The sequence below is a fragment of the Pinus tabuliformis genome, chromosome 4_1 (genome assembly GCF_031772625.1).
Source record: "Pinus tabuliformis cultivar Carrire ecotype Pingquan chromosome 4_1, CPIR1, whole genome shotgun sequence".
NCBI classification, from domain to species: domain Eukaryota; kingdom Viridiplantae; phylum Streptophyta; class Pinopsida; order Pinales; family Pinaceae; genus Pinus; species Pinus tabuliformis.
The window spans coordinates 247,326,747-247,615,104 of record NC_142303.1 but is presented as its reverse complement, the minus strand read 5'-3'; the positions used below and the strand labels follow the sequence as shown (position 1 = coordinate 247,615,104).

Sequence of the window (288,358 nt, the reverse complement as noted above, 5' to 3'; positions counted from 1 at the left end):
TGCATAATGGAAATGAAATAAACTACTTAGCAGAAGATTGTAGTGGAAAATAGAAGAAAAGCGGCAATCACCAATACTCTGACGCTTCCCCGGCAATGGCGCCAAAAAGATGGTGGGCTCCAGTATTGTAGCAATAATGCTACAACTCCTGGAACTCCCTTCTTTAATTTTATCAACCCGGTAGTTCGTAACAAACTTGGAAGCGACGGTGTTGTATGCACAAGTACTAGCTCTTGCCGCAGCTGTCACTTGGTCAGCTGGCACAAGTCTGCCAGGAGCTTAAGCCAACTTCTATGAGCTCTTAGAAGAAGCTTTTTAATTGATGGATGAAAGCTAACTCGAAGGAAGTTAATCTAATTGCAAAAAGAAACTGAGAGCCAAAAAGAAACGCAAACCCTAGCAAACCCTAATTCTACCAGCTAGTCCTACTGATGCAAAGGAGAGAATGCAAACTACGAAAAGAGATGCCATTACTTCTAGGAAGGTAAAATGCATGTGTCTAAGTTATCACTATCTAAAGAAAACATATTTTTGTATTTTTGATTAAGTTATTAGAATTATCATGCATGTGCTTTTAACTGGCTTTTCACTGTGCAGGGATGGATCAAGGAGGAGGAATGCTTGGAAAAGGTTGGGAAGACTCGGAGAGGGTCTAAGGGATCCCTATCATCCTTTCATAGAGTTTCACAAAGTCAGGATGCCATGCAACCGTGTTTATGAACTTCTACAGGAAGTGTGCAGGGGTTTCTACAGGAAGTTCTGTAATTCTTCTACAGGATGTTTCGTGATTGGGTTTTTGACTGATAGGTGAGTGGGAGAGAATGCATGAATGGGTAGGGAGGTAGGGTAGGGGCCTGGAATGACCCAATGACTGAGGGATGAGGTGATGAGAGGGTGTGGAAGTCTAGCTTGCATCAAAGAAGGTTTAGGCAATGGAAAGGCAAGAAGGTAGGGTTACGTGGCAAAAGAGCAGATGGGAGATGAGGAAACAGACTTGGTGATGGAGGAGCTGATCTGGACGAGGCTCAGATGAACGAGGAGGTGATGAAGGTGCCCTGCATAGTGTTTACCTGATCAAACCAACTACGTCTTGCATACAATCAAAATATTAGATGATCTATCTAACAGTTTAATGAGATCAGTGAACAACAACCTTATTCATGACAAGAATCACGTACAGCATGTGAACAAAACATTATCAAAGAGATATAAACGCATGACTAACTCCTACCAATCCATCCTAAACATAAAAAGCTACTTCAACCATCAAAAGCAACCTAAGTAACAAAGCATGAATTAAATCTAAAGAGAAGACTTTATTTTAAGAATGCAGCGAACACACATAAAGATAAACAAGGGAGGTACTGGGCGCTTGAGATGGGCCCAACCCCAAGAGCTACAGCCTCCCAAGAGAGATTTAGAGCTGGTGCAAAGCTGGATTCATCTTTATTAATCAAGAATGAAGAGTTACATCAAAACTATCCACAAGGAGAGCTTGAGAATGAGCTGAAAGCAAAGCTAATCTATTGCCTACAAATCGAATTACAAAATGACTACAACAAGGCTATGAAATGACTAACTACTAGCTACTATCTACTGGCTAACTAGCTAACATCCACTGGCTAACCAAAATGAGGCCCTAAGCCTTCTTATTTATACAATTTGAGGACCCAACAGTCCTCCTAAAATTTAGGGACTCGGCTGCCCAAGACTTGTAGTTAACAGCAGTCCTACTTGACTTGCTTGGCTGCCCTTGTGTTGATTGATTCGGTGGCCCTTGAACTCCGAGCTGATGGTGGAGAATTCGAGGTAAGGGCCCATAAATGAAGGGGACACCTTCCTACAAATCCTCTCCCTTTTTCTCCCACGAATTTGGCTGCCAAGTGCTCATTAAGACCTTCAATTTTGTCTCCAAATTGACCAAAAAGGCTACACAAAGCACCCATTAGACTTGTTGGCATAATGACTAACCAAATTCACTCTATTAACATAAATATAATCAAAAACATGCAATAAAATAATGAGAATGGTGGATTAAGTCAAATTAGGAGGTTGAATGAGCCCAAATAATTATCCATTTTTGAGGCTCATCACTTATGCAAAAATTAAAAAAAAAAACTACACACCGTTTTTTTACTTTGTAGAAGCCTGATATTGAATCTGATGTATCTCTGTAATTTCGAATCATCCAGTTCTGGGATTGTGATCTGTAGTAGCCTTCTATGTCCTCTTTCCAATGCCACTAGTCTGATCCAAATTGGATTCTCCAAGAAAGCGTTATGCACAATCTCCCGCAGTGACCGGATTATAGACTAGTTCAGTAGAGCGAACTTGTATGAAGTGCCACGTGTCACTGTTTCAACCTTTGACTCTAAAAAATATATAAAAGAAAACTAAAGTCTATCCTCTTTTTGTACCTTCTTACGAAATTTCAATCCGATGCTCAGAAAGAAGGTTATGACGATTTTCCCCAGGTCACCTGTTTTGAGTGTAATTCAGGAGTCTGCAAAAAGACCAACTTCCTCAGATCATATCTCTGAAACTATCGTGCAAAAAGCTCTGAAATTTGGACCCAAGGTTCAGCGCGATTATTTCTCAAATGGGTTTTTTTTGCGACTTCTGAAACGTCACAGAAACAAAGTTATAGCGAAAATTCCACGATGACCTGTTTGGAGCAGCGAAACCCTAGAATCCAAAGCTCCAATACCAAATGTTATGAAACCAGCTCAAGAAAAGATAGAAAAGAGAGATCAACGCCTTAGAATTCAGCCTCTTTGAGGGGGCAACCTCCTTTACATTACATAAATGAACAATTCTTGGATGATACAAATTAAAAGACCTCCTTTCTATATATAGGGGTCTAAGGAGTCACAATATAACCTAGCCGACCTAACAATAATAATACAAAGCCACAATAATAACAATAGAGGGATTCTATGGGGCACAGAAATAACAATATGGGGGTAATAGGGGCACAACAATATAAATAAGGGGTATAACTACAATAGTAATGGGGTAATTACTAGTATTATAGGGACCCAACAAATCATATGTTCAAGGACTTGAATGAGTGAAATCGCTCTGCGGGAAACCTAGCGCGCGCAGCTTGCCGCCTTCGGCCTTCTGGTCTGCGCTCCCCCCCTGATGGCTTCTCCGGAGACTCCGCCGGAGGAGTCCGCCCAGCAACAGGCCTTCTCGGCTCTTGTCAGCTCTCTGCCGCCTCAGCGAGATCGCCCATCACTCTCCAAATTTGTTAAAAAATTAGAAGGTCTTAAGGAGGTTTCCCTTCCTCCTTCTGTGCCTAGACTGGCTGCTATAGCTCTGGCCGAGAAAGGTTTGATCGGACAATTCACTGGTCTTTGGCCCTCACCTAAAACTATTCAGAGGTGGGTGGAAAGAAACTGGTTGGACAAAACTCAAGGAAAAATTGCCATTAGATTCTGTGGGAAAGGCTATTTTACCTTTCACTTCGAGACAAAGAAAGACAAGGATCTGATATTTCGCAACGGACCATATTTTATGGACTCCAGAGGTCTGTACCTAAACAAGTGGACACCAGACTTCGACCCAGAGCTTGACATTCCTAATGCAGTTCCTGTTTGGGTTCGTCTCCCACATCTCCCATTACACTGCTGGGGAGATGACTCCGTAAGAGACATTGGAAACGTTGTCGGCAAATATATTGACAGAAGCGAACCAAGAGACAACATGCAAGCCTGCACTCGTATCTGCGTCGAGGTCGATCTGGGCAAAGGACTTCCAGAAGCTATCAAGATCAAAGTCGATGAATGGTCACACATACAACAGCTCGACTATGAACAGATCCCCTTCAAATGTAAGGTATGTCATGAGTATGGTTATTTTGCCAATCGCTGCACTAAGATTATTAATGTGGATAATAATACTCAAGATCAGCAATGGGAAGTGGTAAAAAAAAAAAAATCTGCCCCTAGCCCCTCTTTACCCAATGAACCTGGTCCCTCATCTCTTAAAACCTCTGCCCATATCCAGTCGCCTCCGCCTCCCCCTCCTCATCTATCTCACTCCCCCGTTCTTGAAAATCCCCTTCACTCTCCTCCATCCACCAACCCTTTCCATATTCTTTCCCTCCCTGAAGATGACCCTTCCCCCTCGATCCCTTTCCCCTCGATCCCCTCTGCCCAACCCTCCTCCCCTCCTGAACAGTCCTCCTCCCCTCATATGAGTGCCCTCCTCCCTCTCTTAACTGAACCTCTCCCTCCTAGAATTACCCGTAGCAACTCTAAGGATCAGGGTTCCTCCTTTGATGGACAAAAGAAGCCGGGAAGAAAGACTACAAAGCAGCACAACGCAAAAAGACATAGCACTTGGCCTGCAGCATCCAATAGAATCCTACATTCAGGCCACAAAAGATCAAGAAGTAGCCAGCAAAGACAAGGGAGGCAGAGCACCTTCTACACATTGGTTTGAAATGATCAAAATACTCTCATGGAACAGCAGGGGACTTGGGCACCCCGCTAAAATCAATGCTCTAACAGACCTTATAGTGCAGGAGAAACCATCCATCATTTTACTTCAGGAAACGAAACAAAGAGAAATAGAAATCAGCAAAATTATTGGAAAGTATAAAAATTACAGAGGAAGCATATGCGAAGCGCGAGGAGCTTCGGGAGGAATTACTACAATATGGAATCAGAATGACTGGCAATGTGAATCTGAGATAGTCGATCAGCATTGGATAAAATCAGTCTTGAGAAACAATAACAACCATCAGCAGATTGTCATCTTCAACGTATATGTCCCCAATCACTACAGGGATAAAGGAAATTGCTGGGAAACTCTTAGCAATCACATTCTGGAAGGAGACAGCAACAATACCATCGTAGGCGGTGACTTCAACTTAATCCTCCATGCAAATGAAAAGCGAGGGGGGAATTTTTTGCCAGACCCATTCAGGAACCAAATGGAAAATGTAATGCACATTGGTGACCTGATAGACATAACTCCAAAAAATCGCAAGTTCACATGGAACAATCGAAGACTGGGCAGTCACAATATCATGGAGAGATTGGATAGATTCTTGGTGAACATTTCTCTTTTGTCAACCTTTTCATCTGTCAATTCTGCCATTTTGCCTTTCGCTGCCTCAGACCACTATCCAATTACCCTCGATTTGATCACTCACTGCGCCCTTGGTCCGCTGCCTTTTAAATTTAATCAGATTTGGAGCGATCAACAAGCTGCCCGAAATATCATTCAGCTCACCTGGAGGCAGCATATTGAAGGATCCCCAGGCTACATATGGGAGAGCAAACTGAAGAACGTGCAAAGAGCGCTTAGACAATGGGCCAAATCGTATTACAAGGAGCCAAAACAGGAAAAGCATGAGCTAAAGTTACAAATCGCTGAACTCCAGAGCACAATTGAGCAAAATGATTACTGCCACAGTAAAAAACTTCAAGAAGAAGAGTTGTACAATAAACTGAGCAAAATTAAAAGGCAGGAGGAGGAAAAATGGCGCACCAAATCAAGACAAGTATGGTTGGAAAGCGGGGATAAGAACACTTCATTCTTCCATAAGCAAGCCACCGCTAGACAAGTCAGAAATACCATCACTGCTATCTCGGACAGCGTAGGGACACACCATGTGGAACAAGTAGATATTAAAGAAGCAGCTACAGAGAACTTCAAGGACCTGTTAACTGAGGTGCCAGAGGAAGAAACTTATGAAGACTTACGACAGCATTTGCATCCTAAAGTCACAGATGATCTAAACAAAAAGTTGACAGCTGAAATAAAAGAGGAAGAAATCGTTGAAGCAATCTGGACCCTTCATCCCAACAAGGCTCCTGGTCCAGATGGGTTCCCTATTAGCTTTTATAGGGATTACTGGGAGCTGATAAATAAAGACCTCATAAAATACATCAAGTGGATTAAAAAAAAAGGTAAAATAGGTGGATACACAAATGCTACCCATTTGGCCCTTATTCCGAAGGAGAACCGGCCATCCAATTTTTCTTGCTTCAGGCCCATATCCTTATGCAACTCATCATATAAAATCTTCACTAAAATCATAGCTCTCGGCTTAAACCTCTTCTACCGATGCTGATCTCAGACAACCAAGGAGGCTTTATAGCAAACAGACAAATTTTAGATTCTATTCTTTTAGTTCAAGAGGCCATACATTCAAGTCATGCAAGGAATGAGAAAGGCTTCATTCTAACACTAGACCTAGCCAATGCCTTTGACAGGGTAAGGCATTCTTTTTTATTTGCAGTACTCCAAAGGATGGGTTTCTCATCTCTCCTTATTAATGTCATCAGATGCTGTATCTCTGGGCCTTGGATCGCCCCCCTCATTAACGGAAGACGTGGTCCTTCCTTCCAATCCTCAAGAGGATTAAGGCAAGGTTGCCCCTTATCCCCTTATCTCTTCATCCTTATGGCAGAATCATTTAGCAGTGCCCTTGATCAAAAGAGGCAGTCAGGCCTCATCACGGGCATCAAGTTTGAAGATGGCATCAAAAATATAAATCATTCTCAATTTGCAGATGATACCCTATTGCTAGGGGGGGCGACCACCATCATTGCAAGAAGATTTAAGTCCCTGCTTGACAAGTTCATGAGATACTCAGGAGGTAAAATAAATTACCTTAAGAGCTGCATTTATGGTTGGAATGTCTCAGCCCAAATGATACATAATATCGCTAACACTTTTGGTGTCCCCTGCAAGTTAGATTGGGACAGCTTCAGTTATTTGGGAATGCCGGTAACCATAGGGAAAGCAAAGACTGGAGTCTGGGATTTAATGCTGGATAAAATGAAAAGGAAACTTCAGAGATGGGGAACTCAGTGGCTCAATCCAGCTGGGCGACAGGTTCTCCTAAAATCAGGGCTCTCTTCCCTCCCCTTATACCAGTTCTCTCTTGCCCATGCTCCAGCTTCATTCCATCGAAAAATGGATAGCATTCTCAGATTCTTTCTCTGGCAAGGAGGCAAGAATGAAAAGAAAAAGTTCAACTTAGTAAACTGGAAACAGGTTATACAAAGTCCTGAGAATGGAGGTCTGGGCATCAGGTCCCCATCTCTTATGAATTTAGCATTCGGTGGGAAGTTGATCTGGAGACTTATGGACAATCAACCAGCATGGTGGAAAAATGTCCTAGAATCAAAATATCTCAGCCAGCCAAGATCGCAAATCCTCAATGCTGAAATCCCTAATAGACACTGTACAAAGATATGGAAATTCTGCAAAAAAGCCATAGTCTTCATGGCGCAAAATGTCTCTAAAGTGCCAAAAGGAGGTGAAACGGTGAATATAGGTTCGGACAAAATCATGGGGAATCCTCCCATAAACAACCTCCCAGATACCGATCCTATTCTTCGTTATCTTCATAGCAAAGGCATATCCAAACTGAGTCAAATCTCCCAATGGGATGATTCAACTAATGCCTGGGTTCAATGGGAATTCCCACCCATACCCCATCATCTCAAAGACAGTTTTGGCTCTCTCTGTAGCAGCTTACACAGTATAGCTCCCACCATCAAAGGCGCAAAGGACGAGTTTCGCTGGGATCCTTCAGGAACAAATTACTCCATCAAAGCAGGTTACAGCTACCTGAGCAGCAAGGAATTTCCCACCGCAGTCTGGGCTCAGAGGAAGATTCTAAAAAGAGCTGAAGCAATTCCAAAGATCAAATTCTTTATGTGGACTCTTCTCCATGGAAAAATCTTAACTGCTGAGAACCTCAGGAAGAGAGGCATCTTCGGTCCCTCCAGGTGCCCCAACTGTCAATCGGCGGAGGAATCCCTACAGCATTTGTTTATATCCTGTCCCTTTGCTGCCTATTGCTGGAACAATATCGCTCCTCCCGCCCCCTCCATTTGGAACCCCCATCACTCTATTGTTGACATCTTAAACAACTGGAGAAGAAGCTATCCCTGGCACACAGCGAACCAAAACCCAGCTAGAAGAGTGTGGAACGCCATCCCATTTGCTCTTCTGTGGCGCATCTGGATCGCCCGGAACAGCTTGATCTTCCGAGACAAAGCCACCACAACTAGACACGTAATTCTTAAAGCCACCAGTCTAGCATCAGAAACAATCGCAGTCAAGCTAACACAGAGAATCGATCCCAACAGTTTATGGACAGAGGAGAGGAACTTTATTTCGAATTTGATAGACAGGTCCAGCATCATACCAGCAACAAAGATGCGTAAAACCATTGGCAAATCTGACAATCTAGAATGGAAAATCCGCCTTACAAAAAATGAGTTCGGTAAATGGCTTCATTCAAAGAATACTCATTCATTATGTTTTGACGGAGCTTCCAAATCAAATCCGGGAGCCGCGGGCGCAGGGGGCATCATTCTGGATCCTTCAGGTGTAATGGTGTCCTCTTTTGAATGGGGTCTGGGAAGATTGAGTAACAATCGAGCTGAAGCTCTGGGACTGTTTCAAGGCCTCTTGCAGCTTCAGAACCAAGGGATCAATAAAGCCCTTGTCTTCGGCGACTCGGCTATAATAGTCAGTTTAATGAACAGCAACAGACAAGCATCCAATCTCTTCCTCCATCAAATCATAAGCCGCTGTAAAAATATGTTGTCTCAGAATCTGAAGTGCCAATTTTTTCATGTCCTCCGATCCAGCAACCAGGAAGCAGACAAGAGAGCTAGCCATGCCTGTTCATGGGAAAAAGGAAGCCTCTTATGCAATCAAGCGAGCCTGATTCAATTCATCCCTTGATCCACATGACAGCGCCAAAAGCCAAGGAGTCTTCTATCCATATGACTGTGATTCTAATATCAAGGAGTTTGACCAAACTTCTTTCTTGCAGCAATTCCTATCTAAATGTACTTTTCAGTAGAACTTGTGATTCTTACATCCAACCAGAGGCCTCAGCTGACTGACTAATCAGATCTAACATTATTGTCTAAATGTACAGCAAAACCAGTCTTCTATTGTCCCAATTTATAAGAATCTATACTTGCTCTAGGACCTTACAAGCAAGCAACAAAGGTACTCATGTGTACTGCCACAATGAAATCCAGAAACAAGTTACTTCTGTAACTCCATCTATTGTAAAATCGGAGCTTAGACTCCTTCATCTTTTTTGAATATAATAAGCATCCGATTTTGTAAAATAAAAAAAAACAAATCATATGTTCAAGGAACTGGAAATGTACCTCTGAATTATCAACCCTACCCTCAACCCAGTTATGGTCCTCAATATTTTCAACCTTTAATGGGTCCGTACCCCGGAATGAACTTATTGTGGGATCCATCTCAAACTCAACAGGTCTTGCAACTGAATGTACATTTGTCATCTCAAACTGGACAACCCTTGGTTTCTGGTTCACCCCAGCAACCTGTCCAGTCTGCTATTCAAACATCTGCACCTTCTGTAGTTTCTCAGCTTGGGGCTAGTATGCCTCGTACTCTGCCTCAAACGGTTGTTGCAACTACTGCAACATCTGTTCAATCTACCCCACCTACTTCTGGAGTATCGACAGCTCTGATTTCTACTATTCCTGTATCAACTCCTCAGACATCTTTACCTCAGTCTGGATCGACAATTCAAACTTTGATTCAAATGCCTGTAGGACAACCTAGTTCAAGTACGGTTGTCACAAGTAAACCTCAATTTACTTATCAACCGTACCAGGGACAATACCAATTCGGTCCAGCTGTGCAGCAGCCAGTCTATCAGTATCAACCGTACCCTAGGTATATATATCAACAACCTCAACAACCCCAGTACGGTTCGGTTAATCCTGGTTTTCCAAGAGGATATAATATCCCAAATGCAATTCCAATTCCTAGTTATTCGGGATATCCTCCTCCTGGGGCTGGTCTCATGACCCAGAGTTTTAGGGACCCTAATCGTCAGTTACCATTTATCGCAACTTTGGACTTGCCTGACTTGTCGCACCTTACGAACGATCCCATTAACTATCTGCCGTTTTGGCTGCCAATGCCGAATAAGTTGCCTAGTGATATTCCTAAGTTTGAAGGCAAATCAGGAGAGGACCCGTCGAACCATGTGATGACTTATCACCTCTGGTGTGCGTCTAATTCCATTTCAGATGATTCAATCTGTTTAAGGCTTTTCCAGCACACTCTAATTGGTCTTGCGGCCAAGTGGTACATTGAGTTACCACGAGCCACATTTTATAATTTTAGTCAGTTAGCTACTTCATTTTTAACTCATTTTCAGTTGCCAGTCAAATATGACAATGGCACGGAATTATTAACTTCGTTAAAGTAGTCAACGTCCACTTACATTTTAGATCACATTCATGAATGGAGACGTCGACGGCGTTTAGTGAAGGTTTTTATTCCGGATCAGATCTTAGCTAAATGGTTTGTAAAATCTTTATTGCCAAAGATCACTGAGGATGTAGCTAAGGCCGGAGTCGTTACTGAGGAGAAAGTAATTGCTCAAGCACAGTACCTTGACTTAGTTTATACGCAGTCAGGTACGTTACACGAGAAAATTCCCGATCTTCCTAAGCAAAATCAAATCACTGCAGCTCCTTCAGGGTCTCATGCCGTTGATGGTATGATTGGTACGGTTAACACTAAAAGTAAGAAGAAGTCTTCCAAGAACTCTTCTCCTATCATAACCTTGCCAGATTCCCCAACAAGAGATTCTTCCGCGGAAATTTCTGCCGATATTCATGTTGTAGAGTCATCTACAGCCAAATCAAAATCCGGTGGTAAGAAGAAAGGGAAGAAGAAAAATAAAACAGATAAAAATTCGAAAGAGAAACCAAAAAAAGCGGAATCAAATGATGAGAAATGCAAACCTCGCTATCCTTGTCTCATCTGTGACGAAGAGCATTTTACAAGAGACTGTCCTCATCGTGCAGAGGTTGCGAAAATTGTCAAAGGTTCCCAAACGCCTGCTGTTTTGAAGGATCCTTTTCCAAGTCAAGACAGTAAGATGATAGGTTCTTCCTCAAATGCTAATGAAGAACCCATATTGATGATGTCCCATGTTAGGATTGCGACTCAATCGCATGATTATGGTAGTAAAAGTCATATTGATGGTAAAGAAGCAGAATCTTCTCATTCTAACCCATCAACCTCAGCTCCCGGTTCCGATATGCTACTGATCGAGAAACCTAATCCAAACTTAGTAATCAAACCACCCACCAAGGGTATACTTCGAAAGTCAGCTTTCAATCCACATGCGAGAGCGGCTCAGAACTATAACATTGTTGAAGATTTGGCTGTTTCACCTTTAGCAATGTCGGCTTTGGAAGTTCGCAATCATGTCCAGCACAACGTAAATTACTATTGTCGGCTATAGGAGCTGTTGACGTTCAGGACTCGAACCTTATAATTTTCGATCTAGAAAATAGTACACTGCACTTACCTCATCAAATGGCTTTCCAGATCCCAGTGTTAGTAAAAAACAGACCTATTTATAGGACTGTGATTGATGAGGAAGCCTCAACGTGTATTATGTCGATACAGTGTTGGAGATCGCTTGGTTCTCCTTCGCTAAATCAATCCCCGACAATTCTAAAGGCCTTTGATGGCTGTGGATTTCATCCTTTTGGCATTCTACAGGATTTATCTATAGGGGTAGAAGGTAAAACTGTTAATCTAGATGTGGAGGTGGTTGATGCCCCTCTAGATTACAACCTTCTCTTGGGTCGTAGTTGGTCTTACGCTATGACAGCTGTTGTTTCATCGGTCTTCCGGCTTATAAAATTCCCTCATAATGGAAAGATCGTAACTATAGACCAACTGACTTACTTTTCATCCGACCCAGCCTCTTCTGAAAGTATTCAGCATGTCGGCAAAACGACTATCCCATATAAGGATGTTGGAGTAGGACTAGTTAAAGATGCTGGTTTACTGGGAACTTTTCCTTTTCCTCCTATCAACGCGTCGTCTTCTACTGCAGCCATTCATATGATTTCGTCAGCCACAATTGTTTATGATGATCCTTGGATCGTACCTTCCGAATCTGAGATAGACTCATTTAGTGATGTTATGCCTTTGAGTCCATATGAAATTGCGTATCAGGCTGTGCAGTCGTTTTCTGACCCATCGTCAACCAAAATTGACTTAATGAATGTGGTCCATGAGGAATCACTTTTCACTTCAAACTCGGATTCAACAACGTTTTCCGAACTTGTTCACACTGATGAGAAAATTCGTGAAATCCTATGTGTTGATGATTTACCATGGGAAGATCTTCATCATAGATCTTCGTTTTTACCCGAGAGTGATTGTTTTGAAAATGATTTTTCATCAATTTTTACGACTGAATATGTCAAGGAACCTCAGAATCCAATGAAAAACCCTGATTCAGAGTTAAATTTGGGAAACATTTCTCGAACTATTCCTATTGATATTTTGGTTAAGCCTGGAATTTTTGAAAACATTCATATAGGTGCCTCATGTACGGAAGATGAAATTCAAATATATAAGGCCCTATTTCAAGAATTCCGCAACGTGTTTGCCTGGTCATATGAGGAAATTCCAGGAATTGACCCAGCAATTGTTGTTCATGAAATCAAAACTTATCCGGACGCTAAACCCGTCCGGCAACGTTTGCATTAGATCCACCTGAGAAAAGCTACTGCTATTAAAGCAGAAGTTGAAAAATTACCCAAAGCAGGTTTCATTTATTCGATTCCATTAATGGATTGGGTATCAAATATTGTTCCAGTTAACAAAAAGCAAGGGACAATAAGAATATGTATCAATTATAGGGATATTAATCGAGCCTATCCAAAAGAGAATTACCCAACTCCCTATATTGATCAAAACATTGACGATTGTACAGTAGAAAAATATTTTCCTTCATGGATGGTTTTTTTGGATACAATCAAATCAATATTCTACCTGCCGATCAACCAAAAACGGCTTTCATTTGTCCATGGGGGACATTTGCTTATTGAAAATTACCTTTTGGGCTCAAGAACGCCGGGCCAACTTTTCAAACGGCCATGTCTTATCTGTTTCATGACATCAAGCACATTGTGCAACCCTATCTCGATGATTTGCCTGCTCATTCATTACATCGAGCTGATCATCTCATCCATTTATGAGCAATCTTTATGAGGTGTAGGCATTATCGGATTAGGTTGAATCCACACAAGTGTGTTTTCTGTATAGAAATGGGTCAGTTACTGGGGTTTGTTGCTTTGAAAGCTGGCATTCGCGTCGATTCCTCGAAGGTTGAAGCTATTGTCAAATTACCTCCTCCTTCAAGTCTTCGCCAACTCCAAAGTTTGCAAGGGAAAGCAAACTTTTTACGTCGATTCATTCCTAACTACGCCGAGATTACAAATGGTTTTACCTGGTTGTTGAAACAGAATACTCCATTCTTTTGGGATGAGATAGCTGAGAAATCTTTTGATGCACTAAAACACACGTTGACCCATGCACCGTTATTGCATCCTCCCAACTACAACCAGGACTACTTCTTGTATCTCGCCGCCTCGCATTCCACCATTGGAATGGTGTTAGTTCAGGAAGATGAATTCGGTACTGAACATGTGATATATTACCTTAGTCTAACTTTAAATCCAACTGAGCTAAAATACTCACATGTGGATAAATTGGCATTGGCAGCTGTTCAAGCTGTCCAACTTTTTTGTCATTACATTATACTACATAAAACTACAGTAATTTCTGATTGCAACCCTATGATCTATATTTTGACCAAGCAATTTCTAGGGGGCAAGTACTCCAAATGGATTGTGATCCTACAGGAGTTCGACTTGGAATTTGAAAAGTCTAAGTCGAAGAAATCTTTAGTTTTTGTGGAGTTAATGTGTGACTTCCCGCGTGCTGACACGGAAACTGTGGTAGAGGAGCCCATTGTGGACAAATCCTTGTTTCTAATCAGCACTTTAGATCCATGGTGTTACACTAAAAAATGTCACCTTGACTACTTACAGTTAGTATGGCTCAAATCAACAAGTCATGCTACCCTCTTAGGCAAGTCTCATGCCTCTGTTATCCATCTCAAACTCAAAGAAGAGAGAAAGTCTTGTAAAAATCATGTTTATCTCTGGGGTCGCAGGTTCTCTCTAGCCTTACCTGCGGGGACGCTGACCATGTTCACAAAATCTGCGTCCATAGACGCTCTGTATGTTAAGGGAAAGGTGCGTCCCTCTGTAAAAGGCAAAATGCGCGAGTTTTATCTTGAAAAAGTTACTTGTGGTTACTTCTAGAACATTCTAGAGGTCGGTTTGATGAAATGGATGCGCCTCCAGTTGGTTCATGTATCTCTATTAAGGGGGAACTTATCCCATCAATAAGGGAGCTATCCCACCCATAGAGGGGGATGATCCCATTGATAGTGGACCTGAATAACCTCTTTACAGCACTATAAATGAAGGCATTGAGCCAGAAGGAGAGGAGGTTGGAGCTATACATTTTCTTTGGGTAAATGCTGCAGGATTTAGGTCTTCCATTAGAGCCTTTGTGAGGAGAGATTGTCTTCACTTGATTCTACTTGGGAGAGGGTGAGCTTTGTCAAAGTAGAGGAAAACCCTTGATGGACCCTGGGAGGAACTTGCACAACACCAAGGCCAGGTTGTAAGAGTTTCTTTGTTTCGTTATTAATACAAACTGGTTTATTTTTCTCAATAGCTTGTGTTAATGAGTTATTTCATGTGTTCCTTGGTCTGCATGTTGAATATATGTTTTATTATATGAAATGCAAGTGCTTGGTAATTGTTTGATTGTTTGTGGTTGCAGGAATTGACTTGAAGGAGGAGCTCATCCGGATCGTCAAGAACGGACTTCAACAACAGCGTTTTGGAATAAGGTAAGCCTAAACACTTGTAGTTTTCATGTTGTAAAAGGTGTATTTAGAGAAAGATCACTCCATTTTGTCTTGTTTGTCATTAGAATGTCTTAGACTTCTAGGAAGGTCAGTCGTGTCCGCACCCTTGACAGATTCCGTGTGACAAATTGGCGACTCCACTGGGGAATCCATTAATGAGAGAGTCTTTTCCTTTATATGAACTTTGCTTTGAGAAAATCATTTTTATTTTCTGGTTTTTGACTGTGAGAATTAGTATTTGGGTGGCTTAGCTGTAGCTTTAGTTGGCTTTAGTTTTTCTTCCTTTTTCCAGAAAGACGCAGTCTCTGTGTGCTGCACAGTGCGTCCTTGGACGCGCTGTTGTCGACTGCACAGTGCGGGGCCGCACCTGTGACAACGGCTGGCCTGCGTCTTCCTGTAAAAGTTAAGAAAATTCCATTTTTGCCTTAAATTACTTTTAGATTTTGTTTTTTCTTAGTGTTTTCTGCCCAGATCCTTTAGTACCCTGTCAAGAATTCTCACCTGAACTCGTTTTGTGAGCTTTGAGTGTTTTAGTGGTTTTCAACGAAGTTTAGACCTAGGGTTTGATTTTTGGAAAGGCTTTGTAGTGACTTTGAGCTTAGAAAGTTGTCCAGCCTTAGATATCTCTGGTTAGTCAACCTTCTTAGAAGTTGAGCCTGCCGTAAAGTCTCCTTGTTTGAGCAACTTGTCATTTGAGTTGTTTTGGGTCAAATTTCGAATTGCTTGTTTTTAAAGTATTGATTTCCATTTTCAAAAAGGACAAAAAGATTAGAATTTTGTTTTGACTAGTTTTTGGTTCTGCAATAAGCTAGTCCTTGATTTGATTGTGATCAAGTAAAACACCTTAGAAATAATCATTGTTAGTTTTGGCCTCGTTAAGATTGCTTAGAGTAAATTTGCCTTTAGTTTGCTTATGAGTGCATTTTCATAGATTTTAAGAGTTTTTAAGATTTTTTTTTTGGTTATATTAGATTTATTTGCTTTATTAAAAGAAAAATACAAAAACATCTTCTTAAAAAGTCTTGTTTCAAGTAGCTTTTTGTTTTCAAAAGAAGAAAAGAGTTTTTTTCGTGCATGTAAAGAGAAGTTATGTTTTTATGCTTGGAAAAGAAAAACGAATTGTTTCTTTGATTGTCTTCAATTAAGAAGTTGCTTTTATAAGGATTGCATTCTCTCAACTTTTTAGTTAAGCAATTCATCGAAAAAGTAAAGTAGTGGATAAATCATTTTAGGTGCATTTTGTAGTGGTTTCGAGTCGAGTCAACATACCACTAGTTTCACTTCCATCACCTTTTGACTTAAGAAACAACCTTAAAAGTAACGCTTAAATTAAAATCAATCTAGTAATCTTTATTTTTCTAGGGCTCTGAAGCACCAACATAGCTTAGGCTAGGGTCTTGGAGTAGGTGAGTACTTAACTCTCCAAGACTACAAAACCAAACAGATAGTCTATCTTGAGTAGAACAAATCCAATTGTTTCAGTTACATTCTGGGAAAGCTCCTCTTAAAGGAGAAACACGAGCTCGTGTCCGAACCAGTGAGGGGATCATTCCTCCCTCGTTGGGAACGACGCCAGGCAGTACGTATTACAAACGGTAAACCTCGGATTAACCATTGTCGAGGAGCCAGGGGTCACTTATCGGTAAACCTTGGATTGTTGTCAAGGAGCCGGTAAGGGGATTGGAGCTTGCTACTCTGCCCTTGCGTGCTGTCGGAGTTTAGACTGTTCCCCCAGGTGTAATTGTTGTGATTGGTAACCTTAGTGGCCATAATATCTAGGATTCTACCCAAGGTGACGGTGGAGGGAAGGTCCCACTGTACCTGGAGCAGACGTCGGTTATACTCACTTGGATTTTCTGGGGGGTTCGCTTCACTTCGAGACGGTTAAAGTGGAGGAACTTGGTCCAGTCTATTCATTAAGCAGGTTGCCGGGGTAACTGTTCCACCCACTATTTCTGTACTGAATCCTGCGAGGTTGGGCCTAATCACCAACTAGCGCTTTTGGTCCGGAAGACTACTGTTTGTGTGTGGTTTGACGCTCTAGATTATTTAGGCGTGTGCTTCAAATTTGATTGGTTCTTTAGAAGACTTTAGGTGGTTTGATTTGAAATTTTTTACTTTGATTTCGTGTGTTGTAGTTAAAATCTTTAATTGTGGCGGAATTACCGAGAAGGTCCCGTCGCATTGCGGGCCAGTCTCCTGAAGTTGTTTCTGTGGCCGAATTGTTGAGAAGATCCCGTGAACTTAGGGGTTCACCTCCTCGAGACGACCCCAGTTATTTAGAGGGTTTAAAGGTCCTTGTAACTCCTCCTAGTGGCAGTAGAGTAGGTTCACCTGAAGAAGGAGAATCTTCTTTGGTAGTCCATCCAGATTACCAAAGATTAGAAACAGGTTACAATCCCGAAGCTGTTACAGTTTCCGAGCTTGCTGGTAGTTTTTCATCTGCCAGTGAAACAGGCGAAGAACCTGAAATTTCAGAACCTGTTACTCCAACTCCTAGTGTTCCTGATTCACCAAGAATAGAAAGAATTATCACCGAAAATCTTCCTGTTGGATTAATTGCTATAGAAGAACTTGTTCCAGAGGAAGAAATAGGCGTTTCTGATTCTGAAGATCTAATTACCCTTGATCTAAGGGAGCGTGAATCCATCTTTTACAGTCCTCCTAGAAGTGAGTCTTGGTACCTTGCATTAACCAATTTTTTAGACAACTCAGTAGGTTTTTCTACACCTCGTACTCCGGTTCCACCTAGAGGAATTCATTCTCCTGTAAATATGTCTGGTCAGTCGTCTGTGTTTTCACAAAGTCCTGAATCATTTTTACATGGCGGTCCTTCTGTTCCTACTGGGTATCAGTCACTTTCTGGTACCTTTGCGGGAGCATCTCCTCAACCTGTTGATCATGGGTTATTAGTTGGAAACAGTGGTAATGTACCATTGAGTATAGGTGAAGTTTATATGATGTCAGGTTCAACTCCCATTAACCAACCTCAAGGTGGCCAATTACCGCCTGGGGGGCAACCTTCGTTAATGCCTGGGGGGCAACCTCAAGGTACTTCATTTGTGACTGGGGGGCAACCTCAAGGGTATCAACCCCAAGGGTATCAACCCCAGCCTCAATACGTACCCCAAAGTCAACCTCAGTATCAGTATCAACCTCAAGGATGGCAACCTCAAGGATGGCAACCTCAAGGATGGCAACCCCAAGGGTATCAACCCCAAGGGTATCAACCTCAAGGATACCAACCTCAAGGTCAAGGTCAACCCCAGTATTCGTATTTACCTCAAGGTTATCAACCTACGGGTCAATACCCTGGTCAAGGTTATCAACCACCTCAAGGGCAATCATATGGGACTACACCTTACAGTTATCAACCCTATCCTCAATACGGCTATGGATCTCAGTATCCTCAACCTGTTACGAGTCAATACCCTGGAATGTTAACATGGGATCCGTCACAGGGTCAACAGATGTCGCAACCAAGTATACAGTCGGTACCTCAAGCAGGACAACCTGCAGTTCCTGGTCCACCCCAGCAACCGCAACCTGTCCAGTCAAGTGTTCAGACCCCTGTAACTTCTGTAGTTACTCAGCCGCCAATTGCACCGAGTACTCCACCTCACACGGCTGCAGCACTACCGCTTCATCTACCATGCTTACATCTGGAGTATCGGCAGCTCCGGTTTCTACTGTCCCTGTAACCGCTCCTCAGACATCTGTACCGTTGTCTGGACCCACGGTTCAAACCACAGTCCAGATGCCTGCAGGTCAACCTGGTACAAGTACGGTTGTTACTACTCAACCTCAATTTGTTCAACCTCCGTACCAGGGACAGTATCAACCTGGGCAAGCTGCCCAACAACCGGTTTACCAGTATCAACCGTATCCTGGGTACAATTATCAACCACCTCAACAACCCCAGTACGGTCCGGTTAATCCTGGTTTTCCAGGAGGATATAATATCCCCAATGCGAATCCTGTTCCTAGTTATCCTGGATATCCTCCTCCTGGGGCTGGTATTGTGACTCAGAGTTTCAGAGATCCTAACCGGCAGTTACCATTTATTGCGACTTTAGATTTACCCGACTTGACGCGCCTAACGAACGATCCAATTCAATATCTTCCGTTCTGGCCGCCAATGCCAAATAAGTTGCCCAGCGATATACCCAAGTTCGAAGGTAAGTCTGGAGAGGATCCGTCTAATCACGTGATGACTTACCACCTCTGGTGTGCATCAAATTCCATCTCAGATGATTCTATCCGCTTACGTCTTTTCCAGCGTACACTCATTGGTCTCGCAGCCAAGTGGTACATTGAGTTGCCACGGGCTTCTTTTTACAACTTTAGCCAGTTAGCTACTTCATTCTTAACTCATTTTCAGTTACCAGTCAGATACGATAATGGTACGGAATTATTAACTTCGCTAAAACAATCGACATCCACGTACATTTCTGATCACATCCATGAGTGGAGACGTCGAAGGAGATTAGTGAAAGTTTTTATCCCGGACCAAATTTTAGCTGAATGGTTTGTAAAATCATTATTACCAAGAATTACTGAAGATGTAGCTAAGGCCGGCGTAGTTACTGAGGAGCAAGTCATTGCTCAGGCACAATACCTTGACTTAGTTTACACTCAGTCGGGTACGTTACACGAGAAAATTCCGGATCTTCCAAAGTCAAACCAAATCGCTGCTGCTCCTTCGGGATCTCATGCCGCTGATGGTATGATCGGTATCGTGACTACGAAGAGTAAGAAGAAGTCTTCCAAGACCTCCAATACTCCAATTATCACTTTGCCTGATTCTCCGACAGGAGAGTCTTCTCCTCCTGAACTTACCGCCGACATTCACGCTGTAGAGTCATCTACGGCCAAATCCAAAAACGGTGGAAAGAAGAAAGGAAAGAAGAAGGCTAAAGCAGACAAGGCTCCAAAGGAGAAAACGGAAAAGTCGGAAACTAATGACGAAAAGCGCAAACCTCGTTATCCTTGTCTCATTTGTGAAGAAGATCATTTTACGAGAGACTGCCCTCATCGGGCCGAGGTAGTGAAAATAGTTAAAGGTTCTCCGACTCCTGCTGTGTTAAAGAATCCATTCCCCGAGCAGGAAAATAAGATGATAGGTTCTTCTTCGAATGCCAGTGAAGAACCCATTTTGATGATGTCTCATGTCAGGATTGCGACTCGATCGCAAGATTATGGTAGTAAGGCTCCTGTTGATGGTAAAGAAGCAGAATCTTCTCACTCTAACCCATCAACCTCAGCTCCTGGTTCCGATCCACTACAGATCGAAAAACCTAACCCAGACTTAGTGATTAAGCCGCCCGCCAAGGGTGTACTTCGAAGGTCTGCTTTCAATCCACATGCGAGAGCAGCCCAGAATTACAACATTGTTGAAGACTTAGCTGTTTCACCTTCAGCAATGTCGGCACTCGAAGTGCTGCAATCATGTCCAGCGCAACGAAAATTGCTTTTGTCGGCTATTGGAGCTGTCGATGTTCAGGACCCGAACCTAATGATCTTTGATCTAGAAAGTAGTACACCGCGTCTCCCCCATCAAATGGCTTTCCAAATTCCAGTGATAGTCAAAAACAGGCCTATTCATCGGACTGTGATTGATGAGGGAGCTTCTACGTGTATTATGTCGATTCAATGTTGGAGATCGCTTGGTTCTCCTTCGTTGAACCAATCCCCCACCATCCTTAAGGCCTTTGATGGCCGTGGGTTCCGTCCGTTTGGTATTCTACAAGAATTGCCTATAGGGGTCGAAGGTAAAACCGTTAGTCTGGATGTGGAAGTGGTTGATGCCCCTCTAGACTACAACCTTCTTTTGGGTCGAAGTTGGTCATATGCTATGACAGCGGTCGTTTCATCGGTCTTCAGAGTCATTAAGTTTCCACATAACGGTAAGATCGTGACTATTGATCAGCTGACATACTTTTCATCCGACCCAACCTCTTTAGAAACTATCCAGCATGTTGGTAAAACGACAATCCCTTATAGGGACATTGGTGTAGGTTTAGTTAAGGATTCCGGTTTACTGGGAACTTTTCCTCTCCCTCCACTCAATGCAGACCCTTCGTTCGCAACAATTCATATGATCACGTCAGAAAACATTATTTATGATGATCCTTGGTATGTTCCCTCTGACTCTGAGCTAGACTCACTCGGTGATGTTATGCCGTTGAGTCCGTATGAGATTGCTTATGAAGCTCTTATGTCTTTTACCGACTTTCATTCAACCGACCAAATGAATGTGGTCAGTGAAGAGTCACTTTTCACCTCACCCTTAGAACGGATAACGTTTCCCGAAGAAGTGTCATCTGACGAACAACTTCGCGAAATCCTAAGTGTAGATGATCTACCATGGGACGATCTCCATCACAGATCTTCGTTTTTACCTAAGGATGATGCCTTTGAAAATGATTTTTCATCTATCTTTACCGCTGAATATGTCAAAGACGCTCAGGATCCAACGAAACATTCTGATTCAGAGCTGAATTTAGGGAATATTTCTCGTACTATTCCCATTGATATTTCAGTGAAGCCCGGAATCAAGGAGAACATTCATATAGGTGCCGCATGTACTGACGAAGAAATTGAAACTTACAAGGCCCTATTCCAAGAATTCCGCGACGTGTTTGCCTGGTCCTACGAAGAAATGCCAGGAATCGATCCTGCCATTGTTGTTCATGAAATCAAAACCTACCCGGATGCTAAACCCATTCGGCAACGGTTGCGTCAGATTCACCCTCGAAAAGCAGCTGCAATCAAAGCCGAAGTCGAAAAGCTGTTGAAAGCAGGTTTCATTTATCCGATCCCGTTAACGGATTGGGTATCGAATATTGTTCCCGTCAATAAAAAACAAGGAACAATAAGAATCTGTATCGATTATAGGGATATCAATCGAGCTTGTCCAAAAGACAACTATCCTACGCCTTATATCGATCAAATTATTGATGATTGTGCCGGAAGTGAGATGTTTTCCTTCATGGATGGTTTCTCGGGTATAATCAAATCAATATTCTACCTGCCGATCAACCAAAAACGGCATTCATTTGTCCATGGGGGACATTTGCTTATTGCAAATTACCTTTTGGCCTTAAGAATGCCGGTGCTACTTTTCAACGGGCCATGTCTTATGCATTTCATGACATCAAGCACATTGTGCAACCCTATCTCGATGATTTGCCTGCTCATTCTTTACACCGAGCTGATCACCTTGTCCATTTACGAGCAATCTTTATGAGGTGTAGGCATTATCGAATTCGGTTGAATCCCCACAAGTGTGTTTTCTGTATAGAAACAGGTCGATTGCTGGGATTTGTTGTTTCCAAAACCGGCATTCGCGTCGATCCCTCGAAAGTCGAGGCTATCATCCAATTGCCTCCTCCTTCGAGTTTGCGCCAACTCCAAAGTTTGCAAGGGAAAGCAAACTTTTTACGCCGATTCATCCCTAACTACGCCGAGGTCACTAAAGGTTTTACACGGTTGTTGAAACAGAACGTACAATTCTTTTGGGACGAGATTGCTCAACAATCTTTTGATGCACTGAAACACGCGTTGACCCATGCACCGTTATTGCATCCTCCCAACTACAACCAGGACTACTTCTTATACCTCGCAGCTTCGCATTCCACCATTGGAATGGTGTTAGTTCAAGAAGATGAATTCAAGGCAGAGCATGTGATATATTACCTTAGCAGAACCTTAAATCCAACTGAGTTAAAATATTCGCATGTGGAGAAATTGGCCCTGGCAGCCGTTCAAGCTGTCCAGCGTTTTCGTCACTACATTCTTCTCCGCAAAACTACTGTTATTTCGGATTGCAACCCTATGATTTATATCTTGACAAAACAACTGCTAGGGGGCAAGTACTCTAAATGGATCGTCATCCTGCAAGAGTTCGACTTGGAGTTTGAGAAGTCCAAGTCTAAGAAATCTTTAGTCTTTGCGGAATTGATGTGTGATTTCCCGAGTGCTGACACAGAGACTGTGGCAGAGGAGTCCATTGCGGACGAATCTTTGTTTCTTATTAGCACTGTAGATCCGTGGTATGGGGATATAATCATCTATCTCCAAACCCAAACCTTTCGGCCTGAAGCTTCCAAGGAAAACCGTCGAAAAATTCGGTTTCAATCCCAGCAATACAGAATTATTGGAGATACACTTTATCGCCTGGGGGCAGACTTAGTTTTTCGACGTTGTTTAACTCACGATGAGGCTGAGAGAGTTTTGAATGATTGTCACTCTGGAGCATGTGGCGGTCATATGTCTGGGTATGCCACAGCTCAGAAGGTGTTGCGCGCTGGCTATTTCTGGCCGTCTATGTTTAAAGATTGTATCCTTGCCGTCAGAAAATGCCACAACTGTCAAGTGTTTGATCGCAAGATGCGCGCTCCACCTGCTCCTCTCCACCCTATAATTGCCGCTGGTCCATTCGCCAAATGGGGCATTGACTTTATTACTTGTAACCCTCACTCGGCCGGGGGGCATGCGTATATCATCCTTGCGGTTGATTATTTTACTAAGTGGGCCGAGGCGATGCCTACATTCGACGCAAGCGGCAAGACAGCTGCACTTTTCGTATTCAATCATATCATAACTAGGTTTGGTGTCCCACAAGCAATCATTACGGACCATGGAAGCCATTTTCGAAATGTCATGATGACTGAACTTACAAGCCAGCTTGGTTTGCGCCACGATAGCTCTACACCTTATTATCCGCAAGCCAACGGTTTGGTTGAGTCAATCAACAAAGTTCTAGTCGTCATGATTCGACGGATCATTGGTATCCATCGAACGAATTGGCATAACATGTTATTTTCGGCACTATGGGCATATCGAACTTCAGTGAAAAATTCAACAGGTTTCACCCCTTTTCAGCTAGTTTATGGCTTAGAAGCTGTGTTACCTATTGAGTGCGAAATCCCATCACTTCAAATGGCTGTCGAATTACTTCCAGCTACTTCCGAAGAGGAGAAACGGTTGTTATACTTAGCTAAATTAGATGAGACTCGACGTGACGCTACTTTAGCTATCGAGACTCACGCGAAACGAATGAAAGCTCAGTACGATAAAAATGTAACCCCTCGAAGTTTTTCGGAAGGAGACCTAGTACTATTATATGATCAAGCTAACGATAAGCTAGGTGCTGGAAAATTCGTTCCCATGTGGCATGGGCCCTACATTGTAAAGCGAAAGCTAGCAAAAGGGGCTTATGAGTTAGTTGATTTTGATGGGGACTCTTTGGGCAAACCCAGAAATGGACTTTACCTAAAGAGGTATTATGCTTAAAATGATGGATGGAGAAATTTTTAGATAGGTTAGATTTCCTTTCTAGCTAGCAAGTGTGTTAGTTTAGTCAGTGTGCTTAGCTTAGCAAGTGTGGTTTTTCGTCATTATTTTGGCTCATCTTGGTTTTACTCTTGATATTGTAGATGTCGACGCCTCTCCAAACATACATTGGATTTGCTGATGGTGCTTGTCGTAGTACACGGAATATCTCTTCCGCAGCTTGGGTTATCTATTCGCCCTCTGACGAGTTAGTTTCTATGCATGGGGTAAGCCTCGGTCAAACAACGAATAACATTGCAGAATACAGTGCAGTGGTTGAATTATTATCCGAATCTATTTCATTTGGAATTCGACGTTTGATAGTGAGGTTAGATTCTGAACTTGTTGTATTACAGCTTAATAGAGTTTATGCCATTAGAAATCCTGTGTTATTAAGGTTGTTTTTGAGAGTGCGTCTCTTGGAACGTGAATTTGATTACATTGAATATCAACATATTCCAAGGTCTTTGAATACATTAGCAGATGCAATTGCTTCTCAAGTGTTGGACAGACATTTATAATAATCATGCAAGTAAATTTAAAGACATTTCATCATACATGTTAAACAAGATAAGCCGATAATAGTGATATATAGATATAGATAGAAGTGTGTCCAAAAATATATACATCGTCTTCGATCATAGGTTTAACACACCTTATGATCGGCAAAATGATAGTGCAAAAAGTCAAAAATGTCACATGTGACTACAAAAGTGACTAGTCAATCACTGGTGGTGCTCTCTGTACGACACCACTGCGCGGGCTATCTTGCGCAAAATCTCCTAAACGGTCCAGGGACTGCGACCACGAAGCGCTGAAGCCTCATTGGAATATCATCCATAGTAGTCTCAGGTATATCTGCCGTGAGACGCTCTAGATCATGCTCCAAATCGGCTAGTACTTCTGCTGTCGCATCCTGTAAGGCCGGTGCCGGTGCAGCTGGATGTCGTCTGTCGTAAGGCCGGAGATTGGCTGGACGCTGTGGTCCAACATCTGCATTTTTAAAATTTTACTGTTACTTTGAGACGATATATATGAAAAATAAAAAAATACATAATTAGAAAACTTGTGAAAATGAAAGTACCTCTGTCATCCCATTGTTCTCCCTGTGGAAGAACCATGTCCGGATCACCTCTGAAATCCATTCCGGCATATGGAAAGTCTTGTATCACAAAAAGCTGGCCCTCTAGCCAGTCGAAGTAACTGTCTGAGAATCGAACCACTGCAGCACCCTCGTCAGGATGCCGGGCCATCACCGCAACCCATCGAACAAGCTTTGGCTCCCGAGGACCCAAGTCATCAACAGTGAGTTGCTGAGGGATCAGCATAGGAACTCTCTCCAAGGCAAAGCTCACGACTAGAGGCCCATATCCAAAAGTCTTTAGTCGTCCGTTCTTTGCCTTGGTTAGTTGGCTCTTCATATGAGCCGACACAGCTTCGCACCAGTTGAAGATGGTGCCTTGGTAACAGTCAACTGCCATCCGCATTTGGGATCCGGAGCAATGTGCAAGGCGGCCGCGCCACAAATCCTAGTGACCGTAAATGCAATAACTCTAAGTTCCGCCAGAGCGATGTGCTTTATCTCCACGCCTTTTTTATGGCGAGTCCCTGGTCTGCACCACTCCTCGCGGAGATCATCAAGGGATTGGCCACCCGGCCTGGTCCCCGCAAGGTTGAGTTGCTCACCTCTGTTTGGCAAGCCAGTGAGAAAGTATACATCCGAGGGCTCTATCTCGAGCTGGTGCCCTCCAATGTAAAAGCATTGATCTTGAACGTTCCATCGCTCAACTAGCCATTCCAAAAATCTTACCTGGCCCCTCATGCCCGGTATGGTCCAATATTTGTACAATCCACATGTTCTTAAGGCATCCAGAGAGGGTTGGTGGTTAATCGCAGCTTCATCGTCTTCTACGTGCTCTCTCTCTCTCCAGTCTAACATGTTTTGGGCCCTGCACATCAAAAGAGTCAATTAGAAATTAATTTGAGAAAATTTGGTGGTTTTTTGAGAGAGTTAGGGTTTTGAAATGCGCCCTTTGCGGAAGACGCACCCCGGCTTTTTAGCACAGGGCGTCCGGACGCAGCTCGCCTGAAGGCGGACTGCGTCCCAGACCTTTTTCCCGTGTGAGAAAAAGTCGGGGGACGCGGTCACCCGAAGGGCACCTGCGTCCGCCGAGGGGCGCATTTTGAACCCAAAACCCCCCCAAAAAATGAAACAGAGACCAAAAACAAAAAACTAAACGGATAAAAATGAAGAGTGGGATGTGTAAAATACCTCGGTGAAGCGGCGTTCGATTCCGACGGTCAGATTTTCCGCAGCAACCACGGGAAGTTTCTTGTCAAAAGCTCCTTTTTCAACCTCAACAGTGAAACGGTAAAAATGACATGGTAAAAGGTCTTTTTATAGGTTTTTTGGATGAATTAGTTCATTTTTTACCATGAAAAGATGTTTTCAAATGTATTTTTGCCTATTTTAAACAGGTATGAGTAATGTGTCGCTTTTGTGCAGGACGAAGGGATTTCAAGGGAAATTGTAATTTTTCACAAACAAAATTTCAGAGTCATCTTTTAAGCCCTTTTCTGACTCCTAAAACATGAAAAGATCGCCGAGTGTTTCTTTTTCACTCGTTAAAACGGAATTAAAAGACGGTCCCCTTTTAGCTCTTTTCTGACCGCAAAATCAGGAAAAGATTGCCGGGTTTTTGTCGTTTCAAACTCGATAAGGAAATAAAACGACGTGTCTTTGATCGCTTTTTACTTTTCAGGTCAACGATACTATTATGAAAGTACTCCTTGGTCGCAAGATCAAGCGGTTCCCCCAGGTATTATTTTATACTTTTTCGGGCTTGAGGGACACAAATATACGAAAAAGTTCAACGTGGAGTTTCCTTAAGTTTTTCAGACTCTCTAAAATTGAAAAACGCCGAGTTTCTCCTATACTGGGCTCGTTAAACTTTTACAGTAAAGGACCTGTTCAATTACAAACAGGAACGAACCACTCCTTCCTAGGGTTCGCATTTAAACTAGGTTGGACTCGTCCGAAGGATGAGCTTATAATCAAGCATATGTTATCCTCCTCAAGCTTGTTAAAAATAAAGAGGTACTTGCCAGAAATGGTGGGGGAAAAAAGAGAAGAATGAACCTATTTGTCACCTTTTGCCTCAGAAGAAACTTTATTACCGCTCTTGAACACGACACTTTTCATTCACCTGGGTTGGGAAATCTTTTACCTCACAGTTGACTAAATCACTTTGAAAATCTTTAACCGGGTTCAGGGATCAACTTTGAGTTATTCGTCACCAAACCATCTGTTGTGTCGTTATGTGTTCAAGAGGTCTGCAAGCAAAACTTTCATCTGCAAAATACTTGTCATCCATTGACCATCCCTGAGTCAGTCCTTACAGCAACATTTCTTCAACTTGAACAATGATTTCGTGTTGCGGGCTTGCCTGCAACGGGTCGCTTTCTATCGACATCGACACATTATCTAGAAAGATGACTTAGGAATCGACAGTACCTTGAAGTCTGCATGCATCAATGGCAGGTTTCTCGCCTTTGACGTCAGTTTACATCATTGACTTTCGATCAGAGGATTCCGTGAAGTGTTCGACATCAAAACATCTATTCACATTTCACGGGTTGTGCTTGGTACTTTGAGAACCATTGACATTACTGGTGGTTTCTCTCACGCTTGTTAACAGTTTACATCATTGACTGGTAATCAAGTGGTTTCTACCATGTTCGACATCGAATCATTTAATCACATGGCTAGAATCGTACCAATTCGGGAAGTAGAAGTGAAGACCCTGGATCTAGTTTCTACCATCCAGGCTGCGAGGAGTTTTGTATTCATTGTCTATGTAGACTAATCATAAACAGATGGCTGCGTCCATACTGTGTCTACAAAAGTCTATAAAAATGATGTACTGCAAGATCATTCCTGTATCAGAATAGTTAGTCCATTAGTTAAAGTTTTGAATCTGAGTATGGGAATGCCTACCTCAGTGATGATATAATCTTATCCATGTATTTTGTGTTGAAAATTGCAGGTTCCAACCAGGCCATCCACAAGGCAATCCTTGAAATGATAAAGCGCTTCACCCTTCCTAGAATTACAAAACCCTATTCTATTCCAGGCTTCGCACTTTAGGGGGCAATCTGTTACACTAAAAAATGTCACCTTGACTACTTACAGTTAGTATGGCTCAAATCAACAAGTCATGCTACCCTCTTAGGCAAGTCTCATGCCTCTGTTATCCATCTCAAACTCAAAGAAGAGAGAAAGTCTTGTAAAAATCATGTTTATCTCTGGGGTCGCAGGTTCTCTCTAGCCTTACCTGCGGGGACGCTGACCATGTTCACAAAATCTGCGTCCATGGACGCTCTGTATGTTAAGGGACAGGTGCGTCCCTCTGTAAAAGGCAAAATGCGCGAGTTTTATCTTGAAAAAGTTACTTGTGGTTACTTCTAGAACATTCTAGAGGTCGGTTTGATGAAATGGATGCGCCTCCAGTTGGTTCATGTATCTCTATTAAGGGGGAACTTATCCCATCAATAAGGGAGCTATCCCACCCATAGAGGGGGATGATCCCATTGATAGTGGACCTGAATAACCTCTTTACAGCACTATAAATGAAGGCATTGAGCCAGAAGGAGAGGAGGTTGGAGCTATACATTTTCTTTGGGTAAATGCTGCAGGATTTAGGTCTTCCATTAGAGCCTTTGTGAGGAGAGATTGTCTTCACTTGATTCTACTTGGGAGAGGGTGAGCTTTGTCAAAGTAGAGGAAAACCCTTGATGGACCCTGGGAGGAACTTGCACAACACCAAGGCCAGGTTGTAAGAGTTTCTTTGTTTCGTTATTAATACAAACTGGTTTATTTTTCTCAATAGCTTGTGTTAATGAGTTATTTCATGTGTTCCTTGGTCTGCATGTTGAATATATGTTTTATTATATGAAATGCAAGTGCTTGGTAATTGTTTGATTGTTTGTGGTTGCAGGAATTGACTTGAAGGAGGAGCTCATCCGGATCGTCAAGAACGGACTTCAACAACAGCGTTTTGGAATAAGGTAAGCCTAAACACTTGTAGTTTTCATGTTGTAAAAGGTGTATTTAGAGAAAGATCACTCCATTTTGTCTTGTTTGTCATTAGAATGTCTTAGACTTCTAGGAAGGTCAGTCGTGTCCGCACCCTTGACAGATTCCGTGTGACACATGGTATGGGGATATCATCGTTTATCTCCAGACCCAATCCTTTCGGCCAGAAATATCAAGGTCAGAACGTCGAAAAATACGATTCCAGTCCCAACAATTCAAAATTATTGGAGATACTCTTTATCGTCGTGGGGCGGAATTTGTTTTTCGACATTGTTTAACTCATGAGGAAGCTGAAAGGGTTCTAAATGACTGTCACTCTAGAGCATGTGGCGGTCATATGTCTGGGTATGCCACAACCCAAAAGATATTGCGCGCTGGCTACTTCTGGCCGTCTTTATTTAAAGATTGTATTAACGCGGTCCGAAAATGCCACAACTGCCAAATTTTTGATCAAAAGATGAACACTCCACCTGCTCCTCTCCACCCTATAATTGTCGTCGGTCTGTTTGCAAAATGGGGTATCGATTTTATTACATGTAACCCTCACTTGGCCGGGGGGCATGCATATATCATCCTTGCGGTAGATTATTTTACCAAGTGGGCCGAGGCGATGCCTACATTTGAGGCAGATGGCAAAACAGCTGCAATTTTCATGTTCAATCATATAATTGCTAGGTTTGGTGTTCCACAAGCGATTATCACTGATTATGACTGAACTTACAGGCCAGCTTGGCTTGTGTCACGATAGTTCAACTCCTTATTATCCACAAGCTAATGGTCTGGTTGAAGCCGTCAACAAAGTTCTAGTCATCATGATCCGACGAATCATTGGGATTCACAGGTCGAATTGGCATAACATGCTATTTTTAGCGCTTTGAGCGTATCGAACCTCAATAAAAATGTCAACAGGGTTCACTCCTTTCCAACTAGTTTATGGTCTGGAAGCTGTGTTACCCATTGAATGCGAAATCCCGTCATTGCAAATGGCCATCGAGTTACTTCCAGCCACTTCCGAAGAGAAAAAACATTTTTTATACTTGGCTCAGCTAGATGAGAATCGACGTGATGCTGCATTGGCGATCGAAACTCATGCAAAACGTATTAAAGCTCAGTATGATTGAAATGTGACCCCTCGAAATTTTTTGGAAGGAGACCTAGTCTTATTATACAATCAAGCAAATGATAAATTAGGCGCTGGAAATTTTTTTCCTATGTGGCATGGTCCCTATGTTGTCAAGAGAAAGCTAGAAAAAGGGGCCTATGAATTGGTAGACTTTGACGGGGTCTCTTTAGGTAAACCTAGAAATGGTCTTTAGCTGAAGAGGTATTATCTTAAAAATGGGTGTGGAGATTTTTAGTTAGGTTAGTTTTCTTTCTAGCTGGTGTGTTTTAGTTTACAAAGTGTGCTTAGCTTAGAGAGTGTTTTTCATCATTATTCCTGCTTATCTTGGTTTTACTATTGATATTGCAGATGTCGATGCCTCTCCAAACATACATTGGTTTTGCTGATGGTGCTTGTCGTAATACACGGAACATTTCTTCCGCAGCTTGGGTTATCTATTCGCCCTCTGACGAGTTGGTATCTATGCATGGGGTAAGCCTCGGTCAAACAATGATCAACATTGCAGAGTATAGTGCAGTGATTGAGTTATTATCTGAATCTATTTCATTTGGGATTCGGAGTTTGATAGTGAGGTTAGATTCTGAACTCGTTGTATTACAGTTTAATAGAGTATATGCCAATAGAAATCCAGTGTTATTGAGATTATTTTTGAGAGTGCATCTCTTGGAATGTGAATTTGATTATATTGAATATCAGCATATTCCAAGATCTTTAAATACATTAGCAGATGCAATTGCTTCTCAAATTTTAAGTACACATTTGCAATAATCATACATGTAATAATTTAAAAACATTCCACAATATGTTTTACAAGATAAGCCGATAATAGTGATATAGTATAATATAGGAGTGTGTCAAAATATACATCGTCCTCGATCATAGGTTGAAAAACACCTTATGATCGGCAAAAATGATAAGTACAAAAAGCAAAAATATCATATGTGTCTACAATAGGCGATCATCCTATCACTAGTGATGATCTCGATAAGAAACCACTGTATGGGTCACCTTACAAAGGAACCTCCTAAAAGGTCTTGGGACCCCAATCACATAGCGTTGTAGTTGAAGAGAAATATCATCTATGCCGGTCTCTGGAATGTCTCCTGTCAAATGCTCTAGATGGCTCTCCAATTCGCCCAAGGTCTCTGCTGATTCGTCCTGTGGGGTTGGTGCCACTGCAGCTGGTTGTTTCCTCTCGTAAGGCTGGAGAGCGGTTGGTCGCTGTGGACCCACATCTACATTTGAAACTTTTTACTACCAGTTTTGGGATGAGATAAAAAAAAAAAATTAGGAAAATGTTGAAAATGATTTTACCTGAGTCATCCCATTGCTCTCCTGGTGGAAGGGCCATGTCTGGGTCACCACGAAAATCTACCCCAGCATAAGGAAAGCCCTGAATAGCAAAAACCTGGTTTTCCAACCAATGGAAATACTCAGGTTTGAATCGAACAACCTCTGTCCCCTCATCAGGATGACGGGCCATAACTGCAACCCATCACATCAGTTTGGGCTCTCGAGGAAGTCCAGCTCCAACAGTAAGGTGTTGTGGGACCAACATTGGGACCCTCTCTAGACCAAAGCTCACAACTAAAGCCCCATATCCAAAGGTCTTTAGTTGTCCATTCTTGGCTCTAGTCAGTTGGCCTTTTACATTAGCCAACACAGCATCGCATCAGTTGAAGATGGTGCCTCGAAAGTAGTCAACTGCCATCCGCATCTGGGATCCAGTGGCTATATGTAGTGCGGCGCTCCCACAGAGCCTGGTAACAGTAAACGCGATCACCATGAGTTCAGGACGGGATATGGTTTTGATGTCTATCCCTTTGTCTCTAGTCTGGTTGTTATAGAACTCTAGCCGGAGGCTATCGACAAACTGGCCACCTGGCCTAGTCCTGAATAGAGTCAAGTCTTCACCTCTCTTAGGCAAACCAGTCAAAAAGTATATGTCTTCCAGCTCCATTTCGAGCTGGTGACCACCAATGAAGAAGCACTGGTCCTGTATGCTCCACTTGTCTACCAGCCACTGCAAGAAGTCCACCTGGGCCCTCATGCCAGGTATGGCCCAGAATTTGTACAAGCCACATGCCTTCAATGCATCAATCAATGGTTGGTGATTTATCGCGGCAAGATCTACGTCCTCATGCTCCCATTCTCGCCAATCAAGTATGATGTATACTCTACATCCAACAAAAAGGCGAATTAGAATCCAAAAAATTGAAATTTTTGGGTGAATTTTGAGAAATTTAGGGTTAAAAACCCTTGCTGCGGGGACCGCACTAGCTCTATTAGAGATAGTGTGTGGGTCCGCACCTTGCCTTCATAGCAAGTGCAGACCCCTGACTTTTTCCCCATTGAGAAAAAGTCGGGGTCTGCAGGTTACCTATGTTGTGCCTGCGGGCCCCATGCGCGGGTATCTAGCCTAAAAATCCTTTAAAAAATGAAATTAAAACCTAAAAAAAAAATTGAAACGGATAAAATTGAAGAGTATGATGATGTAGATTACCTGGAGGAGACGGCGCTCGATTCCAACGGACGGATTTTCCGCAATCTTCACGGGAAGTTTCTGACCAAAAGCTCTATTTTCTCACCCAAATCTCAAACGGTAAAAATGAATTGACGAAAGCCCTTTTTATAAGTTTTTTGAATAAATGAATTGTTAATTTGTTTATGTTTCACTTTAGAAAGGTAACTTTTGCAGCATTTTTATCCATTTTAAACAGGTATGAGTAATGTTTGAGTTTTTGTTCAGGATAACGGATTTTTCAGGCGAAATCGGTCATTTTCGACGAAAAAATATTTAGAGTCACCTTTAAGCTCTTTTCTGACTCCTAAAACATGAAAAGATCGCCAAGTTTTTCTTTTTAAACTCGTTAAAACGGAACTAAAAAGAAGGTCCACTTATAGCTCTTTTCCTGACGGTAAAAACTTGAAAAGTTTGCTGGATTTTTGTCATTTCAAATTCTTTATTAGTTATAAAACGACGTGTCATTGATCGCTTTTTTACTTTTTCGGATCAGAGGCACTAATTACAAAAAGTACTCCTTGGTTGTAATGATCAAGCGGTTCTCTCAGGTATTATTTTATACTTTTTCGGGCTTGGGAGACACAAATTTACGAAAAAGGTCAACCATGGAGTCTTCTTAAGTTTTTTCAGACTCTCTAAAATTGAAAAACGCCGATTTTCTCCTATACTGGACTCGTTAAAATTTAACAGTAAAGGACCTGTTCAATTACAAACAGGAACGGACCACTCCTTCTTAGGGTTCGAATTTAAACTAAGTTGGACTCATCCGAAGGATGAGCTTATAATCAAGCAAATGTTATCCTCCTCAAGCTTGTCAAAAATAAAGAGGTACTTGCCAGAAATGGTGGGGGAAAAGAGAGAAAAATTAGCTTGTTTGTCATACTTTGTAACCACTCTTGAACACGACACTTTTATTCACCTAGGTTGGGAAATCCTTTGCCTAACAGTTGATCAAACCACATTGAAAGTCTTCAGCCGGTTTCTTGGTATTAAATTTGGGTCAATTGTCACCAAATCATTTGCCGTGTCGTTATGTGTTCAAGAGGTCAATGCAAATAAGCCATTCATCTGCAAAATATTTGTCATCCACCTTGACCATCCCTGAGTCAATCCTTGCAACTAAATTTCTTCAAACTTGATCTATGATTTTGTGTTGTGGGCTTGCCTACGACGGATCGCTTTCTATCCTTCAGCTCATTATCTAGAAAGATGATCTAGAAATTGTCAGTACCTTGGGATCTACATGCCTCAATGGAAAGTTTCTCGCCTTCGACGATAGGTTGCATCATTGACCTTCGATCAAAGGATTCCGTGACATGTTCGACATCAACACATCTATTCACATTTCATGGATTGTACTGGGTACTTTGAGAGCCATTGACATTACTGGTGGTTTCTCTCACACTTGTTAACAATTTACATCATTGACTGGTAATCAAGTGGTTTCTACCATGTTCGACTTCAACACATTCATTCTCATGGATAGAATCGTACTGTTTCGGGAAGTAGAAATGAAGACCCTGGATCTAGTTTCCGCCATCCAGGCTGCGAGGAATTTTGTATTCATTATATTGTGGACTATTCATAAACAGATGGCTACGTCCATACTGTGTCTACATGTGTCTATACTTGTGATGTATTACAAGATCATTCCTATATCAGAGCATTAGTTAGTTTTCTAGTCAGTTTTGATTTGAGTATGGGAATGCCTACCTCAGCGATGATATGATCTCATATATATATTTTGCATTGAATGTTTTTACAGGTTCCAACCGGGCTCTCCACAAGATGATCCTCGAAATGATAAAGTACTTCACTCTTCCTAAATGATAAATGAAATCCTCATCTACTACAGACTTCGCACTTTAGCGGTCAATTTGTTACACAAAAATATCGTCACCATGACTATTTGCAGTCAGTATGGGTCTATCATCACTTATACTGTCCTCCTAAGCAAGTCTCAGACCTCAGCTCTTCATGTCAAGCTTTGAAAATGAGAGAAAGACATTAAAAATCAACAAAGCTCTGGTTCCGCACTTTCTCTCACTATTGCCTGCGGTCCCGCACCCCCTGTTCACATTACTTGCGGACCTGCCCGCTCTGTCCCTAAAGGAGTGGGTGCGGACCCCTATGAAAGTCAAAAAGGCGCAATTTTATTCTAAAAAACTCACTTTGGGTTAATTCTAGATGATTCTAGAAGGAATTTTGACGTGGATTGTTCGCTCTTAGGTGGTTCATGCATCCCAAAAGAGAAGGAGCTAATCCCTTGATGAGAGGAGCTATCCCTTTGAAGGAGGGCTTTATCCCTTTGAAGGAGGACCTAGTAACTTCCCTCCATTGCACTATAAATTAAGGCATTGGGTTGGTTTCTAGGGAGGTTAGAAGCTAAACGTTTTTGAGGGTAAATGCTGGTGGAATTGAGACTTCCTAGTTAAGCTTGAGAGGAGAGATCACATACATTTTTGGCTTCATTGGGAAGAGAGTGAAACTTGTCAAAGTAGAGGAGACTTCTTGTTGGACCCTGGGAGGAGCTTGTACAGCATCAAGGCACAGGTTGTAAAGTTCTTCTTTGATTTGAATTAATACAATCAGATTCATTTTTCTCAACAAATTTGTCTTATGTCATTTGTATGTCATTTGTTTCATGAATTCCTTGATCATCATGATAAGTATGCTTTATGATATTGGCTTTTCAGGTGCTATTTAATTTGTTTGCTTGTTTGTGTTTGCAGATTCGCTACAAGGGAGCTCATTTGGATCAAAGGAGCGAGGCTTCCACAAACTTGCATTGGACCCAAGGTAGGCCTAAAACACTTGTTTGCCTTTGTCTATATATTGCATATTTAGAGAAAGTTTTTTATTGGCTTTCTTGTCACTAGATATCATTAGATACTAGGGAGGTCTATCTTGTCCGCAAGATTGACTCATTCCGTGTGACATGATCTATCCATTCACTCACTTTAAAGCATCAAGACGATTGCCTTCCTTGCCCCAATTAGAACTCTACAGAAACTGTGCCTCATCCCCGAGCCCAATTTGCCTTTCCCTGTTTCCAGCACAAAACCCCCAAAAAACTTAAATCAAACCCTTTTACTTCATACCTAGCCTAAAATTAGCTTTTATTTCAGTCATCTCGAGCCCCATCGCTTGTCTTTTGCCGAGATTGACCCGGAGAGAGCCCGCTCTTGTCCTCGTAGGGCTAGCTACGAGGCTGAGCATGGTTTGATGTGGACCTAGACTCTTGCCTTTCCAGCCTGCGGCAAATCTAGGCTCTAACAGAAGCTAGGTCCCGATGTAGACGATATAGTCGGATCAATCGATAACAGTATGGCTAACCTATTAAGTCAATTACAGTAGTTGTCTTACAATATGCTTCTTCAATTCAGGCATCGTCGTCAATGCCTATTCCTTCTCAACCTATAACTATTAACGTTTTCTAAACTTCTAACCCCAAAGGAAATCAGCAATCCAATGGGAATAAAAAGGGGTGTGGTAAGAAGAAATATAAGGATGGGAAGGGTAATGCGAACAAAATCAGTGATAATAATGGGGAGGGTAAAAAGGAGTCCGAAAAGAAAGTTAAGTTTCCTTGAAAATTGTGCAATGGAAACCATTTAACTCATCTTTGCGCTAAGATTCAGGATGCTCAGTGCTTTTTAGTGCAACAGGGTTCTTCTAGATCTCAAGATGTTCTAACTAACCCTTTTCCCCAAGGGCAACAAATGTTTGTTGGACAAATCCTAATACTAGAACCCCACAGGAAGCAACTAGGAAAGGGAAAACCCATCAAATGTATACATGATGATTTCTTATGTTGATGTTGCTACAAGATCACATGATTATGGTGAACCAAAATCATCTAAGGCTAAGGCCGCCCCTGATGTTCTAAAGCTTCTCCATACTGATAGGCCCACTGTTGAGCCTATACCTTGGATGTCGAAAGGCTCTACAAAACGTTCAATGATTAACCCTAATTCCAGGGCTACCCAAAACTACTCCTTTGTTGAAGATATGCCTCAAAGTCTTTGTGTGATGTTTGCGTTAGAGGTACTCCAGTCATGTCCACCATAAAGGAGTGACCACAAAGGAGTGTGATGCTTATTTCTATCGGGGCAATAGATCAGAAAAACCCTCCTATTGTTACATTTGACATGTCAAATATTAAGAAGAGACTACCTCATCACATGGCTTTCCAAATTAAATCTACATATCTAAAGACCAATATCTTTTGAACTGTAGTTAATGAGGGAGCTTCCACATGTGTCATGTTGATTACATCTTGGAAAGCTATCGGGACTCCTCAAGTTTTCCCTTCACCTACTCTCTTGATTTCATTTGATGGTCATTCTCATAGGCTGCATGGAATTATTCCAGCCTTTCCCATCTATGTTGGGGGCAAGTTGGACAATATTGAGGTAGAAATAGTCGATGTGAATTTGGATTATAATCTTCTATTGGGACAAAATTGGATTTATGAAATGTATGCCATTGTATCATCATTATTTCGCATCCTATGCTTTCCCCATGAAGGGAGAATTGTTACTGTTGATCAGATGGAATATTCTCTAAAAGAATCTAATGCATCCTCTGATTCTTCCATTCCGTTGTTGAAGAATGCCAAGAATCATGTTGAGAATTTAGGAGTCAGAATGTATTCCTTGTTGATGGGTACTTTTGATCTCCCTTCTCCTATTGCTCGAATAAATTCCATTTCATCATCTAAGGCCCCTTCTCGAAGAGAGTTCTTCAGAACTCATTATTTTTCGGATCCTTCGCCCTTACCCTCTTCTACAACCACATTATAAGAAGGAAAAGTGGGTTGAATGGCATATCCCTTTCCTGCAACTGAAATTGCTTATCAATTTATAGTTAACACTGTAGATTCTGATGCTACTCCTCTTTCACCGGAGGATTTGGATGGAGATGTGGCTCCATCTTGGACTCTTGGCTCTACTTCTTCTATGATCTACCTTGATATTGTTCTACCATCTGAGGAATCAATCTTAGAAGCAATGACGGGTATAGAAAGACCGTGGGATGATTTGCATCATCAGTCATATTTTCTCCCAGACTTTCATGAAGTAGAATCAAGTTTGTCTAGCCCTTTGTCAACTGGTGATCTTCACACAATTTTAAACCCTTTGGCCCCATAACAGATTTTTTCCAAAGGTAACATGTCTATCATTTCGGAAATAGTTCCGATGAACATCTCCAGGAATCCCAATATAATTGAGAATGTTTTCATCGGAGCCAAATTCTCCCCTGAAGAAATTCAAATTTATATCGATATTTTTAAATATTCAATGATTTGTTTGATTGGGCTTATAAGGAAATGCCTGGAATTGATGCTGGTAAACCATACGAAAGTGGTAGCTATCAAAGTCGAGGTTGAGAATCTGCTTAAGGAAAGTTTCATATACCCCGTTCCATTGACTGAGTGGGTTTCAAATCCAGTCCGAGTTGATAAAATATAAGGAACGATCTATGTATGCATAGAATTTAGGGATCTAAATAAGGCTTGTCCAAACGATAATTTCCCCACACCTTTTATTGATCAGATTATCGATGAATGTGCAGTAAATGAGATTTTCTCCTTCATGGACAGTTTCTTGGGTTATAATAAAATTACTATCCATCCTGAATATCAGCATAAGACAACTTTTATCTGCCCCCGGGGTACGTTTTCATATGAAAAGATGCCTTTTGGCCTTAAAAATACTGGAGCGACTTTTCAGCAGGCCATGTCCTACACTTTCCATGATATAAAACATAGCATCAAAGATTTTTTGGATGACCTAGCTACTCATTCTCGAAAGAGAATTGATCATCCTCATCATCTTTGATTAATTTTTGAGTGATGTCATCATTATAAAATCTTGTTGAATCCGAATAAATGTGTTTTCACGGTCACGTTTGGTTAGCTATTGGGATTCATAGTGTATAATGAAGGGATTCGCATAGATCCTTTCAAGGTTGAGGCAATAATTCAATTGCCTCCCTCATCTACCATCCGTCAACTTCAAAGTCTCTAAGGAAAATCCAATTTCTTGAGGAGATTTATCATCAATTACACTGAGATCACAAAGGGATTTATGAGATTGTTGAAAAAAGGAGTTCCATTTTTGTGGGATGATTTCGCTCAGCGCTCATTCGATGCTTTGAGAAAAGCATTGACCTCTACTCCTTTACTAAGTCCACCCAATTATAGCAGGCATTTCCTCTTATATCTCCTTGCGGCTAAATAAACTATCAGTATGGTTCTAGTTTAGGAAGATGATGCTATCCATGAACAAGTGATTTATTATCTGAGCCAAGGCTTGGTAGGTCCTAAAATATGATACTCTCATGTAGAGAAATTAGCTTTGGCAGCTACTCATTCTTTCCAATGACTTCGACACTATATTCTTCTTAGAAAAACTTTTGTCTTAGCAGTTGTCAAGCCATTTTAGTTTGTTCTTAGTAGGCTAGTTAATGGGGGAAAATATAACAGATGGATTTTTATTTTACAGGAATTCGATCTTGAGTTCTTGTCAGCCAAATCTAAGAAATATTTAGTATTTGTGGAATTAATCTCAAAGTTGCTTTGTGAAGAAGAAATGGTTTATGAGGAATCATTCCTTGATGAACATATTTTCCTTATTTCTTCACAAGATATCTCCATACTTTGAAGCTTCCCCTCACGTTTTCAATACTTAGATGCTACTTAACCTTAGAAGAAGCTGAGTCAGTGCTAAATGATTGCCACAGTGCAGCTTGTGGTGGTCATCTATTTGGGCTTCATACAACCCAAAAAATATTGTTTGCAGGTTATTTTTGGCCTTCGACTTTCAAAGATTGTGTTGAAGCGGCCAAAAAATGCCATCCTTGTCAGGTTTATACTCGTAAAATGCACTCTCATCCAGCTCCACTCTTTCTTTTTATTACCATCAATCCATTCACAAAGTGGGGCATTGATTCTACAACTTGTATCCCACCTTCGGCAAAGGGTCATAAGTATATTATTGTAGTAGTGGACTACTTTACTAGGTGGGCCGAAGCTATGCCCACTATTGTGAATGGTGGTGAAACAACAACCTTGTTTCTATTCAACCAAGTCATTTCTTATTTCGGTATTCCAAAGGAGATTGTCATTGACCCTGGAAGTCATTTCCAAAACAAGATGATGGTTGTATTACCTCTCAAGTTGGGTTTTTAGCAGGAGCATTCATCTCCTTACTATCCTCAGGCCAATGGTTAGGTGGAAGCCATGAATAGATCCCTGAAAGTTATCTTGCAAACGACAATTAATAAAGCTCGATCCAATTGGAATACCATGCTATATCTTGCACTTTGGTCATATCGGATGTTGGTTAAGACCGCTACGGGTTTCACTCCTTTTCAACTAGTTTACTGTTTGGAATTGATCTTCCCTGTGGAATGTGAAATTCCTTCTCTTAATTTAGTTGTAGAAATTCTTCTAGGCACTTCGAGTCTTGAAGGATGCCTTGTTTATTTGGAACGTCTTGACGAGCAGCTTCGACATGCAACCACAATTAACGAAGCTCATAAAAAAAGAGTGAAGGTCCATATGATAAGGTTGTGCATCCTAGGGTTTTCTCTGAAGGTGATCTTGTCCTGCTCTATGACCAAGACAAAGATGCCTTGGGGGAAGGTAAGTTCAAACCCATGTGGTATGGTCCTTTTATTGTTCAAACCCAAACACTTACGGATTGGTTGATTTTGATGGAAACGATCTCGTAGAGCCCAGAAATGGGATCTATCTTAAGAAGTATTATGCCCAAGCTTCTGCCTAGCATTTCCTTGGTTGTAGATATTGTATATATTTGTGCATATCTATCTATAGGCTTCATAGTGATATCGATATTTTTGATATGCTTTGGTAAGTATCGATGGATGATCTGGTATATCTAGGGTTCGTCGATGGTGCTAGTAGACATACTCGGAATTTGGCTTCTACAGCTTGGGTGATCTACTATCCATCCGGTCAGTTGTTGGTTTCAAGAGGCATATGTATCGGCTCTGCTTCACACAATGTTGCTGAATATACTATTGTTGTTAATTTATTATATGAAGAAATATCTCTTAGTATTGATTCATTAGTTGTATACTTGGATTCACAACTGGTGGTGTCTCTGTTACACAGTAATTTGTCACCATTGGTCATCGTCCCTATTACCCCTGTTTCCGTACTTTGGAGGACTCATTCCGGGACCTGTGAGCAGTGACATAACCTGAAAACACTTGCATTATGTTCCCCTGAGTATGTACTTCATGTTCCCTGAAGACACCTCCTGCAAAATATCCCTGAAAAGTGCCCTTTTTCCATTAGCACGGGTCCACAATGTACTACCCGCGCCAATCAATGAGATCCTCAAAAGAGGGTGCGACCATTGGCGCTCTGTCTTAGAACAACACCTGCGCCAACCAAGTTTGGTAAAGATTTTTGACAAACACGCACCTAGATGTTTTTTCCCTTCAAGTCATGAAGTCTTTTGAGGATAAAGCTCATCTTCTAGATGTCGAGAGTCATCATCTATCCTTGACATCTATCCATAGCGGCTTTTTGGAGATAATGCCAATCCACAATGGGTGTCCTGATGCATTGTATCTTCCTCCCTTCTCCATCTATAAAAGTCTGTCCTCATGCATTAGACAAGCTAGTTTTTGGAGTAATGCTAGTTGTGATTATGCTTGTCTTGAATGATAGTGAGAGTCTTGAAGCATAGGGAGGTTATGCTGCCAGAAGTCTGAGAGAGAGAAGGTCTATTGCAAGACATATATAGCTGCTCGCCCAGCCAGAGGAGAGGTTCAACGTCAGAACCTTGGTTGTATCTTTCTCTGTTGATTATTCATTAATAAACGACTACTGTTATGGTTCCAATATCATTGTTCATCATGATAATGTTTGATTTATTTCCTTTCTGACTAAAATATAGTTGTATTTTAGTGGATTTTATGCTTGTATTCGCTTTGTTCTTTGCATGTGCAGGTATCCATACGCGGGGATCGCAAGGATTGTGACCTGCCGGAGCAAGGGAACAGGAGTATCAACTCTTCTTCGACAGTAGCGTTGGACTCCAGGTTGGTTCTCGTAATCCACTTTTAGTATGCAACTAGGAACTTGCATAGTAGCGTGATTTGATTGTTTCTAGACCCATTTTGGGCTAGTGGGATCGCCTCTGTCCGCAGAGGGGATTTACCTCTCCAACAATTTTGCGACTCCACTGGGGAGGAGCTATTTGTTGTTGTTTGATCCATAAACCTTGGACGGAGTCTGAAGCATGGCCAGGCAGCCTTTGAAACGCTATTGCTTTGCATTAGCGGAGTAGATCAACACCACTTCAGTCGATCTCCGGTTTGGTTTATGAACCGAACGGCTTGGAGTTTGTCTTGCATGTTAGTTTTCTCTTGCTTGCTTGCATAAATGAGCTTTCTGGGTCAGCTTTAAAGTTGTTTCTTGCTGTTAGATCTGTCTGAGTACTGTTGACCAGACCCTGGGTTGTTTTATTTATTTTTTGGGCCAGCAAACTGTGTTGGCGCGTTTTTTTTCCTTGACAGTCGCGCCAGTTGGCGCAAGTTGCACAGCAGCAACTCGTGCCAATTCCTTAATAGCGCAAGTTTCAGGCTGACAGTCGCGCCAGTCCTGTGAATTTTGCCAGTTTGTTTGTTGGAAGCTCTTTAAACTCAGATTTTTGTCTTTTTATATCCTTTTTAGCCTCTGGAAGTGTGTTGGACCTCTGTTTGACTGGGTTTTGCCTTTATCCTTCAGTTGTGTGCTTATTTCTATCGATTTTGTATCTTAGCCCTAGAGTACCTAGTGGCTTTGCATGTTGAGCCTTCTGTGGGAATTTTTGGTTATTTGATTGTCCAGTCGACTCTGTGGTTGTTTTCGCACCTGTCTAGTGGCTGTTAAAGCTTGTTATTCTGTGCTTCGAGCAATTCACCTCTAGCTTGTTTGGATTTTGCTTGACTTCATTTGAACTTCGATCACATGGTTCATTGAAAGTCTTTGCGCTTTTCCTTGTTTTGACAGTTCATCTTGGTGTTTCAGAGTTGGTTCTATTTGCATTGAGTGAATTTTCTTTGTTCATGCTTGTTAATATCTCTTGAGATTTGTTTAAATGCATTATGCCATTTTAAAAGAAGAAAAAACAAAAGATCTTTTTGCATTATATTAGTTAGCATTTATTGTTATTTGTTGCTTTTAAAAAGAAAAGAAAAGAAAAAGTTTCATTTCTTGTTATTAGCTGCATTAGGATCTTTGTTGCTTGTTTATTGTTCATTTTGTTTGTTGGAAAATTTCAACTCTCCTGTAGTTAGAATTCATTGAACGAAATGATATAATTTTGGCATATAGTTTGCATTTAGGAAGTTTTGAGAGATCACATACGGTAGGACCAAAAAACTGAAACTTAATTGAAGATCAACTGTAAAATAAACCGAATGAATCTAACAATGCATTGGAACCTAACACACATATTCTAGAGGTCTAGGCTAGAGACGTGTTCCGGCGTCGTAAAACCTGGTAACTATTGCCTCACTGATGGTTGGGTGATTCCTCCTGAGAGACAATAAGTACCGGTACGGACTGAGCTCCCACGTACCGTCGCGTATATACGGGAGACCCCACTAGGTTATCATCCTTTATCCACAGGAAGCCGAGTCTGCCGCCTTACAAGTCGTAATGCACTGAACACAGCATTCGGGAAGATTGACTGCAGTACGGGAAGTCCTTGGTTTTCATCTGATTTCCAAGGTGTATAAGCAGTTTTACGGATTGTTTGGTAAACCCTTTACCTAGAGTCTCCAGAGTAGTCACTTTTGATACTTTTCGGACTCCTTAAAAGAAAAGGTGCCAGTGAGCGTCTTGTCACTTTGTGCTCATTAAATATTCGAAGGAGACTAGAGTCACCTTCTTGTCCTTTTCTCGACTCTTAAAACATGAAAAGGTCAAGTTAAGTCCGTGTGTCTTAAAATTTATTCGGCCACGATTCACATTTACCCAGTTAGATCTTGTTTGCATTAGCTTGAGTAAGGTTCTTTCTCATTTTCAATGGCAACTTTCCCCGAGTCTACCGGCCAAGGTGTTCCCCCAGATGGAAACCCTAGTCCATTTCCTTCTTTTGGAAATGTCGGTGCTCCGTATATGGCAACTTTGTCTTTGCCTGGGTTAACCATCAGTTTGCCCGTATGGTTGTTTTCAACCTCGGTGGTCCCGAGTGTGATGACTCCTGTTCCACCGTCTCCTCCACCCGAACAACATCATGTTGATTCCAAGGTGGACCTCTCCCCTTCTTCGCCTATTTCTGCGTCCTCATCTTCTACTTCGCCTGGCGAAAGTCTCGATTCAAGTAACCAGGTGGCTAAGAAGAAGAAGAAGAAGACAAAGAAGAAGAAGACTCCTAAGCGAGAGGTTAAAAGTACAACTCAAGTCGACCCACCTTCTGCTCTTCCGCGGAAGGTCAAATTTCCTTGTAGGTTGTGCAAGGAGGACCATTTTCTTCGCGATTGTCCTGGCATTCCCAAGGTCTTAGAAGTATGGTCTCGCAATCCGGCCCGCCCCTCATCATCCTCTGAATCTCACGGTGATGCTACACTATCAGCTGGAAATGTTAAGGGAAAAGGGAAGATTCGAATCCCCTGTAGAATTTGTGAAGGCAATCATCCCCTTCACCTTTGTCCGCTCATGGATAAAGCCTCTGTTGTCTTGGAAAGTCTCACAAATCCTTCACCCCAACTACCCGTTGGCTATCAACATATCTCTGCAACTGCAGATTGTCCCCCTGCTGACCAAGATTCCTCTCTTGTCCAGCCTCCTCTTCCTGAACCTGGCTCTGCCAAGCCTGTTCCAGACCAACCATTGATCGGAAAGAGAGTCGACTCGAGTTCACCACCCGTCGACCACTCTGTTTCGGAAGAGCATCATTCCCATGTTCTTCTCGTCTCCTCAGATTCTCCTGAGTACGGAAATGACTCTCCTATCCCAGCTGCTCCCGAGAGTCCTGCTTCGGTCCCTTTAGAGCAGGGGGGCAATCATACGATTCCCCCACCAAGTAGTTCAGTCGTTTCCTTCGACTGGAGCCGTTTGACTACCTATCGCCTCCCATCCCATGTGCCTTTCTAGGTCACGGTACATGCCTATAATAAAGCGATACCTGGCACTGTTTTGGATGAGGGTGCATCTGTCAGTCTTATGACTGCTACTACTTGGCAAGCTTTGGGTTCCCCACAGCTTGTGCCAGTCGCACCGAATCTAACGGCTTTTGACGGAGGAATTAGTCAACCATTAGGGATCCTTCCAAAGTTCCCTATTACTTTGGGAGGCAAAACCATCTATATAGACGTATCGGTTACCCAAGGTGCTTTAGATTTCAATCTTCTCCTTGGTCGTGACTATGTATATGCCATGGGGGCCCTTGTCTCTTCACTTTTCCGTGTGGTTTGCTTTCCACACGATGGAAGAATTGTGACTATCGATCAATTATCGTTCGTTCGTCCACGGGTCCCTCCTACGTAGTCGTCATCCCCTCCTGGTTTTCATCCACCAGTTGCATCTGCCCCACCACAGATCAACTACGTGGCCACCTATCTTGTGCCTGTATCCAGCCATGCCGCCGTCGTGCACAGTGTCCTGGGGGCATTGGGTCCTGACTTCCAAGATGTTGTCCTTCCACCAGGAGTGGCACTCTTGGAAGCCTCGACTTCCTATTCATTATGATGAAGTTCGGTTGGAGCATAGTTCCTTTCCTGTGTCAAGCTCCTTAAAAAATGAGACTAGGTTTGGTCGGAGCATAGTTCATTGTCCTATGTCAAGCTCCTTAAAAAATGAAACAACTCCCTTTCCAAATCGAGTCTTTTGATTAAGATCTCGTAAAATACAAGTCGAGTCTTTCACAGATCTCGAGAGTGAACCTTCATTCCATCCACCTCGTTGAATGCAATGAAACCTGGGGGACATGTACCTCGATTTGCGTTATCATGTTGGGGGCACGCGAACTTATAACAAGCATAGTTTTTCGTTTCAAGCTTGTGTAAAAATGAAACCGAATCCAAGCAGAGTTCTCCATGGTTCAAGCTTGTGTAAAAATGAACCCATACCCATTGCCGTTTATCCGCTAAGTTCTTCTAGATGAGCCTTGGTTGTTTCATTCCATCGCCACCATCTCTTTGGCCGATCATATGCTCTCACTTGGTTATTTATCTTTTCCTGAGGAGCCGCAGCGATGAGTGGTTTTATTAGCCAGCCTCTCGACCATCATATGTTTTGAGCAGTTCCGCCATTACCGGAACCAGTTGCTACCCGTTATACCACTCGTTCCTCTAGGATGAGTCTCCTTTAAGCTCTTTTCTCACTCGTAAAATATGAAAAGATTGCCGAGTATTTTTTCCCTTTTGACTAGTTAAAAAGAATAAAATGGAGGTCTACTTTCAGCTCTTTTCCGACCGTTTAAAGACGAAAATATTGCCGAGTTATCCCTCTTGACTCGTTAAACGTAAATAAGAGGCGGTCGTCTTTAAACTCTTTTTCGACTGTGTAAAAACGAAAATATCGTCGGACCCTTGTCGTTTCAGGTTCGTTAACGGTTACGAAACGACGTGGTTTTGATCGCTTTTTTACTTTTTCAGGTCGAAATCACTATTTATGAAAAGCACTCCTCGATCGTAATGGTCGGGCAGTTCCTTCGAGCATTGTTTTATACTTTTTCGTGCTCGAGAGACACAACTTTACAAAAAAGGAAACCCCTAGAGTTTCCTTTTCTCTTGTCTTTTCAAACTCTCTAAACAGGAAAAGACGCTGAGTTCTTCCTTTGTCAGACTCGTTAAAACCTGATGACATCGGATTTTGTCAAGATGACGCACCACAAGCATATGCTATCCCCATCAAGCTTGTTAAAAATAATTGGGGTACTCGCCAGAAATGGCGGGGGAAAAAAGGAACCATAATTACCGTCATGTCGGCAGTATGTCGCTCTTGAACATGGCACTTGTCTACTTTCATGTCTGGGTGGGGATATCTCATCTCATTTTTCACTTGCCTCCGTGGATTTGGGTAATCCTGTTTGACCTCTCATCTGCTCATTGCCTCATCACCATGACCTCTGATACATTGATGTCAAATACTGCCAATTCCACTGTCGTGCCGCCGATATGTTCAAGAGAAGTTGACCTCTGCAAAGGAACAACCTCCCTCTGATAGCTCGCACAATCTTGATTCACAACATTATCTCTCTGTCTCATGTCGATGATGTGGGAGACATTATGGCCCACCTTCGATCAAGGTCACTTCCTGTCGACTTCAGCTCATTATCCAGGAAGTTGATCTAGAGACTCCCTTCCGGTGCCTTGGAGCCTGCATGCCTCAATGGCAGGTTCTTCGTGTTCGACGTGAGGTTTTCATCATTGGCCTCCGATCGAATGATTCTACGCGTGTTCGACGTCAAATCACTAATTCGCATGCCGTAGATTGTACCTATAGTACCTTGAGGGCCATTGTCATTATTGGTGGTACCTCTCGCGTCTGTTAACAGTTTTCAATATTGACTGGTAATCAGACGATGTTCATGCATGTTCGACTTCAGCTCATATATTTGCATGCTTGAACTTGTACTTTTGTTCGGGTCGAGATGGAGCACAAGACCCTGGATTGTGTCTGTTGTAATCCAGGCGTGATTCTTGATACATGACTCATTCACTGGATGGCTGCGACCATCCCTGAGTCAATTCATTGATCCTAACTAGATGGCTGCGTCCATACTATGGATCTAGATTATGATGTACTCTCTTATGGATGGCTGCGACCATACCACATACATCATGTACTTGAGCTATCAGTTGTATCTCTCAATGCAGATTCTCGGCGGCAGCTACATGTGTTCTTGTAAAGCATTTCACCCCTCTCTCTCTCTCGGGCCTCATGCTTTAGGGGGCATCTGTTACATAGTAATTTGTCACCATTGGTCATCGTCCCTATTACCCCTGTTTCCGTACTTTGGAGGGCTCATTCCGGGACCTGTGAGTAGTGACATAACCTGAAAACACTTGCATTATGTTCCCCTGAGTATGTACTTCATGTTCCCTGAAGACACCTCCTGCAAAATATCCTTGAAAAGTGCCCTTTTTCCATTAGCACGGGTCCACAATGTACTACCCGCGCCAATCAATGAGATCCTCAAAAGAGGGTGCGACCATTGGCGTTCTATCTTAGAACAACACCCGCGCCAACCAAGTTTGGTAAATATTTTTGACAAACGCGCGCCTAGATGTTTTTTCCCTTCAAGTCATGAATTCTTTTGAGGATAAAGCTCATCTTCTAGATGTCGAGAGTCATCATCTATCCTTGACATCTATCCATAGCGGCTTTTTGGAGATAATGCCAATCCACAATGGATGTCCTGATGCATTGTATCTTCCTCCCTTCTCCATCTATAAAAGTCTGTCCTCATGCATTAGACAAGCTAGTTTTTGGAGTAATGCTAGTTTTGATTATGCTTGTCTTGAATGATAGTGAGAGTCTTGAAGCATAGGGAGGTTATGCTGCCGGAAGTCTGAGAGAGAGAAGGTCTATTGCAAGACATATATAGCTGCTCGCCCAGCCAGAGGAGAGGTTCAACGTTAGAACCTTGGTTGTATCTTTCTCTGTTGATTATTCATTAATAAACGACTACTGTTATGGTTCCAATCTCATTGTTCATCATGATAATGTTTGATTTATTTCCTTTCCGACTGAAATATAGCTGTATTTTAGTGGATTTTATGCTTGTATTCACTTCATTCTTTGCATGTGCAGGTATCCATACGCGGGGATCGCAAGGATTGTGACCTGCCAGAGCAAGGGAACAGGAGTATCAACTCTTCTTCGATAGTAGCGTTGGACTCCAGGTTGGTTCTCGTAATCCACTTTCAGTATGCAACTAGGAACTTGCATAGTAGCGTGATTTGATTGTTGTTAGACCCATTTTGGGCTAGTGGGATCGCCTCTGTCTGCAGAGGGGATTTACCTCTCCAACAATTTGGCGACTCCACTGGGGAGGTAAATCCCCTCTACGGACAGAGGCGATCCCACTAGCCCAAAATGGGTCTAGCAACAATCAAATCACGCTACTATGCAAGTTCCTAGTTGCATACTAAAAGTGGATTACGAGAACCAACCTGGAGTCCAACGCTACTGTCGAAGAAGAGTTAATACTCCCGTTCCCTTGCTCTGGTAGGTCACAATCCTTGCGATCCCCACGTATGGATACCTGCACATGCAAAGAACGAAGCGAATACAAGCATAAAATCCACTAAAATACAGCTATATTTCAGTCAGAAAGGAAATAAATCAAACCTTATCATGATGAACAATGAGATTGGAACCATAACAGTAGTCATTTATTAATTAATAATCAACAGAGAAAGATACAACCAAGGTTCTGACGTTGAACCTCTCCTCTGGCTGGGCAAGCAGCTATATATGTCTTGCAATAGACCTTCTCTCTCTCAGACTTCCGGCAGCATAACCTCCCTATGCTTCAAGACTCTCACTATCATTCAAGACAAGCATAATCACAACTAGCATTACTCCAAAAACTAGCTTGTCTAATGCATGAGGACAGACTTTTATAGATGGAGAAGGGAGGAAGATACAATGCATCAGGACACCCATTGTGGATTGGCATTATCTCCAAAAAGCCGCTATGGATAGATGTCAAGGATAGATGATGACTCTCGACATCTAGAAGATGAGCTTTATCCTCAAAAGACTTCATGACTTGAAGGGAAAAAACATCTAGGCGCGCGTTTGTCAAAAATCTTTACCAAACTTGGTTGGCGCGGGTGTTGTTCTAAGACAGAGCGCCAATAGTCGCACCCTCTTGTTGTGGGGAAAAATGCCTATGCAGGACGATCCTATCCACCTAAGGTGTGACAGTGCCTTAGCAACAAACAGAGACATCTATTCTAGTATTCTTCCTTTATGAATTAAGAATGAAGAGAGATAGATGGACTAACCGGTGCCTTCCGTTTGTCCCTCAATCCGGTCTCTCTTCTCTTTGAGGGTCCCCAGCTACTTGCCTTCTCGCTCGCCCAGCTTCAAGAGGTTTTTGCAAGATCACAAGAAGAGAACACTACACAAGACATGGATTCATATTCATAACTAGTTCAGGATTAGAAATAAACTAAACATACTAATGCAATCATACATCAAAGATACATCAGTATATAGGAGAAACCAAGATAGCTTTATTGATGAATAACAAGGTTCAGGAAGAGATACAACCCAGAGGGCTCCAATCCAGCATCTCCTTCCCAGCAAATGGAATTCCTATCTTCACCCCCTTCAAAGCATTAAGCACCCAATGATTACAATCTCAAACCAACAACAATTCTTTGCAATAACAAAATTCCAGCCTTCAGATCTCATGGAGGAGAGATCCATATATAGATGTTTGGAGAGAGGATGAGTCAGCTTGAGATCTGACTAGTGTCCTCTCCCTCTATCAGTTCTTGATTCCACTTGGAGGTTCTTGCTTCCACTTGGAGATTTGGAACCTGTTACTCATCACCAGTCGAATTCACTGAGGCAAGTGTCATTGAGGAAGATTCTGGAAGCTTCCTGGGTCTTGACACCTCTTGGAATGAACTTGCCATTTGGCAATTCTTGCTCAACGTAGGTAGCCAGTGTTGGCTTTGACATTCAACGCAGACAGCTAGTGGAGCCACTGAATTGATCCTGAATTGACTTGTTTTTGAGCAGTTTCTGGTGGAGAACTTCTGTGAATTGTTGTGGTTTGTTAGCCTTGTTCCTCTAGGGGTAGGAACAACATGTTTAGGGACTTTGGATCCCTTAGATTATGGACATTTCATGCTCAATGCTGTAAGGCACAAAAATGTCTATAACAGTTGCCCCCTAAAGTATGAGGCCGTTTATCGGGTGAAATGCTTTATCAGGGGGATCCGAAGTTCATCCAATGCTGGGAGGAGACCTGTAATAAGATACAATACAATACATTATTTTTCATACTACTTTCATGATCTAGCTGAGGCAGGCATTCCCATGCTCAGCTTTATAAATTCATTTTTCTGTACATAGAACAGACAATCGTCTGATGGTAGACTGATAATTTTGATGAAATTATCATCCTTTGAGTAGGATGATTATCTGCTACAATGATGTACATGTCAATGTCTTTATCTTTCCTGAATATATATCGCAGCCCGGATGGATGAAACTAGATCCGGGGTCTTCAAACTCATTCGATCTTCACTCTAAGTACAAGTCGATCCATGTGAGAAATGTTCTGAAGTCGAACATGGAAAGACATCGCTTGATTACCGGTCAATGATGTAAACCGTTAACAAGCGCAAGAGGAATCACCGATAATGATAATGACCCTCAAGGTACTGCAGTACAATTCACGTGGTGTGAATAGAGGACTTGGCGTCGAACACCACGCAAAATCTTTTGGTCGAAGGTCATTGATGTATACCTGTCGCCGGAAGTGAGAAACTTGCCATTGAGGCATGTAAGCTTCAAAGTACTGAAGGGGGTGTTCCTAGATCAACTTATTGGATAATGAGCTGATGTCGACAAGAAGCGATCCGTCAAAGGAGGGCCTTAATGAATCCCACATCAATGACACGGAACGGAGCTAATGATTTTGATGGAGGTGAAAATGATCTGTGACATATGATTCAGGGTGGCGGTCATGAAAGGATGAAGGATAATGTACGGCAGTGGATGGGACACGGTTGACTTTTCTGAACGACTTCTCTTGAACATATGGCGACACTGATGTGATGGATTGGTAGCATTACCCCAAATATGGATGGTATGGCGAGACCATGGTGATGTGACCGGTGAATGAAACAACCCAACCCGATTGTGGTACGGAGGAAAAGTGTCATGTTCAAGAGCGACTTGCTACCATCAAAGTTTTCTTGAGTTTCTCCCAATTTTTCCCCAGTCATTGCTGACCAGTACCTCTTTATTTTTGTCAAGCTTGAGGAGGATAACATATTCTTGTTCTATAACCTGCCCTTCGGGCAAGCCCATCGCTATGTTTTAACGAGCCTAGCGATAGTGAAACTCGTTCTCGTCTAAAGACAAGTTTGTCGCTATTTAATGATTTTAACGAGTCTAACGACAAGGATAACTCGGTCCTTTTCATTTTTAGAGAGTCTGAAAAGGTACATAAAGTTAACTCCAAAAGTCCTTTTTCGTCATCTAATCCCTTAGGTCCGAAAAAGTATAAAACAATACAGAAGGGATGAGTTTTCGATAGTTTTAACGAGCCGAATAAAACAAGGGCTCGATCTTTTTGTGCAATAATCCCTCAGGTCCAAAAAGATTAAAATCTAGAGGAGGGATAGCACTTCTTGTCCCTTTAACGAGCTGGAAGGCCAAGGACTCGGCAATCTTTTCATATTTTACGAGTCAGTTGAAAAGAGCTTAAAGAATACTCGTCTTTTGAGGAACGAGTGATAAACAGGGTTAGCAGCTGATTCTAGGTACAGGTTGGAATTTTCCAATCACGACAGTGTCACGAGGATGGCTAGGTGAAATCACTCTTCGCAGCTGTTCCTCAAAATGGGTAAACAATCATATGGAGGTGAATGATCGGCCAAATGAAAAGTGGAGGTGACGGTGCAAACACGACCAAGGCTTTAATGGCTGATAATGTTACATTCACAGTGGTTATTTACCGGGAATTTGGTTCATTTTTTATTTTAAAATGAGCTTAAACGCTGGTGGAAACACTTGCTCATTGCTTATGTTTATTTTTTAACGAGCATGAAGTCCGCGTTAAAACTGCTCGGATCTTGCGTTTATTTTTTAACGAGCATGAACTGTGTGCTAAAACTGCTCGATTAACCCAGTCATATGATAAGAGTGTCTCATTGAGATTCTATTTTTTATGGAGCTTCATCTCACAAAGCTTTGCCCCGAATCCTTTCGTTATGTAAGTTCGGAAACGACTAATCCTACGAGTTTAAAGGGTTAGACCTACAGGTTTAAAGGGAGGACCTAAAAATTTAAAAAACAAATAGCCGCCCCTTGCTTGCACTCCAAAAGGTTTGCATGCCCCCAGGCATAAAGTACGATTTCAAGGTTACCTCTACTTCATTTCCGTCAAAACATTTGTTTCACCGAGAGAGGCCTACCTCTTTCAAGTTACCCAAAGATTGTCTCGTTAATCTTTCAAACAAAACACTTCCTCGGCAATGTCTACTGAAATAGACAAAGGTGAGCGACGTAGCCCGCCAACTCACATAACTTTGACAAAAGAATCTTATTCTAGAATAACCCCTCTTCCTAGACGGACGGGGTACAGACTAGTCATATTCTCCCGCAGAAACCTACTCTATACCCAAAGTTTCCCTGCCGAAGCAGACCAGGACGCATGCCCCCTGGGTTCCAGTCATATCCTCCCGGATTACTCGCACTCATCAGGAGGACGGACCGTGGGTTGAGACACTTCTTGCGTGAAGAGACCATTTAGGGATGGTACATGACTATTTGCGATGCGTGATCCGGGAAATGAAAGTTGGTCCACGAGCTTGACCACTCTTCCTTCATGCGGAAAACACATTACTCTAAAGAGTGAGGAGACGATGGCTCCCATGCAATATATATAGTCTCGTCCAAGGAGTAGGTTATAATCCAAGGGTCCTTGAATGACCATCACATTCATTTGAACGGTCTTCCCTTTCAATGTGATGGGCACATTGGGGAGGATCCCTAAAGGTCGACTGGTTCCTTTATCAAAGCCTGATAGATTTCTCATTTCAGGCAAAAGCGCTGGCGAACCAAGCGCTTTCCAAGCAATAGAGGAAAGGATACTCATCGATGCCTCCTCATCAATGATAGTGCCAGCCATTACCATTCTGTATATTTGAACGATAATTCTGAATGGTATGCTTGCTGGCAACCGGGGTCTGCCTAGTTGGTTCCAGTCGAACGAGACAACTAGGTTGCTTGGTGGTGGGACCGAATAGATGGCCGGGTACGACTCTGACGAAGTTCCTTCCTGCGATAAAGGAATGGGCAAATTGCCCCCTTGTTCGTCGGAGTCTGTGTTGATGAAGAGAATTTGGACGGTGTCGTCTTTACTCTCCTCTGTGATGGTATCATTCGAAGATAGAGCCTCTGAAGGCAAAACCGGGTCAACTGCCGTCTCAACCTTTAGACTTTCGTCAGGTATGGATTCAGATGGTTCATCTTCAATGATAGGTGCTTCGGCTGACCACCTGGGCGGGCCAACCGGGTTCTCAACTAGTGAAGGACTTGGAAGGAGTTTTTGATATCCAGGAGGAAGTTGCGCTCGTAAGATCGGGCGATCTTCCAAAACTCTTTTAGCCTCGTCTAAGAAGGGACAACGGTGGATGGCATGGTCGCCTTCACACAGTTTTCAGGGAAATCTAGCTTTCCCTCTCTGTCCTGGGACTTCACTTTCACTAGTTGACGGTGAGCTGTCAACATGGCTATCAGAGGTTAACGTCACCGAATTGTGCAGACGGGGAGACCAGTCCCTTAGTATCCGAGGGATGCAGGGACAATCTCTGTGGAAGTGGTCTCCCTTGCATATGACACATGGAGATTTAGGCCTAGTCATTGCTGTGTGTGGATTTTTGTCAGACGACCCTTGTTTGCCCCCAGTCGCTTTTGGCTCCTTCTTCTTCTTCTCTTTCTTCTTCTTTTCCTTCTTCTCCTTAGGAACCTGGTTTTTTGTTTTACCAACTCCGTCAAGCGAAGAGGAAGGAGGAGAGGAAGAATTAGATGAAGTAGAAGGCTGGTGGGCAACTCTGGCCTGGTCTAACTGTTGATTCGACTGTTCAGGAATAGTGGTGTTCTGAACGACATTGGTTGAAAAGAGCCAGACCGGCAAGCCAATTGTCAGTCCTGGAAGCGACAATGTGGCCATATGGGGTGCACCAACATCTCCCCAAGAGGAGAAGGGACTAGGATGTCCACCAAGGGGAATTCCTTGGTTGGTGTGCTCCATTTTTTAACCTAAAGATCAACGCAGGAATAAAGGGTGATTGTTCCGTTTAAAATAAATTTTAATGACGCTTTAGACACAACTTGCTTTTTCACTTTTAAAGAGTCGAGAAAAAGCTAAAGATGACTCTAGTCTCCTTCGATGTTTTAACGAGCCCGAAGTGACAAATGCTCAGATGGACTTTTTCCGTTATAGAGTCTGAAAAAGGCCAAAAGGAACTGCTCTGGATTTCTAGGCAGAGGGTGTGCCAAACTTTTCGCAAAACCGCAGAATACTTTTTAGGGTACGGGCAGTCGATCTTCCTGAATGCTGTGTTCAGTGCATTGTGATCAGTAAGGCGGCCGACACGGCTTCCTAAGGATAAAGGTTTTATGCCTATAGGGGTCTCCCAATATATACGCGACGGTACGTGGGAGCACAATCCGTACTGGCGCTATCGTCCCTCAGGAGGAATCATCCACCATCCACGAGATCGACAGTCACCAAGCTTTACGACGCCGGAACATGTCTCTATCCTAGACCTCTATGTTGTGCGTTATGTTGCAAAGCGTTGTTAAGTTCATTTAATTTATTTTAGGTTGATCTTTTTAGAAGTTTGCCTTTTGAGGTTCACCACGAGATGTATGATACAATTCCTAAATGCAGTCTAAAGATGACAAGCAAGCTTTATATGGTTTCAACTTTCAAAATCCTAGCTACTAAGGGAAAAGAAAGACACCATCTTTTCTCAAAGAGCAATCAGCACACTCTAATGCACTTTTCCTAAATCAATCATGCAAACTATCAAGATGCAAATGCACAATGCAGGTGTTTGTTTTCCGCTTTCTTAGTATTGAGGCCTACACAGAAAGCTTTTTGTACAACTTTGAATTTGCTTTTAAATGACAAATACAAACAAGTTTACTTTTTCGAAATCAGAGAGGGTAGAAGAGATTACAACACTTAACGATTTTCGAAATGAATACTTGTTTCGACACTTAAAAGAGACAAACTCAAACCAATAAGCCAGAGTAAATGTATAATCAAATGCAAACAGCCAATGAACTCTCTTCTAAGATCACAATCAACAGATCTGAATCAAGGGCTACAAGATGACTATTTCACTCATGTAAAGGAAAACTGTAAATGACGCCACAAACACATAAAAACACTCACAGTCTTTTTGTACAAAAGGAGGCGGAATTTAAGCAGAGAAAAGGAGTTATCAGACTGGTACCTATGCTGGTTACAGGCTGCAAAAATCAGAGATCAAAACAAGGCAAAACAGAGCAGAGAACCCCAGCTGCACAAGGGCTAACTGGATCAGTGCAACCTCAACACAGGGGTTTTGACATTCAGCGCAGGTAGCCTTCACGGGACCTTCGTTGAAATGCAGAACCTCTTCACAGGGTCTGCGCTGAAGGAGAAACTCTCGTTTCTCACTGGGTTCTGGGTCACAGATTGCTATTTAATCTACTGTTTTAGGCCAAATAAAAGCAACAAGCAAGGTGCAATCAAAGGGATGCTTTGAGGGAGTACTAAGATCTATCACAAAGGATCATCAAATCATTTGTGAGTCCATTGTTCAAATCATAGACAAGTCCAGTGATTGGATCAAAGCAGCAACTGTCTACTTTGCATCTGGGAATAGCAGATGCAGTTCGATTGTTGTTGTCGAGTCTATGAAACAAACAATGATAGAAACACAAATAAAATGACTAAACAGATCTCCCCAGCGGAGTCGCCAATTTTTTGTGGGGAAAAATGCCTATGCAGGACGATCCTATCCACCTAAGGTGTGACAGTGCCTTAGCAACAAACAGAGACAGCTATTCTAGTATTCTTCCTTTATGAATTAAGAATGAAGAGAGATAGATGGACTAACCGGTGTCTTCCGTTTGTCCCTCGATCCGGTCTCTCTTCTCTTTGAGGGTCCCCAGCTACTTGCCTTCTCGCTCGCCCAGCTTCAAGAGGTTTCTGCAAGATCACAAGAAGAGAACACTACACAAGACATGGATTCATATTCATAACTAGTTCAGGATTAGAAATAAACTAAACATACTAATGCAATCATACATCAAAGATACATCAGTATATAGGAGAAACCAAGATAGCTTTATTGATGAATAACAAGGTTCAGGAAGAGATACAACCCAGAGGGCTCCAATCCAGCATCTCCTTCCCAGCAAATGGAATTCATATCTTCACCCCCTTCAAAGCATTAAGCACCCAATGATTACAATCTCAAACCAACAGCAATTCTTTGCAATAACAAAATTCCAACCTTCAGATCTCATGGAGGAGAGATCCATATATAGATGTTTGGAGAGAGGATGAGTCAGCTTGAGATCTGACTAGTGTCCTCTCCCTCTGTCAGTTCTTGATTCCACTTGGAGGTTCTTGCTTCCACTTGGAGATTTGGAACCTCTTACTCATCACCAGTCGAATTCACTGAGGCAAGTATCATTGAGGAAGATTCTGGAAGCTTCCTGGGTCTTGACACCTCTTGGAATGAACTTGCCATTTGGCAATTCTCGCTCAACGCAGGTAGCCAGTGTTGGCTTTGACATTCAGCGCAGGTAGCCAGTGTTGGCTTTGACATTCAGCGCAGGTAGCCAGTGTTGGCTTTGACATTCAGCACAGACAGCTAGTGGAGCCACTGAATTGATCCTGAATTGACTTGTTTTTTAGCAGTTTCTGGTGGAGAACTTCTGTGAATTGTTGTGGTTTGTTAGCCTTGTTCCTATAGGGGTAGGAACAACATTTTTAGGGACTTTGGATCCCTTAGATTATGGACATTTCATGCTCAATGCTGTAAGGCACAAAAATGTCTATAACACCTCTTTTGAGGATCTCATTGATTGGCACGGGTAGTACATTGTGGACCCGTGCTAATGGAAAAAGGGCACTTTTCAGGGATATTTTGCAAGAGGTGTCTTCAGGGAACATGAAGTACATACTCAGGGGAACATAATGCAAGTGTTTTCAGGTTATGTCAGTGCTCACAGGTCCCGGAATGAGTCCTCTAAAGTACGGAAACAGGGGTAATAGGGACGATGACCAATGGTGACAAATTACTGTGTAACAGTCTCAGTTAAACAACATTTATCGTGTGAGAGATCCTTATTTATATCACCAATTTCTGAGAGTGCATTTATAATTACAAAGATCATTTAATTTTATCACATTTATTCATATTACATGATCAAAAAAATCATTTTCCGATTCCATAGCTAATTAAGCATTAGATTGGAATATTAATCATTCATAGCATTAAAATAAAAAAATAATAAAAAATAATCTGTATATATGGTCATCACATCATGAAACTGTCTGTATATAGATAGAAGTTATATATTCAAATATTATACAAAATTAGGGTTTAAGCCCAATCATGTCTATCAAAAACATCATGACATATCTAATCTATATTTTTTGGCCCTACTTTGGATGTGCATATCAGAAGAAGATGATGGCAGTAGCCACTCGTCGGAAAAGCCGCAACCAATCTCATGGTACTCCTACCATGCATCTTTACATTGCCTTTAGTAGATCCTCTATCACTGCCATACGTACCTGGTGAGTCAATCTCTCCAAGTTTCTTTGTACTACATGGAGAACTCTCTTAGTCTCAACTGCGACACCCTCTACATCTTTTCCATGACACCTATGCCCGGGTAGAACCTCAAGTCTTACCGGTCCTACATCTGTATCATGATCAACTAATTTTGTAATAATTTTTGTCTCATAAAAAAGAATTTCAATTCATAATTTTGAAATCCAAAAAAATAAAATAACATTCAAAACAAAAAACAATTTTACCAATGGAAGCCCATGCAGCGCCGAGTGGAAGCACTAGATCTAGATCCACTTTGAAATCTATGCTTACATAGGGGTAGTCCTCAATGGAAATGACTTGTTGTTCCCACCAAAGGAAAAATTCATCATCAAATGTCATTCTAGGGACCTCACCATCCCCTAGTATCTTCATTAAGCCATCCCATCTATCTATCTATGGATCTCTTGGGCTGTTGATGATGGAAATCACTTTGGGTCGAAGTCCTAGTAATCTCTCAAAGAAGAAAGTACAAAGAATAGTACCATACCCAAAATGTTTGGTATTACTCTTCTTGATGGAAGTAAGTTGTTTTTTCATATTGGTCAGAAGGGTTGTGCACCAATCAAAAAATGTGGTGAGGCAATCTACTGCTAAGCTCATTGTAACACGTGAAGATTGGTGTAGTGAGGATAATCCTGCTACCCTCACAATGGTAAAAAGAAGAATCCTTGGGGGCATATTCTCCACATTCTTGACTGGGATCTGTGTCCCTACCTTCTCATTGTTTATGGGGAAGTAAATGCAAATGTAATCATCCACACTAAATCTTCCTCAGGCCTTCCCTTGAAAATTGACTTTCTCTCCTCTCCGAGAAATTCTAGTAATGAAGTAGATGTCTTCTACTTCAATACACAGGGGCATCTGATCAATCATGAATGCATCTTCTTCTAGATCCTAGTAGTTGACAAGCATTTCCAGCAACCTTGTGTTGGTTTTCATATTTGGCATTTTGAAAAACTTTAACAATCCACATCTTCTGAGTGCATTCCTTTACATGGGATTCCTAGTTAGATCCTCACTAGCATATGTTTCCCATGCTACAAAGATTGAGTAGGCTCGGGAGTCCTATTTAGCCCCACCTTGAATTTTGCGATGAAGCTTCATTCTCTTTCTTCTTCGATATCTTTCTATCTTTATACCCTAGAGGTTCCCACGTGTTGATTTGTACTATTACATTGCATGTTGACTATTTTTACCATTTGGCCTTAAACCGACTTCGCTTGGACTTGTGTATAAGCCACTTTTTGACCATGTATTTCTAAAAAATCAACCTTGCAATCACGTAGCCTCTACAACTTTACACCTTATTCCCCTGGAAAGAACATTCCTTTGAGTGTCATTGACCAGTTTCATGACCTTGCATTAAGCATACAAATGTTCCCCTCCCAAGAACTAGCACATCTTTATTTCGACACTCATTCTTTCCACTGTACCATAGGCATTCTTTTATTTTTTTCAGGCTTTTCAAATATGAAAAAGAAAAAAAAATTATATATTCCAAAACGAGAGGGAACGAGACTTTACTTCCATAATTGATGGAAGCAAGAGTAAGTTGTGTTTCCCTTGAAAAAAGCACTCAAAACAAGTCTTTCCTCCATTGAGATGGGCTTTAGTTTGACTTAGGAGATCCATGACCTTGTCATTGAGTTAGTACTCCTCCGGTTGGTTATCTCTTCCAATCATATGGAGGGTTTGTTTATGCCTCCTGCATGAAAAACTTACACAAAGTTATGTTCACCTTTCTGTAGTGTCTCTTGACTCATTTTTAGTCGGCCATACCCGATTTGTTAGAGTTATGTTCAGTATGACATCAGCTATTTGGTCCTTTGCTCATGCTAGTTAAGAAGGTCTCCATTGATTTCTTGCTAGCAGGTTTGCTCTTATCAACTTCGGCAAATTGCTCTGAAAGTAGGCATAGAGCTGCACCTTGGCCCTATTTCCATCATTGATAGGTGACCTTGTGCTCAACATCGATAAATATCATGGGTCTTTGACTGAGTGGTTTCCCTTATGTTCGACGTCAACTTATATTATCACAAATTGGGATTCGTGCAGTACCTTGGTTTCCATTTGACCCTATTAGTGGATTCCTTGCCTCTATGTCATCTTTCATTATTGGTTGGTTCAGAGGGTTTCTTTCGTGCACTAGCCACATCTTGTGTACGCCAGAAATGTGCTTTGGAATGGTTACTTCATCTTTCTTCATCTGATTCCTTCCAAATTATTGGCCTGCATGTTACAGTTGCATTGGATTGATGTGGGATGCCTTAATGCATTCATTCTAGCAGATCTTTTCCCATCAACTCCAACTCATTGATTTGGGAATAAGGTCTAGAGTCTTTTTTCAGTACCTTAGGGTTTGTAGTCATCAATGGCAGACTCCTTCGCTATCGACAGTGAGAATACATCAATGCATCCTGATTGATAGATTCTCTCAAGTGTTCAACTTTAAATCATTTATTCACACTTGTTAGATTGTACTGGGGTACCTTGAATCTCATCATTATTATCAGTGTGTTGTCTCGCGTTTGTTAACAATATACATCAATGAACGACAATCAAATGATTTCTCACATGGTCTAATTCAGCTCATTTATTACCATAGTGTAGAAATGTACCATGGCGGTTGGTGAAGACCTCAAGTTGCATCAACATTTTTTGGTTCACTTGTCAATTCCTCCAGTTTGTTTCTAATGACACCATCCACCTTATATGTTGCAGTTCATCACAACAACATTTTATATGTTGGCACCTGAGTTGCATGCAGTACCATTATTCCACTTTTTGACTTGGTACTTTGAGGATCAGTTATGTGACATCAGTGATCATATATCTCCTTCAACATCATTGATCAATTCTTTTATATGTGATATTGTGACATGGCCTTGATATGTACTTTTGCGGCTATGATCAGATGATCCACTATGTATTTCTCAGTTTCCTTTGTACTTGTATACATATTGGATCCGCTCTACACTTGATATGCAAACATGCTTTACTATCTCTGAGCATGGGTATGCCCGCCTCAGACATGAGCTTTCTTTCTGATCTCTTCCACTGGTTTGGCAGGCTGGAATCTGGTGATCTCCTCCCAAGTCCTCACATGATTCTTTCTATACACTTAATACATTTCAACCATCATGTACCCCTTCTGACCTCATATATTAGGGGGCATCTGTTATAGCATCATTTATCACCCTTATATACTTGATGCTCTGAGTCATGGCCTTGGGCATCCCTTTCCCTTCAGACTTGGTCCATTTACTTAAAAAACATTATTTTAAATTCCATACACGACTCTTCCCTTCAAAAAGCATGTACACATGTAGGTCCAACTATACCCAACCCACATATATAATTTAAAATATTAAAAAAATACAAAATCCCTATTTTATGGGTGGGGTTTACAGGTTATACGGAAGCCCACCTATAGGAGCCCATGGCCTAACTGTATCCCAACTAAAAAAACTATTTTGGGGTGATATAAATACACCTCATGGGAAGGCCTAAAGAGAGGAGAAAGATAGGATATTGATATTATATCCAATTAGTCCTTGATCAAGTCTGATTTATCCCTGTGCCTCCTGCACTCCTAATTATAGGAAACCCTTGTTTCCTCATAGAGATGTCTATCTCCTTTACATGGCATCTATGTTTATGCATTTGAAAGAGGATTGTTGAGGCTTGGGTTGGATGGATCCGGCAGAAGGTTTCTCTTGGCATCGTGGTCGAATCAGGTTGTATTCTTCCACATTCTTTGCAGCCATCAATAAAGAAGATCTATCTTGTTCCTAATGTTATGATCTTTATGCTTTAACTCATGTTATGATCTGATTATGTATGATCTCATGTTTTATATCTATATGCTTATGTGATCTAACATTTACAGAACATACTTTGAACTATTGCTAGTATATATGCTTTTCTGGAATGAGTTATATGTTTTGAAGCATTGGAGGAAGCAAAGGGTTTGGACCTTACGGGAACATACTCAAATGTAGGACCTACGAGTACTATCTCTTCATCCCACTTTAGTAGTTTAAGCATTAGGAATGCTTGTTTGCTTGCTTCTTTTTGGTGTATGCCCTTCAATCTATTGGGTTCTCAACTAAGACCCTAGGGTGTGATATTCCCGTAACAGTGCATAAGAGTTCTTAAAGCTATAATCACATATGTGGGTGGCCTTGAAAGCATGTCTACCAACTTATTACCATTTCCCTTCATGTAGTAGATAACTATATTAAATTTCTACAAAAATCCCACCCGCTTGTAATCTCTAGTTTGTTGAAGGTTACTCAAAGCTTAGTAATATTGTAATGACTAGTTATCTATGTGGATAATGGTCTCCTTGCCCATTAGGTAGTCATTCCACTTCTTGACATCTTACACTAGGGAATAAAGTTCCTTATCATAGGTAGGGTAGTTTAAGGCTCCTCAATGAAACACTCTCGAATGATAGTATACTAACTTACATACTTGCATCAAGACTACTCCCACAACATACCCACTTGCACTTTTCCACACTTTGTAAGGCCCCTGTAAGTTTGACAATTTGAAAACTAGGGTTTGACTAACATTTTGTTTCAACTAGTCTAAAGTTTTTTGTTGGTTTTTTACACACTAGAAACTCTTATTGCTTGCTATTATGGTGTGAGTGGTGTAGCTATACTTGAAAATGATGTTATGAAATTATATAGGCATTTGGTTTCCCCAAAAAATATCAAAGTTTACTGACATGGGTAAGAACTAGCAATTTCATGTTGGCATCCATCTTTGCAAGATCTATCTTGAGTGCCCCTCCACCAATAACATACCATAAATACACCATTGAATAATAAGAAAACTCACATTTTCTAAGGTTAGACAAAATTTGATAAATTTTTAGAGTCTCTAATACCTACACAAGATATGATATGCACTCCTTATAAGTAGAGTTATAAACCAATATATCATCCAAATATACTGTAACAAATCAATCTAAATATGGGCATGACACATCATTCATTAGTCTCATAAATGTAGTTGGTGAATTACATAAACCAAATGACATGACCAAACATTTATACAAACATTTCCTTGTCTTGAAGGCAATCTTCCAACTTGGTGAAGTACTTGTCATGTTGTAATTGGTGTAACAAATCATCAATCCTGGGTAGAGGGTATCGATTCTTGAGTGTAATCTTCTCCAAAGCTCTACAGTCAATATATATTTGTCAAGTCCCATCCTTCTTGTTGATGATGATGATAAGTGTCCCACAAGGTAAGGTTCTTATATGAATCACTCCTTACTGCAATAGCTACAAAAATGTTTTCTTCACTTTATCTACTTCCAAGAAAATACTATCTATAGAACTCAATATTTGGTAACATGGAATCAGGAAATTATATCTCATGTTTTACATTCCTCTTAGGATATCCTTTTAGGATCCTATAACACTCTTCTATATTCCTATAAAAACTCCTCTAATTGTGTTTTTTTTCTTTTTAATACATCCACGCAAGGATGCCTTTTCCTTTACTTAATCATCACCTAGTTTATTCTATCTTAAGAAAAGCAACAATTCTTTTCATTGGAACTAATCATATTTTTGTCTCAGTTGGCATGTGCTAGTGAGATATTTGATTTAAATTTATGTGCATTGATGATGTAGAACTTCCCTTCTTTGATGATGAAATACTGGTTTTCTATTTACATGAAGGTTGCATCCCTCATATACATGTAGGGGCCTCCAAACACTACACCATAGATGTCAAGAGGTATTATGTATAATTTTTTTCATTAATAAACTCTACACTTCCAAAACATTTGATCTTACACTATTATGTGGCCTTGAATTTATATCATTGTTCACACACCCCAATGGGTATGGGCTTGGATGATCATGAACTTCCAACCCAAGATTTATAACTAGATCCAATGCTATGAGATTGGTGTATAAATGATAATGAAATAAAGCATCTACCTTGGTCTACATGTCTTGAATCTTAATATGTAAGAGTTTTTTTCATCTTTTTTATTTCCTTGTGTTGAGGCTATACAAATTCACCTTATTTTTTAGTAAATTATAGATAATGTTATCATCCACATATGATATACTCTCTAATTGGTTGCTTGAATCTATGGTCAAAAGTTTCTTCTTCTTGGCATCCTTCCTATAGTTTGTATGGCTTAACTTTATATGTAGTCTCCAAAACTTTTCTTGAGTGCAACCATCAATATTGCAATGGATATAATGGTTAGTTGGATCTTTTCACTAATGTGCAATGGCTATTATCTTCTTTCCTTTCCCTTTTCACTTCTTCATTTCCTCCTTGGAAGCGTCTTGGTGCTCTTTCCATTTGGAATCACTTGGTTGTCCTTTTTGTGTCGTATATTATCTAAATATTGTTCTTTTACATAGGCCTCATCAACTATCATTGCTTGAATAGTATCACTTTCTTTCAAAAATGGTTGTATATATCCCCTAAGTACTTAAGGAGTACATCTAGGTTCTTGGGAGAGATACCCAATATGATAGCCATCTTCTTAAAATCACTAGTGTATCCTTGCATGATTGGCCCTTGTCTTTTCCTATAGTAATTCCAATGGATCCATTGGTCCTATACATACCCAATAAGATAAAGTTGTGACTTAATAAGGATTTTAATTTACTCCCACTTATTTATTGGAAAATCACCCTCTAGCCTAAGTCTCCATAAAACTTTGCCACTAGGTCAATGCATGGCACCTTAATTTTAGTTTGGAAGATGAAATATTCCACTTCTCTTTTATATCATGGACCTTAGAAAAACCTATAGTTATTGAAACCAAAGATTCAATTTCATTGCATTGATCTCACCTTGGTATGGCTTCATATGCACTTTTACTTCTATTTTAAATATGGTTCGTGAAGGGGTAATGGAACTCAAACTTATATACTCTTTTGGGCTAATTCCTTGACTCCTTTTTTTGGTTTTCCATTAGGGAAATTTTGAGGTCTAAAATGGACCTCCTAAGGAAAATAATAAAATAATAGTAAAATAAGAGTTATGATTTATTAAAAGAAAACAAATAAAACTACCTTTTCTTAATGTTTGGTTTATATATATATATATATATATATATATATATATATATATATATATAGATATATATATATATATATATTTAACTCATATGTTTACTCAAATTTCAAATATGTACACTCATACGAAGAGAAATTAGATTCCACATCTAATGATACTCACTCTGCATACTTTTGAGTAGAACAACATCGATAAAAAATCAAAATACATAAAAGAAGGTTTTGAAAACACATTTTTTCATGTATTTTGAATTTTTCTCGGTGTGGGTCTACTCAAAAGTATACAGAGTGGGTACTTGATCGATGTGAAATCTAATTTCGCTTTCAATGAGTGTAGACACTTGAAATTTGAGTAAACCTATAAGGAGATAAGTAAAAACATATGATGGAAAAAAGTAGTTTTCTTCTTTTCCCTCCAAAAGAATTTACCCCTAAGGATGACATCATCATCTTGCCTCCTACTAGTTCTTTTAAAGTTGTTTTTGTTAGTACATTTTTCATTTTGAGGCCCATTTTTTACCTCAAAATCCCCCTAATGATTATCTCCTAGTTTTCCCTCTAATATGATCTTTAAGTTAGAGTCTCCAACCATCTTGAATGGTCTGAGGTTACTTACAAGAGTTTCTAAGAGGAGGGCCATATTCTGAGAGTATTAATGAATTTCACTTCCAAAATTGAAAATATTGCTTCTATTGAATCTCAAGGGTTGTTGAAAATAGACCCATCCCCCATGACTAGGGCCCTCTAACTTTTTTCTAAAATGAGTTCCTAGATCTTACAACTTCCCACAGCCCTCTAACTTTTTTCTAAAATGAGTTCCTAGATCTTACAACTTCCCACACATACTCCAATGGAAGCCTACTATAATACATGTTGAAATTGTAGCAAGAAAAGGCTTCATTTGACTTGTGCCTTAGTAAAATGGAGAAATTTTATTTTCCACCTCAACAGGATGACTTGGATTACAGTTAGTTGGAGTGACATGACCTTGTATCCTAGTTAAGTTAGTATAGTTAAGTCCGTAAATTCGAGTTATAGGCTATAAGTAGAGTTGTGCATGAATTAATTGCTAGATTTTGCAATCTATTGGATTTATTGTTAGTTAAACTCAGTTATCTAAGATTCATTCATTAGTAGAGTCAATAGGAGTTTAGTTAAGTAGTCATAACACTTCTTAACTCACTGGTCTCTAAGTTAATTGATCAATTTACTAAAAAATAATCCTAGTCATGCATGGAATTCGAATTGCCTAGTTTGAGTGGAGGAAAAGGCATCATTTTAATTATAAATTATATATTAGTTGAATGTACAGTAATTGTATGGATTAGGTGATCAATTACTTTAGGATTTGCGTAAGGAAATAGGGAATTCTCCTATTTTTAGGAGCTAATTTCCTCAAGGATTACACAAGGAAAGAGGTGGAAGGATGAGGCTTGAATTTCCTAAGTGTTGGTCAAAGCAGGAGATTATAATTGTAGTGAGGGGTGTGCTTCAAGATTATTCTCATCTAAATTAATGCAAACTAACGAAGGGGTTTTTCCTAGTTGGGTTCCCCTATAAATAATTTGTTTCCTATGTTTTAATGGTTGCATGTTATTGCATGTGTTTCTATCATGTGTTTTCCTTTCCATAGAATAGTAGAAGAAATTTGTGTCTCTTGATTTTAGTTTGATTTAATTGGTAGTAGCAATTTTCTTGCAATTTTTACATGGTATTAGAGCTATGGAAAAATACATAGGAACCTTGTTCCAGATATTCTCTCAAATAAATTTTGATTTGCATATTTTTTGGTGCAAATATTATTTAGTGCAGGAAACAATGTCTTTCAATGGATTGAGGCTTAAGTATACATTGGAGGGCACCTAAAATTTTTGTTCTTGGAAAGACAAGATGGAAGTTGTCTTGGATGAAAATGGAGTATGGGAATATACACAAACTAATATTCCAAAATCAACAACATTAGATGCACAAGCACTTGCTCAGTGGAAGAAAGACACAACAAAATCTAGGAGGATTATTCTATATGGTTTCAAAGATCATTTGGTTTTGAACATGCATGGAAAGGAGAATCCTTTTGCAATGTGAAAACATCTCACAAATCTATTTCAGAGAAGCAATGAAGCCAAGAAATCGGCATTGAGAGATAAGCTCAAGAACATTCGCATGTAGAAAAAATGAAATCATTCCTTAATACCTATCCAGATTCACTCAGGTTTGAGATGAACTTGGAGGAGTAGGAGAAAATGTGGCCTATCTGAGCTTGTGAGCTTAGCACTCCTTGGCCTTCTGAAGTCCTAGCACAACTATCAAGATTGATTTAATGGAAGAGAAAAGCTACCAGATTGGGAGAGACTTTGATCTGATTTGGTGTAGGGGGATATTAGAAGAAACACTAGAGATGGTGTTACATCTAGATCTAATGAGGAAGAAGGCCATGCTCTAGTTGGCAAAGGAAATAATGTCAAAGGAAATAAGGCCCAAGGTGAGGCATAATCCAACCAAAACCATGGCAAGAAGAAAGACCATAATAAAATTAAATGCTTTCACTACCATGAGTATGGACACTATGCAACCAAGTGTCCACAGAAGAAATCCAGTAAGGAGATTGCAGCAAGAGCAGGAAGAAATTCTCTCACATCACAATTTGAGTTGTATTTCACCCTCATCGCTTGCATGGAAAGCACAATAAGAGGGAGTGAGTGGTACCTAGACTATGGTGCCTCATATCATATGATAGGAAAGAGTTCTACAAAATCCTAGAGGAGAAGGACTTACAATTACACATAGAGCTTGGAGATGATGGAAGGTATAGTACCTGTTAGTGTCTGTCAGTCCTACTAGTCACCAGTGATCAAATGTGCTCTTTCAAAGTTTTTGTTAGGGTCATAGGTCAAGTTTTTTATGGTTTCAGTAGGTCTTCAAATAAAAAACTTTGACCATTGGTTGGTTTGTCTAGGTTAGTGATACTCCCTTCAGCATTCATGGTTATCATTATTCATGATGGTCATGTCATTTTTCAAGTGTTACAGGTCATGGATCAGTCAAATAATCATATAGGTCTTGGTCTAGGTCATCACTTGTAATTGTCATCATTATGTCAGTTTTAAGCTAAAAAAACCATGTTTATGGTCTTGAGTCCACACATAAGGGAGTTAGCATCTTAGGAGGCATATGTAATAAAGTTAAAGGTACTACTTCAGTTCATAAAGGTATTATTGCAAAACACCTCACTTTTGGTTTCAAAATTAAGGATGATGTCATGTCATGACATATGCAAAAAAAGTGAATTTAACTCTTATAAGAGACCATACAAGCATTTCTTTCACTCATTCCATTGGCATTGAACACCAATTCACTAGAAAAGGCCATATTAGTACAACAAGCATTGAAGGACACTCTCAAAAGGTGAGTGGCATCCCTCCAAAGCTCCACGCTACATTTTCAGCCAACCACGCTGCGTTTTTGACCCTTCGCTATGCTTTCAAGTATAGAGGAAAATAATACATCTCTAGAGGTTTTCTGTGGCCAATGAAGGTTCCATCAACCTATTGACAAGTAATTTAAAGCTCTTGCCACCTCCTATCAACATTTATTTCATCTTTTCAGTGGAGAAACCCTCCCACAGTCCCCACGCTACGTTTTTGGTGGGTGAGCTCCATAGTTTGAATTGCAAACAATTACTTAGTTAAACACCCATTCTACCCTTCTCCACACCCAAATACACTTTCCACAACCTTTCTTACATTTCCTCCCTCATTTCCCTAACCCATAAACCTAAGCCTAGCTTCTACGCTACATTTTTAGCAGTTTTAGGGTTAGGACCGTGTTTAAATTCCATACAACAATCCCTTCACTATTTTCATCATTTTTCACCTCCCTAAACTTCCTAAAACATCTCCCTACCTCCCAAATTTTTCTTACCCACATATATCTTCCCTAACCCCTTCATTCCCTCACCCAAATATACTAATCCCAATACCCTGCTCCCTCTAGAAAACTTTGTTTTCCCATCTCTATGGTTCGTTTTTTTGCTTTGTAATTGGGAACAATGGAGGGAGGAAAGAAGCCATACAACAAAGGAGGTCAGGTGTCAAGGTTTGAGCCACTTGAACCAAATAATTGAGGTCTTGAACATTTGCAAGACAATGTTTCCAAAAGGTGGGTTGTTTAGGGTTTTGTGAGAAAATTCAACAAGTAGGATATTATGCCAAGTTAACTAGTATTTTAGCCACAAACCTTGGGAGTGATAAGGTAAAAATTGCATGGTTCAACTTCATTATTTCAACTGAGAGCATAGCTACAGCTATAGGGATACCAAATAGTGGAGAAAAATGGTTCAAACACTCAGATTTGGAAATTCTAACCTACAAAGGTTTAACAAAAGTTAGTTGCCACTTGAAGAAGCTCCTTAAAAGGGCCAACATGGCCACCAACTTGTAAAGGAAGATGGCTAGACATTATTAGACCAGAAACAGGGTTTCCCAAATCATAATTCAAAACTTGAAGAGAACACTAAGGGAAACCCTAATTCAGCGAAACAAGGGAGGAAAGCTTGAGTTGTTCGCTGAGGCTTCACTCATAGCTTGAAGAATCATTACCTAGCTCCAAGGAACAAATTTCAAACACTTTGAACAAATTTTGGATTTTTTTGATGATTTTCAGCATTTTGGAAATTTTACATAGTTTTTGGGCAGAAAAGGTAGCGTGTCCCAAGCTATGTTTTTTGCTGCAGGCCTCCAAATCATGAAATTTTTGCATTTTTGGATTCCTTATGACTTGCACATTAAATTTATGTAACCAGAGATCCATGTCAGCAACTTTTTCTAGGTCAAAAAGTAAAAAAGGTACCAAAAAAACACCTTTCTGCCATGTTTTTCAGAGGCACACTACGTTTTTGGAGTAGCTGTGGGATTAGTTTTTGGAGGTCTAGAAGTAGTCTTTTTCAGTGCTTGAAGATTCTATGGTGTATTAGACAGGCAGAGATTTCTCCAACATTTTTCAGATCTTGATTTGGAGCTCGAGAACCCCTCCAAAAGTCACTTACAAGAAACACACTACATTTTCTCCAGGCACGCTACATTTTCAGGCAATTCGCTACGTTTTTGCCTGGAACTCATTTTTCTCAGTTTTCTCAGTCCAGTTCGACTTTTGCTGATGTAATTTTTCATTTTAGGGGTTGTGATGATGCATTGAGGTGTAATTATGTTTTTCAAAGTAAAAATTAAGTAGATTCATGCTTGTATAGGTTCTTATGGTCAAATGAATCAGTTTTGCACCAAATTGGGAGTTGGTTTCTAACCTCCCTAGTCTTAGGTATGGTTGGAGATATTCTTGTAAGCAGTTCCTTGAATGTTGGATTCGACCCCTGAGAGGGGGAAACTGATATTTTGATCTATATGTAACCCAATCTAAGTTAGAGAAAGGGTTGGATGCTTGAGAGTCTTTTGGAGCCTTTGTACTTGATCACTTTACAATAATACAAGCCAGTTGCAGCTATTATTCAGGAATTCATGTGGTATGATCTTGTGGCAGTGTTTTTCTTCTATGATTCACGTTTATGAATGTTTAGTGTATCTTATTTCCATGTCTATGCTTTCAATGATTATCCTATGAGTTTGATGAACATAATTCTTAAAGTTTAAGCTTTGTTTTTATAGGAATTTCATCTTTATGTTATCTATCTTATGATGAATGAACTCATGCTTTCCATGCTCATTTTGAACCTATGTTTTTCAACCTTACACTACAACTACAAAGCCTTGAAGTGCCATTGAGACATACCTACCTTGCTCCTTTTTATTTCTGCAACTGAGTTTTTCCTAAAACCCTAGCCCCTTGACTCATGCTTCATCCATAAAAACCCTAAATTTCAAAACCTTACATGAGCTGAAATATCTAGCTTAATATATTTTTCCCAATCTAGTCACATTTCATTGTGAGCTTTATAGAGAGAGTCCTCTCTGGTTTAACAAGGCTAGTTGCTGAACCCTAAGTGGTCTAAGATTACCTCCATCGATCTCCTTTCTTAGCCTTGGGATATTGTGGAGAATAACAATACCAAAGGGATTGACACTATCACCTTTAAGAGGGAGTCAGGCTCCCATCTTCACCTAAAGGATGTAATGTATGTGCTTGGTCTGAAGAAAAATCTAGTTTCTGTAGGTGTACTTGAAGACCATGGATATGTTGTGTTGTTCAGTAAGGGGAAAGCTTTTTTGAAGTATGTTGCTACTATACAAGTAAAATAAATTGGTGTTTGAGTTAAAAATCTCTACAAGATAGAGATAGACATCATCATGCATGCAACCATACTTCCAGGAGTGAGGTGGGACGATGTAGAGCCTTAGTCCCATAGTTGCAAGGATTTGGATAGGGTCCATAAGAGAGAAATAACAACTGCAATCTCTTCTCATGGGTCATTACCCTTGCAATAGGGGCCCACATTATTCAGTAGCACAAGGATCACTGGCAGTTGTTGTAGTCAGATCTTGACTGATAGTAGTAGCAAAAGACTTAGGAGATAGTTGTAGCACAAAGACACAACTAATTTATTATTTTTATGCTTCTTAATTACAATTGTTTCAGTAGAAACAATAACAGTGAGAGAAAGTGTTAGTTGTGTTACAATACATTCCACTGGAGCAAGGTTGGGATTGTGCAGAATCCTTTTCTTACTAAGAGGGAGTGTTGAAATTGTAGCAAGAAAATGCTTCATTTGACTTGTGCTTTAGTCAAATGGAGAAATTCGATTTTCCACATCAACGGGATGACTTGGATTGCAGTTAGCTAGAGTGACATGGCCTTGTCTCCTAATTAAGTCAGTAAATTTGAGTTATAGGCTAGAAGTCGAGTTGTGCATGAGTTGATTGCTAAAATTTAGCAATCTAGTGGAGTTATTGTTAGTTAAACTCATTTTTATCTGAGCTTTAGTTGTTAGTAGATTTAGTAGGAGTTCAATTGAGTAGTTATACCAATTGTTAACTCATTGACCTCTCAATTAACTAGTCAATTTACTAAAAATAACCATAGCCATGCATGGAATTCAAATTGTCTATGAGTGGAGGAAAAGGCATCATTGTAATTATAAATTGTATACTAGTTGAGTGTACAATCATTGTATGGATCAAGTGATCAATTCCTTTAGGATTTGTGCAAGGAAATAGACAAATTTCCTATTTTTTAGGAGGTAATTTCCTCAAGGATTGCATAAGAAAATAAGAGGAAGGCTAAGGCTTGAATTGGCTAAGTGTTGGTTAGAGCAGTTTAGTGAGTAGGAGATCATAATTGCAGTGCATGGTGTGCTTAAGGATTGAAGCAAGGAATTACAATTGATCCATATTCTCATTTGAATTAATGCAAAGTAGTGGAGGGGTTTTTCCCAGTTGGGTTCCCGTGTAAAATCATTGTGTTCCTTGTGTTTTAGTGGTTGCGTGTTATTGCATGTGTTTCTATCGTGTGTTTTCCTTTTCTTAAATAGTAGAAGAAATTGTTGTCTCTTGATTTCAGTTCGATTTTATTAGCAATAGCAAATTTCTTGCAAATTCTACAATACACATATAAACTGCATGGATATTCCATTGGAACAATTCATAACAATAATTTTTTTGTTATTCTAAAATCTTAGACTATGTAATTTTCTTTATATCCTAAATTAATTATTTACTAAATTTACTTGAATTTATGAAATAAATGAAATACAAAAATGAAAGAATGGGCATATGTTCACAACATCCACAAAATGAACACAAGATTTAGATTGTGAAACCTAATATAGAAGAAAACCCGACTAGAAGGTGAGGCCTATGTTATTCTCTCTTTGCTTCGGTTATAAAAATGTACGTACAAAGGAACATGAACCTACAATTGAGTTATTGTTTGACATTTTAGCCTAAATGACTACTATAGAATTATCCTCCTCCATTATGCTCTCAAAATATCAGTCCTAGATGTTATCCTCACATATGGAACAAGTACATTGCTAAAGAATGGAATCCCTTTTCCACCTAACACCCATGTATATATAATATAACATAGCTTCATATCCAACTAGGGTTAGGGTTTTGACGTCCCCAACTCTCAATAATGAGTGATAAGGTTTTGGACCACCTAGAATCTTCTTGAAAGTCCACAAGTGGCTAGCCGAACACGTTTGAGTAATAGGGATTTGATCTGGCATCCACTTTTACCATGATGTTAACAAGGTAGGTAAACTTGTGGAAGGCATAACTTTCATATATGAATTCCAATTGAGGTGATTTTTGCACCGTTAAAAAAGTCTCGATGTTTGAATGTGAAAGGTGTTGACACAATTTTCAAATGTGACAAGCCCAAAAAAATGTCATTTAATGCTCAAAATAGCTCTAAAAAAATTAAACTCAAATTTTCTAAAATAAAATTTGCCATTAAAATAAACCCTACATACCAATTCCTCTAATTTTCTACCCATAAAAAAACCAAAATAAATAACAAATCATATGATAATCGAATACCAACCAAAATAACTAACAAATCATTTAATAATCGAATACCAACCACATATCAACAAAAATATCTAATATATTAATTTATATCTAACTAAATTATAATCTTAAAATATAACATTATGAATAATAACCAATAAATAACTGCGATTTTTTATTTATTAAAAAACCAATAGACACGAACAAAGTGGATATGCTTTTCCTTCTTAAAAATTCCCAATTAATATTTGAAGTAAACTTCAACTTAACTTCTTTATGTAATTTTGATTTACTACGAGAAAGGCACTCGTGCTAATATGTTATTATATTTAGGATATAGATATAGTCAATTAACCATGTCTTTACCAAAATATTTTGAAGGAACTAGAAAAAAATAGTGCTATTTATATTTCTACTTATTATTTCTACAATGATTACATATAAATGCTTAGTTATCAAACTTCAACAATAAGAGAGAATTTAGAGTTTTCTTTAAAGTTAGTAAGGGTTTTAAGATTTAAAAAGAAATTAATATCAATTTTTTGGGGTGTATTTTTCTTTTATATAAGGGATTATTAACAAAATTGTAAAGATCCTAAAGAAGCATAAGGTTTTCCCAATATTTAGGCTCTTTAACACTATTCAAAGTTCTCTGAGATCTGTAAAAGACCTGGTGGACCCTAAGAATATGGAAGGTGTTTATGTAATCCCTTGTTCATGTAGGGCACCCTATGTTGGTGAAACTAGCCATTCGATAAATCAGAGGATTCAGGAACATGCGACAGACATCAAACATGGGAGGACCCGCTCCTCAACATTAGCAGAACATGCAGAAAAGACAAAACACCACATCTGTGTTGAAGACGTCCAAATAATTACTAAGATAGATCATATCCATCACTTTAAGTTTAGGGAAGCTATAGAGATTGAAAAGAGGTCAAGCAATTATTATCGGGAAATCTAGTGTCCACTCGGAGCTGCTAGTCCCACTAAGACTGGTAGCTATCTTAGAAACAAACAAACTAAAAATACTTTCGCTTTCCTTTACGAGAAGTAGATAAGAGGGGAACAAAGGACACCAACCTCAGTCTTGCGCTTGGTTCCTTGCTTGGTTCCTCTCCCTTCTGACAAATCCTTGTCGCTTTGCCTTCGTCTACCCAGCTTCAAAGAGCACCTGTGGAATCAAAGTAGCGTAATACTATCGAAGAACAGAGATCTACAATCATAAACAATATAGGACCAGATATATATTGACCACACAAATGCATATATCATCAAACATACAAGAATGTGGAGGAAAACTTGAATAGCTTTATTAATATCAAGAATAGCAAAGAGGATTACAACCAATTGTTCTGACCCAGCATCATCCTCCCAGCATGAAAACCCTTCTTCACCTCATGAAAAGCTTAGATCACCTAACACTATGATATTCCACCAAGAAACCAACAACACTTCCTTACAAAATAGAAAATTCCAGTCTCTAGATCTCTGGGATGAGGGATCCATATATAGATGATTGTAGGGGGGTGAGTCAGCTTCTGGGATTTTGATTAGTGTCCTCTCTCTGATAGTTCTTGATTCCACTTGGAGATTGATGATCTCTTACTCATCCCTGGGCGAATTCAGAGAGGCAAGTGTCATAGGAGAAGTTTCTGGAAGATTCCATGATGATCCACCTTGCAAACTATCTCTGCCATTTGTCTACTCTCGCCCATTGCACCCTACAGAAGGGCTTTCCAATATGCATCGCACCCTTTGCACTAGGCAGGTGAGATGCATCACACCCTCTGCATTGGGCAGCCTGTATGGTCTAGTTTTGACCAGTTCTGAGCAGTTTTCTGTGGAGAACTTATGGGAGATGATGTAATTGTTAGGACTCTGGACACCACATATCTCCACAATGGTATGATATTGTCGACTTTGGGCCTAAGCCCTCATGGATTTGTTTTTGGGCTTTACCCCAAAAGGCCTCATACCAATGGAGATATTTGTCCATCCTTATATACCCATGATCCTCCCCACTTCTAGTCAATGTGGGACTTTGGTCGTATACCATCAATCCTCCCCTCGAACAAAGGACCATCGAGCCTCCCCTCAAATGATTATCCATCCGTCCACTCTCTACCAACCAGGATTCTCTGCTCCAATGCATTGGAAGCACACGCCTTACATGGAAGCACCACCTGCCTCGAGAGCTTGCTCTATCGCCTTACATGGAAGCACCCCCTGCCTCGAGAGCTTGCTCTATCCCAGGTCAACTCCTCTTCACCGTGTTGGGACCAGGACACGTCCATGAAGAATCCGGAGCACACCACCTGTCTAACCAAGCACCGGGGCCCACCACCTTCGTTCGGCATTCCGAGGATTCATCCACTTGGCTAACTTCGGGGCATGGCTCCGATACCACTTGTTAGGACTCTGGACACCACATATCTCCACAATGATATGATATTGTCCACTTTGGGCCTAAGCCCTCATGGATTTGTTTTTGGGCTTTACCCCAAAAGGCCTCATACCATTGGAGATATTTGTCCATACTTATATACCCATGATCCTCCCCACTTCTAGTCAATGTGGGACTTTGGTCGTATACCAACAGTAATCAGCTGACCTTGTTCTTTTAGGGTGTGAAGCAACACTTTTAGGGACTTAGGATCCCTTGGTTTATGGACATGTTTGATTGGGGTTTTAGTGCCCAAAAATGTCTATAACAGTTGCCCCCTAAAGCATGAGGTCGTTAATCTTTTGATGTCGGGTGAAATGCTTTATCATGAGGATCCAAAGTTTTTTTTCGAGCTGGAAGGCGACTTGTAATAAGATACAATACAACACATTATCTTCATAATATTTTTCATGATCTAGCTGAGGCGGGCATTCCCATGCTCCGCTTTATAAATTCATTTTCATGTACATAAGACTGACAACCGTCTACGTGGCACACTGATGATTTTGATAGAGTCATCATCCTTTGGTTCAGATGATCATCTGTGTAGCAACAATGTACATTTGATGTTTTTATTTTCCTGAATATATCACAGCCCGGATGGATGAAACTAGATCCGGGGTCTTCAAACTCGTTCAATCTTCACTCAGAGTACAAGTCGATCCATGTGAAAGATGTTCTGGAGTCGAACATGGAAAGACATCGCCTGATTACCAGCCAATGATGTAAGTTGTTAACAGGCACGAGAGGAATCACCGATAATGATGATGACCCTCAAGGTACTACAATACAATATGCATGGTGTGAAAAGGGACTTAGCGTCGAACACCATGCAAAATCTTTCGGTCGAAAGCCATTGATGTAAACCTATCACCGGAAGTGAGAAACTTGCCATTGAGGCATGCAAGCTTCAAAGTACTAAAAGGGTTGTTCCTAAGTCGACTTCTTGGATAATGAGCTGATGTCGACAAGAAGCGACCCGTCGTAGGAGGGCCTTAATGAATCCCACATCTACGACACGAAACAAAGTAAATGATTTTGGAGATGAAAACGATCTAATGATACAGGGTTCAGGGTGGCGGTCATGAAAGAATGGAGCGTGAATGTATTGCAGCAGATGAGACATAGGTGAATTCTCTAAGTGACTTCTCTTGAACATACTGGCGACACTGACATGGATTGGTAGTGTTAACCCCAAATATGGATGGTGCAATGGACCAATGGTGATATGACTGGTGAACGAAATAACCCAACCCGACTCGGACGTGGAGTGAAACTGTCATGTTCAAGAGTGACTTGCTACCAATAAAGTTTCTTCAAGTTTTCTACCCAATTTTTCCCCAGTCATTGCTAACCAGTACCTCTTTATTTTTATCAAGCTTGAGGAGGATAACATATGCTTGTTCTATAATTTGCCCTTCGAGCAAACCCTTCGCTATGTTTTAATGAGCCTAGTGACAGTGAAACTCGTTCTTGTCTGTATGGACAAGTTTGTCGCTATTCGGTTTTAACGAGTTTAACGATAAAGATAACTCAGTCATTTTCAATTTTAGAGAGTCTGAAAGGGACGTAAAGGAAACTCCAATAATCCTTTTTCTTCATATAATCCCTTAAGTCCGAAAAAGTATAAAATAATACGAAAGGGATGAATTTTCAGTAATTTTAACGAGCCAAACAAAACAAGCACTCGATCTTTTTGTGTAATAATACCTCAGGTCCAAAAAGATTAAAATCTAGAGGAGGGATAGCACTTCTAGTCGCTTTAGCGAGCTGGAGAGGCCAATTTCTTAGCAATCTTTTCATATTTTACGAGTCAGGTGAAAAGAGCTTAAAGGAGACTCATCTTTTGAGGAACGAGTGATAATTTTAGGTAGCAGCTAATTCCAGGTAAGGTTTGGAATTTTCCAATCATGGCAGTGTCACAAGGATGGCTAACAGGATCACTCTTCACAGCTGTTCCTCAAAAGGGGTAAACAATCAAATGGAGGTGAATGATCGGCTAAAACAGAGTGGAGGTGATGGTAAGAACATGACCAGGGCTCAAAAAGTTGATGATAATGCATTCACAATGGTTATTTACCGGGGATTGGTTCATTTTTTAATGAGCTTAAACTTTGGGGGAACGTTTGCTCATTGCTAAGGTTTAATTTTTAACGAGCTTGAACTTCGCATAAAAACTGCTCGTGCCAGTCGTATAATAAGGATGTCTCATCGATAGGTTCAATTTTTAGGGAGCTTGCACCATTTGAAACTTTGCTCCGGATCCTTTCATTATGCAAGCTAGGAATGACCAATCCTACGAGTTTAAAGGGTTGAGAAACTACAAACTAAGAAAATAAATGGTCGCTCTTTACTTTCAAACAAAAAGGTTTGCATGCCCCCAGGCATAGCAAAGTAGAGTTTCTAGGTTACCATAAGATTGCTCCATCCACGTTGCAGACAAAACACTTCCTTGGCGATGTCTACCGAAATAGTCAAAGGTGAGTGGAACGGTTGCCTCCACTCACATAACTTTGACGAAGGAATCTTATTCCAGTCTAATTCCATTTTCCTAAACAGACGGGTGTGTCAAACTAGTCATATATCCTTCGCGGAAACCTACCCTATACCCAAGGTTTTCCTGTCGAAACAGACCAGGGTGCATGCCCCCTAGGTTTCAGTCATGTCCCCCTGAATCACTCGCGCTCTTCAGGTGGACGGACTGGAGATTGATGAGACATTCCTTGCGTGAAAATACCATTTAAGGATGGCATTTGACTATTAGCTATGTGTGAGCCGGGAACGAAAGCTGGTCTACGAGCTTGACCACTCGGCCTTCATGTGAAAAACACATTACTCTAAAGAGTGAGGAGACAATGGCTCCCATGTTGTAAATATAGTTGCGCCCAAGGAGTAGATTATAATCTAGAGGTCCTTGGACTACCATTACGTTCATGTAAATGATTTTCCTTCTCAACGTTATGGGCACATTGGGAAGGATCCCTAACGGTCGATTGGTTCCTTTGTCGAAGCCTGTCAGATTTCTCATCTTAGGCAGAAGCGATGGTGAACCAAGCGCTTCCCAAGCAGTTGAGGAAAGGATACTCACAGAAGCCCCTTCATCTATGATGGTACCGACCATGATCATTTTGTAAGCTTGTACAATGATTCAGAATGGTACATTAGCTGGTACACTGGGTCTACCTAGTAGATTCCAATCGAAGGAAACGACTAGGTTGCTTGGAGGTGGGACCGAATAGACGGCTGGATATGACTCTAACAAACTTCCTTCCTGCGGTAAAGGAATGGGTATATTGCCCCCATGTTCATCGGAGTCTGTGTTTACGAAAAGAATTTGAACGGTGTCATTTTCATTCTCTTCGGTGATTATATCAACTGAAGATGGACCTTCCGAAGACAAGACCGGGTTGACTGTTGCCTCAACCTTTTGACTTTTATCTGGTATGGATTCAGCGGGTTTATCTTCAATGATAGATGCTTCAACTAACCACAATGGCGTGTTAGTCGGATTTTCAACTAGCGATGGACTCGGCAAGAGTTTCTTGTATCCAGGAGGAAGCCGTAGCAGTGAAGCAGGACGGTCATCCAAAACTCTTTTAGCTTCGTCTAGGAAGGGACAACGGTGGACGACGTGATCGCCTTCACACAGTTTACAAGGAAATTTACATTTCCTTTTCTGTCCAAATGCTTCGCTTTCACTAGTTGATGGTGTACTTTCAACATGATCTTCAGAGGTTGATGACACCGGATTGTGCAAACGAGGAGACCAGTCCCTTAAGATCCGAGGGATGCAAGGAAAATCTCGATGATAGTGGTCTCCTTTGCAAATGACACATGGAGATTTAGGCTTAGACGGTGCAGTGTGTGGATTTTCACTAGACGATGCCCGATTACCCCTTTTTGCCTTTGGCTCCTTCTTCTTATTCTCTTTCTTCTCCTTCCCCTTCTTCTCCTTCTTAGTTACTTGATTTTTGGCTTTACTAGCTTTATCAAGCGGAGAGGAAGAAGGAGAGGGAGAATCAGATGAAGTAGAAGGTTGGGGGGTAACTTTAGTATCATCCAGTTGCTGACTCGATTGTTCAGGAATCATGGTGTTCTGAATGACGGAGGTCGAGAAGAGCCATATTGGCAAGCCAATCGTCAATCCTGGAAGTGACAATGTGGCCATATGAGGTGCACCAACATCTCCCCAAGAGGAGAAAGGACTAGGATTTCCTCCAAGGGGAAATCCTTGGTTGGTGGACTCCATTTTTCTCAACCTAAGACCAACACCGGAATGGTGATAATATTCCGATTAAAATAAATTTTAGACGCTTTGACACAACTTGTTTTTTCCAATTTTTAAGAGTCGAGAAAAAACAAAAGATGACTCTAGTTGCCTTCGATTTTTAATGAGCCTGAAGTGACAAGTGCTCAGATGGACCTTTTGTTTTAAGGAGTCTGAAAAGGAATGAAAGAGACTACTTTGGAAATCTAGACAGAGGGATTACCAAACCAATCACAAAACTGCAAAATACTTTTTACGCTATGGCATTCAATCTTCCCGAATGTTGTGTTCAGTGCATTGCGATCGATAGGGTGGCAGACACAGCTTCCTATGGATAAAGGATATAGCCTATTGTGGTCTCCCAATATATACTCGACGGTACATGGGAGCATAAGTCCATACTGGCACTTGTTGTCTCAAAGAGGAGGAATCACCCAACCAACAATGAAAGCGACAGTTACCAGGCTTTACGACGCCGGAATACGTCTCTAGCCTAGACTTCTAAATGTTGTGCGTTAGGTTCCAAAGCGTTTTTATGTTCATTAAATTTATTTTACAGTTGATCTTTCTTAATAAATTTGCCTTTCAGGTTCACCGCGTGATGTAGATGTACAATTCCTAAAATTCAATCTAAGATGATAAACAATCGTTTAATCTTCTTTTTGCAATGAAAATCCTAGCTACTAAAGAAAGAGAGATGACATTCTTTCAACATAGAGCAGAGAGCACACACTAGATGCACTGTCCTAAATCAAACCAACAAGTAGTCTAAATGCAAATGCACATGCATGTATTTGTTTTCAGCTTTCTTAATGTGTGAATGACAACAAGAATGCTAAGTACAAATCTGAATTATCTTTTCAAAGCGACAGTACTAACAAATTTCTCTTCAAAAACGAAAGGAAGATAATGACGACACTTTGCTATTTTGAATCGAAAACTGCTTTCGACACTTGAAAAACTATTAATTGAAATCAAATACAAGAGAAAATGTATAATCGACCATCAAGAACAATAGAATTCTTTTCTTTGACTAAAAACGACACTTGTGACACTTTCAAATCAAAAGACGACAGTTTGATTATGCTACTTTTTAGTAAAAGAGAACTGTAAATGCCGCACAATACATAAAAACATTTACAGTTCATTGTATTATGGAGGTGGAATCATGCAGAAGAAGGGAGTTTCTAGAGTGGTATACTGATCACAGACAACAAAACTCCTAAATAAAGCTGAAGAGAGTGAACACAGAAACCAAAAATATGAGAGTAGAAGAGGTCTTGTCTGATCAGCACACCTGCAACACAGGGAAAGTGCAATGCAGTGCACCTACTGCACATGGGAGGTGCGATGCATCCAGATTCCCAAGAGGAGAAAGAGCGATGGTCCAGGGACGAGACTTCAACTTGGTTCCGGGTCACAGTTTATAGCTTAGTTCAGGGATTTAGGCCGAGCTAATGATAGTCAGTAAATAGAAATCACAGGGGCTGATCTAATGAGGTTACTAGAGCCACCACTAGGGAAATTAGAAGGTTTGCAAATCGATTGTTCAATTTATAAACAAAACCCGAAGATAGACTGAAGCAACAGTGATCTACTTTGCACTTGCATAGCAAATGCAGTTCGAAGGCTAGCTAGCTTGACTTCAGGCTCCGTCTATAAGTTTATAAAACAAACAAATATAGACAAGAAAACAATCTATTCGCTCTCCAGTGGAGTCGCCATTTTGTTATCGGGAAATCTAGTGTCCACTCGGAGCTGCTAGTCCCACTAAGACTGCTAGCTATCTTAGAAACAAACAACCTAAAACTACTTTTGCTTTCCTTTATGAGAAGTAGATAAGAGGGGAACAAAGGACACCAAACTCATTCTTGCACTTGGTTCCTTGCTTGGTTCCTCTCCCTTCTGACAGATCCTTGCCGCTTTGCCTTCGTATACTCAGCTTCAAAGAGCACCTGTGGAATCAAAGCAGCATAATACTATCGAAGAACAAAGATCTACAGTCATAAACAATATAGGACCAGATATATATTGACCACACAAATGCATATATCATCAAACATACAAGAATGTGGAGGAAAACTTGAATAACTTTATTAATATCAAGAATAGTAAAGAGGATTACAACCAATTGTTCTGACCCAGTGTCATCCTCCCAGCATGAAAGCCCTTCTTCACCTCATGAAAAGCTTAGATCACCCAAGACTATGATATTCCACGAAGAAACCAACAACACTTCCTTACAAGATACAAAATTCCAGCCTCTGGATCTCTAGGATGAGGGATCCATATATAGATGATTACAGGGGGGTGAGTGAGCTTCTGGGATTTTTATTAGTGTCCTCTCTCTGATAGTTCTTGATTCCACTTGGAGATTGATGATCTCTTACTCATCCCTAGGCGAATTCAGAGAAGCAAGTGTCACAGGAGAAGTTTTTGGAAGATTCCATGACGATCCACCTTGCAAACTATCTCTGCCATTTATCTACTCTCACCCATCACACCCTACAGAAGGGCTTTCCAATATGCATCACACCCTTTGCACTGGGCAGGTGAGATGCATTGCACCCTCTGCACTGGGCAGCCTGTATGGTCCAGTTTTGACCAGTTTTGAGCAATTTTTTGTGGAGAACTTTTGGGAGATGATGTAATCAGCTGACCTTGTTCTTTTAGGGTGTGAAGCAACACTTTTAGGGACTTAGGAGCCCTTGGTTTATGGACATGTTTGATTGGGGTTGCATTGCCCAAAAATGTCTATAACAGCAATGCCATTTCTTCTTAAGTTTATATATATATATATATATATATATATATATATATATATATAATATATATATATATATATATATATAATTTCTTAATTTTTATTATTTATCTATATTTTTATCTTGAATACTAATAAACTCTTAATTATTTTTTCATTAATGATGTATTTATTTATTTATTTAATTATCATTATTATTCTATTTTTTAAAAGTTTGACCATTCATTATTTTTATTTATTTTTAAGTTTCTAAAATTAATTGTTTCCATTATTTAAGTTTGATCTAAATATTATTTTTATTTTAGTGTTTTGATTATTTAGTTTTGACCCAAATATTATTTTTATTTTATTATTATGATGATGATGATGATGGTTAATGTCCACTGAGACCAAACTTTGGTCTATCAGACCTTAAGAAACGAATTATTTAGTTTGATTTAAGAGTTTACTCCTATGCTTAAAAAGCTTGGAGAGAAGCCTTATGAGCTCACTATAATTTTGACATCGTAAAAGGCTAGGAAGGTCAGTATTGCAACAGAGATTTTGAAACTAAGATCTAATGTGGTTGTACGCTGGGCACTCTAAGAGGAAGTAATTTTCATCCTCGATGTTCGTATTCTCACAGAAATGGCAGAACCTTTCCATCCATGGTGTTTTAGGTACTGCCCAACGACTCGTTTCACTATGGAGCTCATGAAAGTTCGTTCTAATCTTGGCTATATTAATTTTCTTCTTTGAGCTAGTTAAAATAGAGAGATACTTTTGATCTTCTAGGGTGGGGTTGATGACCTCCTTATAATATCTTAATTTTCTTTTAGCTTCTAAATCTTTCTCACACCACATTTTTTCTTTGAAATTAGAAGTAACAATATTTTTAATGTTATTAATGTTTTGCAATGAGACATTCTCGTCGATCTCCCAATGGTTTAACCAGGCCCTGGTGTCTTTATACCAGCCTTGCTTGAGCCTTAGGTGGTTTTGGCTGGAATTTAAAGCTAGTTTAGGAAATCTATGGTCTCTTATGTTATTGAGTTTGTGCTTGTACAACAGAAAACTAGTCATAGCTAGGCTCTCGATGGGGGAAAGACCCACTTCTATAAGGACAATAGGATAGGGTGTCTTGCTTTTAATTTTGAGGTTATATATCATAAAATGCTTCTGGATTTGCTCAATCTTTCTCCAGGATTCTCTAGAGATGCTACAACCCCAAACCTCACATCCATATAAGATAACCAGAGTGACTAAATTTTCAAAGAGGAATTTCTGTCTATCCCACATTACGAGGTTTGCCATTTTACAATTATTTTCAAGACCAAAATAAGCTTTCCACCCCCCATTAATCATTTTCTCAATGCTATAGTTCCAGTTGAGCTTGTGATGAATAACAATTCCTAGGTACTTGTAGGAAGACACTTCCTCCAAGTTACTATTGTCATACATAAAATTAGCGTAAGTGTCCTTCTTGGATTTTGATAATCATAACTTTTGTTTTGTCAGTATTAACAATCATACCCATGGAGTCCGCAAGGGGTAGCTCAAGTGGCAATGGCCGTGGAAATGAAGTCTCACCGAACCAGAGATCTTGGGTTCGATTCTTGTGCTACCCTCCCTGGAAATGGGGTGAATAACGGACATGTAAAAACTCGAAAATGAGAAAGTCCTATCTAAGCTTACAAAAAAAAAACAATCATACCTATGGTAGAGCAGAAATTCTTAAGAAGTCTAAGTTGTTTATGAAGATCAGATGGGCACCTTGCAAGAAGAACGATATCGTCAGCATAGAGAAGAAGGATGATGACTATCCCAGCTAAGATCGTGCCAACACATCCTGCTTCCTCTAAACAACCTTCTAGCTTGTCGATGTAAATGCCAAATAGGGTAGGGGAGAGGGGGCAACCTTGTTTAACTATGATATTACACTTAATATCTTTCGACCACCCCTCATTGCTCTTTAACTTGGCAATTACATTCTCGTATAACCTTATAATGGTAGCTCTCAACTCAAAAGGACCCTTTAGCTCTTCTAATCTATTCCATAGGTTGTTTCTAGGAACCGTATCGAAAGCCTTTTTAAAGTCCACAAAGCAACATAAGAGATTGGATTTATCATTGCGGCATTCCTCCACAATGATTTAAGCGTAACGAGGTGGTCCGTTGTTGAGTGTTGCCTTCTAAAACCCGCTTGGCCTTTAGCCCGCTTACCTTCACTTTCAAGCCATATGCTCAACTTCTTTTCCAAAATAATACCATATAACTTAGCTAGGAGAGGGCTTATCATAATTGTCCGATAATTAGAGGGGTTATTTGTATCCCCACTTTTAAAAATAGGGATAATGAGACTTTGAGTCTAAGGTTTAGGGAACTCTTGCTTGACCGCTTGATTGAAAAGCTTGTGGATGTGGGGGATGAGGATAGGACCTCCAATTTTGAGGATTTCCACATGGTAACCTTCAATGTCCTTAGCTTTTCCATTAGCCAAACGATTAATCCCAAAATCAATGTCTTCTAATGAGAAAATTTCTTTTGTAGTGAGGAGGGTTTCAAAGTTATCCATAACATTTGGAGATTCATAAAGCTTTTTAAGATAGCAATTCCAGTCGTGTAAAGCAATTTTATTATTATCTTTAGTTTTCCTAATTAGAATCTACCACCAGAATTTCTTAGGAGCTACCTTAGAGAGGTGTAAGATAGTCTCTTGTCTTTTACGAATATATTGATTTTATTAAATATTATTTTTAGGTATTCATTTCATTAAAAATTTCTTTCTGATTAATTATTTTCCTTAATTCAATATTAATAATTATATTTCAACCATTATTTTTTATATTAAAATATTATTTATTAATAATATTATTTGTTTAATCAAATCTAACCATTATATTATAAAGATTGAATTTCTTTCTCTTCATCTATTTAGCTTGATGCCAAGATCTTGTTCTTCATATTATTCTAAAAACATTCACAAAACAATAATAATATAGATTTTACTAATTTTTATTTTTATTTTTCCTAATATAAATAACAAACCCTAAATTCAATTAAAAAACACTTATCACAATCTTATTAAAAAATAATTAATATATCCAACATGAGAGGACATTCAGATCAGATCTCGACCAGGGTGTCCACTTATTACCCACCAATAACGTTTCAGGAAATGAAACCCTAAAAGCGGTTATGACATTTCAGTACTCGAAACCCTAAAAATGGTTATGGGGACGACGACCAATGTGCTGAAAGTGAATGTAATTGGTCCTTTTCTGGGTACCAGCGAATTCAAACACACAGTCTGCCACTGAGCGACCATAACACTTGTCACTGTATTTAAGAGTCCCCAACACCCAACACGCCGAATCAACTGCTGGAATATTGGCATCGCTGCAAATGGTGCCCATTTTGGGGCAGAGGTATTCCTGAAACACGAAGATGATCATCCCTCACATGTCAAGAACATGCGAATCGGATCGAATGAACACCGAATCTACTCTTTTCATGTGCGCTTTGCAGTGCAATCAACTGCTTTTGATGGATTTTCACGACCCTACATGCACCATCCTGCCCGTTCGTTCATGTGGAAAAAAAACTTTTGCCATTGGTAACTGGGCAAGAATTTTAACTAGAATTTCAATGTTACTATAATTAGAAATATTATTAGAAAGAAATTATAATACAATATGAGTATTGGATTGTTCAGAATTAAGTGTGCATTAGATTTTTGGAATATTTTAGAATTTGATTGATAGTAGCTATTAGAAAATTTGTAATCAATATGAATTTAGTATAAGCAAAGCTGTATTTAATAAACCATGGTTATCAATAAATCTACAAATTTTAGAATTTGATTGATAGTAGCTATTAGAAAATTTGTAATCAATATGAATTTAGTATAAGCAAAGCTGTATTTAATAAACAATGGTTATCAATAAATCTACAATCCCTATAAGTTCAGCACAAACAAACCAGTGTAAATGTGGATATGTAATCTAAATCACTTTGAATCTTAAAATTAGATTAACCAGAACCAAACAAGTATTTTTAATCCAATTGTAAATTTTAGAAATATCCTAAAATCTGGTAGACAGCCAGATAAGTTCAACAAGAACAGATTTTAGAAATATCCTAGAATCTGATGAATAACTGAATAACTAGCTAAGTTCAACAGACCAGTATAAAAGTCCATATATAACCTCTATTATCATTTCACAAAATTCTTTTTGTCATGCAACTTGTCTAAATTTTGAATAAAAAATCCAAACCATTTTAAATTTTTACACCTTTTATTTTGTCACTAGAAACCTTTTTCCTGCTGATTTAACACTGGTTATCAATATAACCTGTTGGTGCTTAAATATACCCTTCCATTTGAAACTCAAATCTTTTAATACGTAACACTTTATTATCAAAACACTGGCTCATTAAGCTGCCCTACCCAGCTGAATTTTTTCACTTCGCCCATTCTTAACCATTTTGACTTACAGAATCCAACCTCTCCACCACAATGCATGGCTACACGCTTTTCCTTGAAAAGCCCCTTACACGGCTCGTGTTAATTAATGCGCATGGTTTGTTGAAACAGATGGCGTGCTAAGTGCAGTCTTCGTCTCTTTAATTCATCTCGTGATATGTAAAAGCATATTAAGAATGCGCGTGGTATCCATGCTCTCACCTTCTCCCGCCAATGAATTCATATATAAATGAACGGGTAAGGGAGCTGAGAAGCAAATACTGCTATCAGTTTCCAGAGCTTTTAGCCTGAGAATATAATATAATTGGTGATCGATTTTGGGTCAACCCTGCCGCAATGAGGGGATTCTGCAAGGCTTGCTTCATGTTTCTGTTAATTTTGGTTTGGGTAGTGTATGGGAATGCAAATTATACTACAGAGAGATATCAGCATTCTAGATACCCCAAGCCCAAGTTCAGGGGAGCTTTCCATAACTATAGGGATGCTCTTGCCAAATCCATATTGTTCTATGAAGGCCAACGTTCAGGCAAGCTCCCTGCCAATCAACGTATGAGCTGGAGAAGAGACTCGGCTCTGTTAGATGGATTTTCTCAGCATGTATACAGCCATACCCTTCATGTTATGTCACAGTACTGTCTTCATTTTTCTCGTTGTTGTAGTATTGCATGCAGGCATTCTGTATAGATGCATTTTTAACCTATTCTTAGTTTATTGGATATATCTCATTGAAAAGAATAGAGAAAATCTTAATGTGTCATTGAGTTGTGTCATCATTTTTCACATTGAAATTGTTAGTATCAAGAGAACTGGTGGTGTTTACACACCATTGCTGGATCTTATAGAATCTTTCCACTTTGGCCTTTAAACAAGTTATATTAGAGATGATAACTTTACCTAGTATTTTAGTTTGCCTGACCTACCTAACAAAAAAATGCTATGGATTTTGGAATTTTTTTTAGATGATTTAATAAGACTTGCATTTTTATTTTGCAGGTGGATTTGGTTGGAGGATACTACGACGCAGGAGACAACGTTAAATTTGGATTTCCAATGGCATTTACAACAACAATGCTGTCATGGAGTGTTTTGGAATTTGGTGCATTCATGGGCACTGAGATAGACAACGCTAAAACTGCCATACGCTGGTCTACTGATTACCAGCTAAAAGCTACTGCACATCCTGGCACCATATATGTCCAAGTAAACACAATATATTATCATTTAAATATTTGTAAATTGTATAGGTAGATTAGTTGGTCTGACTGGGGTTTAGTTATGGTTAATCTCGCCAACTTTATGGAAGGGACTGAAGATAAAACTTATTTAGTTAGTTTGAGTGGGTTTGGTTATGGTCAATCTGGCCAACCTTATGGAAAGGACTGAAGTACTGAAAATAAAAGTCATTTTGGAGAATTAAACTATTCTAGAGTAAGTTTAAACTTGATAGAACCTAACACAATTTTGGTAATAGCATTCCAAGGTACTGAAAATAAAAATCAGAATTAAATCATTCTAGAGTAAGTTTAAACTCGATAGAACCTAACACAATTTTGGTAATAGCATTCCACTGTTTTATAGCATTCCACTGTTTAGGCTCAACATAATCCCACAAAAAAATACAAACTTTACTGACAAGATAGCTTCTGCTGGCACAATTTGTCTGACAATTCTACATCTTATGGCTAAATTCTATTGTTCATGCGAAAATTTATTGCAGGTAGGAGATCCTAAGACCGATCATGAATGCTGGGAGAGGCCAGAGGACATGGACACTGCCAGGACCGTGTATAAAATTGACAGCCAACATCCTGGATCAGAGGTTGCTGCTGAAATGGCGGCAGCACTTGCAGCAGCATCCCTTGTGTTTCGTAAATCGGATCCTTCATATTCAAAACAACTTATTGTTAGAGCCATAAGGGTAAATACTAAAATGCTTATTCTTTGTTTGAAAACAACTTATTCAGGCTTAAACTCTAGGTATTCTATGTAATTCTTCATACCCAACTTTGGTAAATCGGATCCTTCATAATTCAAAACAACTTATTCTTAGAGCCATAAGGGTAAATACTAAAATGCTTATTCTTTGTTCGAAAGCAACTTATTCAGGCTTAAACTCCAGGTATTATGTGTAATTCTTCATGCCCAACCTCTTACCTTGGATTTTCAGGTATTCGATTTCGCCAATAATCACAGAGGAACTTATGCTGAAGTGTGTCCCTTCTATTGCTCATACTCGGGATATCAGGCATGCTCAAATAAGTTCAATTCCAAGCTTCTTATCCTGCGGTTCAGATTGAAAAATTTACAACTAACTTGCTTGTGGGATCATTACAGGATGAACTACTTTGGGGAGCAGCTTGGCTGTATAAAGCAACACGCAATCCAACTTATCTCAACTACATTCAAGTAAATGGAGCATCCTTAGGAGCTGGTCAATCGGATAATGTATTTGGGTGGGACAACAAGCATGCAGGAGCTCGAGTACTTTTATCAAAGGTATATATAGTTTGAGTGAGTGTAATAGTCCGCAGTAGTAGTGCTTCTCTAACATTTAGTAGCAGCAGGGCTTGTCTAACATTTAGTATAGGATATTTTTATGTTGATTGTAGATTTGGGAATATTTTGGAATATAATGATTACAAGAGGGGTCAATTGTCTGACCTCTCCAGTGACAGTCAGATTCCCAGATATTCCTGGAAGGCAAGTGCTAACGAGCCTGTCATTGGGCATTAAATGCCCGGCTATATGCGCCCTCGATAGCTGCTTAACACACGCGTGCGGTGACTAGATAAATAAAAAATAATGGCGTGTAATGCCCAATGACAGGCTCCTTAGCTCTTGCCTTCCTGGAATCTGCAATCCTCATAAATTTAGCGGTCAGTACAGTAACATGTGTTTACTATTAAGAGGTAACATGTTCAAATCCAGAAGTTTTGAATATGCCTTCTTAAATTCACATATAGATGCTTTAGTAGATTTTAATATTCAAATAACTCTTTATTATTGTAATCAACTACAGGCAGACATTTTTGGGCAGTTTGATTGTCTACTGTGTGTTCTATGTAAATGACTGATTGTATTCATGTTGTTTTCTGTGCAGGAATTCTTGATACGAAATGTGCACTCTCTTCAGGAATATAAAGGGCATGCCGACAATTATATATGCTATCTTCTGCCTGGAACACCCTCTTCACATGCTAAATATACTCCAGGTGATCTCTTAGATTTTACTGGCATTGAAATATAGTACAAATGCTCTCACTTTTTCTGAATTTAACACTATATGTTGTTGGGTAAGCAGGAGGGCTTCTTTACACACTGCAAGATACTAATTTGCAATACGTTACATCATCTTCCTTCTTGCTCTTGACATATGCAAAATACTTGAGCTCCTCCAAGCAAGTAGTATCTTGTGGTGGAACAATGACAGTCACTCCTCACAGACTAAGAACACTTGCAAAACGCCAGGTATAGATTCATAATAGCCCAATGGTTAATTTTCCTATTATTCAAAAGAGTTACTAATGTATGCAGGATCTAAATCAATTTTGTGTTGATGAAGGTTGATTACATACTGGGAGATAATCCTTTGAGGATGTCATACATGGTTGGATATGGTTCCCTCTATCCAAAACATATTCATCACAGAGCCTCTTCTCTGCCCTCCAAGGCCAACCATCCTCAACCCATTCCCTGCAAAGCAGGCTTCCAATCTCTGTACAGCAGTGCACCCAATCCCAACATCTTGGTGGGAGCTGTGGTGGGAGGTCCAGACAACATGGATAGGTTTACTGATGTGAGAACCAATTATGATCAATCCGAACCTTCCACATACATTAATGCACCCTTAGTGGGCTCCCTTGCTTATTTGGCACATTTTACTAACTCTTAAATATCCTATCTTCTTCTTCTAAACAAGAGAAGGAATTAATAATGCTGGGAGAGAAGGGTTATAAGCAGCCCAGTATCCCTTGCTATTGTGCACATGGTTTCTGCAGGATCTCCAAAATAAATTCAATGCAATGGAATTAAATTTGTATCCCTTGCTATTGTTCACATGATTTCTGCAGGATCTCCAAAATAAATTCAATGGAATGGAATTAAAGCTTTTGGTTTCTGCAGGATCTCCTAAATGACATCAATGGAATGGAGTTAAATTTGTATCCCTTGCTATTGTTCACATGATTTCTGCAGGATCTCCAAAATAAATTCAATGGAATGGAATTAAATTTGTATCCCTTCATGCTATTGTTCACATGATTTCTGCAGGATCTCCAAAATAAATTCACTGGAATGGAATTAAATCTTTTCAATCAAGACTTTTGGTCGTTGGTAATTTTTGCAAGTTCATTATAATGTAGATTGCGACATAATCGTGAGTAACGTGATATTGCACGAACAGTGCATTAAGTAGTTGAAGCAGATTTGGACATATTCATGAGTAATACGTGACATTGCACTAACAATTAATTAAACGGTTGAAAGAAAAAGATGTCTGGAGGGTGTGACATCTTTCTCATATGGTGAAACATGTGACTGAGTTTTAGTGGAATAATTATTATTTTCCTTCAAATCTAATGTTAAAATTTTGAAAATGGTAATTTATCTTTTAACATAGTAGTAGGTACAAAACCAATTTCTTTTTCCACTTTGCTCATAAATTATGCACATTAATATACCATCTGTTATCACAATCATGCCAATAATAGGTAAATCTACCTTAACTTTGCCGCAGATAATCATACTCTACTTTTACTAATAAAATACTACTTTACTCATAAAATACTATTATGTATAATTGTTCATTTTCAAATACTGTAATGAGTGAAACACATAATTAAGAGCCTTATTCACTTTGATTTATTTATTTGCGAGCACTTTTCTCTTCTCATAATGGAGACTCATCATCAAATGGCGTTGTTACAGTGTAACTCAATTAAGAGTGTAAGTAACTATATAACCATGTAATCACATTTTACATTTTAATAATTGTTTTATTTAATGATTATATTTATATTTTAACAGATAATTTATTTAGCTTAATTTTGTGGGTGTAATGTTTTTAAAATATAGGTTAGTTATTGATTATCTATTTGTAAAAGTGATTTTGTTCCAAGATATAAATATAAATGAAAATATAGGGAGACAAGTTGTAAAGACACCCATAATAGAGTGGAATTCAAATTATATTTAATAAATGAAATGGAAAAAGATTATAAAATACAAAGCAGTATCAATTAGCTAGAACGGTATCAGTTTATTTATGAAGAGTGATGTGTTCACTATACTCATTCACAAGAAGATATTACAAGATGTCAAAAGTTCCCTTTAACATAAAATATGATGTTCTAAGATGTAAAAATCATTAAAATGCAAAACTTTAGCCCTAGAAAATGATGTGGCAAAAGGAATGTTCTCACAAAAACTAGCCATAGGGGATTCACTCAATGAACCTCCATGTTCGTGGCATACTAAACAATACCCTACAGATTGTAAAATACCTTTAAAAATCACATTATTTGACCTCCTACTAATACAAACCCAATACACCTTCCATTTAAAAAACCCCTACTTTCAATAGATATTGTACGTATCCATTTTTTCATTAACAATTTTTATACTCCTTAATATTTTTTCATGAACTTTGAGCTCCACTTTTTATACTTGCCAATATAAAACCCTTTACCCCCTATTATATGTTCATTATATTATGTCATTTTTTCTTCAATATATATCCCTCAATATGAAAGCACATGGTATGATATTTCTCCTCGAGTGGAGCCTCCGTGAGGCTAGCTAATGTGTCAAATTTTCAAACTCCATTAGGAGTGTTGTTTTAACCATTACAAATTTTAATCCACTATGTGTGTTTGGTAAGCCACATAATCCAATTTTGTTCATTGTGGCCTTTGCTAATAACAAAACAAAAAGGGAAATGCCCAAAAAATGTGTCATATATTCCATACCTAAAAAATTGTAGTAAAATGTCTAAGATGTGGAATCGATATGAGTCCATGGATTAGGGTGGTGGACATCAATATCCTAATTGGATTAGTAGCCCCCCTCCACTCCCCCCAATGGAGCAAATGTCTCCATTGCTTCAAGTTTCTTTATTAGATGGGGAAACTTCTACTAAATGTAACTCATGGTGAGTGACTTTCCCTAATGAAGGACCTACCTTACTTTGATAACCTGCTAAAGTTGGATCTTTTGCTAGCAGGTTCCCTTCATCTTGATGTCCATGATTCAATCAATCATCATCTTCCCAATGGAACTGGGATTGAGTTATGTACGGTTATATCTAAGAGACATGGAGAATTAGCCAAAGAATCTCCACATTAAATTTAAGAATCAAACCAAGGAAAGGGGGAATATTTAATTCAAAGTCACTATCATATGTATCCTTGGTTATTGTGTGTGGTTTGTGTATAAAGCTTCCACTAGATTTTTGAGAGGCAAACCATACCCTATTTCTCACTTGAAACATGTGTGAAAATTAACATTGATCATGTTGCTTCTTGTACTTCATATTTTCTTCTGCAATATATCATGAACTTATTGTTGGATGTGTTGGATCCATTCAACAAATATGATTACTCTATTAGCCTTGTTCTAAGCATGGTAAGATTCTTTGTATGTAGATGTAATGTGAAACAATATATTAAGCAGGGCCAATTGTTAGAACTCCAAGCAAACCTGAGAAGGGTTGCAGAAAATAAGTTATGAAGGGCTCTAATGTAGCTATGTTGAACATAAGGAAGACTCTCATCCCATGTCCATAGATGTTTGGAGTAGTACATTTTTAAGATTTGCACAATCATCATGTTGACTACCTCTATTTATTTATTGGTTTAGTTGTGGAAAATAGTCGATTTGATCAACTGTGTATCCATTATTGACCACAAGATGGAACAAAATATACTTAAGAACTTATTAAGCCCTCACCAATCCCAAAGTTTTAGACAAAACTTGGGGCCCACCTTTTTTACGCTAGTTAGGATATGCTTATTTTTTGGGGGTTACACATTGATCTTGGTTCTTTATTGCTCTTATACATTGATTGTTTCTTTTATCAAGTCAAAATATATTGGTTTTCATGTTTCACATGTTTGATTTTGATTTAGTCATTTTCTTGAATTAATTCCTTAGACAAATTTGGTTTCGTTCCTTCTTGGTTTACACTATTTTAGTTTTCGATATCCAAATTTGGCTCAATCTAATGATTGGGCCTCTTTTTAACTTATTCCACATGATCAAACCTTAAATTTAGGAATCAACCAATATCCAAATCAAACCTTCATTTCACCAACTTTGGTGGGATATGTCTCGATTTTAGAATTGATCCCAATCTTCTAATTGGTTCCTCCCTACTCTTTACACTTTTATCCTTTGGAAACCAACTCAATTTATTTTCATGCATGATTTCTCAATTAGCCACAATGTCAAAATTGAGCATTCTTTTCGTTTATTTTCCTCAATTTTCCCCAATTTGGAAATTGCTTTCACCATGAAAATTGGACTCTCTTGTCATTGTTTATACCATAAGGATTTTCAAATTTTTTAAATGTGTTTTCTCATTGATTCTACTTTTAAACATGTTTAATGATTGGGCCAAAAATCCAAAATCGATCCCTTTAATCACTAAGTTGGTGTGGACCGATTTTAATTCAATTATTAGTCCTGACATCCAAATCGAGACTTCACTTTACAAATGCAGTTTCATTAGGTCTTGATTTCTCAATCAGCCCCGATTTTTCAATCAACTTTCTCTCATGTAACCCTAGGTTCACACGTATGAGACATTTATGTACTTTTGGCATGCTTGAAGTCATTTTTAAAGATTAATTGTGACAAGGTATTTCCTTTACAAATATTGATGATATGGGATATTGATTTCTTAATAGGATCCAATGGCTAAGTTGAGACTCTTTCACACAAACTTGTTTCCCAATTTCTTTATTGCTTTTATACATTGATTCTTTCTTTTATCAAGTCAAAATAGATTGGTTTTCATGTTTCACAAGTTTGATTTTGATTTAGTCATTTTCTTGAATTAATTCCTTAGACAAATTTGGTTTCGTTCCTTCTTGGTTTACACTATTTTAGTTTTTGATATCCAAATTTGGCTCAATTTAATGATTGGGCCTCTTTTTAACTTATTCCACATGATCAAACCTTAAATTTAGGAATCAACCAATATCCAAATCAGACCTTCCTTTCACCAACTTTGGTGGGATATCTCTCGATTTTAGAATTGATCCCAATCTTCTAATTGGTTCCTCCCTACTCTTTACACTTTTATCCTTTGGAAACCAACTCAAGTTATTTTCATGCATGATTTCTCAATTAGCCACATTGTCAAAATTGAGCATTCTTTTCATTTATTTTCCTCACTTTTCCCCAATTTGGAAATTGCTTTCACCATGAAAATTGGACTCTCTTGTCGTTGTTTATACCATAAGGACTTTCAAATTTGTTAAATGTGTTTTCTCATTGATTCTATTTTCAAACATGTTTAATGATTGGGCCAAAAATCCAAAATCAAACCCTTTAATCACTAATTTGGTGTGGATTGATTTTAATTTAATGATTAGTCTTGACATCCAAATTGAGACTTCACTTTACAAATGCAATTTCATTAGGTCTTGATTTCTCAATCAGCCCTGATTTTTTAGTCAACTTGCTCTCATGTAACCCTATGTTCACACGTGTGAGACATTTATGTACTTTTGGCATGCTTGAAGTCATTTTTAAAGTTTAATTGTAATAAGGTATTTCTTTTACAAATATTGGTGAAATGGGATATTGATTTCTTAATAGGATCCAATGGCTGAGTTGAGACTCTTTCACACAAACTTGTTTCCCAATTTCAAAATCAAGCTTTCTCACACCTACAATACTAGAGAGGGTCCCCTTTTTCAAATAGGCTTCAATTCATAAAGCACTCTTCCAAATTTTTTCTTTTACAAGTGTGGCCTCATTTTCAAAATTTGAATTAAATATTAATGTGTACAATTTGTTATGCATTAACATGTCTTTAATACATTTCCTATCTCAACATGATTCAATGGTGTTACAACTTGAATGATCACAATTTCAAACTAATGAATAAATTCTCTTGCACTTGGTCCTTTTGATTAAAAGGTTTGAAATTATATAAAAGTTCATTTGTTCAAATGATCAATACATTGAAAGGTTGATTGGACTTCTTTAATAATGCTTGAGCAAACCTAACCGAATTCAAATGCATTGCAACTAAATAAAGGTTACTTGTTTATTGACTTCAATAATCAAGTATTTAATTTCAAAATGCTTTGTTTGATTAGGAACTTCTTGAAATATATGGCTATTTCATTATTTTAGCCAATAGTGACATATATGCATATTCAAACTTTATCTATTTCGAATTTTGTTATCTTTATGTGATCACATAATCTATGTTCTTTTTACTCACACATTAATTATTAAGAAATACAACTTCAAATTATCTACAAATTAAAATATCCTTTATGATGACATGCACCTTAGGGATCAAATTTACTATCCTCAGAGCTAACCTTCCAAATATGAAATAATTTATTTGTCCATTTTAATGCATTTTTTAAGCTAGATTCTACGAGCCCTATTTTTGTGTTGCACTAACTTGCAAGGATTTCCATAAGGATATTAAAGGGTATGATGGGAAAAGGGAAGGTAAAAGGAAAGATAGATCATAAGCTAAGCAAAGATTTAGATGGAGTTTCTAAGGGAAACAACACTAGCAAGCAAACATGCCCTTACCATTGTAGATTTAGTACATAAAGGAAATAATCTTGTGAGAGGTAAGCATCTAGTCATTAATGTTTAGGCTATTAGTGATACTAAAATGCCCATTTATGTAGTTGTCTCATATATTACTTTGTTTGATGGGGGCCACGAATATAATGAATTGCTTTGACTAATCAATAATAGCAAAGGGCACAGGATGAAGAAAACTTGGATGAAAGGGAAGAAGAAGCCTATCTATAGTATAAAATTTAAAACAATCCTTCATACACCATAGAGTAGTGAGATCTCTAATGTTGCCTGTGACAAAAATATTTAGGTACCTAATTTAGTATATATAATTTAGAACAAGGAATTTGTTTTAATGATTGGGGAAGGTGAAATAGATCTTTCATGTCCATGTATTTTGAAACTTATTATAAATTATCAAAGGATTAAATCCATTTCATCAATGACAAGCCAACAATTTTTATGTGCAAACGTAACTGCTATGATAGTCTAGTTGAGTGATATGAGGAAGGGATAACTTTCAAGGCCTTAAGTAGAAAACCCTTCCAATTATGCATGAAATCATTGAAGGATGTAGAATTTTGAACCATGTTCTTTCTTTTCCAATTCACTTGCAAAAGTCATTGGGAAAGCACAACTATGAGCTTCCTTAGGAACCACATAATTCTATATGTCCCCCAACTTGATACATGTTATGCTTCTAATGCATTCAAGGGGTTAGGTTGGTCTTGGTACTTGATCAACCTCTTGTTCATTTTTATTGCATATATTATGGAATAATAGTTACTAATTTCACTATGCACTTGTTCGTAATTATTTCTTAGAACCATTATAACGATGTTGAAGAACATTTGAAATTGATACTTAGAAGAACACTCGACATGTATCACAATTTATGGTGCCACACAAGCACTTCACACACGTCTATCCTATGTGCCAGATAGGTTGGTTACTTAGGATATGGGTATTAAATAATGTTTCATGGATTTCATGTTTACCTAATTAAACACCAAAAAAAGTTGTCCCTAGCCTATCCACTATATGTAGTCATGTATGTGATGATGTGTTCTACTTGGGCCAGGATGAAAGGAGAAAACATTAAGGGATACCATTTTAATGTCAAAAGAGTGAAAATGCATGATACCCTAGGGATTATTACAAAACATAGATCAAAGATGAGGTTCTCTTTACCTTACTAGTACTAAGAGAATCAGGTTGAGAAAACTCGAAAGATTACATTGGGTTATTAAGGAGAGTGGCAGGTGCCTAAATTGGCATATTTAAACACCCATCTAATACCTTTTAATCCACCATTTTCCCACTTTCCACCCTTTGTTATTACCTTTTCCATCCATACTAATACATTTTTGGTCAAGGTATGAATATATTTCTATGTTCCTTTCTAATGCTTATTCTTATGCATCTTTTGGGAATTGTTTCCTTTCTATACTAGCAGTGGCATACATGATAGAAAGACTGCACAAGTACTACTCGACACAGGTGTTTCAATAGTGGATGCAACTCCTTGTAGGTGTTGCAACTTCTGGTAGTTGCTTCAATTCCCTGCAAGTGCTACAACTTTCTCTGCTCGAGCAAAGTTTAGTTGTTGCAACTCTTCATTATGCTACAACTCTTCATTATTTTTGCAACTCTTCATTGCTATTGCAACCTCAAAGAGCTACAACTCCAGCTCAATGCTAGCATTGTTGTGATTCTAGATGTTGTGAATCATGTTGACCCTGATATAACTCTTGCAACTTGTGTTGCCCCTGCTAGTGTTGCCTTGTTGTAACTCCATGTTTTTCCCATTGCTACTTAACTCTCCGGTTGTTATGCTAGTGCGATGGTCACCATCCAATTGTCATTTTTGGACTAGTCAATCAATTAACAATGGTTTCTCACATAGAAAAAAATAAGAGAAAGTGCATGACCAAGAAAAGAAGATGACTCAGACACCTGTCACACAATTAAACCGAGTCAATTGATACCTATTATTTTACCATTTTTTGAAGAAATCGATGTAACAAGATAAACAAACTAATTCTCATGGATTTCCATCCACCTATTTGATTCATTTAGATATAACACTTCTTCTATAAAAATCATTTACTTTCCTTAAGTTGGGTGGTGGGCTCCAGTATTGCAGCAATAATGCTGCAACTCCTGGAACTCCCTTCTTTAATTTTATCAACCCGGTAGTTCGTAACAAACTTGGAAGCGACGGTGCTGTATGCACAAGTACTAGCTCTTGCCGCAGCTGTCACTTGGTCAGCTGGCACAAGTCCACTAGGGGCTTAAGCCAACTTCTATGAGCTCTTAGAAGAAGCTTTTTAACTGATGGATGAAAGCTAACTCAAAGGAAGCTAATCTACTTGCGGAAAGAAACTGAAAGACAAAAAGGAACGCAAACCCTAGCAAACCCTAATTCTACCAGCTAGTCCTACTGATGCAAAGATGAGAATGCAAACTACTGAAAGAGATGCCATTACTTCTATGAAGGTAAGATACATGTGCCTAGACTACCTCTACCTGAAGAAAGCATCTTTTTGTATTTTTGAATAAGTTATTAGAATTATCATGCATGTGCTTTTAACTGGATTTTTACTATGCAGAGGTGGATCAAGGAGGAGAAATGCTTGGAAGAGGCCGGGAAGGTTTAGAGAGGGTCTAAGGAGTCCCTAACACCCTTCCAGAGAGTTTCACAAAGTTTGGCTGCCAAGAAACCGCGTTTATGAGCTTCTACAGGAAGTCTGCAGGGGTTCTACAGGATGTTCTAGGATTTCTACAGGATGTTCTGTAATTTTTCTACAGGATGTTCAGAAATGGGGTTTTGAAGCATGGATGGAGGGAAAAAGGTGGAGGAATGAGTATGGAGGTGAAATAGGGGTGTAGGAGAGTTCAAGACTTGGAGGATGGAGTTAAGGAGTGGTGTAGATGGTGAGATTTTTTCAAGGAGGGATGACACGATGTTGCACAAGAAGATGAGAATCATGGCAAAGTAAGCGAATGAGGCAAATGTAAGTTAAGGGTTCTGAGTGAAGGGTGAAGCAGGTAGGGTGGATGGAGTATGGGTAGGTAAGGAAGGATAACAGGTACTCTGCAAGCAGTTTTTCAAACTGAACAAATAAACACTTATAAAACCTATGACCTAGTTACTTCACTCTAATCTGACCTAACAACAAAAGGAAATGAACAGAAGTTTATTCAAAATGAAATACGTGAAATAACTGTGCAACTAAGCAATCATAAACTGAAGCATGCAATCAAAACTGATATCAAGTTCGACAACTAAAAATCCAACACTACTAATTGCATGGTGAAGCAAAAAATGTGTTTTTGTGGGCAGCAAGGTTACATTGGTCCCAGCTCATGATTCCACTGAAGGGGAAGTGAGATCCAAAGTACTTGGTAGCCTTTTTCTGAATATGTTCCATGTGATTAACCTATCAAGTAAATCTGAACATGAAGAACCTTTTTAATCATCGAAAGCAACCTAAATAACAACACAATATTTAAATCTAAATAGCAGATTTTATTCTAAGAATGCAGCAAAAACACATAAATATAAACAAAGGAGGTACTGGGAACTTGAGATGGGCCCAACCCCAAGAGCTATAGCCTCCTAAGAGAGATTTAGAGCTGGTGCAAAGCTGGATTCATCTTTATTGAGCAAGAAAAGAAGAGTTACATCAAAACTGTCCACAAGGAGAACTTGAAAATGAGCTGAAAGCAAAGCTAATCTATTGCCTAAAAATCCAAATACAAACTAGCTAACTTCCGCCTACAAAATGACTAACCATTGGCCAACTACTAGCTAACCCAAATGAGTCCCTAAGCCTTCTTATTTATACAAATTGAGGACCCCAACAGTCCTCCTAAACTTTAGGGGCTCGGTTGCCCAAAACTTGTAGTTAACAACAGTCCTACTTGACTTGCTTGGCTGCCCTTGTGCTAATTGATTTGGTGGCCCTTGAAATCCGAGTTGATGGTGGAGAATTCGAGGTAAGGGCCCATAAATGAAGTGGACACCTTCCTACAAATACTCTCCCTTGTTCTCCCACGAATTTGGCTGCCAAGTGCTCATTAAAACCTTCAATTTTGACTCCAAATTGACCAAAAAGGCTACACAAAGCACCCATTAGACTTGTTGGCATAATGACTAACCCAATTCACTCTATTAGCATAAATATAATTAAAAACATGCAATAAACTAATGAGAATGGTGGATTAAGTCGAATTAGGAGGTTGAATGAGCCCAAATAATCATATATTTTTGGGGCTCATCATCACCCCCCTACTGAAAGTGTTGCTCATCCTCTGAGCAACCAATTTATCTCCTCATATTTGATGGCCCTGGTGGCCTCCTTTTCATGCCAAGATTCTAAAGTGATGTCCTCTTCTCTGTCATGAAACCATGCTTTTCTCTTTGCTTCTTCCCACTGCCTGTGCTTCTTTTCCTAGAGAATTCTCAACTTTGGTATGATTGTGCAAGTATATTCAATATGATGGTGGCAATGGTGGTGAAAGGAGATGAAACCAGTGGAGGATGGAAGAAAAAAGTGGTTGCATGCCTCCTCAACAGACTTCAAGCTTCAAATCCCTCTCCATAATTGATTCTGGCCTGCCCAAAGGCTTCTACAGGATGTTTCTGGTAAAAATATAGAACTTCCTGTAGAAAGTCCTGTAGCTTCCTATAGAAGGTTGAACCATGACTAAATGGTGCTCGAACCCTGAAAAAAATGACTGTTCATGGAGGGGATGGATGTGAGGATGCCTGGGAACTTGGTAGGGACCCTTTTGCTTGTGCTGGGAGGCCGTTTTCTAGCTTCTTGTAGAAGCAGTCAGTTGGCTTCCTGTAGAAACATTTTTCCTTGATTTGGCTTGCTTAGCTGGGGGTGCCTTCTCTTTGACTTGTGTTTTGGTTGCCTTGGGTGTGCCCTTATTTGTTTGGACATTCTCAGTCCTCCCTGCCCATGTTTGCAATCGTTTCTCCCTTGGTGTTTGTGCCTTCATTTCACCTGCAGCTTTGGTCTCAACAGAGTGTCCTTTTTCTTGCTTTTTCTGTGGCTTCTCCTGTGATTTTTCCTGTGATGGTCTGCCTTGGGTTTTCTTACCCTTAGCTTTCTTCCCCTCTGTTTTCCTCTCTGCCTTGATGTGCTCCTTGTCCTCGCTGCTGGATGAGGTGAATTCTTTGGCCAGAGACTGGATGTCATCACCCTTGGACATATTGTGGAAAACCTCCCAAGAAATAGGGGCAGTATAAGTATGGAGGGAATCTTCTACAAGGATCTTGATAAGCCCATGATGGGCCAGCTAGTCTAGTGTTCCCTCCTTCAATTTCGTGCTACACTCAACCAATGACTATAGGAGGAAGTATGGAATGCTCAATTTTTTGTTTTGAGGGCAAATACATTGTGTGCCTGAGCTCTGTTAACAAACGGTAGTGATAACCACACACAATGCTAAATCGCCCATCACAGGTAATATACTTCATAATTTGAAGGCTGACTTCACACCAAAATGGTTGTAGGCTAGCTCTCCGGACCCCATTTTTATCCTCTGAATACTGCCCTTCTGGTAGGAAGAATTCCTTTTTGGCTTTTTGGCCCAACTTCCTTTCCTCCTTATCCCAGGGCATCCCCAATGGCAATCTAGTGACCCGACTAATGAGTTCACAGGTAAATAGGCCTACCACCTCAGGGGTTTCTCTCAACTTCTTGGAGTCCGAGGGTTCCTTTCTGATAAACCCTCCAGGCATAGTGAAAATACCCTATTTCTGGCTTGATCTCTGGTTAAGGTGGAAATTCGGATGTGGTTTTTCTCCTTGGTTCTTAGGACAGGGTTCCATCACTGTGTGTACCTCTCCTCTCACCAATTCTCGGGTTATAATACTGTTGTTGCCCCAAAACTTGATTGATCAACAAGAATTAAGCTCTCACAGACAGAGTACAGAGCTAATTTTTACACCAACCATGTAACAGTCGCAAAACAGAGATTGGATATGTGCACAGGTGAGCGTTACAGTGGTTTGTCATTTAAATGGGGAGAGTTTTCTGGCAGGAACCATGGAGGTGAATACAACACAACATCATTCAAAATAAATTCTGTTTATTATATCAGCAAACCACCGTTCTTGACCCACAGGCAGACTGGTTCCAATTTTCCCCACTTCAAACAAGCTAATTCACCACCTTTTAAAATTTCATGCATGGGAATGGTATTTTCGAGCCTACCTTTCTTCAAGCTTCAAGCTGGATGAAGAAAAACTTGGGCTTCTCTGCTCTGGAAGACTCTGCTGTACTTTCCTACAAAATGTCTTCCTGTAGAATGCTGGCCGGATTCTGTAGGATGTCTCTGCGCCTCTGCACGATCTTGGTATGCGGGAGAATTTTGAACAGGCCAAAAAAATCAACGGAGGATGATAGGTTAACCGATTGTGGGAGCAGAGAATGCATCCTTCAGCTAAGAATGTTGCAAGTGCAAATTAATCAGCGGGTGGTGAGAGTCAGCCGAGCATTTTTAATTATGGCGTGATTTGTGGTGAGGTGGCAGAGACGTGCGTTGGCCCATGCAAACTGTTGGTCCCCTGCAGTGCTTAACTATTTGTTCTCTACCTGTAATCTCGTCCATCAATCACGCTGAAGTTTAACTATCCATCACTACCTGTTTTCTGATTCCCTCCTGAGATAGCTGAGCGCACGTGTCTCATTCACCCACCGAGCGCTATTGAACTGGATGACGGTGGTTAGTTAGCTGGCCACCGATTTTTTTAATCCCGACCATCTCATTGCTCATGCAGTTTCTAAATTACATTCATGCAATTAGAGGAATGAGTTTCAGTCACGTACCTGGAAGTCAAATGGTTGCTGTGAGGTGCTATGGCCTGTCATTGCTGCATGCACTGGTTTCTGTGGTTGCATGAGGGATTGGCTGATGATTTTTGGTTTTTTTTCCTTGTGCAGGTGTCCTCTGACCAGATCTAAGCTACAGGCATTTGTTTCCACGTTCAAATCTGCACCTTCAAGCTGCTGTTGATGAATTTTCACCGGACCAGAACTTGTTTTCGCCATTGCTCCCAAACGGTAAACCGGATCGATCTGAAACTTGTTGAGCATGTTCCTATCATCATGATGCACCTCCCATAGCAAAATCGTGATCAATGGATGCACAAATTTCGAGAAAAATGGAAAATGGCTGAAGATTTCAGAGATCAATTTCTCGGAAACCGTGCATCGGAATTGGCTGAAACTGCTTGGGTAGGTTACTATCACCCATATGCATCTCCCCATGAAATAGGTTTTGAAATGGATGCACGGATATGGAGAAAATGTAAAAATGGCTGATGGTGATGGAGGCTGATTTCTTGGAAACCGTGCACCAGAATTGGCTGAAAATGCTCAGGCATGTTGCCATCACCCCGGTACAATTCCCTGTAAAATGGTTTTTCAAATGGATGCATGGTTTTCAAGCTATAGAAGAAACAAATTCTGTTCTAGGTATTTTTGCTTCAAGGCATTTTGCAGTTTTGTTGCATGGTATGAAAAATTGAGCCTGGGTTGTGATGCAGGCATGGAGATGATGGAGGAGGAGGTTGAAAAGTGCAGGAGGACTTCTAAACCCTTGAGGAAGCTACCATGTTTGCCAAACCACCTTTTTGAAATCCATTTCTAGCTTCCTACAATTTCTACAGGAACTTCCTGTAGAAGCACAATGAGGTGGAAAAGATGATGGAAAAGGGTGAGGAATGGGAACATGGATGCTTGCAGGCATAACCAATGGATTCCAAGCTTTAGATCCCCTTCCAAAATCGAATCTGGCTCGCTTGAAGGTTCTACAGGATGTTTCCTGTAGAAATATAGAACTTCCTGTAGAAGGCACAAAAAATCCTTTGTCTTTGTTTTGAGTGATCCTCCTGACCTGCAATGTCATTGCTGCAACATGAAATTATTCAATGGAAATTAGCTTTATTTTTCTTTTCTTTTTTTCTCTTTTTTTTTTTTTTTTTGAAAAACAACTAGGGCGCCTCATGGAGGTTTTCACCCTAATTGCCTGCCCTGGGCACCTCCAAGGGAGGTTTTCACCCAGAGATCTTATTCTCTTTTCTCTTTTTTCCCAACCCATTGACCACCTCATGGAGGTTTTCAATCAATGAGCCAATCTAAGGCGCCTCCGAGGAGGTTTTCACCTTAGATTTTATTTTTTTTCTTCTTATTTTCATTTTTTCTTTTTTCTTTTTTTTCCTACCCTACCCTACTTTAAAAAAAAAATTCCTTTCAAGTATAAGAATACTTCCAATGAAGCCATGTGCACATCGAGATTAAAGATAAAATGATGTGGTGGCTTGAAATGCATGCTTTGACAGCTATCCAGATCTCAGAGACCAAATGATTTGACTTTGAAGGGATCAAACATAGCTGATGAAGAGAGTACTGCTGCAACTTAGTGACTGTCTGGAACCATGTCTCAATATAGCTTTGATATCCTTGGTCCTTTTGCTGATCTGGATCATTCTCCATATCTTCTTCTATCATGACCTTCACATCTTCCTCTTTTTGCTGATCTTTCTCTTGAGTACATGGAGGATTTGATGGTAACCATGAGGGATCTTTCTTTATCTCTGCTTCTGATGTCTTCTCTTCATCAAGTAAAGCCCAGGGTTCTTTGATCTCTTCTTTTGAATCTTCTTTTGCTAGATGTGATCCTTCAATGCTTTCAAGATGATCTCTTTTTTGCAATGCTCTTCCTGAGCTATGGTGAAGATCATTGAGCTCAAGAGGAGTTGTTTGGACATGTTGTGCCTCAGCTTTGCAATTGTGTTGAGCTGCTCCAATGGGCAGGTTTGGGAATGGTGGTACGGGTAGCTGAGTGGGGGCGTAGATTTGAGATGGATGTGGACGGGGTTGTGGTTGGGTAGGCATTTGGGGTTGCCTTGGTGGAGCAGGAGGCGATGGTTGTGGATGAGCAGGTGGTGGAGGAAAATAAGCGGAAGGAGAATTGTACTGGGGCCTCCACTCCTGATGAGGTGTATTCCACTGAGGTTGTGGCTGAGCATAAGAGTGAAATGAATGAGCAACTGGTTGGGCATAATATGGATTTGTGAAGGAACAAGGAAGAGGTGTGAACTAGGAAGGATGAGCAGGGGGACCCCAAGAAGGCATGAAAGTGGCTTGATAAGGGTCATAATAGGTCTCGGATGTCCCTTGCAGTTCCTGCTGGTAAGATCTAGGTCCATGTGGCCTCCTTTGGTTCATATAATAGAGTGATTCAGTGGCTCCTTTGGCTCTCTGATATGCAGCTTTAATTCCAGGCAAGGAAGGGCACTGATCTGTAGGATGGTATTCTTCACAGACAAAACACACTTCTATAGAGTACAATGGACATTCGTTCCTAGGATGCTTTCTAGTGCACCTGGGACAAAAGATGACCAAAGCCCTCTTGGCTTCCTCTTGCTTCTTTTGGATCCACAGGGTATCCAATTGCCTGGCAAGAAACTGCCTCATATCACTCTTGAAATCTTCTATCTGATCTTCAAATTCGTCTTTGGACAAGGGACTGCTCCCAACATTTCTGCTTGTAGCCATTTGCTCCAGAGGAATGGTTTCTTCTTCTTCTCCCCTAGAGGTTCTTTAAATATGTCTTGTTGGCCACTTAGGGGTTCTTCTCTCACAGCCATCGAAGAAGAGAGAAGGTTGGCTGTGTGAAGCAGTGGGGGTGTTGTGCAATCATTTTTTTGAACTATCTCTACTCCTACAAGGCATGAAAAGAAATATTTTTGGTTGATTTTTGTATTTTTCTTCTTGCACCTGCAAAACTAAAATAGATTGAACTGCAACTAACTATCTTGTTGAAATGAAAATGCGGAATTGAAATGAAAGCAGGAAAGGACTAATCTATTTTGCTCAAATGAAATTACAAGAATGAAATGCTAATCTACACTTGCAGAAATGAAATTACGGAATTGAAATGCTAATCTATGAAAGCGGGAAATGCTAACCTACGTTTGCATAAATGAAATTGCATAATGGAAATGAAATAAACTACTTAGCAGAAGATTGTAGTGGAAAATAGAAGAAAAGCGGCAATCACCAATACTCTGACGCTTCCCCGGAAATGGCACCAAAAAGATCGTGGGCTCCAGTATTGCAGCAATAATACTGCAACTCCTGGAACTCCCTTCTTCAATTTTATCAACCCGGTAGTTCGTAACAAACTTGGAAGTGACGGTGCTATATGCACAAGTACTAGCTCTTGTCGCAGCTGTCACTTGGTCAGTTGGCACAAGTCCACTAGGGGCTTAAGCCAACTTCTATGAGCTCTTAGAAGAAGCTTTTTAACTGATGGATGAAAGCTAACTCAAAGGAAGCTAATCTACTTGCGGAAAGAAACTGAAAGCCAAAAAGGAACTCAAACCCTAGCAAACCCTAATTCTACCAGCAAGTCCTACTAATGAAAAGATGAGAATGCAAACTACTGAAAGAGATGCCATTACTTCTATGAAGGTAAGATACATGTGCCTAGACTACCTCTACCTGAAGAAAGCATCTTTTTGTATTTTTGAATAAGTTATTAGAATTATCATGCATGTGCTTTTAACTGGCTTTTTACTATGCAGAGGTGGATCAAGGAGGAGAAATGCTTGGAAGAGGTCGGGAAGGTTCAGAGAGGGTCTAAGGAGTCCCTAACACCCTTCCAGAGAGTTTCACAAAGTTTGGCTGCCAAGAAACCGCGTTTATGAGCTTCTACAGGAAGTCTGCAGGGGTTCTACAGGATGTTCTAGGATTTCTACAGGATGTTCTGTAATTTCTCTACAGGATGTTCTGTAATTTTTCTACAGGATGTTCAGAAATGGGGTTTTGAAGCATGGATGGAGGGAAAAAGGTGGATGAATGAGTATGGAGGTGAAATAGGGGTGTAGGGGAGTTCAAGACTTGGAGGATGGAGTTAAGGAGTGGTGTAGATGGTGAGATTCGTTCAAGGAGGGATGACACGATGTTGCACAAGAAGATGAGAATCATGGAAAAGTAAGCGAATGAGGCAAATGTAAGGTAAGGGTTCTGATTGAAGGGTGAAGCAGGTAGGTTGGATGGAGTATGGGCAAGTAAGGAAGGATAACAGGTACTCTGCAAGCGGTTTTTCAAACTGAGCAAACAAACACTTATAAAACCTATGACCTAGTTACTTCACTCTAATCTGACCTAACAACAAAAGGAAATGAACAGAAGTTTATTCAAAATGAAATACGTGAAATAACTATGCAACTAAGCAATCATAAACTGAAGCATGCAATCAAAACTGATATCAAGTTCGACAACTAAAAATCTAACACTACTAATTGCATGGTGAAGCAAAAAATGTGTTTTTGTGGGCAGCAAGGTTACATTGGTCCCAGCTCATGATTCCACTGAAGGGGAGGTGAGATCCAAAGTACTTGGTAGCCTTTTTCTGAATATGTTCCATGTGATTAACCTATCAAGTAAATCTGAACATGAAGAACCTTTTTAATCATCGAAAGCAACCTAAATAACAACACAATATTTAAATCTAAATAGCAGATTTTATTCTAAGAATGCAGCAAAAACACATAAATATAAACAAAGGAGGTACTGGGCACTTGAGATGGGCCCAACCCCAAGAGCTATAGCCTCCTAAGAGAGATTTAGAGCTGGTGCAAAGCTGGATTCATATTTATTGAGCAAGAAAAGAAGAGTTACATCAAAACTGTCCATAAGGAGAACTTGAAAATGAGTTGAAAGCAAAGCTAATCTATTGCCTAAAAATCCAAATACAAACTAGCTAACTTCTTCCTACAAAATGACTAACCATTGGCCAACTACTAGCTAACCCAAATGAGGCCCTAAGCCTTCTTATTTATACAAATTGAGGACCCCAACAGTCCTCCTAAACTTTAGGGGCTCGGCTGCCCAAAACTTGTAGTTAACAACAGTCCTACTTGACTTGCTTGGCTGCCCTTGTGCTAATTGATTTGGTGGCCCTTGAACTCCAAGCTGATGGTGGAGAATTCGAGGTAAGGGCCCATAAATGAAGTGGACACCTTCCTACAAATCCTCTCCCTTGTTCTCCCACGAATTTGGCTGCCAAGTGCTCATTAAAACCTTCAATTTTGACTCCAAATTGACCAAAAAGGCTACACAAAGCACCCATTAAACTTGTTGGCATAATGACTAACCCAATTCACTCTATTAGCATAAATATAATTAAAAACATGCAATAAAATAATGAGAATGGTGGATTAAGTCGAATTAGGAGGTTGAATGAGCCCAAATAATCATCTATTTTTGGGGCTCATCATTGGGTAACTCTGAACTAGTAACCAAAAACTAAGAATTCTATTATACTTTCTAGATTTTTGCAATTTAATTTCCTTTCCACTCCAGTTTGAGTAATGGTGTGCTGAGCATTCACATTCGATTTTTTTTGTAACCAATGCCTCGTATAAGGAGGTAAGTTCCCCTCCTTAGATAGTTACTATCTGTATCCATATAATAGATGTAGTTGTAAATTTTGTTTTTGTCTATTTATACATTTATTTTGCTTTTCATATTGTTGTAACTCTGAATTACTAATTGTTGGAACTATGATAAACTACATTGTTGCAACTTTGAATTGTAGGTGTATTGTTGTAACTCAAGTGTTAATGTTATCTTAATTTTCTCACTAATTGATTTTATGAAGAATTTACAACATTTCTCAAGTTAGGGTTATCATTATAACTCTCATTGTTGCACTCTAAGCAGTAGTGTTAAATTGCCCCATTTCCAAAATCATAATAACCATATTTTCCTGAGTTTGGATTTCCTTTTTAATCAAGCATTAGGTTTATGGTTACATTTTATTTTAAAAAAAGGTGTGAATTAATGGTTTGTGATTGAATGCATTCATTAAATGTGAAACTGCATATTAATTATAGCCACCAAGATCATTTTAATACTTGAGCAAGTCACATTTAGATGTTGGTGTGCTTTACTTTCTTGTAACATATATTAGATAGTTTGCCTTTACATTCTTGCAAGTGTGGTGTGATTTAGATTAATTGGTGACTTTCAAAAGAGTACTTATATTTTGAGCTATGACAGCCATTTAGTCACTACAACATCAGACACATATGTGATTGTACTCACATAAATAGTGCATGAAAATTCACAATTTCCCCTACAAAGCCCAAGTTGGAAATTAAATGCATAGTCTTTTGGTTGTCTTTGTGAGAAAGTAGGAAGGTAATTAAAACACTTATCACTTTTGGCACCATTGTTGGGTTATTTTCAATAATACAATCTCTATTGTGTTGCTTGGTTTCTTTAGTTATTGTGTGAATTTTCTTGTTCTTATCTAACCGCTTTGCATATTCATTTCTCTCAAGATAGGTTTGATTCATTAATCTTCTAATTTTTCCTTTTTAGTAGTTTTTTTTTACAAAATGACTTGTTAGATGCCTAGGGGTAGAGATCAAATTAGTAGATTTGTCAAAACCCTTAAACTAACATTACAGATCATAATGAAAATGGCACAACCAACTACATTATTTGACTCCTACAAAAATTTCACTAGCTAAGCAGAAATATGAATCCTTTCAAGTAGAAGTTGAATTCGTGTAGCCTTCATCTTCTGCCCCTACATAAGCTTTGTTCCTAGAATATTTTCTTGAAAAATAAATCTACATAGAGCTAGTTTTTCCTAAATCTACCAAAGCACCCTTGGAGGAGGAATACATGTCTTCAAAAGAAATGGCCCATGAAGTCAAGGAGGAAAAATCCTCTTCCTTTAGATTCCCCATTAGAGAATTGGAGGAGAAAACCAAGATGAAAAACATTCCACATTTATCCTTTCCAATTTTTTATGGTCTCTCAAAAGAACACCTTGACACCTTACTCTTTGAGTTAGATTTTCTTTGCAAACATTGTGACTGTGCTTCTGATACACAAAAGTTGAAAATATTTCCTACTACCCTTAAAGGTGTTGCACTACATATTTTTACGGGCTTAGAGAAATATAGCATTAGGACATGGATGAAATGAAAATTTCTTAGAAAAATATCAATACTACTACAAGGACAAGCAATGAAGAGAAGAAGTATTCTGAATCATCTAATGCAAAGACAAAATTATTTAAGACTAAATTGAGAGATTATGTTACAATTTTCAAAGAGAAATGTAAGGAGACTTGGTTCGAGAGACACTTCATGTATTAAAATTATGAGGGATTAGGGATGAATATATAGAAATCATCAACCTAATAAGCAGAGGAGATATCTTGCAGAAAAATTAGGATGACATTGTGGAACTTTTTCATTGATATTCATGAGGAAATTCTAAGACTAGTCGAGGACCCAAAGATATGCTGGCTAGGATTGATAGGACTACTAGTGAAGGAGTCACTAGAGAAGAAATTGGAAAAATGTTGAAGAAATTCAAAACTAATATAATAAGCACACTAAACTCTCCCAAATAGATACCTTGTAGGAAAAGGTGGAGGAGGAGGTAGAATTAGCATTAGCATTATTTTGCCCCAAATGTAGAAGAAAGCATCCACTTAAGGCATTCCCATTGGATCATATCAAAATTTGTGCCATATGTAGCAAAGACCATCTAATGAGTAAGTTCTTTTCTCTACCTAGACTAAAACCTATCTATCAAGAAGTGGAAGAGCTTAAATAAAAAAAATTATTCCACAAAATTGATTGTGGCCACAAAAGCCAAAAGTTATGATCCAAGATCCATCTCAAAGTTTTTATTCTTATTGGAATAAAACTTCCATGCAATACTGTTCTCAACAGTGATGCTTACCTTATCAACCATGCATGGATTCTCCTCCTCCCCCTTAGCAATTTTTATATCATGGGTGGAGAAATCCTATGTATGGCATCCCTCAACAAGCCTCTATGTAGCCACCTATGTAACTCCTTCCATCTCCTCAAACGCAAGCATCCATATCCACCCCTCTATGACTACAATTACCAACACAACCCATAGCTAACCCCAATAATGGTAGGTTGGATCAATCAACACAAGTTATTGGACTTGCAACTTTCCAAACTTACTTTATATCTTCCCCTAATTGCCATGACATCCATCTTACATCTAGGAATACACTGAATAAGAAGCGTCCACCTATGCATATTGAAGATATTAATGGAGAATATTTAAATGAAGAACCTCAACAAGAGTCATATCCTGAACCTTTAAGAACCAAGCACGTAAGCCATCAATTTCAAGAATGACCTTACCTTGAAAGTCTAAAACAAGAAGAATTGTAACCCAACCAAAATTTGATTTTTTGTGCGAGCTCAAGAATGTGTATCTAAATATCCTACTTTTCCAAGCTATTTATTATGTGCCAATTTACTCAAAAGTAGAGAAATAACTCTATTTGAGGAGGCCTGACTGAAGAAAGAAAGATCCCCAAAGAATCCATGTTATGGGAAAATGATTAGATCTTATGTAGGGGGGACTCCTTGTGGCAAAATATTTTGATCCTGTTAGCCCAATTGTTAGCACGTAGATAATACTATTAGTCCAAACACAACCATTGAATTTGGTGTCACCATTAATGTTATGATGTGAGAAACTGCGGAGGACTTATGACTTTCTAGCTTTAGAAAAGCCTCCAATGCACTTCAGTTGGCTAATAGGTCAAAAATTAGCCCAAATGGAATTTTGGAGGACATAGTGATATCTATAGATTCATGGGAGTGTCCTGTTATGGTTCTCCAACCTAAATCCTATCTAAGGGGATACCCTCTAATCCTTGGGATACCATGGCTAACCAATCCAGATGCATATATTAGTTTTATATCTAGGAGTATGACAATAACCCATGGCACCTCCATTAAATAGTTGACCTTATATTCTCCAAAAAAACCTAGTACCGATCTTGAAAGACATTTATAGGAAAATGGGGAAGATAGTAACCAGGAAGAGGTATCTCATTAAGGCCTCCCTATTAACCAATATCCCATTGTTAGGGAGAAAATTGAGGACGATTAAATCGAAAATTTCATTGCCTCCTCCTCCTTATCCTCTAACACACATGCTCTTGACCACATAATGCAACCTAATTTTCAAGCCTCTTTAGCCTCAACACGTGTTTCACCTCTCAAACTCAAGTCCTCAAATAAAGAATATCAAGGGCCAACTTCAAAGACAATTGAAATCAGCCCTGGTGAGGGTTGACAGAAGAGAAAAAAGAGTGATTGGTTAAATTGTTGCAAAAGGATATTGATGCTTTTGTTTGGACTTATTCAGACATGAGTGGGATCCATCCTAACTTGTGTACACATCACATTTACATTAAGGAAGGATCTTGACCCATTTGACAGTGTGAACACAAGATGACTTCCACACTGAAAGGAATAATAAAAGAGGAGCTGCAAAATTTACCCATAGTTGGATTTATCTACCCAATTTTTGACAACCAATTGGTCTTCCCTCTTTTCATAGTGATCCATATATTGCCAAGGATATTCCACTGGATAGTTTTTCACAACAAATATGATAAAATAATAATAAAAAAATTGAAATCTACACTATGAAAGTTTATTTCTCTTTAGATTTATGGATATGTAAATTATTGTTTTTGTGTATGCATGTAAATTATAATTATGTAGAAAGTAGAAAATAATCAAAATAAAAACTCACAAACCACAATTGACACAAGATATATTTTGGGAAACCCTTTCAAGAGAAATCCCAGCTGCAAGGTGAGGCTAAAATTCTCTCTTTCTCTGAATAGAAAATAGTCACGAGTAAAAAAAAGTAAGCCTTGTGGCCCATGGGCTACTATAGTGCATAAATCCTCTTTGTGTGCCCTCTCCCTATCCCTCTCAGATACTCTTCTCATCAATGGAACAAAATTTACTTGAGAAGAGTGGAACCCCTTTCCTCGTAGTGGCCCGGTTATAACATAGCTTGATAGCCTACTAGTGCTTAGGTTTGACTCCCTCAACTCTTAAAAATAGTTACAATATGGGTTGTTCTAGAATATTATTCACCATGATCACGTGGCTAGCCCCTTTTCCATAAGTAATGGGGGATAATGTGGCATCCTCTCAAATTTTGCTAGACAAAACATGAAATTCAACTTCCAAATGGTGTAACTTTTGCATATGAACTCCAATTGAGGTGATTCTTGTGATGTTGGAAAGGTATATATGTGTAGAATAGGAAATAAAGGTGCAGTTCTAAAGTGAAACAAATTTACCCCCATAAAATGTTGTTTGATGCTTCAAAAGGCTCAAAAAATGTTTTAGACCCCTATTTTCCAAACAAGGTCCTGCTAGTAAAAGTGGTCATGTGAACTAATTCCTCCACATGTTCCACTATGAAAGCATTAGGATGGATGAAAAAGTTATAATAATCCAATTCGCATCACACACCTTCCCCCTTTTTTTGGAGGCTTTGTTCCCTAAAAGTGTTATATGAGATGAGGAAATGTTTCCTGCACCTTCTCTTAGATGTACAATTTAGCCTTGCATTGAAATTGTCCTTTCAACCCAATCTACCAAAGGTCAAGCCACCATTGTCTTGTAGTTTTGGACCTCTTTTGAAAAACTAATTTTTTCAACTCTACCTGAGCAGCTGCTACCAAATCCTATACATAAGGTAGGATATGTTCCTCTTCCAAATCTACCATGGAAGACTAATAGAGTTTCAAATTCTCCACATTCACAACTGAGTAAATGTGGACGTATGGGAGTCGACAAAGTCTATAGGAATTATATCCCACCCTTTCTAGTTTCTCAAAGGGACCATATTTCAAAGCCTTGATTTTCCTACTAGGACCTTAAAACCTTTCCTTTTTCAACTATAGCCATACTCTATCTCCCATCTTAAACGACTTCTCTATTCTATGTTGTCCATTCTTGGTCTTATATTTTTCTTGTGACATTTTTAGTTCTCCTATACTTGTATACAAATTTTTTTGATCTTTTCTCAAAATCTCTTTGCCCTTAAGGCATCCCCTATAAGATCCTCCATCATTCCTCGTTGTTTCCCATATGTAATATCCAAAGGTGAATATGGAAAATATCCTAAACAAGTTTCAAATGATAATTTACTAGTAGAAGTGTGGTTTGATCTATTATAAGAGTGTTATATATACACTAAATTTTCATCCCAGGTCTTTGGATGCTTCTACTTGTAACCCATCCAAAGAACCAAAGTCCTAATGACTACTTTTGTCTGCCAATCAATTTATCACTGGAATGATGTAGACCTATTTAAATTTTTGTTCATCTTCTCCCACAATGTAGTCTAGAATGCACTAAGAAATCTTATGTCCTTGTTTGAAATGGTGCTCCTTGGTATCCCAAAGTGCACCCAAACCTATCCAAAGAACAAGTTTGTTGTTGCTTACCCATTGATGGTCTTTTTATAGGGCATTAGAACACACATCTTACTGAACCTATCAACAACCATGAAAAGGTAATCATGTCCCTTCCTAGTTTTTGGTAAGCATCCCATAAACTCCATGGAGATGCTTTCCTAGGGACAAGTGGGTACAAGTAAATGATGATATAAACCTTATTTCCTATTACAAGGATTTTTTGTACAAAAAAGCATGCATCCTCTTATAAATGTGGCTACTCGTTCTTGCATCTTGGGCCAATACACATACCTTCACAAGTTAGCCATTGTCTTCCCTACACCAAAGTGACCTGCAACCTCTGAGGTGTTATCCTCTCTAATCAGTGACAACTTCTCACCTTTAGGAACACGTAACTTATCCAACCTATAGAGTAACCCATCTTTGAGATGGTAATCAACGATGTTGTCACCATCGTGCAGATGACTCTAGCTTTGCAACTATTGAAACACCTCCTTGAAGTCCTCGGCCTCTTAATATGCCTCTTTGTATGCATCATGGGTTAATGCCTCCATGTGCATGAGAGTTCCCAAAACCATGATATTTGATGTGGGTAGCCTTGAAAGCATGTCTTCCAACTTGTTTGTGTTTCCCTTCTTATACTTGATCACTAAATAAAATTGTTGTAGAGAACCCATCCATTTTATTTCTAGTATATTATAGCTTACTTTGGACCTATAATTATTGTAGTACTAGATCGTGATCTGTGTGGATTATTGTTTCCTTTACCATCAGATAGTGGTTCCACTTCTTCACATCTTGCACTAGGGCATAGATCTCCCTGTCATACTTAGGGTAGCTAAGAACTATCCCATGAAATACTTCCGAATGGTAGCATACAAACCTCCCTCCCTACATCAAGATCACTCCCATAGCATACCCACTCACATCTGTCTCAACTTAAAAGGGTTGCTACAAGTTTGGTAATGTCAGAATTGGTTCATGTCAGACCTTCTTCTTTAGCTCCTCAAAGGTCCTCTACTGATCCTTTCTCCACTGTTAACTCTTCCCACTTACTATTATGGCATAAAGTGGTGTTGTTGCCATTGAGAATGAGGTTATGAATTTCCTCAAGTATTGTTCTACCCCAATGAAACTCCTAACCTCAGAAAAAATAGAATTATCAGCCAGTTCATGATGGCCTCCATCTTGGTAGGATCTATTTTCAACTCTCCTCCACCTATCACATACCTTACATAAACCAAAGATTATTATGCAAACTCACACTTCTTGAGATTTTCTAGCAGTTAGTGCTTCTTTAATCTCTCCAACACTTGTGTCAAATGTGAGATGTGATTCTCCTAGATAGAAATGTATACCAATATATCATCCAAAGAGATAATAACAAATGAATCTACAAAAGGGCACAATATATCATTCATTAACCACATACATGTAGCTAATGCATTTCATTGACCGAATGGCATGACTAACCACTCATACAAACCTTACCTAGTTTTGAAGACAATCTTTTGGGTCTTCTTCTCTAACTCAAACCTGATGATATCCAAACTTTAAGTCCATCTTGGTGAAATATTTCACTCGCTACAACTGATCCAACATATCATTTATTCTAGGCAGGGGGTACCTGTTCTTGAGCATAATTTTGTTCAATGCTCTATAATATACACATATTTATTGGCATTATGGCTCAATTGTTGGTTGGCATTGATTTAAACTTGGTAGCATTAGAATGTTGATGGTTGGCATTGATGTCAACCTGGTAGCATGAGTTGGTGGTAGCAAGTGTTGTAGATGTTTTTGCATGCACATGTTTGATTCATATAGGTACTTGGCTTGGTGATTGGTTGTAGGATATGGTACATAGTTTGTGTATGGATGCCTTTGAAGGTTGTGGAGTTGTTGCACCTAGTTGACAGTGATTGGAGATAGGTTAACATGTTGATCCGTTAATTAGGGTTAAAGGCATGTCATGATTATTTAGAACCTTGATGTGAGAATGATATGTTAATGGAATTATTCTATGGGCATGAGAGATGGTGGTAGGCATAGAGAGGAACCTTTTGGTAACTTTTGAGCTGAATTGATTAATTTTTAGGGGTAAAACTTGGGTAACGCAATCTAGTAGAGCATGTGAAGTGTTATAACTCAAGTTGCCCTCATTAGAAAATCATTAGTCCTAACATGAACATTTTTCCTAAAGGAAAAGGAGCATTACTTTGTCTAGACTTTGTTTTTCCTCATTACTTGCACACTCCAACTATTTCCAGTTGTTGTAACCAAGGTAATAGCCCATGGTAAAGGTTAGAAAGATTGAATTGACTTCATCTAAAGCTCAAAAGCTCATTTAGGTGTGAATTTGTTGTTGATTTATGTAGTGGAGAAGACGGATGAAAGAAGGTAAATAGATGAGAACATTGACCATTGGATGGTTGGAGAGTGAGCATAAGGTGAGCAGAGGATTGTGTAGATTGTAGAGGGTGAGCTCCTATAGTAAGAGAACATACAAAGGTCAATAAAAGGGCATGAAATGTTCAGGAAGGTGTGTGAAGAGGCCAACAATAGAGATAGAGCTTATGATGTAGAGATAACTATTGAATTGATAGTTTGTTGCATAGTTTTCACTTATATGGTTGTAACTTCTATGGTAGAGACTTCTATGTAGAGTTAGAGTGATGGGGAAAATTTTCATTTGTGTGGTTGTTGTATTTCTTTGTACAGTTGCTTTCCTATTACATGTTTGAGCACTTATATTCAAATATGTGATGTTGTATGTTTGTATATTGGGTGAAGAGTGTGAGAGTGGACTTTAATACATGTAAAAGAATATTATATATTTGTAGCAGAGTTAAGGAGGGTGTTCATTAGTTTACACTTTCATATCATATCATAAAATTGTCGTTGGGTTGCTCATGTTCAATATATTTGAGATCCCAGTCTAAAAATGCATGAAACGTGGATTGCATGGAGGAAGTGAAGGCGCAGAGGCTTCAGAGTAGACAATGATTTGGCAGATTCAATATAAGGAATAGATTTCTCCATCTAATAGGAGTTGGATAGTCTAATGGTTGTTAGACGAGGATCGTTGGTCGTGGTTTCTTCCATCAGATAGATATCTGCATATTCATGTGGGAAACAAATTTCCTAACTGATAGGTGTCAACATAGTGTATAGCAAGCCAAGTCTTCCAGCTTATAGGTGTAAGCTAATCCATGTATTAGTTTGTTTCAGCACTTAATAGAATATTTGAGCAGCAACAATGGCGAGTGGATTTTTTCTCTCGAGATAGTTTTCCACCAGAAATATATTATGTCTTCTTGTGCATGTTTATTTGGGTGATTTTATGGTTCACATGTGATGATCTTGGTGTAGTTGCAAATTCAAATTTTTTATTTTTTGAGTTGTTTAATGTTTTATGTGATCTTATCTGTATGTGTGTGTGTGAATCAGTTATTGGAAAAGAATTGATTTTTTTTAATTCCTCTCACTACTGATTCATCCCCCCGCCCCCCCTCTTAGTAGTGAGCACATTTCCAACAACATTTGCCAAGTTCCATCCTTCTTTGGCACAATGATGGTGGGTGACCCCCATGGTGATGTACTTGGTCAAATGAAACTTTGTCTTAGTAACTGTTGTGATTGTTTCTTTGCCTCACTTGATTATATAATTGAATTCCTGTACAACCCAATTTTTTACAATGGGGAGTCAGGAAATAGTTGGATCTTGTGCTCCAGTTCACTCTTGGGTGGTATCACTTTAGGCTCCTTGAATACATCCATGTATGCATGTAGTAACTCTTCATCATTTTGTTTTTGTTTCTTATTACACCCCTCTATGGGTTCCTTTACTCTCACTGATTCTTCTATAGAATAATTTTCTCTTAAAAATAGTAAAGCATACTTCTTGCTAGAATTGATCAGTGTCTTATCTTGGTTGGAACTTACTAGCAAAAATTTTGACTTGCCCTTGTGTGTGTTGATGGTGAACAGTTTTCCATCCTTGATGAGTTGATATTGGTTGGCTCTCCACATGAAGATTGCATCATGCATGTACATGTAGGAACTTCCAAACACCACTCCACATATATCAATATGAACTACATCTTGTTATACTTCAACAACAAAATTAGCACTGATAGCAAATCTAATTTTGCGCTGTTTTGTTACCATTATTTTTCCATCCTTATTTATCCAACCCAATGGATATGGGCTTGGATAATCACAAACTTCCAACTGAATTTTTTTTACTAGCTCTACTACAATGAGATTCACTTGTGATGTTGAGTCAAATGGAGAATCAATCTTGGTATTTTTAACCTATATCTTTATATGGAAGAGCCTAGTATTTTCGTTCTCTTCTTTTTGTTGAAGGCTACTCAGATTCACCTCCTTTTGCATTGATGTACAAATGATCTTATCATCCATGCCTGAGATAACTTTAACATGGTTGCTTGAATTAATGGCCATGATATTCTTCTTATTATTATCTTTAGTCTTATTCTTTTGGTTAAGCTCTGGATGTAACTTTTAAAACTTCTCCTCCATATGACCACGAATGTTTGGAAGAGGTTGTAGTGGTTGTTAGGTTCTTTGTACTAGTGTGTTGTAGCTATAATCTTCTTATCTTTCACCTTTCCACTTCTCCCCTCATTAGAAAAATCTTGGTGCTCCTTCTACTTCAATCCACTTGATTATTGTTTCTTTTGGCTTATGTTCTTAAGGAATTGTGCCTATACACAAGCCTCGTCCACCATTCTAGGATTAAAAAGAATCAGTTCCTCATATGGCTATATATACCCTCCAAATACTTGAGGAGAAATTTTAGTTTATCTGGGGAGATACCCAACATTATGACCATCTTTCTAAATTTTGTGGTGTACTCTTATACACTCTACCCCCGCTTCTACCTAAAGTAGTGCCATCATATGCATTGGTCCTCTACATACCTAATATGGTAAAATTTTGACTTTATGAGGGTTTTAAAGTCCTACCACTTAGTCACTAGAGGATCTCCCTCCAACCTCAAGTTCTTTATGTGTATTTCCCACTAGGTTAGGTCATGGCCCTCTAATTTCAGGTGCACAAATGAAATATTATGTTCTTCCTTTATATGATGAACACTGAAAGAAACTTATGATTGCTACAACCAATGATTTATATTCAAAGAATCAATATCACATTGATATGGATTAATATCTACCTTCACTTCCATTTTGAATAGGGGTTGTGCATGGTACATGAAACTTGAATTGGGTTGATCTTTTCTGGGTCCTTTTCTTTAACTTATTCTTTATTTCTTCTTGAATTTATGATCTCACCTCTAATTGGATCTTTTCATTAAAACTCCCATATTATCTGAATAGCCCAATTTTATTGGTCAGGGCTTATATGAGGAGATTCAAGTTATGATTTATATCTACAACTTGTGCTTTGAGCTGTGAAAACCTCTCCTCTGCAGGATCACGATGGTTATTCGCATATTTGGAAACCATGATTAGGACTTTATGAATTTTGGCTTAACTGATATGGATCTTATAAAAATCTGAACAATACATCCAAATAAACTTGCTTGGATACCAATATGATCCATAAGTTCTCATTTATATTCAACTGGATAGTTCGTCACAACTGAGATTTGATAAAATTATACTTAAAATTTTAAAATATACACTATGAGGGTTTATTTCTCTTTAGACTTTTGGGTCTCTAAATTATTGTTTATTGTGTATGCATGTAAATTATAAATATGAAAAAAATATAGAAGAAAATAAAAACTCACAAACCACAATTGACACAAGATATAACTTGGGAGACCCTTTCGGTAGAAACCCTAGTTGGAAAGTGAGGTTGTTCTACTCCTTTTCTCTGAAGAGAAAATTATTGCGAGTACAAAGAAGTAAGGCTTGTGATAGGTGGGGTACTACAATGCACAAATCCTTTTCATGTGCTCTCTCACTATCCCTCTCAGCTACTCTACTCGTTTATGGAACAAAATTCACTTGGAAAAAATGGAACCTTTTTTCCTCTTAATGGTCTGGTTACAACACAACCTAATAGCTTACTAGTGGTTAGGTTTGACTCCTTCAACTCTTAACTAGAGTTACAATATGAAATATTATAGAGTATTCTTCATCATGAACACATGGATAGCTCCTTTTCGATGAGTAATGGGGGATGACATGGCATCCTCTGGAATTATTGTGGTCAATTTTGATAGCTCAACTTCTAGGAGGCATAAATTTCTCATATGAGCTTTGATTGTGGTGATTCTCATGCCATTGGAAAGGTATCAAACCATATATTATGGAATATAAGTTCACAGTAAGGTTGGGACCATAAAAAGTGTTCATTTAATGCCTCACAATGGCTCCTCAAGTTCTGTCCCAAAATCTTCCAAATTGGGACCACCAATAAAAATGGTCATGTCAGTTAATTCTTGCTCTTTTTCCACAATGAAAGCATCAAGATGGATGAAAAAAAATATAATGATGAAATCGAAATAATTTTCTTCCTATAAGATATCATGAACTTGTCGGATGTGTTGGATCCATTCAATAAATATGTTTAGTATATGAGCATTGTTCTAAGCATGGGAAGGTTATTCCTATGTAAATGTAATGGGAAACATTATATTAATTAGGGTCAATTGTTGGAACTCTAAGCAAACCTAAAAAGGTTTTTTTGTAATCAATGGCTCTATTATAGCTATGTTGAACATATAAAAGACTCCCATCCCATGTCCATAGATGTTTGGAATTATACATTCTCAAGATCTACACAATCATCATGTTGAATATCATTATCTATTTATTGCTTTAATGGTGGAAAATAATCAATATCATCAGCTCTACCTCCATCTTTAATCACAAGATGGAACAAAAAATACTTAGGTACCTATTGAGCCCTCACCAACCTCCAAGTTTTAAACAAAACTTGGGGTCCCACCTTTTTGCCACAAGTCAAGATATGCTTCTTTTTTGGGGGTTACAAGTTGACCTTGGTTCTTTTGTGCTTTTATACCTTGATTCTTTCTTTTATAAAGTAAAACTAGATTGGTTTTCATGTTTCACTTGTTTCATTTCGATTTAGTTTTTTTCTTGAATTAATTCCTAAGACAATTTTGGTTTCCTTCCTTCTTGGTTTAAGCCATTTTAGTTCTTGATATCCATATTTGGCCCAATCATTAGATCGGGCCTAGTTTTAACTTATTCCACGTGATCAAACCCTAAATTTAGGAATCAGCCAATTTCCAAATTAGACCTTCGTTTCACCAACTCTGGTGGGAGAGGTCTCAATGTTGGAATTGATCCTAATCTTGTAATTGGTTCCTCCCTACTCTTTAAACATTTCCCTTTTCAAACTTTCAACCAACTCAAGTTATTTTCAACCTTTTTTTAATTAGCCACAAAGTCAAAATTGAACTTTCTTTTCATTTAGTTTCCATCACTTTGCCCCAATTTGGAAATTAAACTCAACATGAAAATTGGACTCTATTTTCATTGTTTATACCATAAAGATTTTCAAACTTATTCAATGTTTTTGATTAGTTATTCTATTTTCAAACTTATTTAATGATGGGCCAAAACTCCAAAATTGATCCCTTCAATCACGTGTGGACTTACTTTAATTCAATGATTAGTCCTAACATCCAAATCAAGACTTCACTTTATGAATGAAATTTGTTTCATGAAATCTTGATTTCTCAATCAATTTCAATTTTTCAATCAACTTGCTTTCATGCAACGTTATGTTCACATGTGTGAAATATTTTTGTAAAGATATTTTTAAAGTAATATGAGATATTGATTTCTCAATTAGACCCAATGACTAAGTTGAGTCTCCTGCAAACAAACTTGTTTCCCACTTTCAGAATCAGGCTTACTCACACCTAACAGGGTCCCAATTTTCAAATAAGCTTCTGTTCAAAAAGAAATCTTCCAATTTTATTTTCAAAATTTGAATTAAATAATTAATGTGTACAATCTACTATACATTAACATGTCTTTAATGCATTTCCTATCTCGACGTGATTATATGGTGTCACAACTTGAATTATGGCCCTTTCAAAATTATGAATAAATGCGTCCTTTGATTAAAAGGTTTGAAATATACATTGAAAGGTTGATTTTGAAATATACATTGAAAGGTTGATTGCACTGCTCATAATGGTCGAGAAAACATTAACCTCAATTCAGCTCAAGAACGTTACTTGTTTATTAACGTCATTAATCAAGTATTTAATTTCAAAATGCTCTTGTTTGATTTATGGATTTCTTGAGATAGATGGCTATTTCATTATTTTAGACAACAGGGACATATATGCACATTCAAACTTCATTTATTTCAAATGCATATATGCACATTCAAACTTTATTTATTTCAAATAATTTATTTTCTTTTTACCCACACATTAATCATTAAGAAATCCAACTTCAAATTGTAATTCTCTATTATATTAAATATCCTTTATGATGGCATGCATATTATGTTAGGTCAAATTTCCTATCCTTAGCGCTAGTTTTCAAATCTAAAATAAGCTATTTGTGCATTTTAATGTTTTTGTCTTGCAAGGATTTCCATAATGATCCTAAATGGTATGATCAAAAGGTAAGCAAAGGTTGAGACGGAGTTTTTAAGGGAAACAACACCCAAGCGAACATACCCTTATCGTTGTAGAATTACTAGGTAAAGGAAATAATCTTGTGAGAGGTAAGCATCTTGTCACTAAAACTTAGGTTGTTGGTGATAATAAAATTCCAATTTATGTAGATGCCTTATATGTTGTTTGAAATGATGGAGCCCATAAATATAATGCATTGTTTTGATTAATCAATCATAGCAAAGGGTGATAGTGATGAAGAATATTTGGATGAAAGGGAAGAAGAAGATTATCTATAGTATGAAATTTAAAAGAATCTTTCATACATTTTTAGAGTAGTGAGATATTTAGTGATGCCTTTCACAAAAATATTTAGGTACCTAATTTAGTATATAGAATTCAACAAAAGGATTTGCTTTTTAATCATTACGGAAGGTGAAATGGACCTTTCATATCATGTATTTTGAAACTTATTATAAATTATTAAAGGATGAAATATATTTCATCAATGGCAAGCCAAAATTTTTCATGCATGAACATAACTACTATGACATTTTGGTCGAGTGATACACGAAAGGGATAACTTCCAAGGCCTTAAGTATCAAAACCTTCCATTTATGTATGAAACCACTGAAGGATATGGAGTTTTCATTCAGGTTTCGTTCCTTTTTAATTCACTTTCAAAAGTCATTGGCAAAACTTAATTGTGAGCTTTTTTAGGAGCCACATAATTCTATATGTCCTCCAAATTGATAGAGCTAATCTATGCTTCTAATGCATTCATTGGGTTAGGTTGCTCTTGGTCCTTGATCAACCTCTTGTTCATGTTTATTGCAAACATTTATGGAATAATAGGTATTAATTTCAATATGCACTTGTTCGTAATTGTTTCTTAGCACCATTATAGAGGTTTTGAAACATTTGAAATTGATACTTAGAAGAACACTCGACATTTATCACAATTTATTGTGCCACACAAGCACTTTACACACCTATCATATGTGCCAGATACATTGGTTATTTAAGAGATGGATATCAAACATCTTTGCATGGATATAATGTTTCTTAATTAAACACCATAAGATGTTCTTAGCCTATCCATTATATGTAGACATGTATGGGATGATGTATTCTAATTGGGCCAAGATGGAGGGAGAAAAAATTAGGGAATACCATTTTAATCTCAAATGAATCCAAATGCATAATACCCTAGGGATTGTTGCAAAACATAGATCAAAGATGAGGTTCCTTTTCCCTTACCAATTCCAAGAGAATGAGGTTGAGAAACCTTAAAATATTGCATTGGGTAATTAAGGAGAGTGGTGGGTTCCTAAATTGGCATATTTTTAGAATCCATATAATACCTTTTTTCCACCATTTTCCCACTTTCCATCCTGATTAAATTTTCCATGCATATTAATACATTTTTGTTCAATGTATGAATATCCTTCTATGTTCCATTATAATGCTTATTTTTATGCATTTTTCGGGAAATTGTTGCCCTTTTTTATTAAAAGTGGCATGCAAGATATAAAGACTACACAAGTACTACTCAGTGTAGGTGTTTCAATAGTGAATGAAACTCCCTATAGGTGTTGCAAGTCCATGTAGGTGCTACAAATATATCTACTTGAGAAAAGTTCAGCTAGTGCAACTCTTCATTGTGCTACAACTCTTCACTATTGTTGTAACTTTGAGATTCAACTATAAAGAGTTGAAACTCCATATCGTTGTCATTGTTGCTATGACTCTGGTGTTGTGATTCTTATTGATGCAACTCATTCTTCCCATGACATCACAACTACAACTCGTGTTACCCCTACTAATGTTGTGTTGTTGTAACTCCCTATTTTTCTCATTGTTGCAACTCTAGCGAGAGTGTTGCAACTTTGTCCCTATTCTGACAACACAACAGTCAACAAACCAACTGTCATTTTTGGACTAGTCAAGAAATCAAAAATGGTTTCTCACACAAAAAAATTATAGGTGCAAGTGGATGACCAAGAAAAGAGGATGATTCAACAACCACTTGTCGCGTAGCTGAACTGAGTCAGTTGATGCCCATTTTTTTACCATTTTCTGAAGAAAATTATGTAATAGGATGAACATACTAATTCTCATGGTTTTCCATCTACCTTTTTTATTTATTTACATAGAATACTTCTTGTATAAAACCCTCTACTCTCCTTGAGTTGGGTAACTAGGAACTAGTAGCTAGAAACCGAAAATTTTATTGTACTTTCTAGATGTCTGCAATTTAATTTCCTTTCTTCTCTAGTTCGAGTAATATTGTGTTGAGAATTCATGTTTTATTATTTCTCTAATCGGTGCCTCTTCCGAGGTAGGTCCTCCTCCTTAGTCCATTACTAATTGTATCCATAGTGTATCTATTTCCACATTTAGTCTATTTTTCATATTGCTACAACTCCATGACTAATTATAGGAATTCTAATAAATTACATTATTGCAACTTTGAACTATTGGTTTATTGCTACAACTCAAATTTTAACATTATATCATTTTCTCACTAATTTATTTTGCAAAGGATTTACAACATTTCTCGATTTAGGGTTATTGCTACAACTCCCATTGTTGCAACTTTGTTGTAGTGTTAAATTGATTTGTTTCTAGAATTATAAAAATGTTTCTTTCCTGAACAAATTAGATTGGCTATTATGTTTATGGTTACATTTTCTTTACAAGTAAGTGTGAATTAATGGTTTGAGATTGAATCCATTTCATTACACATGCAAATTCATATTAGTTACAACAAACAATATCATTTTAATACTTGAGCAAGTCACCTTTCGCTGTTAGTGTGATTTAATTTCCTACAACCTAGATTAGAAAGTGTTCCTTTACATTCCTGCAAGTGTGGTGTGATTTAGATTAATTGGTGAATTGTAAAAGTGTCGTTATATATTAAATTACGACAATCATTTAGTTATTACAACTTCAGACACATACAAGACTATACTAGCATATATAGTGCACAAAGATTCACAAGTTCCCTTATGAGCCCTAGGTTGACAATTAAATGCACAATATTTTGGTTCTATTTCTAAGAATTTAGAAAGGTAACTAAAAGGCTTTTCATTTTTGGTGCAATTTCCAGCGAATTATCAATAGTATAGTCTATGTTTTGTTGCTTGATTTCTTTAGTTATTGTGTGATTTTACTTGGTGTTATCTAATTGTTTTTCATATTTATGTCTTTCAAGGTAAGTTTGATTCAATGATTTTGTATTATTTCCACTTTACTATTTTTTTTACAAAATGACTTATTAGATGTCTAGGAGTAAATATCAACTTATTAGATTTGTTAAAACTCTTCCTCAAACTAACAATGCAGTTCATAACAAAAATGGTCACATCCAATCACATTATTTGAGTCATATGGAAATCTCACTAGCTAAGTAGAAATTTGAATCCTTCAATGTAGAATCTAAATTTGTGCAACCTGCATATTCTTCTCTTACATAAACTATAATCCCAAAAGATTTTCTCGACAAACAAATCTACATAGCTATATTTTTTCCTAAATCTCCCAAGGCACCCTTGGAAGAGGATGACATGTCCTCGAAAGAACTGGTCCATGAAGTCAAGGAGGAGAAGTCCTCTTCCTTTATATTCCCCATCATAGAAATAGAGGACAAAACCAAGATGAAAAACATTCCACATTTAGCCTTGCCAAATTTTCATGGTCTCTCAAAACAAGACCCCAGCACCTTTCTATTTGAGTTTGACATTCTTTGTAGAAGCTACGACTATGTTTATGATGCATAGAAGTTGAAACTCTTTCCTAATTCCCTTAAAGGTATTGCACTACGTAGATTTATGGGTTTGGAGAAGGATAGTATTAGGACATCGGTGCAAATTATAAAGAAGTTCTTGGGAAAATATCAAGACTACTACAAGGACGAGCAAAGAGAAGAAGTTTTCTAAATGATCCAACATGAATAAAAAAGTATTGAAGGGTACATTGAGATATTTCACTATAATTTATAAATATCAAGGCAAGGAGACATAGCTTCAGAGACACTTCATGTCTTTTTATTCTAAGGCATTATATATGATTATATAGAAATTATCAACCTAATGAGTGGAGGAGATCTCTCGTAGTAAAATTATGATGACATTGTGGAACTTTGTCGATGATATTCATAAAAAACTTCTAAGACTAGTGGAGGACTATGAGATGTTCTGGATAAGATAGATATGACTACTATAGGAGGAGTAAATAGAGTAGAAATTGGAAACATGTTGGAGACCTTCAAAAAGAACACTAGGCTCCCAGTTAGATAGCTTGTAAGCAAGGAAGAAGGAGGAGGAGGTAGAATTAACATTTGCAATCTTCTACTCCAAATGTAGAAGAAAACACCCACTAAATGAATTCCAATTAGATCATATCAAAATATGTGCCATATGTAGCAAAGAGAATCCTATGAGTAGTTATCTATCTCTACCCAGACTGAAATTTATCCATCAAGAAGTGGAAGAGTTGAAATAACTCTTTTTTGTTACACAAAAATAACTATGTCCACAAAATCCGCAAGGTTTCATCCAAGATCCATCTCAAATATTTTATTCTTATTGGACTAACCCTTCCATGTAGTATTACTCTCAATAGTTGTGGTTACCTTCTCAGCCATGGATGGATTCTCCTCCTCCCACTTAGCATCTTTGGTAGTAGGTATGGATAAATCCTATGTATGGAGGCCCTTAACAAGCCCTTATATTTCCACCTATTCAACTCCTTCCTTCTCCTCAAAGGAAAGCATCAACATCAACCCCTCCATGATTAAAATTACCTGAAAAGACCATAGCTAACCCTATTAATGATATATCATCTCGACAACAACAATTTGTTAGACTTGCAACCTGCTTGACTTACTCCATATATTCCCTGGAATTCCATGACATCCATCTTAGATCTAGGACGACACTAACAAAGGAGCATCTTCCAATGCATATTCAAGATCTTAGTGGGGAATATAGAAATGGAGAATCTCAGTATGAGTCATAACCTGAACCTTTAATAAACAAGCATGTAATCCATAAAATTAAAGAACCACCTTAGCCTGAAAGGTTAAATCAAGAAAAATTGTAACCCATTAAAAAAATGATTTCATTGGTGAGCTTAAGAATGTGTGTGTCAAGATATTTTTTTTCAAGATATCAAAAATGTGCCAATTTACTCAAAAGAAGTGAGTTAAATTTGTTTGAGGAGGTTTGAACGAATAAAGGAAGATCCCCAAATAGTCCATGTTATGTTGATCCTAGTAGCTTAGATGTTAGCATGTAGATCAATAATGTTATTATTCCAAACACACCAATTGAATTGGGTGCGACCATTAATGTTATGAAATGAGAAACCATGGAGGCCTTAGGACTCTCTAGCGTTATAAAAACCTTGATAGTGCTTCAAATTGCTAATAGGTCAACAAATAATCCAACAAGAATTTTCGAGGATGTAGTGCTATTCGTAGATTTGTGGGAGTATCACACCGAATTTATGGTTCTCCAAGCTAAATCCTCTCTGGGGGATGCCCTCCAATCCTTGGGAAACCATTGTTGGCCATTGCATATGTGTATATTAGATACATATATGGGAGTATGGCAATCTCCCATGGTATCTCCACTAAACAATTGACCTTATATTTTCTTGCAAAACCTAGTGAAAATCTTTAAACGCCTTTCTGGGATAATAGGGAGGATAGCGATGAGAAAGAGGTAGCTCATTAAGTCCTAAATATTTACCATTATCTCACGACTAGGGAGAAAACTAAGTATGATGAAATCAATGATTTCATTACCTCCTCTTCCTTATCCTCCAACCCACATGCTCTTGACCACATAATGCAACTCGATGTTCAAGCCTCTTCATCCTCAACAAGTGCTTCAGCTCTCAAACATGATTCCCAGTTGAAGAAGACCAAGGATCAAATTCAAAAAAACTGAAATCAACCTTGGATGTTAATCAAAGGTTGGAAAAAGAGAAAAAAAAAGTGATTGGTTAAACTATTGCAAATGCATAATGATACTTTTTCTTGGACTTATTCATAAATGAATAGAATCCTTCCCAAATTTTGTACATGTCACATTTCCATTAATTAAGGACCATGACCCATTTGATAGCCTCAACATATGATGAATCCCACATTGAAATAAAATAGAAAATAAGGAGCTAAAAAAGTTTCTCACATCTAGATTTATCTATTTCTAACAACCAATGAGTCTCCCATTCTGTCACAATCCAAAAAAATAATGGTAAGTTGAGGATATGTGTGGACTACAGAGAACTCAATAATGAAACACACAAGGATAATTTCCCTCTTCCATTCATTGGATAAGTCTTGGATATGCTCACAGTAAAAGAGTACTTTTCTTTCCTCTATGGATTCAACAGTTATAATCAAATCCCAGTCACTCCTAAGGACTTGGACAAAACAAAATTCACCTATCCATGGGGGCATTCATGTATTCTGTCTTTCCATTTTGATTATGCAATTCTCCATCCACCTTTTAGAGAGTGGTAATAGGTATATTTTTTTACCTTTCCCATGATTGTGTGGAAATATACATGGATAATTTTACCACTTATAGAGGTGAGTTTGATGAAGCCCTTGATAATCTATAGAAAATTTTAATAAGGTGTAAGGAAAATAATGTTTCCATCAGTAGTGAGAAGTACGAGATGAAGTTGGCTGGTGATATTGTATTAGGGCATCATATATCGAATAAAGGCATCCAAGCCGATCCAACAAAGATTAAGGTAATACTCAACCTACCCATTTCACAATCACAAAGAGAAGTGAAAACTTTCTTAGGCCATTATAGTTACTATCATTGCTTTATTAAATATTTTTCATAGATATATCATCCATTATTTTCTTTACTTAAAAAAATTGCTAAGTTTTGGTGGACAAGAAGCTTCCAACATGCCTTTGAGGAACTAAAGTCTAAAGTGTCACAAACTCCTATTCTAAGAGGGCCCAATTGGTCCCTCCCCTTTCTTATCTCTACAAACATGTCAAATACTACCATTTGAGCTATCTTAGGGAAAGAAGAAGAGAAGAATACAAACATGATACACTTCGTCAACAAAATCCTCTCACCAACAAAATTGAACTATAAAATAATTGATTTTTTTTTTCATTATTCTTGCAATAAATAAATTTAGACATTATATTACAAGATATATAGTAATTTTTTTGTAATCTTGGTAGGACCTTTATTTTTCATTAACATCAAAATAGGGTAAGTTACATCCATATCCATATGGTCAGGTGGCCTCAACTTGCCCAGAGGGAAGCTAGATCTATTGGCCACCTAACAACATGATAATCCATTCACTAACAAAATGTGATAAGTCTAATCATCCATGCCGAGTAAGTCTGATTGTATTTGTACTTCCTGGAATCTAAATAATTGTAAACATAACTATAAACATACTAGACATTATAGGACTTCTACATACAATAAAAAGAAATACAGAGAGACAGACACCATGCTAATCATATTCCGCACACTCGATAAGAGCAAGGTCCTTCGGGTTGGAACCAGGGAGCTCTATTTGAGGGATGCATGGTATGTGTTACTCAATACGACTGAGGTTCCCATTCTGCATTTGTAACTAAAACTGATTTTTCTGAAATTCCTTGCTATAATATGGAAACCCATGAGTGGTCCCACCAAACAGAATCTGATCTAATGCTTTGGCCATGAGTCTCTTCATCAACCAATACAAGTGCAATGTTTGCTTGAACTAAGTTTCCCTACCTCTGGTATGACCAGGATTGGGCACTAATGGTTTCTAGCCATCCAAATTGATGTCCACAATCCATACTTTCTGATTAAGATCTTCTTCCCATTCCTCAATCAGCGGACGAACCTGGGTCAAGGTGCCCTCATGATACATTGTTTCCACTTCATTGATGATTCTTGAAACTAACTTTCAACCCTAAGCTTTGCCCATAGATGATCTTAGCTGGTTACCCCCAGGGGATTCCTTGGAGCTTTTACTTCATCCACGTAAGCTTTAGGAAGCCTTTCCTTTTCAGGAAGCGGAATGAGCCATGAGAATTTTGTACTTGCAATTACTTTAATTAACAAATAGAGACCCCATAAACCACCTAGATGGGAGCTTTAATCCAGGAACACAAATATTCTATGGGTCGCCACAAAGCTAAGGACATGTGAACCAGAGATTGAAATAGCGTGACTGAACCTACGCCCAAGTAAAATGCACGGAAAGAGCCTTCTCCAAGCTACCTTTCTGTGCAGACCAAAGCCGAGGGAAACATAGTTCACTATCAAGAAACTTACCAAACTTATCATGGAAAACACTGGTTATCCCATCCACACTTATGCCCTTGCCACCTTAGAGGATGAAATTAACTCATCGCATGAGAAGAGCCACCACTCCATGTGCTTTGTGCATGTGGAAGGTGGCGAGGAGGCACCTTGGGATTATCAACATCATTTGTATGCATGTCTTATTACCGTGGGCTTGCACCCCGATCAGGGAACAATATATCTATTAATATTACACATTAATAATGTTGTTATTAAATACTTAATGAAAAATCCAGTTACTAATGGGAGTGCTCCTAGATGTTTTCTTTTATTACAAGAGTTTGATATTACCGTCTTAAATAATCCTCAAAAGGATAATGTAGTCATTTATTTATATATAGATTTACATCCAATGAAAAGAAGCCCTCCGTAGAAGATTACTTTACTGAAAACATATCTTCATAGTATATACTAACTTCCATGGTTCACGGATATTACTAACTACTTGGTTACAGGCAAGCTTTGACATGGCCTAACTCTAGAAGAGTGACAAAGGATTATCAAAGAAAGTGTAAAATTTGTGTGGATTGATGGCTATCCTTTTTGCACCATACTTGATGTGATTATCAAAATATGTATACAAGAAGATGAGTTCCACAAAATATCAAGATTTTTCCATGATGGCCCATGTGGGGGGCACATTGTTAGTAGAAAAACTGGGTACAAGGTACTCCATTAGGGCTATTATTAGCCCTCTATTTTCAAACATGCCAAGGAATATTTGAAGATATTTCATAGATGCCAGAGTATGGGTAGACTAGTACATACATACAAGATGTTGTTGCACCCTTATCTAGTGTGGGAACCCTTGGACAAATGGACCATTGATATTTTGGGGCCAATAAATCCTCCTTCCCGCCAGAACTCCTACATCATGGTATGCAGAGATTATGTTACAAAATGGATGGAAGCTAAATAAATCACAACAAAAATCGAACAAGTAATTGTGGAATTTCTCCATGAAGATATTTTCACAAGGTTTGGGATACCTCAAGATATAGTGACCAAAGAAGGAACTCAATTTGCATCAAGGCTCATTGAGTAATTAATGTAAACTTACAAGATCAAGCATAGGGTAACAACACAATATCATCCACAAGCCAATGAACAAGTTGTTGGGTCCCTATAATACTAGTGATTACCCCATTAATATTGTAGTTTCATTCCTTATTAATATTTTTGTGCCCCTGTATCCCCATATTGTTATTACTGTGCCCCATTGAATCCCTCTATTGTTATTTTTGTGGCTTTATATTATTATTGTTAGGTCAGCTGGGTTATATTGTGAGTCCTTAGACTCCTATATATAGAAAGGAGGTTTTGTCATTTGTATCATCCAAGAATTGTTCATTTATGTAATGTAAAGGAGGTTTCCCCCTCGAAGAGGCTGAATTCTAAGGCGTTGATCTATCTTTTCTGTCTTTTCTTGAGCTGGTTTCATAACATTTGGTATCAGAGCTTTGGATTCTAGGGTTTCACTGCTCCAAACAGGTCATCGTGGCATTTTCGCTATAACTTTTTTTTCTGCGACGTTTCAGAAGCTAAAAAAAAACCCATTTTAGAATAAATTGCATTGAACCTTGGGTCCAAATTTCAGATATTTTTGAACTATATTTGCGGAGATATGATCAGAGGAAGTTGGTCTTTCTGCAGACTCCTGAATTACATTCCAAACAGGTGACCTGGGGAAAATCGTCATAACTTTCTCTCTGAGCATAGGATTGAAATTTCATAAGAAGGTACAGAAAGAGGACGGACTATAGTTTCTTGTATATCTTTTTAAGAGCCAAAGGTCGAAACAGGGACGCGTGGCACGTCGTACAAGTTCGCTATACTGAACTAGTCTATAATCAGGTCACTGTGGCAAATTTGACATAACTTTGCCTTGGAGAATCCAGTTTGGATTAGACTGGTGGCATTGGAAAGAGGACACAGAGGGCCACTATAGGTCGAAATTTCAGAACTGGATGATCCAAAATTACAGAGATACATCAGAGAAAATATCGAGATCCTAGAAAGTGAAAAAAGGTGTGTAGATTCTTTTGAATTTTTGCTTAAAATTGGTTTGAAAATTTATTTTGAAGGAATTCAAAGGGCATAGTAGAGTATTATTATCGATAACAGATGCCCCGAGGAAAGAAAATGCAAACACCTAGTAAGCAACCTGAAAGCCCTAGCATGACTCACGAAGAAGAGGAAGAAATGCTACATGATATATCAAAATTACAAGAACAAGTGCAACAAATGTCACGCTCACAAAAGCTAACAAAAGCTAAGATAAATGGCATGGAATCTAAGATAAAGGGCATGGAAGCTAAGATGGACGATTTGAAGATAGATTTGAAGACAGATTTGAAGAGATACATGGCAGATTTGAAGACAAATTTGAAGACAGACATGGCAGATTTGAAGACAGATTTGACAAATTTTCTACAAGAAATACTTACTAATGGTGAAAAGGTTGTAAAGGAAACTCATGATGTGAACAAAAGAAATGTTAATCATGATTTCATAGACTCTAATGTGGGATCGAAGACCCACCATATTCCAAAAATCGATATGAGGAAGTTTGATGGCAAGGATCTCGCAACATGGATATTACAGATGGAGCAATTTTTCAATCTCAATAATGTGCAAAACACACAAAAGGTACGTATTGCAACTTTATATTTGGAACCAAATCAGTTTGTGAGGTATCAACGGCTTTGCTCTCGTAAAAAAATTATCACTTGGACAATTTTTACAGAAGAATTGACAACACATTATGAGGATACAAAAAGCAACACTTTTTTTAGCCAATTGATAAGTCTCAAACAAAAGGGTTCAATGATAGAGCACATTGAGGAGTTCCAAAAATTGAACATAAGGGTAAAAAATATTCCAGAGGAGCATAGGATCGATGTGTTCATAGGGCCTTTAAAGGATAATATCCAACATGATGTTCACCTTTGGGAACCTGATTCATTAGAGAAGGCATTCAGGTTAGCAAGAAAAATGGAAAGCAAAATTATGGCAACCAGGAAGCATACCACTCACAACTATAAAGATGGAAGTGTTGTTGCCCCTATTCTTCCACAACCTATAAGGTTGTGTTGTGGTCACCAACAACCCCCCTTCTTCACTTGACATTAGCAATAACGTCAAGCAAAGAGGGGACCCTAAACAAAAAATCCCAAAAAATATTTTTCTAAAGTTTTTTATATTCCTCTCCCTAAGGCTTAAATCGCATCGCAAAGAAAGGCCGAAGCATAGCTCGAACACGAAAAGCAAGACCGCGAATGAGAGATGCGAAGTTCATCGCGTCGCATACATCACACGCGCCCCTTTAAAAGAAGACCTTCGAAAAACTCCGACCGCCGATATGCGAAATCGCAAATCGCAAACATCGCGCTATACGGCATAACCATTAAACAAAATCTGCAATGGCAGCGATTTGCGATCTGCGATGGCAGCGATTTGCGATCTGCGATCTGAAAAGACTTATCACACGACAAGCCCAGGATTAAGTGCGCGCCTTGAAGGAATTTAATGACCTCATGCTTGAGTATCAAGGAATGATTGCATTGCATTTATCGAAGAGTCAAGTCATGATGCATGTCAGGATTACGCATTCATTAGAGTTTAGTGCTTTCATGTCAATCTTTTCAGTTCCCTTCTTCTTTGCGTAGACTGCAAGACACGCAACTGATATAAATCTATATGCAGGAAACATATGAGAGAAAGGGGAAAGCGCCAATCAAACAGCAGAGAGAAGATGCCTCCGCAAACGAATGCCGCATGCAGCAGGACCGCGGATTCCAGACTATCAGACAACCGGCACTGATGAAATTAGACTATCGAGGACTCAGAGTCAAAGGCGCACAAAAGCAGCGTGTTCACAAAAGATCCTGAAGCTCAGACTGGGTAAAGCAAAAAGAGAAACGCAAAAGAAGGAGGACGCTCCAGAAAAGCCTGGAACAAAGAACGGAAACAATTCTTAAAACAAGGGGATGTCCATACAGCGCGACTCCTAACCCACTCAGTCATTCGCACCGCCGGAAACCAAAACAACAACAGCAAAATCAGTTCGAGAAGAACCTGGGTTGTGCTAAGTATACACGCGGCGAATACACCCAGCTAGAGAAAGGTTTTCGAAAATATCTTCCGGTCTGTCAGAAGAAAGTGTCAGCTCTTATTATTTCCACTTTTATCTCCCGAGCAAAAGAAGAAGGCAGTCAGCCGACTCTTCCCAAGAAAACGTTGCGCTGTTGACAGCACTAAAGAGAATATACAGAAACGGTCAGAAATTAGATTTAAAGTTTTAGAAATAAATTTGCTTTTAGTAAAGGGCGGTCATTTGAAGCCGATTCCCTAGATTCGTGTAATTAATATCAATTAGTTAGTAGTATTTAACCCTTCTCATGGCATTTGGAGAAGGGTCCGGAAATCTGTCAAAAAGCTTATCCTCAGAACATGCACTTCTGCACCCTCGGAGGAGGTTTTTGATGAATAGATGGATCAAGATTTATTTATGTTTGCATTTTAATATATGTTACTGATGTTGCACTTCTGTACTCTTAGCAGATGTTAGAACAAGTAGAAATAAATCATTATTACTTGAAGTTTATTGGTGAAATTAGTCATAAATGGTACTTTTATCTCTTGACTAGATTCTGCTAGTATCCCTAAAGTGATATGTAGCTGAGTTCTTTATATGTTATTGTATGAATGTCTGCATTACCATTTGGCACTTCTATACGGTGGGATCATTTAATCATGCTTAACATATAGAAAACTGATTATGTGATATGTTTTTCACAACTACTCTGCTTAACTTCTTATGCAGAACGATTTATCTTTATTGGTTTATATTCTGATATCAGTTGAATGATCTTTATTACCAGCTGTTGTTAGAAATCTTTCTAGATCGCATAAACAAAAGAAAAACACCCCGAGTTAGCATAGATCAGATGTATTTCTCTTCATTAGATTACATTAGCATAGAGTTAGTTTAGCAGTTAAAATCAAGACTAGTTTAGAAAAACCTCTAGATTAATATCATCAGACTCTACGCACACACACACACCCATCACATTGGGAAACTGGTCCCATTACCCCCAGTCGGACCCGCTACTCCAAACGGGCAAGGAGCCGCCAACTAGGTTCCGAACCGGGTGGGTATCCCCCTTGTTGTTGACCCGACTTCGGGGCCCTCAACATTTCTGGTGCTAGAAGGAGGGCCGAGCTATGAATGGCGCATAATTCAAAATTCAAATACCATTCTAAGAGCAATTCACCCTCACCAACTTCCCCGATTTCCCCGGTACGACTAAACTCGGAACTGGAAGTCGCTCGGATATCCACCGCTGCTATACATCCCGATACATCAGAACAACTTATTGTCGATCCCCCTGAAGTTCAAACCTTGATCCGTAAACTCCAGGGATTCTCTATTTTTAACCAGAAATCTGATAAATCTAAAGGCAGCTTGACTTCGCAATACAACCCTGCTCATCCCCTGACCCGATTGAAGAGTGAAAAGTTCGGCATTTAGCCAACTGAAATCCCTCTCCCCACTAGGAAAAGAGCAAGGAAAGCACTTCAAGAGTCTGACAGAGAGACTCTTTCATCCACTTCGTCCATTTCAACTCCCTCTCCGTGAAGTCAACCACCCACATCTCCACCTCAAATCACTCATCCATCTTCCGCAACCCTTCCTCCACAATCGTCAAAGATCGTAACATCTCTATCTTCTCAACCTCGAAGATCATCTTCTACACTTTTATTAACCAGCAACTCAGCGATGGCACAATCTCCATGGAACAACCCTGGGGCGGTTTTAATGCCTCCACCCCTGAGTCCAATACCTGCCCATCCTGAGAAGTGGTTACCAAAGTTCAATCCAGAAACTGGAATGCTAGCTGAAGAACATATCAATAATTTCATGCTTTCTGTTAATCTCAACGGGGTCACCAACGAAGATGTCGTGGTCCGACTCTTCCCCTATACGATGCAAGGGACAGCCGGGTCATGGTACTTTTCTCTACCCTCCGGATCTATCACCAGCTGGGATATTTTTGAAAATCAATTTCTCACCAAATTTGGCGATGATAGATCGACAGCGACACTGATCAACGATCTGTCCAATCTTAAAGCTGAGGCTAGGGAACCCATTAAAGATTTTAACTTACGGTTCAACAAGATCCTCAATAAAATCCCCGCTGCTTCCTAGCCCAGCGAGGAAGTAAGATGCGAATGGTACATCACGGCCTTACCTTCAAACTTGGCCATCTTCGTAGATAGGGCAAGCAAGACAACCTTAGTCGAAAACTTGGCTGAGGCATTGGCAGTCGAAAGACGCGTAGTAGCCCTAGAAAAGAGATCTACAATCGAAGAGCGTAAATCTAAGAAAATCTCTTTCAAAGAAGAAACCAAGAAGAAGCAAACGAAGGATCCTTTCGACATGGAAGGATTACAAAAAGTCTTGAAAGCCATGTCTAATGAGATGATTGACATAAGAAAGCAAGTAGCAGAATCGTCCCCAAGAAAGCCTTTTAGGAATTTCAAAAGAAATCCCCCTATGGAGACGAAGCCACCCAACGTGGTCTCGAATGTGGAATCTGAAGAAGAAGAAGAAGAGAGCACCATCGAAACGCAGACCGACGACGAAGAAGTGGTGGAACTGCAAGGAATGTGGGATTTCATCCTCCCACAAGAGGAAGATCAAGAAGCACTTCCGGTTAGCACACGAAGCAGAAATCAACTTGATCCTCCCCAGACTACCTCAAAACAGAAGGGCGCAAGCCCTCCAGCGAAAGAAAAGGTCGCAACAAAGAAGACAACCCCTAAAGCGACCTCATTTAGTCCAGTCCAATCAGAGCAATCGCCTCCATCAAAGACACTAATAGTGTCGGATGAAATGGAGTATAACATCATCGACGACATGAAGAAGACTAGGGCTAATATCACCCTGTACGAGTTGAGCAAATTGAAACACCAACAGAAGATCATGATGAAAGAGTTACACGCCGTACCTACTACACCTCTACCTACAGCTATAGCTTCCCATAATATAGGAAGACCCCCAATCAACGCGATCAATAAAATCGATCCAAACGACATCGCTTTGATTGGAGGGAGGTCTAGATCTCACACTCCTCCTTTCCTCCTCACTTATGAGATCTTTAACAGAAACGTGCATAACTGCTTGGTTGATTCTGGTGCTTCAACCAATATTTTACCCAAGTCAATATGTGCCAAACTTAATGTTCAACCGCAAAAATCCGCAGTGTGCATAGTTCAACTTGATCGATCACAAGTCGAAGTGATAGGCGAACTTAATCAAGTGAACATAAGACTGTCGTCCAACCCCAAGGTATGCCAGGTCATCGATATTCTAGTTGCTGACATCCCTGAATTTTATGGTCTAATTCTTAGCAGGGATTGGTCCGAGAAGCTCCACGGATATTTTTCGACTGACTGGTCACACATGTGGTTACCCTTCAACGGGAAGCCAAATCAAATAAAGGTTGAACGAGAACTGCACCAAAAGTACATAGTGACGGATTTGGAGGGAGAGAACGAAGCCATAGCATACAACAGCAGCATCATCGGCAACTACTCAATAGACTCTTTCCTTGGAAATTTCAATGCTCACATATCACCATATTTAGAAAATTCAGTCGTGTCCCAAGTAGAAAACTTTTCCCAGACTGATGATTCAAAATGTGTTAGTTTCTTAGATAACCCTGTAAATACTTCTTTATTTTGGAAATTATATTTTGATGGCTCTAAGTCCAATGAGGGAGCGGGAGCAGGATGCGTCTTGATTAGCCCCGACGGAAATAAGACCATGCTCACATGCAGGCTGGAGTTCGATTGCACGAACAACACAGCGGAATACGAAGCCTTGGTGCAAGGCCTATACAAAGCAATCGGCTGCAACGTCAAATATCTCCAAGTCTTTGGAGATTCCGAGATCGTCGTCAAACAGGTACGTAACACCATACACTGCCTGTCTAGTCATTTAAAGCACTATCAGTCTTTAGTGCAAGATCTCACTGCGCATTTTACAGCATTCAATATTTCATCAATCCCAAGACTTCACAATGCAAGCGCAGACCTACTAGCAAACGTAGCCTCCAGACTCATCCCCTCCGAAGACTTTAGTCCAGATAGGTTTTCCATAGAGTTAATTTTTAAGCCGTCCATCCCTGACAACATCACCAACTAGAGAGTATTCAACGACGACCCAGACATCGTAAGTTTCCTTACCTCTGAAGGATCCTACTCAAACCAGATAATCGACGAGGACTGTCATGACCACCAAATACAACAAAATGGCACGGATAATGCTATACCCAAATCAGTGGTCAAATTAGAAGATTTGTACGACTTAAAAAGTCGGTTCAAAAGATCAGCTAATGCCAAACTTTACAGTTCAACTCTGAACTACGAATCAGTGAACTTAGGAACCGAAGAGAAACCCCAAAACGTTAATCTAGGCCAAGGCCTAGCTCCTGAAGAAAAGTCAGCATACATCCGTCTTCTACGACAGTACAAAAACGTCTTTGCTTGGAACTACGATGAGCTGAAAACTTATAACACTTCTATCATTCAGCACACTATCCCTATGATTGACAACGAGAAACCCGTCCAACAGAAGCTCAGGAAAATCCACCCCAACCTGGAAAATCAGATAAAAACTGAGCTGAATAAGTTGTTGAGAGACAGAATAATTTTCCCGGTCAGACATTCCAAATGGGTATCCAACATGGTACCTGTTAGGAAGAAAAACGGAGATATTAGAATCTGCATCGACTTCCGGAATCTCAACAAAGCCTGTCAGAAAGACAATTTTCCCCTCCCACCTATGGAGCAAATACTACAGGCTGTAGCAGGCTCAGAATTGATGTCTTTCCTGGATGGATTTTCAAGATATAATCAAGTGTTGGTACACCCAGACGATCAGCTAAAAACCACCTTCCGAACTAAATGGGGTACCTACGCGTATCGGAAGATGTCGTTCAGTCTGATCAACGCCGGCGCTACTTTTCAAAGGGCTATGGACATTGCGTTCAAAGGGTTAGTCAATAAATCAGTAGTGATTTACCTGGATGATATAACTGTGTACTCCAAGAACCGAAGCGACCATCTCAAAGATTTGAAGCAAATCTTTCAAAGATGTTTAAGGTATGGAATCTCGCTTAACCCGAAGAAATCTTTTTTCGCGTTGAGTGAAGGAAAATTGCTAAGGTTCATAGTGTCCAAATCGGGCATTCACATTGAACCTGACAGAATCAAAGAAATTTCCGAGATATCCATGCCCCATAACAAAAAGACCATGCAATCTTTCCTAGGACAGATCAATTTTGTGAAAAGATTTGTCCCAGATTTTTCACGCATTATTTCTCCTTTACAAAAAATGATGAAAAAGAATTCAAACTTTAAATGGGGTCTAGACGAGCACGAAGCGTTTAACTTAATCAAACAAGCCATCATCAACGCTCCATCCCTAACAACTCCAAATTTTTCAGAGCCATTCATCTTATACACGTTTGCCTCAGAAAATTCTTATGCTGCGATCTTGACCCAGGCAAACCAAGAAAAGGCAGAAGCCCCGATCGCATTCTTTAGCTCAAACTTACAAGGTGCTGAGCTGAAATATTCGAACGTAGAGAAACAGGCGTATGCCGTTTTCAAAGTGGTCAAATATTTCAGACCCTTCTTGCTAAAAGCCCATACCAAGGTCATAGTACCATTCCCAGTGGTAAGAAACCTCCTGATTCAGAAAGACGTGGGCGAGAAGAGAGCGAATTGGATCACCGCCTTGCAAGAATACGACCTGGAAATCAAGCCGGCACACATCGTAAGAGGCCAAGGCTTCTGAAAGATGTTAGCTGGAGCATCACAAATCCCCGAAGAATCGCCTGAAGAGGTACACACGTATGAGGTAAGCCTAAACGACGCAGAATCATTTTATGCTGACATCATTTATTTCCTGAAAAACGGATATGCTCCATTTCACCTGGATCACATCAAAAAGAGAGCCCTGAGGTTGAAATCCAAACAATATCAGCTCGTAGATGATGTCTTATTTAAAAGAAACTATGATTCTGTGCTTCTTAGATGTCTTGAGAAAACTGAAGCCGAAAAGGTTTTGCAGGAACTCCACGATGGACCAGCAGGTGGACACTATGCTGGAGAAGCCACCGCACACAAAATCTTACGTGCAGGATACTACTGGCCCACACTGTTCAAAGACTCGTACAATCATGTAAGAAAATGCCAAGTCTGCCAAACGGCTGCAGGGAAACAAAAGAAGTCATCCATGCCACTGCAGCCGGTTAACATCGAACAGCCGTTCAGCCAATGGGGCCTGGACATAATAGGTGAGATCGTTCCTCACTCCTCTAAACAGCATAGGTATATCCTCACTGCAACTGACTATTTTACTAAATGGGTAGAGGCAGTTCCTCTCAAGACAGCTAATTCTGAAAATATTATTGAATTCATAGATCAGTTTATCATTACTAGGTTTGGATTGCCAACGGCCTTAATATTCGATAACGCTTCATATTTTTCTGGAAATACCATGACTGAGTTCGCACTCAAAAGAGGGTTCAAACTAAAGTATTCTGCCAACTACTATCCGCAAGGTAATGGGTTGGCTAAATCAACGAACAAGAACCTAATTAGGATTATAAAAAAGACAGTCGACCAAAGCCAAAAGAATTGGCATAAAGCGCTAGTAAACGCCCTATGGGCAGACAGAATTACAAAGAAAGCCTCTATCGGCACTTCTCCCTTTAATTTAGTTTACGGGAGAGAAGCAGTTCTTCCTACTCACTTAGTCATTCCCTCCTTGTCCTTAGTACAATACATTGATGAAGTATCCACTTCTCCCTTACAACTAAGGCAAACGGAAATAATCAAGCTAGAAGAACAACGAGAACAGGCCAAGAAAACCCACGCTCACCACCAAGCGCTGATAAAATCCTCTTTTGATTCGAACATAATGACCAGAAAAAACTTTCAGATGGGAGATTTAGTTTTGAAGTGGGATAATGCTCATGAAGAGAAGGGCAAACATACGAAATTCCAGAAGCTATGGCTTGGTACTTTCCAAATCGTAGAAGTCATAGGCCCATCGACTTTTGTGTTGCAGGACTTGACAGGCAGGAGAGATTCTCTGCCTGTAAACGGACAAATCCTCAAAATGTATTTTCCATAGAAGGTTATCCTTCTAATTTTTGTAGGATAATTTTAGTTTTATTTTTTAAATATAAATAAGGTTGGTTGTGAGTGATCATAAATTGTATTTATGAAGTATATACCATTTCTCTATCAGATCTTGATTTCACTTGTATAAATAGTAAAACTTTTCGAAAAATCTGACTTTTATTATTGACAGGTAGAGTTAACTTTAGCCTGAATGTGATGTTAGTTTCAACTTTACAAAGAAATCTGGGATGAAGGTAACTTTTGGCAAAAAATTGTTCTATGCCAACACAATGAAAAGTATCATCAATAGCAAAATAAGTATCCTCTGCAAAACTGCTGTTCTTGAACTCTATTATTGTCATCCAGAGCTCTCTTAAGGAAAAACAATGACTTCCTCCCTGTTAAGGAAAATCGCAGCATCCACAGAAACAATCCAAGAAAACACTATATCTCAAAGAATAAGAGGTCTCATAACGAGCCGGCTTATCATGATCACAGATATTATAACTTGCTGACTTTGCCACTACTGTCTATCAAAACAAGGCAACGACTCAAGATTGTTGCAATCAAAAGACAAGGGGTCTCATCGCGAGCCAGCTTGTTCAGTAAAAGTGTAAATCAAGTGAATGACTGTGTCATAATTTGGCCACCAAACCAAGACATTGTTCTTTAGAGAATAAAAAAAAATTAAAAAGGAAAGAAAAAGTGCCAAAAGGGTTTTTCTCTGGAATGTTGTATATAACCTCAAGCAGGAAAAAGGATCATTGCTGGATAATATGGTAACCCTGTCGAGGCTATGGACGCTTGCGGGTAGCAGAGGCTCTACCTACGACAAATGAGCATACTTTACAAAGCCAGTACGCAGAGAAGACCTTATTTTGTCCTTGAAAAAACTGAGTAATGTCTAGGTGTAAATACAAAAAATAACCCAGAGGAAGCAAACAATCGGAATGAAATAAAAAGTTGTGACGAAACATCATTGACAGGATAAAGGGTAATACTCTATCTGTCCATAACAAAATTTAGGCGTAAGAAAACTTTTCTGTTTTGGAAGTGAAAATGCAATAGAACAAGCAGAGATAACTGGTTCTTCACAGTGAATCGCCATTGTTGTGGTCACCAACAACCCCCCTTCTTCACTTGACATTAGCAATAACGTCAAGCAAAGAGGGGACCCTGAACAAAAAATCCCAAAAAATATTTTTCTAAAGTTTTTTATATTCCTCTCCCTAAGGCTTAAATCGCATCGCAAAGAAAGGCTGAAGCATGGCTCGAACACGAAAAGCAAGACCGCGAATGAGCAATGCGAAGTTCATCGCGTCGCATACATCACACGCGCCGCTTTAAAAGAAGACCTTCGAAAAACGCCGACCGCCGATATGCGAAATCGCAAATCGCAAACATCGCGCTATACGGCATAACCATTAAACAAAATCTGCGATGGCAGCGATTTGCGATCTGCGATGGCAGCGATTTGCGATCTGCGATCTAAAAAGACTTATCACACGACAAGCCCAGGATTAAGTGTGCACCTTGAAGGAATTTAATGACCTCATGCTTGAGTATCAAGGAATGATTGCATCGCATTTATCGAAGAGTCAAGTCATGATGCATGTCAGGATTACGCATTCATTAGAGTTTAGTACTTTCATGTCAATCTTTTCATTTCCCTTCTTCTTTGCGTAGACTGCAAGACACGCAACTGATATAAATCTATATGCAGGAAACATCTGAGAGAAAGTGGAAAGCGCCAATCAAACAGCAGAGAGAAGATGCCTCCGCAAACGAATGCCGCATGCAGCAGGACCGCGGATTCCAGACTATCAGACAACCGGCACTGATGAAATTAGACTATCCAGGACTCAGAGTCAAAGGCGCACAAAAGCAGCGTGTTCACAAAAGATCCTTAAGCTCAGACTGGGTAAAGCAAAAAGAGAAACGCAAAAGAAGGAGGACGCTCCAGAAAAGCCTGGAACAAAGAACGGAAACAATTCTTAAAACAGGGGGATGTCCATACAGCGTGACTCCTAACCCACTCAGTCATTCGCACCACTGGAAACCAAAACAGCAACAACAAAATCAGTTCGAGAAGAACCTGGGTTGTGCTAAGTATACACGCGGCGAATACACCCAGCTAGAGAAAGGTTTTCGAAAATATCTTCCGGTATGTCAGAAGAAAGTGTCAGCTCTTGTTATTTCCACTTTTATCTCCCGAGCAAAAGAAGAAGGCAGTCAGCCGACTCTTCCCAGGAAAACGTTGCGCTGTTGACAGCACTAAAGAGAATATACAGAAACGGTCAGAAATTAGATTTAAAGTTTTAGAAATAAATTTGCTTTTAGTAAAGGGTGGTCATTTGAAGCCGATTCCCTAGATTCGTGTAATTAATATCAATTAGTTAGTAGTATTTAACCCTTCTCATGGCATTTGGAGAAGGGTCCGGAAATCTGTCAAAAAACTTATCCTCAGAACATGCACTTCTGCACCCTCGGAGGAGGTTTTTGATGAATAGATGGATCAAGATTTATTTATGTTTGCATTTTAATATCTGTTACTGATGTTGCACTTCTGTACTCTTAGCAGATGTTAGAACAAGTAGAAATAAATCATTATTACTTGAAGTTTATTGGTGAAATTAGTCATAAATGGTACTTTTATCTCTTGACTAGATTCTGCTAGTATCCCTAAAGTGATATGTAGCTGAGTTCTTTATATGTTATTGTATGAATGTCTGCATTACCATTTGGCACTTCTGTATGGTGGGATCATTTAATCATGCTTAACATATAGAAAACTAATTATGCGATATGTTTTTCACAACTACTCTGCCTAACTTCTTATGCAGAACGGTTTATCTTTATTGGTTTATATTCTGATATCAGTTGAATGATCTTTATTACCAGCTGCTGTTAGAAATCTTTCTAGATCGCATAAACAAAAGAAAAACACCCCGGGTTAGCATAGATCAGATGTATTTCTCTTCATTAGATTACATTAGCATAGAGTTAGTTTAGCAGTTAAAATCAAGACTAGTTTAGAAAAACCTCTAGATTAATATCATCAGACTCTACGCACACACACACACCCATCACATTGGGAAACTGGTCCCATTACCCCCAGTCGGACCCGCTACTCCAAACGGGCAAGGAGCCGCCAACCAGGTTCCGGACCGGGTGGGTATCCCCCTTGTTGTTGACCCGACTTCGGGGCCCTCAACAAGTTGACACCACAACAATTGGAAGAAAAAAGAGCAAAAGGGCTTTGTTACAGTTGTGATAGCAAATACACTAAAGGTCATAAGTGTGATGAGAAGAAATTATTCTACATAGATTGCGAAGAGGAAGAAGAAAAGGAGCAAGAAAGATCAAAAGAAGAGGATATACTCCAGGAACAAAGCCTAGATAAAGAAGAAATGAATCTAACCATATCTTGTAATGCATTGGCTGGAATTACCACTCCTCAAACCATCAATATAGAAGGACAAATCAAGAAGAAAAAGGTAACAGTGTTGATTGATTCAGGAAGTACCCACAATTTTATTGATTGTAAGGTAGCAAAAGAATTGAATTGCTTCTTATATCCAGCACTAGAGTGTCAAGTGATGGTTGCAAATGGAGGAACAATAAATTTCTCTGGAAAGTGCCATAATATCAAGCTATTGATGGGAGAATATGTATTGACTAGCCCAATGTTTTCCATTCCAATGGGAGGTGCTAATGTTGTACTAGGAGTCCAATGGCTACAATCCTTGGGTACAATAGCTTTTAATTTTCAAGAACTTTTCATGAAATTTTCTGTGGAAGGAAAGGAAGTTGAATTAAGGGGTATTGCAGGGAAACCAGGAAAGATAATCAGCTCTAACGGTATGACAAAGCTTCTAAAAAAGGAACAAAGGGGTGTAATTGCACAATTATGTTCGCTAGATGTTTCCACATTGGAATCATCTATTTCTCCAGATCTCCAAAAAGTCTTGAACAATCATTCCAAGGTATTTGAGACTCCCAAAGGTCTCCCACCTATTCGTGATCATGATCATGCTATTCATCTAATTCCAGGAAGTGTTCCTCCAAACATCAGGCCGTACAGATATCCCTATGCCCAAAAGAGTGAAATTGAATGTATGGTTGCAGAAATGCTAGAGGCTGGTATAATTCAACCAAGTCAAAGTTATTTCTCTACTCCAGTAGTATTTGTTGGTTGAGAAAATGTGCATATGTGTATATGTTGGAAATACTGAGAGGGGGGTGAATCAGTATTTCTTACTATTTTTATTTTTATTTTTTTTAATTGTTCTAGTGATTGCCAACAACATATATAGATATGTGTATGTATACACAAAACACAAAAATCAACAGCTGTAATTAATGCTTTTATTAAAACTCAAAACAGTGCAATGAAATAAATACAATAGAAGTATAAATCTGATTGTGAATAGTTGCCAAGCTCCAACTTGGACTTCAGTGAGGCTCCAACCTCCAGAGCACCAACTCTGTTTTGCAGTGGTCCTGCACTTAGGAGCACCTACCCCCAATGACTTCTGTCCAGTTCAATTCTGAGGCTCCAACCTCTTGGGCTCCAACCCAACCTTGGTATAAACAGGTATGTTGCTGCACACTATTCAGCTGAGATTGTCTCACTCTTACTCTCCTGCCTCTGCTGCTTCTACTGCCGCTACAGCCTCTGCTGCTTCTACTACCTCACACTCTGGTTCTTCACCACACCAACAGCAACAACAGTTCTCTATTTTTATTGTTTTATACATTCTCATGCCTTTGTCCATTCGTTTCCGCTTACTCAATGGCTCTTTGGCTTCCTCCTCGCTCGCTTGAGCTTCGGCTTCCTCAACACTCGCTTGACCTTCCGGCTTCCCTCCTCCATTCGCTTTATCTTCCTCATGATTACCTTCGATTGGTGGTGTCATGAAAATATAATGTCATCGCGGAGGTGTTTCAGCAACGTGGAAATATAATGTCGTCGCGGAGGTGTTTCAGCAACGCCGAAACTGGTGTTTCAGCAACGCTGAAACTGGTGTATCGGCAAATTTTTCACAAGTGTCGGTGTTTCAGCAACGGAGAAATTGGTGTTTCAGCAATTTTTCTCCAAGTGTTTCAACAATGTTCAACAGCTGCAACAGCCTTCACCAGTGTTCACCAGCAACTTCATACAATGCAAATTTTTCACAAGTGTCGGTGTTTCAGCAACGGAGAAATTGGTGTTTCAGCAACTTTTCTCCAAGTGTTTCAACATCGTTCAACAGCTACAGCAGCCTTCACCAGTTTTCACCAGCAACTTCATACAACGCTTAACTACCTCTACTCCTCTTGGCTCCTCTTGGCTCTATGTGCTCCTCTTCTTGAATATTGCCATATTGACATCAATGAAAATCTGTGTCCAACAATCTACCCCTTTGTTATTGATGGCAATATTCTTCTGCTCTCTCTCTCCCCCTTTGACATCAATGGCAAAGGAATGCATACAGACTCCCCCTGTCAACCTGCTCCCCCTGTCCTGCTACATCTTTATGAATGAACTGAGTGATGATAAACAAATAACCCCCATCTTTTGACGCAGATGTTCGAATGCTTCTCGAGGAAGAGGTTTTATGAAAACATCAACGATCTGCTCCTTAGTATTGATATATTCCAGGACAATGTTTTGTTCAGCTACTTGCTCACGGAGGAAATGATACTTGATTGGAATGTGTTTGGTTCTTGAGTGCATCACTGGATCTTTGTTGAGACTGATTGCACTTGTGTTGTCACAATAGACGGTAATTGGTTGATCTGTACATATGTCGAGATCTTTTAGAGCTTCCTTCATCCATAGTATCTGAGTACAACAGTCTGCTGCAGCAATATACTCGCCTTCGGCTGTGGATAATGATATGGATGACTATTTTTTGCTGAGCCAGGATACCAAACAGTCTCCTAGGAAGAATGAATTTCCACTAGTACTTTTCTGCTCATCTATACTTCCAGCCCAATCAGCATCAGTGTATGCAGTTACAGTCAGTGTTGAGTTCTTTGGGTACCAAACACCGAAATCAGAAGTTCCCTTTATATATCTAAGAATTCTTTTTACAGCTAATAAATGGGATTGTTTGGGAGCAGATTGAAATCTTCCCACCATTCCTACTGCTTGCATTATGTCTGGTCGTGTAGATGTTAAGTAAAGAAGGGCTCCGATCATTGAACTGTAATGAGTTGCATCCACTAGAGGGGAGTCATCATCTTTGCCAGTTTGCTGTTGGTGGTCATAGGTGTGCTCATGGGTGCACAGTCCTCCATTCCATATTTTTTTAGCATGTCTTTTAGATATTTGGTTTGAGATATACACAATCCTGCTCTGATTTGAGATATTTGAAGTCCAAGGAAGTGGGACAGCTCTCCTATCATTGACATCTCAAACTCTTTTGACATGTTTTGAGAAAATTCATGGCTCACTTCATCATTATTACTAGCAAAAATCAGATCATCAACATAAACAAGAGCAGCTAGTAACTTACCTTGATCTGTCTTTATGTATAGATTACTTCCAGCCACTCCCTTTTTGAAGCCTTGTTGTTGTAGGTAGTGATCCAATCTTGCATACCAAGCTCTAGGAGCTTGTTTCAATCCATATAACGCCTTTTTCAACTTACAGACTAGGTCCTTTCCTGCTGTCAAATCAAAACCTTCTGGCTGCTCCATGTAGACTTCCTCCTTGAGTTCCCCATTTAGAAATGCCGATTTCACGTCCATTTGATAGATTTTGAATCCTTTTGAGCAAGAAAATGCTAAGAACATCCTAATAGCTTCCATACGGGCCACTGGTGCAAATGTCTCTTCAAAGTCAATTCCTTTTTGTGAATAGCCTTTGCAGTCAAGTCCTGCCTTGTTTCTGATAACCTGTCCTTCCTCATTCATTTTATTTTTGAACACCCATTTGGTTCCTATTATGTTTTTGTCCTTTGGACGAGGTACCAGCTCCCATGTCTTGTTCTTCTCAATCTGGGACATTTCTTCTTCCATTGCTTTTACCCAATGAGGATCGTTACTCGCTTCTGCAAATGTTTCTGGTTCTATCATAGATAGGAGGGCAATGAATTTTCTCTTGGGTGAGGTTGTTATCCTTCTTCGGGTCTGCACACCTTCATCTCTATCGCCAATGATTTGTTCTTCTGGATGGTATCTTTCAACATACTTCATCTTTGAAGGGGTATGAGGTGGTTCTCTTTTCTCTTCTTCTTCTTCATCATCTATCTCTTCTTCTTTAGGTTCTTCTTCTTCAAGGAGAAAGTCATCTTCATGTTCTTCAATTTCCTTTACTGGAAGTTCTTCATCAACCTTTACATCAATGCTTTCCACTATTTTCTTCAGTCGATAATTGTAGCACTTGTAAGCCTTGCTCCGTGTAGAGTATCCAAGAAATATCCCTTCATCAACCCGAGAATCAAACTTTCCGGGTGAGCCATCATTTATTTTTATGAAACACTTGCTTCCAAATATCTTGAAGTACTTCACCGAAGCAGGTCTTCCTTTCCATAGCTCATAAGGAGTTTTATCACAATTTGGTCTTAATTGAGTTTGATTCAGTGTATAGACAGCTGTCCCTACTGCTTCTCTCCAGAATTTAGGTTGTAGGTTTGCCGCTAATAGCATGGTTCTTGCCATCTCTTGGACTGTTCGGTTTCGTCTTTCAACTACCCCATTTTGCTGAGGTGTTCTAGCAGCCGAGAATTCCATTTTAATTCCATGAGTATTACAGAACTCACTAAACTTGTTTGATGTGAATTCTCCTCCTTTGTCTGTTCTGAGGCACTTAATTTTTGAATCTTTTTCATTTTCTACAAGGGCTTTTAAATTCTTAAAACACTTAAAAGTTTTAGATTTATACTTTATGAAATATATCCACATCATTCTAGTATAATCATCAACAAATAACACAAAGTACCTTTCTCCTTGGAGTGCTTGATTTCTAGTTGACCCACACACATCAGCATGGATGATCTCCAAGGGCTTCGATGTACAGTGTTCCTTTGTCTTGTGGTTGGTTCTGGTCTGCTTTCCATGTTGACATGGACCACACCCTACTTGATTTGGTTTGAACAGCCTTGGGATGTCTTGTACAACTTTGATCTTGTTGATATTGATTAGATTTTCGAAACTTGCATGTCCAAGTCGCTTGTGCCATAGCCAACTCTCATCTATCTGACTCAAGTAGCATTTATTTTCCTGAATCTTGTTCAGAATGTAAATGTTGTCTGGTGTTCTCACCCCTTTTGCCACAAGTTTCCCTGAGGCAGAGTTCCTTATTTCACAGTCTTTGGTGCTGAAAACAACCTTATGTCCTTGATCACAGATTTGGCTGACACTTAGGAGGTTGTGTTTGAGTCCATCAACCAGCAGAGCATCTTGAGCTTTTCCTTTTCCATTTATCAGAGTAACTATTCCTTTTCCTGCAATTCTGCCAGATCCGCTTCCAAAAGACACATTCCCTTCCTTTTTGCTCAGTGAGACAAACTTCCCTCTGTCTCCTATCATGTGTCTGGAGCACCCACTATCTACAAACCACTGGTTTCCATTATTTTGAGCATATAGAGCCAGGCCGCATTTGTCCATGCTGGAATTCTTGCTACTTGTCTTTCTTCCTTTAAGTGGGCAATCTTGTTCATAGTGTCCAATGTTGTAGCAGAAAGAGCAAATCAGATCAAATCTGGTTAAGGGATCAAATGAATTGAAGATTTTGATTTGTCCCTGCCTTTTTGGGGCATATGAGTTGATTATTCGGTCCTTTAGCTCTGTCTTTTCATTTCTAAGAGCCATACAATGTCTGGCTTGATGACCAAATTTATACAGTGAAAGCAATGTCCAAGAAAGATGGTTTTGTACTTGTTGAAGCAACCATGGTTTGAGTCGATTTCCTTCCTGGGAATTACTTCTCCCTCGTTCTTTGGATTTTTGATGGGTCCTTGGTGGAGTACAAGTTTGTATTTGCTGTAGTGTCCATGATTCGACTCCACATTCTTCTTTGGAGTAATTCTTTCTTCATTCTTGGAATCTGGGATGCACTTTTGATAACATACTTTTTCATCTTTTGGATTGCAGGAAAGTGCATCGGCATATCTTTTCGCACTATTCTTAGTGCTTGAGGATTCTCCTTTGAAACCTATTCCAGACTTGTCGTGTTGAGGTTTTTGATTTTTCAGAATAATCTCAAGTATTTGAGAGCTTTTAAAGCCCTTTTTAATTTGCTCCAACTCCTTTCTCAAAGATACTATTTCGGCCTCACGTTCTTCACAAGTCTCTTCTTTTTCTTTAAGCTTTGCTTCCAAGAGATCTTCTCTCCTTCTTATTTCCTCATTTTCCACTTTGAGAGAAATGATTTTGTTCCGTAGTTTCTCATTTTCTTCAATGGCGCTTATTAACAGTTCATCTGCATTTCCTTCTAGCCCTGAGTCATCATCATCTGTGAGTGCCATGAATAATGCTTCTTGGCTTTCATCATGATCACTTTCCTCATCTGATTTCTTTTTGATGACCATAAACTCATCCTCATCAGACCCATCTTGCTTGGAGAAGAAGTTTTTCTTATTGAACCCTTTCTTTTTATGTGCCATTCTTTTAGAATTTCCTTCATCATCACTGTCATGTTTATGAGGACATTTTGCTGCATAATGACCTATTTTACCACATTTAAAACAGATAAGAGGATACTTGCCTTTAAGCTTAGATCCTCTCTTAAGCTTTCGTACAAATTGAGCCAATTCGGATTCCACATCAGACTCATCACTACAGTCATTCCTTTCTTTCCCCTTCTTTGACTTTGAGGCCTTGAATGCTGCATCTTTGGAACTTGGGCCACCTTTCCTCATTTCATAGGCAGTGAGAATTCCATGGAGTTCATCCATTTTGAGGGTATCTAGATCCTTTGCTTCTTCTATAACGCTTATTTTGGAGTCAAATCTGTCTAGAAGAGACCTTAATACCTTTTGAACAATGGTACTTTCTTCAACTTTTTCGTCCAATCCTTTCAGAGAATTTACCACTTCAGCTACTTGGAGGAGGTATGCTGCAATGTCTTCTTCATCTTCCATCCTCAAACTTTCAAATTGTCTTCGGTGAGTTTGAAACTTTGCCTTTTTTACTTTTGAGTCTCCATCATACAAGCCAACTAGCTTCTCCCACATTTCTTTGGAAGATGTACAGTGCATGATTTTTGTAAACTCAGAATCAGTGATTCCACTAGTGATGGAGTTCATGGCCTTTGCATTTGCGATGTAGGCTTTCCTCTCGTCTTGGTTCGTTGGAAGAGTGGTAGTCGTTTTGTATTCATTTTGAATAAAATGCCAAACTTCGGGTCCAAGGGACATTAAGTAGTAGGTCATTCTTTTCTTCCAGAAACCAAAGTTAGTGCCATCGAACAGAGGAGGTCTTCCTAATTCTTCGTGATTTCTCATCATGGTTGCGGATCCTTCTTCAAGTTGTTAGGCTAGTATGAAGAAACCTGCTCTGATACCAATTGCTGGAAATACTGAGAGGGGGGTGAATCAATATTTCTTACTATTTTTTTTATTTTTTCTTTAATTGTTCTAGTGATTGCCAACAACATATATAGATATGTGTATGTATACACAAAACACAGAAATCAACAGCTGTAATTAATGCTCTTATTAAAACTCAGAACAGTACAATGAAATAAATAAAATAGAAGTATAAATCTGATTGTGAATAGTTGCCAAGCTCCAACTTGGACTTCAGTGAGGCTCCAACCTCCAGAGCACCAACTCTGTTTTGCAGTGGTCCTGCACTTAGGAGCACCTACCCCCAATGACTTCTGTCTAGTTCAGTTCTGAGGCTCCAACCTCTTGGGCTCCAACCCAACCTTGGTATAAACAGGTATGCTGCTACACACTATTCAGCTGAGATTGTCTCACTCTTGCTCTCCTGCCTCTGCTGCTTCTACTGCCGCTACAGCCTCTGCTGCTTCTACTACCTCACACTCTGGTTCTTCACCACACCAACAACAACAACAGTTCTCTGTTTTTACTGTTTTATACATTCTCATGCCTTTTTCCATTCGTTTCTGCTTACTCAATGGCTCTTTGGCTTCCTCCTCGCTCGCTTGAGCTTCGGCTTCCTCAACACTCGCTCGACCTTCCGGCTTCCCTCCTCCATTCGCTTTATCTTCCTCATGATTACCTTCGATTGGTGGTGTCATGAAAATATAATGTCGTCGCGGAGGTGTTTTAGCAACGTGGAAATATAATGTCGTCGCAGAGGTGTTTCAGCAATGCCAAAACTGGTGTTTCAGCAACACTGAAACTGGTGTATCGGTAAATTTTTCACAATTGTCGGTGTTTCAGCAACTTTTCTCCAAGTGTTTCAACAGTGTTCAACAGCTGCAGCAGCCTTCACCAATGTTCACTAGCAACTTCATACAACGCAAATTTTCCACAAGTGTCGGTGTTTCAGCAATGGAGAAATTGGTGTTTCAGCAACTTTTCTCCAAGTGTTTCAACAATGTTCAACAGCTACAGCAGCCTTCACTAGTGTTCACCGGCAACTTCATACAACGCTTAACTACCTCTACTCCTCTTGGCTCCTCTTGGCTCTGTGTGCTCCTCTTCTTGAATATTGCCATATTGACATCAATGACAATCAGTGTCCAACAGTATATGTGTGTATTATTGTAAATGTTGTATCGAGCTAGTTTATAAAGCTCCATAGAAAATAGGGTTATTTTTTGGTTGAAGAAAATGTGTATAAGTATATGTGGATTGTAAATATTGTAATGAGATGTCTTATAAAGCTCTAATAAATGGTATGTTTGTAATGTTTTAGCCAATGCTCATTGTAAGTACTGCAACGAGATGTGTTATAAAGCTCCATGGGAAATATGTTTTGTTTTCAACAGTCTTGTTGGTTATAGGTGTCATTGAACATCAAGGATAGTGTTCCCCAAGGGGGACGTTTTTGTAATAGCCCTGGTTAAAAATCCATGTAAAAATATATAAGACAATGGTTGATGGGACACATATTCCAAGAAAATAGTGGAAAAAACATCCTAGTGGGGTGTCACTTCAATTCATTAGGGCTAAGGAAATTGACAAAGGAAATGGAAAAGGCGTTGGAAAGGCATGAGGGATTTTATTTATGAAAAATAATATAAATCAGGAGAAAAGGAAGGTGAAAGGTCACAATTTGCAAGTGAGGAGTAAATTGAAGGAAAATAATGGAAAATGAAGAAAATAGAGGCCTTATTAATAAAAAGGCTTCTGAGGATCAGTGGGTAAGCTTGGTCAGTTTAGTTTTGTTGGAGCTCTCTTCTATTCCCTTTCTCATACTCTTGGATACTTAGAGTTTTCTTGGAACACTATTGGAGAGTGTGGCATACGTGGAGTTTTGGAGTAAGAAGGAAAAGGAAGAGCAAGAAATCACAAGAGGACACTAGGATCAACAACTACAATGGATTTTTCTTGCAGGTATTGAGTTGCATGTATGTTTTCCTCACTAGTTTTGGCATGCATGGCATATGCATGTGGATTATTGATCATGATTTGTCACTGGCCTGGATGATTGCCTGGATTGATAGTGTATTTCCTAGCCTTTTGATTTCCTGGATAGCCATGGAGATTGTGGATTTATTTCCTTGTTTTGTTTTGGTTGGTTCTCATGTTTCCTTATCTTGGGTTGAGTTACAATTCCTAGAAGCCCTGGTTGGACAAATGTTGTAGAAGCCCTATAACAACTTGGTTTGAGTTACTAGTCCTGGAAGCCTTAGTTGGAAAAATGCCCTAGAAACCCTTGATGGGTTGAGTTACTAGTCGTGGAAGCCCTGGTTGGACAAACACTCTGGAAGCATGGAATAAGTTGTGGGTTGAGTTACTAGTCCTGGAAGCCTTGGTTGGAAAACACTCTATAGCCCTAGAAGGCTTAGATAGAGACCAATCTGATGATGGTTTTGTGATGTATGACCATGAGGTGGAATCATTGTTTGACGGATTGAGGTGGATGGCCTATGGAAGCCCTAAATGGTTTTGGATTGATGTTTTCAATAAGATCCCACATTCATGCTTGGAATATGGCACATGAGTGACTAGATGAAGAGAGTTTTCTCTCATCCATGTCTACGGTCGAGTGGAACGTGGTATTCCATAGCAGGTTAGATTTTGCATCATTAATATGAAGTTATTTCCCCTTGATTATCTCATGAGTATTATAGTGGTTTATATGTGGATTATATGGTTGTTGTTTCCTTGGTATTTCTATTGTTATTAAGTTGGTTATGAATTTGTAGTATGACAGTGGCTATATATGGTTCCCATCATGTTTTAACTTGTATATGAATGAACAATGTATCTATGGCCTAATGGATGAAACTGCGGCTAAAGTGATAAGGAAACAATGCCTCATAGTGAATCTTAGATAAGTATGAGACCCCTATACTTAGATCTGTCATTTACACCTTTAGATTATATATTTGTGATATGTTTGACAAAATGTTTGTCATGGCTAGTAGCGTTCCATTCAAGGTCTTGTTCAAGTAATTGTATTTGTACTTTCATTTCCCTGTTATCCTATTGTTCTGAAGGTGTCATTCAATTATGTACATATTGTGTTGTGCCAATGTTGCATATGCAATGCTAGGTATAGATGGTACTATGTACATGTTGGATATGTGGTGTTGTGTGTATATTGTACATTGCAAATGATGGATATGCGGTGTTGTGTGCATATGGTGTTGTGTGCATGATTGTACAATTGGTGTTGTGAGCATGTGGCGTTGTGTACATGTTGTACATGTGGTGTTGTGTACATTTCGTGCATGTGGTACTGTGTACATCTTGTACAGGTAGTGCAATGTACATGTGGCATTTTCTACACGTTGTGTAGGTGGTGTTGTGTACATGTTATGTTGTGCACACGTTGTGTAGGTGGTGCTTTGTAAAGCTGGTACTATGTCCATTTTGTACCTATGGAATTGGTGTACATGTTCTATTGTGTGTGTGTCATACATGTTGTGTTGCGGGCGTGTGATACTATGTATGTGCATTGTGTAGTCATGATATTGTGACCTATGTATTCATTATGTTGTACTCTATGTATGTATATGTATTGTGTGGTGTTGTACATCAGGTATAGATTATTGTGTTGTGTGGTATGTCAGGTGTAGGTACTTGTATTGTGTGGCATTGTACATCGGGTATAGATGGATGTATTGTGTTGTACACTTGGTGTAGGTGCACGTATTGTGTTGTGTTGTACACTGAGTGTAGGTGTATGTGTTTTGTGTCAAGTGTAGATGCATGTATTGCATGGTGTTGTATGTCGTATGTGGTTTTATGTGTGTGATGCACACTATGTGTATGTTCACATGGTTGAGGAGAACAAACTAGGTGTTTCTCGGGTGTGGCAAGCGATCCAGTGTGCATATAGAATAAGGACAAAGGTAGAATTTAAGGATTGACTAAAGGATATGTATCAATATTTTATTTTAGTTTAATTATGCATGTTATTTATGATTCGGGTCTATGATGATTACATGTGATCTATGATTCTATTCTGTGATGGTTACATATGAGTTATGATTTTGATCTATAATGGTGTTCCGAGCTAGCTTGATGTGATATGTTTATACATGATGATCTAGTCAAAGATGTTAGTTTGACTTGTTGTGATACGAAGCAAACACGATTGCAAGTGTATCGTATTGAAGAGCTACCAATGAGGTACGATGTGAATTTATTTCAATTTATTTTAAATATAATGGAAGTTATGTGCTTGGTACAGGAATCATGGAAATGCATGGTTGGGTGGTTGAAATCGACTGCAAGAATTAGCAGAAGAAATGAAAGGAATTGGAACACGAAGTAGTATGTTGGTAAAGAATTCAAGACAAGGCCATTGTGGGACACTGGTACCCAATAGTTTCCATTGATTTCCATGAGCATGCTATGACCGGTATAATGGTTTTCAGGTAGGGATATGCCTTGGTTTTTGTATCTTCTGACGTGAGGAAGCCTTGCCAAGGGATGGAATTCCAATGATGGGGATGCCAACAAAACTTGGAAGGTGTGTGACTACACAAAATGGGGTGACCAGATTTCCCAAGGGACTGTGTAACAGAGAAGGGAAGGTTGGGGATAATTTTTTTTAGTCATTATCATTGACATATGGAATCATATTCACATTGGGAGTGTACCCTAGAAAAATGAGTCGGTAATTGTTCAAGGAGAGGATAAGTGGTGTAGGATTAGAGCGCTGGACATTGGATGCAGATTGGACCTTGCAGTGGATTTTGGACTTCCTGGGAAGGAGGTGAATCCTGGTGTTACTTCGAGGGTGGAGGTGTGAGCCTCTATATTCCCTTGTTGCGGATATATGCATCGTATCCTTTTATTTGTTGGTTGAGAAAATGTACATATGTGTATATGTGTGTATTATTGTAAATGTTGTATCAAGCTAGTTTATAAAGCTCCATAGAAAGTAGGGTTATTTTTTGGTCGAAGAAAATGTGTATAAGTATATGTGGATTGTAAATACCGTAATGAGATGTGTTATAAAGCTCCAGTAAATGGTATTTTTGTCATGTTTTAGCCAATGGTCATTGTAAGTACTGCAACGAGATGTGTTATAAAGCTCCATGGGAAATATGTTTAGGTGTCGTTGAACATCGAGGGTAGTGTTCCCCAAGGGGGAGGGTTTTGTAACAGCCCTAGTTAAAAATCCATGTAAAAATATATAAGACCATGGTTGATTGGACACATATTCCAAGCGAATAGTGGAAAAAACATCCTAGTGGGGTGTCACTTCAATTCATTAGGGCTAAGGAAATTGGCAAAGGAAATGGAAAAGGCGTTGGAAAGGCATGAGGGATTTTATTTATGAAAATAATATAAATTAGGAGAAAAGGAAGGTGAAAGGTAACAAGTTGCATGTGAGGAGTAAATTGAAGGAAAATAATGGAAAATGAAGAAAATAAAGGCCTCATTAATAAAAAGGCTTCTGAGGATCAATGGGTAAGCTTGGTTAGTTTAGTTTTGGTTGAGCTCTATTTTATTCCCTTTCTCACACTCTCGGATACTTAGAGTTTTCTTGGAACACTATTGGAGAGTGTGGCATACGTGGAGTTTTGGAGCAAGAAGGAAAAGGAAGAGCAAGAAATCACAAGAGGACACCAGGATCAACAACTACAATGGATTTTTCTTGCAGGTATCAAGTTGCATGTATGTTTTCCTCACTAGTTTTGGCATGCATGGCATATGCATGTGGATTATTGATCATGATTTGTCACTGGCATGGATGATTGCCTGGATTGATAGTGCATTTCCTAGTCTTTCCATTTCTTGGATAGCCATGGAGATTGTGGATTTATTTCCTTGTTTTGTTTTGTTTGGTTCTGATGTTTCCTTAGCTTGGTTGAGTTACAAGTCCTAGAAGCCCTAGTTGGACAAATGTTGTAGAAGCCTTGTAACAACTTGGGTTGAGTTACTAGTCCTGGAAGCCTTAGTTGGAAAAACGCCCTAGAAACCCTTGATGCGTTGAGTTACTAGTCCTCGAAGCCTTGGTTGGACAAACACTCTGGAAGCATGGAATAAGTTGTGGGTTGAGTTACTAGTCTTGGAAGCCTTGGTTGGAAAACACTCTAGAGCCCTAGAAGGCTTGGATAGAGACCAATCTGATGATGGTTTTGTGATGTATGACCATGAGGTGGAATCATTGTTTGATGGGTTGAGGTGGATGGCCTATGGAAGCCCTGAATGGTTTTGGATTAATGTTTTCAATGATATCCCACATTCATGCTTGGAATATGGCACATGAGTGACTGGATGAAGAGAGATTTCTCTCATCCATGTCTACGGTTGAGTGGAGCGTGGTAGTCCATAACGGGTTAGATTTTCCATCATTAATATGAAGTTATTTCCCCTTGATTATCTCATGAGTATTATACTGGTTTATATGTGGATTATATGGTTGTTGTTTCCTTGGTATTTATATTGTTATTAAGCTGGTTATGAATTTGTAGTATGATAACGGCTATGTATGGCTCCCATCATGTTTTAACTTGTATATGAATGAACAATGTATCTATGGCCTAATGGATGAAACTGCAGCTAAATGATAAGGAAACATTGCTTCATAGTGAATCTTAGATAAGTATGAGATCCCTATGCTTAGATCTATCATTTACACCTGTAGATTACATATTCGTGATATGTTTGAAAAAATGTTTGTCATGGCTAGTAGGGTTCCATTCAAGGTCTTTTTCAAGTAATTGTATTTGTACTTTCATTTCCCTGTTATCTTATTGTTCTGAAGGTGTCATTCAATTCTGGGCTCTGGGCCTGAAAAAGCTACTCAAATCCTAGGGACACTGGCACAACATTGAGAAAACTAGTCCCTAAAAGTTGGCATGCCTTGTCATGAGAGCATCTAGAGCCTCCTGAATGTTGGCAAAGCTATAGAATGGGAGTAGCTGGGAGTCAAGTGGTCCAAAATCTCAGTAGGACCTAGGGGTTAATTGGCAAAAAAGTTGGGATGGTTCCTGGGGGTGCTAATGCTGATATTGGAGGTCTGTATGGTGTGTTTCTATTAGTTCCTTCCTTAATGTGACTTAGGAGGTCAAATCATATCATAGTGGCCTCTCGTCGCATGCTTACCCTGGTTGGCCGGTTACTTGGGTAGATGTGGGAGGAGGGTTTTATAATGTAGAGGTATGTTTCCCCAACAATTGCATAATGCATAACATTGATTAGCATAATTTTACTGAACCACTTGATTTAAATCACTAACATCATTATTGTTTCCACTACTAATGACATAATCCTTGATCATGAAATCCCTTCTTCCATAATTCGAAATCCCCACTATCAAACCAATCATTCTATTTGCAAGAGTTGTAGTTTGAATTATGAGAAGAAAGGAAAGCATGGGAGGCTCCCTTATCCGTAAAGAACCTATAGAAGCCCTATTGTTGCACGCATATGATCATATATGGGAAATATTTCAATAGGGGTTTTGGATTGAATGTGTCTAGAGGTTATAGGGATACAATGATGAAGTAGCCCTAGAATTTACTCTGAATTTCATTGACAATAGGTTAGTGGTAGTAGATACAGCTATGGAGGGAAAATAAGAAATTTTAGCTATGGTAATAGGGTTACGACATATAGGAGAAAGATAATACTACAAGAGAAGATCAAAGCCATAAATCATGGAACGATTTCTAGAGCCTGGGGAAGTGGATAAGAAGGGGATATGGTTTTATAGGAGGTAATTGACACACACATGGGATGAAGTAGCAATGTTTGTACAGAGGTATATTACCTACAATGGCCACCATGCATTTGTGTACTTAAAACATCTTCGACTAATGGACCATCTAAGGCATGGAAGATTTATCCACACTTTCTCCTCAAGACTCTACAAAACATGACATCACTTGTAGAGAAGTTAGGATGGACCAAGGAAACTCTTTACAACCATGGAATTATAATATTATTATTGGAACGGGATCTAAATTAAGAAGCAAAAAGATGGGACAAGATTATGGGAGCCCCAATTAAAATAGCATAAGCTACAACTTTGATCGCAAGATAAGAAGAGGCTACAATTCTATCACAAAATGACATTGTTGAAACTCTAGAAGTTGTGGCTACTTCCAGTCCTAGAGCTATGAATAGGGAATACATTGTTGCAACGCCCTTGGCAATTGAATACTCGTTATGCCTATCAAAGAAGAAACCCTAGAAAGAAATGTTTTGATTCTATAGATTGAAAAGGACAACAATTTTGAGATCATAGGTAGTAAACTCCCTACCAAGGGATTAAGGAGAATGATGAATAGGTTATCCTATATTCTAATCCCCAAGAAAAATAGAAATAGGTACACCCCTATGGCTACAACTTAAGAAGTACACAATAAACCCCTGTTATAACATGAGAACCAACAAGGGTGGAAGCTGAAGTAGCTACAACATAGGGAGAACCTTGGTTGCTCCACAATAAATAGTAGGGGTGGAAGGAGAAGGAGCTACATTATACGGAGAGACATATACTTCTCCACAAGAAGAAAAAAAGATGTCTAAAGAGAAACCCCTTATTGGGACACCATTTCTAGCAAGTGAGATCTGGGATGACCAAAATGTTGATGACCGTACAACTGATAAAGAGATAAGAACCAAAAAACATGTTGCAACAACATAACCAAAAAGATAATATTTGGGGGAATTCCTTATTGTTATCATTTAAGTTTATCCAGAGGAGGAAGAATAGAAAGTAGTTTTTGTTCCTAGAGAAACCATTGTTGCAACATCCAAACTTAGGAAGCCCAAGAAAGTAGGTACCTTGGGTTCTTAATTTCCATTGTATGAAACTCTCTTAAGAAGTAAAAAGATATTAGATATGGAAAATATGAAGATTCAAGTTACTATTAAAACATTAAAGGATGATCCTAAGGATATGAGGTCCTTTGAGAAGCTTTCCTTCCTTGCTAATGTAGAAAGTTATATGGTTGAACAAGAACCTCATAATAAAAGCCAATAGACATCTCAAACCCCTAAGAAAGAAAGAAAATAGATAGTTGTTAAAACAACATACTGCATACCTACATTCATTGGTATGACCACTTAGACTGAGAAAAAAAATAGTGGAGGATAAGGACATACAAGTGGATACCCCATATAAGTGGGTAAAGGAAAAATAAGATAGATGGAATCAATCATTGGCTTCATATGAGGGAGTGATGCCCATTAAAGAGAATCATCAAATTGTCAAAGGAATGAGAGAAAGGTGGGTTTAATTCTTTGAAACCCACACAAATATATGGGAGGAAGAAAAAGAAGAAGAGAAGAAGTTGTTTCAATTGGAGAGACACGTCAACATGTTGGAAATAGAGAAAATAAAACTTTGCTTGTTAGTACAATCAGCTCTCGGTTATAGAGACCCTTCTCCACATTACAACATATTTTTGCAAGAAAAATCCATAATGTTCTAGAGGATATCCATATTGACTAGAAAGGCATTTGAAATCACAGTCCCAACCGTATTTTTGGAGGCCTACTATGCATGTACCAATGAGAATAAGAATCTCCTCTTTGAGTTTTATCAACATAATTTTATGTTATTCCATGATCCCATTTGGAAACCAAATAATTTTTGTGGGGGATTTACATTTGAGAGAATTTTTGTCCACCCCAATAACCATGTTGATGTTGGAATTCTAGTGTTGGAATTGATGTCAGTAGGGTCTTGATATTGTTTTTCCTATGCTTTGTGTCAACCTGATGGTAGTAGTCCTCCTTATGATTGTGATGAGTGTTGTTGGCATTATGTAGAGTTATTTTGTTCATTGGTTTCTTGCAATGATGTTATATTCTTTTTGGTCATGTTGGTTGGCATTGATGTTAACATGGTTATGACCTATTGCAGGATATTCTTAGCTAATGTAGGAACTAAACGTCAAGTAGATATGTGATAGAGGTAGTTGGACAATTTGATGATGCTCCTACAGGTGGATGATGATGCTACAAGTGCTATAGGTTGTTGGATAGGTTGATGATGTTGCTATAGGTGTTAGATATGTTGGTCCTTATTGAGGAGTTTGGAATATTAGGTCTTCATTTCCCTAACTTGTTGCAGAGGTGTTTGGCTTGGGTTACTAGTTGCAGAGCATGTTATTGATATTTGGAGGTGTGCACAGATGTTGGAGAAGGTGTGAAAGCAGCTGGGATAAGTTCTAAGTTGAATATTTATTGTTTTCTCTTATGATCTATGCTAAGCACTGGGAAAGTGTGTCATGTGTGCGGTTGAAAGCCTTCAACCAAGATTTTCCAATGTTGTGCATGCGGCATAAAGCTTTTCAACCGATATTTTCTAGTGTTATGGATGTCACTAAGACCTAAACTAGAAATTCTTCACATTCCTAGCACATCTCAAGAGTTTTATTGGTTTTTTTTATTGTATTGTTTGTTGGGGGGGCAAGACAATGTGGTGGATTGACCACATGTTGAGCTAGAAAAATTAATTTTTTTCCTTTGTTGAAATTTTGATTACTTAATGTAAATATAGAATTAGAATAAGTCGAAGAGTTTGAGTTAGGGACTTATTTTCCAGCTCACTAGTTGTCTTTTCGTTTTCCCTCTTTTGGAGGGAATAAGAAATGAACCATTTATTTGAGCTTGTGAATAAAAGAGGGCATTGAATGGGGAGGAGAGAGATCTTCTCCTACCTCCGAGTATTTACAGCTGAGTTAAGTAAAATGGAATTTGTGTGCAACATATTTGTTCATAAATCTATTTTTACACCTGTGTTTTCTTGCCTCCTGTCTCTAGTCGAACTGCATTTGCATTTTATCTACATTTCAGAATTTTTGTCACCCTTTCGATAGTGTTTTATGTTTGTAAATATCTAATTTATGATAATAGTGATTTTTATGCATGCTTCCTTGTATCATGACCATTTAATCCTTTTTTGCAGCAACTTTATTTTTTTTATGCAGGCAGAATTTGTTCTTTCACCCAAAATTCATAACACCCAACTGAAAAAGGTGAATGCTAGGCAAGGAGAGGTGTCAGGGGAGATTTTTTTGAGTTAAGAATCAAGCTAGACCATGGAGGAACCAATCCTGCATAGGAAAAAATCTTTTCATCTTCCAAAAGGCCGAGAAACAAGTTTCTAGAAGCACTACAAAAATATTTTACGGTGCCTACATGTTTTTCAAAAGTGCGTTGCAAATATATTTTGTTGCACCTATAGCCAAATTTCTGCACTATGTTTGAGCCCAGGTTCTCGTTTCATTTTTCCCTTAGTCATCTTTTTTTTGTATCATAGTAGGTTTTATGTAGATCCATGTTTGTGGTAGAGCTACGTTGTGTTGTTGTCTACGACAAAGGGAGACGACAATGCAAGAAAGGAGAGCACCAGGTTGAGGAGAGAGACCTATACCTTGTGCAAAAGTCCAAGAAGAAATACACAAGTTACAATATCATTTAGAGGCTATGGAGACAAGAAATCAGTGGGACCTTGAGGTTGTGTTAGGTCCCTATAATACTAGTGATTATCCCATTACTATTGTAGTTATATCCCTTATTAATATTTTTATGCCCCTATTGTCCCCATATTGTTATTACTGTGCCCCATAGAATCCCTATATTGTTATTTTTGTGACTTTATATTATTATTGTTAGGTTGGCTGGGTTATATTGTGACTCCTTAGACTCCTATATATAGAAAGGAGGTTTTGTCATTTGAATCATCAAAGAATCATTCATTTGTGTAATGTAAAGGAAGTTGCCCCCTTGAAGAGGCTAAATTCTAAGGCGTTGATCTATCTTTTCTATCTTTTTGTGAGCTGGTTTCATAACATTTGGGATCGGAGCTTTGGATTCTATGGTTTCGCTGCTCCAAATAGGTCATCGTGGCATTTTTGCTATAACATTTTTTTTGCAATGTTTCAGAAGCAAAAAAAAAAAAAAAATCCATTTGAGATGAAATCACATTGAACCGTGGGTCCAAATTTTAGAGCTTTTCGCACTATATTTGCGGAGATATGATCTGAGGAAGTTGGTCTTTTTGTAGACTCCTGAATTACATTCCAAACAGGTGACCTGGGGAAAATCGTCATAACTTTCTCTCTAAGCATCGGATTGAATTTTTATAAGAAGGTACAGAAATAGGATGGATTGTAGTTTCTTGTATATATTTTTCAAAGCCAAAGGTCAAAACAGGGACATGTGGCATGTCGTACAAGTTCGCTCTACCAAACTAGTCTATAATCAAGTCACTGTCGGAGATTTTGCATAACTCTTCCTTGGAGAATCCAATTTGGATCAGACTGGTGGCATTGGAAAGAGGACATAGAAGGCTACAACTGGCCACAATTTTAGAACTGGATGACCCGAAATTACAGAGATACATCAGAGGCAATATTGAGCTCCTACAAAATGAAAAAAGTTGTGTAGATTTTTTTAAATTTTTGCTTAAGCTTGGTTTGAAAAATTATTTTGAAGGAATTCAAAGGGAAAAGTAGAGCATTATTATCGGTAACTGATGCCCTGAGGAAAGAAAATCCAAACACCTAGTAAGCAACCTGAAAGCTCTAGCATGACTCATGAAGAAGAGGAAGAAATGCTACATGATATATCAAAATTACAAGACCAAGTGCAACAAATGTCACTCTCACAAAAGTTAACAAAAGCTAAGATAAATGGCGTGAATATAAGATAAAGGGCATGGAAGCTAAAATGAATGGCGTGGAAGCTAAGATGGACAATTTGAAGATAGATTTGAAGATAGACTCGACAAATTTTCTACAAGAAATACTTACAAATGGTGAAAGGGTAGTAAAGGAAACTCATGATGCGAACAAAAGAAATGTTAATCATGATTTCATAGACTCTGATGTTGGATCAAAGAACCACCATATTCCAAAAATTGATATGAGGAAGTTTGATGGCAAGGATCCCACAACATGGATATTACAGATGGATCATTTTTTCGATCTCAATAATGTGCAAAACACACAAAAGGTACGTATTGCAACTTTATATTTGGAACCAAATCAGTTTGTATGGTATCAATGGATTTTCTCTCATAAACAAATTATCACTTGGGCAATTTTTACGAAAGAATTGACAACACATTATGAGGATACAAAAGAAACACTTTTTTAGCCAATTGATAAGTCTCAAACAAAAGGGTTCAATAATGGAGCACATTGAAGAGTTCCAAAAATTGAACATAAGGGTAAAAAATATTCCAAAGGTGCATAGGATTGATGTGTTCATAGGGAATTTGAAGGATAATATCCAACATGATGTTCACCTTTGGGAACCTGATTCATTAGAGAATGCATTCAGGTTAGCAAGAAAAATGGAAAGAAAAATTATGGAAACTAGGAAGCATACCACTCACAACTATAAACATGGAAGTGTTGTTGCCCCTAGTCTTCCACAACCTATAAGGTTGACTCCAAAACAAGTGGAAGAAAAAATAGCAAAAGGGCTTTGTTACAGTTGTGATAGCAAATACACTAAAGGTCGTAAGTGTGATGAGAAGAAATTATTCTACATAGATTGTGAAGAGGAAGAAGAAAAGGAGCAAGAAAGGTAAAAAGAAGAGGATATACTAGAGGAACAAAGCCTAGATAAAGAAGAAATGAATCCGACCATATCTTGTAATGCATTGGGGGGAATTATCACTCCTCAAACCTTCAAGATAGAAGGACAAATCAAGAAGATAAAGGTAATAGTTTTGATTGATTTAGGAAGTACCTACAATTTTATTCATTGTAAGGTAGCAAAAGAATTGAATTGCTTCCTATATCCAACACCAGAGTGTCAAGAGATGGTTGCAAATGGAGGAACAATAAATTGCTCTCGAAAGTGCCATAATATCAAGCTATCCATGGGAGAATATGTATTGACTAGCCCAATGCTTTCCATTCCAATGGGAGGTGTTGATGTTGTACTAGCAGTCCAATGGCTACAATCCTTGGGTACAATAGCTTTTAATTTTCAAGAACTTTTCATGAAATTTTCTGTGGAAGGAAAGGAAGTTGAATTAAGGGGTATTGCAGGGAAACTGGGAATGATAATAAGCTCTAATGGTATGAGAAAGCTTCTAAAAAAGGAACAAAGAGGTGTAATTGCACAATTATGTTCGCTAGATGTTTCCACATTGAAATCATCTATTTCTCCATATCTCCAAAAAGTCTTGGACAATCATTCCAAGGTATTTGTGACTCCCAAAGGTCCCCCACCTATTCGTGATCATAATCATGCTATTCATTTGATTCCAGGAAGTGTTCCTCCAAACATCAGGCCGTACAGATATCCCTATTCCGAAAAGAGTGAAATTGAACGTATGGTTGCAGAAATGCTAGAGGCTAGTATAATTCAACCTAGTCAAAGTTCTTTCTCTGCTCCAGTAGTATTGGTGCACAAGAAGGATGGATCATGGCGCATGTGTCTGGATTATAGGGAGCTCAAAAATCTCACTATTAAAGATAAGTTTCCCATTCTTGTCATTGATGAATTACTGGATGAATTGCATGGATCAATTTACTTCACCAAGTTGGATCTTCATTCAAGATATCATCAAATCATAATGAAGACTGAAGACATTCCGAAAACAGCATTTAGAACTCATGAGGGTCATTATGGATTTTTGGTCATGCCTTTTGGCCTTACCAATGCACCTTATACATTTCAAGGTTTGATGAATTGCATTTTCAAACCCTTCCTTAGAAAGTTTGTGTTAGTATTTTTTGATGATATACTAATCTACAACAAGTCTTGGAAGGATCATGTTGAACATGTTGACAGGGTGCTACAACTATTGGAGGAGAAACAATTATATGAAAAAAGATCCAAATGTTTCTTTGGAGTACAAGAGGTGGAATATCTGGGTCATATTGTATCTCATGAAGGAGTTAAGGTAGACCCTAGCAAAATTAAAGCCATTAAGGAATGGAAAATCCCCGCATCCATAAAGCATCTATGACAAGGATAATTTTAGGGGCGAATGTTCGCCCTTTGGTGAAATTAAGGGGTTTTAAATTTTTAGTGGGCGAATATTTTGTATCATAGTACATTTTTACAAATCACCTCAAATAGCCCACCTTATTTTAAGGAAGAGGGTAAAAAAGGTAAATTTAGCCCTTGAAATTAGGACTTACAACCTTCCATTCTCCCATTTTCAAGAATAGGTTTTATTTAAGTGAATCCATTCGCCCATTTTCAAGAATAGGTTTTATTTAAGTGAATCCTATGGGCCAAATACCATATTTATAAAAGAGGTATGGTAAATTAATAAAAATATAAATAAATGAGAGGTATGGTAAATAAATAAAACATTTTTTATATTTACTCCATAAGTCACCTTATATACATGTAAGGGTGTAAACAAATAAAAATATAAGTAAAGTGGAGGCATGGTAAATAAATAAAACGTCTTTTTATACTTACTCAAAAGGTATGGTAAATAAATAAAAATATAAATAAACTAGACGTATCGTAAATAAATGAAACCTCTTTTTATATTTAGTCCATAACCCTCATTCTATTTATGAAGGCTCAAGAAAGAGGTTTTATTTAAGTGAATCCTATGGGCCAAATACCATATTTGTAAAAGAGGTATGGTAAATTAATAAAAATATAAATAAACGAGAGGTATGGTAAACAAATAAAACATTTTTTTTATATTTACTCCATAAGTCACCTTATATTTAAGAACACTCAAAAAATGGGTTATATTTAGGTGAAACCTATGGCCAAAATACTATGGGACAAATACCATGGACTAGATTGTCATTAATACCATGCAAAAAACCATTATTAACCCTAATATTAGAATTAATAAAAATAAAAATGGCACATGGTATTGACCCATGATATTCACCAAAATGGCACATGGTATTGACCCATGGTATTCACCTGGAATGTAGCCTATTTAAATGGGGGAATTAAACCAGCATGTAGCCTATGCTAAGATTCACTAGGACTTTACAAAGTTTTATTATTTAGTGAAAGACTCACCAACATCTTACAAGATTTTATAATTGAGTAAAATATTCGCCATGCCTAGTGAGAGATTCGCCAAAAAATTATATATACATATTATATTATTGATAAAATCGCCTTCCATTTTTCCTATATACCATGGAGATTCGCTCATTTATTATATTTATAAATTTAGGGGGGGTTCTTAAAATTGTCCCTGATCTATGAGGATTTCTTGGGTTGTCAGGGTATTATTGCAAGTTTGTTAAAAACTATGGGAGAATAGCAGCATCTCTAACAACATTATTGAAGAAAGATGCATTCTCATGGACTCCAGAAGCAACAAAGGCTTTTGAACATCTTAAAGAGGCAATGTGCCAAGCACCGTCTTAGCTACACCGGACTTCACAAAAACCTTTATTGTGGAATGTGATGCTTCAGGAAATGGAATTGGTGCAATTTTAATGCAAGATGAAAGACCCATTGCTTTTGAAATTCATCCAATCAAGGGAAAGTTTTTACACAAAGCCATTTATGAGAATGAAATGTTGGCAATACTACATGCACTTAAGAAATGGTGACCCTACCTAATGGGAAGACACTTCAAGGAAAAAACTTATCATGATAGCCTTAAATATTTTTTAGAACAAAGAGTATCCTCTGAAGAGCAACAAAAGTGGGTCACAAAGATGTTGGGTTATGAGTTTGACATCATCTACAAAAAAGGGAAGCAAAATGTGGTGGCAGATGCACTCTCAAGAAAGGATGAGGATGTGGAAGCATTGTTGTGAACCATTTCTATTATCCAACTAGATTGGATAAACGAAGCAAGGGAGGAATGGAAGAATGATGAAGAAGTGTGGGCACTTATTCAAAAGTTACAACAAGATTCTAGTACATCTAATGCATTTAGCTAGCAAAATGATTTGTTATGGTACAAAGATTGCTTATACCTCTGTAAGAATTCCCAACTCAAACAAAAGATTCTTATAGAATTGCACACTTCTGCCTTAGGAGGGCACTCGGGATTTTTAAAATCTTACCACAGGGTTAAGAAGGAAATTTTTTGGGATGGCCTTAAATCAGATATTCAAAAGTTTGTGGCAGAATGTTTAGTTTGCCAACAAAATAAAGTTGAAACAATTAAGACCTCGGGTCTATTACAACCTTTATCCATTCCAAGCCAACGTTGGGAGGAGGCTTCAATGGATTTTATCACAGGTTTACCCAAGTCTGAGGGAAAGAGTGTCATCATGGTGGTAGTTGACAGACTTACCAAGTATGCACACTTTTTTGCATTATCACATCCATTTAAAGCCAGTACAGTTTTTATTGCATTTATGGAAACAATTCAAAAGCTACATGGAAACCCAAAGATTATTGTAAGTGACAGAGATCCCATTTTCACTAGAAATTTTTGGACAGAATTATTTTCTTGTCTCGGTACTCAGTTAGCTCATAGCTCATATTATCATCCTCAATCTGATGGGAAAATTGAGATAGTAAACAAATGTTTGGAAGGATATCTTCATTACTTTATATCTGATAAACAGACACAATGGGTCAAATGGTTGCGTTTGGCTGAATGGTGGTATAACACTTCCTTCCATACAACAACAAAAATGACCCCATTTATGGCACTTTATGGATATCAGCCACCATCCATCACATCATATTTAAGAGAAAATTCTAAGGTTCAAGCAATGGAACATCACATCGAACATCAACAACAAGTCCTCCAACTCTTAAAGGATAACCTCGTGTTGGCACAAAATAGAATGAAACAACAGGTAGATCAACATCGCAGTGAAAGAAGTTTTGATGTAGGTGATTGGGTATTCCTACAGCTACAACCATATAAACAAATGTCCCTCAAGCAAGCTAAGAAGGATAATAAATTATCACCAAAGTATTACCGTTCGTACAAGGTGTTGCAAAAGATTGGTACTATGGCATACAAAATGGAGCTTCCTGCAGCTTCTCAAGTGCACCCAGTTTTCCATGTTTCATGTTTAAAGAAGGTTATAGGCGACAAGCTCCCAGTTCAAACAATATTTCCAGAACTTGATGAGGAAGGAAAAATTATATTGGAACTGGAAGCAGTCACAGAAACAAGAACTCAACAGCTATGAAATCGATCAATTTTGGAGTATCTTATCAAGTGGAAGAACTTATCCGCTGAAGATTCCACATGGGAGGATGCTAATTTTATACAGAAGCATCCAGAACTACTCAGGCATTGAGGACAACACTTTTTTGAAGGAAAGGGGCATGTTAGGTCCCTATAATACTAGTGATTACCCCATTACTATTGTAGTTATATCCATTATTAATATTGTTGTGCCCCTATTGTCCCCATATTGTTATTACTGTGCCCCATAGAATCCCTCTATTGTTATTTTGTGCCTTTATATTATTATTGTTAGGTTGGCTGGGTTATATTGTGACTCCTTAGACTCCTATATATAGAAAGGAGGTTTTGTCATTTGAATCATCAAAGAATCATTCATTTTTTTAATGTAAAGGAGGTTGCCCCCTCGAAGAGGCTGAATTGTAAGGCATTGATCTATCTTTTATATCTTTTTGTGAGCTGGTTTCATAACAGGTTGGGGATGACAATGGATTAGAGGAAGAATCTATAGCAGAAAGAGCAGCACTTGTGGATGAAGCTCTAGAAGTTAAACTGATGAGGTCAGTGTTAAGCTCAAGTTCAAGACCAAAACATGAGTTATCTATCTATGATGGTAGTCTAGTAGTCGGGAATAAGATGGATTGGATTAGTGAAACAGATAAGTATTTTGAGTATGAGAAGATTGAATAAGATAAGTGGGTAAATTTTGATGTAACTAGGTTGAAAGGCCATGCTGCATTGTGGTGGGACAATGTGTAGGTTGAAAGGTTAAAATAGGGGAAAATATTGATTAAAAGTTAGGACAAGCTGATAGAAAAAATGAAGGGGAAGTTTCTGTCGAAATACAATCAGTTATCCCTCTACAGACATGTGCATTTCCTCAAGAAAAGGTTGTTGACAATTAGAGAGTATACCGAGGGGTTTTATAAGGTGAATTTGAGGGAAAGTTATGTAGAAGACACCCCAGAGAAGACAACACGATACATTAATGGCTTGAAGCTAGAGATTCAAGATGAAATCAACATTCTTTCTCCCAAGATGATGTAAGAACTAGAGAAATTTTCCTTGAAGGAAGAAGAGAAGATAATGAGGAAGCAAAATTCAATCAAAGGACGTGGTTTTGATAGACGAAAAGGATAGACAACTGGAAGAGGGAAGGCTCCACCTCAAAAGAATGATGCAATTAAACCAAGACAACAAGGACAAGAAGAGAAAGAAGTTGATTCCAAAGGAGGAAGACCTTACCGAAGAGGTAGAGGTAGAGGAAGAGGCGTAGAGACTATCTATTGGTGCTATAAGTGTGGGAATCTGGGTCACAGATATTTTGAGTGTCTTGAGAATGAAAAAAGAGGAAAAATAGATGCATATGTAGCTCAGCCAAAAGCAACAAAAGAACATGCCCCTGTGGTAGAAAATGCACTAGAGACAGGAGAAGCTTTAATGACGAATAAGGTATTACTAAATCCAACCAAGGAGACTGTTGAACCAGCATAGGGAAAAACCTTGTTTAGGACTCTCTGCAAATCCATAGGAAAGTGTTGCAAGGTGGTGATTGACAATGGGAGCACTGACAATCTAGTTTCCACATAAAAGGTGGAAATCCTTGGATTAAAAATTTTGAAGCACCCAACACCATATAAAGTGTCATGGTTGCAAAAGGGTCACCAATTGTTGGTGAGTGAGCAGAGCGAAGTGAAGTTCCAGATAAGCCAACATAAGGATAAGATAGTTTGTGACATCATGCCAATGGATTTTTGCCAGCTTATTTTGGGTTGACCTTAGTAATTTGATAGGAAAGTGGTGCATGGTGGAGAGAACAACACCTATAAGTTTGAAAAGGATGGTAACAAGTATGTCCTTGTGCCACTAAAGGAAAAAAGTATAGTTGGGACAAGTAGCTCAAAAGCATTGTTGTTGGGAGGAAAGGAATTTATACAACAAATGGAGAAATAAGAGTTCAACTATGTGGTGATCTGCAAACCAAAGGTAATACTTCTACACACTGAAATTGTTGATTTACCTGTTGAGGTTCAAGAGAGGTTGCATGAGTTTAGTGATATCATGGTAGATGATATGCCAAGTGAGCTTCCAACTAAGAGAAGTACTAGCCATCACATAGACATGATACTAGGAGAAATCCTTCCGAATAAATTTGCTTATCGAATGACACCCAGGAGAATCAAGAGATAAGGAAATATGTTCAAGGACTATTGGACAAAGGGTTGATAACAGAGAGCTTGAGTCCATGTGTTGTCTCTGTAGTGCTCAGTCAAAAGAAAGATGGAGAATGGAGGATGTGCACAAATTCCAAAGTAATCAACAAGATTATAATCAGATATAGATTTCCATTGCCAAAAATGGATGACATGATGAACTATTTGAGTGGCGAAACTTATTTTTCAAAATTTGATTTAAAGAGTGCTTACCATCATATATGTATCAGAGAAGGGGATGAGCAGAAGATAACTTTCAAGGCTAATAAAAAACTATATGAATGGTTGGTCATACCATTTGGATTATAAAACACACCAAGTACCTTCATGTGGTTGATGAACGAGGTCTTCAAGGAGTTCATTGGTAAGTTTATTGTTGTTTATTTGGATGATATTTTGATTTTCAGCCGAACAAAGGAAGAACACCTTAGGTATGTAGCTAGAAAGGTTGCAGTAAGAGAAATTGTTGATTAACCTGAAGAAGTGTACTTTCATGAGTTCTGAGTTGGTATACTTAAGCTTTTTCGTTTCAAAGGATGGGCTAAAATGGATCCATATAAAATAGAGGCAATTGTAAGTTTTCCTTCACCCAAGAGAATTTTTAAAGTTAGGATTTTTCATGGGTTATCTAGCTTCTATTGGAATTTCATCAAGAATGTTAGTGGTATTTGTGCACCCATCATTGAAACAATAAAAAAGGATAGTGATGAGCCCCAATTTTTGGTACAATTTGGGCTCATATTGGCCTACTTACCTTGCTCAACCATTCATATTTTACCACTTATGCATTCATTTCTTAGTATATTCATGTTGTTTGTAGGAAGAAGGGCAGGCATTATATCTATGTGACTAATACATGATGATTTCAGGTTCTTGGCATTAAAGAGAGCAAAAGACCACGCAAAAGGAGACAAGGAGACAGCAAAGGTGACATTGCGGGTTCATAGGGAGGTTGTCCACAGTCTTGATGACCCTCCTCATGATTTTCACCTTCACTCCGAGCTCTAACAGCTCTCCCCACCGAGCTTAAAGGTAGCCAACACGTTCTACAGGATCAGCAGTTTTACAGCAGTTTGACTTTCAGTTGGACAACCAAGCTCCACGAATGGAGGAAGCCAGCTTGATCTTCATTTTGTATAAATATGAAGGCCGTAGCCTTTTTTAGGAGCTTTTTGAACTTTTGGACTGATATTGTAATTTTTGAGCATAGCTTGGTGTTTGTTTTTGTAAGCCAGTTTTGGCATGATATTAGACTTTTGATTATGAATAAAGGCAAGCAGATTTGGATCTAATTCTGAGCTTTTAAGTTAGCTATAGCTCTCAGGTTAGGGCCCAACCTGAGAGCAATAGATCTCCTCTTCTTGTAGTGTTATTTACTTTTCTTTCCAGCACTTTGTTTACTTGTTTTGATATGCATTTCAAGAACACAGTTTGCTGATTTGATTTCTTTAATAGGATTGAGTAGGATTGGTTTATGATTAAATTACTTTCAGCTGTTTAGATTCGGATAGGGGGTTTGTAATCCACTGGAGCTCCAAGAAAAGGTTGTTAGAGATCACTGCCATCTCTGTTTAGGGATTGGGGTGCAGTCTATACCAACCACCAAAAAAACGCAGTCTTTTCTACCTTCATGCAAGCTGCAACATAGTCGGTTTAATCGTGGATCCTTCCATGCACTTTTTCTCTTGAGCCATACTTCGTCATTGCAATTCCATGCACGACTTTTCTTCATGATTTACATCACTGATTATTGATTTAATAGCACAGGTAGCACTGGTTAATGAATTCTCGTTTTTGGTGCAAGACATAAGTCATTTGTTTTATTTACACTGCTCCATATCATTCTACTCCCTTCTTCTTCTTCTTAACCTCTCCTCAAGCCACCTACTCGACCTCTGTTCATCTCGTTTACCTTCCAACTCATCCATTTCCACATAGCTTCATCTTTTTAACTTTTCGTTGCTGCCATCTTTCTATCCACCAACCAACTCCGTGCACTCTCTCTCCATCTTGTTCCTTTGCCCCTGAGCCATCACAAGTTCCATCTCCACCTTACCTATCCACCCAAACCATTCCATCACTTCACCATCACCCAAAACTTCCACTTACAGCACATCCTGTAGAAGTTAGCAGACTTCCTGTAGAATTCCTTAGTTTCCTGTAGGATCCCCTGCAGACATCCTGTAGAAGCCTGCAAACTTGGTTGCCGAGCATTTGAACGTTGTAGACTTCTGTGGACTAATGCTAGGGACCCTCTGGGACCTCTCCTAGCCATCCTGACCTTTCCCAAGCTTTCTCTCCCTTCGCACCACCTCTGCACAACCAAACCCTAATAAGGAACAAATTCATAATCACTCCATCCACTTAAGCAAAAATACAAAAACAATGTCCTTTTTCATAAAAGTAGTTTGAGTTCATGCATTTCACATCATTAGAAGTAATGGCATCAGTTGTAGACATTTGCACTCTCACTATTGCACCATAGAGGTTAAACTAGTCAGATTAGGGTTTACTAGGGTTTCCATGCTTTGGTTGGCTTTCAGTTCATTTTTGCAAAGTAGATCAATTTCCCTTGAGATAGCCTTCATTCATCATTTAGAAAGCTTCTTCTGAGAGCATATAGAAGTTGGCTTGAGCCCTAGCGGACTTGTGCCAGCTGACCAAGTGACAACTGCGACAAGAGCTAGTACTTGTGCATACAGCACCGTCGCTTCCAAGTTTGTACGAACTACTGGGTTGATAAAATTAGAGATAGGGAGCCCCAGGAGTTCTAGCATTATTGCTACAATACTGGAGCCCACCATCTTTTTGGCGCCGTTGCCGGGGAAGCGTCAGAGTATTAGTAATTGTTGCTTTTCTTCTATTTTCTTACTCTTGCCTTCTGCTAAGTAGTTTATTTCATTTCCATTCTGCAAAAGTAGAATAGACATTTCCTGCTTTCATAGATTAGCATTTCCTGCTTTCATAGATTAGCATTTCCTGCTTTCATAGATTAACATTTCCTACTTTCACAGATTAGCATTTCCTTCTTTCATAGATTAGCATTTCATTTCTTCAAGCGTTGACTAGCATTTCCATTCCTGCAATTTCATTTGAGCAAAGTATATTAGTTCTTTCCTGCTTTCAGTTTAATTCTGCATCTTTATAGTTAGCTGTAGATCAATCTGTTTCAGTTTTGCAGGTACAAAAGAAAAAAAAGCAAAAACAATCAAAAAAAAAGAAGAAAGTCTTTTCCATTTCATGCCTCGTAGGAACCGAGATAAATCAGGCAAATTCCTACCCAACACCCCCACCACATCACTGAGTCACCCTTCTCTCTTCTTTGGTGACAATGACCCAGAAGAACCTATAGGTGAACGTCCAGAGATATACAAAGATCCTATAGTAGAAGAAGAGTTAGAGACCACTCCATCTGAAGCTATGGCTGACAATAGAAGAGAAGATGAGAGAATAGAAGGTGCCTTCCCCATCCGAGAGACCAATGGAGAGATGAAAATGAAGAACATTAGCCCCTCCGCCTTACCTCACTTCCATGGACTGACTACTGAAGATCCTAATACCTTCCTGTTTGAGTTTGTTGTCCTTTGTAGAACTTATGACTATACTGAAGATGAACAAAAGCTGAAACTCTTCCCTTCAACTCTTAAGGATGCAGCATTACGCTGGTTCATGGGCTTACCTGGGAATAGTATCACCACTTGGGCTCAGATGCAACAAGCTTTCAATACCAAGTACAGGGATTATTGTAGGTCTAAGGAAACCAAGGGAGAAATCTTTCGGATGACCATGGGAAATGATGAGTCCTTAGAGGATTATGAGGAGAGGTTCCAACTAAGCTATAAGCGGGCCAGGTTCACACTTGACCCTGAATCCCTCAAGTTGGTCCTGCTCCAAGGAGTCCCTGAAGACCTCTTAGATACCCTTCACATGTTAGCTGGGGGGACATTTACCAACTGCCTTATGAGGACATCAAGACTGTGTTTAGAAACCACTCTAGGGCAGCTCAGAAATGAGGTAGGGGAAACCTCCTCTCAACTAGTGTCCCTTTCTCCAAACATGAGCTTGCAAATCAATTAGAAGATCTCAAGAGTGAGGTGAGACAGACCATTGCCATGCAGCTGGACACATTCAGAATCCAGCAGAAGAAAGAAGAAGCTGAGAGAGCCTTGGCTGTCTTCTGCCCTAGGTGCACAAGGAGACACCCTAAGAACGAATGCCCATTGCATTCAGTTGAAGTATGTTTCGTTTGTGAGGAGGACCATCCCACAAATCAGTGTCTAACCTTACCTGGGTTTAAAGCCATGTACCAAGGGACAGAAGCTCCCACTGAACCTCTCTATTACCTCAACCAAAGGAGGCCACAAGGATCTAGACCTTATCAGCAGGGGATGCAAGGGGCACCTCAAGCTTATTACAGCCCCAACCAATCGACCCCTATGCCTTCCTGGGGTCCCCCTGCTCATCCTTCCTTGTCCATGCCTCCTCCATGGTCTTATCCACCTCAGTACCCTACTCAACCTACTTCTCATTCATATCATTCACATGCCCAGCCACAGCCTCAATGGAATGCACCTCAGTCAGGGTGGAGGCCCCAGTACAACACTCCTCCTGCCATTTTGCCTCCACCACTGGTTCAACCTCAGCCATTACCTCCTGCTCCTCCAAGGCAACCTCAAATGCCTGCTCAACCGAACCCGAACCCCAACAATAGACAGGCCCAGCAGGTATACACTGGGGAAACCTCATGCCCTACCTATGCTGTGGAGATCCAGGAGATCAACCTTCGATCTGGAAAGACTCTACCAGATCGCCAACCTCCTCCCCTAGAGGATGAGGAAGATAAACAGGAAAGTGAACCAAAGGCTATTCCACCCTTTCCTGAGAGACTAACAGCCACCACACAACCCAACCCAGAGGAGGATGAGCTTATGGGTGAGCTCAAGCAGTTGTGTGTAAAAATACCACTTCTCCAAGCCATCAAGGATGTGCCAATATACAACAAACTGGTTAAGGAAAAGTGTTTCAAACACCCAGGTAGGCGGAAGAAAGATGCTTCAACTATCAATGTCATAGGACAACTGTCTGACCTTATGTTAGGACAAGTCATCTGCCCAAAGTACCTAGATCCTGGAAGTCCTGTAGTAGATGTCCACATCAATGGCACCATCATACCTCACACCTTGATTGATCTGGGGGCTGCCATTAATGTGATGACCAGGGACACCATGCTCAAACTCAATCTTCAGGGTTCCTTGAGGAAGACCTCGACAGTACTGCAATTAGCAGATCGCTCCACTGTGACTCCCGAAGGGATTGTGGAGGATGTCTTGGTCTCTATCGACTCTTGGGAATATCCTGCAGATTTCTTGGTTCTGCAACCCAAGGCAAAGCTTACTGGATATCCTCTCATTTTGGGAAGGCCTTGGTTAGCCACTGCAGATGCTTACATAAGTTGTCGAGCAGGAAATATGACCATCAAAAATGGTCCTATGTCCAAACAGCTAGTCCTATGCCCTCCTGCCCAACCCTCCTTAGAGCATGACTTACCACTCTGGTTAGAAGAAGGAGAGGAAGACGAGGTGTACTCAGCACCTCTGTGCACCTTAGAGACCACTAGAAGAGACCCCCCAACCGAGGATGACTTGATTGAGACCTTGATCCAGAATCCACCTTCCAGTACACTATCCTTAGAGAAATTGGTGGAGGATGCCAAGCTAGCACTTTAGTGGATCTTTGTACAACCAACCTTGTCACTCCCAGAGTCAAGAATGTGGAGTTCGGCCCTGAGAGAACGTTGAAGATCAGCTCCTCCCTATCTCCTTCCCAAGAAAAGGAGCTGTGTAGCCTGTTGGCCAGTCACCTAGATGCTTTTGCTTGGAGCTATAAGGAGATGAAAGGAGTCCATCCTTCGGTTTGTACCCATCACATATACATCAAAGAGGATTGTAAGCCGGTTAGGCAACCCCAGAGGAGAATGAATCTAGCCCTTAAGGACATTGTCAAGGAAGAATTGCAAAAACTGTTGGATGCCGGATTCATCTACCCCATCTCAGATAGTGAATGGGTATCCCCTCTGGTGTTGGTTCCCAAGAAAAATGGGAAATGGAGAATCTGTGTGGACTACCGGGAATTGAACAAAGCTACCAAGAAAGACCATTTCCCTCTACCCTTCATAGATCAAGTGTTGGATGGACTGGCAGGAAAGAAGTTCTTCTCTTTCCTGGATGGGTTTAGCAGGTACAACCAAATCCAAATCAGCCCGGAAGACCAAGATAAGACCACCTTCACTTTCCCTTGGGGTACCTTTGCCTACCGAGTCCTTCCCTTTGGGCTATGCAATGCTCCTGCTACCTTCCAGAGAGCTGTTTTGAGCATCTTCTCGGAGCTGGTCCATGATGCAGTGGAAATCTATATGGATGACTTCACTCCTTATGGGGCCAACTTTCAGGAAGCATTGTCCAATCTGGGAAAAGTCCTAACCAAATGCATCGAGATGAACTTGTCCCTTCGTCCTGAAAAATGTGAATTCCTAATGACTGAAGGGACCGTGCTAGGCCATACCATTTCTTGCCAAGGGTTGCAGGTGGATCCTAACAAAATTGCTCTCATCAAGAAGGTTCCACCTCCTCAAAAGGTAAGGGATGTTCGGAGTTTCTTAGGATTAGGAGGATACTACCGGAGATTCATTAAAGATTTCAGCAAGCTAGCCTCGCCATTGTTTGGCCTGTTGGCAAAAGATGTGGAGTTTAAATGGACTGACGATTGTTAGAGGGCTTTAAATGAATTGAAGGACAAGTTGGTGTCAGCCCCAATCCTGAGAGGTCCAAACTGGGCCCTACCTTTCCACATCCACATTGATGCCTCGAACAAAGCCATAGGTGCAGCTTTAGGACAGGTTGAGCAAAAACTTCCATATGCCATTTACTTTGCTAGCAAAAACTTGTCCAAAGCTGAGCTGAATTACACTAACCGAGAAAGAATTCTTGGCTGTGGTCCATGCACTGAACAAGTTCCGACATTATATTACTGCTTATCAAACCTTTGTACATACAGACCATGCTGCAATTAGATATTTAATGAATAAACCAGATGTGAATGCTCGTATTATTAGATGGTTACTTTTATTGCAGCAGTTTGATTTGACCATTGTTGACAAACCAGGTAGAGAAAATGTTGTTGCTGACTTTTTATCTAGATTGGATTTGTCTGCAGATGAGGATGGAACGGTGGATGACCAGATGCCCGATGAACATCTGTTTGCTATTTCAGTACTCTCTCCATGGTTTGCTGATATAGCAAACTACCTTGTTTCAGCACAGTTCCCTCCGCACCTATCTTCCAAAGAGAAGAGCAGAATCATCAGAAAAAGTGCCTCATTTACTTGGATCGGGGGCAATCTGTTCAAGCTTGGCCCCGATCAGATCTTAAGGCGTTGTGTAAGGGAGGAGGAATTCTTTGATATCCTCCTCACTTGTCATGATGGGCCTTGTGGAGGACATTTTGCAGCAAAGAGAACTGCCTTCAAGATCCTGCAGGCAGGCTACTATTGGCCCACACTTCATCAAGATGTCAGAAGATATGTCTGTTATGCTCTTAACCTGCAAATCAATACCCAAGCGAAGAAAAGATACCGAGAACACAAAATATGCGAAGAAAATATACCCAAAACACAGAATAGCAATGATTTTATTATTCAGAGAGAAATGTTCACAGGCCTCTTCGAGGGGGCAACCTCCAATAGAGCAGAGCTCGATTACAAAACAAGACACAATGCTCCTCGCAGGGAGTCTCTATCCTTTATATATGACTCATACATGCAATACCACGAGCCAATATCGTGGGTTTTATTAATACCATCTATCTAATACTACCGCCTATTTACCATCTATCTAATACCTCCGCCCATTTGCAACTAACTGTGGTCCCATCATTAATTGCGGGTTAACCACTTACAAATATTAATATGGGCTTTATTGACTCTTGACTATGAGGTGATCCCAAGACATAAATAAGGGGGTTAGGGTGGGACCCTAACATGCCCTCCCCCTTAAGACTAGCCTTGTCCTCAAGGCTGAAGCTGCGGAAACTGCTGAAGAATAGTGGCTGGTTCCCAAGTTGCATCTTCCGGAGAGGTGTCTTTCCATTTGACGAGGACCTCCTTAATCATGCGGCCGCGCAGGTGCTTGTCCCGTGTGTCTAGAACCTGTTCAGGTTGAAGCCAGATTGACCCTTCTTCGTCCAATTCAGGTAGACTGGTTTGAACTCGGCAATTGTTCCCAATCACTTTCTTGAGGCACGATACATGGAAAACTGGGTGCATTTTTGCTGTAGGTGGCAAAGCCAACTTGTAAGCCACTTCTCCAATGCGCTAAAGTACTTGGTATGGTCCATAGAATTTTGGGGAGAGCTTTTGACAACCCTTGTCTTTGAGTGATGTTTGCTTATATGGTTGCAGCCTCAAAAAGACCTGATCCCCTTCTTGAAATTGGCGCTCTGAGCGATGTTGGTCAGCCTGTTGCTTCATACGGTTCTGAGCTTGATGAAGATTCTCGCGCAGATGGGCAAGCATGGTTGCGCGGTGTTGTAGGAGTTGATCCATGGCTTGTACTTTGGAGCACCCCGTGAGATAAGAAGTAGGGGAAGGCGGAAGTTGTCCATAGACTGCTTCATAGGGAGTCATTTTGGTGGTGGCATGATAGTTGGTGTTATACCACCACTCCGCCAGAGGTAACCACTGTACCCAAAGGTGTTGCTTTTCTGAAGTGAAACACCTAAAGTAGGTTTCTAGACATTTGTTGACGGCTTCGGTTTGACCATCTGTTTGCGGATGATATGAAGTACTGAGTTTGAGTTGAGTGCCTTGTATTCTGAAGAGCTCCTGCCAAAAATTACTGGTGAAGATTGGGTCACGGTCGGATACAATAGAAGTGGGCATGCCATGCAATTTGAAGATCTGATCCATGAAAGTTTGAGCAACCAAGGTTGGTGTAAATGGGTGGGGTAGGGCACAGAAATGAGCATACTTCGATAGTCTGTCCACAACCACCATGATGACTGACTTGTTCCCAGACTTTGGAAGACCTGTAATGAAATCCATGGAAACCTCTGTCCAAATTGACGCCGGAATGGGCAATGGTTGTAATGTGCCTGGTGTGTTGACGGTTTCCCCTTTGTGGCGTTGACAGACGTCACATTCTACTACGAAAGTAAGGATGTCCTGTTTCATGCCGGTCCAAAAAAATGATGTTCTGGTGCGAGCCTACGTCTTCTGAAAGCCCGAATGTCCTGCAATGGGAGATGAGTGCAATTCTGCCAAAATGCGACTTTTGAGGGTGGATGTTGGTGATATTACGACTCTGTCCTTGTAGCGAAGAATATCATTCTGCCACGAGTAGCCCTTGCTGGAATTAGGATCTACCTGCAATTGAGAAATGAGTTGGGAGAGCCCTGGATGTGAAAACCATTCCCTGCGAGCCTCTTCAATTCAGTCTGGAATGGGGAGGGAAATTGCGAGCAGAGTACTTTCCTCCTCAAATTGGCGCGACAATGCATCTGCTACCCTGTTGTCTTTCCCTTTCTTGTAAATGATCTCATAATCATATCCCAGCATTTTGGCTAACCATTTATTTTGTTGAGGGGAAAATAGGCGTTGCTCCAAAAAATATTTAAGACTGTGATGATCTGTGCGGATTTGGAAACGTCGCCCCAACAAGTAAGGTCTCCAGGTCTCGACTGCATGTAAGATGGCCATCATTTCCTTCTCGTAGGTAGATTGGCCTAGATTCTTCCCACTTAGTTGTTGGCTGGTGAAGGCCAATGGTCACCCTTCCTGCATTAAGACCGCTCCAATACCTATTCCCGAAGCATCACATTCAATGACAAATGATTTGGTGAAGTCCAGTAGTGCTAAGACAGGAGTGGAACACATGGCAGTTTTTAGAGCGGTAAATGCCTGTTGTGCTTCCTCATTCCAGAAGAAGGAATTTTTCTTTAGGAGTTGCGTTAGGGGCTTCGCTATGCGGCCATAGTTGCGGACAAATTTACGATAATAGCCTGTGAGACCCAAAAATCCTCTCAAGCTTTTCAAGGTCTTAGGTTGAGGCCATTCTTGCATGGCCTAGATCTTTTTGGGGTCCACCTTGACACCTTCGCGCCCCACAATGTGGCCCAAATACTCAACTTCTTCCATGCCAAACGAACACTTAGACATCTTGACAAATAATTTATGTGTTCGGAGCAGTTGCAAGAGTAGATCTACATGCTGAAGATGTGCCACCCAAGTGCCACTATAGATGAGGATGTCATCGAAGAAGACAAGGAAAAATTTTCTGAGATATGATTTGAGGAGGTGATTCATAAGGCTTTGAAAAGTAGAGGGGGCATTACAGAGACCAAATGGCATGATGAGGAACTCGTAATGGCCTTCATGAGTTCTGAAAGCTGTCTTGGGAATGTCGACTTCCTTCATGCGAATTTGGTGATAGCCTGAGCGAAGATCCAACTTAGTGAAGAATTGAGCCCCATTGAGTTCGTCCAGCAAATCGTCAACCATTGGGATGGGAAATTTATCTTTGACTGTTAACTTATTGAGGGCTCTGAAGTCGGGGCACATCTACCACTCCCCATCTTTCTTGAGGACCATGACCACTGGGGATGAATAAGGACTAATGCTGGGACGAATGACACCTGCTTCCAACAATTCCTTGATGATTTTTTCTATTTCATTCTTTTGGGTGAACGGATATCTGTATGGCCGCACATTTGGGGGTTGGGCCCCTGGAACCAATGTGATGCTATGATCATGTTCCCCTCGCGAGGGTGGAAGCTCATGAGGCTCGTCAAAGACCGTCCAATGTTTATTTAAAATCTGTTGCATCTCAGGATGAACTGGCGGAGACATGGTGTCTACTACCTGGATGGCATTAAATTGAGCTACCACTCCATGATGGCCCTTTTTTAACAATTTTTCCATCCTATGCGAGCTGATGATAGAGGGGGCTCCTGCCTGAAGTCCACGGAGGGTATGTGTGGAGTTGTTCTGCTTAAAACTCATATATAACTCCTGGAAATCCATTGTGATTGGCCCAAGGGTGCGGAGCCATTCAGCACCTAGGACAATGTCGCATCCCCCCATGTGTATGGCAAACATGTGGGTTTTCAACTGATAATCCCCCATTTGAAGTTTGACATTTTCATAGCGGCCTTCACATTTTTTTGTGCCCCCATCTGCAATTTGGACCTGGAAGTTAGAGATTGCTCGTACATAACAATGCGCTGCTTCGGCGATTTTTTGATGGATGAAATTATGGGTACTTCCACTATCAATCAAGACTATTACTGGGTGATGTTTAAGAAAACCCCTGATTTTGAGAGTTTGAGGGAAAGAGATTCCTGCCAACGCATTGAGCGAAATAACTGGGTCATCAGATACAATCTCCTTTTGATTGTCTTCTTCGATCGCCTCCGGTTCCTCAAGAGGTGGATCTTCCTTGGTGGAGCTGTAGTCAGTGGCATCTATTTGAAAAAACTTGGGCTCCTTGCATTTATGCCCAGGGGAATATTTTTCATCACAGTAGTAACATAGTCCTTGCTTTCTTCTCTCGGCCATTTCCTGAGGTGACACCTTTTGGACCTTAAGTGTCTGAGTCGTGGTATGAGCTTGTGGGGGACGACCTTTAGTGGGGAAATTGGGGCGGCTGTATTGGGCTGTTATGGCACGCTCCACCTTATGGGCTACCTGGCAAGCCTCCGTCCATGTGGGAGGGTGGTGGAGTAGAACTTGAGCTTTGATGGCTTCTTTAAGACCACTGATAAAACATTCCGTGTAGAACTCATATGAGAGATGGTCAGTGCGGAAGGCTAAGGCTTCAAAAGCGGTGATATATTCATCCACTGTACCCGTCTGTCGGAGCTTAGTGAGACGGCCCAAAAAGGAGTCTCCCTGTTCAAAGAGTTCTCGAAGAGCTTTGGAAAATTGGGCCCAACTCGAAAAAGGTGCATTACGACGTTGATGCCATTCTGCCCATTGCCATCGTTCATTGTCCAAGTACATGGTCCCCACTCCAATCTTTGTCCAATCATCTTGGAGATGATTCAATTTGAAATACTGTTCCATTTGTGCTAGCCATGCGGACGGGTTAGAACCATCAAATTTCTGTATATCCAACTTGGGAGGTCGCTGACTATCCAACTTAGGAGGTGGTGGATGGGTGTGCCAGACGTGAGGAGAGTGGCTAGACTCACCCTCATGGTGTATATGGTCATTATAGGGTACCTCAAGAGCTGGCTCCTTGCCCTTAGCGAGTGCTTGCCGTACCATGCTCGATAGGTCATTAAGCGAATCTTTGAGCTCGTTCATATCTGTTTCAAGTTTGTCTAGTCTTTCATTGGCCATTGCTTGAGCTCTAGTTTCTACCATACACCAACTTGATGAAAATTTGGGACCGCCAAATTTTTTTTTCTAAGAAATTGAATGGTACCACCGTGCTCAGCTCGTTGTCCTGATGCTGATGGGCTAGGTCACAAATAAGCACTTCGGAAGATCTCAGACTTTTTTTTTTTTTTTTTTTGGAAAACTCCTAACGGAGTTTTACTCCTTCCTGATCAATACTGCAGTCGCCAAATCCTCAAACTGTCAATGCCGCCAAAAGTCCTGCGAAAATCATATCCAGGTACAGGAACCCTTCGCAACTACTCCGATCTGGTGGATCTGAGATATCTGAATGGTGGAACAACTGCTGCTGCTGATCTGGAATATCCGATCTGGTGGATCTGAGAGATCTGAATGGTGGAACAACTGCTGCTGCTGATCTGGAATATCCGATCTGGTGGATCTGAGAGATATGAATGGTGGAACAACTCCTGCTGCTGATCTGGAATAGATGATGTGTGATCCCCCGATAGAAAGGGAACTATGGTCTTGGGGAGTGTCAGGTGCTACAGATCGCAATATACATAAGGGTCTGACAGTAGTACTCGGCCCAATGTTTCAGGGCTCTAACTAAGGAGGATCGACTGTACCCTTAGCCGTACAACCCGACTACCCTATCATACAGGTGAGTAATCTCTCCGAGTGCTGTTCTCGGTGTACTGTAGCAACAAGACGGCCGAAGGTTTATCTATGGCGAGGTTTCAAGGGAGCTAGGGGGCTTCCTATATACCCAGAGGGTACGTGGAAGACAGTCCGTGCGCGGTTCTGTCTAATGCGCTACTACTCGAAGGGGTACCCACAGGGGTTACAAGGGAGTCCAACAGACGTGACCACCTCTTGTATTTCCTACGTGCATGCCTCCCCAAATCTGCAGGTTTATGCGCTTAACGACAGATCCCGTGGTTTAAAGACGCCGGAACACGTCTCTAGCCAAAAAAAAAATTTGCTAAAATTTGGAGATCCCACCGAGCCCTGGAAAGTGCTCTGATACCACTTGTTATGCTCTTAACCTGCAAATCAATACCCAAGCGAAGAAAAGATACCGAGAACACAAAATATGTGAAGAAAATATACCCTGAACACAGAATAGCAATGATTTTATTATTCAGAGAGAAATGTTCACAGGCCTCTTCGAGGGGGCAACCTCCAATAGAGCAGAGCTCGATTACAAAACAAGACACAATGCTCCTCGCAGGGAGTCTCTATCCTTTATATATGACTCATACATGCAATACCACGAGCCAATATCGTGGGTTTTATTAATACCATCTATCTAATACTACCGCCTATTTACCATCTATCTAATACTTCCGCCCATTTGCAACTAACTGTGGTCCCGTCATTAATTGCGGGTTAACCACTTACAAATATTAATATGGGCTTTATTGACTCTTGACTATGACGTGATCCCAAGACATAAATAAGGGGTTAGGGTGGGACCCTAACAATGTCAGTCAGTGTGACCAATGCCAAAGAATGGGGAAACCGACCCAAAGGGATGAGATGCCTCTCCAACCTCATGTGACTGTTGAGCCATTTGAAAAGTGGGGTATGGACTTTGTGGGCCCAATCAACCCTCCTTCGAGGCAAAGGTCTTACATCATTATGTGCACTGACTACCTAACAAAGTGGGCAGAGACCAAAGCAATCAAAGCAGCAACAGAAGAAAAGGTGGCCGAGTTCCTAAGAGAAAACATCTTCTATAAGTTTGGCTATCCAAGAGAGCTGGTCACCGATCAAGGGAGCCAGTTCACCTCCAACCTGGTTGAAGATCTACTAGCTCATCACAAGATCAAGCATAAGACTTCCACCCCCTATCACCCTCAAGCAAATGGGCAGGTGGAAGTCACCAATAGAGCATTAGAAGGGATCTTGACTAAGGTGGTGAGCAGCAGCAGAAAGGACTGGGCAGATCGCTTGGTTGAAGCCACATGGGCTTACAACACCACTTGGAACACCACCACCGACTTCACACCTTATGAGCTGGTCTATGGGAAGAAAGCTTTGCTGTCCATTGAGTTTGAATACAACACTTTGAGGATGGCAGCTCAGCTGGACCTAGATCTCAGCCATGCACAACAAGAAAGGCTATTGCAGCTGAATGGCCTGGATGAGCACCGAATGCAGGCCCTCCTTCACTCAAAAGTGGTTCAACTTCAGAGAAAGGTGTGGCATGACCAACATCTCCATGACAAGCAATTTCAGCCGGGAGATTGGGCTTTGTTGTGTGACTCCAGATACAAAGATTTCAAGGGGAAGCTGAGAACCAGATGGCTAGGGCCATATTCAGTGGAAAAATGTCATGACAATGGATCTGTGCCTATTAGGACCATTGATGAGAAAGCCATCCCCATGCTTGTCAATGGGCATCGATTGAAGATCTACAGGAAGCCTCCCTCAAGACAAGAGTTCATCAAAACTATGGAGAAGGCAGTGTTGGTCATAGAGAAGGGTTCTGCCTCTGCTTTGGGCATACCCTGAAGAATCTAAAAAAAAAAAAGAAAAAAAAAAAGAGAAAAAATAATAATAAAGATCCTTGGGTGAAAACCTTTCTGAGGCGCCCAAGGCAGGTGGTAGGGGTGAAAACCTCATTGAGGCGCCCCTATTGTCTTTTCAAAAAAAAAAAGAAAAAAAGAGATTGGAAAAAGATCCTTGAGTGAAAACCTCTTTGAGGCGCTCAAGGCAGATGGCAAGGGTGAAAACCTCAATGAGGCGCCCCTGTTATCTTAAAAAAAAAAAGAAAAAAAAAAGAAGAAAAAAAACAAAAGAAAAACAAGGTCAGCAGATTCATTATGTAAAATTGCATGCAGGTGTTCTATGGAGGAGAGGAAGCCTCTCAACTCAAAGCCAAGGGTCCTCATCATGCAGCCAGGACACCTCACCAGCACCTCCTCCAAGAATCCTCATTTCCTCCAAGGTATGTGCAATTTTATTACAGCTTGAGTCTTCTACAGGAAGACGCACATTTTCTACAGGAAAATGCAGAGTTTCTACAGGAAGATGCAGATCTTCTACAGGAAGGTGCAGACTCTCTACAGGAACGCATCCTTCCTACAGGAAGCACTGTATTTCTACAGGAAGCTTCCTGTAGAAGCTCAGAACGGGCCAGAATTCATTTCATGAGGCGATCTAACGGCTAAGGATCGGTTTGGACGCATGCATGCCACTGTTGTCAACCATGCACATTGCTGTTATCTTGTTCCACCATCCTTGTCGACATGCAACAAAGTACCTGCACCAGCAAAGCAGATCGATGAGTCTCGAGAAAAAGCAACTTGTAAATGGAAAAAGCGCTAGAGATCTCACACCATATTCATCACAGTCAGCCCGAGGCTCCGAGAGCATGATCGTGAGGCCATCCATCGTCGTGCAGCATGCACCCAAGGAGGAAGAACTGTTCCAAGACATCCCGCGGGAGTCCTGTAACAGTTAAGCCTGCTAGAGTGGATACCATTCACCGCGCAGGCCATATGAAGGGAAACGTGGGCGCATGCAACTGAAGCATCCCATCCATCGACGACAGCTCATGAACATGGACCTCCGGGCCTGTGTAAGTCCGCCAGCAGCAGGTAAATCGACTCATCAGCGTCCAAAGAGCCGAAACATTGTGTGCAGCCACGCAGGTAAGTGTCTCGACCCTTCCTTCCATCAGATTGCATGAATGTTACTTTGATTGATTGCTTAAGTGTAAAGGTGAATGGGTTGAGCGGCAGTATGGTCAGTTGGCCGGCCACGTCGGCCAGTTAATGGTCTAGTTGGATGTATGGGTGGCGGCCGTAACAACAAGAATGGGCAGCACGCACGTGAGAGAAATCCCGTCGAGAAAACGAGTTTAACAGAAGAGGCGGCGGCAGATCCGCGGGAATTGATGCGGCAGCAAGTGAACGCACAGTTGAATGATGGGGTGACGTCACCCAACGGTCCGGCGGGGATAGCTCACCCCCGCGCCACGGATTCCGCCGAATTCAAAATCTAATCGGCTAGATCGCATTCATGCATTTACCACCCACCGGTTTGAACTCGAGTGGCTATCCTGATCCTTCTGCAGTGTGATACGCCGAGCCTTTGGCTATCAGAGCGATTGAGAAGCACGCCCAAGGCGCAGACCGACTGCAATCTCTCTCGAAAACCGCGTGCTGCATTCTACAGGAACGCTGTCATTCTACAGGAACGCTATCATCCTACAGGAACGCAGTTTTCTACAGGAAAGCGGGTGCCTCACGTAAAAAGGTGGCCAATTAAAGAGGTAACCCTGAACTCTTCATGCAACTGGTTATTAAAGGTGGCAAGATTGTCGTCCACAGTCCAGTCATAGAAAAACGGTGAAATTGTTGTCTGTTATGCCTATACTGTCATTCTACAGGATGTCGAGTAATTAAACTGTGTGAGTTCCTCAGGGATAAGTTTTGTGGGTTATGTGCATGACATCCTACGCTCTGTCTCAGTAAACCAAACTCTCTTCCACAATTACCACCTCTGGTTAAGAAACTTGTTTTATCATGCCGGGTGGGTTTATAAGACGAGAACCCACTGATTCAACCAAATTAAGGGAAAACCAGGAAGTGGTAGAGCTCTTCACACGAGTTCAATGGATATCTTTTTGTGACAAATTGCAGGGGTACGATGATGAAGTGGCAGAAGAATTTTTGCAGGCTCTGAAGCCGAAATCCAAGACACTGGCCACAGTGAACTTCAGAGGTCTAAGCCTCAAGCTCACCCCGCAATATATCAGTCGAATTACTGAACTTCCGATGGGTTTGCCATGGGATAAGGAAGAAAGAAAGTTGAGCCAGCAAGCCAAGAAAGAATTCTTTCCACCTGAGGAAGAATTCTCAGAGGACAAAAATGGGGTGCGAAGAACCAGCTTGCTGCCACCATGGAATGAAGTCAGCTTGCAAATCATGAAATATATAACTTGTGAAGGCCGTTTTAGCATCGTGTATGCATATCACTTTCGGTTGCTCAGTGAATTGAGGCACCGGATTGATCTTCCTATAGAACAAAAGCTGAGCATTCCTTATTTCCTGTTGCAGTCTCTAATTGAATGTGCCACAAAGCTAAAAGAGGGCATACCAGATCAGATAGCCCACCATGGGTTGATCAAGCTTCTTGTGGAGGATGCGCTGCATTCATATAAGGTTCCCCTCTCATGGGAATCATTCCAGAATTTGACAAGAGATGGAGACATTAAAATGTTGATTGAAGAAACGGGTTCCTCCAGTAGTGAGGAACAAGAAGTAGTGGCCGAGGGAAAGAGAGAAAAAGGCCAGAAGACCCCGACCACAGTACAGAAGAAAGAACAAAAGAAGAAGCAGGAGGAAAAGGATGACAAAGAAAAAGGTGGCACACCCATCTTGTCAGCAAGAGAAAAGAGGTTGAAGAGCAGAACGGACAAAGCTGAGGTGGTCCACATCAGCCCAAGTACCTCATCAGCACCTGCAACCAAGGCAAAAAGCAAAACCCATGCGGCTAAGCAAGAAAAGGTGGTGACACCCGTGTCTACAGGAAAGCAGAAACAAGCTTCTACAGGAAGCCCGAAAACAGAGACAAGGGCTTCTACAGGAAGCCCGAAATTGGCAAAAGGGGCTTCTACAGGAAGCCCGAAAATCATTGAGAAACAGGCTTCTACAGGAAGCCCGAAGACAGAGAAAGGGACTTCTATAGGAAGCCCGAAAATTACCAAAGCAGGGGCTTCCACAGGAAGCCCGAGAGTGGCTAAAACCGAGTCTTCTACAGGAAGCCCAAAACTAGTAAAGAAAGGATCTTCTGCAGAAGGCCCGGAAGTGGGCAAAGCAGGGTCTTCTACAGGAAGCCCATAAATCTGAAAAGAAGGGGCCCTCTACAAGGAGCTCTGAGAAAGAAAAATGCAAGAAAGAGAAGGATGGTATTCTCGAAAAGGAGGCAGCAGCTGCGCTGGCCGCCCTCAGTACACCTCCAAAGCCGAAGGAGAAGAGAGAGAGGGAGATCCCTCTACCATTTGAAGCCAGGAGAAGTAAGAGAATAAACACGGGCAAGCCGCAGCCTCCACCCAGCAGCCAAACCATTTCAGGGGGTGTCCCTACTTCGCCCAGTAAAAGATCCCCCTCTAAAACATCGGCCACCCCCGAGAAGGGAAGCCCAAAAATAACTTCCTGGACACGAAGGATAGGCCAATCGGCTTCCGAAGCCCATCTCAAGGAAATGAAAAAGGGGGAGGAAGCGCCACCCTCGTCACCGCTAGGGGTAGAAAAGGCAGGGCCACCAAGAACAGGAAAGGAAGAGCATGCTCCGGGCTCTAGTTCTCGGCCAAGGACAAGGAGCCGGAGCAAAGTTGCTCAAGGATGAGCAAATAGTTTAGCTGGGGGGTGATGATGAGCCCCAATTTTTGGTACAATTTGGGCTCATATTGGCCTACTTACCTTGCTCAACCATTCATATATTACCACTTATGCATTCATTTCTTAGTATATTCGTGTTGTTTGTAGGAAGAAGGGCAGGCATTATATCTATGTGACTAATACATGATGATTTCAGGTTCTTGGCATTAAAGAGAGCAAAAGACCACGCAAAAGGAGACAAGGAGACAGCAAAGGTGACATTGCGGGTTCATAGGGAGGTTGTCCACAGTCTTGATGACCCTCCTCGTGATTTTCACCTTCACTCCAAGCTCTAATAGCTCTCCCCACCGAGCTTAAAGGTATCCAACACGTTCTACAGGATCAGCAGTTTTACAGCAGTTTGACTTTCAGTTCGACAGCCAAGCTCCACGAATGGAGGAAGCCAGCTTGATCTTCATTTTGTATAAATATGAAGGCCATAGCCTTTGTTAGGAGATTTTTGAACTTTTGGACTGATATTGTAATTTTTGAGCATAGCTCGGTGTTTGTTTTTGTAAGCCAGTTTTGGCATGATATTAGACTTTTGATTATGAATAAAGGCAAGTAGATTTGGATCTAATTCTGAGCTTTTAAGGGAGCTATAGCTCTCAGGTTAGGGTCCAACCTGAGAGCAATAGATCTCCTCTTCTTGTAGTGTTATTTACCTTTCTTTCCAGCACTTTGTTTACTTGTTTTGATATGCATTTCAAGAACACAGTTTGCTGATTTGATTTCTTTAATAGGATTGAGTAGGATTGGTTTATGATTAAATTACTTTCAGCTGTTTAGATTCGGATAGGGGGTTTGTAATCCACTGGAGCTCCAAGAAAAGGTTGTTAGAGATCACTGCCATCTCTGTTTAGGGATTGGGGTGCAGTCTATACCAACCACCAAAAAAACACAGTCTTTTCTACCTTCATGCAAGCTGCAACATAGTCGGTTTAATCGTGGATCCTTCCATGCACTTTTTCTCTTGAGCCATACTTCGTCATTGCAATTCCATGCACGACTTTTCTTCATGATTTACATCACTGATTATTGATTTAATAGCACAGGTAGCACTGGTTAATGAATTCTCGTTTTTGGTGCAAGACATAAGTCATTTGTTTTATTTACACTGCTCCATATCATTCTACTCCCTTCTTCTTCTTCTTAACCTCTCCTCAAGCCACCTACTCGACCTCTGTTCAGCTCGTTTACCTTCCAACTCATCCATTTCCACGTAGCTTCATCTTTTTAACTTTTCGTTGCTGCCATCTTTCTATCCACCAACCAACTCCGTGCACTCTCTCTCCATCTTGTTCCTCTGCCCCTGAGCCATCACAAGTTCCATCTCCACCTTACCTATCCACCCAAACCATTCCATCACTTCACCATCACCCAAAACTTCCACTTACAGCACATCCTGTAGAAGTTAGCAGACTTCCTGTAGAATTCCTTAGTTTCCTGTAGGATCCCCTGCAGACATCCTGCAGAATCCTGCAAACTTGGTTGCCGAGCATCTGAACGTTGTAGACTTATGTGGACTAATGCTAGGGACCCTCTGGGACCTCTCCTAGCCATCCTGACCTTTCCCAAGCTTTCTCTCCCTTCGCACCACCTCTGCACAGCCAAACCCTAATAAGGAACAAATTCATAATCACTCCATCCACTTAAGCAAAAATACAAAAACAATGTCCTTTTTCATAGAAGTAGTTTGAGTTCATGCATTTCACATCATTAGAAGTAATGGCATTAGTTGTAGACATTTGCACTCTCACTATTGCACCATAGAGGTTAAACTAGTCAGATTAGGGTTTACTAGGGTTTCCATGCTTTGGTTGGCTTTCAGTTCATTTTTGCAAAGTAGATCAATTTCCCTTGAGATAGCCTTCGTCCATCATTTAGAAAGCTTCTTCTGAGAGCATATAGAAGTTGGCTTGAGCCCTAGCGGACTTGTGCCAGCTGACCAAGTGACAGCTGCGACAAGAGCTAGTACTTGTGCATACAGCACCGTCGCTTCCAAGTTTGTACGAACTACCGGGTTGATAAAATTAGAGATAGGAAGCCCCAGGAGTTGTAGCATTATTTCTACAATACTGGAGCCCACCAGATAGACAACTATTTCATTGGACAACAATAGCAGAGAAACGTTTCCAGCCCTTGAAGAATAAGAACACTGAGAAACCAGTGTTTAAGCTACCTCATTTCAATCAACTTTTCCAATTCAGATGTGATTCTAGTGGTACAAACATTGGAGCAATATTGAGTCAAGAAGGCAGGCTTGTTGCATATTTCAACAAGAATTTGAATCCAAGCATAAATACTCCTCTTATGACTATGAATTCTATGTGGTGGTTCAAGCATTGGAGACACAATTTGATTCCCAGGGAGTTTGTTTTGTTCTCTGACAATTTTGCATTACACTATATAATGCAACAACACAAGTTGAACCATAAACATGCAAACTGGGTGGAATTATTACAAAGTTTCACCTTTGTTCTAAAACATGTGGCTGGACAAGAGAACAAGGTAGTCGATGCTTTGAGCAAGAGGAATTTGGTCATGCAGGAGTGCCATGTGCATTTTTTGGGATTTGATTATTTGCAAGACTTGTATGAGTATGATGTTGATTTTTGAGAGGCCTTTGGAGCATGCAAGAACCCTATGAGCAAATATAACAGTCCATGGAGAGATTTTTTGTTGCGGGATGGTTTGTTTTCCAAGAAAAATCAATTATGTATCCCTAGTTTCTCAATGAGGGAGAATATGATGCAAGAACAACACAATGGAGGATTGGAAGGGAATTTTGGTGTGGACAAGACACTTGGGCAGATAGAACACTTCTATTTCTAGCCAAATATGAGATTTGATGTGCAGAAATATGTAGGAAAATGCAGAGTATGTCAACATGCAAAAGGAAGGAGCCAGAATGATGGAATATAAACTCGTTTGCCCATCCCTAGTAGACCATAGGACTCGGTGAGTATGGACTTTGTTTTGGGTTTACCAAGAATGCAGTGAGGCAAGGACTCTATACTTTAAGTTATGGATAGATTTATGAAGATGGCTCATTTCATCCCATGTTGTGAGACTAGTGATGCTACACATGTGGCTCATTTGTTTTTCAGTGAGATTGCTTGATTGCATTTCTTGCCAAGGAGTATAATCTATGACACGGACACTAGGTTCACATGACATTTTTGGAGGACTTTGTTGGATAAGCTTGGAACAAAATTGAACTTCGGCTCATCCTATCATCCACAATCTCATGAGAAAACTGAAGTTGTGAACATGAGTCTCAGAAACATATTGCGGAGCCTTGTGGGAGAACATCCCAAGTAGTGTGATTGTGTGTTAGCTCAAGATGAGTTTGCATACAATGATTCATCAAATAGGAGCATTGGGAAGAGTTTGTTTTAGATCTTGTATGGAATGAATCCTAGAGGATTTCGTGAGTTGAGAGATTTGGGAAAATTTGAGCGGAGGAGTGTTGATGGGGAGGATTTTGCAACAAAAATGAGTGACTACCCAAGGAGATAAAACATAAGCTACAGGACAACAACTACAAGTATGAAAAAAGAGCAGATTTAAGAAGAAGAGAAGTAAACTTTGAGGTAGGGGACATGGTCTTAGCACACTTGAGGAAGGAGAGATTCCCAAGAATATAACAAACTCAAAATGAAGAAAATAGGACCTTGTAGGGTACTCAAGAAATTTTCTACAAATGATTATGAATTGGAGTTACCTATGGGCATAGGTATCTCACCTATCTTCAATGTGGCTGATTTGTATCCCTATCAAGTTGGTGATGAAGGTGCCACTACAGCAAATGGAAGTAGTGGAGAAGTTAGTGAACATAGTTGGATGAAGTAGATGCCTATGACATAGGGTCCGAAGGTTGAGAGAACATTCGACACCAAAGTTTCAAAGCACACTAGGACAAAAGAGTATCTAGAGTTTTTAGTGAAATGGAAGAACCGTCTAATGAAGGATTCTACATGGATGAGTGTTGGAGCTTTATAGAAATAAGGTTGCTCTGTAGAGGACCTTATCGTTAGGAGTTCATGAGTTTTCCTTTTTGGGGATTCTAATGCAGGACCATTAGACTGAGATCGTGATGAAGAAATGGAGGGGGCTCGGCAATGTGGTGGATTGGCCACATGTTGAGCTGGAAAAATTCATATTGTTATCTTTGTTGAAATTTTAATTACTTAATGTAAATAAATAATTAGAGTAAGTCAAAGAGTTTAAGTTAAGGAGTTATTTTCTACCTCATTGGTTGTCTTTTCAAATTCCCTCATTTGGAGGGAAGGAGAAATGAACCATTTGTTTGATTTTGTGAATAAAAGAGGGGCATCAAATGGGAAGGAGAGATCTATTCTCATGCCTCTAAGCCTATGTTGTTGAATTAAGTGAAAAGGAAGTTGTGTGCAACATATTTGTTCATAAATCTATTTGTACACCTGTGTTTTCTTGCCTCCTATCTCTAATCAAACTACGTGTTCATTTTATCTACATTTCAGAATTTGTGTTACCCTTTCTATAGTGTTATATGTCTATAAACATCTAATTTTTGATAGCAGTGGTTGTTATGCATGCCTCCTTGTATTGTGACCTCCGAATGGTATTTTTTAGCGACTCCATTTTTTTATGTAGGAAAAAATTGTTCTTTCACCCGAAATTCAGACCACCCAATTGAGCAAGGTGAATGTTGGACAAGGAGAGGTGGGAGGAGAGCATTTTTTGAGTTAAGAATCAAGCTAGACCATGGAGGAACTAATCCTACAGAGGACCAACCCATATCATCTTCCAAAAGGCCAAGAATAAAGTTTCTAGAAGTGCTGCAAAAATATTTTCCAACACCTACAAGTTTTTAAAAAGAGCGCTGCAAAAATATTTTGCAATGCCTACAACCAATTTTATGCACTGTGTTTGAGCCAAGTTTCGCCTTTCAGTTTTCCCTTAGTCATCACATGAGAAGGTTGGAAAAACGTTAACTAACTTCTAGAAGACGGCTAAAGTGAAGATTCTCTCTCGTTAAGTCAAGTTAGTGGCATATCAAGTCAAGCATGAAGATCTGATTCAAAATGCTACAGTGTATGAACAATGTTTTGTTGAGCTCAATAGTTTTTGGTATTTATTGAGTTAATCACTTTAGACCATCTATATATTGGAGAGATATCAATGATAGATAGGTTGTTTGTGTTATGTATTATGTGAGAGTGAGAGAGGAGAAGTGTGTGCAATTTATGAGGATTATGATGCAGAATTTCTGAAGCAGTTTGCAGGTATTGCAGCAGGTATAAAAAGCATATTCCAACCAATATTTTATGTAGAGAGTGGGAGATGAAGTAAGGATTGGTTGCAAGTGTTTTTTGGTGATTGGTAGCAGTTTGGATATTCTCCAATTTACTAATGAGTGCAACATTTGTTTGTGAGCATATTTCTCTACTGTAGATAGGGTTTTCGTTGATGTATTTATCAAATTATTTTATGCACTAGCATTTGTGTTGATTGATTTTACTTTTGGAGAATAATGTGTTGTTTTTGAGCTATGAAGTTCTCCTTGGAGTCTAGTTTGAAAATTAATGAAAGTGTGTCTTCGAGAGCTTGATAGGGTTGGTGGCTTCTTTGTAGTGGTAGTTAGTAAATCAATATTTTGGGAGTTGTATCTCCATCTGTGGTGCAAGATAGACTAGTGGTAACTGGGTGACGCTCGATGGTTGTGGAGGTTCCAGTGAATGGTTATTTGTAGATTCATGTGAGTAGATACTTCCTAGTTGGTGAATGCCAACAATACTAAACACAGGGATGGTAGCTCCTTGCTAGTGGAGGCTATCTAAATTGATGTAAAAGATTTGATTTGATTAATAAGAGAACTAGAAGTAGCACAACAACAACAAGGGTGGTTTTTTTGTCTTGGAGGTGGTTTTCCACCAGAAATATTTGTGTCTCATGTGTTGAATGTTTTTATGGTTTCATGCTTATGGTTGATGCTCTGATCTCTCTTTATGTGTTTTATTTTGTGAATGTTTAAAGTTTTATTAATTCGATAAAAAATTATAAGTTCCTTAACTACTTATTCACCCCCCCTCTCAGTAGTGCTCTACATTTCTAACAATTGGTATCAAAGCAGGGCTCTCTATTGTAGATTGATCGCTAGAGAGTAGATCTGAGGAGTATTAGCAGAGATTTTGCAACAAAAAAAATCGAAATGGATTAGCAAGGAGTTATGATTCTTCATGAAGGTAAATTTTCAATATGAAGGTGAAATTAGATATGTATTTGTTGTCTCCTGATGGAAATTTTTTGTTATTAGTGGAAGATGGAATAAATGATTAATTTAATGATAAGGCTAAAGATATTATTTTTCATGGAATATCATGATTTGATAATCTTTATGTAAGATATTGTAAGACTGCAAAAGAGATGTTGGACAGGTTGCAAGGTTTGTATTGTGGAGCAAGTCTCCTAAAAGGTGAAGGTATCTGCCAACCACATTCTAATGAGAATAAAATTGCAAAGGATTATACACTTATATCAGCGAAAAAGCAAGTCTCCTAACAAGAAGAAGATGGAAGCACCACTTGCTCACAAGATGAAGATGAAGGCACTAGTGATAGAAATGATGTTAGGTCCCTATAATACTATTGATTCACCCATTACTACTGTCGTTCTATCCCTTATTGTTATTGTTGTGCCCCTATTGTCCCCATATTGTTATTATTGTGCCCCATAGAATACCATTATTATTATTTTTTGTGCCTTTATATTATTATTGTTAGGTCGGCTTTGGTTATATTGTGACCCCTTAGACTCCTATATATAGAAAGGGGGTTTTGTCATTTGAAGCATCTAAGAATTGTTCATTTGTGTAATGTAAAGGAGGTTGCCCCCTCGAAGAGGCTTATTTCTAAGGCATTAATCTATCTTTTTGTGAGCAAGTTTCATAACATTTGGTATCAGAGCTTTGGATTCTAGGGCTTCGCTGCTCCAAATAGGTCATCATGGCATTTTTGCTATAACTTTTTCACTACAAAGTTTCAAAAGCTAAAAAAAAAACCCATTTGAAATGGAATCGGTCTGAACCTTGGGCCCAAATTTTAGATCTTGTCTCGCTATATTTTTGGAGATATAATCTGAGGAAGTTAGGGTTTTTGTAGACCCCCGAATTACATTCCAAATAGGTGACCTTGGGAAAATCGTCATAACTTTCACTCTGAGCATCAGATTGAATTTTCATAAGAAGTTACAGAAAGAGGATGGACTTTAGTTTTTTGGATATCATTTTCAAAACCTAAGGTTGAAATAGTGACCCGCAGCACGTCGTACAAGTTCACTCTACTGAACCAGTCTATACTCAGGTCATCGTGGGAGATTTGGCATAACTCTTCATTGGAGAATCCAATCTTGATCAGACTTGCGGGGTTAGAAATATTGCTTAGAGGGTTATCGCAGGAAGAAATTTCAGACCTTGGAGATCCAAAATTACAGAGATACATCAGATTCAATATCGAGCTCCTACAAAGTGAAAAAATATGTGTAGTTTTTTTTAAATTTTTGCATAAGCTTGGTTTGAAAAATTAGTTTGAAGGAATTCAAAGGGCATAGTGAAGCATTATTATCGGTAATTGATGCCCCGAATAAAGAAAATGGAAAAACCTAGTAAGAAACCTGAAAGCTCTAGCATGACTCATGAAGAAGAGGAAGAAATGCAGCATGATATATCAAAATTACGAGACCAAGTGCAACAAATTTCACTCACACAAAAAGTAACAGAAGCTAAGATGAATGGTTTAAAGAAAGACGTAGAAGCTAATATGTATGGCATGGAAGCTAAGATGGATGGTTTAAAGAAAGGCATAGAAGCTAAGATGAATGACGTGGAAGCTAAGATGGACGGCATGGAAGCTAGGATGGATGGTGTGGAAGCTAAGATGGATGATTTAAAGAAAGGCATGGAAGAATTGAAGACAGATTTGAAAAAGTTTCTACAAGAAATGCTTACTAATTGCAAAAGAGTATTAAAGGAAATTCACGATGAGAACAAAATAAATGTTAATCATAATTTCATAGACTCCCACATTGGATCGAAGAACCACCATCTTCCAAAGATCGATATAAGGAATTTTGATGGCAAGGATCCTGGAACATGGATACTACAAATGGAGCAACTTTTCAATCTCCATAATGTGAAAAACACACAAAAGGTACGCATTGAAACTTTATATTTGGAGCCAAATCAGTTTGTATGGTATCGATGGCTTTGCTCTCGTAAACAAATTGTCACTTGGGCTATTTTTATGGATGAAATGATAGCACATTATGAGGATACAAATAGCAACACTTTTTTTAACCAATTGATAAATATCAAACAAAAGGGTTCAATGATGGAGCACATTGAGGACTTCCAAAAATTGAATATAAGGGTAAAAGATATTCCAGAGGAGCATAGGATTGATGTGTTTATAGAGACTTTAAAAGATAACATCCAACATGAGGTTCACCTTTGGGAACCAGATTCATTGGAGAAGCCATTCAGATTGGCAAGAAAAATGGAAAGCAAAATTATGGCAACAAGGAAGCCTACTACTCACAATCATAAAGATGGAAGTGTTGATACCCCTAGCCATCCACAACCTACAAGGTTGACACCACAACAATTGGAAGAAAAAAGTGCAAAAGGGTTTTGTTACAGTTGTGATAGCGAATACACTAAAGGTCACAAGTGTGTCGAGAAGATTATTTTACATAGATTATGAAGAGGAGGAAGAAAAGGAACAATAAATGTCAAAATAAGAGGATATACACCAGGAAAAAACCCTAGAAAAAGAAGAAATGAATCCAACCATATCTTGTAATGCATTGGCTGGAATTACCACTCCTCAAACTATCAAGATAGAAGGGCATATCAAGAAGAAAAAGGTAATAGTGTTGATTGATTCGGGAAGTACACATAATTTTATTCATTGTAAGATAGCCAAGGAATTGAATTGCTTCCTATATCCAACACCAGAGTGTCAAGTGATGGTTGCAAGTAGAGGAACCATAAATTTCTTAGTAAAGTGCCATAATATCAAGCTATCCATGGGAGAATATGTATTGAATAGCCCAATACTTTCCATTCCAATGGGTGGTGTTGATGTTGTACTAGGAGTCTAATGGCTACAATCCTTGGGTACAATAGCTTTTAATTTTCAAGAACTTTTCATGAAATTCTCTTCAAAAGGAAAGGAAGTTGAATTAAGGGGTATCACAGGGAAAGAAAAATGAGGCATAATTGCACAATTATGTTCACTAGAGGCTCCCACATCGAAATCATCCATTTCTCCAGATCTCCAAAAAGTCTTGGACAATCATTCCAAGGTATTTGAGACTCCCAAAGGCCTCCCACCTATTCGTGATCATGATCATGCTATTAATTTGATTCCAAGAAGTGTTCCTCCAAACATCAGGCCTTATAGATATCCCTATGTCCAAAAGAGTGAAATTGAATGTATGGTTGCAGAAATGCTAGAGGATGGTATAATTCAGCCTAATCAAAGTTCTTTCTCTACTACAGTAGTATTGGTTCACAAGAAGGATGGATCATGGTGCATGTGTCCATATTATAGGGAGCTCAACAAGTTCACTATTAAAGATAAATTTCCCATTCCTATCTTTTATGAATTATTGGATGAATTGCATGGATCAATTTAATTCACCAAGTTGGATCTTTGTTCAGGATATCATCAAATCATAATGAAGACTGAAGACATTCCAAAAACAACATTTAGAAATCATGAGGTTATATTGTGACTCCTTAGACTCCTATATATAGAAAGGAGGTTTTTTCATTTGAAGCATCTAAGAATTGTTCATTTGTGTAATGTAAAGGAGGTTGCCCCCTCAAAGAGGCTTATTTCTAAGGCGTTGATCTATCTTTTCTATCTTTCTGTGAGCTGGTTTCATAACAAATGATGGATCAAGGACTAGTCTAGAGGGATAAAAAGAAGAGATCATCAACAAATATGACGTATTAGAAAGGTTGCAAGATAAGTCCAAGATAATGGCCCTAGAAGTGGAGATCAAAAGGCTCACAGCTAAGAATAAAATTCAGCGAATTTTATTGCAAAATTTTAATGAAAAGGATTGTGCCTATAAAGAAGAAATTTCAGATTTAAAAACTCAACCAAAAGAAGGAAAGAAAATCGAAGAAGGAATGAGGAAGCAGTAGAAGGAGATGGAGGATGAGTATCAAATATTGGAAGTTGAAGCAACTACTGCAAGAGAAGAATTAGAGAAGACCATATCTAGAGGTCAAGCATCTACAAGGAAATCATAAAACATTGGAGCAGCTAGTAGCCATGTGAAAAAGGAGATTCATAAGCAAAACTAGTGGCAATGAAAGAAAGAAAGCAAGAACAAGGGACATAACTAGTGGCTAAGGAAGAAGAAAAGGAAGGAAATATGCTACAATTATCGACAACACGGTCATTTAGCAACAAATTGCAATAATTAAGAGATCAAAATCTCTTAGCAAAAGGAGCAACCAAAGGAGAAGTAGCCTTATGCATGCATGCAAAGAAGACTATTTTCATCAAAAAGGTCATCAATGGTCAAGTATAACAGTCTTTTTATGGTTATTATTTCTCATGCAATGATTTTTCCCATAGGGCTATTGACCATAGGGTCAATGCATGGAATAGAAAACATATCAACAAAATATATCAATCTATTCCTCAATTCCTTGGTCACATAAGGTGTTTTGTGTGCAATAATATTAGTCATAATGTCAAGGACTATAAGCTTCCCATGTGTTACAGGAGATCCAATCAAAGGGAGAATAACATGCAAGGCCAACCACATAAGAAGAAGGAAGATCAACCCCTCAAAGTTTGGAGGAAAAAGGAGTAGCAAGGGACTCCCACCAAAAACTGAGGCTTGCAAGGTCTCAGGGGGAGATATGGTCACATAATGAGTGCATGAAGACAAATATGCATATTAGGAAGGAGATGCATGTCTTCAGGAGGAGTTCATGAGGTTTGAAGTGTTTTTTTTATTTTTTTATTCTCATTTTTAGCTTGTCATCATTTAGATCATCCACATATGTCTTGTTGTTATCTTTGGAGCAGTTGCATGTTGAGTTTTCATTGATGTTTTTGAAGATATGACAACCACATAGTTATTTATATGTGTATGATAAAGGTGTAATGGAGGATCACATATTCAGGGGGAGCATTTGTGCTTCCTATTGGGCTTGTAGATTGTTGGCATTATGCTTACCATGGACAAGTTTGTTATACATGTATCTAACATTAATTTGATGTAGGAATATGTTGAGAATAATTTGTACTTTTGCTACCACATACTTCCATATAGTATGCTTTCCTGACATAATTGATATATCGATAATGCTCATACTATTATGTCATATTTATGTCATGAATTAGCATGCATGTAAAGTTGCTATGGAGATCATATGATCATGTGTTGGAGTTAGCTCATCTAGAGTATGCATATTATTGTTCATGTATTCTATATCTAGATGAATGATACATGTTGTTGTTGATATGTTTTCTTTTGGATGGCTGAGTAGTAAGAGGAAGATGCTCATTGGTTGTGGACGCTTTGAGTGAATGGTTATCTGTAGAGTCGTGTGAATAGAGACTTCCTAACTGATGCATGCCATCAATACTAAACATAGGGGTGGTATCTCCTTGATAGTGGAGGCTAGCTAAAATTATGTAAAATATTTGATGTGATTAATAAGAGTGACTAAAAGTAGCACAACAACAAGAAGGGTAGTTTTTTTTTTCTCGGAGGGGTTTTCCACCATCAATGTTTGTGTCTGATGTGTTGAATGTTTTTATAGTTTCATGCTTATGGTTGATGATTTGATTTCTCTTTATGTGTTTCAATTTGTGAATGTTAATGGTTTATAAATTGGAGAAAAAAATTATAAGTTCCTTCACTATTGATTCACCCCCTCCCCTCTCAGTGGTCCTCTATATTTCTAACAGTTCATTGGGTAGGAACCCATAAATTTCACAACACAATTTTCCAATAACTTTTGGGTTATGGGACAATACCACATGCCCTTACAGGTCCTTAACATTCATAAGAGTGAACTTTATCTACCCAACCTGTACAATCCATAGCTAAGAATAGATAAGCATCCATCACACATTGTAGGGAATAGTTTGAGATAATGGAGAAACTAGGCATGGAAGGATGCATGGAAAGGTGGAAACAAGCCATGGAGGATGCCTAAAGAAAAGCTCCCTTCAATCTTAGTAACATGAAGATAACATTGGAAAGAGTGCACAAATGTAATAAATGCATGGAGATATATGTAAATAATTTAATTATGTTGAAATTTCACTATCTGATGATCTGGCTTCCAACTAGAGAGCAAACGAAGGATTAGAAGTTGAACAAAAAGGAAGAATAGGATTGTTGGACGAAAATATAGGAAAGAGGGGAGTATTTTCATGTAGGTGAGGTAGGAAAGACTGATTATATCCTCAATAACTTCCATGGGACCATCGCCTTCTCATATTCATACTATCTTCTAGTTGCATGAGGTCATGAAACAAGTTCAAATGGGGGGAGATGATAGGTGTCTAAATCGACATATTTCAAGCACATGTCAAATACCTTTTTGTCCACCATTTTCCCAAATTACATCCTTTCTTATTACCTTTTCTATCCACATTGATACAATTTTGTTCAAGGTATGAATATACTTATATGTGCCATTCTAATACTTATGCATTTTTTTGGGAAATTGTTTCCTTTCTATACTAATAGTGGCATACAAGATACAAAGATTGCACAAGTACTACTCGTCATAGGTGTCTCAACAATGGCTACAACTCCCTAAAGGTGCTACAACTCTCTCTTCTTGGGAAAATTTTAGTTGCTACAACTTCAAGATGAAACAATAGTTGCTACATTTATTCTTTATGCTTCAGTGCTTCACTATTATTGCAACTCTTCAATATTGAAGCAACTCTAATATGCAACTATAAAGATCTAGAACGTTAGATTGGCATCATTGTTGTGATTTTGGTGCTACAATTCATGTTGTGACTCTCACTACCCCTAACATCACTAATGAAACTCATCATTTTCCCCTCTTATTGTTGCATTGTTGCAAATCTTTATTTTTTCCATTGTCGCAACTCTCATGATAGTAATGCAACTCTACAACCATTGTGCTAGTGTGACAGTCAAACATCTAGCTGCCAATTTTCAATAAGTTAGGAAATCAACAATAGTTTCTCACACAAAAAAAGGATAGTATCAAATGGATGACCAAAAATAGAGGCTAACTCAAAAACCACCTTTTGCATAGCTAAACCAAGTCAATTTAGGTGCAATTGTTTACCATTTTCTAAAGAAATCAATGTAACATGATGAAGAGCATAACTCTCATGATTTCCCATACACCTATTTGATTTATTTAGATAGCATGCATCTTGTATAAAATCACTTTGCTCTCCTTGAGCTAGGTAACTATGAACTAGTAACAAGAAACTAAGAATTTTATTGTACTTTCCATATTTTTGCAATTTAATTTCCTTTCTGCTCTAGTTCAAGTAATGGTGTGTTGAACATTCACATTCTCTTTCTTCTAGAGAGAAATGCCTCATCTAAGGAGGTAGGGCCTCCTCCTTAGTTAGGTACTATCTATATTAATAGCATAGATATAGTTGTAATTTCTATTTTTTTGTATTTCTACATTTACTCTATTTTTGTATTGATACAACTCTGAAATACTAATTTTTTCAACTTTGAATTGTAGGCTTATTACCATATCTCAAGTGTAAATGTTATCTTCATTTTCTCACCAGTTGATTTTGTGAAGGATTTATAACATTTCTTGTGTTAGGGTTGTTGCTACAACTCTCGTTGTTGTTGGGAATTGGGTTCAGCGCTCCTAGTGTGTTTCACGCCATGGATTAACTGCCTCTCATGGATCCTAACTTTGGTCTAACAACAATTGTGGACTTGTAGAGGAGACTAATGCATGCAGGATTTGGTCTAACGATAATCATGATTCCAACAAGTGGTATTAGAGTGTTAGTTCTTGAGTTTGAAACTCAACCAACTCGCACTGGGTGGGAGATTGTTGGACATCGGTTTTAGTGCTCCCCATGTTTTTTCACAACATGAACTAACCACCTCTTGTGGATCCTTAATCTGGTGATTGTAGCAAAGACTAATTCCTACGAGTTTTGGTCTAACGAAAATTGTGATTCCAACAATTGTTGCAACTTTGTTGTTGTGTTATCTTTATCTCTTTCCATAATTATAACAACTCAGTTTTCCTGAACAATTTGGATTGGTTATTTTATCAAGAATCGGGTTTAAGATTACATTTTCTTTATAAGAAATTGTGAATTAATGGTTTTTGATTGAATGCATTTCGTTGAATTTGCAATTGCATATTATTTACAACAACCAAGGTCATTTTAATACTTGAGCAAGTCACCTTTATATGATGGTGTGATTTACTTTCCTGCAACATAGATTAGACAATGTGCCTTTATGTTCCTACAAGTGTGGTGTGGTTTAAATTACATTATTACTTGCAAAAGAATATTTATATCTTTAACTATGATGATCATTTAGTTACTACAACTTTAGAAACACATGATTGTACTAACATATGTGGTGCATGACAATTTGGAAGTTCCCTTATGAACCCTGGGCTGAAAATTAAATGCATAATATTTTGGTTGTCTTTCTGAGAAATTAGAAAGGTAATTAAAAGGGCCATCAGATAGATAAAGGAGAAAATCCTTCAATAAAAAGGAAGTAACAACAAAATAGAATATTGGAAGCATTAGATAAGGTCAACGACAAAGTTGAAGTCAAAAGCAAAGAACATATGTAGTAAAAAGTTGCCAAGAAATAAGAATTAGCATACAAAAGATAAGCAAAGGGTAAAGATAGTCTTAAATGGTAGAAAAGAAGGAAGAAGATGAGAGGAAAGGAAAATTTAATGTAGAAGATAATGAATTATCAAGGTAAGAAGCTAAGAAAGAAGACAAAGAATAGAGTAATATTGAAGAAGAAGAATCTAGATAACACTAAATTTGTTAATCCCTATATTAGCCACACGTTGACCCTAAATTAAACCCCTTATTAATACTTATATATTGAGTTATTACATTTCAATTGTTATACTAGGTAGAATTTTTCATTGTATCATTTCATCGTAATTGAAGCCATTATATATATAAGGAGACCTAGTTTTATGATCATCAAATCTTGTCTTATACATTGTATTCATTGAAAAAGGAGGTTTCCCTCATGAATTTGATTGTCATTATTGGTTTTTTGTCATTTTTAAGGAACAAAGTTTATAACATTTGGTATCAAAGCTATGAGCCTATGCTTTCACGACCTCAAATAAATCATGTTCACATTTTCACTATAATTTTTCTTTTGGGATGTTTCATATTATAAAATTTCATATTTTTATTTTCTATATTTTTGGAGATATATGATGTGGAAATCATGGTTTTTCATTGATCTTGAAATCTATTTCAAATGAGTCATCATAATTTTTTTTTATAGTCTCTTTTAGGGATGTTTCAAACTGTGAAATTTGCAGTTGATTGAAAAGACATCTCAAGGTATGTCAAGTAAAATTTTGTATTTAGTTTCACTATAATTTTGGATATATATCCTATGGAATTAGAGTTTGTGAATGGTCCTAAAATTAGTTTTAAATGAGTGACCATGGAATGTTTGCTATAATGTTTTTTTTTTTTTTTTGGCGGGGGAACACCACAAACTATGAAATTTTTAGAGATATAAGAGGAAAGAAGGAAGTAGCTCAGCTAAATTTTTTAGAATAATGTATGAAGAATTTGACACATGGGATTCTATTTCTTTTGTAAAGAGACCAAAAATCAACATTTTTTGGGAAATTTACCATAACTTTCACTTGGCACATCAAATTCTGGTTAGGCCTATGGAATTATAGAACAGACATATCAAAGTATTATAAGCCAAATTTTTAGACTTAGAAGCACTCAAATCTCATAGATATATCAAGAAAAAGGTTAAGCATTCAAATATTCTCCAAATTAAGGTTTTAAAGGTACACAAGTTACAAGCAACGTGACTTTTGATTAGAAGATTCATTTTTGGGGGTAATTGTAAATTTAGATAAAGAAGAGTACCATCATTAATTCATCACATGTCTCCAACAAAAGATCCAAAAGCTACTACACAAATTGAACCTCTTGAAGGCTTGTCTGGGATTCATGAAGAAAGTGAATCCTTAGAATTTTGGTTCTCCAAAATAGAGAAAAAAAAAAAAAAAAGCTAAGGAAATGGATAGTAGTATGTTTAAAATTTTGGATTTATCAGGTTCTCAAGAAAACCTTAAAATAGAAATTATAGATGAAACCAAGGAACAAATGCAAAAATACATGAATTCCATGTAAAAGCTACTCTTGGAGAGGCTTCCTAAAAGGGATATTAAGAAGCAAGGAAATCATGAAAATAAGGAGAACAATTGGGTTGAAATTCAATCACCTATGGGGAGTATTTTATCACAATTGGACAGCTCAAATATTGAATCACGAAACCATAATAATGAATTTTCACTCCAAGATCCACATCATTAGGGCTTCAAGTCAACACCAAGGAACTAAAACATTCTGATTTTTTTACAATATCTTAATTTCCCTTCAATTCAACTTAACTAAGACATTCCTTATAAATTAGGAATTGATATGTTAGTGTTAGACCACAACATATATGTTGGACACTATATTGAAGCCCAAGTCTACATTTAAAGTCATCACATATGTGTTGATATGTCTATTATTTATTTCCACACTAGAAATGGAATTTACCCAATCCATTCTTGATTGTACATAGTGAATTGAAGGTTCAAATTTAGAGGGGAAGGTTAGAGAGTTTAGGAAATGAAGTGAGTAAAAAGAAGAGTCAAAGGTATAGAATTTGGGCTTTATGTAGAGGCAAACTCAACCTCAAAACTAAGGTCCATAGTGAAGGATGTGAACTTTTTCAATATGCAGTCTATTCAACAATAAAAAAAGGCCTTTGCACAAGAGTAGATTAATATTTCAACCTTTTAGATTTGGTAAATCCATTGCTTCGGAGCCATTAATATTGTTCAAATATAATTGAACCTATAGATATGACCCTATTGCACGTAAAGCATTGTCTACTCCAACACGTAATCTTCAATATGATTAGTAGTGATGGTGGATAATTTTTCCCCTTTGAGGAGGTCAAAAGGGATTTTATATGCATAACCAAGGTTAAGGTTTGAGATTACCTATTTGAAGTATTTAAGGGTACTAAGGTTTTCCCATATGAGAGGTCTAACCGAATAAAAAAGTAAGTGGAAAATTTTGTAATCCGTTGCTAGAGGATGGACCAAAAGTGTTTGATATAATGATCCCTAATTCAATGGAATTCCATGAAAGAAGTGAGAAGAAAGAACAATAGCAACAACAGCTGGAAAAAAACCCTATCCGTGCAAGACAAATCATTCTTTCTAACACTTTTCTTCAATCAACAATTTGAATTTGTGAAATGCAATGTAAATTATTTCATCTTTAATCATATAAAAACAAGGTTTCACATCTTCAATGATATAATTCTTTAAAAAAATATTAACTAGCATTTGCACCAGACGTTGCAAAGAAAACGCCGTAAGGCAATGGATAACATATAACACTATGTAAAGCCATCAATAACATATGACACTAATTAACGCTTTTTTGACCCACCACCTTCGAGCTGGCACCCGCTACGCTGGCAACCAACACTCGCACAATTTCAAACGAGCCCTCGCGCCAAACATTCATTTGCTCCATTTGCACAACCGGAACAGGTCCTCTCGAGCATTCTTTTCTCCCGCTCACGGTGCTTGCTCATTTGCTCCATTCACACAACCGGAACAGGTCCTCTCGAGCATTCGGTTCTCCCACTCACGGTGCTTGCTCACCTCGCAGGTCTGCTCGCGGTGTTGAATCCCGGCAGGCTGTGCCCCAGGCGTAAGGTAAATTATACTCTGTGAACAATGACATCCACCATTTTGGCAACCAACACCCACGCAATTTCAAACAATCTCTCGCACCAAACATTCATTTGCTCCATTCGCACAACTAGAATAGGTCCTCTCGAGCATTCGTTTCTCCTGCTCACGGTGCTTGCTCACCTCGCAGGTCCGCTCGCGGTGTTGAATCCCGGCAGGTTGTGCCTTAGGCGTAAGGTAAATTATACTCTGTGAACAATGACGTCCACCATTTTGGCAGGTGCCCGGAAGGCCCATGCATACGAATCCCACCCCGTGCTGCTATAAATTGTCTGCATTGGCAGCTCCCAGCGTCTTGCGAAACATATACATTCAAAGTGTCCATTTGGGCGCAGGTTCAAGCGAAACTGAAGGAAACTCCTCTTTTATTGGATGGGGTTTCATATTGTCAAGGAAACTCCATTTAAAATATTAATGTACATTCGGCATACATTGTGATTACAATTCTAATCTACGGTGACACGCTGTGAGTCAAAGGTTAATGAATTTAAATTTGAAGATAAAAGTACAAACCAAAACGAATCTCTTCATTAAAGAATCTTGAGCATATTAGTTGATGATTAACAAAATAGAGTGGTGATTAACCCAATGTCTTAAGAAACCCAAATTAATTCAGACAACGTATAGTTAACCAAGTTACATTTACAGAAGACAAATAAATTTTGATTCGTAAATTGACAAGTTTAGACCATAAATACCTCTGTAATACCCTCGGGCTGCCCAACTCTAGGAATGGAAACAGTTGCCAAGAACAAGAATTGAAATCGCCTTAAAATCGTATGAAAACAGAACAAAATTGTTTCACTTAGCAAATAACAGTGCTTGAATATAAAACTTTTTAAAGACGATTTGCAACGTAATTGTCCGAATTATATAATTTGAATGATTTGGACGAGCCTGGAAAACGACGGGCCAAGTTTCTGTCAAACTCAAGACAGGTCATTTTTTTTCCATGCGCACAGGGTTGCTATTGATATAACAGCACAAGGTTACGCATGCAGGCAAGAAAGACATGAAGAGTCTCTGCGAAGGGTCTCATCACCAGCAGAAGAGTCTCATCGCCAGCAGGCAGTCTCTGCGAAGAGTCTCATCGCCAGCAGGCCAGTCCTGGCTTTTCATGGCCCATTACCATGGGAAAAAAACCATTTTTCTATGAAAAAAACAGATTAAAAAATAACATAACATAGTAACTTGCCAGATGAAAAGCTTTACCAAATTGCCTTTCATTTTTCAACATATCTCCTCTCAACAAACATCTGCGATTATTATTTTTCCACCCTATAGCCAAGGTCCAAGAGTACGGATCAGTAGATTTTAAATATATCCATAACATAGAATTCCAGCACAGCAATGCACAATTTGTATATACATTGTGAAAATTACTTCTCATCCATTCATGTGAAAGAAAAAGCACGATCAAAAGAAACCTTCACCAGCATATATTACAATCAAATTTCAATCATACAACTACAAACAATTGATATAAAAATAGAAAACACACAGGATAAAATGAAAATCAACCAAATGAAACACAAGATCAAAGAAAATTGAAACATAGGAAAAATGAAAATCAACCAAAGAAAATACAAGATCGAAGAAAATTGATACATAGGAAAATTAAGAGATGATTATACATCCAAGATTATAAAAGAAAAAAAAACAGAACAAGGACAAGATAGAAACTATAACCAGTTACAGTAATTAAAGAATATATAAAGTGCAGTAATTAATTACCTAGAATGAAGAATACACCCAAATTACAGGAATTAAAGAAGCTATAAAATAAATAGCATAAAAATTATACCCAAATTACAGTAATTAAAAAAAATCTAGAATATGTCTAAACAAAAGAAAAATCTCAAGATGCTTATGCTTGTGAGCGCCGTATCAGATTGGATGGGGTTTCATATTGTCAAGGAAACTCCATTTAAAATATTAATGTACATTCGGCATACATTGTGATTACAATTCTAATCTACGCTGACACGTTGTGAGTCAAAGGTTAATGAATTTAAATTTGAAGATAAAAGTACAAACCAAAACGAATCTCTTCATTAAAGAATCTTGAGCATATTAGTTGATGATTAAAAAAATAGAGTGGTGATTAACCCAATGTCTTAAGAAACCCAGATTAATTCAGACAGCGTATAGTTAACCAAGTTACATTTACAGAAGACAAATAAATTCTGATTCGTAAATTGACAAGTTTAGACCATAAATACCTCTGTAATACCCTCGGGCTGCCCAACTCTAGGAATGGAAACAGTTGCCAAGAACAAGAATTGAAATTGCCTTAAAATCGTATGAAAACAGAACAAAATTGTTTCGCTTAGCAAATAACAGTGCTTGAATATAAAACTTTTTAAAGACGATTTGCAATGTAATTGTCCGAATTATATAATTTGAATGATCTGGACGAGCCTGGAAAACAGCGGGCCAAGTTTCTGTCAAACTCAAGACAGGTCATTTTTTTTCCATGCGCACAGGGTTGCTATTGATATAACAGCACAAGGCTACGCATGCAGGGAAGAAAGACATGAAGAGTCTCTGCGAAGAGTCTCATCGCCAGCAGAAGAGTCTCATCGCCAGCAGGGCAGTCCTGGCTTTTCATGGCCCATTACCATGGGAAAAAAACCATTTTTCTATGAAAAAAATAGATTAAACGAACGGCAGAAAACACTCCAATCATCTAACACACATAATCAATGGCTCAGGATCGCACACGTCACATTATAGGGATGTCTTTCTCAGAGGAATGCCTTACAGCGTAATTATTAATAAATAAACAATTAATAATATATGTGAAACAAAATAATAATCACTCGTTCTACAAAAATTTAATTGAAATAAATAATATATGCAACCACACACATCAATTATAGCTAATCCATCATATAAATGCCATTCTATTAAAAAATTATGTGAACGTTAAACAAGATTTCAACGCAGTGCCACTGTTGAAATATCTATTTTTCAAAAGAAACCACATGCTTTCAGTAAATTGCTAGTTCTATTTCATAAATTACAACCCTAATTAAAAATGGAAATAGAAAAAAGATCCCCTCCCAAACTAATTACCATTTTACTAAAAACAGTCAAACAATTCTTTCCGGATGATGTAAGTTTGGCAAATATGTTGCTATTAAAAAGAGTCAGACAGATTATCCTTTCTGAATGATGCAAGTTTGACAGATCAGTGACTGAAAGAGTTAGTCCTTGTATACTTCCCAGATCTGGGTTTCTAAAAGAGTTAGTGTCCTCATATACTTCTCAGCTTTGGTTTTCTAAGATGTAGCTCACTTGGATCCAAACAGTCATCTACCTTCATAAAATCTGTTCTGTCTGTTTATTTTACATGTAATTCATTTGAATTCCAATGTCATCCTTACACCATTGCCTTTCTTGTAGTGTATTTCTCTAACTCAATACATTCTACATAATCCAAAATTTCAATAAAAGCAGCCAAGTTGATACTACATTCATGTTGAGCACATTAATGGAAAAGATAACTGATTACACAACACATTCTTATTTGTTCTTCCATAACAGATTCTATGTCATTAATCATTATGAAGTTCCATTTCCCAACACTTCTGTCATCAAAATGGTGAGACCATCAATATATACATCAACCAGAGCAAGTTAAAAAACTTTTTCCACCATTCAGAATAGATATATATCACAAAATTCATCAACCGGAGAAAGCAAATAAAGGACAAATTTCGAAGTCAAAAGTTCCACTATTCAGGTTATAGTATGGAAAAAAAAAACCCAAGGTATGCAGATATTCACAGTCAAAATTCATGGGGAGAGTACTTCGGAAAGAAAACTGTGGACTTCTTAAACCATCCAAATTTTAGGGCAAACTTAATTTTATCCTCCCCCTTCTCTAATTTAACATCTTTCTTAAAACTAATTAATTTAGGTTTAAGAAACCACAACCTGGTTCTCTTGCCCTCTTCTAATTTTTCCAATGTTCAAATTCTTTCCTACAGATTTATCTTGGATTCAATGCGATATAACCATGGCCTGGCTCTCTTCCATTTCCCATAAGCTCATCAGTTGTCTGGCCCTGATAATGGGTAAAGTATTCACCTAAATGTTTCAAGAAGTACACACATGGTCTTCCTCTCTTCTATCTCACTTCAGCTGTCTCGCCCTGACGATGGATGAAGTGTTCGCCCAAATGTTAAGTTTCAAGAAGTACACACATGGTCTTCCTCTCTTCTATCTCACTTCAGCTGTCTCGCCCTGATGATGGATGAAGTGTTCGCCCAAATGTTTCAAGAAGTTTACCCAGCTTTCGTTCAGAAATATTCCCCAACACCTAGGGCAGGCAAACTCACTCCAACAGTGAAAGAAATATTCCCCAACACAAAACTAAGGAAAGCAAAATCACTCCAACATACCCTGTGATCTGATCAGAAGTAAACAAAAACCAAACCTAATTAATTATAACTGCTCCTCATGAATAACATTAACCGTACATACTTTTTAGGGCATACATTTGTAAATCAATGGTACCTCAACCAAAAAAGGAGAAAGATGAGAATGGATTTTCGCATTTTCAATCTGAAAATGATAGTGGGTTATTTCAAACCGATAACAGTTATCATCATAATAGGATGAATACAAAAGGCAGAGAGGATACAAAAAGCTCATTAACATCATAACCAGACTGAAGGTACAAACAACCATTAACCCATTAGATGGACAGTACGAAATCTCATTCATTATATAAAGAACCATAAGAGATACGAATAGTATGGCAATGAATCTTAATTGTTTAAGGTATAAAAATGTATTTAGCAAACAATAACAACAAATGAAAGAAATTATGAATACGAGGAACTCACTGTGACAGAACAACGACCACTACTGAAAATTCATTTCTCTGAAAATGGTACAGATTCAATTAAACCCTTTCTCTTCCTTCTCCATTGCTTCATATCGGCTATCTGTGTTCATCATCATTTTCTGCCGCCTGACTCCACACAAACAGCGTTGTTCTCTCACAATAAAAAATCCCCGAAACGGCTTTCTTCCAAGTTTCTGTCAAACTCAAGACAGGTCATTTTTTTTCCATGCGCACAAGGTTGCTATTGATATAACAGCACAAGGCTATGCATGCAGGGAAGAAAGACATGAAGAGTCTCTGCGAAGAGTCTCATCGCCAGCAGAAGAGTCTCATCGCCAGCAGGCAGTCTCTGCGAAGAGTCTCATCGCCAGCAGAAGAGTCTCATCGCTAGCAGGCCAGTCCTGGCTTTTCATGGCCCAATACCATGGGAAAAAAACCATTTTTCTATGAAAAAAAACAGATTAAACGAACGACAGAAAACACTCCAATCATCTAACACACATAATCAATGGCTCAGGATTGCACACGTCACATTTTAGGGATGTCTTTCTCAGAGGGAACGCCTTACGACATAATTAACTAATAAGAATCATAAATGAATTTATTATTATATACAAATATAAAAAAAATCTCTTTACTAAATGTATCCATCATATAAATATAATGATGTCTCCTAAATAGCCATTCATTTTAATTTCCTAATACAATATAAAGGAGAAGTTAATATTTGTACAAACTCTTTTGATAAGTTCATACTCTTTTGATAAGACCTTTTAAAATGCATGAATAAAATTATTGTCTATGTCTACAATTTTCCATTGGAAATTCCATGAAGTTTCATTTTATCCTCTTAAAATCCATTTCACATATGCTCCAATATCATAGTCACATAAATAATAATACTAGTCAATATATCTCAATTATTCAACCCTTTTAACATATTCAAACTTTATACTTTAGGGATCAAGAAATATTCAAAAAAGTAGTTGCATCTCTTTTGTAATATTTTTTTCCCCAACTAAGTTTAGCTTAAACTAGGGCCAACCCCGATGTTTGACAGAAAAACTATCTACACACCTACAGGAATTTGTCACTGGGATTGTCTGAGGCACAATCGAACCTAGACTCCTTGCATTATAGATTTAAACCCCATAGGTTGGTCCCACTGTCAACCCCTCCCAATGAGATTTGAACTAGTGACCTAATGGAGACTAAACCCTACATAAACCAACTAATCTACACATGATAGCTATCTCATTTGTAATATTTAAGAACCATATCCAAGCCTAAATATTTTAATCATATATCAAGAGTATAATATATATGCATATTTTAATATATAATTTATATGAGATATAACTATTAATATATTGCAAACAAAGGATTATATGTTACATACTGAAATCTACATTTAGTGGTTAACATTTCTCATAAGATGGCATGTTCATAGTTCCATTATATGGCACAAAAAGGCATGCTCATAATTATACCATTTGGCATGACAAGGTATGCTCACGGTTCTACGCATAACATGAAAATTTGAGCTTACCATGTTGTAATGGATGTAGAAATTCTGTGATAGAATTGCAACTACTCAAGAAATTTTAATCTAAATCAAGACACACAATTCTACTCTACTAATCTGTGGAATTCAATTCAAAATCTAGAACAACAATCTCAGACATGCAATAATAAATAACACACGTGCACAATATTTTTCTAGGGGAACCCAAGTGGGAAAAACCCATCAAACCTGATTGCATTAATTAGATGAATAGAGATGTATTAAAATTGCCAGCTCAGTATAAGCTCAACCTACAAGTGAATAACCTCTCTCTCTACTCAATGAGAAGATCTAACCCATAGTGAGTCAATTTCTGCCTATGATTGAGCCCCTATTTCCTTACTAAATTCCTAGAGAATTAGCCCCTAATTTTAGGAATTTTCATCCAATTGATTGCTCACTTACCAAGGTTTGATCATATGCCTGCATGCAACACCTGTACACTCAAACTAGTTTACAATTTCTTGTTACACTGCCTTGGACTCTCCACGACAATTGGGAACTCAAATTATTTACATCCATAGTTATTTTAGGCTGATTGATAAGTTAATTGGATGATCACTAAGTTAAACTATTGTCCCACTGCACAACTAACCTTCCACTAGTTCCTCCAACTGATAGAACTAGATTAGCTGAAATCAATTGGATATAACTAAACTGGATTACTAAAATTTAGCAATCACACATGCTTAAATGAAGTCCAAGCCCTCTAACTCAACTTTACTAAGCTAACTGAGTGACAAAAGCCATGTTGCACAAGTTAACTACATCCAAGTTGTCTGCTAATGTGGAAATTCGAATTTTCTTAATTTGACTAAGGCAAAATCAAATTGATACTTTCTTGCTGCATTTTTCAACACACCCTCTCAGCAAGAAAGGGATTATCAACCACCCCTATCCTACACCTGTGGAACTCAAACTTCCCTCTTGAGAAGGCCTTTGTCAAGATGTTAGCATCTTGTTGCTCTATTAGAATGTATTGTAGCAACACTATCTGTCTCTACACATAGTCTCGTAAATGATGATATGAGATATCTATATGCTTAAATTGTTCGTGAAATACTAGATTCTCAGAGAGCCTAATGAAACTATGATTATCAAAATAGATCACAATTTGATCCATCATCTGACCAAACAGCCCCACAATTATCTTTCTCATCCAGATCGCCTCACATGTTGCTTGACTTGCAGTCATGTATTTTTCTTATGTCGAGCTAAGTGCCATAAATCCATGGAAAATTTTAGGGGCTAATATTCACAGGCGGGCTAATTTTCCATGATTTTTCCAAGAAAAACGATCCACTAATTTTCATTTTTTATAAAAACTATTCACCCAAATTTTACAATATAGAATTATTTTACCTTAAAAATCACCAATATTATATAGAGAGTATATATAAAATCATTATAAATTTGAATAATTTTACAAATACATCAATAAACATTTTATAGTTTTCATATTATGGACTATTGATTTTCGCCAATGTTTTTAAACTTCAAGATAATTTTCCATCCTTAAATTTTTCCCTACACAGATCTTTACTTCCAGTTGTACCAAGAAACGCTATGAACCTAATGCTGAAAATTCCACTTGATGTACTCTTTCAATTGGATGGACTCCCTAACCAATTTGAATTTATGAAGCCACATAGCTTCACTCCCTATGTTCGTCTGTACCATAATCCATACTCGGTAGTGCCTCTGAGGTATCGTAAAGCATGCTTAGCTACCTTCCAATATGATTTGGCTGGCATAACCATAGCTTGCCTCAACTAGTTAACTGCATAGCACATATCTGGTCTTTTATTCATAAGATACATCAGTGAACCCACTAACTACTGGAAAATGGTAGCATCCACCTCTTCACCTTAAGTGGTAGTCTCCTTCCCCAGTTGGTCGCTAGAGGTGTCTCCATGAGCTTACAACTCTCCACGCGGAATATCTATAGTATCTCATTGGTATACTTTCCTTGAGATACAAACAATTCCCCATCACCTTGTCGTACTTCTAGTCTGAGGAAGTAGTGCATTAGACCCATGTCCTTCATTTCAAATTCCCTTACAAGGTCCTCCTTCCAAGAGATGATCAACTGCTCATCACCTATTAACATTAAATAATCAACATATAAAATAATGATAAGAAATTTATCTTCTACCAAAATATGATAGAGGTTCACATCCACTTCACTTTTGGCGAAGCCCAATCTAGTGAGATAAATTTCAATCTGAGTGTATCAAGCTCGAGGTGCATGTTTGAGACCGTACAATGCTCACATGAGTCTGTACACATGAGACAGCCGATCAAATGTCTCAAAACCTTCTGTTTTCTTGATGTACACCTCCTCCTCAATAACACCATTAAGAAATGTTTTTTTTACATCCATCTAGTGGATCTTCCACCCCATTTCTGCAACCAATGCAAGAATTGATCTAATGGATCAATACCTTGCACAGGAGCGAAGGTTTCCTCATAGTAAATTCCCTCAACTTGAGAGAATTATTTGGCCACAAATATGGGCTTATACTTCTCTATGGTTTGTCTGCTGCATGCTTAACTTTTATGATCCATCTCGAACCCACAATTGATTTATTTGTCATTCTTGGGTCCACTTCCTAAACAATGTTCTTTATGATGGATTCATATTATTCCACCATTGTATCAACCCAAACATGTTTATCAACTACTTCCTTGAAAGAGGATGGCTCAATCTCTACAAGCTCAGTCATTAGATCCATGTAGCCAGTGTACCTCTCAGGTGACCTCCTTTGCCTGCACAAATCTGAAGGAACTCCCACATTCTCCCTTGCATCCTACACTAATCTATTAGGTTCCTTGGTTATTTTTATTCCCTCTCTGGATGGTTCTGGTTGAGTGGATGTCTCAACTCTCTTCTCCTCTATTTTTGGCTTCTCCACAACTTCCTCAGGCTCCTCCTTTGGAGCTAAAAGATCCTCTTCTAGTGGGATCTGAAGCTCCCTCTCAAGAAAGAATCACATCACTTTTTCCTCATCAAAATTTGCATCCCTTCTCACAACTGTCATTTTGAGGGAAGGTAAGTACACATGGTGTAGGAATTTACAGGGTAAGTTCCTCAGACAGAACACCAAAGGACACCGTTCACAAACAGATCATAGATCAATACACCAGTATTATTGACGTGGTTAAAACCCTCAAAGAGGGAAACAGTCCACGGCTTGAGCCAATGTGGCCACTTCAGGCAATTTATTAATAAAAGAATGAAAATTTACATAAGCTTCTCTCATGAACGGTTACCCTACAAATGAACCTCCATGCTCTTTAAATAGATATCATGGACCAATAGGGTGTTAAGCCACGGATCAAGTGTCGGTAATACTGAGGAGAGAATGAACTGTCGGATCACTACATATTGTGACCATTGGATTGTAAGTTACAAAAAGTACATAGTAAAGAAACACACTTTACCTAACTCTATACTAGACCAAGTTATACTTAACTAATTACTATGTGTCGAAATATCCTAACATCCCCCCTTAAGAACAACTTGGGATAGGATTGAAGGATGTACAAATATGACACAATAGGAAAAAGAAGGAGGCACTAGAGCCTATCCCCCCTTAGTGACAACTTCTTGAACTCCAACCATAAATCGAAGTTTAGTAAACTTTGCCTCTATGAGAGCCTTTGTAAATATGTCTGCAACTTGATCATCTGTTGAACAATATTGCACTTCAAGAACATGGTCGTGAATGAGCTTTCTGATGAAGTGCATGTGCAGTTCAATGTGTCTGTTGCGTTGATGTTGGACTGGATCTTTGCATAGCTGAATGGTACTTTGATTATCACACCAAAGTGTAGTTGGATCCTACTGCTGAAAGCCAAACTCTGACAGGATTTGACGAAGCCACAAGGCTTCCTTACTAACTTCTACGGCACCACGATACTCTGATTCTGCTGAAGAAAGAGAAATGGCACCTTGTTTCTTGCAAGCCCATGTAATAGGTCCTGAACCAAGAGTGAAGACATAACCTGCAGTAGACTTCCGATCATCAAGGTCACCAGCCCAATCGGAATCAGTGAAACCAACCAATAGAGGAGATGCTTCGGCACTATAATGAATCTGAAACTAAACTGTACCTCGAACATAATGAAGTATTCTTTTAGCTGCTTTCCAATGACTTTCATGTGGGTTTTGCATAAACCGAGCAACAAGGCCAACAACAAAGGAAAGGTCAAGACGAGTATGGGTTAGATACAAAAGTTTTCCTACAAGTTGATGGTATAAGGTAGCATCAACTTCAGGGGAAGTACAAGTGACTGAAAGTTTGGCTCCAGATTGAAAGGGAGAAGGGGCTGGCTTACAATCTTCCATGTAAAAATGGCATAGAAGATCAAAAGCATACTTGGACTGGGAAAGGGAAATACCTTCCTTGGATTGTGAGACTTGAAGACCAAGAAAATAATGCAAGTGTCCTAAGTCTGTCATTTCAAACTTATTTTTAAGGCTAGACTTCACATGGTTGATAAGGTTGGGATCACTACCAGCGAGGATAAGATCATCAACATAAAGAACAAGAATGATAAGAGACTTTCCCACTTTCTTGGTGTAGACAGTATTGTCAGAATGACACCTAGAAAAGCCATATTCTAAAAGAAAACTATCCATTTTGGCATACCAAGCCCGAGGAGCTTGCTTGAGACCATAAAGGGATTTCTTAAGCCGACATACAAGGCTAGAGTCTATTTGTACAAAGCCAACATAAAGATTTCTTCATGCAAGTCCCCATGCAAGAAGGCAGATTTAACATCCATCTGATGGACTTCCCATTTGCAAGAGGCAGCAAGGGAAAGAACAAGGCAAATAGAGTTCATTTTGGCAACAGGGGAGAAGGCTTCAGTATAGTCAATGCCTTCAACTTGTGAAAAACCCTTAGCAACAAGACGAACTTTATGTTTATCAGCGTTCCCATCTAGTCCATACTTGGCTTTGTAAACCCATTTGCATCTAATAAGTTTTCGTCCCTTTGGTAGAGGAACAAGATCCCATGTATCATTTGCCAATAATGAACGATATTCTTCATTCGTAGTTGCGTCCCAATCTGGATGGCCTGAAGCTTCTGCAAAGGTGTCAGGATCATAATTCGCTAAAGCTTGAGCCAGTAAAGAAGAGGCTCTATCGAACTGAGAACGTGTACGACGCTAATCTGTAGGATCACCAGCAAGATCACCTGCTACATCCCGAATAGCACGGACCCATTTTGGAAGCTGAGGAGCTGAAGGAGGATCCTAAGAAGTGGGGGAGGATTTTCATTCTCGCTTTCATCATCTGAAGAAGAAATATTTTCAAAAGTAGAAGAGATAGGGAGAGGTGGCACATCCGCCGAACTAGGCTCGTAGGCCGATATATTTTTAGCAAAGTTTACATCTCTTATAATGATAACATTCTTGGACTTAAGTGGAATAATTCTATATCCTTTGACATCTTCAGAATATCCAACAAAAATACATTTTTCACTCTTAGGTTCTAAAGCTTTTTGTTTCTCATCTAGAATATGAGCCCATGCTTCACTTCCAAAAACACGAAAGTGACTTACATCTGGTTTAATTGAGCTCCATGCTTCTTCTGGAGTGATATTCTTTAAAAACTTAGTAGGACTGCGGTTTATTATGTAATTTGCACAGTTAATTGCTTCTGCCCAAAAATTAAGACCAAGTCCTTTAGATTGAAGCATACAATTAGCCATTTCCTTTAAGGTGCGATTCTTCCTTTCAGCTACACCATTTTGTTGTGGAGTATATGGAACAATATGTTGCATTTGAATTTCATTCTCAGTGCAAAAGTTGATGAATTTGTTGTTAACATATTCTCCGCCATTATCAGATCTTAGCTTAAGAATTTGATGTCCAGATTGTTTTTCAACAAAGGCCTTAGAGGCCAAGAACATGTTAAATACTTCACTCTTGAGTTTTAAGAAGTATACCCAAGTGTGTCTAGAGAAATCATCAATGAAAGTTAAGAAATACTTGTAGCCAGAGAATGAAACAACTGGAAGTGGACCACATAAATCACTATGCACAAGCTGTAAAGTGGTTGAGGCGTGCCAAGAGGCACATTTTTCAAAACTATCCTGATGATGTTTTCTGAGTACACATCCGAAACAAACACCATCTCTACAAGATACCATTGGAAGACCTGTCACCATATTTTCTTTACATAGATTATGAAGAGAGCTATAGTTTGAGTGACCAAATCGCTCATGCCAAAGTTTGCTCACTTCATCGTTATGAGCAACAAATATTGAGGGAAGATTTGATGACCCAAAGTTGTGAAACTTATAAAACCTTGTAGAATCATCAGCAGTGCCAGTAGCTAAAATCTGTCTAGGCTCTCTTAGGTCCTTAATTACGACATCGTGAGGTGAAAATTCAACAATTTTACCTTCACCTAAATGAGTTATCTGATATACAGATAGAAGGTTGCAGGATAAGGTTGGAACACATAATACATCATTAAATTGACCATTGTCTATATGAACAGTTCCAGTCCCTACAACACTAAGAGATCTATCATCACCAACATATATATTTTTGGTGTTACAATCATTTAAAGAAGAAAACATGGCTTTGTTTTTGGCCATGTGATAAAGAAGCTCCAAAATCAATGAGCCAATCATGAGAATGAGAAGAAGAAGATACATTTAGTGCATAGCCAGACCGAGATGCTTGACAACCACATGCAGAAAGTGCTATTCCTGAAGAGGAAGTTGAAGTTGAAGAGTGCACCAAATGGATGTTATGCTTCTTCATTGCTGCTTCCAAGGCTTCCATCTTCTTAAAGCATTTGGATTCTAAGTGGCCATCTCGATTACAAAAGTGGCAATGTCTATCAGTCTTCTTCCCTTTGTTTTTATTTGTCTTATCATTTTGTTGAAATGATTTTTCATTTTGAGGCTGAAATTGCTTAGGACCCTTGTTTGGTTTAGGAGCATTCCTTTTAGGATACAACTTCTTAGGATTCTTTGAATTTGGTTGGATGGCTAACGCTTTCTTAGAAGAGTTTCCAGGATTAAGAAGACCAAGGTGTAAGAGTTTTTCCTATTCTCTTATTAAAGAATCACAAAAGGAATCAAAGGAAGCTGACTTGTAGGCTTGTCCTTGAGAAATGAAGGCTTCTCTTGTAGAATGGAAGGTGGAAACGAACACAGAGTAGGCTAGTCCCAACTTAGTAAGAATGGAATAGAAAAGGTTACTATCTTCTTTCTTAACCTTAACACCTTCCAAGAGAAGTCTAAGGGTCTTGAATTTGGACAAAAAATCTTCAATGCAAGAAAAATTATTGGGGTCCAATGTAAGAAACTCATTTTCGAGTTGATGGGCTTTAAGTTCATTTTGAATTCCAAAAACTTTAGTAATCTGTTTCATTGCTTCATGCTTGATCTTGCCTATTTTCCCATTTATCTGCCTTATCTTCATCTTTCTGTTTGGTTTCCTGGCTTGAGGCTATTCTGTAGAGACCTTTACTTCTAAGTAAATCCACAATGTAGGACCACCATTGAAAGTAGTTGGTGCTGTGAAGAATAACTTGGCATGGACTTTCCATGTTAATAGAAAATGAAGCTATAGATGCTGAAACTAAGTGTTCCAATGGAAAGATCTTGAAAATTTAGGCTGGTTCAAAAGAAACGGCTCTGAAAACGGCTTCCGGATGAAGAAGTTATGGCTTTTTGAAGAAAATTTGATGAAGATGCCGACGAAGTGCAGGAATGTGCGGAAATGAATGATAATGTTATAAAAAAAATTGCCCCCTTTCCAAACTTAATCTAATTAGCTCAACAAAAAGAAGACTTGAACTCAAGACCTCTACTCTCATAAAGTAGCTTTGGACCAAGTGAGCTAAACTAAAAGTTTAGTAATTTTTGGAAAAGAGGAAGGGTTTTTTTTTTTCTTTTTTTTAGTAGTTGAAGCTTTGGGTTGCGTGCTTACTTGAGAAAGCTATTTTTCCCTACAAAACACGGACATTAAAAAAAAAAAAAAAAAAAAAAAAAAAAACCAAACCTTGTGGCTCAAAGTTAGCTTTAGCTAGAGACTAAATATTTTCCTCAATGTTTCTGATTTTCTGAGATCACACTGAGGTGCGGCAGAAAAGAGCATACGCATGAGAAAAAACCTTCCTTTTTGTTTCTGATTTGCCCAGATCGCATAGAGTCGCGGGGCAAAGATCATATGCAGAAATGAAAGGTATAGATCTGGTAAAACAAAAACAAAAAGCTAAATAAACCGAAATAAACAGAGAGAAAATAACTGTAAACTGCAAATAAACACTATATACCTCCAAATCTTAGAAATGACGTAGCTAGGGCTACCGGAAACCTTTTCGCGTGAAACAAAATGGGTTCCTCACTGGAACAAATGCTCCTAACACAATAGAGCAGTCCTCTCGGCCCGAAAGTAGTCAGAAACAGTAGATCTAGGAAACAACAGTCGGATGCAGTTCTACCGGCTTCAGATTTGGATCACCAACAGATGCGGCCCTCAAATAGCTCTGATACCATGTAGGAATTTACAGGGTAAGTTCCTGAGACAAAACACCAAAGGACACTGCTCACAAACAGATCACAAATCAATACACCAATATTGTTGACGTGGTTAAAACCCTCAAAGAGGGAAACAATCCACGACTTGAGCCAACGCGGCCACTTCAGGCAATTTATTAATAAAAGAATGAAAATTTACATAAGCTTCTCTCATGAACGGTTACCCTACAAATGACCCTCCATGCTCTTTAAATAGAGATCATGGACCAATAGGGTGTTAAGCCACGGATAAAGTGTCGGTAATACCGAGAGAATGAACCATCGGATCACTACATATCGTGACCGTCGGATTGTAAGTTACAAAAAGTACATAGTAAAGAAACACACTTTACCTAACTCTATACTAGACCAAGTTATACTTAACTAATTCCTATGTGTCGGAATATCCTAACACATGGTAATTGTGTAGAGTTTCATTGTAGACCAAAAAAACTCCCAAATCTACTATCGGTTCAATATTCTTCCTTGAATCTTTGGAGACATGTCAGTAAACAAAGGCTCCAAAAATCCTGAAGTGAGACACATCTATCTTTCTCCCCAAGAAAGCCTCCTTATATGTAATCATACCAAGAATTGGATGAGGACTCTAATTTTGTAAGTAGACTGTTGTGTTACATACCTCTGCCCAAAAATGTAGTGGTAGGCCTTGGTCATGTAGCATAGCTCTCGCAGCTCCAAGAATGCTCTGGTTCTTTCTCTCAGCTACCCCATCCTACTATGGGTTGTGGGGTGTTATCAACTCTCTTTGAATACCTTCTTTTGCACAAAACTCCTTGAAGTCATTTGAAACATACTCACCTCCATTGTTGCTCCCGATAGCCTTCACCTTCTCTCTGGTCTCTTTCTCAACTAGTGCCTTGAATTCTACAAACTTTGAGAATGTGTCATCCTTCTTCCGCATGAAGAAGATCCAACACTTCCTAGAGAAATCATCAATAAAAAATAACAAAATATTCATGTCTAGCATAGGAGGCTATCGAGAAAGGTCTAAATACATTAGAGTGGAATATTTCCAAGACTACATATGCTTTGCTGTCTCATTCATGGAATGTGGATTTAACATACTTCCCTAAGGTACAACCTTTGCAGACATCCTGCTACTCAAGTTCTCCTTTACAGAGGCCAATGGTTATTTGTTGCAAAATTTTTAGGGTGCCGGGATGAAAATGGTTCAATATCTTGTGTTGGAGTTCAATAACATCATGATTCCTTTAGGGAGGCTAGTGGTTATTTGTTGTAAAATTTTTAGGGTGCCAGGATGAAAATGGTCCAATATCTTGTGTCAAAGTTCACTGACATCATGATTCTACACTTTCCCTGCCTTACTTCTTAATGCATCACAATTTTCCACATCTAGCTTGTACAGGTTATTCACCCAAACCCCGATGTATTTCACCTGTACATTGGCTATGTGTCTTAGGAATGCTTTCCTTTTGCTGAAGATCACATCATCACAACAATCTTCCAAAACTTCTACAAAGATGAGATTCTTCTTTAGGCCTGGAACAAACATGATATCTTTGAGGCGAATATGATCCAAATGGAAAATGGCATCAACCCATGGTATTCATCCACCCATGGAATTTACCCATGGTATTGTAAGTGGCATCCACCCATGGTATTGTAAGTGACATCCACCCATGGTATTTTCCCATGGTATTGTGACATCCACCCATGGTATTGTAAGTGACATCCACCCATGGTATTCATTCACTCATGGAATTGACCCGTGGTATTGTAACTGAAAAATACTATAAGTAACAAGTCACATTTTTTAAAAGGACAATTTGTCCGCCACAATGTAGCTTTTATAGTTATTCTCCGTTTTAATAAAAAAAAATCTTTTTGGTTTTGTTTATTGGGCATTCTCTTATTTTTCTTCTAGCATTTCAATTTTTCAGATCTTGGGGACCTCTCCCCCAAAATCCATTTCAATATTTTAGATCTAAAAGATTGAAATGCCAGAAGAAAAAGAAGAGAATGCCCAATAAACAAAACCACAAAGAATTTTTTATTAAAATAGAGAATAATTGTAAAAGCTACATTATGGCGGACAAACAGTCCTTTTAAAAAATGTGACTTGTTACTTATAGTATTTTTCAGTTACAATACCATGAGTCAATTCCATGAGTGAATGAATACCATGGGCGGATGTCACTTACAATACCATGGGTGGATAAATATCATGGGTGGATGTCACAATACCATGGGAGAATACCATGGGTGGATGTCACTTACAATACCATGGGTGGATGCCACTTACAATACCATGGGTGGATTCCATGGGTGGATAAATACCATGGGTTGATGCCATTTTCCATTCAGATCCCTCTAAAAGGTTATTGTACCAATCCCAGTAGCATTGTACCTTCCATCATCCCCAAGCTCAATATGCATCTAGAGATTTTTTTTCCTCTAGGTAACTGAAAAACTCTCTACACCCTGTCATATGGAACGAGGCACCAGAGTCCAATTACCACACACTCCCCATCACAGTGTTGGACATACATGCGATAAGGGTGAAGTCTAGCTCAAACTGTGAAGCCAATGCCTCACCCGCTGCTCCTCATAATTTATTCTTGCTATAATTTTTGTGTGGAACCTTTGTAGTGTAGTTCCCTTTCCAAATAATGCAAAAATTTCTTCATCCTCGCCCTTGGATGGAGTTCCATCTCTGATATTTTTCCTGACCTCTTCTTGTACCAAATCAAACCACAAGAATTACCAATTCGGTAATTTCTCCTTCCTATTCAGCGAGTCCTAATAGTTATGCTAGCTTTTGGGAAGGCCTAGAAGAGCTAGGTTCACCAAGTCATCACAAACTTGGGTATATCTGTTGAGATACTATGGAATAGTGTCATTCTTCTGCATCTTGATATTTCAAATTTTTTCTTTGAGGGTTAGTTTCCTATGGTCACTGTTATTCTGGAATATATCTATTAGTGCCTACAACATTGCGAAAGGAGTTTACTTCCCATGGATATTTGAGACAATGTGGTCTCTCACTCCCTCCAATATTATTCTCCTATCTTGTCTACATCTTTCTTCCATTGGGCTAGGTTTTGGGCATGGGCTGATGTTGGTTTTGCAAGGTTTGCCTTGACATATTTTAGAAATCCATTGTCATCAACCACCATCGACATGTGATCCTTCCATGTATTAAAAGTTGAGTTTCCTTCCAAGGCATACTCTAATCTCAGCCTATTGAAGGTCATGTTCCCAACTCTAAAGATATCCTACTACATTGAAGTTGCAAATTCGAACCTTCTGAGGAATAAGTTTGAAATTCATGTTCTAATGTGAATATTGGTTTGATACCATGTATAAATTTGATGACAGAATTGCAACTGCTCAATAAATTTTAATCTAAATCAAGAGACACAATTCTACTCTACTAATATGCATAGCTCAATTCACTATTTAGAACAACAATCTCAGACATGCAATAAGAAATAGCAGACATGCAAAATATTTTTTCTTGGGGAACCCAATTGGGAAAAACCCCTCAAGCCTCTTTGCATTAATTAAATGAATAGAGATGTATTACAATTGCTAGCTCAATTTGAACTCAACCTGCAAGTGAATAACCTATCTCTCTGCTCAATGAGAAGCTCTGACCCATAATTAGTCAATTTTTGCCTCTACTTGAGCCCCTATTTCCTTGCACAATTCCTAGAGAATTAGCCCCTATTTTTTAAGAATTTTCCTCCAATTGATTGCACAATTCCCAAGGTTTGATCATCTTCCTGCATGCAACACCTATACACTCAAACTAGTTTACAACTGCTTGTTGCACTTCCTTGGAATCTCTACCACAACTGGAAACTTGAATTCTCTGCATGAACTAGTTATTTTAGGTTGATTGATCATTTAACTAGATGATCACTAAGTTTGTGACTTGTGTCCCACTGCACAACTAACCTTCCACTAGTTCCTCCAACTATTAGAACTAGTTTAACTAAACTCAAATGGATATAACTAAACTGGATTACTAAAATTTAGCAATCACACATGCTTAACTAAACTCCAAGCCCTCTAACTTGAATTTACTGAGCTAACTGAGTGACAAGAGCCATGTCACACAAGTTAACTACATCCAAGTTGTCTATTGATGTGGAAATTCTATTTTTTTCAATTTGACTAAGGCAAAACCAAATTGAGACTTTCTTGCTGCATTTTTCAACAATGGACTCATGGATGTGATTATAGTCTTGAGCATTTATAATAGAAAATTTATCTAATAGATATAATTTTACATGAATCCTTTAACTTTTTCATGGTTACAACTTGCATTACTCGTGATGGAATTTTTTATGTGAAATTTTGAATAACATGGCATGATATTATGAGCATGGCTTCCCATTTAATGGGATCATGAACGTGGTTATTAGTTTTATTCATTGTGATAGAAAAAGTTAACAACCATATATAAATTATACTTTTGAAGTCTTAGGGAGTGTGTTAACAAATCAAAATAACCCTAGTTAAGCATAGGAGTTACTCTCAATGAGAAGTCCTAATTACACTCATCATTTGGAATAGGGAGCCCACTTAGATTTTGGCTTGAAAACCGTTACTAATTTTGTGGTTTATCAATTGTAGCCCAGTTTACTATTTATGTTTTTCTAAACTAGAGAATGGAATGAAACTAATCTAATATGAAAATGCATGTGTCTATACATGACTAATACTAACTAGAAAGAAAACACAAAATCACATATGCTCCTTTCAATGACCCATGAAGTAGCTCAATGAGAATAAATAAACAAAATGAGTAAATGATTGAAAACCTAGAAAAATTGGAATTAAAACAACCATCTATGGTCCTATGCTCATAGATTCAAACACACATTTTCATACAATATAAATAAGAATGCAACAATTTTATATAATAATAATATACAATGTGAGATACATTCTTACAAACCCTAGTGTTGATGAAAAGTAGTAGAGTAGTCCACAATAGATGTACACATGAATCAAATTTCTCTAGAAAATGGCTTAGACAAATGTTGGCATCTGAGTCCCTATGAAAAGTTCCAACAATACATGAAATCTCTTAGAGAAAAAATCCTCTTTAGTCCTCAGAATATCTAGCAATAATAATTGTTTACAAAAAATCCCCTCTTTTGGCCTAGTGACCAAGTAGAAGTTTTTGATTCATTAAGGAACCCATCCCATTTCTTGGATTTCCAAATTACATATGCATGCCTTTTATATAGGAGGACTTCATGATGTGTAATATTACATTAATTTTATGACACCCCATTCCCAGCTTTGACCGTTAGATACATGCTTGAGGACTCTAAATGAATGATAAGTAAAAAATTGGCTTTATTGGAGTATTTATGAGTGTAATTCCTTTTCCTTAGGTATATTTATTGACATGTGTACTTATGCATTCTCCCATGCTCAAGCTTTACACCGCAATTTTTCATCATTTTTCATTTTAGCTCCATTTCTAATAGACGTTCATGCATTGTTACTTCATTTTTTTATTCTTGCTACATCTATGCCATCTAAATGCTCTCTCTTCTCATCGATATCTAATGAGTATGACTCTATAGATAACATCTGCAAAACCACTACTACATATTGGTGGGTCCTCCTCACCATGTTGTTTATCATTCATGTTTTTGTTATTCATTGTTGCATACATAATTTCTTTAGACTAGAATGTATAATATTTTCTTGAATGTTGGTACCTAGATGTCATCATTGAAATATACATAAGTTTTAAATATAGAACACTTCAAATCATATTTTTTTAAATGCATTTAACATAACAAATTCATTTGGCAACTTGATAAGGAGTTCAAGTTTACTTCCCAAAGTTCAATCTTCTTTCATGATTTATGACATTAGTCACTTTGATAATGATTTTTATGGATACATTAATTGAAATGATGTGTTATTAGGTTTTCAATCTATTGAAAATGTGTCTATATTCAAATTTCTCATTTCTAAAACAAATGGTAAGGAATCTCTTTAAACTTATGGCATTAAAGTCGTAGAGCTTGACAAGACCTTTCCAATAGTGTAAAGAGTGCAAATAATACAATTCAAGATCCTTTCTTTCATGAGAAATATATTTATATTTGATATGAGGAATATGCATGTTTTATTCCTTAAGGGACTTCAAGCCATGAAAATACTTATTATGATCTCAACATATCAGGTGTAGTAATTGAACCTAAACAGGGAGGATAATGACATTTATCCCAGACACCCACACTAAATCCAATTGACAAAAATCTACGAAAAATATACCAAAAAATATGTTTTTTCTTATGTGCTATGTGGCACCACTTTTAAGTTTCAATGTTATACACCCTATGTCACACCATTTTTAACTTTCAATGTAATATGCCTTGTGTCATGCTTCTAGACTTATAATTCATTTGATATGTTTTTTGTTGCATCCTTCTTAAGATTGGGTGTGATATGTTTTTTTAACTTTGAGAAAACCTTGGTTTGTACACCCTTTTTAAAACATTACCCTTACACACTCTTTTGAAGAACTTTGTCTCATGTATCCCTCATTAAAATTGGTGAAATGCATACCTTTAAAACTTTTTGTTTTTATGTCTCTTTTTAAAACTTTAGGATATTACGTACCATAAAAACTTTGTCTTAATGTACCCCTTTGTGAAATTTTGTTTTATTCATACCATAAAAACCTTGAAATGATGTACACTTAATAAAAATTTCTCATTCACACCTAATGAAACCTTTGGTTTAAATTTTTTTTGTGTCGTGTGTGTCGCCATAAGAGGTTGGTCTTATGCCTTTTCATGAAACTCTTATGAAGGATATTTAGATTGTGTATCGTACCAAATCTTCATGAAATAACTCTAAACCTTGTGCATCACATCAAAAAATATTTTGATTGCAACATTTTTTTGAAATTTCATCTATTGCATCAAAAAAAAACTCTTGGTGGAACATGTCTTAGAAATTTGTGTATTGTGCTAAAATCTTTTTAAGTCAAAAATGTTTTTTGAACTTTTTGTATAATATAGTTGGATATTGGTGGCCACCCACCTCTTCCATTGTCTCAATGTTTGTTTTCTTTCTTAGTAGTTTTCAAGGATTTTTGGGTCCCAAATATCCAAGGTCATTTTGAGGCCTTAAATGATGTCTTTTGGAAATTCAGGGGGTTAGGGACTACCATGGAATACCTTGGCCCCAATAAAAAAATTTAGTCCTCAAATAGTTTTTTTCCAATGAGCTATTATGCACCCTAAATGGATATCGTATGCAAAATTTGCACCCCCAAGAAGTTGATGTACCAACTAATCACCTCAGTGCTCACAAAAATTTCAACGTTTCATCTTCTAGGGTCAAGGTTTTGGATCTTTAGCATTATTTATTTATGTTTAAATGTCATTCTTTTAATCTATTATAATATCTTTTTTGAATGCGTGTAACTATTGTCTCTCTCTATTTAGAGATAGCTACCACCATTCTAGCTAGTTTATGTTCTATATTATTATGTTATTTTATTTGCAATAGAAGGTGGGCTTTCACCATATTATTGTGCTTTATGTTATATGTCTATGCATGTGTTTCACTTCCTTTCCATCCTTTCAATGCATTACTTGTACAACCCAAGTCAATGGTATTAGAGAATTCACTCTTAGTTATTTCTCATTGCATGTCTTTGAAAAGGTCAGGTACAGAGAGTTGGGTCTTGAGCTAGTTTCACTTGGGAGAAATCATTCTCGCCAACCTTATTGGCCTCTCAGGGCAAAAGAAAAGAGAGACGATGGAGTGGGATATCCTATCAATTTTTTTCTCAAGGAAGCACTTGTGTGACAAAGGAATGAGATGACTTCGATGACCTCAATTCAACAAATTCCTAGATCCTTCGATAACTTCCAATAGCAACCTAGGCACCTTCAACTAATGGAAATTTTAGAGGTACGACACCATTGAAGATGAAATTTAACTTTGATATCCCCGTATTTGAAGTCCAAATAGATGTCGATGATTTTGATAAATGGTTAAATCTGTTAAAGGGTTATTACTTTGTCCAAAATTTTCCCATAATGAAAAGATCACCTTGGTGCTCCTAAAAGTCCTTCCTCATGTCAAAGATGGTGGGAAGGTTATTGGGAGAGACACATTGAAGATGAATTTGGGATATTCAATGAAGGACCCACTTGGGCCACTTTGCGTGATGCCCTTTAGGAGGAATTCTACCCTATAGGTAACTATGATGACTAATAGATGAGATGGCCAACTCTATGACAAGAAAGAGACAAGATGGGGCCGAAATACACCAATATTTTCCATACCTTGCATTAAAATATAGTTATCAAAGACTTTGAGAAACACCTGGTTCTAAAGTACCACAATGGTGTACATATGTACATCCAAACGAAGATAGATTTCCTATAAATCTCCTCACTAGGAGCTTCTTATCAATATGTTACCAAAATTGAGAAAAATTTGAAGCAAGTAAAGAAGTGGTAGTTTTATCAATATGTTATCAAAATTGAGCAAAAATTGAAGGAAAGAAATAAGTGGGAGTTTGCGTCTACAAATACATTGGCTAGAAAAGGTGGACCAAACTCACAAAACAAGGGAAATAGTAAGGATATCTAACTTCAAGACATCCATCCCAAGTCACATATAAATAATGGTAATGGGAAGTCAAAAAAGGGCACTAGAAAGTGTTGTGTGTTCCACAAAAACCCCTGGCACAACACTGATGAATGCGACTCAAAACAATAATTGTTTGTGAAGCTTAAAGAAAAGGAAATAGACTATGGGCCTGATTCTAATTTAGAGTATGGGAAAGGAAAGTGGATTATTGATGTATAACTTAATGATATGACCACAAAGATCCAACCAGAAGATCCAGAGGAGCCTGAAGAGGGGGAGCACCTCTTCCATTCAAGGAAGTAGGCGAAGGGGGCCCTAGTACATTTCATTGTTGACTAAAAGAACCAAAATAACCTCATATTGTTGAGGTCATCAAGATATTGAAATTGTTGATAGTGCGACACCCTTAACCATACACCATTGCTTGGTTGATCCATGAGCAAGACATTCATGTTAGCCATCAGTGTTGCATGTCCTCCCACATCAAGCCCTTCAAAGATGACATACTATGTGATCTTCCCCACTTGAATCTTTTGAGGTTCTTTTAGGACAATCGTATATGTGGAAACCTCATGCTTTTTTATGAGTCTTTTTTTGGTAGTGTCATCGTTACTCTTAGAGGTTTTCTCTACAAGATACCAAAGGTAGTCCCAATTACTACAATTTCATTGATCTCAAAAAAATAGTACCAAAATGTAATCTCTCAGACTGAAAAGTTTGTTCTTTCCATGTTTTGATTAGAAGGTGAAACGAAAGTCATTGCAACCACCACAACCTCCACAAGAGACCTCTCTACACAATAAAAGCAACTAGAAAAAATTATAGAGATGTATAGATGTATCTTTGCTCCACCTAAGAGGATGCCTCTGTACCACTAGATCAAATATTCAATTGACTTGATACCTAGTGATGCCTAGTGAAGAAATAAACCTCTTCGAAGGGGCAACCTCCTTTACATTACACAAATGAACAATTCTTAGATGATACAAATGTCAAGACCTCCTTTCTATATGTAGGAGTCTAAGGGTTCATAATATAATCAAAGCCAACATAACAATAATAATGTAAGGGCACAATAATAACAATAGTGGGCTTCTATGGGGCACAATAATAACAATATGGGGACTACATGGGCACAACAATATAATAAGGGGGGTGCACTAATAAAAATAAGGGGTTACACTAGTAGTATAGGGACCTAACATGCCCCTCTCCTTCAAAAAATGTTGTCCTCAACACTTGAGTAGTTATGGATGCTTCTATATAAAGTTCTTGTCCTCCCATGTGGAATCTTCAGTGAGTAAGTCCTTCCACTTGATGAGATACTCTAAAATTGATCGATTTCGTAGCTGTCAAGTTCTTGTTTATGTGACTGCTCCAGGTTCCAATATGATTTTTCCTTCCTCCTCAAGTTTTGGAAATATTGTTTGAACTGGGATCTTCTCATTATGTAAGGTCACCATTTCTTAAGTGCACATAGCCTTGCCAACATTGCCTTCTCATAAATAGCTTTGTGTAAATACTTTCCTTTGATTGGATGACTTTCGAAATCAATGGGTCTTTCTTCTTGCATAAAAACATCACCAATTACATTTCCTGATGCATCATATTCCACAATAAAGTTTTTTGTGAAGTCTAGCGTAGCTAAGACCGATGCTTGGCACATTACCTCTTTAAGATGTTCAAAGGCCTTCATTGCTTCTGGAATCCATGAAAATGCATATTTCATCAATAATGTTATTTTCAAAATGTCTTCAGTATTCATTCTTATTTGATGATATCTGGAACGAAGATCCAATATTTTCCATACCTTGCATTAAAATATAGTTATCAAAGACTTTGAGAAACACCTGGTTCTAAAGTACCATAGTGGTGTACATATGTACATCCAAACGAAGATCGATTTCCTATAAATCTCCTCACTAGGAGCTTCTTATCAATATGTTACCAAAATTGAGAAAAATCTGAAGCAAGTAAAGAAGTGGGAATTTTATCAATATGTTATCAAAATTGAGCAAAAATTGAAGGAAAGAAATAAGTGGGAGTTTGTGTCTACAAATACATTGGCTAGAAAAGGTGGACCAAACTCACAAAACAAGGGAAATAGTAAGGATATCTAACTTCAAGACATCCATCCCAAGTCACATATAAATAATGGTAATGGGAAGTCAAAAAAGGGCACTAGAAAGTGTTGTGTGTTCCACAAAAACCCCTGGCACAACATTGATGAATGAAACTCAAAACAATAATTGTTTGTGAAGCTTAAAGAAAAGGAAATAGACTATGGGCCTGATTCTAATTTAGAGTATGGGAAAAGAAAGTGGATTATTGATGTATAACTTAATGATATGACCACAATGATCCAACCAGAAGATCCAGAGGAGCCTGAAGAGGGGGAGCACCTCTTCCATTCAAGGAAGTAGGCGAAGGGGGCCCTAGTACATTTCATTGTTGACTACAGGAACCAAAATAACCTCATATTGTTGAGGTCATCAAGATATTGAAATTGTTGATAGTGCCACACTGTTATGAAACCAGCTCAAGAAAAGATAGAAAAGAAAGATCAACGCCTTAGAATTTAGCCTCTTCGAGGGGGCAACCTCCTTTACATTACATAAATGAACAATTCTTGGATGATACAAATGACAAAACCTCCTTTCTATATATAGGAGTCTAAGGAGTCACAATATAATCCAGCCGACCTAACAATAATAATATAAAGCCACAAAAATAACAATAGAGGGATTCTATGGGGCACAGAAATAACAATATGGGGGTAATAGGGGCACAACAATATAAATAAGGGGTATAACTACAATAGTAATGGGGTAATCACTAGTATTATAGGGACCCAACATGCCCCTCTCCTTCAAAAAAGTGTTGTCCTCAACGCTTGAGTAGTTCTGGATACTTCTGCATAAAATTCTCATCCTCCCATGTGGAATCTTCAGCGGATAAGTTCTTCCACTTGATAAGATACTCTGAAATTGATCGATTTCGTAGCTGTCGAGTTCTTGTTTCTGTGACTGCTTCCGGTTCCAATATAATTTTTCCTTCCTCGTCAAGTTCTGGCAATATTGTTTGAACTGGGAGCTTGTCGCCTATAACCTTCTTTAAACATGAAACATGGAAAACTGGGTGCAATCGAGAAGCTGCAGGAAGCTCCAATTTGTATGCCATAGTACCAATCTTTTCCAACACCTTGTACGGACCATAATACTTTGGTGATAATTTATTATCCTTCTTAGCTTGCTTTAGGGACATTTGCTTATATGGTTGTAGCCGTAGGAATACCCAATCACCTACATCAAAACTTCTTTCACTGCGATGTTGATCTGCCTGTTGTTTCATTCTATTTTGTGCCAACACGAGGTTATCCTTTAAGAGTTGGAGGACTTGTTGTTGATGTTCGATGTGATGTTCCACTGCCTGAACCTTAGAATTTTCTCTTAAATATGATGTGATGGATGGTGGTTGATACCCATAAAGTGCCATAAATGGGGTCATTTTTGTTGCTGTATGGAAGGAAGTGTTATACCACCATTCAGCCAGAGGCAACCATTTGACCCATTGTGTCTGTTTATCAGATACAAAGCAACGAAGATATCCTTCCAAACATTTGTTTACTATCTCAGTTTGCCCATCAGATTGAGGATGATAAGATGAGCTATGAGCTAACTGAGTACCAAGACAAGAAAATAATTCTGTCCAAAAATTTCCAGTGAAAATGGGATCTCTGTCACTTACAATAATCTTTGGGTTTCCATGTAGCTTTTGAACTGTTTCCATAAATGCAGTAGAAACTGTACTGGCTTTAAATGGATGTGATAATGCACAAAAGTGTGCATACTTGGTAAGTCTGTCAACTACCACCATGATGACACTCTTTCCCTCAGACTTGGGTAAACCTGTGATAAAATCCATTGAAACCTCCTCCCAACGTTGGCTTGGAATGGATAAAGGTTGTAATAGACCCGGTGTCTTAATTGTTTCAACTTTATTTTGTTGGCAAACCAAACATTCCGCCACAAACTTTTGAATATCTGATTTAAGGCCATCCCAAAAAAATTCCTTCTTAACCCTGTGGTAAGTTTTTAAAAATCCTGAGTGCCCTCCTAAGGGAGAAGTGTGCAATTCCATAAGAATCTTTTGTTTTAGCTGGGAATTCTTACAGAGGTATAAGCGATCTTTGTACCATAACGAATCATTTTGCCAGCTAAATGTATCAGAAGTACTGGAATCTTGTTGTAGCTTTCGAATAAGTGCCCACACTTCTTCGTCATTCTTCCATTCCTCCTTTGCTTCGTTTATCCAATCTGGTTGGATAATAGAAATGGCACACAACAATGCTTCCACATCCTCATCCTTTCTTGAGAGTGCATCTGCCACCACATTTTGCTTCCCTTTTTTGTAGATGATTTCAAAGTCATAACCCAACATCTTTGTGACCCACTTTTGTTGCTCTTCAGAGGATAATCTTTGTTCTAAAAAGTATTTAAGGCTATCATGATCCGTTTTTACCTTGAAGTGTCTTCCCATTAGGTAGGGTCGCCATTTCTTAAGTGCATGGAGTATTGCCAACATTTCCTTCTCATAAATAGCTTTGCTTAAAAACTTTCCCTTGATTGGACGACTTTCAAAAGCAATGGGTCTTTCATCTTGCATTAGAACAGCACCAATTCCATTTCCTGAAGCATCACATTCCACAATAAAGGTTTTTGTGAAGTCCGGTGTAGCTAAGACCGGTGCTTGGCACATTGCCTCTTTAAGATGTTCAAAGGCCTTTGTTGCTTCCGGAGTCCATGAAAATGAATCTTTCTTCAATAATGTTGTTAGAGGTGCTGCTATTCTCCCATAATTCTTAACAAACTTGCGATAATACCCTGTCAACCCAAGAAATCCTCGCAGATGCTTTATGGATGTGGGGATTTTCCATTCCTTAATGGCTTTAATTTTGCTAGGGTCTACCTTACTCCTCCATGAGATACAATATGACCCAAATATTCCACCTCCTGGACTCCAAAGAAACATTTGGATCTTTTTGCATATAATTGTTTCTCCTCCAATAGTTGTAGCACCTTGTCAACATGTTCAACATGATCCTTCCAAGACTTGCTGTAGATTAGTATATCATCAAAAAATACTAACACAAATTTTCTAAGGAATGGTTTGAAAATTGAATTCATCAAACCTTGAAATGTTGAAGGTGCATTGGTAAGGCCAAAAGGCATGACCAAAAATTCATAATGACCCTCATGAGTTCTAAATGCTGTTTTCGGAATGTCTTCAATCTTCATTCTGATTTGATGATATCCCGAACGAAGATCCAACTTGGTGAAGTAAATTGATCCATGCAATTCATCCAGTAATTCATCAATGACAGGAATGGGGAACTTATCTTTAATAGTGAGCTTGTTGAGCTCCCTATAATCTGGACACATGCGCCATGATCCATCCTTCTTGTGCACCAATACTACTGGAGCTGAGAAAGAACTTTGACTCGGTTGAATTATACCAGCCTCTAGCATTTCTGCAACCATACGTTCAATTTCACTTTTTTGGACATATGGATATCTGTACGGCCTGATGTTTGGAGGAACACTTCCTGGAATCAGATGAATAGCATGATCATGATCACGCATAGGTGGGAGACCTTTGGGAGTCTCAAATACCTTGGAATGATTGTCCAGGACTTTTTGGAGATCTGGAGAAATAGATGATTCCAATGTGGAAACATCTAGCGAACATAATTGTGCAATTACACCTCTTTGCTCCTTTTTTAGAAGCTTTGTCATGCCATTAGAGCTGATTATCTTTCCTGGTTTCCCTGCAATACCCCTTAATTCAACTTCCTTTCCTTCCACAGAAAATTTCATGAAAAGTTCTTGAAAATTAAAAGCTATTGTACCCAAGGATTGTAGCCATTGGACTCCTAGTACAACATCAGCACCTCCCATTGGAATGGAAAGCATTGGGCTAGTCAATACATATTCTCCCATGGATAGCTTGATATTATGGCACTTTCCAGAACAATTTATTGTTCCTCCATTTGCAATCATCACTTGACACTCTGGTGCTGGATATAGGAAGCAATTCAATTCTTTTGCTACCCTACAATGAATAAAATTGTGGGTGCTTCCTGAATCAATCAACACTATTACCTTTTTCTTCTTGATTTGTCCTTCTATCTTGATGGTTTGAGGAGTGGTAATTCCCGCCAATGCATTACAAGATATGGTCGGATTTATTTGTTCTTCATCTAGGCTTTGTTCCTGGAATATATCCTCTTCTTTTGACCTTTCTTGCTCCTTTTCTTCTTCCTCTTCACAATCTATGTAGAATAATTTCTTCTCAGCACACTTATGACCTTTTGTGTATTTGCTATCACAATTGTAACAAAGCCCTTTTGCTCTTTTTTCTTCCAATTGTTGTGGTGTCAACCTTGTAGGTTGTGGAAGACTATGGGCAACAACACTTCCGTCTTTATAGTTGTGAATGGTATGCTTCCTAGTTGCCATAATTTTGCTTTCCATTTTTCTTGCTAACCTGAATGCCTTCTCTAATGAATCAGGTTCCCAAAGGCGCACATCATGTTGGATATTATCCTTTAAAGACCCTATGAACACATCAATCCTATGCTCCTCTGGAATATCTTTTACCCTTATGTTCAATTTTTGGAACTCCTCAATGTGCTCCATTATTGAACCCTTTTGTTTGAGACTTATCAATTGGCTAAAAAAAGTGTTGCTTTTTGTATCCTCATAATGTGCTATCAATTCTTCCGTAAAAATTGCCCAAGTGATAAATTGTTTACGAGAGCAAAGCCATTGATACCATACAAACTGATTTGGTTCCAAATATAAAGTTTCCATACGTACCTTTTGTGTGTTTTGCACATTATTGAGATCGAAGAATTGCTCCATCTGTAATATCCATGTGGCGGGATCCTTGCCATCAAACTTCCTCATATCGATTTTTGGAATATGGTGGGTCTTCGATCCAACATTAGAGTCTATGGAATCATGATTAACATTTCTTTTGTTCACATCATGAGTTTCCTTTACAACCTTTTCACCATTAGTAAGTATTTCTTGTAGAAAATTTGTCAAATCTGTCTTCAAATCTGCCATGTCTGTCTTCAAATCTGTCCTCAAATATGTCTTCAGATCATCCATCTTAGCTTCCATGCCCTTTATCTTAGATTCCACACCATTTATCTTAGATTCCACGCCATTTATCTTAGCATCTGTTAGCTTTTGTGAGCGTGACATTTGTTGCACTTGTTCTTGTAATTTTGATATATCATGTAGCATTTCTTCCTCTTCTTCATGAGTCATGCTAGAGCTTTCAGGTTCCTTACTAGGTGTTTGCATTTTCTTTCCTCGGGGCATCAGTTACCGATAATAATGCTTTACTATGCCCTTTGAATTCCTTCAAACCAAGCTTATGCAAAAATTTAAAAAAAAAACTACACACCTTTTTTTACTTTGTAGAAGCCTGATATTGAATCTGATGTATCTCTGTAATTTCGAATCATCCAGTTCTAAAATTGTGACCTGTAGTAGCCTTCTATGTCCTCTTTCCAATGCCACTAGTCTGATCCAAATTGGATTCTCCAAGAAAGAGTTGTGCATAATCTCCCACAGTGACCTGATTATAGACTAGTTCAGTAGAGCGAACTTGTATGAAGTGCCACGTGTCACTGTTTCAACCTTTGACTCTGAAAATATATAAAAGAAACTAAAGTCCGTCCTCTTTCTGTACCTTCTTACGAAATTTCAATCCGATGCTCAGAAAGAAAGTTATGACGATTTTCCCCAGGTCACCTGTTTTGAATGTAATTCAGGAGTCTGCAAAAAGACCAACTTCCTCAGATCATATCTCCGAAAATAGCGCGTGAAAAGCTCTGAAATTCGGACCCAAGGTTCAGTGCGATTTCTTCTCAAATGGGTTTTTTTTTAAACTTCTGAAACGTCACAGAAAAAAAATTATAGCGAAAATGCCACGATGACCTGTTTGGAGCAGCGAAACCCTAGAATCCAAAGCTCTGATACCAAATGTTATGAAACCAGCTCAAGAAAAGATAGAAAAGAAAGATCAACGCCTTAGAATTCAGCCTCTTCGAGGGGGCAACCTCCTTTACATTACATAAATGAACAATTCTTGGATGATACAAATGACAAAACCTCCTTTCTATATATAGGAGTCTAAGGAGTCACAATATAATCCAGCCGACCTAACAATAATAATATAAAGCCACAAAAATAACAATAGAGGGATTCTATGGGGCACAGAAATAACAATATGGGGGTAATAGGGGCACAACAATATAAATAAGGGGTATAACTACAATAGTAATGGGGTAATCACTAGTATTATAGGGACCCAACACACACCCTTAACCATACACCATTGCTTGGTTGATCCATGAGCAAGACATTCATGTTAGCCATCAGTGTTGCATGTCCTCCCACATCAAGCCCTTCAAAGATGACATACTATGTGATCTTCCCCACTTGAATCTTTTGAGGTTCTTTTAGGACAATTGTATATGTGGAAACCTCATGCTTTTTTATGAGTCTTTTTTTGGTAGTGTCATCGTTACTCTTAGAGGTTTTCTCTACAAGATACCAAAGGTAGTCCCAATTACTACAATTTCATTGATCTCAAAAAAATAGTACCAAAATGTAATCTCTCAGACTGCAAAGTTTGTTCTTTCCATGTTTTGATTAGAAGGTGAAATGAAAGTCATTGCAACCACCACAACCTCTACAAGAGACCTCTCTACACAATAAAAGCAATTGGAAAAAATTATAGAGATGTATAGATGTATCTTTGCTCCACCTAAGAGGATGCCTCTGTACCACTAGATCAAATATTCAATTGACTTGATACCTAGTGATACATAGTGAAGAAATAAGCCTCTTCGAAGGGGCAACCTCCTTTACATTACACAAATGAATAATTCTTAGATGATACAAATGTCAAGACCTCCTTTCTATATTTAGGAGTCTAAGGGTTCATAATATAATCAAAGCCAACATAACAATAATAATGTAAGGGCACAATAATAACAATAGTGGGCTTCTATGGGGCACAATAATAAAAATATGGGGACTACATGGGCACAACAATATAATAAGGGGGTGCACTAATAAAAATAAGGGGTTACACTAGTAGTATAAGGACCTAACATGCCCCTCTCCTTCAAAAAATGTTGTCCTCAACACTTGAGTAGTTATGGATGCTTTTATATAAAGTTCTTGTCCTCCCATGTGGAATCTTTAGTGAGTAAGTCCTTCCACTTGATGAGATACTCTGAAATTGATCGATTTCGTAGCTGTCAAGTTCTTGTTTCTGTGACTGCTCCAGGTTCCAATATGATTTTTCCTTCCTCCTCAAGTTTTGGAAATATTGTTTGAACTGGGATCTTCTCATTATGTAAGGTCACCATTTCTTAAGTGCACATAGCCTTGCCAACATTGCCTTCTCATAAATAGCTTTGTGTAAATACTTTCCTTTGATTGGATGACTTTCGAAAGCAATGGGTCTTTCTTCTTGCATTAAAACATCACCAATTACATTTCCTGATGCATCATATTCCACAATAAAGTTTTTTGTGAAGTCTAGCGTAGCTAAGACCGATGCTTGGCACATTACCTCTTTAAGATGTTCAAAGGCCTTCATTGCTTCTGGAATCCATGAAAATGCATATTTCATCAATAATGTTATTTTCAAAATGTCTTCAGTATTCATTCTTATTTCATGACATCTGGAACGAAGATCCAACTTGGTGAAGTAAATTAATCCATGCAATTCATCCAATACTTCATCAATGACAAGAATGGGAAATTTATCTTTAATAGTGAGTTTGTTGAGCTCTCTATAATCCGGACACATGCGCCATGACCCATCCTTCTTATGCATCAATACTAATGGAGCAGAGAAAGAACTTTGACTAGCTTGAATTATACCAGCCTCTAGCATTTCTACAACCATACATACAATTTCGCTATTTTGGGCATAGGGATATCTGTAAGGCCTGATGTTTGGAGGAACACTTCTTAGAAGCAAATGAATAGAATGATCATGATCAAGAATAGGTGGGAGGCCTTTGGGATTCTCCAATACCTTGGAATGATTGTCCAAGACTTTTTGGAGATCTGGAGAAATAGATGATTTCGATGTGGGAACCTCTAGCAAACATAATTGTGCAATTATGCCTCGTTTTTCTTTATTTAGAAGCTTTGTCAGTCCGTTAGAGCTGATTATCTTTCCCAGTTTCCCCGTGATACCCCTTAATTCAACTTCCTTTCCTTCTGAAGAAAAGTTCATGAGAATTTCTTGAAAATTAAAAGCTATTGTAGCCATTGGACACCTAGTACAACATCAACACCATGCATTGGAATGGAAAGCATTGGGTTGTTCAATACATATTCTCCCATGGATAGCTTGATATTATGGCACTTTCTAGAGCAATTTATGGTTCCTCCATTTGCAACCATCACTTGACACTCTGGTGTTGGATATAGGAAGAAATTCAATTCCTTGGCTATCTTACAATGAATAAAATTATGGGTACTTCCTGAATTAATCAACACTATTACCTTTTTCTTCTTGATATGTCCTTCTATCTTGGTAGTTTGAGGAGTGGTAATTCTGGCCAATGCATTACAAGATATGGTCAGATTCAATTCTTCTTTCTCGATGTGATCTTTCACTTCTTGAACCTTTTTCTTCTTGATATGGCCTCTCTTGAGAGTTTGAGGAGTGGTAATTCTTTCCAATGCTTTACAAGATATGGTCAAATTTATTTCTTCTTTCTTTGGTGTTGGTTCCTGGTGTATGTCCTCTTCTTTCGATGTTTCTTGATCCTTTTCTTCCTCCTCTTCACAATCTATGTAAAATAATTTCTTCTCAGCACACTTATGACCTTTAATGTATTTGTTATCACAATTGTAACAAATCCCTTTTACTCTTTTTTCTTCCAATTGTTGTGGTGTCAACGTTGTAGGTTGTGGAAGGTTGGGAGGAACAACAGTTCCATCTTTATAGTTGTGAGGAGTAGACTTCCTTGTTTCCATAATTTTTCTTTCCACTTTTCTTGCCAACTTGAATGCCTTCTCCAATGAATTAGGTTCCCAAAGATGAACCTCATGTTGAATGTTAAACTTTAAAGTCCCTATGGAGACATCAATCCTATGCTTCTCTAGAATATTATTTTCCCTTATATTCAATTTTTGAAAGTCCTCAATGTGCTCTACCATTGAACACTTTTGTTTGAGATTTAGAAATTGGCTAAAGAAGATGCTGCTCTTTGTATCCTCATAATGTGCTATCATTTCCTCCGTGAAAATTGACCACGTAACAAGTGGTTTACAAGAACAAAGCCCTTGATACCATAAAAATTGGTTCGGTTCTAAATAATTAGATGCAATACTTACCTTTTGTGATAGTGGTACACCATGTAGATCAAAATATTTCTCCATCTGTAGTATCCAATTTACCAGATCCTTGCCATCAAACTTCCTCATCTTGCTTTTTCTTGATGTTAAGAGCTCAGTATTGAAACGATTGTAGCTTCGTAATTTCAGATCTTTAAATTCTGAAATTTCGGTCTATAATATCCCTCTGAGTCCTCTTTCTAAATCCGCAATTCTAATCACAATTGGATTCTCGATGAAATATTTATTCCCAATCTCCCACAATGACCTAGTTATATACTAGTTCAGTATAGTGAACTTGTACGACATCCCACATGTCGTTGTTTCAACCTTTGGCTCTAAAAATTATACCCAAACAAAATACATTCCATCCTCTTTCTGTAACTTCTTACGAAATTTCAATTTGATGCTCCGAGAGAAAGTTATGATGATTTTCCCAAGGTCACCTATTTAGGATGTAATTCAGCAGTCTTCAAAAACCCTAACTTCCTCAGATCATATGTCCAAAAATATAGTGATCCAAGATCTAAAATTTGGGCTTGAGGTTTAGACTGACTTTTTCTCAAATGGGTTTTTTTTTAGCTTCTGAAAATTTGTAGCAAAAAAGTTATACCGAAAATTCCACGATGACCTGTTTTAGATGCAATTCTGGAGCTTTCAAAAACCCTAACTTCTACAGATCATATCTCCAAAAATATAGCGAGACAAGATCGAAAATTTGGAACTGAGGTTCAGTGCAATTTTGTCTCAAATGGGTTTTTTTGTTAACTTTTGAAACGTCGCAGAAAAAAGTTATAGCTAAAATTCCATGATGACCTGTTTGGAGTAGCGAAACCCTAGAATCCAAAGCTCTGATACCAAATGTTATGAAACCAGCTCACAAAAATATAGAAAAGATAGATCAACGCCTTAGAAATAAGCCTCTTCTAGGGGGGAACCTCCTTTACATTACACAAATGAACTATTCTTAGATGATACAAATGTCAAGGCCTCCTTTCTATATATAGGAGTCTAAGGGGTCATAATATAATCAGAGGTAACATAACAATAATAAATTAAGGGCACAATAATAACAATAGTGGGCTTCTATGGGGCACAATAATAACAATATGGGGACTACATGGGCATAACAATATAATAAGGGGGGTGCACTAATAAAAATAAGGGGTTATACTGGTAGTATAGGGACCTAACAAGTACCCCACAACAACACAAATTGTATGCCAATAGAGAGAAATGCTCATTCAACATGCATAGAATTTAATATTTGGGGTGCATTATGGATGAACATGGGGTGCATGTGGAACTAGCCAAGATCCAAGTAATTTCAAATTGGTTAGCCCTAACAACTCTAACAAAGATCTGTAGCTTCTTCAGCGTTGCTAACTTCTATCGAAGGTTTGTGTTAGGGTTCTCCCATATCACTTGGCCCTTAGGTCAATTGATGAAGGGTGGATAAAAAGAAAAGTTTCCTAGTCTAAGTCATAAAAGAAGCATTTGAGGATCTAAAACATTGCCTTTGCTTTGCACCAGTCCTTACCCTTCCAAACCTACAATAGCCATTTGAAATTGAGACAGATGCCTCTTTCTATGCTATTAGTGTGATCCTCACTTAGCAAGGACATCTAGTGGCCTGTCACAGTGAAACACTCTCTGATATTTTCCAGAGATACCCCACCTATGACAATGACATGTACTCCATCATATAGTTATTCCAACAATGGAAGCATTATGTTATAAGGAGGGAGACAATCATCCATACTGATCACAAACCTCTATAATTTACGCATACATGAGGAAAGTTACAGAATGACTACCTGTTGTGGTAAAAACACAACCCCCCATTATTCACTTAATTCTCATTATGAGTACCCTTTGATTGAATGGTTAGTCATGTTGCTATCTGGTTTTGAGAATTTAGATTGCTTCAATGAGTTCAATCTGTTCCTATCTTCCTATCATACTTTTTTTTATCTCATTTGGTTGTTTGGTTTGTAAATGGCGACTAATTGAAGATTGGATATTTTTCACTGCCTTCACCTATTAAAATGTATAAATTGTACATTAATTTTGTTTTATAAATTTATTTTTTTGTAAATAATTGGTTTTCAATTTTAAATATTAATTTATATTTTATACATAGCCCCCGAGACCAAGATTGATATAATGAAGTGCCTTTAGGTTAGGCCTTAACCATTAAACAATTGGTTCTTTTTATGTAAATGAAATAATAGGAGATATTGAAATTCTTACATCAGAGGGATCCTTTTAGAATTCCCCGATGTCAAAACCCCGATCTATATTATAAGTGGCATGGAGAGCATATTAAATTTTCACAATATATGTGGAAAACCTTTTTTATAAAATTTAGAGTATTAAAACAAACATATAATATAACTAAAGTCTTACCATTATATAGAGGCACTATAATTTATAAGCGACTGTCAGAGGTCCCACCTGCCACATCATTACTCCTACTCCCATTGGGGTCAACACTTATCAGATATTTTCAATTGAGTAAGATTTTGAAAACTCTGATACAACACTCCCTCTGATCTCCAACTTCCGATAATGATATCCCTCTGATCTCCGACTTCCGATATTCATATCCCTCTGATCTCTGACTTCTGATATCTGCTAGGCTCCGATACGTCAGACCCAATATGCATATTAATGATGTTCTAATCGTAATATTGTGTTCACCTGTATATCATAACTTTTAAATGGTAACAATTGTAAAACCCACAATATCAAATCTCTGATATAATGGACCCAATAAAATTATTAAAGGGAGTCGAATAGGATATTGCATCCGCTCCATATCGGTGCCGCTCAATATCACAATTATTTCATTTGTCTCATTTTAAAAGTTCCAATGAGCTTACCTTTGAGACCACTAATCTCTTGCCACTTGTCACTATTCTACACAACCTCTTTTTAATTAAGTAAAAAGCCACTTAGTTATGAAGTTGGGCATAAGAAAAGTTAATTTACATTTTATTTTTTAATTCGTTTTTCGCTGCAAAAGCATTTTATGCAACTAATTCTGGTTTTGTTTGACAGAGAAGCTTCCAGGGTCGAAGAAGAAATAGATCCAGTCAATATTCTCGAAGGAACCCCACCAAGTGGCATAACGTTGGATAATAATAGATAGAGGTGGTTGAAACAACGAGGCTAAGGTTGGACTTCACCGTGAAAATTTCAATTCTATCCTTTCAGAAGCAAACCAAACTCACCAAAATTTGCCAAATAGGGCAATTTTTCTCAACTGTGGTCATCTACATTTGGCTAGAACCCCAACCGAAGGAATCATTTTGTTTCATTTTCTTGTAATTAACTCAGTTGTTGAGAAATATAGGGGGAATGTTAATATTTCCATTATGTATAAATACCCATCTCTAATTGTGAGAAAGGGGGATTCAAATCCAGGAGAAGAGGCCGAATAATTTAGGAGCTTTCAGTGTATTTGTAGAGGAGTTTCAACACTCATTTTCACTATTGTAGTGGGATTGAAGTCTTCTTTGTGGACATAGATAGAGCTATTGGTAGCGACAAATTTTCACTACTGTAACTTTTGAGGTTCTGTAACTTGATTCATATTCATAATAAAGTTTATTTCTGTAATTGTTGTATGGCACTATTGTCTACATCGATGATTGAAATAAATGTTTTCAGTTTTAATTTACAATTTTGTTGTGTGAGTTATTTTTTGGCTTTACAACTATTGTTAAATGTTAATTGTTAGCCCATTTAAAATTCTGATCAAGCTACCTTGCAGAATTAATTAGAAATGCAGCTTGAAAACTAGAAATTGTATAAGAACAAACATTTATTTCTTTAGGCTAGCTAGCTATCTAACAGTTTAGAGATATAGATGTTTTGCTTTTCTACATGCCATTTTATTTGAACAACTTCAATACTATGACATGAATTTCTTTTTCTTGTACATATTTTTATTAGGAGTTAGAGCTATTTACAGTAAATTGTCTTGTAACTATTTATTAGGCATTTAGCTATTTGTATTTATTTTAACAACGATTAGATATCGTGAATTATTTCCTTGGTCTATTTCCTTCATTTCAATTCCCATTCCTACATGCTTCATTTCACGTCCTTTGAGCATGCTCTCGATTGAGATAAAGACTATTCTTTCCTTCAATCAAGATAGGTATAGGATAAGTGCATCATAAGTTAATTTTTGCATTTTAATTCTTTTTTTTTCATCTTAGAAGACCTCTTCACAAAAAGGAAAAGTTAAGAGTGGTTTGGCCGAGCCACAAAGTCATCTTAAGGATCATTCTCTTTCCTGATCAGCAAGGAGAATCGATCGAATGTCTCTTATCTTTTGGTAATTAAAAGACATACCTTAAGCCAAAAGAGAAAGAGAAAAGGTAATTGGACCTAGTCTAACAAGTCAACAGAAAAGGAATTGTTTTAAGTTCCTTATCAGGTGGTCTCCCTTAAAATGTTGAAAGGGTCATTTTTCCCAATCAATAGTACCCTAAAAAATTCTTCACATACCCTCACAAATTCCACTTAAACATTAAATACAAGAAGAGTAGCACCAATCATGTTGTGGACTACCTCATGTTAGTATGGAGTTTCTTGGAAGGTGTACCAAAAAAATTCCACTAAGGCACTGGTGACACGTGACCCTAACAACAATTTGTGGCTACTTACGCTTCAAATCTGCAATTATAAGACTAGAAAAACTTGGAACAAAACAACATATGTGATCCAAAACAACAAATAACAATATATATCCAATGTAATAACCCAAATGGAAAGATTTTTTGAAATGAATAATAAATCTTTATTGATAACACCTTGTGAAGGAGATCTACAAAAGGGTCTACAAACCCCCCCTCTGTGGGATGGGTCCTTTGAGGTCCTTGATGCTTTAGTAATCAATTCTCTCCCTCAATGTGTGAAAAATAAAAAACAATGTATAGAACTCAAGTGGGAGCTCAATTGAAAGAAGATGATAATAGTGACAATGATAATGATCATGGTGAAGACTGAATGGAAAACCCTCCTATTTATAACAAAGTATTGAGTTGCTCTCGAAAATGGAGAATAATAAAATAATATTGACCAAATCAAGATCTAATTGTTAAGAATACGTTATTATAATTTTTTGGAGAGGGAAAAGACATTCATAATGGTAAAATATCTTTATTTAGAAATAATTAACAAATAAAATGACTTATTAATTATTTCATGAGGATTAAGAATGATGTGAAATTGCATTAATTATTATATAGTGATTTAACAATTACTCCAATAATAGAATTAAAGAATAATAAATAAATAGTGATTTATTTAATTATTCCTAGGGGATTTAGTCAAATGTGACAAGGAATAATTATCAGACAATGATTTAATAATTATTCCTAGAGAAAAGTAAATAAATAATGATTTATTTAATTAGAAAATAATTTAATAAAAATGGTTACTAAATTATTTCTCATGGTGAAAGTGATTTTACAATGGTAAAATTAATCCTACATGGTGTATTTTGATCTGCCTAGTTAGAAATGCCTAGTTGATCATTTTTTGGTTATAACACCTTAGTCAGATGCTAATAGTGGCGCTAACCGCATTTCTTAACTGTTGTGGGAATGAGATATCTAGGTAACCACAATTATATAACAATGACTCTAACAGTGTTGTCACATACCAGATGTTGATTGCAGAAAAAACAGGTTCTAGACTTTCACCTCCAAGATGTGCTCTTGTGCTACCTGGGCCACCTTTATGTTCCTTCAATTGAGCATGTCAAGTTGACGAGGGAGGCACATTATAGTTAGGTGGCAGGGAAAGTTTGCATGGAGAAGAAAATAGTAGTACTTCAGAAGTATTTATGTTAGCCAAATCTTCAACAGGACGTCCAATTGTATTTCATATCATGCAATGCATGTGTCATCGCTAAACCAACCATCAAGGAGTAGGAGTTGTACACTCCTTTACCTACCCTAGAAAAACCCTACGAGTCAATATCCATGGATTACATGTTAGGTTTTATATCCACCAAGAATAGTAACAATTGCGTGTTTATGGTTGTCAACTAGTTCTCTAAGATGGCCATTTTGAAACCATGAAAGAAAATTATCATAGTTGAAGCCACTGTTAAACTCTTTTGTGAGCATGTTTAGGTTCATTTTTGGCTCCCTCAAACCATTATTACAGATAGGGACAAAAAGTTCCTCAACACCTTTTGGTTCAGCCTATGGCCTCTCATGGATACCAAGTTAAACAAATTGACTCATTTTCACCACCAATTATATGGAAAAATAGAAGTGGCCAACCATATTATTTTGCATATTTGCTGCATGTACAACTCCAAGAGTCCATATACATGGGATGAAATCCTTCCATATGTTTAGAAAATCTATAATAGATCCCTCCACAACTCTATTAGCCACAATGTTTTTTTAGGTGTGCTTGGTGTTCTAACAATTGGCACCAATTGATGTAGTTATGCCCATTACATCATCACCGGTAGGGTCCTCCCATGCTTAAGATGAGGTAGGTAGGAAAGCCAAATTTGTTGAAAAAATCCAACACCTCCAACAACAGGTCCATGATATCCTATAGAAATTGAATGCCATGTATAAGCATTGGCATGACTAACATAGAGTTCCACATAAGTTTCAGGTTGGTGATCAGGTGTGGCTAAATTACAGAAAGAGTGCCTCACAAGACCCCATAGAAAGATCATATCACTTTGATATGGACCTTACACAATCATAAAGGTTTTGGGTGAAAATGATTTTGAATTGAGTATCCCCCTTTCCTTAGCTTGCACCTAGTATTTAATGTGGAGTTGCTTCAACCAGATTTTCCACCTCTATTAGACACCTTAGAGGTAGTCGAGAAATTGACCCCCATAGAAATCAATCCCAACTACATTGAATAGGCTATAGTGGATTGTTGGAAACCAAGACAAAGAACACCTTCCAACAACACATACAAGTCTACCAGGTTGTCAAAGTAGACCCGTCTTCTTCACCAAGGAAAGTAGCTCACCAGGAGCCAAATTTAGTATAATTTTCCCCATCTGATGAGGGAACTTGTCATAATCAAGACCATTTCTTCCTAAGGATGGATCACTGATATAGGTGGATATCAATGGCAACCCACATTTTCCATTGTCTCAATAGTTCTCTATATTCTAGGAAAATTTTCCACGATTCTTGGGCCCCAAACTTCCAAGGTAGTTTTGAGGCCTTAATTTTATTCTTTTGGAAAATTGGGTGGCAAACTGTTGCCATGAAATCCCTTTTCCCCTATCAAAATTTGTAGTCCTCATATATTTATTTCCATCGAGATATCGTGCATCTAAAACACATATTTTATGGAAAAGTTGTGCCTCTAAGAAGTTGATGTACCAATTAACCACCTCAAGGCCCGCAAACTTTTAGGTTTTTTCTTTATGTTAAAAGTTCGTTCTTTTAGCCTCTTTCAATATCTTTTACAAATGTGCATAGCTTCCATATTTCTTTTTCTAAAGATATATACCACCATTCTAGCTAGTTTAAACCCTATTTCCTTCGGCTAGGGTTCTTACGCAAGGGCTCATAACCTCTAGGTGGTGAGGGCGCATAGTCCAATTCATGAATTTTCTTTGTGTTGTAGACTAGTTTTAGGCATTAAGCAGAGGTGCGTGGGTCTTTATTCTCTGGTGGCAAGCTTGGCAGGAAGGTTATTTTCGCAAGATAACATCAGCCTCTGGTTCATGGTGCTGGTTGTCAGGTATGTAATGTTTCTTTTCTCCCCTCCTCGCCCGAGGAAAATTCTATTTTTGATTGTTTCATGCAAGGTAGTCGACCCCTCCTGTAATTTGCTTACTGAGTAATCTGGAATTGCCTGCTCGGAAAGCGAGCATGTTTATGTGGCTATTTTTTATATTTCTTCTGTTGTTTCTATGTCAATGTCTGTCTTATATGGTATTTTATTACTTTGAATGGGAATTTCTAGAATAATTTGGGTCAGTTGTCTTTTATGGAAGGATTGTCTGCCCAATGGAAATGGTTTTCTTTGTGATTTTACAAACTGGATCGTGAAAGTCTCTTCTATTTCATTGTCTCTGGTTTCTTATAGTTCTGGTGTGTTTATCTATGGGAATTGGCTTGAGGATTCGATCTATAGCACCTCCCTTCTAAGGAGACAGACTATCCCTGGTTTCAATATTTCAAGTGACCTTTCTGAGCACAAAGTGTTGGTGATTAGCAACAAGCGGTGTTGTTGGTTAGCCCTCTCGACATGTTATGTTTTTGTATGGCTCAGGCCTAACGTAATTCTCTTCTTACTCTTTTCCTATGTATATGTGTCAGGTCTTATTAGTTTGGGTTTCTTCTTAGCCCGCACATTGCTGGTCTTTTCTCGGACTATGGCTTGGTTGGTTTGGGTGGAAGGGTATACTGTATTGGATTGGTGGTTAATAGATATGGCTCGGCTTTCTCCGAGTGTTGGTCCATCGGGAATTGGGGGTCGAGGTCACAGTCAAAAAGCTAGAAATAGAGGTGGATGAGGCTCCTCCTCGTTGCAACCACTAAGATGGAGTGGTAGAAAGTCTGATGCCCATATTATCAATGTAGTGGCCGAAGCTTATAATACAGTTACTCCTACTCAGATAAATCAGTTAATTGCGTCATGGGAGATAGATCTCAACTAGCGGCCTGAGAATGAACTACAGCTTGAGGATTGATGTTTATTGGTTCCTGATCCCGAGCATACCCGAGGTAGGCTCACTCAGTATAAACAGACAGTGAACCTTTACTAGATGATGAAGATTATTATGGCCCGAGCTATTATGAATTCTACAGGTTCCATTAAGTTTGACCATGGTTTCCAGGAGATTCAGAAAGAATTTCAACTTGTCCAATTTCAAATACAGCAGCAGAATGTTAATCTTGGTCGTATTGAGAAGCACATTTTGTGCCTTCTTCAATCAGAATTACTAGGTTCTAGACCTAAGGACCCAACCCCAATGGAGTCCCTTGATGAATAGTAGTGAGCAACTTCTTTTTTGTTTATTTTGATGATGTATATGTCAGTTAGTAGTACTTACGTTAGCATGTTAGGGGTTAACTAGTTTATAGAAATTTAGTCCTATAAGGCTTTATGTGACAAACTAAATATTCTTAGATTTTGGATGGCATACAATGGGGTCTGATGGTCAACAAACCTAGTTTCCCATTGAGAAGTTTGAGACCACGAAATGTCTTTCATAGTTGTAACCTATTTTTTTGCAAATGAATGAATGAAAATTCTTACCAATCTTACAAAAAAAAACATCGAAGATACCAACAAAAATTTACTTCTTTTCACAAAGCATACATTGAGCGTGCCCCTAAAATTTACTTCTTTTCACAAATCATACATTGAGAATTCCCTTAAAGCTAGTAGTAGCAGTAGGGTATGCCCTTTTTTTTCTCACTACTTACAATTGAGCACCATTTTTATTCGTTTATGAATCTTTTCAAAGCCTCATTAACAAATGGCGTTAATTGTGCACGGGGACAAGAACATATCAGGGAAGAATTTTGAGTAAGGGGGTTGATTTGATCCACTTTAATGTTATACATCTTAAATTGAGACCCACTAGAGATCAACTAAGAGCATAGCACCAAGTGGGTTTTGGTTTGAGGTTTACTTCCCACTATGAATATCCAACTAGCAGCCCCACGTAGTAGAGTAATATTTTTTATTCAAAGGGTCGATCAATTTTCATTGGAAATTCTTTATCTGACATGTTCTTCTCTTGAGATGAACAGTCTACTCACAATCAACATATCATGCCTCTACAACAAAAACAACGTGGGAATCAAGGTCATCTCCTGTAAACTATGGGTAACCTCTCTTACTATGTCAAAATGCATATACAAAGTCCTGCATTAGAAGTGTGAAATCATAATTTATAGTTGGTGATGAAGAACAACCCAAGGAAGAGGAACTCCAGTTATCTGAGGGTTCTACTTTGAATATGGTCATGTTCTAAAGGTGTTGAAAGATGTAATTCCACATGAATTTGCAGCAAGTACAATATTGGCTCTTTTATTCCCACCATCTTTTCCCTGGTTCATGAACAAGTACTATGCTCCTGCACTTAGATTTTTAATGTTTTATGTTGGGATCTGTTAGCGCTGCTATACAAAAGGATACAAATGGATCCAAAAACACTCCCAAAGTCTGCAAATATACTTAAAATCATGCCAAGGGATCCATGCATGATGTTGAAATCTCCAATTTTGGTCAAAGGTCATCAACCGATCAAAATAGTTGCAAGAGGAGAGCCCTTGTAGGATCGACAATGCACTATAGGGAGGCGGAAACACTACAAAGCCATGAAAAACCCACAGGTGCAGGCTTAAACGATGGTGGCATGACAGCCATTAGATCTGGCTGATCAATGGTCTAGATCTAATCGGCGGATCGCAATCGGCATAGGCAGGCAATGTCAATCGGCGTGGACAGGAGAGGCATTGCGATCGCGATCAACGATTAAATGTGAACCGTTGATTGCGTGCATAGATCAACGGCCCACATAGCATTGACGGGTTGCATCGGCGAGGAGCTATGTTATTTATATAAAGGGGCTAAGGCATTGAGCGATCAGCGATTGCGACCGGATCGCATCGCAGTATTGCATCGGCGGAGGCAGATCGACGACCCATGTTACATCGCCAGATTTCTATTGGCAGAAACCAAAGGGAGCCTTGGAGCCTTGCGATACAATAAGACCCGGACCCGATGGGTTTCCGGAATGAAATTGTTTAAATATTTGAAGTCTAGAGGGAGGCCTTTTTCATGTTTTTTCCAGTGTTTTTCAAGTATTTCCAGGAACAAGGGAACGAAGTGAACATGCCATCTGCGATAGGTCACAGCAACCCAAGGGCAGACCGATAGACAATTAAACCATCCTTGAGGACTTTTGGAGTCCAAAAGAAGCAGATTTGGCGGGATTTCTCACAGTTGCATCATTTCTCTGTTATAGCTGGAAGCAGTACCCGTTTGTATTTAGAAGATAACAGAGGCCCGGAGACCCTCTCTATCACATAAATAGACAACAGGAAATAACTTCCGGGAGACAAAGGCCGAGAAGCAATCATGGGCATCGACAGCACCGCTCAACCATTTCATGCTCCCGAAAGGACGAAGGTGGCCAGTATTCATCACTCTGCGCAGTTAATCTTCAACCACCACATTCAACAAGCAGGATGGTCGAGAAGGAAAAAGACATGCTTCGAGCCAGTCACAGCATTTATTAGTTATGGAGCTTGTTTCATATTACACTCTACCAACTCAAGAAGGACAACAGAACATCCGAGAAGGTCAAATTCATTCGCAGACACAGTTAGATTATAGCAGAGACCCATATTAGATAGTTAAAGCGGTTGGTGGTCCATTATCACCCCTCCACACATGGAACAACAGAGAATTTTTGAAAAGAAACTCTATGTATACCAAAAAAAGAGATGTAATGAGGGTTGATGAATGTTATTCTGATGTAAGGTTCAACTTCTGGAGACTGTAACTACTGTGATACCTACAATGTTCGATCTTCACTTTCAGCTAATACAAGCTTCTTTTGCTGTTAATTGCTCACTTTCCACTTCTTCTTTGTTCCAGGCTGTGCCTGTTATGCATTTGTCTGGAATTCTTGATGTTTGGCACTAGAGGGGCTGTCATCCCACCTTTGTGTTAAAGTCTTGTTTATTTCAGTAAATGTATTATTCAGGTTTCTGTTTGCTTAGTGACAGAGAGTTGTCATCCTGTCTGTGCATTAAGAAACAGATTTGTAGGACTTTTTAAATGGTTGCAGCCGGCCATCACATGGTCTGGTGCATCTGCTGGTGTGGTCAGTATTCTCCATCTTCACCTACTCTTTAAACTGTGAGTGATTGGTGGTCTAAAGCCTTGTAGTCTGGGGGTTTTCACCCATGTTTGGGGTTAAGCATAGTAGAAGTGGTTATCTGGCTTGAATATGCATCATTACTTCCATTCATCCACCATTTTCCAACATTTTTTTTGAGTTTGTAATGTTCTCGAGCATCTCTGATATACAACCTAGGAGAGTTTCTTGGGGTGATAACATTATTTGGCGCCGTTGTTGGGGAGAGTAGATCGAAGCTCAGCTTCCCTGGGAGACGACACAGTTCCATATTTTGATGATAGACAAAGTCTGGGTACATTTCTGGTTGTAATCATCTATCTGGAGACTCTACTGGAGGACCTACTTAGTGGTGACTCCACATTGCAGTTCTGGCTCAGTTTGTGAGACATACTCGAAGAAATCCTCAGAAATCACCAGCTGACCCAGTGCCTGACCCTGAGAAGATTGTTAAATCGAAGAAAACATCACAGAAAGGGGCATCAGGATCAGGTAAGCCTAAGAAAATTCATGCATCTCTGAAAGATAAAGTTATAGTTGAAGATATACAGTTTGAAGATTTAGAGCCCAACACTGTTAGTAAGGAAATTTCTTCAGAGATTTATACAGCCCCTTGTTCAGTTAGTTCCCCTTTGAATCTCAGTCCAAAGAAAGTTTCCCATACAGTCCATAACATCCCATTGTCTCTGTCATCCATTTCATTCTTTCATACTAGTCAAATTATCAGTGTTTTCCCACATATCCTAGTCATGGCAGGACAGCAAGCACCCACGAGGATAGAAAGAATTGTTGCTGCTAGATATGGACCTTTGGTATTGCTTGTTCCGTTGAATCCCATGCCTGTGGGAGAATATCAGAAGTATATTCCCAAATTCACTGGTACAGAGGGAGTAACAGCAGAAGAACACCTTGAAGCTTTCTATAGTTATGTTGATAACTTAGATATAAGTGAAAATGATGTGTGGATGAGAGTTTTTGTCGAGAGCCTTAATGGAGAGACCAGAAAGTGGTTCAGATAACTAGCCCCTAGATCTATTGCTGAAATTGAAGCTTTAGATGATGCATTTTTGAAGCACTGGGGAGATAAAAAGGACTTGTTGTATTATCATACTGAGTTTGGTAACTTGAAGAGGGAAAATGGGGAATCGTTGCCTGATTTTAATAAAAGATTCAATCGAATGTATAGTACGATACCAGCTGAGGTAAAGCCTACCCCCACCTCTGCCAAACTCACTTATGCCAATGCTTTTGACTCCGATTTCTGCCTGTTATTGAGAGAAAGGAGATGTGCCACTCTAGCTAATATGCAGGATGCAACACTAGAGGTGGAATCTAATATTATGGTTGCAGAAAAGATAAAAAGTCAAACTGACAGAAGGAGGTAGAGAGGTCAGCCTTATACTTCATGTGCATCATCTTCTGACCCCAAATTTGATAAAATGACTAAAATTATGGAGTCATTAGCTACTAAGATATCTAAGCTGGAGGTTGAGCAGAATTCAGGAAAAACAAGGCAGCAAAACATATTTTCTCCAAGGAATACAAATCCATTCAGAAGAGAAAATGAACAGTTACAAATTATTCAGAGGGGCGAAGATTCAAAATAAGAATAGAAAGTTAAAGCTCCTTTCCAAAATGTAGTCATGGAGGAGGAACAATTCGAAGATGAGGATGAAATTCACTGCATGGAGGATAAAGGCAGCGCTGCATTTTTGACATTGGCTGAGTATGCAGAATCCTTTCTGCATGAGAAAAACAGTCAGAAGTGGGACAGAGGAGTTGTTCTACAATCTAGTGAGCAGCAGGAGAGATATAATTTGAGGTATAATGCAAAGAATGTCAAAGAAAATCGTGCACAAAGAGTTGTTGTTCAAACAGAACCACAGAATACCAGGCAGAGAAGACCAGCAGCTGATCCAGTCATTCTCAAAGCTCCAGTTCAAGAGATAAAAAGTTCTGATAAATCATCTTCTCCGTTCAGCTTTGAGTCAAAAGTTTAGAAATTAAAAATATTTGTGCCTCTGGTAGAGTTGGTAAAGAGTGAAATGTTTAGAAAGCCTATCCTTGAAGCCCTTGACCTAGAAAACAAACAAACCTCCACTGACTCTGTTAATTTGCAAGATGATAAGCTTGCCATTGTGCTCAGCCCCATGATTGAACCTGTTGATAATAATTCTCCATATTTTTATGTCTCCTTAACCATTCATGATAAAATCCTTCACAACTGCCTGCTAGATACAGGGGCCAGCCACAATCTGATGCCAAAAGCTGTCATGGAAGAGTTAGGCCTTGAAATCACCTGACCATACCATGATCTATTCTCATTTGATTCAAGGAAAGTAAAGTGTCTAGGATTGATCAAATATTTAGCCATTACCCTAACCCAGCTGCCCATGAAGAGTATGGTGATGGATATTGTGGTGGCAGATGTCCCTCCTAAATTTGGCATGTTTCTGTACAGAGGATGGATTAAGAGACTAGGTGGGACATTACAAAATGATCTATCTTATGCAACTGTCCCAGTTTTTGCAGGAGAAAGCAGGAGATTGTACAGAGAAGCATAGTTGGAATACATCATCAGTAATGAGAAGAATCCTACAAATCATCCCATATATGCAGTGGAAACTAATTTTGGAGCATGTATCCTCCAATAAAAGAATCTTAGAAGGCCTCAATGCAGCGCAGGAAACCAATAGTTCAGGCTAAAGAAGAGAAAGGAAATTAGGTTTGGGAGATGTTCTTTGATGGAGCATGTTCCAGGGAGAATGCAGGAGCAGGGGTGGTGCTAGTATCTCCGAAACAAGAAATCACAGAGCTATCTTTTAAGTTGGCCTTCCAAGTCACCAACAATATAGTAGAATGTGAAGCTCTGCTATTGGGCCTCAACGTAGCAAAAGACAGAGGAATCAGATGCATAAAGGTGTTTGGAGATGTTGATTTTATTATTCAGCACGTAAATAAAACATTTCAGGAAATGCACCCAAGGCTGAAAGCATACAGAGATGAGGTATGGAGAATCAAAGATTCTTTTGATTATTTCTGTATTTCACACATTCCTAGAGCCCAAAATCATCTTGTTGATTCCCTTGCTATGTCTGCTAGTCTATTTATCCCCCCAATGCCTCCCAGACTAGTGTATGAAGTCCAAGTGAAGTATAGACCATCCTTGCCTGATAATGTCCAGCATTGGAAAGTTTTTGATGATGATGATGAGATAAATAGATTTCTGCAAGTCATTGATGAGTTTTCAGAAATGCAAATTGACCAAGATAATGAAGCCTTGTTAGGAAACCCCAAGTCCCAGCTTAGAAATAAAATTGGTCAAGACAGTATTGTTCAGCTTACCAGCAATCATATTCCTAAGGGTCTAATTCCTCTTGAGAGACTGTTTGACCAAAATGATGTGCCTTACAAGGCAGCCCAAAAAGAAGACAAATCTGCAGTCTATAAGCATGATATAGAAAGTCCAGATCAACCTAGATATGTAAATTTGTCCACTCATTTGTCAGCTGATCAAAGTGTTGAATACTGCAAATTAATGAGGCAGTTTGTTGATGTGTTTGCATGGGAGTATAGTGATCTGAAAACGTATGATAAAAACATAATCCAACACAAAATCCCGCTGGAGAAAGACACCATCCCTTTCAGACAGAAGCTGAGACCAATAAGTCCGATGCTTCTTCCATTGATTGAAAAAGAAATTAAAAAACTATTGGCTGCTAAGATCATAGTGCCTCTCAGATATTCAAAATGGGTAGCCAATTTGGTGGTGGTGAGGAAGAAGAGCGGTGAAATCAGACTGTGTCTTGATTTCTGGAATCTGAACAAATGCTCAAAGAAAGATAATTACCCCTTACCGAAAATGGAACATTTGCTGCAAAAGGTCTTAGGAGCTAAAGTCATGTCATTTTTAGATGTATTTTCAGGCTTCAATCAGATTGTTGTGCACCTAGATGATCAAGAAAACACTGCGTTTACCACTCCTTGGGGCACTTTTATGTATGCCAAAATGCCTTTTGGGTTGATGAATGCTGGAGCAACCTTTCAAAGAGCTATGGATATAGCATTTATGGGGGAGAAGGATAAATTTGTCCTTATCTAACTTGATGATATAATAGTTTACTCCAGTAGCCATCAAAATCATTTGCAGCATTTGGAAAAAGTGTTTCTGAAGTGCAAGAGGTTTGGAATTTCAGTCAATCCCAAAAAATCTCAATTTGCTTTAGAAGAAGGCAAGCTGTTAGGACATGTTATGTCCACTACAGGTGTTCAGATTGACCCAGAAAGAGTAAAAGAAATACATACTTTGTCTGTCCCAAGATCAAAGAAGGATATCCAATCCTTTCTGGGTAAAATTAATTTTGTCAGGAGGTTTATTGCAAATTTTGTAGAATTGGTTAAGCACGTGACCTCCATGTTGAAGAAAGGGTCAAAGGTAAGATGGATTGATGCAGCAAGAAAATCATTTGATTCCATCAAGAAAGCCATTATGGAAGCTCCCACACTAAGCAGCCCAGATTACAACAAGGAGTTCCATATTTTCATTTGCCTCTGAAGACACCATTGCAGTTATTTTATTGCAGGTAGATGAAGAAGGTTCAGAGCATCCAATAGCATTTTTCAGCAAGAACTTGAGGGATGCTAAACTGAGGTATGATATTATTGAAAAACAGGCATATTCTCTTTTCAAATCCTTGAAAGCTTTTAGAGTTTATATTTTGCATTCCAAGATAATTGCATATGTACCCTCTGCTACAATAAAATATGTCTTAACACAACTTGATGCTGATGGAAGAAGGGCAAAGTGGATTGCAAAGATGATAGAATTTAATATAGAATTGAAGCCCACTAAACTGGTCAGAGGTCAGGGTCTTGCTAAGTTATTGGCTGAAGAAAATTGTAGATCTTTGGACATTGATTTCCTATGCACAATTGCAGAAAATGGTCAAGCAAAAAGGGAAGAAACAACTAAATCACAAAGGAAGCAGTTAGTGGCCGAGAATCTAGCTTCTTGTAATTGGTATGCTGCAACAATTAATTTCTTGCTGAGGCTAGAAATCCCTTCAGGATTTACTCAAAGTCAAGCTATAACTTTAAAACTTAGAGCAACTAAATATTGCATCAATCAAAATTTGCTCTACTGGAGGGATCTATCTGGAGTGCTGTTAAGGTTTCTAGACAATGAAAAGTCAAAAGAAGTCATGCAGCAATTTCATTCCAGCATGTTTGGAGGGCACTATTATTGGAAGACTACAACCCATAAAATTCTCAGAGCTGGGTACTATTGGCCCACTTTATTTTCTGATGTATTTTCATTTGTTAAATCTTGTTACAGGTCCCAAAGATTTGAAGGAAAGCAGCAGTTGAAATCCCTACCCCTCAAAACCCATACAGGCAAAAGGACCTTTTCAGCAGTGGGGCTTTGAATTTATTGGAGAGATCAATCCACATTCCAGTGGCTAGCATAGATGGATATTAGTAGCCACTGATTATTTCACTAAGTGAATTGAAGCAATTCCTACTAGGAAGACTGATCATAATGTAGTCATGAAGTTTTTTGCAGAAAATATCTTCTGCAAATTTGGTTGTCCACAGAAACTGGTCACAGATAATGCAGCAGCCTTCAGAGCAAAAGAATTGGTGGAAATGTGTAATTCGATGGGCATTAAACTGGTTCATTCCACCTCATATTACCCTCAAGGCAATGGTCTAGCAGAATCTTCCAAAAGAGTCTAATAAGGATAATTAAGAATCTGTTGGAGGATAACAAGAAGAATTGGGATTCCAAGCTCAAATATGCACTTTGGGCTGACAGAGTGACCATCAAAAGATCCACAGGGAATTCTCCATTCAAGCTGGTGTATGGAATAGAGGCAATATTTCTGATTCAACTTACCCTCCCTATGGCAAAATTCCTTCAAGAAGAGCAGGATGAGGAAGATGACGTGGCAAGAAGGATCACTGATTTGGTAGAGTTACATCAGATTAGAGAACAGCTGGTTGAAAAGGCTGCAGCACATCAGAAAAAGATCAATAATGTTTTTGACAGGAAGACAAAAGCAAATAATTTTTAGGTTGGAGACTTGGTCCTGAAATGGGTTGCTCTGAAGGAAAAGAAATGCAATCATGGAAAGTTTGATGCTTTCTGGACAGGCCCTTTTATTATTTCACAGATTCAAGGGAACAACACCTTCATACTAAAAAGTATGGGGGGAGAAGCAGTTTTTGATGGCCCATTTAATGGGCGTTTTCTCAAAATTTATGTGGTTTAAGGTCTTTTGGCCTTAAAAATTGTAAATATTTTGTTTTATCAGTTGTAGTGTAGGATCAGTCAAACTCCATGCCCAATGGAACACTAGGAATTTTGCTAATTTGTTTTTCATCAGGAAGGCATTGATCTACAGGTTCTTGAGACCTCACAGGGAGGATCTCATCCCCAGAAGGAGCCAGTGTTAGTGCTGCTATACAAAAGGATAAAAATGGATCCAAAAACACTCCCAAAGTCTACAAATCTGCTTAAAATCATGCCAAGAGATCCATGCATGCTGTTTAAATCTCCAATTTTGGTCAAAGTTCATCAACCGATCGAAATAGTTGCAAGAGGAGAGCCCTTGGAGGGTCGACAATGCACTATCGAGAGGCGGAAACACTACAAAGCCATGAAAAAACCCACAGGCGCAGGCTTAAACGATGGTGGCACAGCAGTTGTTAGATATGGCCGGTCAATGGTCCAGATCTAATTGGCGGATCGCAATCGGCATAGGCAGGCAGTGTCAATCGGCGTGGACAGGAGAGGCATTGCGATCACGATTAGCGATTAAATGTGAACCGTCGATCGCATGCATAGATCAATAGCCCACATCGCATCGGCGGGTCGCATCGGCGAGGAGCTATGTTATTTATATAAAGGGACTAAGGCATTGAGCAATTGCGACCGGATCGCATCGCTTTATCACATTGGCAGAGACAAATCGACGGCCCACGTTACATCACCAGATTGCTATTGGCGGAAACCAAAGGGAGCCTTGGAGCCTTGCGATATGATAAGACCCGGACCCGATGGGTTTTTGGAATGAAATTGTTTAAATATTTGAAGTCCGGAGGGAGGTCTTTTTCATGTTTTTTTCCAGGAACAAGGGAACGAAGGGAACATGCCATCTGCGATAGGTGACAGCAACCCAAGGGCAGACCGATAGACAATTAAACCATACTTGAGGACTTTTGGAGTCCAAAAGAAGCAGATTTGGCGGGATTTCTCACAGTTGCATCATTTCTCTGTTATAGCAGAAAGAAGTACCCATTTGTATTTAGAAGATAACAGAGGCCCGAAGACCCTTTCTATCACATAAACAGAGGACGGGAAATAACTTCTGGGTGACAGAGGCTGAGAAGCAATCATGGGCATCGACAGCACCGCTCAACCATTTCATGCTCCCGAAAGGACGAAGGTGGCTATTATTCAGCACTCTGCACAGTTAATCTTCAACCACCGCATTCAACAAGCAGGATGGTCGAGAAGGAAAAGGACATGCCTCAAGCCGGTCACAGCATTTATCAGTTATGGAGCTTGTTTCATATTACGCTCTACCAGCTCAAGAAGGATAGCAGAACATCCGAGAAGGTCAAATTCATTCACAGACAGAGTCAGATTGTAGCAGAGACCCATATTAGATAGTTAAAGTGGTTGGTGGTCCATTATGACCCCTCCACGCATGGAACAGCAGAACATTTTTGAAAGGAAACTCTATATATACCCAAAAAAGAGATGTAATGAGGGTTGATGAATGTTCTTCTGATGTAAGGTTCAACTTCTGGAGACTGTAACTACTATGATACTTGCAATGTCTGGTCTTAATTTTCAGCTAATACAAGCTTCTTTTGCTATTAATTGCTCACTTTCCACTTCTTCTTTGTTCCAGGCTGTGCCTATTATGCATTTGTCTTGAATTCTTGATGTTTGGCATTAGAGGGGCTGTCATCCCACCTTTGTGTTAAAGTCTTGTTTATTTCAGTACATGTATTATTCAGGTTTCTGTTTGCTTAGTGACAGAGAGCTGTCATCTTGTCTGTGCATTAAGAAACATATTTGCAAGCCTTTTTAACTAGTTGCAGCCGGCCATCACATGGTCTGGTGCATCTGTTGGTGTGGTCAATATTCTCCATCTTCACCTACTCTTTAAACTGTGAGTGATTGGTGGTCTAAAGCCTTGTAGTCTAGGGGTGTTCACCCATGTCCAGGGTTAAGCATAGTAGAAGTGGTTATCTGGCTTGAATATGCATCATTCCTTCCATTCATCCACCATTTTCCAACATTTTTGTTGAGTTTGTAATGTTCTCGAGCATCTTTGCTATACGACCTAGGAGAGTTTCTTGGGGTGATAACAGGATCAATTCAAGCACAAAAGACTTCATCCTTGAAATTAAGCGACTGGATGTTATAGCCTTAAGATAAATTGGTCAATAAGTGATAAAGCCCTTACTAGGCCTTGATTTTGGAATTATTTTGGTGGCACTTCTTGGCCTCCCAAATGCTATTGGTTCTGGAATAATATTAACATCATGTGTCAGTGGGGCACAACTTTCAAATTATACAACATATTTGACAGACCCTGTTATGGCCCCTTTGAGCATCATAATGACTACTTTATCAATTGATTTAGTAGTTGTAGTTACACTGATGCTTACACTTCTTCTGTTAGGAAAACGATTTTCAGTTGATGTACGAGGAATGATGTTAAGTATTATGCAAATCATAATTGCACTTGTTGCAACGGGCTTGCTTTTAATTAAGTTTTCACCTTGATTTTGTTCATTTCTTCAAAAACAGCGCCACCTCTTTCCAGTACATCTCAGGTTGGACTAGGTAGACTGGGTGCATGCTTAACTTCAACATTCAAGCATGATTCATTATATCCTCCTCAGGATACTCAGATTGAGTTGTAGCCTCATCATTGTGGCTTATAGAAAAGATCCAGGACAAGTGGGATTGAGATCTTTACATGCACCTCCAGTTGTACTGGTCATCACTGAGGTGATACAAATGATGTGGATACCCCTCTCATGTGCAGATGATGTAATTGGCATTGAAGGAACAATATTGAGTTTATGCATCGTACGAGTGGAGCTACAATCAATATTGAGAAAATTGTAAGTGTTCCTAGTGAGATCACAGTAGAAATCAAGGGAACTAATACCCAAGTTCAAACAACACAACAACTTATTCAGAATTTCATGGTCTGAGGTCATAACAAAGTTACACACAATGTTGATGTTGGTTATGGTTCTTATGCTCAACATTGAAATTCTTTTTTTATCCTTCATCCATTGTGAGAAGTCACCCCATTGGTGGATATGGGTCCTCCTATGGAGCACTATACCATACAAAGCCAACATTTCATCATGATGCAAATTCTCTTCTGAATATTTGGACCACATAGATCATACGGGAGGTTAAAATAATCGATTTGTTTCAGTTATGTGCAATAGCATCTTGATTGGTCAGTTCTTGAATGGGTTCGTCCACACATAGTTTACGTTGAGTTATTCTTTTCTTCTTTATGGAGTTGGGTTAAACTATGTCCTTTAACATGCAGCCACCATATTTCTACCAAGTATATTGGAAAGTGCCCTATCTCGAGGTCCAGGGTATATCTATCTTTGGACCCTCATCCATCATGGTTATGGGTCACCCACAAACCCACGGTTAGGGGTCAACCACACAAAACCCTTGCCACCGAAAACCATTTACTAGGTTGTACATTGTCAGCATCGTAGTTAGCCCACAAGCATTATAGGTTATCTCTATCCTCGAATCTTCTTTCATCACGGTTATGGGTCAACCATAGAAACCCTTGCCATTGAAGTCCATTTTCTAGGCCACAAACTGTCCATATCACAGTTGGCTCAGAAGCATTACAGGGTATCTCTATCCTCGAATCTTCATGCATCATGGTTATGATTCAACCACGCAAAACCCATGTCTTCAACAACACTTGGTTTTGGGTCATCCACAAACCCACAACTCATTTTCAACAAAATCTTCTCCAAAGTGAACTTCACGCGATGGGGACCATTGCTTTTTAAGGGGGGAGGAATGATCTGAATGGAAAGTCACGTCCACTCGTGGTAGTTACACATGGTATTTTCCATGGTATCTGCCCATGTTAATTACCCATGGTATTGTAACTCAAAAGGAATAAATTGGGGCCTCACTTTGTAGAAGGACAGGGGGTCCACCCAATGTAGTGGTAACAACATTTTTCTCTCTTAATAATGATTTGGGTTTTACGGTGTATTTTGTTAGCTCTTCTCAGATTTTTTTTGGGGGGTGTATTTAGTTTTTGCATTCTTTATCAATTTTCTTGTGTTTGGTTCTTTAATTCTCTCTTGGTTCTAGATCTTATCCCCCAAGATCTAGATCAAGTGAGGTCATAGAAATTCTTTGGAGATTATTTCAGTATCTTTTATAACTAGCGAGGTACAATCTGTAGTGTGATTTCTTGTACTTTTGGACCTTAGATTTGGATTTCATCAATTGCATGAGTTGGTAATCTCACAAAACTTATAGTAGAACTACTCCAAAGGTAAAAATACAATTTGGCTAGTACCCAAAATCATGTGCAAAAACATCTATTAATAAAAATTAAGGCCTTGTTCTTGTTACTATTTTAGTTGAATTTTGTTTTATCAACTCTTTTAAGATTTCGATTATGTAGGATTTTAAGATGCCCATCGAAACTAGGGTTATCATTAGCCAAAAGAGATTTTATCTAATGAAAATAGTTGATTGATTTTTATAGTACTTGGTATCAAGCACTCAGCAATAATTCCAATTCTTTCTTAGAAACAATCTAGAGTTGGAATATGCCTTGTGGATGCTGTCGAGCTATAAAAAGGGTCTCTAATTACCTCACATTAATTTGTCTATCCAGGAACGTTTTGTTATTTCAAAGAGTGTCTCAGTCTGAGGCTACCATTTTACAGAGTAATGCTAGTAGTAGAGTGCTTAAAAATACAAGAGTAAACGAATGCTTGTTTACAGCAAATTACTTGGAAAGACTAAACCACACATTCAGAAAACTAAGGAATTTATCAGTCAAGGGTTCGGTAGCAGTAACTCATCCCTTTGTAAACTGATGGAACTAAAGGAAATCAGAGAACAGATCATGGATCTGGGAGCCAGACAAAAATGTCAATGCTCACTACAGCCTTAGATTGTTCTTCACACCAAAATAACAAATGACAGGAAATGTAACGGCAGATAAGAAATGGAACAACAAATAAGAAATAGAACAGCAAACCTGAAATGGAACAACAAACAAGAAACTGTAATAGCAATTAAGTCTAACAAGCAGTAACACCTTAATCTACGAGATCAAATGCACTAATCATGACCTACGGGAATCAAATGGCAATCCTTCACTCTTAAGAATGAATTGAACAACACACAAAAATGGAACAGCACTGATTAATGATGAATTATAGAACAACCCTTGAAAACCATATATGCACACGGCACACCTTAATAGTAATCCGATCCAGTTATCAATCTTAGTTGGGAAGAGTGCTACTGTATTTCAGAATGGAACAACAATGTCTATAAACTCAACAATCGCAAAGACATAATCGCTAAGATGAATTTTGTAATATCAATGAGTAAGTGCACAGCACAGAGGCTCTGTAATTGAACAGCAACAATATTCTGTAAAGACCGGCAGTATTATATCAACACCTAAAAGAACAGTGATACATTGCAGAGTTAATACAATAGTTCTATCTTTAGAAACCTTAGTGAATTAAACATAACAGAGCATGTGATGTAAACTAACAAAACACATCAGATTACCAAATAATGCTGATAAGCAAACCACGCATAAACCAAACGTAATAGTACAGGAGCAAGTGTCCTCCAGGGTCGGGCCCTTAGCCTCCAGGGGTACACCGCTTGAAGTTATTCCAGACTCAGAGATGAAATAGCAACCAATTTTGTATTAATGCATAAGGCGGAATTACAATAGATCAGTTCTCAACGAGACTCGATGATCAAAGTTTCAATCTTGAGAGTAATTACATAAAACATAACGGACTCGACTGACCCCTCGAGCTAACAGTGCTGCCCCTTTTATAATGGTGAAGGCAGAGATGTCTAGGTACAAAAAATAGTTAAAGTAGTGATCCTGAGGGATCAAAGGATCCTGAGGGATTTGCCGAACCGTTAGTCCTCAGTTAGCTCATTTCTTTCTTGCGCCGAGTTGATATCTCCACTTCCTTTCCAGGGCTGATTCACTTTGATTTGTTTTTCCTTGTTTGCATACGGTTCTCCGTCAAAGGGACAGTTGTTAACCCGTCCTTGTCCTCTCCTTTGGAACGGCAGCTTTTTGTTTTTCCTTCTTCCTGCATAATAAAATGACAATTGTCAGTGTTTTCGTTTTGCACATTAATCTCACAGGTTTTATTACAATTCCTTATCGTTTTCCTCGTTCATGATGCAAAAGGTTTGTAAGTTCTAAATGAAAAGATGCTGAAATAATTACCAAAAACATACCTTCTTTAGTACTCCACACACCCCCCTGCTTACCCTTTTTCATGCCCTCATGAAAACATCGTAGTTGACATGTAAGGCAGTGAGAGAGTATGCTGGAGATGGAATCTCATGTGGAGGTCTACAGCCATGATGCATAGCTAGGTGTTCAAGGAAATGGCTTGTCTAACCCTCAGGCATCTCATACAGGGCTTGGTATCCAGGAGCAGGGTGCCAAATAATTGGACTCCGGAACCTATATCCTAACCAAGATGGCCCTGCCCTCAAAATGACTTTGCCATAGAGGTGCAAGCGGTTGGTGGCTAACTTAAAATTTTCATACTTAAATGGCTCCCTGAGTTGGATATTCGGATTAGAGATCTGATATTGAAATTTAGCCGCATCAATGGCAAGGTCTTTAATAGTGAAAAAGTATTCTATTCCCTACTGATTGATTGCTGTGTGAATGGGTCCTAATGCTTCAATTACACCTGGAGTCTTCATGAGGTTCCTATGTTCTCTCCACAACTGTACTGGATCCCTAGGCTCAACTCTTAACCACAAATCTAATTCGTTTTCTTGCCTCTGGAAAGCATTATAGGCTTTAAGCCATTTAATTTGATTACCCCAAATGAAATGAATGCCTGTAATTGGATATCCCCAACAAAAGGGCCAGGATTCAGCTCGGTCTCCTGATCTAATACAAGGTTATGCAAATAAAATTCACACAGTAGTCTTTGAACTTTTACCCCGTAGTGCTTACAGCAGTTTATAAAATCATCGATGGTATTAATTTGTATGGGAGCACCTGCTTTAACAGCCTTTATTTTCAATTGCAAATATCGTTCCATTAAAAACAAGGCATAATTCTTAGCAGGGGCTCTACATGCTAGGACGTCATTGTACAAAGAACATAAGGTATCCATCTGCTTGATAACTATATCTAACCTACAAGTTACCTTCGCGAATTTTTCTTCTTCCCTTCGCCACCCTTCAAAGGCCTGGCTTTCGGATAGATTGACGTTCCTAAGCTGTTGTTGTAGCTCTTCATACCTTTCTCGAGGGACTGTTTGCTCTATGAGCTTTTCTGCTGCTTGCTGAGCTTGCGTCAAACCCTCTCGTAGGGTTACCATTCTCGGATCTTTTTCCCATGCGGCGATGGAGACCGAGAGTTTTACCTGAATTTTCCTATTGCGTTGTCTTGCGTTCATGGCCCGTATCACTCCCAAGGGTGGTGCCTCTGTCTGAATTTCCTTATTGCAGGTCAATATATCATCCGTTTGTATCTCAATGTGGGTAACAGTCAAATGCTATTCCTTTTGATTTTGAACAGCAGTCTGCTTCTCAACAACATTTGGAACAGCAGCCTGCTTTTCGACAGGGTTTTGAATAGCAGGGTGGACTCTAGTCCTCCAATCCTTTGTCTTGAGGGGTTTTACTGTAGTGATTGCATGTTTCCTTCCCGAAGTCCTTTTTACCCTTTTCCTTGCTTTCAAAATCCTGATTTGCTGTCGAAGCTGAACTATTACATTCAACAGTCTTTTTTGTTCTTTCCGTAATTTCTTAATTTCCTCAATTTCCTTAGAAGGAACAACAGACTATTTGTTGCAGCCTGGACTATGACCTGGATTAATTTCCTAATTTTTTCTCTGGGGTGCTTCTTTGTTGCTCTGCTCTGGCTGCTCTAGGGCAAGAACCCTAGCTAGTTCTGTTATTTCTTGGGTGACTTCCTTTTCTGCCCCCCCTTCTTCCGGAGTTTCTTCTGGTGTCGTCTGGCTAGGAACAAATTGTTCCTGTTCTGCATCTCCTGTCATGTTTTCATCATGAACAGGCTGACTCTCCTCTTCTACCTCCTCTGCATGTGATTTTTCAGGTGCATTTCCCTCCTGAGCAGAGTGTTCCTTTGGTTCTTCTTCAGCATGGAGATCTGATGGGCTGGAAGATTGGCCATATTCGCCCATATTGGCCAAAACTTTGGCCAATTCATCTTCTCTCAATGGATCCTGCAATGGGCTGCCTTCCTGTTGTTCTGTTTCCTCCTCCTACTCAGGTTGCTCAGTTTCTTCCTCCATTTCTCCTTCCTCGTTTTCCTGCATTACTTTCTCATTGTCTTCTCCTTCTAATCGTGGGGGTTGCTCATCCCCTGTATCTTCTATCTCTACCAGTTGGCTGGTATTTCCTTGGGGATTCTCCAGCCTCCCTCGTAGTCGTGCTAGTCGGACCGATTTCCTTCGTTTTTCTGGACGCTCAGGTGTACTGGTGGCATGTTTACATTTTGGGGATGGTGTGGTCAATCCTCCATCTAGCATGGCAATTAGCTCTTCCCAGCTGCTCTGCTGCTGGGTAATGATATGGCTGACTATTAACCGTATCAACCCATGATGACTAACAACTGATTCTACATGCTGTGCCTTTTTTATGCTCCGTGCAACGTCATGAAGTACTGAATTCAAAACTGCAGGTAAATTTACAAAGCATTTTTGCTTTAACACAGCTAAAAGTTTAAGGTGTCGTGGTCTTACCATGTCTTTTCTGCCTTCACAGGTGATGTAGCTTTGAATGGTCTTCGCCAATTCCGCCCACGGTTCTCCTAATGCTGCTGGTAGAACCCCCTTTCCTCTAATTGTCAGGCTCTGGCCTTCCTCCTGAAAGGTTTCTATAATCTTCTGCAATCTCTCCTTCTTTAGCGTCCATACAGGTCCAGCGGCTGGTAGTCCCGAGACCTCTGCGATTATGTCATCGGTGACTGCTATGTGTCTCCCCCTCACTGTGGAGTGATCCTCTTGCAAGTTCTGCAAGAATTCAATTGCTACAGTCTCGTTGGATTTCTGTAGGTGATTGAGATAAGTTAGCCACCCTGCTCTTGCCAAGATTTCCCGTGCAGCATTAGAGACTGTTAACACCTGTGGTTCTCTCCGAATCGATCTTCCTCCCATGTTTATGGTTTCGCTATAAAATCTCAAAGTTTTGTCAATGGAACGGCAGCTGTTCAAGTTGTTAAAACACAGAGAGGCTAACAGATGCAAGACTCGCTCAAAATCTAATGCCGCAGAGAATACAACGGAAATGGCTTAGGAACAGAAAGTCATGCAAAAAATAAAGAATAGTATACCGTTGAACCATGCTATTCCCAAGTACGTAGTTCCCCGAATAGTGGTCTGACACGTAATCCAATGACTGATGAGGTTACCCTCCCCCCCCCGCAATGTGACAGGCCGTCCCGACCGTCAAATAAAGGAGCGACGTGCTATTCTGTTCTGAAGCAGAGTCATAAAGGAACAACGTATGGAAATATGACATGTTTACAAAAGTAGCAGATTACCGAAATCGAGGTGTAAAGTTGGATCGCTTAATACGTAAGAGACTGGTGTGATATGATGCGAGGCTAGGAGGATAGCACATTTGCCGTACATACCGAGTCTTATGCTGTCATTGTCAATTGTTCTGTCATGATTGGTGATAATAGATTTACATGTGTTGTATGGTTCGGAAAATAATATACATTCGTCTTATGTGATTGATTACTAAGGTATAAGAAACAGAAGGGTGTTGATAACTACCTATTGGTGTAGATAATGCGACTTCAATACCATTAATAGTGCTCTGCTGCCGACAAGTGTCCACAACTTTGGCAGAGTTGTTTATTTCACCCATGGAACCATGATCCTTTGTGTATGCTTAGGAGATGTTGTGTGATTTCGAAATGTAGGCCATTATGCTGGCTTGGTGACCAGTTAGCCATAATGCCATTCACGAGGAAGGAGCGAAAGGTGGGCAGGCTGGCTCGTGATGAGACCTCCTGTTCCAAGGGTTCTTTATTTGATATACCTTTTGGACCATATCCCTGGTGTGGTGGCCATAGTGGGAATGCCACTTCACTTTCTTCCTCGTGATCATGGTAGGCTGGCTCTTGATGAGACCCCTTATCCTACATTTGACATCTTTATATAAACAAGTCAGTTTACTCTTTTTTCTCTCTTTTCCATAAAGTATTTTCCCATTTATACACAAAGGGTGGTTCAACACTCCTTAAGAGTAGGAATGGTGGAAGAAGTCTTAACATCTCAATAGGAAGATATAAACCCTTTGCTCCTATTCCTGAATAATAATCAAAGAGGATTTAAAAGGAACCAACATGATAAAGATAACCAATCAGAGCAGAGTTAGTGAAACAATGACAGCAAAAGATAATGGGTAAGTGTGTCCTTCCCTCTGTCCTTTTACCAATTCAGAGCAATTTCTTATAAAAATAACGATTTTATAATTCACCTGATTTCAGTATGTTGTGATTTTGTATCCATTGCATAAGTGCATAGTTGTATTCCAAAAGACTTGAAAGAACAGGAACAGTAAGCATCCTTAATTTAAAACAGCAAGGGGAGCAAGCATAAGTAAAAGGAATACGAGGATGTTGTTGTTTCAAAGAGGAAGAGCAAAAGAATACAAGTGGTGTTCCTTTTGGAAAAAGGAACAACAAAGATCAAAATGTTGTTCCTTTGGAAAAGGAATAGCAGAAAACACAAATGTCGTTCCTTTGGAAAAGGAACAGCAAAAAATCGGAAACGCTATTCCTTTGGAAAAGGAACAGCAAAAATCGAAAACGTTGTTCCTTTGGAAAAGGAACAGCAAAACACACAAATGTCGTTCCTTTGGAAAAGGAACAACAAAAATCAAAAATGTTGTTCCTTTGAAAAAGGAACAGCAAAAAACACAAATGTTGTTCCTTTGGAAAAGGAACAGCAAAAATTGAAAACGCTGTTCCTTTGGAAAATGAACAGTAAAACACACAAATGTCGTTCCTTTGGAAAACGAACAACAAAAATCGAAAACATTGTTCCTTTGAAAAGGAACAGCAAAACGCAGAAATTCCGTTCCTTTGGAAAAGGGACAGCAAAAATCGAAAATGTTGTTCCTTTGAAAAAGGAATAGCAAGACACCCAAGTGTCGTTCCTTTGGAAAAGGAACAGCAAAAATCGAATGTTGTTCCTTTGGAAAAGGAACAGCAAAAAGCAAAAGTGTTGTTCCTTTGGAAAAGGAACAACAGAAAGCAAAAATAAAGAAAAATAACAAAATTAAAGCAAAATGATGGTTGATCCAAAAGGTGTTGTTCTTTTGAAAAAGGAACAACATAACAAAAATGTTGTTCCTTTGAGAAAAGGAACAACAAAAATAATAACATTGTTGCTGCTTCGAAAAGTAACGGCAAAGCGTTTGATTCAAAAATATGTACAAAAACAAAACAAAAGAAATTATGTACAAACTGTGAAAAGAGATAAATTACTTAATGAATCATAGGTGAGGAAGACTTCTCTCCCTCCCCCAAAATTTCCATATCAGAGTCTTGGCGTAGCTGCTGGCAGAAGGACTCCCGAGTGAGTGGTTTGCGATAAAGACGAACTCGGTGGCCATTTACCTTGAAGGCATATCCAGAACCATCAATAGTGATTAGAGTAAGAGTACCATTGTCATGTACCTTCTGGATTTCGTATGGTCCCAACCAACGAATCTGAAGTTTCCCGGGAAAGTCCTGAAACCTGGAATCATACAAAAGTGCCCAGTCTCCTTCGTGGAAGACTTTATTTTTAATGAGAGCATCATGCCATTTAGCTCACTGCTGTTGGATAAGGGTAGTGTTTTGGAGTGCAGAGAGCCTGATTTCATCGAGCTCATAGATCTGCTGTAATCGATTCATCTGTGCCTCAGTTAGATCTAAGCCAAATTCCTGTGTTGTTCGCAATGTTTGGATTTCAAATTCTATGGGAAAAATGGGTTGCTTTCCAAAAAATAATTGATAAGGTGAGTAACCAATGGTACTTCTCCATGTTGTTCTGTAAGCCCATAGTGCTTCTGGTAGTATGGCAGCCCAATCACATCTATGTGACGCAATTGTTTTTGTTAGGATTGCTTCTATTATTTTATTGCTGCTTTCTACCTGACCATTTGCCTGTGGGTGGTATGGAGTAGTGATTTTATGCGGGACATGATAGTTTTTGAGTGTTGCAGCTATTTTGTTCCTAGCAAATTGTGGTCCACTGTCTGTAATTATATCTCTTGGAAGGCCATAACGCACAAATATATGGAACAAGAATTGTATGACAGAATCTTCTGTAGCTCTCGACAACGCCTCTGCCTCAACCCATTTGGTGACATATTCCGTTGCCACCAGAATATATGTTCTCTGGTATGAGGGTGGGTTAATTGGTCCAATGAAATCAAGGGCCCATCGTTCGAATGGTTCAATGACTAACTATGGGTTCAAGGTCATCTCATCAGACTGACTAGGGCGTCCTGCTCTCTGGCCACTATCACAAGCTTGGACGAATTTCTTTGCATCTTTGAAAATTGTAGGCCAATAATACCCTATTTGCAGCACCTTATGTCAAGTTCTGCGATCGGTGAAATGTCCGCCACATGGTCTGTCATGGCAGGTTTTAAAATGTTGAAGATTTCATCCTCTCAAACGCATCTTCTGATATGCATATCTGCCCCTGTGTGGAACAGGTAGCCTTCAACCCACGAGAATCGAGCACTCCTCTGAACAATCTGTTTCCGCTCATTAGGGGTTAGATGTTTTGGTAGTTTGCCTACTACTAGGTAATTGGAAACATCAGCATACCAGGGTGTTTGAATAGCAACAGCAAACAGATGCTCATCGGGAAATTGATCTTCAACTGTTGCTGCATCGATTGGCTTTGGCATTCTTGAGAGAAAATCGACTACAGGATTTACTTTTCGAAGTCGATCCTTGATTGTAATATCAAATTCCTGCAATAAAATTAGCCATCTAGTTATTCTGCCATTGGTGATAAGCTTGTTTGCTAAATATTTGATGGCAGAATGATCTGTATACAAGATAACACGATATCCAGTAATGTAATGTCTAAACTTATTGACAGCATGTATTACAACTAGAAATTCTTTTTCAGTAACGGTGTAATTTAATTCAGCAGGGGATAAATTTTTGCTAATATAATAAATTGCATATGGTTTCTTATCATCTTCCTACCCGAGGACTGCTCCAATGGTTGTATCTGAGGCATCATATGATATCTGAAATGGAAAATCCCAATTTGCTCCTCACAGGACTGGGGTTGTGGACACAAGCTTCTTCAGATCTTGGAAAGCATGTTCACATTTTTCTGTCCAAAGAAAATTAACGTTACCAGTTAGTGCATACAGAGGTGCAGCAATATGCGAAAAATGTTCTATAAACCTCCTATAATAACCAAAAAATCCAAGAAAACTGCGTACCTCCGTTTGAGTGGTAGGAGTGGGAATGAGAAAAATTATTTGGATTTTGGCTGGGTCTACCTGAATGCCAGCTGCTAAAATATAGTGTCCTAGGATAAGTCCTTCAGTCATCATCATATAGCATTTTTCATGGCTTAAACAAAGTCTGGTATCAATGCAGCGTTGTAGGACTTTTTCCAGTGTATCTAATGATGGATCGAAATTGTCTCCATACGGTGTAAAGTCATCCATGTATACTTCGAGTCCTTCATTTATTAATTCTGCAAAAATGATGAGGATATCCCTTTGGAATGTGGCAGGAGCATTGCATAAGCCAAAAGGTATAACTCTGTAGACAAATGTTCCCCAAGGACAAGTAAAAGTAGTTTTGTCTTGGTCTTCAGGGGCAATCTGAATCTGATTATATCCACTGAAGCCATCCAGGAAAGAAAAGAATTTATTTCCTGCCAAAGTTTCTAATACTTGATCGATGAATGGAAGAGGGAAGTGGTCTTTTTGTGTTGCTTTATTTAGTTCTCTATAGTCCACACAAATTCTCCATTTCCCATTCTTTTTTGGTACCACCACAAGTGGAGAGACCCATTTACTATCGGAGATAGGATAGATGAAATTGACATCTAAAAGTTTTGAAGTTCAGCTTTTAGCACATCTTTTAGATGAGGATTAAGTCTCCTCTGAGGCTGGCGAACAGGTCTCGCATCTTTTTCTATGTAAATGTGGTGAGTACATAATTGAGGGTCAATTCCCTTCATATCAGGGTAGTCCCATGCAAATGCTTCTTTATATTTCCCCAACAAATGGATGAGCTTTGTTTCTTGTTCGTAGGTGAGGTTGGCATTAATGTTTAAGGTTTTTCCCGGTTCAATTTCCACAATTTTACTATTTGCAATAGATGTAACAGGTATTGTTTGGTCATGCATATCTTTAAGAGGATCTTCTTCTAATTCGTTATCGAATGTTGCCTCTATCATGTGACACTGTGTGCGGGATCTGAATTCAGTTTGACTAATAAATTTATTAATGGCATCGTCCTCTGTCTGATCTTTAAAATCAAGTGCCTCTTGTATAGTTAATGGAGATCTAATGTTATCAGTAAGGTATGATACAGGGTGCTTATTAGTTTTAATCATTGTGACACTTGGCTGTGCTGGAGGATATAACGCTAAGTTCTTGATATTGGCTCCCCTCGTTATGGTCATATTGCCTTGTCGGCAACCTATATAGGCATCGGTAGTTGCAAGCCAAGGTCTACCTAAAATCAATGGGTGTCCATCAAGTTGGCTTTTGGGATTTATTATCAGAAAATCGGTCGGATATTCCCAGGAGTCAACAAATACCATGACATCATGTAGTGTGCCCTTTGGCCTAACCACAGATCGGTCAGCCAGTTTTAGTAAGGTAGAAGTGGGTTCTACGGATGTGATGCCTAGCTTTTGGCAAGTAGTAGTTGTCAAGATGTTGATTGCAACGCCTAGATCAACTAAGGCATTAGGGAAGGTTTGACCATAAATTTTTACAGTGACTATTCGATTTCCTGGGTCTTCGTATTTAATGGGTGTTTCTTTTCCTGATAATAAGTCAGATAAAGTGCCAACTACTTGGACTCTTGGATTGTTTGCTACATTCCTCCTTGGTTTCTTTACACACAATTCTTTGATAGTCTTTGCATATATCGGGATGTCTTGAATGGCTTGGAGGAATGGGATTTTTATGTACAAATTTTGTAATTCTCCCAGAATGTCAAAATCATGATATTGTGTAGGTCGCAGTATGATTAATCGTTCTAGGAATGGGGGAGAGGATGTGGTTGTTTGGTTATGAGTTTGTTGTTTGTTCACATCCTCTTCTTGTGACAGGTGTTCTCTGGGTAACTGATTTTCAACATGGGTTGTCTTATCTCCGTCAGTTTCAATAATACGCCCAGATCTTAGCTGAAGATCATTACACTCCCTCAAATCAACTCCTATTTCTGATGTTTCTACTATTTGGACAGATTGGATTGGTCTGTTATTTGGATTGGAGTTAGGTTGGGCTGGGAGTTGCGGTCTCAGATTAGACTGGGGATTTTGTTGTAAGGCTAGCAGTGTAGGTTGAGGGAGCAACATAGTTCCTACTGGCTGATGCATCGGTCTTTGCCAGTTTGTCTACAAGGCTGAACTTTGTGAAGTAGGGGGAGTCCATTGTGGTGGGTATGCGTTACTTTGCCAATATGGTGGGGCATAGGGAAAATTTGGCCAACTAGATTGGCTTGCCTGATTCGGCCACGAGGTTGATGAAGGAAACGATTGTGGTGACCAATTTGGAAATGGGGGTTGATTTTGCCACATATTATATTGTTGAGCATTATACTGTGGGTACTGAAAAGAAGAGGTTGTGTCCGAAAACATACCAGATTGTCGCGGCTGCCACTGATGGCGTTGGTTGAGCAAATACACTGATTTTGGCTCTTCTTCTGCTTCCTTATATACTGCTTTTAATCCGGGAAGTGAGAGATAGCTTTCCGTAAGGTGATATTTTGTGCAATGGCGCATGTTCGGACTGCATCTAGTGGACACTCCTTATGGCTATGTTTCTTCCTGCATCGGGGACAAAAGATTGCTAAATTCTGTTCTGCCTCCATTTGCTTCTGCTTGGCCTGCATAACATCAAGTTGTGTAGTTAGCGTCCCTAGTATATCAGTTTTAAAATTTTCCAATAAATTTCCTATTTCTGCACGCGTTACTCCTTCTGTCGAAATTTTATTATCTCTTACAGACCGATCAAGTTCTGTCAGTTTTAATCTTGCGCTGCCTCTCGAACTCCTAATACATAAATCAATAATGTCAGTAAAATTTTCCTGATAAATATCTCCTTTTCCCATAATGTTTAATGTTTCAATCCATTGTTCCTTCATGCCCCTAATTAATGTTGTTTTTAACACATTATCAGGTAAAGGTAGTGATGCATAAGGAGATATTTGAAGATTATACTGAAAACGTTCAACATACTCCTCTAATGTTTCATTTGGTCTAGCTACCATTTGGAATATTTTGTCCTTCAGTTCTCTAGACCTGCAATAGTCCTGATATTTTTTTAGAAAAAATTCTTTCATTTGATCCCAATTATTTATAACCCCGCCACCTAATCCCATAAACCATCTTAAGGCAACCCCTTTTAATGTAGAGGGAAATAATTTCAGTTTCTGGGGGTCGGTGGTGTAATCATATCCCCTACACAGCACATCCAACTCAAATAGAAATGTATCCGGATCTTCTGATGTAAGACCGTGGAATGTAGGGATATGTTGAAGAGGGATTACTTTCGTAGGCGCATTTGCTGCAGTATCCACTATGGGGTATTATAATGTAGAGGTTTGGGTGTTTGGCTGGTTTTGAGCCATTTGGTCGAATATATGCCAATAACCTTCTGGGATATCTAGGAGGGTATTCCTAGGTTGAGAGGGAATGGCTTTAACAGGAATGGTTTTAATAGCACTTCCTCTATCTGGGATAATGAGAGTGCCTAATGTCTGAGGAGATTGAGTTTCTTCAACAATGATTTTTGCAGCACTTCCCTTGTCTGGGTTGTTCAATGGCTGAGTTGTCCCAAGAGGAGACCTCGGTTCCTCAGTTTCCCCTGTCTCTCCTCCTCCTTCACAAAGGTTGCTGAAATTCCCTTCTTGCAATAGTTCTGGAGTAGAATTTTCAATTTCTTGAAAGTCCTGCTCTTCAGTTTGACTATGCACCTCAACAAAGGCTACAGATGGTGATCATGTGGCCTGAAGGGAACTAGTAGGCTGTCGAGAAATAACTTTTCTGGGTCCTACTGAAGGCTGAGATTCTGGTTTCTTGAGGATTTTGTCTATGAAGGTTGATCGGCCAAGGGTCACCGGCCCCTTAGCTTTTTCTGGCTTGGGTAGAGGTTTGGAATTCTTTTCTGGCTTTTTTTGCTTAGTCATGCACACAAATCAACTGCTAGATTCTACCCAAACAAGACAGCAACAAATCTGTAGGAAAGCGGGCAGGGGAGCAGGGCTATTACATGCTCCACACATAGGTTCTTACCTTCCGTTTTTAAAACCCAATTCTTTCCTAACAGGTTCTTACACTACTCTAGAAAGAAACAAATGGCTACACTCTTTCCCGGCAACGACGCCAAAATGTCGAGCTATAAAAAGGGTCTCTTTCACCTCTAATTACCTCACATTAATTTGTCAATCCAGGAACGTTTTGTTATTTCAAAGAGTGTCTCAGTCTGAGGCTATCATTTGCCAGAGTAATGCTAGTAGTACAGTGCTTAAAAATACAAGAGTAAATGGATGCTTGTTTACAGCAAACTACTTGGAAAGACTAAACCACACATTCAGAAAACTAAGCAATTTATCAGTCAAGGGTTCAGTAGCAGTAACTCATCCCTTTGTAAACTGATGGAACTAAAGGAAATCAGAGAACAGATCGTGGATCTGGGAGCCAGACAGTAAATGTCAATGCTCACTACAGCCTTAGATCGTTCTTCACACCAAAATAACAAATGACAGGAAATGGAACGACAGATAAGAAATGGAACAGCAAATAAGAAATAGAACAGCAAACCTGAAATGGAACAGCAAACAAGAAACTGTAACAGCAATTAAGTCTAACAAGCAGTAACACCTTAATCTACGAGATCAAATGCACTAATCGTGACCTACGGGAATCAAATGGCAATCCTTCACTCTTAAGAATGAATTGAACAACACACAAAAATGGAACAACACTGATTAATGATGAATTATAGAACAGCGCTTGAAAACCATATATGCACACTGCACACCTTAATAGTAATCTGATCCAGTTATCAATCTCAGTTGGGAAGAGTACGACTGTATTTCAGAATGGAACAGCAATGTCTATAAACTCAACAATCGCAAAGACATAATCGCTAAGATGAATTCCGTAATATCAATGAGTAAGTGCACAGCACAGAGGCTCTGTAATTGAATAGCAACAATATTCTGTAAAGACTGGCAGTATTATATCAACACTTAAAAGAATAGTGATACGTTGCAAAGTTAATACAATAGTTCTGTCTTTAGAAACCTTAGTGAATTAAACATAACAGAGCATGTGATGTAAACTAACAAAACACATCAGATTACCAAATAACACTGATAAGAAAACCACACATAAACCAAACATAATAGTACAGGAGCAAGTGTCCTCCAGAGCCAAGCCCTTAGCCTCCAGGGGTACACCGCTTGAAGTTATTCCAGACTCAAAGATGAAATAGCAACCAAGTTTGTATTAATGCATAAGGCGAAATTACAATAGATCAGTTCTCAACGAGACTCGATGATCAAAGTTTCAATCTTGAGAGAAATTACATAAAACATAACAGACTCGACCGACCCCTCGAGCTAACAGTGCTACCCCTTTTATAATGGTGAAGGCGGAGATGTCTAGGTGCAAAAAATAGTTAAAGCAGCGATCCCTCAGGATCAAAGGATCCTGAGGGATTCGCCAAACCATTAATCCTTAGTTATCTCTTGTCTTTCTTGCGCCGAGCCAGTATCTCCACTTCCTTTCCAGGGCTGATTCGCTTTGATTTGTTTTGCCTTGTTTGCATATGGTTCCCCGTCAAAGGGACAGCGGTTAACCCGTCCTTGTCCTCTCCTTTGGAACTGCAGTTTTTCGTTTTTCCTTCTTCTTGCATAAGAAAATGACAATTGTCAGTGTTTTCGTTTTGCACATTAATATCACAGGTTTTATTACAATTCCTTATCATTTTCCTAATTCATAATGCAAAAGGTTTGTAAGTTCTAAATGAAAAGATGCTGAAATAATTACCAAAAACATACCTTCTTTAGTACTCCACAGATGCTACAATCAACCCCACTGATAAAGTAGCATTTTCATAGGTTAAGATTAGTTAAACAACCAAAAAGCACAAAAAAAACACATACAAAAAGAACCACTTGTAATGTAAACAAACTCAACAATACTATTGCCATACTCAATCATAACTACAACATAAAATAGACCAAAGCAACAACTAAATGTGTAAAAACTAAACATTTAAATAGCAAATACTCATAACTAAAAAAACTAATACAAAAAGTAATAAACCATTTTTATTGGGAAATTTTTGAAAACACAAAATCAAAAACTAATACAAAAGCAATAGCAATAAACCATTTTTATTTGGAAACTTTTAAGAACCCCACATCAGTGAAATTGAAAAGGTTGATGAAGCCTAAACAAAGTAAAAAGCTAAAACTACAAAAAAAAAAATACTCGTAATTCCAACCTAATTTCCTTACAACTTCAAATTTCCAAGAAATTTTTATTTATAATGGATAGTGAATATCATTTATAACTAATTGCCCATTCCAAACATATAAATGAATGATTTATAGTTAAGTTTTGGCGATGTTTATGATTCCATCTCATTATAAATTCATAATCATAATTATATACTTAATATGAACTATAAATATAACTTATCATATAATGGAACCATGTTACCTTTATAATAAATAAAATATCCAAGGTTTTTAGGTAGACTTTATGTTCAGGGAATAATGAACGTTTTCTAACAATGATCTAATCTATGAATATGAATAAAATAGTCCATAATTCATCTTTCTAGCTTAACCTGTGACGAAAGTAGGAATGTGGCTATTATGTGATGGCTTGCTAAATTCCTTCCAAGTTAAGTTTAGAACACTAAGTAACAATTGTCCATACACACAAGTTATGAGCATGACTTATGACTTGCCATATAATGAAACCAAAATTATCAAACAATAATTGTACCCAACTGATAGATTACATAGTTTCAATTTTTGCTATCGAACTTTAAATTTCCAAACAAAGTCTTTATTAATGGATAATGTATCGTTTATTCTCAGGTTTGTGTTGAATGTTTAATTAGTTAATATAATTAGTAATGGTATTAGATTTAATATAACTAGTAATAGTATATTAGATTTTGTATGGTTTATCATATATATTATTAAATTTAAATATTTTTAAATGTGATAATATATCACTCTTGGATTTCATTTTTGGTTGAGTGCAGATTTTTTTAGTTTTCACAGTAAATTTGTAGTTTTTGCCAGACTGGGTTGTTATTAGTTTAGATCTTTTCTTGATCCATGTATTCACAGTTTATTGAGGTTTTTCTTGATGTCGGACTATCATATGGTGGTGTTTCTCTTGTTGTTGAGTGGCTGAGATCATAGCTTTTTCAATGGGTCTCCCAAGAAGATTTGTTAAAAAGGAAAAATCAATTTCTTCTCTTGATTTGGGGTTTCCCTTTGCAAAGAAGAATGTGACTACATTCAAGGAAAAATGGTTGATTGGTGAGTTCATTGGCCTTAGGCTAGCTATAATTCAGTTTTAGAATGGACCTATGTTAATTGGGTAAATCATAAGCCCATTTGTATTTTTTATTGTGGAAATGGTTATTATGCTTTTCTTTTTGAAAGCCAAGAGGATAGCGATCATATTGACAAATCTAGAACTTATTTCATAGGCACTAGAGGAATGTTTCTCACCCATTGGTCCCTACATTTCAATTCCATGATGGAAATATTTTCTGCATCAGTGTGGATCAGATTACCATATACTCCTATTATTTGTTCAAGTGAAGGTATTTTCAAGGCTATAGGAGATAAACTGGGCCAATTTATTTCTAGTTCTATGGCCAAGAAGATTAACTTCTCTTGTGCCAAAATTTGCATTGAAATGATTTTTTTCAAAAGGCCTTCCTGAGGTGATTTAGTTTAACTTCGATGGTTGGTCCCATCTCCAAGCCCTAGATTATGAACATGTTTCCTTTGAATGTAATTGTTGCCATGAGTATAGGACTTTGCAAATAGTTGTCCTGAGGCTCCAGCTTCTTAGCTTTTTTAATCCTCCACCATCTTCTCATAGTAGGGATGAGCAAGGAGAAATCAAATTAGTTACAAGGAAACACAAGAAGCATTTAACTAAAAGGCCACATGCTAGCAAGCCTGAATCTCATCAGCATCGTCCCTTCAGTAATAGATATGAAATTTTGAAGTCCCCAGAGGAAAAAGTTATGGGTGATGAGGCCCAAATTGATTAGTTAGTGTGATATCAAGTGTTTCTAAAGAATGTTAATTCATCCATTGAGAAAATGTCTTCATCCAATGATACTGACAAAAAACTCTTACAAAAAGAAAGAATAAGTTGGAACAGAACATGAGGAGGAGATCTAACCCCACTCTTCTTCTCCTTACTATTCAAATGTGTTAAAAAATAATCCATGTTATTCCCCTCCTTTAACAAGAAGTAGGAAATAAGTATACACATTTAACAACTTCCCTTAATGGAATGATGGAATAAGCTCCTCACTCTACATCTCGCTCTGCAACTCATCCTGTTAGGGTTTATGTTGGCTTCCCCCACTACTTATCCCTTCTCCCTCCTCTCCTCCCTTAGCCCTATTTGCCTCATCTGCTAACCCTCATCTAATGGTCGGACCAAGAGGAGGAACTCTTGGTCCCTCCAACCACTCTATCAGTACAGCACCCTGTTACAGAACCCCTAAAGACCAAAATCATTGATGTTATGGATTCAGAAATGGTTGACATCCTGCTCCTAGAAAAGTCATATTCTTAAACCGTGAAAGGAACCAACACCTGTATCACTGTGTTTGTAGAGATCCCCAGATTACACATCCCCTCAGCTAGGGTCAATGCTAAAATTGATCACATACAGACTCATGCACTCATCTGGAAATTCAACGACATTTGGCTAACTAAAAAGGAATTTCTCCATTGGATTGCTCTGCATTGGAATCCAGAGGCCCACTACGAGGTGAAATTAGGCTCCAATGGCTTCTTCACCGGCATATTCTCGTTGGCATAAGACCTTTTCTGAGTGATGAAGGGAGGACCCTACTTATTCAACTCAAAAAGGCTCCACATGAGACAATGGGTAAAGCATTTCAACCTTGATAATGAGGAGTTCTCATGGGCATCACTATGGATTCACCTATACTTTCTCTCACAAGTGTACTAGGATCTTGATGTTGGGTTGTGTTATATTGTTTCCATGACTAGCCATCCTAGTTAACCGAGGGATCAGAGGGGGGGCAGAGGCCCCCCTTCGTTGCACTGATTTCGCAGTTGGGGGGGGGGGGTCATAAGGAGTTTGAGGGGGGCAGTTAGCCCCCTTTACGGGGTTCGGGGCAGCGCCCCAATGAATTTTTTTTGGGACCCTATATTAGGTGGGCGAACCTACCTATGGTTTTGTGCATGGTTTTCGCACATGGTTTTGGGTGCGATGGTTTTCGCTCCATGGTATTGGATGCTTCAACATGTATATATATGTATTGTAAGATTGAAAAGAACATAATGAAAAATCAAGCCGGTAGTCCCAGTTTTGGATCCAGGGGAAAATCTCTATGTATATGTGTTTTATCTGTTATTCTCTTGCATTGTTTATTTTTTGTTCTTAGAATTCATATGCAGGTAATTTTTGTATGGGGTTAAAACCTACATTTGGTATCATAGTTGTTTTGGCTTCAAGGGGGCGCCTTTATTGCTGAGGGGTTTTGCTCAGGCCTGTGGTAGACCCTGTTCAGTGGGAGATCTGCAGGATCGATTCTGGTGGTGAAAGAATATGGTGAGCAGTGGAAAGATAGAGATCGAGAAATTTAATGGTCAGAGTTTTGAGTTGTGGAAACTCAAGATGGAGGATTTGTTGGTAGATAAATATCAGTGGATCACGGTAGATCCAGGTACTAAACCAACGGGAGTGTCCGATGAAGAATGGAAGAGGTTGGATTGGAAGGAA

The 288,358-nt window shown here is 38.8% G+C and overlaps 2 protein-coding genes and 1 pseudogene across 2 annotated transcripts; all 3 read left to right on the top strand.

Moving 5' to 3' along the window:
• The first annotated feature begins 3,144 nt into the window (after positions 1-3,144).
• On the top strand, positions 3,145-8,724 carry LOC149175201 (uncharacterized). Its single transcript, XM_089421072.1, has 3 exons — positions 3,145-3,840; positions 4,358-5,924; positions 6,428-8,724. Exons 1-3 carry the CDS (start codon positions 3,145-3,147, stop codon positions 8,722-8,724), a joined length of 4,560 nt encoding a protein of 1,519 aa, XP_089277198.1.
• Positions 8,725-88,089: 79,365 nt separating this feature from the next.
• LOC149175200 (endoglucanase 17-like) lies at positions 88,090-92,041 on the top strand. Its single transcript, XM_089422785.1, has 8 exons — positions 88,090-88,515; positions 88,912-89,118; positions 89,636-89,836; positions 90,086-90,163; positions 90,253-90,414; positions 91,019-91,130; positions 91,220-91,386; positions 91,481-92,041. The coding sequence occupies exons 1-8, from the start codon at positions 88,255-88,257 to the stop codon at positions 91,808-91,810; spliced, it is 1,518 nt and encodes a 505-aa protein (XP_089278911.1). The 5' UTR covers positions 88,090-88,254; the 3' UTR covers positions 91,811-92,041.
• A 39,285-nt stretch (positions 92,042-131,326) lies between these two features.
• LOC149175199 (uncharacterized) lies at positions 131,327-267,605 on the top strand (annotated as a pseudogene).
• The last annotated feature ends 20,753 nt before the right edge of the window (positions 267,606-288,358 follow it).

Coding starts and splice junctions, on each gene's coding strand:
- LOC149175201 (XM_089421072.1), top strand. CDS start 3,145: ATGGCTTCTCCGGAGACTCCGCCGGAGGAGTCCGCCCAGCAACAGGCC. Junction 3,841..4,357: donor AGATCCCCTTCAAATGTAAG/GTATGTCATGAG, acceptor CTTGGCCTGCAG/CATCCAATAGAATCCTACAT. Junction 5,925..6,427: donor CAAGTGGATTAAAAAAAAAG/GTAAAATAGGTG, acceptor TCCTTATGGCAG/AATCATTTAGCAGTGCCCTT.
- LOC149175200 (XM_089422785.1), top strand. CDS start 88,255: ATGAGGGGATTCTGCAAGGCTTGCTTCATGTTTCTGTTAATTTTGGTT. Junction 90,415..91,018: donor CTCGAGTACTTTTATCAAAG/GTATATATAGTT, acceptor TTTTCTGTGCAG/GAATTCTTGATACGAAATGT. Junction 91,387..91,480: donor GAACACTTGCAAAACGCCAG/GTATAGATTCAT, acceptor GTGTTGATGAAG/GTTGATTACATACTGGGAGA.